The 261,924-nt window shown below is 47.5% G+C and overlaps 1 protein-coding gene across 1 annotated transcript; it reads left to right on the plus strand.

Annotated features, from left to right (window-relative positions):
- Positions 1–24,294: 24,294 nt before the first annotated feature.
- LOC115460700 lies at positions 24,295–201,758 on the plus strand. Its single transcript, XM_030190469.1, has 5 exons — positions 24,295–24,349; positions 104,074–104,160; positions 144,878–144,912; positions 178,846–178,906; positions 200,868–201,758. Exon 5 carries the CDS (start codon positions 200,888–200,890, stop codon positions 201,650–201,652), a length of 765 nt encoding a protein of 254 aa, XP_030046329.1. The 5' UTR covers positions 24,295–24,349; positions 104,074–104,160; positions 144,878–144,912; positions 178,846–178,906; positions 200,868–200,887; the 3' UTR covers positions 201,653–201,758.
- Positions 201,759–261,924: the final 60,166 nt, after the last annotated feature.

Consider the following 261,924-nt stretch of genomic DNA (forward strand, 5'->3'; position numbering starts at 1 on the left):
GGTACTTAAAGACCAACATTTTAAAGGTGTTCTTAAATCTAATGAATGTACCCTTATTAATACCATGCTATCTTTAGCCTTAACAGTCATTTTCTTGCATTGGAAATCCTTATGTAACTTTACTTACCAAGAATGGTTGAATTTGTTGTTTCAAACTTACAAGTATGAAATCTATTTTGCTAAAAAGTCATTCCGTTTTGCTTTGCATGTGCAAAATGGTCTCCACTTGTATCTTATTTTTTTTTTTATATATCAATCGTTTTTATTGATGGTAACTGCCAAACACACATCCAATATATGACAAAACAGCCAAAACTTGCTCCAATAAACAATTATCCATGTCAACAGCGTCCACACCATCATAACAACATTTTCCCCCCAATTTCCTCCCACCCACTCCCATACCCCTGCTCAATTTTTAACATGAAAACTTCTCCTGGCTGTGGCTTCTCAATTTTGCACACTCTATCTCATAGATACACATCAGTTCCAGCAGCAGACGAACCAAGCTCCAAGAACCCACTGGGCGTCTGTACTCGAATGACCCCCAGTGAGCGCTCAGAATCTCAAGCAAACGCGCGCCTCTGATCTTTAATCCAGGTGCTCTCGGCAGTTCGGGCCTCTGACAATATCGTGCCCATCCAGATATCAGGGACCCCCCCCCCCCCCCCCCCGCAGAAGGAATGGGAGGAGGGGGAATCACCCAACTCTCAACCGGGGTAGTCTCCCTATGGAAGACCCCCTCCTGGCTGCGCCAATATCGCCCTCTGGTAACGAGCAGAATTATGTTGCAGAAAGTAAAGGACACATGACCTCACTACCATTGAAAAAAAACCTGAGAAGCCAACAGCCGCTATCGAGGTTAGATCCCCCACCTAACCCCCTCCCTGCTGAACCCTCCCTCCACGAATCCCCTCCCGGGTTTCCATGGTGTACCGATCAACAATTCAGAACCCTGCTGCGTGCAACTGGGGTCAAAGAATCCCAAAAGGGCGCCCACCTCCTACAGAAAGCATCTCCCTTGGACGAAGCTAAGTCACCTACCCCCCTTCGCTCCAATGCGCACAAAGAAATCATCCTGGACCTCCATTGCTGGTAAGTCGGGGGCTCTGCTACTATCCATTGATGGAGTATCACTTTCTTACCCATGAGAACCACCCGCTTCAAAAAAGGCTTGAGTCCCTCTACCCCTGATGTTGATAGCTGAAAGAGATCAAATAGCTGAGAGGGTTGGGGTGTCCAAGTCACTCCCCAAAGAGCTGACACATGCCTGGATATCCACTTCCAGAACTCCAGGACTCTCGAGCACTGCCATAACATGTGTCCAAGGCCCGCTGGGGAGTGGGCACACTTCACACAGGCATCATCTGCTCGCATAGCTGCCCTCATCACCCTATGCGTGGAAAAGTACATTTGCATTACAAACTTGTAAAGGATTTCTCTCAGCGTCACATTCTCCGTAACCCTGGGGATGTTCAACACATAGGTCTTTAGTTGGTCCTCCTGAAGCCTCAGAGATAACTCATTGTTCCATTGGGTTGCCAATTTTTCATAATCTACCTCACCCAGCTGCTCCCTCAGGCGCAAATGATAGTACTTTAGGGGGACTGCCAACTGCGCATCCAATGCAAATAATTCTAGCAATTTCTCCCACACCCCAGAAGTCAGGGAAGCGGCGGGGATCGACCGAGCATAATGTTGTAACTGATACCAAGCAAAGAAGTCTGCCACTCCCCTCCCAAATTCTAACCGCCAGTCTCCCAGCGTCTTCCTCTCTCCTGCTTCCCTATATAACTGATGTAAATATTGGGCTCCTCTGCCTCCCCAGGCCACAAATTGAGCTGAAGTCAAGCCCGGGAGGAAATCAGGGTTGCCCTGCAGTGGCAATAGAGGTAAAAACCTTGATGAGAACCCGAAGAAACGACACACCCACGTCAGTCGCAGTGGTAAAAACAATACCGCGTAAGGCCCCGGTACCCGGTGGTCACACGGCCGTGCATGTAACCATGCACTAAAATGCGTCGGCTTCAGCAACAACTGTTCCTCCCCTGAAAGACAAAAGTGGCTCGTGCCTCCAAACCAGTCCGAAATGTGTCTCATATTCCCCGCCACAGACAACAACTTAATATTCAATAATCCCCAATCCCCCTGGCCCCTTGGTCGATAAAGCTGTGACACCACCATCCGCAACCGCTTCCCCTGCCAAATGCATCGTGCCACCAATCGAGACACCAATCTCTCGTCTTGCTGGCGCAGCAGTATTGGCACCATTTGTAAGATATAAGTCCCTTGGGCACTAACACCATATTGAACAGTGCCACTCTGCCCAGGGCTGACAACGGCAGGGACTGCCACACCCGTAAAGCAGCTCTCATACTGTCTCGCAAGGGCTCGACGTTCAGCTCATAGAGCTGAGCTAAGTACCTCGGAATCCACACCCCCAAGTATTTAAGTGGCCCCTATGTCCAGGATAAGGGAAACTCCCCCTCCCAGCGGCCTCATATGTGGTCCTGAAACGGGAACGCTACAGATTTTTGTAGGTTAAGGGTAAAGCCTGAGAAATAGCTAAATTCTTTGATTTCGCCAAGAAGGGCAGGGATTGACTGCTGCGGCCTCGTCAAAGTCACTAAGATGTCATCTGCAAAAGCTAGTGTTTTCATTGAGGACGACGAAAAGTCCACCCCAAAAACATCTGTGTCACCCTAGATAGAGCGGAGTAGCAGCTCCAGGTATAAGAGAAACAATAGAGGGAACAGGGGGCAACCCTGCCGGGTGCCACAAGACACCTCGAAGGGGGCTGTACACATTCCATTCACCACTAAAGACGCACTAGGCTTTTCATAAAGCACCTCTACAGCCGTTCTAAACCATCCTGTAATCCCAATAAAATTTAACACCGCAAACAGATAGCCCCAGCGTACTTTGTCAAACGCTTTCTCCGCATCCAGGCTGACTAAAAGTAGGGGCTCATTAATAACCTGACTCCGGGCGATAGCAAGACATACCTTCCTCACATTCAAGCAGGAGTGTCGCCCCCACCGTACAAAACCCACCTGCCCTTCCCCAATCAGCACTGGTATATGAGGTGCTAGCCTATCTGCCAAGGCCCTAGCTAAGATCTTCAAATGAGATCAGCCTGTAAGAGCCTGGCAGGTCCGCCGGCTTACCCGGCTTGGGTATCAAGGTGATCAGGGCGTCGTTCGAGTACCTGGGGAAGGAGCCCTGCCGCAGCGATACTTCAAAATAATCAAGCAACGGGGCCGCAATCTGCGGGAACATGCATTGGTAGAACTCGGACGTGTATCCATCCGGCCCCGGCGCCGTGCCCCTCTTTAACGTCTTAACCACACGCTGGACCTCCTTCCCCCTCAAAGGTGCATTCAACTGAGCAACCACGGACGCGGAAAGGCGGGGAATCCCCGAGCTCTCTAAATATTCTCTCATCGAGGGTCCCTCCTGAGGGTCCGGTGACGCATACAGTGCCAAGTAGTAGTCATGGAATAACTGCCCTATCTTCGATGTCTGGGTTTCCCGTCGTCCATCTGGCGCTAATAGGGACGAGATAAAACGATTACCCCCCCAGGTTTTGACAAGCTGCGCTAAGAGCCTACCCGATTTGTTCCCAAACCGATGGAACCTAAAGGATCGGTAGAAAAGATGCTTTTTGGTACGTTCATGGATTAAGGCATTTAAGGCCGCCAGGGCCGATAACATCTGTTCCCGAGTCTGTACCGAGGGGGCCACCAGGTGTGCTCGCTTGGCCTCCTGATATACCCGCTCCAGCCGGACAAGTCCCTGCGAGAGCCTCTTGGATCGCGCACACATGTAGGAAATAATGTCCCCACACAACACGGCCTTAGCCATTTCCCAATACAACTGTGCGTCCAAGGTATGGCATGTATTTGCATCAGCAAATAGAGACCACCGTTTCTGCAAGTATTCCTTGAAAGTTTCATCTTCCATCAAATATGATGGGAATCTCCACAGTCGCTGTCGCAGCCTCACCTCCCCTAAATCCATATCCACCCAAATTAATGCGTGCTCCGAGACCTCCATCGTGCCAATCTTTGACCATACTACCTGCGGAAAAAGGGGAGCCGACACCAGAATATAGTCCAATCTGGACCACGTGCCGTGTGCACGTGACAAATGTGTATAGTCCCACGTCGTAGGATTACACAACCTCCATGGGTCCACCAAGTTTAAAGCCTGGCACAAATAGGGTAAACCCTTCCCCCCTCCTATTATGGTCCCCGTATTCTGGGCTGAACGATCCTGCTGCGCATCGAACACCTCATTGAAATCTCCCACCACAATCCAAGGCGCCGATGCGTACTGTATCCCTAAGCACTCCAAGTGCTGGAAAAACGAATGGTCATATACATTGGGTCTGTAAACGTTTAAAAGATAAAAGTCCTGCCCCATAACATTCACACGCAGTAAAATGTAACGTCCATTGCCATCACGCGTCACCACCTGAACGTGACTTTGCAAGCTCTTGTGTACCAACACCGCCACTCCCCCCTTTTTGCCCTTGGCTGACGCAAAGAAGCAGTCCCCCACCCAGTGCTGTTTTAACTTTAAATGCTCTACATCAGATAATTTGGTTTCTTATAAACAGGTCAGGGAGACATTGTGACGCTGGAGGGTGACTAAGATCTTTGTACGTTTAATAGGAGAGGTAATACCGCCCACATTCCAGGAAATAATTCTAGGCACCGGTAACTTAGCCAGGGTCTCTGGTCTTCACTCTAATATAGCTCCACACACTCAATGAGTCTAGGACTCCCAGGTGCCCAGTCTTCACCCCAGAGCCCACTACCCCCAAACATTCCCAGAGGATCTCTCCCACTCCAGCCATACACATTACAGCACTCCAATCCCCATCAGACACCATGGAATACCCGAGATACAAGCCTCCTTCCCCCCCCCCCCTCCTCATTCTCTGCCCCTCCCTCCCCCATTCTTCTCCATGTCACCACAGAGAAGCCTGTCTGTGATCACACAATGACACCAAGAGAAGTCCCATCCTCACTCATAACAAATTCTGGCCCACTAGCCACACCTTAAATACACTAACCCCTTTATTCTCTCGCCCCCACACTCTCATCTCACCTACGTCTCTTCACTCCCAGCACTCCCCCCTCCGGCCATATACACACACTACTCAGACTAATCCCTCTACCACCTTCAGCCCACCCACCATCCACACTGGTTATTTCCCATAGCCCCTCAACTGTTCTCTCTTCCACACCTTGCTCATTCCCCACTCACACCCCTCCCCGACAAACTTCACGACACACTTGGCCTTTCACACTCCCGATCATTCACCCTCCTCCATTCTTCCCATCCCCCAGACAAATCATGTATATAAATGCTGTGATACATCGGGATCCAGCTCTAACAAGCATAGTCTCAATACTGTCCAAGTACATTTCCAGCCCCATTACCACCAATTCTCCAGGGGCAAGGCGCGCAGCCTCCGGTCTCCACTCACTGCCAAATCTGCGCTCCACTCAGTCCTCTGCTGCCTGCTGCTCGGGGACTCCGTTAAGCCAGGCCATCTCGCTCCCTGGTGACTCATGTGAACACCATTGCCCGTTGTACCAAATCTTTAACACCGCTGGGTAGCGAACTTGGAATTTATATTTCCTCTCAACCAAGCGAGTGCAAACCTCCGAGTACTGGCGGCGCTTCGCTGCAAGCGCCGCAGAATAATCTTGATATACCCGCACCTGGGCTCCCTCATAGCCGACATCCTCTTTGTACTGCCAATAGTATTGGAGAAATGCGTCTTTCTGGGCCGAGTTGAGAACCTTAGCAATTACTGTTCTTGGGCATCCTGCACCAGCGCGAGCGGTTCCCAGGCGATGCACACGCTCGAGCCGCACTGAGTCCGTCTCATCCTCCTGCACCGCCATCGGACTTATCCACCGCTCCAATACTTTACGCAGGGCTTTTTCTGGCACGGCTTCTGGGATGCCCAGGAAGCGAAGACTGTCCCGACGGGACCTATTTTCCAGGTCCTCTAACTTGACTTGTTGCTCCGCCACCAACTCCTGGAGTCTCGTCAGTTCCGCACTGCTCCCTTGGGCGCCATCCTCCAGGTCGGACACACGGCACTCCAATTCGCCCGTACGCCGGGCTAATTCGGTGGTAATTTGGGAGATCCCTGTTAACTACTCAGACGTTGCAGGCGAGGCTCAAGGGCAAGTACCACCGCGTTGGTGAACTCTGTAATTGCAGCCTCAGTGCAGGTAAGCTGCGGGGCCTGCCCTTGGTCCGCCATCTTGTCCTCAGCGGCCTTAGTTCGCTCCGACCCTTTTTTTGTCGTTTTTGCAGCCATTCTGCTTTTAGGGGTGAGATATTTGTCCATACGCTCCACCAGGGTTCTCTCCTAGCAAAATGCAGGCTAGCTTGGGTCTTTCAATTAGCGATTTCAAAGGATTGAGGATGGGACCCTCGAGCAGGAGACAAAGCACGTCTGCCTCCTCTCACTGCATCACGTGATCTCACTTGTATCTTATTTTAAAGATGCTTAGTGTCGTATGCTATGTTTGCTTATTTGCTGTATTTCATGATATCTATGGCTTATGCATGAATTTGTCACATATCCTCCTTTTTATTTTCCCCTCCCTCTTCTTCATTATTGTCTTTTAGACAAATATGTACAGTGCTCCTCGTTTCAAGATTGTTATTCATTGTCTTTCCTGTATATTGAAAATCAATAAAAACACTAAACTAAAAAAAAAAAAAAAGAAGAAGAGAACTTAATCTTTTACAGCTGATATAATTTACATTTACTGAGTTATTTTATACTCGGGATATTTGAATGCTAGAATCTGCACATCATGGTTACAAATTGTAGGGAAGAAAAATTAGTGATTCCCACCCGTTCTACTCCCAATGACTGAATTGTATTTCGAGGGGAAAAAATGGCAATATCGCCTGTTATAAACACTTGCTTCATATTAAATGGAGGGTTACATTTTTTTTTTTTGTTTGCTTGCTTAGAATCTTAACACTGGTACAAGATGTTGATGTCCTACTTTTTAGGAAAATATATTTGCAGGGACACAGACAGACAAGGATAGTAGGTAGAGATGTGCAAAAAAACCACAGTTCTAGGGTAGGAAAAGCCACAAATATAGCCAGCACAAGTCTTATCTGAGTTTCTCCCAGCTAGAGACCAGCAACACAGCTCTCCACAGAAAACACACTTGTTCTTTTAAAATGGCTGCAGAAAAAAAACCAGGTGAGCTGAGATGGATGGGGTGGGGAATGAAGGAGCTCAGAAACTTGGCAAAAGAAAGATTTCTAATACTTGCTGGCAGTTGAATCTCATTGAATTATTTGATTGGGTGACAGGAGAATTGAACCGTGGACGTGCTATAGACGTAATCTACTTAGATTTCAGCAAGGCTTTTGACACGGTTCCCCACAGGAGGCTCTTAAATAAACTGGATGGGCTGAAGATAGGACCTGAAGTGCTGAACTGGATTAGGAACTGGTTGACGGACAGGCGCCAGAGGGTGGTGGTGAATGGAGTTCGCTCGGAGGAGGGAAAGGTGAGTAGTGGAGTGCCTCAGGGATCTGTGCTGGGGCCGATTCTGTTCAATATATTTGCGAGTAACATTGCCGAAGGGTTAGAAGGTAAAGTTTGCCTATTTGCGGATGATACTAAGATTTGTAACAGAGTGGACACCCGGGAGGGAGTGGAAAACATGAAAAAGGATCTGAAAAAGCTAGAAGAATGGTCTAAGGTTTGGCAATTAAAATTCAATGCGAAGAAATGCAAAGTGATGCACTTAGGGAGTAGAAATCCAAGAGAGGCGTATGTGTTAGGCGGTGAGAGTCTGCTAGGTACGAATGGGGAGAGGGATCTTGGGGTGATAGTATCTGAGGCTCTGAAGGCGATGAAACAGTGTGACAAGGCGGTGGCCGTAGCTAGAAGGTTACTAGGCTGTATAGAGAGAGGTGTGACCAGCAGAAGAAAGGTAAAATTATGTCTTACCTGATAATTTTCTTTCCATTAGTTCCTCAGATCAATCCAGAGACTTGTGGGTTATGCCCCTCCTCTAGCAGGTTAGATAGAGAGAACTCAGAAGTTTGCTACAATAGAGCATGTGCAGCCAGCCTCACTTCAGTATAACGATACCAAAGCAGTAAGAACCATAGAACACTCTCCTGTCTCTGCAAAAGCAGCATAAACTTGGAAGAAACTCTCCGAGCTGCTATAACTTAGAAATGTAAATATAAACACACCCTAACAGCCTTACCCATCCATAGACAAAGGAACGTGAAAAGAACAGACTGACGTATACTGAATCCGATCAGAGATTACGAAAGCGAATTCCAGGGAGGGGCTCTGGATTGATCTGAGGAACTAATGGAAAGAAAATTATCAGGTAAGACATAATTTTACCTTCCAAGCGTCCCCAGATCAATCCAGAGACTTGTGGGATGTACCAAAGCAATCCTCATCAAGGGTGGGACCGGCCTACTCCGGCCGCCAACACAGAAGTCCCAACAAGCGCTTCTCGACACGCAGCAACATCAAGACGGCAATGCATAACAAAGGAATGCCAAGACGACCAAGACGCCGCTTAACAAATGTCCTCCAACGACACTCCGCAAAAGAAGAGGCCTGAACCCTCTTGGAGAGTGCCCGAATGCGAATAGGGAAAAAAATCCCCCAACAACAGGTAAGCCGACGCAATAGCCTCCCTAAGCCACTGATCGACCGTGGCCTTAGAGGTCACGTTCGCTTTCTTATGACCTGCGAACAGCACAAAAAGATGATCTGCTTTCGAAACGAATTAGTCGCCTCCATATAACACATCAGAGGTCCCCTAACGTCTAAACCCCGTAGAGCTCGAAAATTGTGAGGGAAATCCTCTTGCTTGAAGGATGGATGGCAACACCACTCCCTGGTTAACGTGAAAACACGTGACTACCTTAGAAACCAAGGACGGCACCCTTCGAATTGTCACTCCCACCTCCGAAAAAATGGAGAAAGGGGCTCTGCACGAAAGGGCCTGAAGCTCAGACACCTGCCTGGCTGAAGCCATTGCCACCAGAAACACAGTCTTCAACTTGAAAACATTCAAGATCTTTACTCAGGGGCTCGAAAGGAGACCGCCGAAACGCCCTAAGGACCAGGTTCAAATTCTAATCCGGCACCACCAGAACCCAAGGAGGTCTGAGATGCCCTACACCGCTAAGAAAACGAACGAACTCCGGAACCCTCCAGGAAGCCAATGCCGCTAACTGACCCTTTAAAGTACTTAGCGACAGTTCCTTAACTATCACTTCCTGCAAAAAAGCCAGAACGGACCCAAGAGGGTCTGATTGAGGGGAAATGCCTGCCAAGGAACCCCAAGCCACAAACGACCTCCACATTCCATCATACGCAATAGAAGTGGAACATTTGCGCGCCTGTAACATGGTCCCAAAAACCGCCTCCGGCTATCCTGGACACCTCAGACGCAACCGTACAAAGGCGAGGCCATAAGCCCAAATGGAGCGTGATCTTTCATGACTACCAGCCCCTGAAGGATAAGACCCGGCCAGTGAAACAGGTGGAATGGCTCGTCGATCAGGAGGCGAATCAAGCCCGCATACAAAGGACATCTAGGCCAGTCCGGCGCAATAAGTATTACCGGACCTGGAAGATGAGAGATTTCCCCACTACTTGACCGACAATCGGCTACGGAGGAAAGACATATAGAAGCTCCAACGGCCACGGCTGAAGAATAGCGTCCATTCCTTTGGACTCAAACTCTCTGCCTCTTAACTGTTGTTGCTCACAGCTTTATTAGTAGTAACAGTGGGATTTGAACCGTCTACCTCTGCATTATAATACCAGTGATGTTACCACTTGGTCACAGCTGCACTTTGCTGAAGAACCGGGTCACCTTGGGATTGTAGAATCAAGCCATAAATCCATCACCGGGGTCCGCCAGCGATCCGAAATCTGGCTGACAGCCGGCGGAGAGAGCTCCCACTACCCGGCATCCAAGCGACTGCGACTGAAAAAGTTGGCCTGTACACTTAGCACTCCCGCTATGTGAGCCGCCGACAACCGAACTCGATGCTTCTCTGCCCCAAGAGACAGCACGGACACCTCTTCTGCCAGCAGAGCACTTCGAGTTCTGCCCTGCCGAATGGCATACGCTACCGCCGTCGCATTGTCGCAGAGAACGTGGGCTGGTTGAACTCTCAACAACATCTCGAAAGCTAGGAGCGCCAACTGAAACGCCCGAAGTTCCATGAAATTGAACTGCAACCAACTCCCCTGAGCTGAGTGGCCGAGAACCACACGCCACTCCGACGCAGCGAGAGGCATGCCTCGAGTCAGTATCTGACCTGAGCCAACACCGCAGAGCAAAAGAAGCTTGCGGTGTCCATGGAAACCGAATCGAAGAACCTTGGAAAGGAAAGACCAACGGCTGAGTAGATACCATTGCAAAGGCCGCATGTGGCTCCGGGCCCAAGGAATGACCCCTGAACATAGTCCAACGCTGTTGGAGCCTTCAGACGAATGAGGGAAGAAACCTGGCACAGCTTCGCCCGTTGCTGTTCCGGAACAAAAACTCCGCCCTGACGGGTATCAGTCGTACTACCAGGTACACCAGAGACAGATGGTGTAGCAGCATATGTCTGTAGCACCATTGCATGCTACAAAAAGCAAGCTACAGTGGGTCATGAAGCCGCACCCCTAGAGCTCAGTGCTTACTCTCAGCTGATTGCAACCACTATTAAGCTATCTCTACACTGAAGTAGCTCCTGGGCCACTCCTCATGAAATTTAGGTACCCCATAAGAAACAATTAGAGGTACTGGGAACGCTGCAGTACCAGGCAGCTGAGGCTAATATGTAAAAGTGTGGCCAGTATCAGTGTGCTAAGAAAGAGAGAGAAGAGCAAAATTTAAAACTGAAGAGTTCTGAAAACTGTTCCAGTCATGTAAGAACTTCTTGGCCAAGCAAGCCATTAGAGATAATGAAATAAAACATGCCCCACTGGAAATCTAGCTGAGCCCACAGTATCTAATAGGATGGAAAAACCAGCCTTGAACCTATAACCTTCAGGCTGAAAGGCCAGCAGCCCTCCTCAATAAAACTAGATTGATGTAACCAATACCCACAGAGCAAATGCCACCAGGGGAGCCCAGAGGGTGCAGGGTTACCAAGGAAACCAAGAGAAACCTGAGAGGCCTGCACTAGCCTCAAAATGTAACATTTCACACAGAAACATCTAGTCAACAGCCTTAAGCCTGACTACTAAAACACTACTGCCATGTCTGAGAAAGAAGAAGAGTGGAAGAGTGAAAACCTAGGGTAGGATCCCTAATCCTGATCCCTTCCTCCCTTCCATTAAAGATGTACACACCCCCTGAACCTCCTCAAGGAGGGTCCAGAAATAGTCTTACTGTAACTCACCTCGAGAAGCACAGGCATCTCTACCAGGAGACTTTCAGATAGGCAGTACTTTCCAAGCAGCAACATAAGGCTCTCACTGTCACAGCACAGCTACAGGGGACTAAAGGGTCACCTACCTTGCCCCTGGAAAGCTGAGGAAGACTCAAAGCTGTGGAAAACCAATATGCAGAAACTGCAGTGCTCCACACTAGGTTCCCAATCACATTCCTGAAAGATCTACATATAAAACTGCCTGAATTGCAAGCACATCAGAACCCAGGGGAGCACTGGGGCCTCAGCAGTGCCATGTGGAGTGGCAATAAAGATGGAGCTATACTAGATTGTAAGCTCTTGAGCAGGGACTGTCTCTTTAAGACACACTGAGCCTGCAAATAGGTGGGAAAATGTGGGATACAAATGCAACAAATAAAATAAATAAATGTCAGGTGTTAAATACATAAAATAAATAAATGTCAGGTGTTCAGCGCTGCAAGTGTTTGGTAGCGCATACAAATGCTAATAATCAAGCGCCCACATACACCCAAGTACAGAATAGCCTCATGAACCTAACAGGCTTCCGCCGGCTCCTAGTGCCCCACCAAATGGAAGAGCTAACCGCAGAGGATATAAAATTAGAACTTACAATGCCTGTATAAAGAACGGAATCAGTTCTTCCCTTTAAAGAGCCTGGTCGCGGTGAGGTCAACTCCCTCACCCGCAGGCAACTCCCTCTGTTCAAGGTGCCCTGAAAAGGATTCCCCTGACCCTGGGACACCCTCCGAATCCATATGTCGTCCCAGGGTTATTATGGAGGGCTAAGTGACTTGCTCACGGACAGAAGGAGCAGCAGAGGGAAATGAACCCAGACAGCCAGGTTCAAAGCCTGCTGCACTAACCATTATGCTACTCCTCCACTCTACCGGCCCCTTAAACCCAACCGGGCCGTCTTAGGCGGCTTCTGTACGAACTCAGAGCCCGAGGCAGCAGAGCCTCGAAAATGGCCGCCTTCTGCCCCTCTCCCTCAGAGCGCAATAAAAACGCTTTGAGCAAAAGAGTATCAATAGAAATCAAACAAAATAAAACATGGAAAAGAAAATAAGATGATACCTTTTTTATTGGACATAACTTAATACATTTCTTGATTAGCTTTCGAAGGTTGCCCTTCTTCGTCAGATCGGAAATAAGCCCCGTACGGAACGAACATAGCCCCAAAAGCCTTACCTTCTCCGCAGTCCCAGCCCTGCTCACGTTCAAATTAAGCTGAACAGAGAATTGTTCCAAGCGCCAAGCAAGCCAAAATGAGGCTGGACTGGAGAATTGTTCCGTCTGGTTCTTTTTTTTTTTAAGAGACAGGAGAGGAATAGAGCCAAAATTCTCAACAGAATTTAAGTAGGCTGACAGGGGGAGAAGGGTAGGGACCTGGCACCACCAGGTGTATCCCAGAATGTGCTCCAGCACCTCAACCCCAGAGAAACCTCAACACACCCGAGGGAACGGGATAGGAGCCTCAGGCCACAGAGCTGCACTTTATGCTCCCTTCTACCTGCTAGATAGAGAGAATACTGAAGTGAGGCTGGCTTCAGTCGTTGGTGAGGCCCCACCTGGAGTATTGTGTTCAGTTTTGGAGGCCGTATCTTGTTAAGGATGTAAAAAGAATTGAAGCGGCGCAAAGAAATGGGATTTGCGTTACAAGACGTATGAGGAGAGACTTGCGGACCTGAACATTTATACCCTGGAGGAAAGAAGAAACGGGGGTGATATGATACAGACGTTCAAATATTTGAAAGGTATTAATCCGCAAGCAAACCTTTTCCGGAGATGGGAAGGTGCTAGAACGAGAGGACATGAAATGAGATTGAAGGGGGGCAGACTCAAGAAGAATGTCAGGAAGTATTTTTTCACAGAGAGGGTGGTGGATGCTTGGAATGCCCTCCCGCGGGAGGTGGTGGAGATGAAAACGGTAACGGAATTCAAACATGCGTGGGATAAACATAAAGGAATCCTGTGCAGAAGGAAGGGATCCTCAGGAGCTTAGCCTAGAATGGGTGGAAGAGTTGGTGGTTGGGAGGCGGGGCTAGTGCTGGGCAGACTTATACGGTCTGTGCCGGGGCTGGTGGTTGGGCGGCGGGGATACTGCTGGGCAGACTTATACGGTCTGTGCCAGAGCCGGTGGTGGGAGGCAGGGATAGTGCTGGGCAGACTTATACGGTCTGTGCCAGAGCTGGTGGTGGGAGGCGGGACTGGTAGTTGGGAGGCGAGGATAGTGCTAGGCAGACTTATAGGGTCTGTGCCAGAGCTGGTGGTAGGGAGGTGGGGTTGGTAGGCGGGGATAGGGCTGGCCAGACTTATACGGTCTGTGCACTGAAGAGGACAGAACAAATAAAAAAGTAGCACATATGAATTTATCTTGGGCAGATTGGATGGACCGTGCAGGTCTTTTTCTGCCGTCATCTACTATGTTTACTATGTTTACTTGGTCTTGGGATTTCTCCTTTTCTTCAAATGCTGCTAATCATCTCAAAAATCTGTATCTCGGACATAGCAAAATTCAGGAAAAAGGATGGACTGCATTTGTCAGAACTGAATAGTTAAAATACTGCAAGTGGGAAGCCCTAGTGGGCCTAGAAGCCTCTTTCTCACAGAAGTTTACATCTCTAAACCAACAATTTCACTCTACATCTGAAAAAATACCAATTCTAGATAAAAAGATTACAACTATGGGTAAAGACATTGAAAATAATTCCAAGATTATACAAAATTGTCAGCAGATTCAAGTTAATATGACTAAAGAAAATCTTTACCTGCAAAATAAGATTGAAATTCTGGAAAAATATCAGCATTCAAATACCCACAGACATATAAATTTTCCAAAGCTACTTTCAATCTCACCTCATCACTTTCAAAAAATATTTAACGGAGGTTTTGAAAATTCCTGAACAGTCACATCCTCCTATATCAAAAATCTATTATATATCGCCTTTCCTCAAGAAAACTTTAGACCATGGAGATAGAGTGGATGTGCCTATAAAGTGGGATTGACAACAGCTACACTTAAAGTAACTTTTATTTTACAACCTGATAGGGACTGGATACTTAAGCAATACTTGTTCTGTCCCCTGACAGCCTGGCACTAGTTATAATGTGACCCTGAAATGTGTTAATGACTTCACTGCTAGGATAAGTGTGTGAGCAATGCATTGTGTGTAATGTAGTTCACAGACAACGCAACCCCACTTGTCTGTATAAGATCCGTTACTACTGGTTGTGATGCTGCTTAGATCACTCCTCTGTCTCAGCCAAGCTTGGCTTCTTTGTTTACGTGCCAGCACTTCCTGGCCATTCTTACTATCTCTGTCCCAAGAGGTCAGCCAGGTATGACCTTTTCTTCCAATCAGGGGCTGCCTCCTAGAGCCGCCCTTGCCACTAGAGGGCACGCTTTGTCCCTATTGGCCTTTCTACTCTTTCTTCTCTGAGTCTGTATGAGCTTCTAGCTCCGCCCCCCCCCCCCCCCCCCCTGTCCATGAGGACAGGATCCATTTTGCTCCAGGACAAAGCAATGATCCTGTTGTAGCTCTGAAAAAGCACTAGTCTTTTCACCCCGAAAATACCTTCCTAGAAGAGGGTACTGCACTCCCAAACACCTAACTCCGAGCTGCCTCTATCTGTGGAACTACTTTTCTTATGTCTGCAATGAGCTGATCCCACTTAAGCTTCTACCTTCTCTCCACTGATACAGCTCATGAAACTACAGGGTTCCTTTGTGCTTATGAACATCTAACTGTGAGTAATCATCTATGTTATTCAATAAAGGAACTTCAGAAAAGAACAAGAGATTTAGGTGTGTTGATGTGCTAGGGGTTTATACTTCAAGATAACTCTTAAGAAACAGCTATACAAGTCTCGAGAGACTTGACAATACTTTCTTCACAGAGATCAAAATTTCCTTGAATGTAAAATAAGAATGTATACAGATGTCTCTAAGACTACACAGAAGAAAAGACAAGAGTTCCTCAAATTGCGCCTGAAAGCTCTCCAATTGGGCGCTTTATTTTGGTTACATTTTCCTTGCAAATGTGTCTTAAAGTTAAATTCTGTTAAATATATATTCTTTGATTCTAAACAGCTCAATTCTTTCACCAAGGAACGTAACAACTTCAATACCGTAAATTTTAAATATCACTCAAACTCTCTCCTAGCCGCCTTTTTCTATAATTTAGATATTAACCTATCTTTTCCTCTGTATTGTGTAATGCCTTCTTATTTTGGACTAAAGATGAGCAAAGGATTAAGATTTAAATAAGTTTGTAATGACTAATTTCCTTAAAAAATTTATGTAGACTTATAGTCATCTTTTCTGTTTCAAGATTTATACTTGAAGTAATCTGTAAATTCAATAAAGAAATTTAAGATAAAATACTGCAGAAAGTCACTAAAAAAGTCAAGCATGCCCCCCCCCCCGTTTTTAAGCCCCTTGAACCCCTCCCAAATTAGCATATACCAGCCATCAACAACTTGGGGGGGGGGGGGGAAGAAACCAGGGCTACGTGCATATGAGAAAGTCAATTGTGTATTTACTTACCAAATACAACTACAATTATACATCCCTATCATCAAGCCGATCAATCCATAGACTGGTGGGTTGTGTCCATCTACCAGCAGGTGGAGATAGAGAGCAATCTTTTGCCTCCTTATATGTGGTCATGTGCTGCCGGAAATTCCCCAGTATGTTCTCTATCTCAGCAGGTGTGTGGTCGCACAGCAGCAGCTCTGGCTAGGTCTCCAAGCCTAATTGTTTAGGTTTTGTTGAGTACCTGGGGTTGAGGGCTCTTCATGACCAAGTGCAAACCTGGTGGTGCCAGGTCCCTCCTTTTCTCCCCCTTCCCGCTGGCTCCGTTAAAAAAAAAAAAAAAGATTTTTAAAAACGTTCAAAAAGGACGTCCATTCGCAGCTGCTCACTGGAACAAGTCGTCGCTGCTCGGAGCAAGAAGCAGGTAATTTTTATCTTTTACTAGCGGGCAGGGGGTTCCCCGAATGGTCTCCATGTGGCTATGGCCTCGGATGGCAAGGGCACGAAAAGACGCTCCCCGGAACACGTTCGCGCGCCTAGCGGGGAAGAGGGGGGCTCCAAGGTAGAGCCGCCTTTTTTGGGCGCCCTTTCGGAGCCGGGAGAGTTCCCAGGTTTTTCCTCCGGCGCGACGGCCTTTCCCGCCTTAGGCGCCCATCCCCTGCTGGCCGCCCTCCCGGTCGTGACCGGCCACGCTGCTCGGACGGCGTCTCCTTGGTCCGCCCTCAAGGGGGGAGACGTTAACAGCGGCTCCTTCTTGGAGTTTCGCGCCGGACGCCATTTTGGACGCGCAACACACCGCTCCCCTGATCCTGGGAGCGCAGATGGAGGGCGCCTCTAGGGCTGCGGCACAGGCTGCAGAAATGCACAGACTGGGGGGGGTTTCTCCCCTGAGTTCATTTTGCTGCTGCATCAGGCCTTTCTTATGCAGAACTCTGCCCCTGCTCACCTCTCTGATAGGGGTGATGAGGCCTCTATGCTTAAGCGCCCTCGGGTGGATCTTCCACCCCCGGAGGACTCGGTCTCCTCTGATGTGGATGACAGCAGCGTGTCTGAGTTCTCCCAGAGATCCTTAGCGGACTCTATGGAAGAAGCTGATCCTCGCTCGGATGGAGCGGACGACCCCTCTGCAGCGCAGCTTTTTCGCTCAGAGGATTTCCCATCCTGCTTGTGCAGGCCATGAGCATTTTGAAGATTGCCTCTCCGGAGGAAGGCCCTCTCTCAGCCTCTACTGGCTCCGCCATTATGCTGGGAACGAAGCGTCCGCCTAGAACCTTCCACGTTCATGAAGCCATGCAGACCTTAATTTTAGCGCAATGGGATGCCCTGAAGCGAGCCTGAAAGTAGCCAGGGCTATGACTCGTCTGTACCCCTTGCCTGAGGGGGAACGGGAAGCCTTTGTCTGGCCAACGGTAGATTCCTTAATCACTGCCGTGACTAAGAAAACGGCGCTGCCGGTGGAAGGTGGCACTGCCCTAAAGGACGCTCAGGACAGGAGAATGGAGGCAGCCTTAAAGTCGTCCTTTGAGGCGGCCGCTCTGAGTATGCAAGCCTCGGTTTGCGGCTCCTACGTGGCTAGGGCGTGCCTGACTGTTTTGCAGCGGGCTTCCCCCTTGGACCCTCTGACCCTGGAGTCGGGTTTGGCCTACTTGGCAGACTTGCTGTATGATGTTTTGAGAGCCTCGGCCAAAGGTATGGCTCTGCGCGGCGGTGGCTCTGGCTTAAGCACTGGTCTGCTGACCATGCCTCTAAATCTCGCCTAGCCAAGTTGCCGTTTAAAGGCAAGCTGCTCTTTGGGGACGAGCTGGATAAGATCGTGACGGAGCTCGGCACATCCAAGGGCAAGAGGTTGCTGGAGGTCAGGACTCAGGCCGGCAGTGCCCGTCCTGTTTCCTCTAAGGGCCGATTCCAGGAAGCCCGTCGGTATCGCCCGGGCAAGTCGGCCTCCTCTGCCTCCGCTTCCTTCAAACGGAACTTCTCCCCCAAGCAGCATTCCTTTCGCAGGGACAGCCGTCCCGGAGATTCGTCCTCCGGCCCGCCCCCAGGGTCGCGTACCCAATGACGGGGATCTGGTCCATGGCCCAGTGCAGATAGGAGGAAGGTTGTCCTCATTTCTGGGCGAGTGGACCAGGGTAACTTCAGACGCTTGGGTTCTGGAAGTCATCAGAGACGGCTACAAGCTAGAGTTCTGCCGGCCCTTGAGAGACGGGTTTGTAAACTCTCCTTGCAAGTCCCAGGTCAAAGCAGCAGACTTTGAACAACATGATCCGCCTGGGCGCGGTGGTCCCAGTGCCAGTAGATCAGCTTGGCAAGGGGCGCTACTCCATTTACTTTGTGGTGCCAAAGAAAAAAGGTTCTGCTCGGCCTATTCTCGACCTCAAGGGAGTCAATCGGGCCTTGAAAGTTCGGCACTTCTGGATGGAGACCCTCCGCTCCGTAATAGCTGCGGTGAGAAAGGGAGAATTCCTGGCCTCCCTGGACATCAAGGAAGCTTACTTACATATTCCCATCTGGCCGCCTCATCAGCGCTTTCTGCGCTTTGCAGTACTGGGCCGACACTTCCAGTTCAGAGCCCTCCCGTTCGGGTTGGCTACGGCTCCGCGGACCTTCTCCAAAGTAATGATGGTCATCGCGGCCTACCTCCGCAAGGAGGGAGTGCAAGTCCATCCCTATCTGGACGACTGGCTAATCCGAGCCCCTTCCTATGCGGAGTGCGGGGAGCTACAGACAGGGTCATTGCTCTTCTGAGCTCCCTGGGATGGGTCATCAACTGGGAGAAAAGACAGCTGCGTCCGACTCAGTCCCTGGAGTATCTGGGAGTTCGATTCGACACCCAAGTGGGCAGAGTGTTCCTGCCAGACAACCGGAGCGTCAAGCTTCGGACCCAGGTGGACCAGTTCCTAGCCTCCTCTACTCTTCGAGCTTGGGACTATGTGCAGCTGTTGGGCTCCATGACGGCCACAATGGAGGTAGTGCCCTGGGCCAGCGCTCATATGAGACCACTACAGCACTCTCTTCTGCGGCGGTGGACTCCAGTCTCGGAGGATTACGCCGTACGCCTTCCTTTGGATCCAGCGGTGCGAAAGGCGCTGAGCTGTTGGCTGAGGCCAGGCAAGCTGTCCGCAGGAATGCCTCTTACGACCCCGGAGTGGGTTGTCGTCACGATGGACGCCTGCTTGACGGGCTGGGGAGCCCACTGCCTGGGACGGACAGCGCAGGGGCTCTGGTCTCCAGCAGAGACGAAATGGTCCATCAACCTCCTGGAACTCCGAGCCATTCGGTTGGCGCTTCTAGAGTTTCTCCCGGTACTGGTGCTGAGGCCTGTGCGGGTCCTGTCGGACAATGCCACGGCTGTGGCCTATGTCAATCGCCAGGGAGGTACCAGGAGCGCCCCTCTAGCTAAGGAGGCCATGAAGCTATGCCTGTGGGCGGAAGCGAATCTGGAACAGCTGTCGGCGGCCCACATTGCGGGAGTCATGAATGTCAAGGCGGACTTTCTCAGTCGCCATACCTTGGATGCCGGAGAGTGGCAACTGTCTGCTCGGGCGTTCTTGGACATCTTGAAACGCTGGGGCTGGCCGAGCCTGGATCTGATGGCATCCTCGGCCAATTACCAAGTGCCGCGTTTTTTCAGCAGGGGACGGGACCCTCGATCTCTGCGAGTCGATGCTCTTCTCCAGCAGTGGCCGCCACAGGAGCTTCTCTACGTGTTTCCGCCCTGGCCCATGATGGGCAGGGTGCTAGGCCGGGTGGCAAAGCATCCGGGCCGGGTGATCCTGGTGGGTCTGGATTGGCCCAGACGTCCCTGGTATGCGGACTTAGTCAGACTCTTGGTGGATGTGGGGCCTCTTACATCAGGGTCCCGTGGTGATGGAGGATCCCTCTCCCTTTGGTCTTACGGCCTAGAAGGGCTTCTCAGACAAGGTCATCACCACTATGCTGAGAGCGAGGAAGCACTCTATTTCTACCACTTACGCCAGGGTTTGGCGTATCTTTGCGTCGTGGTGTGAGGCAGGCTCTGTATCGCCCTTCACTGCTCCAATATCTTCAGTGTTGGCGTTCCTGCAAGAAGGTCTGGAGAAAGGCCTGTCGCTCAGTTCCCTTAAAGTCCAGGTGGCGGCTCTGGCTTGCTTCAGGAGTTTTCTGAAGGGGGCTTCCCTGGCTTCACAGCCAGATGTGGCACGCTTTCTCAAAGGAGTTAATCACCTGCGCCCCCCTCTGCACTCGATAGTGCCTACGTGGAATCTCAATTTGGTGCTACGGACCTTGCAGAAGCCGCCCTTCGAGCCCTTGCCAAGGGCATCGCTGAAGGATCTGACGTTGAAAGCGGTCTTCCTGGTGGCTATCACATCATCCAGAAGAGTTTCCGAGCTCCAGGCGCTTTCGTGTAGAGAGCCGTTCCTGTGATTCACTGAGGCAGGAGTATCGATTCGCCCAGTGCCTTCCTTCCTGCCCAAGATTGTTTCTCGATTCCATGTGAATCAGCAGCTGTACCTACCCTCCTTTCGTAGGGAGGATTACCCAGAGGAGTACCCTGCGCTCAAATACCTGGACGTTAGACGGGTCATCATCAGATACTTGGAAGTGATCAATGATTTCCGAAAGTCGGATCACCTGTTCATGTTCGCAGGCCCTCGTAAGGGTCTGCAGGCATCAAAGCCTACGGTGGCACGTTGGGTCAAGGAGATGATCGCGGCAGCTTATGTGGCGGCAGGGAAGATTCCGCCTATTCAGCTGAAGGCACACTCTACTAGAGCATATGCAGCCTCGATGGCGGTGTCCAGATCTGTCTCCTTGGAAGAGATTTGCAGAGCGGCTACTTGGTCGTCGGCTCATACCTTCTCACGACATTACCGCTTGGATGTGGCTGCTCGGGCCGAGGCCCAGTTTGGGGCTTCAGTTTTGCGTTCAGGGATTTCCATGTCCCACCCTGGGTGAGTACTGCTTCGGTACATCCCACCAGTCTATGGATTGGTCGGCTTGATAATAGGGAAGGTAAAATTATGTATCATACCTGATAATTTTCCTTCCCTTAATCATAGCCGATCAATCCATAGCCCCTCCCAGATATCTGTATTGTTTGTGTTCTGGTTATATTTCAGGTTCAAGTTCAGTCTTCATTTCCTGTTCACGAGGACTTCTTCCAATTGAAGTCTCTTCGAGTTGAGACGATTTTGTGTTATAGTGAGCTGCTGCTTCCTCTCCCCCCGTTTTGGCGGTGGCTGGATTGATAACTAAATTATGCCGGCGCTCCCTCCCGCTTCGTGCGACTGTAGGGCAGCTTTGTATCCCTCCCGCTTCGGCGGTGTTAGGGTAAGCCAGCTCCTCCCGCGGTTGCGGTAGCAGGATAAGCCAGTTCCCCCTGCGTCGGCGGGTGTGGTTTCCTGCCCACCGCCCGGCAGTGGTGCGCTGGAATATTTCCCCTCCCCCGCTTCGGCAGTGGTGAGCTGGGCAGAGTGTCCCTTTGTGGGTGTAATTCTCTAAGTGCTGAGTCCTGCGGATGGATCTTTGATATCGACATACTGGGGAATTTCCGGCAGCACATGACCACATATAAGGAGGCAAAAGATTGCTCTCTATCTCCACCTGCTAATATCCTTAATTACTAATGACCTATTCTTCTATTATCAAAGTTCTCAAAAAACATTTTATTAAATACAGTATCCCATTAAATTTAACACACATCTAAACATACTTATATTATCATCTGTGATACTCTATATGCTATTTTTCACAAACATAAAACGTCATCAGAGTCACATGACTTATCTGTCTTCATCACTGACGACGAAATGTTAACACACAGGGCTCACAAGTTAATTGCATTCTTCCGTTCTATAAGCAAACACGAGATATACAAGATATTATTCTTAAACACTGGTCGGTATTATCTCTCCATCATAGTTTATTGATTAAACCAAGATTCGCTTGCAATCGTGAGAGGAATTTAGGTGAAATTCTGTCAAAAAAGAAATTTGATCAATTTGTTAAATATCAGGAAGGAGGGGGACATACTTGTTGTAATGCTTGTGTGTACTGCAGATATGCTTTATGCACTAATCGTATTTGGGTATCATCTTTAAATAGATATTTTATATTGCGATCTAATACAGACTGCAATACACAAAATGTAGTGTATGCAATATGTTGTCCCTGTCAACTTTGGTATATAGGTGAAACCACAAGGAAAATTAAATTACGTATTGCTCAACATTTGAGCAATATTCGATTGCAGAAAGTGGAGACACCACTGGTCAGCCATTGGTTACAATATAATCATTCAGTTGATGATTTGAGGTTTGTGATCATTAATAATATGCAGGGGGGTTATGGTAATGTGGAATGTGAATTGATTCGTAGAGAGCAGCGATTTATTTTCAATTGGAGGACTGTGCACCCATATGGCCTGAATAAAGAGGTTGATTGGGCTCTGTTGATGTCTGTATAAGAGTGGTGGTTGAAGTAAAGTTAGATCGTTCAATCTATCACGATGACGTGAATTCTCAGAAAGGATTTCCGGTTTTGAACTCAGTGTTCTAAATGTCGCTGGTAAGATTTTGTAGTAAAAACCTTTTTGTAATAGAATGTATGAATTTTGTTATGTTGAGTGTTGTTTTATGTTTGTATAATAGGATCTCCTGATGAAGTTTTGAAACACGGCCTGTGTTGAGATCTATGGATGCTTTTGTTTAAGTTTAAATTTGTACATCATTGTGAAGAAAATCCGATTGAAGAATTCGGTTAGAGTGGAGTTACTCATTTGTTGAGACCTACTCTGTGGACTATACTACATTATAGACTTCACTTTGCCTGTGATTGTAGTTACCAACGGACTATTTAAAGATTTTTTCATGAACTATATGGAACATTTCGTCGTCAGTGATGAAGACAGATAAGTCATGTGACTCTGATGACGTTTTATGTTTGTGAAAAATAGCATATAGAGTATCACAGATGATAATATAAGTATGTTTAGATGTGTGTTAAATTTAATGGGATACTGTATTTAATAAAATGTTTTTTGAGAACTTTGATAATAGAAGAATAGGTCATTAGTAATTAAGGATATTAGCTAGATTTGACCGATAATTAAGATATTTTACCAAGGTTAGTAGTGTATCTCCACCTGCTGGTAGATGGACACAACCCACCAGTCTATGGATTGATCGGCTATGATTAAGGGAAAGAAAATTATCAGGTATGATACATAACTTTACCTTTCTCATGAGAGTCAGTACAGTTACATAAAAAGATGTTCACTGTATAGTCAGATTCCAATCAGTTAAATATATATTTTTTAGCCATCCCCGCTTACAGAATTCTTTGTAACTAAATGTTCTTTAGGGTTGAGAGAGTGTTAAAGTTTATTGACATTTATTAGAGCTCTTAAAATATGACACTTCAATGTTAGCCAGGTTTTTTAATTACTTTGGAAAATGTTCCTTTTTTTCTTCTTTTTACTCCACAATTGGAAATCTTGGATCCAAAATGAGGACTTGAGGGTATATACATAGTCATATTTTTTTCCTTTTCTCCTTTTGTTTTGTTCTTTATATTAATTATGCTAGTAATATGTAGTTTTCTGTGTAAGCTTTGGCTTGAGAATGATTGTTTATGAATTATATTTGAAATAATAATTAAAAAAAAAGATTAACCTTTTAAGCAGAAGTTCCTACCAAGACGGTGACTCACTATAGGTTTGTGGCATAATCCGCGGTCCCGTGTAATGCGGCCTCAACATATGCCTTTTCCCTTTCCTCTTCTCCCTCAGCTGGCCTGGAGATCACATATGACTCGGCCGCCATCACTGAATTCTAAGCTGCCTCCCAACGTCCTCTTGCCGCGCTGTCTGCGAGAGCTTCCGGTCGTCACGTTCCATTTCTCCCCGCCCGCTCCAGAAAAGGCGGGAGAGAGAGAGAGAAAAAGTGTGAACTGAAGGACGCACGTGACGCGACGCGACCCACCTGCCGCGCGCGGACTGTCTGTGAGGGCTTCCAGTCGGGGTGGGGGCCGGCACGTGAGCCCAGGAGTTCTTTGCACGCGCTGTGGCCTGTGACGCATCCTCCTGTCGCGTCAGCCCAGGAGTAGTTCTGCCTGCCGCGTGCATGGCACGCGCTGTGGCCTGTGACGCTTCCCGTCGCAACGTTTGGACGGGGCGAAGAAGAACCAAAGCGGGAGAGAGAGAGAGAGTGGAGTGCGCGCGCTGCGGCCTGCGACGGCATAGGCGGTTGTAGCCAACGGTCGGTTGCGGTTGATTTGAAACCCTGGGCGAGGGCGCGGCGGGAGGAAGGATGCGCCTAGCGGCCCTTCTCTGCCTGGGCTCTGTTCTTACTTTGCCGCGCTGTACGCGGGCCAGGGCTACTAGTAAGTGTCTTGCTTGGCAGGGCGGTGGGATGGTTGGAGCCAGGGAAGGGAGAGGCCTAGTCTCCTCGCCGTATTCCAAGTTCTGCCGTGAGGCCCTGAAACGGCACAACGAAGATCAGCCTGTGGCAACTTCTGTTGTACAATATCTAAGCATTAAAACAAAAATCTTTAGCCCTTCATGTTTATGCTAAATAGTGTCAAATTCTAAATACAAAAACTTCCACCCAATACAAAATTACAATAGTATATGGGGAAAGAGCTCCCAGAGCCAATATCGAACTGTTGGAGCTAAAACAGACCAACTGGTCTTCTCTTCATCATAGGCAAAAACCCCTTTTAGGTAGCCCTAGAAAAATTTCTTCTGGGACCGCAGTGAATTTTCTAAATTTTTTTAGTTTTTTAGAAGATAAGATAAGAGGCGGCCTTCCTCAGCTCCATGGAATGGGAGCTTGAGAGCTGAGGAAGGCCGCCCCTGAAGTAATTACCCGAGACCTTGAACAAGCAGCGAAACGCTGGCCAACGTCGGCTCAGGGTAACCCAACAGGGAACAGCGCAGCATGAAGCAGTAGCAATACTGAATATCAAGCAATAAAAAGCTAAGTGCATTGCAATATAACACGCTTTTTCTTTAAAAAAAATTCTTATCTTCTAAAAAACTAAAAAATTTAGAAAATTCACTGCGGTCCCAAAAGAAATTTTTCTAGGGCTACCTAAAAGGGGTTTTTGCCTATGATGAAGAGAAGACCAGTTGGTCTGTTTTAGCTCCGACAGTTCGATATTGGATCTGGGAGCTCTTTGAGGCTTTTCCCCATATACTATTGTAATTTTGTATTGGGTGGAAGTTTTTGTATTTAGAATTTGTTCTTATCTCCACACCACCAAATATATTTGTTTAGTTTATGCTACATAGTGTTACATGGAAGATATAACGAATAGTTAAAATACTTAAAAAAAAAAAAAACCCTTTTCCCTAATGATTGGTTACTACTTCCTGAGCCCCTACGTCTTGCCCCATCCTTGGCCACCTTTAAATCTAGACTGAAAGGCCACCTCTTTAACATTGCTTTTGACTAGTAACCACTCGCCTCCACCTACCCTCCTCTCTTCCTTCCCGTTCACATTAATTGATTTGATTACTTTTTTTTTTTGTCTATTGGATTGTAAGCTCTTTGAGCAGGGACTGTCTTTCTTCTATGTTTGTGCAGCGCTGCGTACACCTTGTAGCGCTATAGAAATGCTAAATAGTAGTAGTACTAGTACTACAATCGTAGAGTCCCCACGCAACCTAGGTCAGCTCTTCTGGTTTTGCCCTACAATGCACTTCCATTCCAGTTCTGATGGGTCTGGACCAGGGGCGTAGCCAGACACCCAATTTTAGGTGGGCAGAAGAACCCTGCCCCGTCCCACAGGTGATTTGGTCTCATCTTCGATCACCTGCATGCCGTATGGTCTCTCAAACATCCCCCCTCTCCCGCATACCTTTTAAATAGCAGATTTTCACTGGCAGCAAACAGCAACTAATACACACCGCTCATGTTGGCCCCACAGCCTTCCCACTGATGCAACTTCCTGTTTCCGCATACGCAGGAATACGTCAGAGGGAAGGCTGTGGGGTTGGTGCGAGCAGTATATATCTGTCACTGCTTGCTGCAGGTGAAGATCTGCTATTTCTAAGATATGCAGGAGGAACAGTTTTTGGGAGTTTTCAACTGGTGGGGTTTGGAATCCTACTGGGTGGGCCTGGGCCCAAAGTGGGTAGGCCAGGGCCCACCCTTGGCTACGCCACTGGTTTGGACTAAACGTCCTTAGATGCAGTGGGGTAAAACCAGAATTAGATCAACCTGTAAGTACACATCCATTAAGATAACTCCCTCCTCCTCTTCCTTCACTTTATAGATAGGGTTCAGTAAATAGGCATTCCATATCATCAAGCTGATCAATCCATAGACTGGTGGGTTGTGTCCATCTACCAGCAGGTGGAGATAGAGAGCAAACTTTTGCCTCCCTATATGTGGTCATGTGCTGCCGGAAACTCCTCAGTATGTTCTCTATCTCAGCAGGTGGTGGTCACACACAGCAGCAGCTCTGGCTAGGCCTCCAAGCCTAATTTTTAGGTTTTGTTGAGTGCCTGGGGTTGATGGCTCTTTTGAGCAAGTGCAAACCTGGTGGTGCCAGGTCCCTCCTTTTCTCCCCCCTCCCGCTGGCTCCGTTAAAAAAAAAAAAAATTTTGAACGTCCTTAAAGGCGTTTATTTCGACGTTTATTTAAGCGTCTATTGCAGCTACTCACTGGGACACCAGGTCGTTACAACTCGGAGCGGACAGCAGGTAATTTTTACCTTTTTATAGCGGGCAGGGGGTTCCCCGATTCTTCTCCTCGTGGCATATGGCGTCGGAGGGCGAGGGCGCAAAGGGTCGCTCCCCGGGTCGCTTGAGCGCTTCTAGAGGGGATGCGGGGGTCTTCAAGCCTGATTCGCCCTTGTTGGGTGACAGTTTCGTGACCGATGAATGTCCCGGTCCTTCCTCCGGCGTGGCGGTTTTTCCCGCCATAAACGCCCATCCCCCGCTCCTCGCCTCCGCCATCTTGGCCGGCCACGCGGCTCGGACGGCTTCTTGGGCCGCCCTTGAGGTTGGAGACATTAATGCCATGAACGCCCTTAATTTGGGCGACGGCACAGAAGCGGCTAAAGTTAACAGCCGTTCTTCCCGCGCGGCTCCTTCGCGGAGTTTCGCGCCGGATGCCATTTTGGATGCGCAGCATGTCTCTCCCCCGCTATTGCGAGCGCCGGTTGAGGGTGCGTCTAGGGCTGTTGCCCAGACTGCGGAAGTGCACAGTCTGGGGGGTTTCTCCCCTGAGTTTGTTTTGCTGCTGCATCAGGCCTTCCTCATGCATAACGCTGCCCCTGCTCCCTCGTCTGGTAAAGAGGTTGAGGTTCCCAGAGGTAAACGCCCTCGGGTTGATTCCCAGGCCTTGGAGGAATTTGTCTTCTCCGATGTAGATGAGGGCAGCGTGTCTGAGGTCTCCCAACGGTCCTTTGCGGATTCCTTGGAGGAGACGGATCCCCGCTCGGATGGAGCGGATGACCCCTCTGCAGCGCGGCTTTTTAGCCCAGAGGATTTGCCCAACCTGTTGTTACAGGCCATGGACACTTTGAAGATTTCCTCTCCGGAGGACGTCTCTCCCTCAGCCCCTGTTGGCTCTGCCATTATGCTGGGGACGAAGCGCCCGCCTAGAACCTTCCACGTGCATGATGCCATGCACACCTTAATTTCGGCTCAATGGGATGTCCCAGAAGCGAGCCTTAAAGTGGCTAGGGCTATGTCCCGCCTCTATCCTTTGCCTGAAAGTGAACGTGAGGCCTATCTGTGGCCTACCGTGGATTCTTTAATCACTGCGGTGACTAAGAAAACGGCGTTGCCGGTGGAAGGTGGCACGGCCCTAAAGGACGCCCAAGACAGAAGATTGGAGGCGGCCTTAAGGTCGTCCTTTGAGGCGTCTGCTTTAAGTTTGCAGGCCTCAGTTTGCGGCTCCTATGTGGCCAGGGCGTGCCTGACTATGGTGCAGCGGGCTTCCCCCTCGGATCATTCCTTGAGGGCTGATTGGCCGGCCCTGGAATCGGGCTTAGCCTATTTGGCAGACTTGCTGTATGATGTCTTGAGGGCCTCAGCTAAAGGCATGGCTCAGACAATCTCTGCGCGGCGGTGGCTTTGGCTGAAACATTGGTCTGCTGACCACGCCTCTAAATCCCGCCTGGCTAGATTGCCTTTTAAAGGCAAGCTGCTCTTTGGGGTCGAGCTGGACAAAATCGTGACCGATCTCGGCACGTCTAAGGGCAAGAAATTACCAGAGGTCAGGGCTCGGGCTAGTACTCGTCCCGGTACCTCCAGAGGACGGTTGCAGGAAGTCCGTCGGTACCGCCCGGGCAAGTCGGGCTCTGCCCCCTCTTCCTTCAAGAGGAATTTCTCCCCCAAGCAGCATTCCTTTCGCAGAGACCGCCGTCCCGGAGGTGCTCCCTCCGGTCCTCCCCCAGGGTCTCGTACCCAATGACGGGGTCTTGGTCCACGCCCCAGTGCAGATTGGAGGACGGCTGTCCTCGTTTCTGGGCGAGTGGACCACAATAACTTCAGACGCGTGGGTGCTGGAAGTCATCAGAGACGGCTACAAACTAGAGTTCTGCCGACCCTTAAAAGACGGGTTTGTACTCTCTCCCTGCAAGTCTCCGGTCAAAGCTGTGGCAGTGCAGTAGACCTTGGACAATCTGATCCGCCTGGGCGCGGTCGTTCCTGTGCCAGAAAGTCAGCTTGGCAAGGGACGTTACTCCATTTACTTTGTGGTACCAAAGAAAGGAGGTTCTGTCCGGCCTATCCTCGACCTCAAAGGGGTCAATCGGGCCTTGAAAGTGCGGCACTTTCGCATGGAGACTCTCCGCTCTGTTATAGCGGCAGTGAAGGCAGGAGAGTTCCTGGCATCCTTGGACTTCAAGGAAGCGTACCTGCATATTCCCATCTGGCCTCCTCATCAACGCTTTCTGCGTTTTGCAGTCCTGGGACGACACTTCCAGTTCAGAGCCCTCCCTTTCGGGTTGGCTACTGCTCCGCGGACCTTTTCCAAAGTAATGGTGGTCATCGCGGCCTTCCTACGAAAGGAAGGGGTACAAGTCCATCCTTATCTGGACGACTGGTTGATCCGAGCCCCCTCTTATGCAGAGTGCGGCAAAGCTGTGGACCGGGTAGTTGCTCTTTTGAGCTCCCTGGGATGGATCATCAACTGGGAGAAGAGCCAGCTGCGCCCGACTCAGTCCCTGGAGTACCTGGGAGTTCGATTCGACACCCAAGTGGGCAGAGTGTTCCTGCCAGACAATCGGATTGTCAAACTTCAGGCTCAGGTGGACCAGTTCCTAGTAGCCTCTCCCCTTCGGGCTTGGGACTATGTGCAGCTGTTGGGCTCTATGACGGCCACGATGGAAGTTGTGCCCTGGGCCAGGGCTCATATGAGACCACTTCAACACTCTTTGCTGCAGCGCTGGACTCCGATGTCGGAGGATTATGCTGTGCGCCTTCCCTTGGACCCAGCAGTGCGCAAGGCGCTGAGCTGGTGGATGCAGACAGACAAGTTGTCTGCGGGAATGCCTCTGGTGACCCCAGAGTGGATTGTCGTCACGACGGACGCCTCGTTGTCGGGCTGGGGAGCCCACTGCTTGGGAAGGACAGCGCAGGGGCTCTGGTCTCCTGCAGAGGCAAAGTGGTCCATCAACCTCCTGGAACTCAGAGCCATTCGGTTGGCGCTTTTGGAGTTCATCCCGGTACTGGTGTTGAAGCCTGTACGGGTCCTGTCGGACAATGCCACGGCTGTGGCCTATGTCAACCGCCAGGGAGGTACCAAGAGCGCCCCTCTAGCCAAGGAGGCTATGAATCTTTGCCAGTGGGCGGAAGTGAACCTGGAGCAGCTTTCAGCGGCCCACATTGCCGGAGTCATGAATGTCAAGGCGGACTTTCTCAGTCGCCATACCTTGGAGCCCGGAGAGTGGCAGCTATCTGCTCAGGCGTTCTTGGACATCACGAAGCGCTGGGGCCAGCCGAGCCTAGATCTGATGGCGTCATCGGCCAATTGCCAAGTGCCGCGCTTTTCAGCAGAGGACGGGACCCTCGATCCCTGGGAGTAGATGCTCTTCTCCAACAGTGGCCGACACAAGAGCTTCTCTATGTGTTCCCGCCCTGGCCCATGTTGGGCAGGGTGCTAGACCGGGTGGCAAAGCATCCCGGCAGGGTAATCCTGGTGGGTCCGGATTGGCCCAGGCGTCCCTGGTATGCGGACTTGATCAGGCTCTCAGTCGACGATCCTCTGCGGCTGTCAGTGGAGCAGGGCCTGTTACATCAGGGTCCCGTGGTGATGGAGGATCCCTCCCCCTTTGGTCTTACGGCCTGGCTATTGAGCGGCAGCGTCTGAGGAAGAAGGGCTTCTCAGACAAGGTCATCGCCACTATGCTGAGAGCGAGGAAGCGCTCTACTTCTACTGCTTACGCCAGGGTTTGGCGTATCTTTGCAGCGTGGTGTGAAGCAGGCTCACTTTCTCCCTTCACTGCTCCAATTTCTTCAGTGTTGGCGTTCCTGCAAGAAGGTCTGGAGAAAGGCCTGTCGCTCAGTTCCCTTAAAGTCCAGGTAGCGGCTCTGGCTTGCTTCAGGGGCCGCCTGAAGGGTGCTTCCCTGGCTTCGCAGCCAGATGTGGTGCGCTTTCTCAAGGGAGTTAATCACCTGCGCCCTCCTCTGCACTCAGTGGTGCCTGCGTGGAATCTCAACCTGGTACTAAGAGCATTGCAGAAGCCGCCTTTTGAACCCTTGTCGAGGGCATCTCTGAAAGACCTGACGTTGAAAGCAGTCTTTTTGGTGGCTATCACTTCAGCCAGAAGAGTTTCCGAGCTCCAGGCGCTCTCATGTCGAGAGCCTTTTCTGCAGTTCACTGAGGCAGGAGTGACTATTCGCACAGTGCCCTCCTTCCTGCCCAAGATTGTTTCTCGCTTCCATGTGAATCAGCAGCTCTGTCTCCCTTCCTTTCGTAGGGAGGACTACCCAGAGGAGTACTCTGCTCTTAAATATCTGGATGTGAGACGAGTCATCATCAGATACTTGGAAGTGACCAATGATTTCCGGAAATCGGATCATCTGTTTGTCCTGTTTGCAGGTCCTCGTAAGGGTCTGCAGGCTGCTAAGCCTACAGTGGCAAGATGGGTCAAGGAAGCCATTGCAGCGGCTTATGTGGCCGCGGGGAAGGTGCCGCCTATCCAGCTGAAGGCTCACTCCACGAGAGCTCAGGCGGCCTCGATGGCAGAGGCCGGATCCGTCTCCTTGGAAGAGATATGCAAGGCGGCAACTTGGGCTTCGGCTCATACATTCTCCAAGCATTACCGTTTGACTGTGGCTGCATGGGCGGAGGCCCGGTTTGGAGCTTCAGTGTTGAGGTCAGGGATTTCAATGTCCCGCCCTGGGTGAGTACTGCTTCGGTACATCCCACAAGTCTATGGATTGATCAGCTTGATGATATGGAAGGTAAAATTATGTATAATCATACCTGATAATTTTCTTTCCATTAATCATAGCTGATCAATCCATAGCCCCTCCCAGATATCTGTACTGTTTTTATTCTGGTTGCATTTCAGGTTCAAGTTTAGTCTTCAGTTACTTCAGAAAGACTTCGTGTTCAAGTTTTTTCACTTGGATTCTTCAAGAGTTAAGACGAGTTTGTGTTACAGTGAGCTGCTGCATTCCTCTCCCCTCCGTTTTACGGGGCTGGATTGAGACTTAAAATTCTGCCGGCACTCCCTCCCGCTTCGTGCGGCTGTAGGGCAGCTTTGTACCCCTCCCGCTTCGGCGGTGTTAGGGTCAGTCAGCTCCTCCCGCGGTTGCGGTTGCAGGATAAGCCAGATCCCCCCGCATCGGCGGGTGTGGTGTCCCTCCCCCGCTCCGCGGGGATGAGCTGGACGGATTCCCCTCCCCCACTTGTGTGGGGATGAGCTGGGTTAATTCCCCTCCCCCCGTTTCGGCGGTGGTGAGCTGGGCAGAGTGTCCCTTCGGGGTGTAATTCTCTAAGTGCTGAGTCCTGCGGATGGAGCTTTGATATCGACATACTGAGGAGTTTCCGGCAGCACATGACCACATATAGGGAGGCAAAAGTTTGCTCTCTATCTCCACCTGCTGGTAGATGGACACAACCCACCAGTCTATGGATTGATCAGCTATGATTAATGGAAAGAAAATTATCAGGTATGATTATACATAATTTTACCTTTCTCTTTGTAATTCTTTTTTTTAAATTAGAGGCGCCCTCCGTTGCATAGGGTGATTGGGTGCAAAGATACCCGGTTCCTAGAGGGAGATTTTCAGCCAGTCCAGAATTTCTGACAATCCCTATCCCTACACATCAGATTGTGCAGTACAAGGTCTACAAATATATATCACGCTGGTTTGGATGAAACGAAACTTCAAAACTAGGACGGACCAAAAAGTGTCTGTCCTGGAAATGGGTAACTTGGCACCCCTCAGAAAGTCTCTCTTTCCTACCAAGAGTTGTAAAGTTCCATGATTGACTGCTACTACTACTACTACTAATCATTTCTATAGCGCTGCTAGATGTAAGCAGTGCTGTACACATTATATACAGGTACTTTCTCTGTCTCTAGAGGGCTCACAGTCTAAGTTGTTTTTTGTACCTGGGGCAATGGAGGATTCAGATTGTAAGCTCTTTTGAGCAGGGACTGTCTTTCTTCATGTTAAATTGTGAAGCGCTGCGTATGACTGGTAGCGCTATACAAATGATTTATAGTAGTAGTAGTAGTAAGTGCCCAAGGTTTCAAGGAGCTGTACTGGCAATCAAACCCAGGTAATCGGGATCAAAGCCCACTGCACTAACCATTAGGCTACTCCTCCACTCCTTAAGTCATTAAGCAAAGGAAACATTTGCCCCCCAAAACCCCAAACATTTAAGATAGTATATAATGTTGTGTAGGTACTATAATAATTACATCTTCATATTTTATTTCTCATGCAGTACATATAAATGAGGTACTGATCAATAACAAGGCAATAATGAAAGCCATTTCCTGATCTCGGCATTGTGCTTGGATTTCCTGATGCTCAAGGCAAACTGACCTTGAATTTTCATTTAGGCTACTTTTAGCCAGTCTAAATGAAACATTGTTCATGCAATGCACAGAGGCTTTTGGCCACTGCTTTACCTTGCATGGAAGCAGTGATCGAAAGTCCAGTGGTAATGAGCTCGCAAGTATTAAAATGACCTCATTAGCTTGCAGTGCATAGGGAAACAGCTCACTCAAAACCCCTGCCTTAACAACCAGAAACTAGTTGTTAATATTGTCAAATTTCCCTGTCAGTGCCTACCCCCAGACCCTTCCCCTGCAACCAAAGAAATCCCTGGTGGTCCAGTGGACTCCCAGGATGCAATGGGCAGGGGCTGGATGTCGCCATTTCCACAAGGGTAGGCCCAGAGGAAGGAGGGAGTAGGCATTCCTCCTGTTGCCAACAAGAGGTATGTGGAAGGGTCTGGGGGGGCTCACTAGAGCACCATGGCCACAGTTTTTTTTTTTGTCGTGGGGGGGGGGGGGGGTTCACTGGACTTCAAGGATTTTTTTGGTTACAGAACCAACTGGGTTTTGTTTGTTTGGTATTCAGCCGTTGTTCTGGCGCCGTTTCCTACAACACCAGAGTTCTGTACATTAGGCCCTAGGTCATTCTGATCAGTTCTCCTTGTTTATTAAGGAGGAATTGGTTGTGTGACAATGAGCTCTCTATTCTTAAGTCTGTCAGTAGCTCAGATTCATTGCCATTTGAAAGCTGTGCTCTTTAAAATGAATATCTTATCATTTTGCTATACCAGTCTAAAGCAATGGATTGAGTCCTTGTACCAGCAGATGGGATGCAGAGAAATTTGAATATTTAATGATGTACTAATATAAAGAGTGGTGCAGTTTGGAACACCTCAGTATTTCTGTCTTCAGTAGGCGGTACAGGCTGGACTAGTTACTCTTTGGGAACTTTTGCACAACTACGTAGCATAGAATTTGCATAAAATTCCGCACACCCACAGAATGCACAGAATTACGCATTTGCCATGCATAATTCTGTCACGTGCTGGCATTTCTCCCCTTTCCCCGCAGTGATTGCATGGCAGGAAGAGGAGGAGGAAGTGACTTGCACATTGAGTCACTTCCTTGTCCTCTACTGGCTTAGACCAAACTGTTCATATGAACTGCAGGGCTGTAGGGAGACCCGTGCAGTTCGCAGAAGCAGTTGGGTCTAAGCTGGCAGAGGAGTTGAAGGAGGAAGTGAACTGCACATTGAGTCATTTCTTTCTCATCTACTGGCTTAGACCAGACTCCTCATGTGAACCGCAGGGCTGTAGGGAGACCAGTTGGGTCTAAGCTGGCAGACACCCATTGTGCAACATTTCATTTCCTCCTCCTCCTCCTGCCATGCAATTCCTGCACTAGCGAGGGAGAGAACAACTGATGTCAGCTGAATGTGCCTTGGGGAGGGTGGGGGTAGTGCAAGGTGATTGTGTCATCATTACCATTGGGAGAGTGGGGGTAGAGCAAGATGAGTTGCCATGGTGGCTAGGAGGGGGAGGCAGAGCAAGGTGAGTGTGCCATGGAGATTTGGGGGGGTGGGGAAGCAGAGAAATCTGAGTGTGCCATGGGGATTTTGGGAGGGGACAGAGAAAGTCGAGAATGTACCATGGGGATGGGAGAGGCAGCAGAGAAAGCTTTGTTGTGGTTGTGGTGTGAGAACAAACAATGTGCCACTGGTATAGGGGGAGATCAAACTTGAGGGTGTGCCTTGGAGAGGGTGAGGAAGCTGGGGGTGTTTGCGTGGGGAGAAGAGGTAAGTGTGTGTGTGTGGGGAGGAAGAATGAGAGGGGGGGGGTATTGTATGTGGGAAAAAGAGTTTGGGGCAGACAGAATTAGGTGTGTTTCAGGGAGTTAGTGAGAGATGGAACTGAGAAGACAGGAGGGAATTTCAGGCCTTATGACCGACGAAATTCTGTATAAAAACACTACAAATAAGCAATACAAAACTTGTATATTTTGTGCAGAATTTTCAAAACATTTGCACAGAATTTCTTCAGTAGTAGACTAGTGTAGTAAGATATTAGGATAGGCCTGACTCCCTAGCAGGGCTGTGGAGTCGGTACAAAAATCCTTCGACTCTGACTCCGACTCCTCAGTTTATGGTACCTCCGACTGACTCCGACTCCTCAGTTTTTAATATGTATTTTTTTTGCATGTTGACTGAAAGAGTGCAGCATGCAAGGCTGCATGTTAATGTTTGGGTTTAAAATCTATGTCATTGTGACTTTTTATTTTATTTATTAAAGAAACTATAAATATTCATTAATCCTAAAGTTTAAACAAAAAAACACACATAAAAAAACAAGGTTATGTTTATTGTTTTTTATGAAGTATAAAGTCATCATAGCATTAGCAAGTATAAAAATCTGGAACAACCACATCCTTTGGAAATTCTAGAACAACATCCTTTGGATATTAGAACATAGTAACATAGTAGATGACGGCAGAAAAAGACCTGCACGGTCCATCCAGTCTGCCCAACAAAATCAAAGTTAACCTACATAAACCAAAAATATTTGGAAAACCTAAAACAAGTTATATATTATTTAAACTTGGCATATATAGCTGTAGAATAGCTGTTAAACATAATCCAAAATTAACTAATATATTGTTCTTAGAAACAGAATTGCTTCTGCCAGATCCTCCTTCATAGAAGCCCTTAAATCTGATTTGATTATTTTCAGTGCTGAAAACAGTCTTTCAACACTGACGGGTGGCATTGCTGTTACGGTTCTAGCTGCATCACTGACAATCTCTGGATAAACAATGATGGCTTCTTCTATAGTCAGTTTTGATGAGCGGTCAAACTTTTCCACTTCTTTTAATCCTTTAAAAAACTCTTGCGTGAATTTCTTTATATGGACATTTACAGGTTGCTTTTCCATGCTTAACCGACATCGCTTTGCTTTTGAAGCTTCCATTTTGTCCAAATAGGCTTGAAAATTCTCTTCTTCATTTGAAGAGGATGAACCTGAGTTACCATTACCACCAGTATTTATAGCTTTAGCTTCATCCAGTGGTTTATGAGTTTCAGGTAGCAACCCTTTCATGTGAACTGCTATGTCATAGAGTGCCTGTTTTCCTGTAGCAATTTGGTCACTGCTCAACAAAATTCGGCTCATTGGATCAACATAAATAGCAGCTAAGAGAATTTGATTATCCAGCAAGAGCTCCTCTCTTTTCCTCATTGAAGATACAATGCCATCAGCAATTAACCCCCCACTTTTGTTAAGGTTATATATCAAGCCCTTCCATTCCAAGAAGAATTTACCTGGTGTTAAATCTTCATATTGCAGCTTCTTGGTAACAGCAAAAGGGTAAGAAAGTAGCCTTTCTAATTCTGTAACTTGAGCCCACTGGTTTTCTTTTAATGAAACATTTACATTGTCCAGTTCTTCAAGAAAGTCTTTTAGTTCAAGCAAATGCTTTATCATCAAGTAAGTGCTTCCCCAGCGCGTTGCTTAATCCAAAATGGTTCCTTTTCCAGCACGTCTCTTCAGAATAGCATCTGTTTTAGGGATCCTGGCTGCAACAGCTACTTGCCTCAACTTGCTAATTAGTGTAGCCGCATGACGATCCTTCAATCCATCTCTTATTGCTAGTTGCAGAGTATGAACAGCACAATGCATATGTTGAATGGTAATAAGCTTAGATGCTTCTTCAGCAATATCATCCAAACTTTCACAGCTTTCTTGAATTTGTTAATATGTGTCCCAATTTGAAACCCACCCACTGGAATAGTGGTGGGCCGAGTTCTATAGCCTAAGCTGCTGAAAAGCACTGACTAGGCCTGAAAATTTGATGATGGCCTTGTAGCTGAGTGCCTGCAGGACCGCTTGGTAAGCCTTATTAGGATCTAGTGTGACATTCAAATATAGTGTAAGGGCCAAGATGGAGGAACTAATGGCAAAAATTGTAAGAAGTTTGGTTCAGAAAATGGAGTCTGGTGTTGTTAAGATGGCATCCAGGATCATGAGATATGAATACTATTCTCTCTATGTTAGGAAAGATGTTTACAACTCAGGAAATGAGTTATGAAGAAATAGGTGAAAGGAGGGAGAAGATGGGCACCTGATCTGCGGTTAAGCAAACTGTGAAAGTATGATTCACAGATGAAAAAAATTTTGAGTCCCTATTGAATTGTTTGGACAGCAGATACTATTTAAGATTTGCAAATCTGGGTGGGATTTGGAACTTTCCCCAACTCTACCCAGAGGGCAGAACTACGGTCGATTGTTGTGACACTTTGACTGATGAGAGTACCAGACTGATTGAAATTGTAATTGGGTAAGATTGAAATAAATGTTATCACCTATCTCCCTTGTTTGTGTCTATTTCTTGGCTACGTACTTTCTTTCTCCTAATACACCTACACAGATAAATTATCCTCTATAATACCTATGTAAGCAAGAAAACTCCCACTCATTAACTCAGTATGTGGGAGAATAGATGCACTAAGATGCCCTTAGGAATTAGGAGCCAGAAAACAGAGGTCATATTTAAGAGACTTATTCTGTGCCTTCTGAAACCCTCTCTCCAACTCCATGGGCAAGGGTCTTGCGGAGGTCTAGAGAGGGGTAATTAAAAACAAATTGCAGAACTGTCATCTGATATTTGTATGCTGCTTTCTTCATCAACTTCCTTCATTTTTTCAATTGTGCTTAACATATTTGAAGCATTATCAGTTAAAATACATAGAATGTGTTCCTTTTTAATTTCAAAATCTTCTAAAACACCTTCCACTAACTTCTGCAGATACTCACTGGTATGATGTGCCTGAGTGTCCTTTACTCCTAATGTCCGGGTTATTGTTTTTTTGTTTTCATCAGCAAATCTAACATTAATTGCAAAATAATTGACTCTGTGACGTGTACATGCATCTATTTTAATAAAGACAAAACATCCCTTCAGACTTTTTCTTAGTTCTTCCTTCTTACATTTGACCTCTTCAAGTATAAGTTTCCTTATACTTTCTCCTTCCAGAGAAACTCCAAGCTTTTTAGCCATTTCTCCATTTAAGCCTAAAAAGGCTGGTTGTGAAAAAAAAGATAGTGGTATACTATTCTTTACTACCATTTCAATGATGTGGTTTTTGAATTTTTCTGGTGTCATTGTTATAGTAACTTTGTCAGCTGTGAAAAATCTTGATAGTTATGTCTGGCCTCCAGTAGATTTCTGATCTTTTATTGACCCTGAAGTAGATCATTGCTATATTTCTCATTCACAGCTTCTAACACTTTAGGATGGAAACTCTGCAAGTGTCTTTTTAAATTTGATGCTCTTGTAGGTGCATTTTTTTCATAACCACTGAAACTGCTAATTTTTGCATCACATGCTTTTTCACCATCATCATCTTCTATAATACATTGACATACATAATGTTTCCCATCTGTTGATATTGTAAAGTGTTCATAAACAGCAGACTTTGTCATGTTTCCTGACATTCTTTTTGCCATTGTGAACAGGGTTGCCAGGTGGAAAAATTTTTTCCCACCCAAACCAGCCTAAATCCAGCCCAAAACCCGCCCAAACTCAAACCCCGCCCCTGACACCCCCACCCCTGCGTCATCACCCCCGCCCCTGCCGTCATCAACCCCGCCGTCATCGGCCCCGCCTCCCCCGTCATGGGCCCCGCCCAGAACGTCACTAACCCCACCCAAAACGTCACTAACCCCGCCCCCGCGGCCGAAAAAACCACCTGAAAACCGCCCAAAAGAAAAAAAAGAAGCCCAAAAAAACGCAACCCGCCGCGGGCAAAAATTTCCTGCGGCGGGTCGCGGAAAACCGCCCAATTGGGCGGTAAAACCGCCCACCTGGCAACACTGTTTGTGAATGGTGTGCCGCTTCCACTAAAATATAAAGCTCTTCTTGCAGAGAGAGAGGAAGTTGGGTGGAGTCTCTCTGCTGCCTTATCTGTGTGTGCTGAATGATCTTCTCTTGGAGCTTAAGTTCACTGTGGGGTCAGAGAGGAGGTGCTCTACAGCAGGTCAGTAAATGCAAAGGGAGACTGAGCAGAGGGAAGCTCTCCAGCAAAATAGTTCAGCTGGACTACACACTAGTGAAACAACTAGGTACTAAGCTTTATTAACAGCAGAGAAGTACTTTATTCAAACGTATGAGGAGTCGGAGTCGGTACATTTTTTGCCGACTCCAACTCCGACTCAATGTACCCAAAATTGCTTCCGACTCCACAGCCCTGCTCCCTAGGCTGTAGTCTATGGGCTGAAGTCTGAGGTTGAGTTTGTAGCCTGTGCTTCTAGAGAACAGTCCACTGGCCTTCCCCAGTTGAGCACGTAGTGTTTTTTTCTTCTGTGGCCCTCAGGTTGGTCTGTGGGCTTCCTTGCCAGTGGGGTGAGTATTTATCTTCATGTCTCCCCTCCACTCCTGGGTGCTGTCTACCAGTGTCCCTTAAAAAAAAACCTAGACTGTGCACAACTGATTCAGTGAAATAGGGCAGTTCAGGCAAGCCCATGTGCAGTGAGAATTCTGGTGCTTTAGCTCGGACAAGTACTTCTGAGGTTGCAATGCTGATTGGATGACAATGTGGTAGTTGTGGGAACCAGCATGTGAGTACCACAGCCAGCTCCCACTGTGGTGGGAGTAGTGCTATTCCAATGCCGTCTGGCTCCATGAGCTGGAGGAACAAATCACAACACCCCTACAAAGGAGATCACAGTGTGCTAAGGAGCCGATTTCAGTGGCAATGGTGGCCATCTTGTCACCAGACCATGTGGCTCCCATGCTGTTTCCCTTGGGGCAGGTGTTACCCTCTTAAAGAGTACAAAGACTGTGGGACACTCAATGAAATTACATTGAAATACTTTTAAAACAAGTAGGAGGAAATATCTTTTCACTGAATGAATAGTTAAGCTTTGGAATTCATTGCCAGAGGATGTGATAATAGTGGTTAGTGTATCTGGGTTTAAAAAAGGCTTGGACAAGTGCCTGGAGGAAAAGTCCATAGTCTGCTACTGAGACAGACATGGGGAAGTAACTGCTTGCTCTGGGATTGGTAGCATGGAATGTTGCTACTATTTGGGCCTCTGCCAGGTACTTGTGAACTGGATTAGTTACTTTTGGAAGCAGGATGCTGGGCTAGATAGACCATTGGTCTGACCCAGTATGGCTATTCTTATGTACTTTAGTCTAAAATATTCCTAGTATCTTAAGTTTTAATTAATAAAATCTACAGAACTAATATGCAGATTGTAGTCCAGCAACTAAGGGTGCTCTCCAGTCTTTTGCATTGAGTGTCAACATGTGGTACGAGTGGGTACGAGAATGGTAAGGGAATTGTGGTACAAGACGTATGAGGAGAGACTTGATGACCTGAACATGTATACTCTGGAAGAAAGGAGAAACGGGTGATATGATACAGACGTTCAAATATTTGAAAAGTATTAATCCGCAAACAAACCTTTTCCGGAGATGCGAAGAACGAGAGGACATGAAATGAGATTGAAGGGGGGCAGACTCAAGAAAAATGTCAGGAAGTATTTTTTCACGGAGAGAGTTGTGGATGCTTGGAATGCCCTCCCGCGGGAGGTGGTGGAAATGAAAATGGTAACAGAATTCAAGCACGTTTGGGATAAACATAAAGAATCCTGTTCAGAAGGAATAGATCCTAAGGAGCTTAGCTGAGATTGGGTGGCACAGCCGGTGGCGGGAGGCGGGGATAGTGCTGGGCAGACTTACACGGTCTGTGCCCTGAAAAGGACAAGTACAAATCAAGGTAAGGTATACACAAAAAGTAGCACATATGTGTTTATCTTGTTGGGCAGACTGAATGGACCATGCAGGTCTTTTTCTGCCGTCATCTACTATGTTACTATGTGCTCTCCGAGCTGGTGTGTGCTCAGTGCAAACAGTTCTTAGCTCTCATAGAATGAGTCCGGTCTCTTAAGGGTAGAGTAGCAGACTTTGGAGATGCAGAGGTAAACAGAGAGGTACATAGAGGAGACCTACAGGGACATTTGTAGAGAAGTCCCACCTCCAGCCTGGCAGCCCCTGTGCTGCCTTGGAGGAGGGAGATCTCCTAAAAGGAGAGCATCACCCTGGTGAAGTAGGAAGTAATCCTGTAGCCAGGACCTGCCCACCAGGGGATGCAATATCCTCTTGCACTGAGGATAGTCTCCAGGGACTAATGCCCAGGAGGGGTTAGGTCAGCCGCTGTAGTTGGTGATTCAGTCATTAGGCATGTAGGTAACTGGTGGACATGAGGATTGCCTGGTCACTTGCCTGCCTGGTGCGAAGGTGGTGGATCTCACATCACCTAGATAGGATTTTAGATAGTGCTTGAGAGGGGCCAGCTTTCTTGGTACATGTGGGTACCAATGACTTCCATATCATCATGCTGATCAATCCATAGACTGGTGGGTTGTGTCCATCTACCAGCAGGTGGAGATAGAGAGCAATCGTTTTGCCTCCCTATATGTGGTCATTTGCTGCTGGAAACTCCTCAGTATGTTCTCTATCTCAGCAGGTGGTGGTCACACACAGCAGCAGCTCTGGCTAGGTCTCCAAGCCTAATTCTTAGGTTTTGTTGAGTACCTTGGGTTGAGGGCTCTTCTTGAGCAAGTGCAAACCTGGTGGTGCCAGGTCCCTCCTTTTCTCCCCCCTCCCGCTGGCTCCGTTAAAAAAAAAAATGTGAACGTCCTTTAAGGGCGTTTATTTCAACGTTTATATCAGCGTTTATTGCAGCTGCTCACTGGGACACCAGTTCATTACAGCTCGGAGCGAGAAGCAGGTAATTTTACCTTTTATAGCGGGCAGGGGGTTCCCTGATCGGTCTCCACGTGGCTTATGGCGTTGTAGGGCGAGGGCGCGAAAATTCGCTCCCCGGACCGCCTGTGTGCGTCTAGCGGGGATGCGGAGGTTTCAAAACCTGACTCGCCTTTTTTGGGCGTCAGTTTGGAGTCCGGTCAGTGTCTCAGTTCTTCCTCCGGTGCAGCGGTTTTTCCCGCCATAAGCGCCCATCCCCCGCTGCTCCCCCCCCCCCCCATTTTGACCGGCCACTCTGCGCGGACGGCTTCTTCTTGGGCCGCCCTCGAGCTGGGAGACGTTAATGCTATAGTCGCCCTTGATTCGGGCAACGGCAAGAAAGCGGCGAAGGTTAAGTGCTGTTCTTTCCGCGCGGCTCCTCGGAGTTTCGCGCCGGACGCCATTTTGGATGTGCAGCTTGTTTCTCCCCCGCTTTTGCGAGCGCCGGTTGAGGGTGCGTCTAGAGCCGTGGCCCAGGCGGCAGAAGTGCACAGTCTAGGGGGTTTCTCCCCTGAGTTCATTTTGCTGCTGCATCAGGCTTTTCTTATGCTAAATGCTGCCCCGGCTCCCCCCTCTGATCAAGGGGTTGAGGCCTCCGGAAGCAAACGTCCTCGGATGGACTTCCAGGCCCTAGAGGACTCTGTCTCCTCTGATGTAGATGAGGGCAGCGTATCTGAGTTCTCCCAACGGTCCTTTGGGGATTCCTTGGGGGAGACGGATTCCCGCTCGGATGGAGCGGATGACCCCTCTGCAGCACGGATCTTTCGCTCAGAGGATTTGCCCAACCTGTTAGTGCAGGCCATGAGCATTTTGTAGATTTCCTCTCCGGAGGACGTCTCTCCCTCAGCCTCTGTTGGCTCTGCTGGGGACGAAGCGCCCGCCTAGAACCTTCCACGTGCATTAAGCCATGCACACCTTGATTTCGGCTCAATGGTATTTCCCAGAAGCAAGCCTTAAAGTGGCTAGGGCTATGTCCCGCCTCTATCCTCTGCCTGAAGGTGAACGGGAGGCCTTTCTTGGGCCTACCGTGGATTCTTTAATCACTGCGGTGACTAAGAAAATGGCGTTGCCGGTGGAAGGTGGCACGGCCCTAAAGGACGCTGTAAGCATTTATAGGATGAATAACTCTTCTGGGCAAAGCTACCCAATGAGTAATTCCCAGGTTCCGTTTACAGGAGTCTGGCTAAACCAACTTCCTAGCTCTGTCCAGGGGTTATATATTATAAAGGAACCTGGCTGTTCTGGGCCTACACCAGAACGTTTCTTCTGTTAGAGAGAACTGGAATAAAAGTAAAGTCACTGCTGTGAAATATATTAATTTATTATATAGGTAAGAAAATAGTATAATACACCCTACACTATAGCTCAGCTGTACAATTGTAGCTCCCGTATGCTGATAAGCAACTGTAGAATGTATTGTCTAACTAAAACACTGATATCACTGGTTACTAGATTATTACACAATCCCGATTAGTAATACTCTAGGTCATGAAGTAATACAGTTAGCAGCACATCTTCCTGATCACAAAGTTCTGACTAACCCGCCTTTGCTTAGGTAAGAACCCACTAGCTAATCCCCGACTATAGGAAATAAATCTCTGCAATCCTCACCGAGCCGACTCTAGGTGGCCTCTCAGATGAAGTGGACACAGGTTTTCCCCTTTAGACTCCAGCTGTTTTCCACAGCAAGTCCCCGTCTCAAGAAACAACACAGGTTCTGCAGCATGCAGGATTACAGTCTCTCTGGCCGGTAGAGCTGAACCAACAGGTACTTTCTTCAGATGGTCAGTTCACAAGATTGTGGACCGCTTCAGGTCTCGCTGGTCTTCTTTTCAGCTACCCTTCTTCCAGTAGAACCAGACAAATTCTCCCTTTCTTCTTTTCTTTCTTCTTCTGTCTGTCTCTGCACTTCTCTCCCTCTGGTCTCCCGCTCTCTGGCCCCTAATTCCCAGGTGACCAGACAGCAACCAATCAGGATCTTGTCCAGCTCCTTCCCTGAGCAAGAAAACCTTTTTTTTGATCTTCCAGTTGTTACATTGTAGTATGCATTCCTGTCTCTCATCAGACTCGCTGGCACCATGGCCTTACCCCCTGTAGCTCATCAGGGAGGTGCAAGGGTCAGGTAGCCCACTGCATATCCTTGAGTTTTTTTTTCAGACCTGCCAGTTATTTACCACAAGCAGAGCTCTGGTACAAACAGAAAGTTGAATCTGCTTCGTCACTGAAGTGCAGGGTCTTAGTTCACAGACTCCATCTTGACATAGTTGTATACACAGGCAGAGATCAGCAGAGTGAGGCTCACAGGGAAATAGCCCTACAACACCCAAGACAGGAGATTGGAGGCTGCTTTAAAGTCGTCCTTTGAGGCGGCTGCTTTAAGTTTGCAGGCCTCAATTTGCGGCTCCTATGTGGCCATGGCGTGCCTGACGCTTGTGTAGCGGGCATCCCCCTCGAGGGATCCTTCCTTGAGGGCTGATCGGCCAGCCCTGGAATCGGGCTTGGCCTACTTGGCAGGCTTGCTGTATGATGTCTTGAGAGCCTCGGCTAAAGGTATGGCTCAGACAGTCTCTGCACGGCGGTGGCTTTGGCTGAAGCATTGGTCTGCTGACCACGCCTCTAAGTCTCGCCTGGCTAAGTTGCCTTTTAAAGGCAAGCTGCTCTTTGGGGTCGAGCTGGACAAGATTGTGACCGATCTCGGCACGTCTATGGGTAAGAGGTTACCGGAGGTCAGGGCCCGGGCCAGTGGTTCCCGCCCCGGTTCCTCCAAAGGCCGGTTTCAGGAAGCCCGTCGGTATCGCCCGGGCAAGTCGGGCTCCTCTGCCCCCTTTTCCTTCATAAGGAACTTCTCCCCCAAGCAGCATTCCTTTCGCAGAGACCGCTGTCCCGGAGGTGCCTCCTCCGGTCCTCCCCCAGGGTCTCGTACCCAATGACGGGGCGCTGGTCCATGTCCCAGAGCAGATTGGAGGACGCCTATCCTCGTTTCTGGGCGAGTGGACCAGGGTAACTTCAGACGCTTGGGTGCTGGAAGTCATCAGAGACGGCTACAAGCTAGAGTTCTGCCGACCCTTAAGTGACGGGTTTGTGCACTCTCCCTGCAAGTCTCCGGTCAAAGCTGTGGCAGTGCAGCAGACTTTGGACAATTTGATCCGCCTGGGTGCGGTCGTTCCGGTGCCAGAAGATCAGCTTGGCAAGGGACGTTACTCCATTTACTTTGTGGTACCAAAGAAAGGAGGTTCTGTCCGGCCTATCCTCGACCTCAAAGGGGTCAATCGGGCCTTGAAAGTTCGGCACTTCCGGATGGAGACTCTCCGCTCTGTTATAGCGGCAGTGCAGGGAGGGGAGTTCCTGGCATCCTTGGACATCAAGGAAGCGTACTTGCATATTCCCATCTGGCCTTATCAACGCTTTCTGCGTTTTGCAGTTCTGAGCCGACACTTCCAGTTCAGAGCCCTCCCGTTCGGGTTGGCTACTGCTCCGCGGACCTTCTCCAAAGTAATGGTGGTCATCACGGCCTTCCTACGCAAGAAAGGAGTACAAGTCCATCCTTATCTGGACGACTGGTTGATCCGAGCCCCCTCTTATGCAGAGTGCGGCAGAGCTTCAGATCGGGTGATTGCTCTTTTGAGCTCCCTGGGGTGGATCATCAACTGGGAGAAAAGCCAGCTGCGCCCAACTCAGTCCCTGGAGTATCTGGGAGTTCGATTCGACTCCCAAGTGGGCAGAGTGTTCCTGCCAGACAATCGGATTGTCAAGCTTCAGGCTCAGGTGGACAAGTTCCTAGCAGCCTCTCCTCTTCGGGCTTGGGACTATGTGCAGCTGTTGGGCTCTATGACAGCCACAATAGAAGTAGTGCCCTGGGCCAGGGCCCATATGAGACCTATACAGCTCTCTCTGCTGCAGCGATGGACTCCAGCTTCGGAGGATTAAGCTGTGCGCCTTCCCTTGGATCCAGCGGTGTGCAAGGTGCTGAGCTGGTGGCTGAGGCCAGACAAGCTGTCCGCAGGAATGCCTCTTATGACCCCGGAGTGGGTTGTCATCACGGCGGACGCCTCTTTGTCGGGCTGGGGAGCCCACTGCTTGGGAAGGACAGCGCAGGGGCTCTGGTCCCTTGCAGAGGCAAAGTGGTCTATTCACCTCCTGGAACTCAGAGCCATTCGGTTGGCGCCTTTGGAGTTTCTCCCGGTCCTGGCGCTGAAGCCAGTACAGGTCCTGTCGGACAATGCCACGGCTGTGGCCTATGTCAATCGCCAGGGAGGTACCAGGAGCGTCCCTCTAGCCAAAGAGGCCATGAAGCTATGCCTGTGGGCGGAAGCAAACCTGGAACAGCTGTCGGCGGCCCACATTGCGGGAGTCATGAATACTGCTCAGACGTTCTTGGACATCACGAAGCGCTGGGGCCAGCCGAGCCTAGATCTGATGGTGTCATCAGCCAATTGCCAAGTGCCGCGCTTTTTCAGCAGAGGATGGGACCCTCGATCTCTGGGAGTAGATGCTCTTCTCCAACAGTGGCCGACACAGGAGCTTCTCTATGTGTTCCCGCCTTGGCCCATGTTGGGCAGGGTACTAGGTCGGGTGGCAAAGCATCCTGGCCGGATAATCCTGGCGTGTCCGGATTGACCCAGACGTCCCTGGTAATCGGACTTGATCAGGCTCTCAGTGGACGGCCCTCTGCGGCTGCCAGCAGAGCGGGGCCTGTTGCATCAGGTTCCCTTGGTGATGGAGGATCCCTCTCCCTTTGGTCTTACGGCCTGGCTATTGAGCGGCAGCGTCTGAGGAAGAAGGGCTTCTCAGACAAGGTCATCGCCACTGTGCTGAGAACGAGGAAGCGCTCTACTTCTACTGCTTACGCCAGGGTTTGGCGTACCTTTGCATCGTGGTGTGAGGCAGGCTCGCTTTCTCCCTTCACTGCTCCAATTTCTTCAGTGTTGGTGTTCCTGCAAGAAGGTCTGGAAAGAGGACTGTCGCTCAGTTCCCTTAGGGTCCAGGTAGCGGATCTTGCTTGCTTCAGGGGTGCTTCCCTGGCCTCGCAGCCAGATGTGGTGCGTTTTCTCAAGGGAGTTAGTCACCTGCGCCCTCCTCTGCACTCAGTGGTACCTGCGTGGAATCTCAATCTGGTGCTAAGAGCCTTGCAGAAGCCGCCTTGTGAACCCTTGTCGAGGTATCTCTGAAAGACCTGACGTTGAAAGCAGTCTTTTTGGTGGCTATCACTTCAGCCAGAAGAGTTTCCGAGCTCCAGGCGCTATCATGTCGAGAGCCCTTTCTGCAGTTCATGGAGGCAGGAGTGTCTATTCGCACAGTGCCTTCCTTCCTGCCCAAGATTGTTTCTCGCTTCCATGTGAATCAGCAGCTCTGTCTACCCTCCTTTCGTAGGGAGGACTACCCAGAGGAGTACTCTGCTCTCAAATATCTAGATGTGAGACGAGTCATCATCAGATACTTGGAAGTGACCAATGATTTCCGGAAGTTGGATCATCTGTTTGTGCTGTTCGCAGGTCCTCGTAAGGGTCTGCAGGCTGCCAAGCCTACAGTGGCATGATGGGTCAAGGAAACCATTGCAGCGGCTTATGTGGCCGCGGGGAAGGTGCCGCCTATCCAGCTGAAGGCTCACTCCACTAGAGCACAGGCAGCCTCGATGGCAGAGGCCGGGTCCGTCTCCTTGGAAGAGATTTGTAGGTCGGCAACTTGGGCATCGGCTCATTCCTTCTCCAGACATTAGCGCTTGACTGTGGCTGCTCGGGCGGAGACCCAGTTGGGAGCTTCAGTGTTGCGGTCAGGGATTTCTATGTCCCGCCCTGGGTGAGTACTGCTTCGGTACATCCCACCAGTCTATAGATTGATCAGCATGATGATATGGAAGGTAAAATTATGTATCATACCTGATAATTTTCTTTCCATTAATCATAGCTGATCAATCCATAGCCCCTCCCAGATACCTGTACTGTTTATATTCTGGTTGCATTTCAGGTTCAGGTTTAGTCTTCAGTTCCTGTTCAGGAGGACTTCGTGTTCAAGTTTTTTTCAATTGGATTCTTCAGGAGTTGAGACGATTTTGTGTTACAGTGAGCTGCTGCATTCCTCTCCCCTCAGTTTTACGGGGCTGGATTGAGACCTAAATTCTGCCGGCGCTCCCTCCTGCTTCGTGCGGCTGTAGGGCAGCTTTGTACCCCTCCCGCTTCGGTGGTGTTAGGGTCAGTCAGTTCCTGTTGCGGTTGCAGGATAAGCCAGATCCCCCCGCATCGGGGGTGTGGTGTCCCTCCCCCGCTCCGCGGGGATGAGCTGGATGGATTCCCCTCCCCCACTTGTGTGGGAATGAGCTGGGTTGATTCCCCTCCCCCGTTTCGGCGGTGGTGAGCTGGGCAGAGTGTCCCTTTGTGGGTGTAATTCTCTAAGTGCTGAGTCCTGCGGATGGAGCTTTGATATCGACATACTGAGGAGTTTCCGGCAGCACATGACCACATATAGGGAGGCAAAAGGATTGCTCTCTATCTCCACCTGCTGGTAGATGGACACAACCCACCAGTCTATGGATTGATCAGCTATGATTAATGAAAAGAAAATTATCAGGTATGATACATAATTTTACCATATTAGAGGGAGGTTTTGGAAGCCAAATTTAAGGCTCTTAAGTAGAATGCTGAAATCCACATTCTTGAGGGTAGCATTTTCAGAAATGCTCTGTGTTCCATGCGCAGGACACAAGAGGCAGGCAGAGTTCAGAAGTTTCAATTTATGGTTGAGACGATGGTGCAGGATGGAGGGATTTGGATTTGTTAGGAACTGGGCAACGTTCTGGGAAAGGGGGAGGATATTCCAAAAGGATGTACTCCACCTTAACCGGGATGGAACCAGGCCGCTAGCACTAACATTTAAAAAAGAGAGAGAGCAGTTTTTAAACTAGAATGAGGGAAAACCGACAGTCACTCAGGAACATATGGTTCCAGGGGTATCCTTGAAAAGATACTATTAAAACAGGATATTTAGGGAATCCCGGTAGAGTGGTTTCAAAAATGGTGAAACAAATCCAGGAATGTTTAAGGGGAGAGCAGAGCAAAGGAAGCAAATTATTCCCTTCAGCTTCTAAACTGCTTGTAGATGCAGGGAAAAGACTCAGTTTGAAGTGTCTATATGCAAAAGTTAGAAACTTAGGGGGTCTTTTACTAAAGCTTAGTAAAGCTTATCTGCAGCAGGGCACATAGGAATAAAATTGGCCCTGCTGCAGATAACTCAAGCTAAGCTTTAGTAAAAGACTCAATTAAAAATAAGGAGATAGATAAAAATGAAATAGATATATTTATATCTATTTATAGAGAGAGAGAGCACAAAATGAAGTGGTACATATAAAAGGAATTTCTGAGACCTGGTAGAAGGAAGACAATCAATGAGGCACTGTGTTAGGGTACAAATTATATCACTATAGAGTGGATCAAATTGGGTGGGGGGGGTGTTGGACTAAGGACATAAGCATTGCCATATTGGGACAGACCAATGGTCCATCTAGCCCAGCATCCTGTTTCCAACAGTGGCCAATCCAGGTCACAAGTACCTGGCAACATCCCAAAACAGTAAAACAGATTCCATATCATCATGCTGATCAATCCATAGACTGGTGGGTTGTGTCCATCTACCAGCAGGTGGAGATAGAGAGCAAACTTTTGCCTCCCTATATGTGGTCATGTGCTGCCGGAAACTCCTCAGTATGTTCTCTATCTCAGCAGGTGGTGGTCACACACAGCAGCAGCTCTGGCTAGGCCTCCAAGCCTAATTTTTAGGTTTTGTTGAGTGCCTGGGGTTGAGGGCTCTTCTTGAGCAAGTGCAAACCTGGTGGCGCCAGGTCCCTCCTTTTCTCCCCCCTCCCGCTGGCTCCGTTTAAAAAAAAAAAAAAAATTTTGAACGTCCTTAAAGGCGTTTATTTCGAAGTTTATTTAAACGTTTATTGCAGCTACTCACTGGGACACCAGGTCGTTACAGCTCGGAGCGGACAGCAGGTAATTTTTACCTTTTATAGCGGGCAGGGGGTTCCCCGATTGGTCTCCACGTGGCCCATGGCGTCGGAGGGCGAGGGCGCAAGGAGTCGCTCCCCGGATCGCGTGTGCGCTTCCAGAGGGGATGCGGGGGTCTTAAAGTCTGATTCGCCCTTGTTGGGTGACAGTTTCGTGACCGATGAGTGTCCCGGTCCTTCCTCCGGTGTGGCGGTTTTTCCCGCCATAAACGCCCATCCCCCGCGGCTCGCCTCCGCCCTATTGGTCGGCCACGCTGCTCGGACGGCTTCTTCTTGGGCCGCCCTTGAGGTGGGAGACATTGATGCCATGAACGCCCTTAATTTGGGCGACGGCACAGAAGCGGCTAAAGTTAAGCGCCGTTCTTCCCGCGCGGCTCCTTCGCGGAGTGTCGCGCTGGACGCCATCTTGGATGCACAGCATGTCTCTCCCCCGCTCTTGCGAGCGCCGGTTGAGGGTGCGTCTAGGGCTGTAGCCCAGGCTGCGGAAGTGCACAGTCTGGGGGGTTTCTCCCCCGAGTTTGTTTTGCTGCTGCATCAGGCCTTCCTTATGCAAAACGCTGCCCCTGCTCCCTTGTCTGGTAAAGAGGTTGAGGCCCCCGGAGGTAAACGCCCTCGGGTTGATTCCCTGGCCTTGGAGGACTTTGTCTCCTCCGATGTAGATGAGGGCAGCGTATCTGAGTTCTCCCAACGGTCCTTTGCGGATTCCTTGGAGGAGACGGATCCCCGCTCGGTTGGAGCGGATGACCCCTCTGCAGCGCGGCTCTTTAGCTCAGAGGATTTGCCCAACCTGTTAGTGCAGGCCATGGGCATTTTGAAGATTTCCTCTCCGGAGGACGTCTCTCCCTCAGCCCCTGTTGGCTCTGCCATTATGCTGGGGACGAAGCGCCCGCCTAGAACCTTCCACGTGCATGATGCCATGCACACCTTAATTTCGGCTCAATGGGATGTCCCGGAAGCGAGCCTTAAAGTGGCTAGGGCTATGTCCCGCCTCTATCCTTTGCCTGAAAGTGAACGTGAGGCCTATCTGTGGCCTACCGTGGATTCTTTAATCACTGCGGTGACTAAGAAAACGGCGTTGCCGGTGGAAGGTGGCACGGCCCTAAAGGACGCCCAAGACAGAAGATTGGAGGCGGCCTTAAGGTCGTCCTTTGAGGCGGCTGCTTTAAGTTTGCAGGCCTCAGTTTGCGGCTCCTATGTGGCAGGGCGTGCCTGACTTTGGTGCAGCGGGCTTCCCCCTCGGATCATTCCTTGAGAGCTGATTGGCCGGCCCTGGAATCGGGCTTGGCCTATTTGGCAGACTTGCTGTATGATGTCTTGAGGGCCTCAGCTAAAGGCATGGCTCAGACAATCTCTGCGCGGCGGTGGCTTTGGCTGAAGCATTGGTCTGCTGACCACGCCTTTAAATCCCGCCTAGCGAAATTGCCTTTTAAAGGCAAGCTGCTCTTTGGGGTCGAGCTGGACAAAATCGTGACCGATCTCGGCACGTCTAAGGGCAAGAAGTTACCAGAGGTCAGGGCTCGGGCTAGTACTCGTCCCGGTACCTCCAGAGGACGGTTTCAGGAAGCCCGTCGGTACCGCCCGGGCAGGTCGGGCTCTTCTGCCTCCTCTTCCTTCAAGAGGAACTTCTCCCCCAAGCAGCATTCCTTTCGCAGAGACCGCCGTCCCGGAGGTGCTCCCTCCGGTCCTCCCCCAGGGTCTCGTACCCAATGACGGGGCCTTGGTCCACACCCCAGTGCAGATTGGAGGACGGCTGTCCTCGTTTCTGGGCGAGTGGACCACAATAACTTCAGACGCTTGGGTGCTGGAAGTCATCAAAGACGGCTACAAGCTAGAGTTCTGCCGACCCTTAAGAGACGGGTTTGTACTCTCTCCCTGCAAGTCTCCGGTCAAAGCTGTGGCAGTGCAGCAGACCTTGGACAATCTGATCCGCCTGGGTGCGGTCGTTCCGGTGCCAGAAAATCAGCTTGGCAAGGGACGTTACTCCATTTACTTTGTGGTACCAAAGAAAGGAGGTTCTGTACGGCCTATCCTCGACCTCAAAGGGGTCAATCGGGCCTTGAAAGTTCGGCACTTTCGCATGGAGACTCTCCGCTCTGTTATAGCGGCAGTGAAGGCAGGGGAGTACCTGGCATCCTTGGACATCAAGGAAGCGTACTTGCATATTCCCATCTGGCCTCCCCATCAACGCTTTCTGCGTTTTGCAGTCCTGGGCCGACACTTCCAGTTCAGAGCCCTCCCGTTCGGGTTGGCTACTGCTCCGCGGACCTTCTCCAAAGTAATGGTGGTCATCGCGGCCTTCCTGAGGAAGGAGTACAAGTCCATCCTTATCTGGACGACTGGTTGATCCGAGCCCCCTCTTATGCAGAGTTCGGCAAAGCTGTGAACCGGGTGGTTGCTCTTTTGAGCTCCCTGGGGTGGATCATCAACTGGGAGAAAAGCCAGCTGCGCCCGACTCAGTCCCTGGAGTATCTGGGAGTTCGATTCGACACCCAAGTGCCAGACAATCGGATTGTCAAACTTCAGGCTCAGGTGGACCAGTTCCTAGTAGCCTCTCCTCTTCGGGCTTGGGACTATGTGCAGCTGTTGGGCTCTATGACGGCCACGATGGAAGTAGTGCCCTGGGCCAGGGCTCATATGAGACCACTACAACACTCTCTGCTGCAGCGCTGGACTCCGATGTCGGAGGATTATGCTGTGCGCCTTCCCTTGGACCCAGCAGTGCGCAAGGCGCTGAGCTGGTGGATGCAGACAGACAAGTTGTCTGCGGGAATGCCTCTGGTGACCCCGGAGTGGATTGTGGTCACGACGGACGCCTCTTTGTCGGGCTGGGGAGCCCACTGCTTGGGAAGGACAGCGCAGGGGCTCTGGTCTATCAACCTCCTGGAACTCAGAGCCATTCGCTTTTGGAGTTCATCCCGGTACTGGTGTTGAAGCCAGTACGGGTCCTGTCGGACAATGCCACGGCTGTGGCCTATGTCAACCGCCAGGGAGGTACCAAGAGCGCCCCTCTAGCCAAGGAGGCTATGAGTCTATGCCAGTGGGCGGAAGCGAACCTGGAACAGCTGTCAGCGGCCCACATTGCCGGAGTCATGAATGTCAAGGCGGACTTTCTCAGTCGCCATACCTTGGAGCCCGGAGAGTGGCAGCTATCTGCTCAGGCGTTCTTGGACATCACGAAGCGCTGGGGCCAGCCGAGCCTAGATCTGATGGCGTCATCGGCCAATTGCCAAGTGCCGCGCTTTTTCAGCAGAGGACGGGACCCTCGATCCCTGGGAGTAGATGCTCTTCTCCAACAGTGGCCGACACAAGAGCTTCTCTATGTGTTCCCGCCCTGGCCCATGCTGGGCAGGGTGTTAGACCGGGTGGCAAAGCATCCGGGCCGGATAATCCTGGTGGGTCCGGATTGGCCCAGACGTCCCTGGTATGCGGACTTGATCAGGCTCTCAGTCGACGATCCTCTGCGGCTGCCAGTGGAGCAGGGCCTGTTGCATCAGGGTCCCGTGGTGATGGAGGATCCCTCCCCCTTTGGTCTTACGGCCTGGCTATTGAGCGGCAGCGTCTGAGGAAGAAGGGTTTCTCAGACAAGGTCATCGCCACTATGCTGAGAGCGAGGAAGCGCTCTACTTCTACTGCTTACGCCAGGGTTTGGCGTACCTTTGCAGCGTGGTGTGAAGCAGGCTCATTTTCTCCATTCACTGCTCCAATTTCTTCAGTGTTGGCATTCCTGCAAGAAGGTCTGGAGAAAGGCCTGTCGCTCAGTTCCCTTAAAGTCCAGGTAGCGGCCCTGGCTTGCTTCAGGGGCCGCCTGAAGGGTGCTTCCCTGGCTTCGCAGCCAGATGTGGTGCGTTTTCTCAAGGGAGTTAATCACCTGCGCCCTCCTCTGCACTCGGTGGTGCCTGCGTGGAATCTCAATCTGGTGCTAAGAGCATTACAGAAGCCGCCTTTTGAACCCTTGTCGAGGGCATCTCTGAAAGACCTGACGTTGAAAGCAGTCTTTTTGGTGGCTATCACTTCAGCCAGAAGAGTTTCCGAGCTCCAGGCGCTCTCATGTCGAGAGCCTTTTCTGCAGTTCACTGAGGCAGGGGTGACTATTCGCACAGTGCCTTCCTTCCTGCCCAAGATTGTTTCTCGCTTCCATGTGAATCAGCAGCTCTGTCTCCCTTCCTTTCGTAGGGAGGACTACCCAGAGGAATACTCTGCTCTTAAATATCTGGATGTGAGACGAGTCATCATCAGATACTTGGAAGTGACCAATGATTTCCGGAAATCGGATCATCTGTTTGTCCTGTTTGCAGGTCCTCGTAAGGGTCTGCAGGCTGCTAAGCCTACTGTGTCAAGATGGGTCAAGGAAGCCATTGCAGCGGCTTATGTGGCCGCGGGGAAGGTACCGCCTATCCAGCTGAAGGCTCACTCCACTAGAGCTCAGGCGGCCTCGATGGCAGAGGCCGGGTCCGTCTCCTTGGAAGAGATATGCAAGGCGGCAACTTGGGCATCGGCCCATACATTCTCCAAGCATTACCGCTTGACTGTGGCGGCACGGGCGGAGGCCCGGTTTGGAGCTTCAGTGTTGAGGTCAGGGATTTCAATGTCCCGCCCTGGGTGAGTACTGCTTCGGTACATCCCACCAGTCTATGGATTGATCAGCATGATGATATGGAAGGTAAAATTATGTATCATACCTGATAATTTTCTTTCCATTAATCATAGCTGATCAATCCATAGCCCCTCCCAGATATCTGTACTGTTTATATTCTGGTTGAATTTTAGGTTCAAGTTTAGTCTTCAGTTACTTCAGGAGGACTTCGTGTTCAAGTTTTTTCACTTGGATTCTTCAAGAGTTGAGACGAGTTTGTGTTACAGTGAGCTGCTGCATTCCTCTCCCCTCCGTTTTACGGGGTTGGATTGAGACCTAAATTCTGCCGGCACTCCCTCCTGCTTCGTGCGGCTGTAGGGCAGCTTTGTACCCCTCCCGCTTCGGCGGTGTTAGGGTCAGTCAGCTCCTCCCGCGGTTGCGGTTGCAGGATAAGCCAGATCCCCCCGCATCGGCGGGTGTGGTGTCCCTCCCCCGCTCCGCGGGGATGAGCTGGACGGATTCCCCTCTCCCACTTGTGTGGGGATGAGCTGGGTTACTTCCCCTCCCCCATTTCGGCGGTGGTGAGCTAGGCAGAGTGTCCCTTTGTGGGTGTAATTCTCTAAGTGCTGAGTCCTGCGGATGGAGCTTTGATATCGACATACTGAGGAGTTTCCGGCAGCACATGACCACATATAGGGAGGCAAAAGTTTGCTCTCTATCTCCACCTGCTGGTAGATGGACACAACCCACCAGTCTATGGATTGATCAGCTATGATTAATGGAAAGAAAATTATCAGGTATGATACATAATTTTACCTTTATGCTGTTTATCCGAGCAATAAGCAGTGGATTTTCCCAAGTCCATCTTAATAATTTATTTATGATGTTTTTATCCCACATTAGCCCAAGAGTGACTCGTGTTCAGTGTGGCTTACATTACAAACGAATGATGCATATTAAAAATGATATAAACAGATTATAAAGTACAATAAATAATGCTTTAACATTGGCTTTGTAAAACAAATATATGTGGTGAATTAACCTGCATGCAACTGTTCTTAAGGGTAGATGGATAGAGAAGAAGATTAAATCATAATTAAGTTTGTAAACAGAAATGAAGATTAATAAATATGGGTACAATTAGGGCTAGGTAGAATTAGGGAGAAAAGAAGTGAAATTAATTGTATGAATGGATAACGTTCAAATAGAGTTTTCAGCGCTGCGTAACCCTAGTAGCACTCTAGAAATGTTAAGTAGTAGTAGTAGGTTTCTGAAGGACAGGTATCTGTGCATTTAATTGTTTTTGGTAGAGAATTCCAAATTTTAGTACCTTGACGTGAGAAACTGGCATTTGAATTGTTCTTACTTAAAGGTTTGTGGCCATATTTATAAAGTACACTAGTGAAAAAGTTCCGTTTCTGACAGAAATGAAATGGGTGCTAGCAAGGTTTTCCTCGGAGTGTGTATGTTTGAGAGAGTGTGTGTGAGATTGACTGTGTGAGAGAGAGTGAATGAGTGAGTGTGTGTGTGTGTGACAGAGAGTGAGACTGGGTGCGAGTGTGTCCGTGAGAGGGAGAGTGTGTGTGTGAGAATCAGAGTGTGTGCCAGGGGCCCCTCCCTCCTCCCTCCCAGTTCCAGGGTCCCCCCTCCATCCGTCCCTCCAAGTTCCAGGGTAATCCCCCCTCCCTCCCTCCCAATTCCAGGGTCATCCCACCTCCCTCCCAGTTCCAGTGTCCCTTCCAGTTTCAGGATCTCCCCCCCACCCTCCATAGTTTGAGGGTCCCCACCCTCCCAGTTCCAGGGTCACCTTCCCTCCCTCCCCTCCCAGTTCCATAGTCCCCCTCCCAGTTCCAGGGTCCCCCTACCAGTTCAAGGGTCCCTCCCCCTCCCTCCCAGTTCAACGGTCCTGTCCCCTCCCTCCCTCCGAGGTGCTTGGGGGGGGGGGGGGTTGCTATTTGCTATCAACCTAAGGAGAGACTGCTTCTGGCGTCCAGCTAAGTCCTGTTGTGACCCACAAGCAGCTGGAGCTCCCTCATGTTCTGACACACATTGACAGGCAACAGCGGGGCTGACGCAGCTACGGGCACTTACCTGGATAAAGTTTGTATTATTGACAAATGATCTGACAATACAGAGATTAAAATTGCTATTTCTACCAGGTAGAATATTTTTTAAAGCTGTTTTAGTGATATTTAATTTAGATTTCATGATATTCATATGTACAGATGGGTATAGGGTTACCATACGTCCAGATTTCCCCGGACATGTCCTCTTTTTGAGGGCATGTCCGGGGCGTCCGGCGGATTTTGTCCGCGCCTACGTTTGTCCGGATTTCTGGACAAACGTGGGTGCGGGCAGGCACGTGCGTGCGGTGGGCGTTTGGGCGGGCGATCGGCACCGTGGGTCTGGTCTCCTGTCCCCTCCCCTTCCTTACCATGTTCCCTGGTGGTCTAGTGACGTCTTCGGGGCAGTTTCAGTGTATTCTCTGAGGACAAAGCAGGCTGCTTGTTCTCACTGATGGGTGACGTCCACGGCAGCCCCTCCAATCGGAAACTTCACTTGCAAAGGCCTTTGCTAGCTCTCGCGCGCCCATGCACATGCGTGGACGTCTTCCCGCCCGAACCGGCTCGTGTTCGTTAGTCTTCTTTTGACCGCGCTCGGGACGGTCTTGTTTTGCCACCGTTTCGTGCCCCTCAAGTTGACCCTCGCGCGTCTTCGCGATTTCGCTAAAAAAAAAAAAAAAAGAGAGACCTTCGGTCTTTGTCCCTTCCCGTGTGTCCAGCTTTTCCCCCAGCGTAAGTTTCCTTTCGCTTTCGGGATAGGCCTTTTTGGCCTCGGTACGGGTTTTCTCTCCCTTATTTTCGGTGCCTTTCGTCATCGCGAATTTTGATTTCGCCGGCGTGATTTTTCCGCCCATGTCATCGAAGTCTCCCAGCGGCTTCAAAAAGTGCACCCAGTGCGCCCGGGTAATCTCGCTCACTGATAGGCACGCTTCGTGTCTTCAGTGTCTGGGGGCTGGGCACCGCCCGCAGGCCTGCAGTCTTTGTGCTCTTTTACCAAAGAGGACTCAGGTAGCGAGATTGGCCCAGTGGAACGTGTTGTTCTCGGGCTCTTCGTCGACAACAGCACAGGACGCATCGAGTGCATCGACGTCAACAGCATCGAAGTCTTCGACCTCGGCATCGACTGCATCAAGGCTTCGACCCTCTGCATCGTCGGTACCGAGACATCGGAAGGCTGCGTCGACGTCGGTGGTACCGGGACCTCCGCTGTTGCTGATGTCGGACGGTGGTGCTTCGACTGGAGTGCAGGTGAGGGCTGTCCATTCCCCTGCTGGAGGCGGTGAGCCTTTGGGTGGGTCTCCTCCTGCCCTGAGGGCTCCTGCGGTACAGCCCCCCTGAGACAGACCTTCTTCGGCCTCGGCCCCGAGGAAGAGACGGTTGGATTCTACGTCCTCCTCGTCGGTACCGGGAAGCTCCGGTGACATGCTTCGTTTGAAGAAATCAAAGGAGCATCGACACCGGTCTCCTTCCCACCTCGGTACCGAGAGCTCTGGGTCGCCGAGGGAGTCGGCACCCAGTAGGCATCAGCACCGGGAGGGTCGCTCACCCTCTGTTCAGGAGGTGTCGATGCGCTCCACCTTGGACAGCCAGGAACTGCCTCCACGCCCGGAACAGACTCTGACCTCGACGCCTGCATCGGCTTCCCAGTCTTTCTCCACAGCCGCTCTGCACGAGAGTCTCCGGGCCATTCTTCCAGAGATTCTGGGAGAGCTGTTGCGCCCTTCTCCGGTACCGGGGGTGCTTGCGCCACCAGTACCGTCGAGCGAGGCGACGGCTGGCCCTTTGCCCGGGGTGAGGTCACCGACATCGGTACCACTTGCGGTACCGGCTGCGGCCGCCTCCCAGGAAGACTCCCCGACGACGTCGGTGGAGGGAGCTTCGCCAGTGCTGGCGAGGGAGTCTACCTCTCGGCGCTCCCACCGTGGCCGTGTTTCCACGGAGTCGAGTCGGGCATGGCTTCAGATGCAGGTTCATGAACTTGTGTCTGATACCGATGGTGAGGCCTCGTGGGAGGAGGACATCAAATATTTCTCTGACGAGGAGTCTGATGGCCCTCCTTCTGATCCCACTCCCCTCCCCTGAAAGGCAGCTTTCTCCTCCCGAGAGTCTGTCTTTTGCGGCCTTTGTCCGGGAGATGTCTACGGCCATCCCCTTCCCGGTGGTCGTGGAGGATGAGCCCAGGGCTGAGATGTTTGAGCTCTTGGACTATCCTTCTCCACCTAAGGAAGCGTCCACAGTACCCATGCATCATGTCCTAAAAAAGACATTGCTGGCGAACTGGACCAAGCCTCTAACTAATCCCCACATTCCCAAGAAGATCGAATCCCAGTACCGGATCCATGGGGACCCAGAGCTGATGCGCACTCAGTTGCCTCACAACTCTGGTGTGGTGGATCTGGCCCTAAAGAAGGCTAAGAGTTCTAGGGAGCATGCTTCGGCGCCCCCGGGCAAGGACTCTAGAACCTTAGACTCCTTTGGGAGGAAGGCCTACCATTCTTCTATGCTCGTGGCCAAGATTCAGTCCTACCAGCTCTACACGAGCATCCACATGCGGAACAATGTGCGGCAGTTGGCGGGCTTGGTGGACAAGCTCCCTTCTGAGCAAGCCAAGCCGTTTCAGGAGGTGGTCAGGCAGCTGAAGGCGTGCAGAAACTTTCTGGCCAGAGGGGTATATGATACCTTTCATTTTGCGTCCAGGGCCACTGCTCAAGGTGTGGTGATGCGCAGACTCTCATGGCTGCGTGCCTCCGACCTGGAGAGTAGAATCCAGCAGCGGATTGCAGACTCCCCTTGCCGGGCGGACAACATTTTTGGAGAAAAAGTCAAACAGGTGGTAGAACAGCTCCACCAGCGGGATAACACTTTCGACAAATTCTCCCGTCGGCAGCCTTCAGCATCTACCTCTTCAGGTAGACGTTTTTTGGGGGGAAGGAGGACTGTTCCCTACTCTTCTGGTAAGCGTAGGTACAATCCTCCCTCTCGACAGCCTGTAGCCCAGGCTAAGCCCCAGCGCGCTTGCTCTCGTCAGCAGCGTGCGCCTCAGCAAGGCCCCACAGCTCCCCAGCAAAAGCAGGGGGCGAGCTTTTGACTGGCTCCAGAAGACCATAGCCGATGTCAAGGTGTCCGTGCCGGGCGATCTGCCGGTCGGGGGGAGGTTGAAAGTTTTTCACTAAAGGTGGCCTCTCATAACCTCCGACCAGTGGGTTCTTCAAATAGTCCGACAAGGATACACCCTCAATTTGGCCTCAAAACCTCCAAATTGCCCACCGGGAGCTCAGTCCTTCAGCTTCCAGCACAAGCAGGTACTTGCAGAGGAACTCTCCGCCCTTCTCAGCGCCAATGCGGTCGAGCCCGTGCCACCGGGGCAAGAAGGGCTGGGATTCTATTCCAGGTACTACCTTGTGGAAAAGAAAACAGGGGGTATGCGTCCCATCCTAGACCTAAGGGCCCTGAACAAATATCTGGTCAAGGAAAAGTTCAGGATGCTTTCCCTGGGCACCCTTCTTCCCATGATTCAGCAAAACGATTGGCTATGCTCTCTGGACTTAAAGGATGCTTATACACACATCCCGATACTGCCAGCTCACAGACAGTATCTTCGTTCTCCGAGGACAAGCAGGCTGCTTGTTCTCACGACTGGGTGACGTCCGCGGCAGCCCCCACCAACCGGAAAGAAGCTTCGCGGGACGGTCGGCACGCAGGGCACGCCCACCGCGCATGCGCGGCCGTCTTCCCGCCCGTGCGCGACCGCTCCCGCCAGTTCCTTTTTTTCCGCGCCTGGAGAGAGTCGTGCTTTGCCGCTCTCTCTACTTCAGCCGCCGGATTCTTGCGATCGCGTATACGCGGATCGCGCTTCGTTTCATTAATTTCCTTTTAGTATTTCTCTGTTAAAAAAAAAAAAAAAAAAAAAAAAGAAAAAAGACTGCGCGTGTGGAGCACGCGCTCCCCTTTTCCCTCGCTTCCAGCGGGGACGCCTCGTTGCGGCCTAGTGGCCGCTCGGTCGGCTAGTTTTTTTGTGGTGTGATTTTAGCCACCATTGCCGACTTTGACTTCGCCGACGCGATTTTTCCGTCGATGTCCTCGAAGGTCCCGAGTGGATTTAAAAAGTGTGGTCGCTGCGGCCGGCCGATCTCGCAGACCGACACCCACGCTTGGTGCCTCCAGTGCCTCGGGCCGGAGCACAATCTCAAGTCGTGTGCGCTGTGTCTCGGTCTCCGGAAACGGACTCAGGTTGCGAGGCAAGTTCTGCGGGACCGTCTTTTTGGAACTTGCGCCGGCCCCTCGACGTCGACCTCGACGGCATCGGTATCGAAGGCCGGATCTTCGGTACCGGTATCGATGCCCGAGACATCGGCACCGATGGCAGCGACCCCAGGAGAACAGGTCCCGTCGGCCCGCCGGTCCGCCGGTGAGAGTGGGGTTGAGAGGCCGCGTGGGCTGTCGGCCCCGGTCACTCCCTCAGCTCGTGAGCCACGGGACCGAACCCTGTCGGACCCGGTACCTCGAGACCGAGGGGGATCGACCTCCTCCTCCTCCATGCCCTCCGGCGCCGGTGACGTGCACCGGAAAAAGGACAAGAAGCGCCGTCACCGGGAGCCCTCGGTGCACCCTGAAGGGGAGTCGACGCCGAAGCGTCATCGTAGAGAGGAGAGATCTCCGTCGGTGGTGGAGGTACCGACGCGTCGGGGTTCCGGCACCTCGGTGCCGTCTCCTGGCCCCCAGCAGCTTCTGGCACCGACACCCTTACCGGCCCCACCGCCTTTCCCGGCAGCGGGCCTGGACGAGTGCCTCAGAGCCATCCTTCCGGGGATCCTGGAAGGGCTGATGCGCCAGGCTGTGCCGGCGTCGGGGGTGCTTGCGCCCCCGGCGCCGATGACTGTGGCGCCGGCGAGCTCTAGCCCGGCGCCGGGGCTGTCGACACCGCCGCCGCTTGCGGTGCCGGTCTCGACCGCCACGCAGGTGGAGTCCCCGTCGACGTCGATGGAGGGAGCTCCGTCCCCGCCGGCGCGGGAGTCCACCGCTCGACGACACCGAGGCCTCGGTGCCTCGACGTCGAGCCGGGCCCGGTACCGGACTCAGCTACATGAGCTAATGTCCGATACCGAGGATGAGGACTCGTGGGGGGAAGAGGAAGACCCGAGATATTTCTCCTCAGAGGAGTCTACGGGCCTTCCCTCGGACCCCACGCCATCACCGGAGAGGAAGCTCTCACCTCCTGAGAGTCTCTCCTTTGCCTCCTTTGTGCGGGATATGTCCATAAGCATTCCCTTTCCCGTGGTCTCTGTGGAAGAGCCGAGGGCCGAGATGCTCGAGGTCCTCGACTATCCATCACCACCTAGAGAGTCCTCCACGGTACCGCTGCACAATGTCCTGAAGGAGACGCTGCTTCGGAACTGGGTGCGACCACTAACTAACCCCACCATTCCCAAGAAAGCAGAGTCCCAGTACAGGATCCACTCTGACCCAGAGCTCATGCGGCCCCAGTTGCCCCATGACTCAGCGGTCGTGGATTCTGCTCTCAAGAGGGCACGGAGTTCGAGGGATACCGCCTCGGCGCCCCCGGGGCGGGAGTCTCGCACTCTGGACTCATTTGGGAGGAAGGCCTACCAATCCTCCATGCTCGTGACCCGCATCCAATCTTACCTGCTCTATATGAGCATCCACATGCGGACCAATGTGCAACAGCTGGCGGACCTGGTCGATAAGCTCCCGCCGGAGCAGTCCAGGCCTTATCAGGAGGTGGTCAGGCAGCTGAAGGCGTGCAGAAAGTTCCTGTCCAGGGGGATTTTTGACACCTGTGACGTGGCATCTCGTGCTGCGGCCCAAGGTATAGTGATGCGCAGGCTCTCATGGCTGCGTGCCTCTGACCTGGACAACCGCACCCAGCAGAGACTGGCTGACGTCCCTTGCCGGGGGGATAATATTTTTGGCGAGAAGGTCGAGCAGATGGTTGACCAACTGCATCAGCGGGAAACCGCTCTCGACAAGCTCTCCCACCGGGCGCCTTCAGCACCCGCCCCCGCGGGCGGGCGTTTTTCCCGGGCCCGGCAGGCTGCACCCTATTCTTTTGCGAAGCGTAGGTACAACCAGCCGGCCCGAAGGCCTCGTCAGGCACAGGGACAGCCCCAGCGCGCTCGTTCCCGTCAACAGCGTGCGCCTAAGCAGCCCCCTGCGCCTCCACAGCAAAAGCCGGGGACGGGCTTTTGACTGGATCCATGGGAACATAGCCGCCCTACAAGTGTCCGTACCGGACGACCTGCCGGTCGGAGGGAGGTTAAAATCTTTTCACCAAAGGTGGCCTCTCATAACCTCCGACCAGTGGGTTCTCCAAATAGTGCGGTGCGGATACGCCCTGAATTTGGCCTCCCTGCCTCCAAATTGTCCTCCGGGAGCTCAGTCTTTCAGCTCCCATCACAAGCAGGTACTTGCAGAGGAACTCTCCGCCCTTCTCAGCGCCAATGCGGTCGAGCCCGTACCACCCGGGCAGGAAGGGCAGGGATTCTATTCCAGGTACTTCCTTGTGGAAAAGAAAACAGGGGGGATGCGTCCCATCCTAGACCTGAGAGGCCTGAACAAATTCCTGGTCAAAGAAAAGTTCAGGATGCTTTCCTTGGGCACCCTTCTGCCAATGATTCAGAAAAACGATTGGCTATGTTCCCTGGATTTAAAGGACGCATACACTCACATCCCGATACTGCCAGCTCACAGACAGTATCTCAGATTCCGCCTGGGCGCACGGCACTTTCAGTATTGTGTGCTGCCCTTTGGGCTCGCCTCTGCCCCACGAGTGTTTACAAAGTGCCTCGTGGTGGTAGCGGCCTACCTACGCAAGCTGGGAGTGCACGTGTTCCCTTATCTCGACGATTGGCTGGTCAAGAACACCTCGGAGGCAGGAGCCCTCCGGTCCATGCAGTGCACTATTCAACTTCTGGAGCTGCTGGGGTTTGTGATAAATTACCCAAAGTCCCATCTCCAGCCAACTCAGTCTCTGGAATTCATAGGAGCGCTGCTGAATTCCCAGATGGCTCAGGCCTACCTTCCCGAAGCGAGGGCCACCAATCTCTTGGTCCTGGCTTCGCGGACCAGAGCGTCTCAGCAGATCACAGCTCGGCAGATGTTGAGACTTCTGGGTCATATGGCCTCCACAGTTCATGTGACTCCCATGGCTCGTCTTCATATGAGATCTGCTCAATGGACCCTAGCTTCCCAGTGGTTTCAAGCCACCGGGAATCTAGAGGATGTCATCCGCCTCTCCACCAGTTGCCGCACTTCACTGCTCTGGTGGACCATACGGACCAATTTGACCCTGGGACGTCCATTCCAAATTCCGCAGCCCACGAAAGTGCTGACGACGGATGCATCTCGCCTGGGGTGGGGAGCCCATGTCGATGGGCTTCACACCCAGGGTCTGTGGTCCCTCCAGGAAAAGGATCTGCAGATCAACCTCCTGGAGCTCCGAGCGATCTGGAACGCACTGAAGGCTTTCAGAGATCGGCTGTCCTGCCAAATTATCCAAATTCGGACAGACAATCAGGTTGCAATGTATTACGTCAACAAGCAGGGGGGCACCGGATCTCGCCCCCTGTGTCAGGAAGCCGTCGGTATGTGGCGTTGGGCGTGTCGGTTCGGCATGCTTCTCCAAGCCACGTACCTGGCAGGCGTAAACAACAGTCTGGCCGACAGACTGAGCAGAGTCATGCAACCGCACGAGTGGTCGCTCCATTCCAGAGTGGTACGCAAGATCTTCCGAGAGTGGGGCACCCCCTCGGTGGATCTTTTCGCCTCTCAGACCAACCACAAGCTGCCTCTGTTCTGTTCCAGACTTCAGACACACGGCAGGCTAGCGTCAGATGCCTTTCTCCTTCATTGGGGGACCGGCCTCCTGTATGCTTATCCTCCCATACCTTTGGTGGGGAAGACCTTACTGAAGCTCAAGCAAGACCGCGGCACCATGATTCTGATAGCGCCCTTTTGGCCCCGTCAGATCTGGTTCCCTCTTCTTCTGGAGTTGTCCTCAGAAGAACCGTGGAGATTGGAGTGTTTTCCGACTCTCATTTCGCAGAACGACGGAGCGTTGCTGCACCCCAACCTTCAATCCCTGGCTCTCACGGCCTGGATGTTGAGGGCGTAGACTTCGCTGCGTTGGGTCTGTCTGAGGGTGTCTCCCGGGTCTTGCTTGCCTCTAGGAAGGATTCCACTAAAAAGAGTTACTTTTTCAAGTGGAGGAGGTTTGTCGTGTGGTGTGAGAGCAAGGCCCTAGAACCTCGTTCTTGCCCTGCACAGAACCTGCTTGAATACCTTCTGCACTTATCAGAGTCTGGCCTCAAGACCAACTCAGTAAGGAATCACCTTAGTGCGATTAGTGCTTACCATTATCGTGTGGAAGGTAAAGCCATCTCTGGAGAGCCTTTAGTCGTTCGATTCATGAGAGGCTTGCTTTTGTCAAAGCCCCCTATCAAGCCTCCTACTGTGTCATGGGATCTCAACGTCGTCCTCACCCAGCTGATGAAACTTCCTTTTGAGCCACTGAATTCCTGCCATCTGAAGTACTTGACCTGGAAGGTCATTTTCTTGGTGGCAGTTACTTCAGCTCGTAGGGTCAGTGAGCTTCAAGCCCTAGTAGCTCATGCTCCATATACTAAATTTCATCACAACAGAGTAGTGCTCCGCACTCACCCAAAGTTCCTGCCGAAGGTGGTGTCGGAGTTCCATCTTAACCAGTCAATTGTCTTGCCAACATTCTTCCCCAGGCCGCATACCCGCCCTGCTGAACGTCAGTTGCACACATTGGACTGCAAGAGAGCATTGGCCTTCTACTTGGAGCGGACACAGCCCAACAGACAGTCCGCCCAATTGTTTATTTCTTTCGACCCTAACAGGCTAGGGGTCGCTGTCGGGAAACGCACCATCTCCAATTGGCTAGCAGATTGCATTTCCTTCACTTACGCCCAGGCTGGGCTGACTCTTGAGGGTCATGTCACGGCTCATAGTGTCAGAGCCATGGCAGCGTCAGTGGCCCACTTGAAGTCAGCCACTATTGAAGAGATTTGCAAGGCTGCGACGTGGTCATCTGTCCACACATTCACATCACATTACTGCCTCCAGCAGGATACCCGACGCGACAGTCGGTTCGGGCAGTCGGTGCTGCAGAATCTGTTTGGGGTGTAAATCCAACTCCACCCTCCAGGACCCGAATTTATTCTGGTCAGGCTGCACTCTCAGTTAGTTGTTCTTCGTAGGTCAATTCCTGTTGTTTCCTCGCCGTTGCGAGGTTCCATTGACCTGGGTTCTTGTTTTGAGTGAGCCTGAGAGCTAGGGATACCCCAGTCGTGAGAACAAGCAGCCTGCTTGTCCTCGGAGAAAGGGTATGATACATACCTGTAGCAGTTGTTCTCCGAGGACAGCAGGCTGATTGTTCTCACCTACCCTCCCTCCTCCCCTTTGGAGTTGTGTGTTTCATCTTTTGCTAGTCATTCAACTGGCGGGAGCGGTCGCGCACGGGCGGGAAGACGGCCGCGCATGCGCGGTGGGCGTGCCCTGCGTGCCGACCGTCCCGCGAAGCTTCTTTCCGGTTGGTGGGGGCTGCCGCGGACGTCACCCAGTCGTGAGAACAATCAGCCTGCTGTCCTCGGAGAACAACTGCTACAGGTATGTATCATACCCTATTTCTTCTGGGATCACGTCATTTCCAGTACTGTGTGCTACCCTTTGGGCTCGCCTCTGCGCCCAGAGTGTTCACGAAGTGCCTAGCTGTGGTAGCAGCAGTGCTTTGCAGGCTGGGAGTGCACTTGTTCCCTTATCTCGACGATTGGCTGGTGAAGAACACTTCCGAGGCAGGAGCTCTACAGTCCATGCAGATGACTATTCGACTCCTGGAGCTACTAGGGTTTGTGATAAATTACCCAAAGTCCCACCTTCTCCCAGTACAGAGACTCGTATTCATAGTAGCTCTGCTGGATTCTCGGACGGCTTGTGCCTATCTCCCGGAAACGAGGGCCAGCAATCTGCTGTCCCTCGTCTCCCAGGTACGAGCGTCCCAGCAGATCACAGCTCGGCAGATGTTGAGATTGCTTGGCCACATGGCCTCCACAGTCCATGTGACTCTCATGGCTCGTCGTCACATGCGATCTGCTCAATGGACCCTAGCTTCCCAGTGGTTTCAGGCTGCTGGGGATCTAGAGGACGTGATCCACCTGTCCACGAGTTTTCTCAAATTCCTGTACTGGTGGATGATTTGGGCCAATTTGACTCTGGGACGCCCCTTCCAAATTTCTCAGCCACAAAAGGTGGTGACTACGGATGCGTCTCTCCTGGGGTGGGGAGCTCATGTTGATGGACTTCACACCCAAGGAAGCTGGTCCCTCCAGGAACGCGATCTGCAGATCAATCTCCTGGAGTTACGAGCGGTCTGGAACGCTCTGAAGGCTTTCAGAGATCGGCTGTCCCACCAAATTATCCAAATTCAGACAGACAGCCAGGTTGCCATGTATTACATCAACAAGCAGGGGGGCACCGGATCTCGCCCCCTGTGTCAGGAAGCCGTCAACCTCACGAGTGGTCGCTCAATTCCGGAGTAGTGCGCCAGATCTTCCAAGTGTGGGGCACCTCCTTGGTAGATCTCTTCGCATCTCGAGCCAACCACAAGGTCCCTCAGTTCTGTTCCAGACTTCAGGCCCACGGTGGACTGGCATCGGATGCCTTCCTCCTGGATTGGGGGGAAGGTCTGCTGTATGCTTATCCTCCCATACCTCTGGTGGGGAAGACTTTGTTGAAACTCAAACAAGACCGAGGCAGCATGATTCTGATTGCTCCGTTTTGGCCGCGTCAGATCTGGTTCCCTCTTCTTCTGGAGTTGTCCTCCGAAGAACCATGGAGATTGGAGTGTTTTCCTACCCTCATCACACAGGACGAAGGGGCGCTTCTGCATCCCCAACCTCCAGTCCCTGGCTCTCACGGCCTGGATGTTGAGAGCGTAGACTTTGCCTCTTTGGGTCTGTCAGAGGGTGTCTCCCGTGTCTTGCTTGCTTCCAGAAAAGATTCCACTAAGAGGAGTTACTACTTTTTGTGGAGGAGGTTTGCCATCTGGTGTGACAGCAAGGCCTTAGATCCTCGCTCTTGTGCTACACAGACCCTGCTTGAATACCTTCTGCATTTGTCTGAGTCTGGTCTCAAGATCAACTCTGTAAGGGTTCACCTTAGCGCAATCAGTGCATACCATTACCATGTGGAAGGTAAGCTGATCTCAGGACAGCCTTTAGTTGTTCGCTTCATGAGAGGTTTGCTTTTGTCAAAGCCCCCCGTCAAGCCTCCTACAGTGTCATGGGATCTCAATGTCGTTCTCACCCAGCTGATGAAACCTCCTTTTGAGCCACTGAACTCCTGCCATCTGAAGTACTTGACGTGAAAGGTCATTTTCTTGGTGGCAGTTACTTCAGCTCGTAGAGTCAGTGAGCTTCAGGCCCTGGTAGCCCAGGCCCCTTACACCAAATTTCATCATAATAGAGTAGTCCTCCGCACTCACCCTAAGTTCTTGCCGAAGGTAGTGTCGGAGTTCCATCTGAACCAGTCAATTGTCTTGCCAACATTTTTTCCCCGTCCTCATTCCTGCCCTGCTGAACGTCAGCTGCACACATTGGACTGCAAAAGAGCATTGGCCTTCTATCTGGAGCGGACACAGCCCAACAGACAGTCCGCCCAATTGTTTGTTTCTTTTGATCCCAACAGGAGGGGAGTGGCTGTGGGGAAACGTACCATATCCAATTGGCTAGCAGATTGCATTTCCTTCACTTACGCTCAGGGTGGGCTGGCTCTTGAGGATCATGTCACGGCTCACAATGTCAGAGCCATGGCTGCGTCAGTGGCCCACTTGAAGTCAGCCACTATTGAAGAGATCTGCAAAGCTGCGACGTGGTCATCTGTCCACACATTCACATCTCATTACTGCCTGCAGCAGGATACCCGACGCGACAGTCGGTTCGGGCAGTCAGTGCTTCAGAATCTGTTCGGGGTTTAGAATCCAACTCTACCCCCCTAGGGCCATGTTTTATTCTGTTCCAGGCTACACTCTCTGTTAGTTGGATAAGTTTTTAGGTCAATCTCAGTTATGTCCTCGCCGTTGCGAGGCCCAATTGACCATGTTTGTTGTTTTGAGTGAGCCTGGGGGCTAGGGATACCCCATCAGTGAGAACAAGCAGCCTGCTTGTCCTCGGAGAAAGCGAATGCTACATACCTGTAGAAGGTATTCTCTGAGGACAGCAGGCTGATTGTTCTCACAAACCCGCCCGCCTCCCCTTTGGAGTTGTGTCTTCCCTTGTCTTTGTCATGCTACATACGGGACTGACGAACACGAGCCGGTTCGGGCGGGAAGACGGCCGCGCATGCGCGGTGCGCATGGGCGTGCGAGAGCTAGCAAAGGCCTTTGCTAGTGAAGTTTCCGATTGGAGGGGCTGCCGTGAACGTCACCCATCAGTGAGAACAATCAGCCTGCTGTCCTCGGAGAATACCTTCTACAGGTATGTAGCATTCGCTTTATCGACGACGACACCCAGATCCCTTTCTTGGTCCGTAACTCCTAACGTGGAACCTTGCATGACGTAGCTATAATTCAGGTTCTTTTTTCCCACATGCATCACCTCGCAGTTGCTCACATTAAATGTCATCTGCCATTTAGCTGCCCAGTCTCCCAGTCTCGTACGGTCCTTCTGTAATTTTTCACAATCCTGTCGCGAGTTAACGACTTTGAATAACTTTGTGTCATCAGCAAATTTAATTACCTCGCTAGTTACTCCCATCTCTAAATCATTTATAAATATATTAAAAAGCAGCGGTCCTAGCACAGACCCCTGAGGAACCCCACTAACTACCCTTCTCCATTGTTAATACTGCCCATTTAACCCCACTCTGTGTTTTGTATCCTTCAACCAGATTTTATTCCACAATAGGACATTTCCTCCTATCCCATGACCCTTCAATTTCCTCTGTAGCCTTTCAATGAGGTACCTTGTCAAATGCCTTTTGAAAATCCAGATACACAATATCAACCGGCTCCCCTTTGTCCACATGTTTGTTTACTCCTTCAAAGAATTGAAGTAAATTGGTCAGGCAAGATTTCCCCACACAAAAGCCGTGCTGACTTGGTCTCAGTAATCCATGTCCTTGGATGTGCTCTGTAATTTTGTTTTTGATAATAGCCTCTACCATTTTCCCCGAAATCAGACTCACCGGTCTATAATTTCCCGGATCTCCCCTGGAACCTTTTTAAAAAATGGGTGTTACATTGGCCACCCTCCAATCTTCCGGTACCACACTCTATTTTAAGGATAAATTGCATATCTCTAACAGTAGCTCCGCAAGCTCATTTTTCAGTTCTATCAGTACTCTAGGATGAATACCATCTGGTCCAAGAGATTTGCTCCTCTTCAGTTTGTTGAACTACCCCATTACGTCCTCCAGGTTTACCGTGAAGTCAGTAAGTTTCTCTGATTCGTCAGCTTGAAATACCATTTCCAACACCGGTATCCCACCCAAATCTTCCTCGGTGAAGACTGAAGCAAAGAATTCATTCAATCTCTCCGCTACGTCTTTGTCTTCCTTGATCACCCCTTTTACCCTTCGGTCATCCAGCGGCCCAACCGATTCTTTTGCTGGCTTCCTGCTTTTAATATACCGGGAAAAAACATTTTGCTATGTTTTTTTTTGCCTCTAATGCTATCTTTTTTTCGTAATCCCTCTTGGCCTTCTTTATCTGCGCCTTGCATTTGCTTGGACACTCCTTATGCTGCTTCTTGTTTTTTTCAGACGGTTCCTTCTTCCATTTTCTGAAGGCGTTTCTTTTAACCCTAATAGTTTCCTTCACCTCACTTTTCAACCATGTCTTTTGAACTTACATAGTAACATAGTAGATGACGGCAGAAAAAGACCTGCACAATCCATCCAGTCTGCCTAAGAAGATAAATTCATATGTGCTACTTTTTTTATTTGTTCTGTCCTCTTCAGTGCACAAACCGTATAAGTCTGGCCAACCCTATCCCCGCCTCCCAACCACCAGCTCTGGCACAGACCGTATAAGTCTGCCCAGCACTATCCCTGCCACCCACCACCGGCTCTGGCACAGACCGTATAATTCTGCCCAGCACTATCCCCGCCTCCCAACCACCAGCTCTGGCACAGACCGTATAAGTCTGCCCAGCACTATCCCTGCCACCCACCACCGGCTCTGGCACAGACCGTATAAGTCTGCCCAGCACTATCCCTGTCTTTCTTTTCTAATTCGCAGAATATGTTTGGCCTTGGCCTCCAGGATGGTATTTTTGAACAGCGTCCATGCCTGTTGTATAGTTTTTACCCTCTCAGTTGCCCCCCTAAGTTTTTTTTTTTTAACTGTTCTTCTCATTTTATCATAGTCTCCTTTTTTAAAGTTAACGCTAACGTATTTGACTTCCTGTGTATAGTTACTTCAAGGTTGATGTCAAAACTGATCATATTATGATCACTGTTATCAAGCGGCCCCAGTACCATAATGTCCCTCACCAGATCATGCGCTCCACTAAGGACCAATTCTAGAATTTTTCCTTCTCTCGTCGGCTCCTGCACCAGCTGCTCCATAAAGCTGTCCTTAATTTCATCAAGGATTTGTACCTCTCTAGCGTATCCCGATGTTACATTTACCCAGTCTATATTTGGATAATTGAAGTCACCCATTATTATCACATTGCCCATTTTGTTTGCGTCTCTGATTTCTTTTATCATTTCTCGCTCATCCTGGCGAGGTGGACGGTAGTACACTCCTATCACCGTCCTTTTCCCTTTTATACATGGAATTTCAACCCACAGTGATTGAAAGGTGTGATTTGTGTCCTGCTGAATTTGTAATCTATCTGAGTCAAGGCTCTCGTTAATATACAGTGCTACCCCTCCACCAGTTGGGTCCACCCTGTCACTACGATATACTTTGTACCCCGGTATGACAGTGTCCCACTTGTTATCCTCCTTCCACCAGGTCTCAGTAATGCCTATTATATCCAATTTTTCATTTAGTGCAATATATTCCAACTCTCCCATGTTATTTCTTAGACTCCTAGCATTTGCATATAGACATTTCAGAGTATATTTGTTGTTCCTATTTGCATGATGCTTAGTACTGAAACAGCGCTCACTAAAATCTGTAATGATCTATTCCTTGCCAAATCCAAAGGCCATTACTCCATCCTTATCCTGCTCGACCTAGCCGCTGCTTTTGACACTGTCAATCATAGTCGTCTTCTTGCCACACTGTCCTTGTTTGGATTTCACGGCTCTGTTCTTTCCTGGTTCTCCTCTTATCTCTCCCACCGTACCTTCAGAGTATATTCTGGTGGATCATCCTCCACCCCTGTCCCACTCTCAGTTGGAGTTCCTCAGGGATCTGTCCTTGGCCCCCTTCTTTTTTTCCATTTACACTTCTTCCCTGGGCTCTCTGATCTCATATCACGGTTTCCAGTACCATCTTTATGCCGACGACACTCAGCTCTACCTCTCCACACCTGACATTACTGCTGAAACCCAGGCCAAAGTTTCAGCCTTCTTGACCGACATAGCTGCCTGGATGTCACACCGCCACCTGAAACTGAACATGGCCAAAACTGATCTTATTGTCTTTACCCCCAAGCCCACCTTGCCCCTCCCCCCATTCTCTATTTCAGTAGATGGCACCCTCATCCTCCCTGTCTCATCTGCTCGCAACCTAGGAGTCATCTTTGATTCCTCCCTCTCCTTTTCCGCTAACATCCAGCAGACGGCCAAATCCTGTTGCTTTTTTGTCTACAACATTAGCAAAATTCGCCCCTTCCTCTCTGAATATGCTACCAGAACCCTTATCCAAACCCTTGTCACCTCTCGCTTGGATTATTGCAATTTGCTTCTCACTGGTCTTCCGCTCAGCCATCTCTCTCCTCTCCAGTCTGTCCAAAATTCTGCGGCACGACTTATTTTCCGCCAAAATCGTTTTACCCACACTAGCCCACTCCTCAAGTCACTTCACTGGCTCCCTGTCCGCTTCCACGTACAGTTCAAACTTCTCTTACTGACCTTTGCATCCATTCTACAGCCTGCCATTACCTCTCCTCTCTCATCTCTCCCTACATTCCTCCCCGTAATCTCCGCTCGCTTGGCAAATCTCTCTTGTCCTCCCCCTTCTCCTCCACTGCTAATTCCAGGCTTCGTTCCTTTTCCCTTGCGGCACCTTATGCCTGGAATGGACTTCCTGAGCCTGTACGCCTAGCTCCATCTCTACCTGTTTTCAAATCTATGCTGAAAACCCACCTTTTCACCACTGCTTTTGGCTCCTAACCACTACTCAATTCCCCTATCCTCGTTCCTTCTCACCCAGTACTTTCCTCGCCCTTAATTGTCTTGTCTGTCTGTATTTTTAGATTGTAAGCTCTATCGAGCAGGCACTGTTTCTCTGTGTCAGGTGTTCAGCGCTGCGTGCGTCTGGTAGCGCTATACAAATGTTAATAATAATAATAATACTTGACACTATTGATTTGCCATCTTTTGTCTGATCTTTAATTGTATTTAAGGGCACCTAGCCTACCACGGTCTGTTGTGCAACCTCACTATCCAGAAACCCTGTCTTCCCTGTTTGTGAGGTATCCTTGTAAGATACATTATCCCGAACCATGCGCTTTTGAGCGACTGTCGGCCTTCCCCCCCATTTCTAGTTTAAAAGCTGCTCTATCTCCTTTTTAAATGCCGATGCCAGCAGCCTGGTCCCACCCTGGTTAAGGTGGTGCCCATCCTTTCGGAATAGGCTCCCCCTTCCCCAGAATGTTGCCCAGTTCCTAACAAATCTAAAACCCTCCTCCCTGCACCATCGTCTAATCCACGCATTGAGACGCTGGAGCTCTGCCTGTCTCTTGGGCCCTGCGCGTTGAACAGGTAGCATTTCAGAAAACGCTACCCTAGGGGATCTGGATTTGAGCTTTCTACCTAAGAGGCTATATTTGGCTTCCAGAACCTCTCTCCCACATTTTCCTATGTCATTGGTACCCATATGTACCAAGACAGCCGATTTCTCCCCAGCACTATCTAAAATCCTATCTAGGTGACGTGTGAGGTCCGCCACCTTCGCACCAGGCAGGCAAGTCACCAGGCGATCCTCATGTCCGCCAGCCACCCAGCTATCTATATGCCTAATGATCGAATCACCAACTACAACGGCTGTCCTAATCTTTCCCTCCCGGGCAGCACTTGGAGACATATCCTCGGTGCGAGAGGATAGTACATCCCCTGGTGGGTAGGTCCAGGCTACAGGAGTACTTCCTACTTCACCAGGGTGATGCTCTCTCTGTCTCCCTCAGCTCCACCAAGTCTGCTACTCTAGCCTCAAGAGAACGGACACGTTCTCTGAGAGCTAGGAGCTCTTTGCATCGGGCACACACATATGTCATCTCACCAACTGGGAGATAATCATACATGTGACACTCAATGGATAGCACCCCTCTCGCTGCTGGACTGCTGACTCCATCTTAGTGTTTTTGAGTTTTTCAATAATTTAAAACTTGCTACAGTATTAAGGATATTAGCCTAATATAAAAGTGTCTTTTAGTTTATATAGTATATTGTATGATTTATTTAGTTTTTCCTTCTTAGATGGTAATGAAATGTATTTAAAACTCTGTAAGAGCACACCTTGCTTGTTACTCTAATTACAATAACTGACTATAAATGAAGAGTTGTCCCAGGGGTGGGCGGGAAGACTAAACTAGATCCTGCAGTGCCTGTTAGATTCTGTCTGTTAATGCTGTGGTACAAGGCTTTTAAAACTAAGTGGAAAAGACTATGGAGATTAGTTGTTATGTGCTTTTTATATTTTTATTTTGCCTAACACTAACCTACAATTCCTCCTTTAAACCCCAATCTTTAAGTTCCCAAAGCACAAAGTAGCGTTCTTTTACCAGAGAAATGTCCTCTCAGAACTTCTCTGAACTTCTTTCAGCCTGGACCACTGTTCTTCCACTTCTCGTACGTCCTCCCAGCCCATCAGCTCCTTCCTCAGATATTCCCCCATTTTACTAAAATAAGCATGCTTGAAAACCAGGTGGGGGGAGACGGGGAAAATGCTGGGCAGACTTATACGGTCTGTGCCAGAGCTGGTGGTGGGAGGCGGGGCTGGTGGTTGGAAGGCGGGGATAGTGCTGGGCAGACTTATACGGTCTGTGCCAGAACCGTTGGTGGGAGGCGGGGCTGGTGGTTGGGAGGCAGGGATAGTGCTGGGCAGACTTAAACGGTCTGTGTCCTGAAAAGGACAGGTACAAATCAAGGTAAGGTATACAAAAAGTAGCACATATGAGTTTATCTTGTTGAGCAGACTGGATGGACCGTGCAGGTCTTTTTCTGCCGTCATCTACTATGTTACTAAGTTACAGAGGATCAGCCACCCCCAGGATATAGGGTGACAGAGAAAACAGAGGCTATGTTTCTTCCAAGGAGAAAGTCTTTATTCCTTAGCAAGGGGTTATCAAATAGCAATTTGTTATGAAAGGGAGAGAGAGACCATTGCTGTAAAGAGTTACACACTGTTGATCACCTCCCAGCCTCTGTCTAAATACAATATAACAGTCACTTATATGCCCTTTTGTACAATGCATTTGTTCATCAATTCCCTCCTAAATCATACAGCCTTGCAACTTCAGCTAATTTTTGTCTTACTTTGTTTACATAAAGTGGAAAACACTATCTGAATGTTATGGAATACAGAACACAATATCTAAATGTTTATGGAACACAGCATCTTATAACAAGCCCAAGGTTTCTTTTACAGGAGATTATAGTCGCCACTTTGCTACAGTAATCTCTCCAAGACCCAGGTTTTTATCATTATTTTTGTCTAGTAACTTTGACACATCTTCACTTTCAAACTATGTACATTCTCAGTGTCCTTGTGATGTCTTAAGTCAGTGGCACCAACTCTGTCAGGGAGGGTGAAAAATGCTCCTTACTTGATCAGCATGACCTCGAATTCACAGCTTTCAGCAGAAAGTAAAAATGCTGCTTTCGGGCATTTTAGAGCCTTTAGCTTATGCAGTTCATGGGTCATAACTGTCAGTGGTCAGAAAAGTGCAAATCAATTCAGAAATTACTTTTTGAAAACTGCTTCCTTCTTAACCCCAATGTGTGTTTCATTTTTTTTTTCCATATTATACTGTGAAATTTTGTGGTGGAATTGTATACCTTTCTAAATGGTTACTATCCACAGATTCTATAAAGTTGTGTAGGAGCAACACAGGTACTACACGGAAGTACTACAATATGAACCTGACTTTCTACAGACTTTGGCAATGTCAGTTCCTATACCGTGGCTTGTTCCTGTAATAGCTTTCAAGAACATTGCTGACACTAAAGGTTAACAGAGGCAAAGCAATTGTTCACAACTACCTTTTGTTTGCTGTTCTGGGGACCTTCATGGACATGAAGAAAACATCTATGACAGCAAGAGCCAGGTCCTTGGGCTCTGAAGACACCACACTGGAAAACACCAGATCTAGTCAGCATGGCACCAAAACTAGAAAAAAGGGTATAAGACCCCCTTCCATGAAGCTGTTATCAGCGGCCTGTTACCTTGTGCAGTTCACGCGAGAGCTGCTACCAGCTAGCTTCGAACTGGCCACATGATGAATCCTAGTTATCACCTGCCTGCATGCTCTTACCCAGCTGGAAAGAGCTTACCTGCTGACCATCCTGCTGCTGTCTTGCCTGATCTTGAGATGAACCCATTTGCCTGCCTCTATCTTCAACCTCACTTTCTATGGATTCAGTGCTCGTAAGTGTTACCGTCTGTCAGGTTAAACTGTTTTCTCCATAGTTATTGAGGTTAGGTATCCTATAATTTTAGGACTAGGGATAGTTTGCATTCTCCTTATTCCACCTTGACCAGTACTTCAAACAAAACACATATTAGAATCCCTATGGATTGAAATTCCATGCGTAAAGGGGGAAACGATTTTGATAGGCGTGTACTATCGTCCACCTGGCCAGGATGAACAGACGGATGTAGAAATGTTATCAGAAATTAGGGAGGCTAACAAACTGGGCATTACAATAATGGTGATTTCAATTACCCCAATATTGACTGGGTGAATGTAACATCAGGGCATGCTAGGGAGGTAAACTTCCTTGACAAAATTGAGAACTGCTTTATGGAGCAGCTGGTACAGGAGCTAATGAGAAGAAAAAATTCTGCACATGATCAGGTGTATGAGATAATGGTACTGGGACCACTTGATAACGGTGATCATAATATGATCAGATTTGATATAGGCTGTTGAGTAACACAGGAAATCCAATAAGTTAGCATTTAACTTTCTAAAAGGAGACTATGATAAAATGAGAAAAATGGTGAAAATAAATTAGAGGAGCAGCTGCGAAGGTCAAACATTTACATCAGGCGTGGATGCTATTCAAAAATACCATCCTGGAAGCCCAGGCCAAATATATTCCGTGTATTAAAAAAGGAGGAAGGAAGGCCAAACAACAGCCGGCATGCTTAAATAGTGAGGTGAAGGAAGCTATTAGAGCTAAAAAGAAATTCTTCAGAAAATGGAAGAATGAACCAACTGAAAATAGTAAGAAACAGCATAAGGAATGGCAAGTCAAATGCAAAGTGCTGATAAGGAAGGCAAAGAGGGACTTTGAAAAAAAAGATTGCGTTGGAGGCAAAAACATAGTAAAACATATTTAAGGTATATTATAAGCAAGAAGACGGCAAAAGAATTGGTTGAACTGCTAGATGACTGAGCGGTGAAAGGGGCACTCAGGGAAGACAAAGCCGTAGTGGAGAAATTAAATTAATTCTTTGCTTCGGCTCCACTGAGGAACATTTGGGAGAGAGACCGGTGCCAAAAATGTTATTCAAAGCTGACGAGTCAAAGAAACTTAATGAAATCTCTATAAACCTGGAGGATGGCGCAATTTGACAAATTGAAGAGTAGCAAATCTCCTGGACTGGATGGTATTCATCCTCGTGTACTGATAGAATCGAAAAATGAACTTGCGGAACTGACCATGCAGTCATCTACTATGTTACTATTGTTATTAATATGTAATTTAAATTTAAAATCAAGCATGGTTCCAGAAGATTTGAGGGTGGCCAATGTAGCACTGATTTTTTAAAAAAGGTTCCAAAGGAGATCTGGGAAATGATAGACTGGTGAGCCAGACATCAGTGCCGGGCAAAATGGTAGAGACTATTCTTCGAGGACAAGCAGGCTGAATATTGTCACTGATGGGTCGTCGTCCACGACGGCCCAGGAGACCGGAACAACTTTGGAAAAACTAGATGGCTCTACAATGCTCCATTGTGCAGGCTGAGCGCACCGCGACGCGTGTGTGTCCTCTTTAGTTTTTTCAATCTGCGATCGGAGAATCACGTCTTTTGTTAGGCGGTGTCTTTCTTTTGCTCAGGAGACCTGGGTATGTGTTTACCGCTTCCCCCTTTGCTTTTTTCAGTGACTTTTATTTTCTCTTCAATATTAAAAAAGCCCCTTTTTTTCTTTACTTTTTAGGTTTTCTTCCCCTTTTTAAGTTTTCTTATTTTTTTCGTCGCGGCCGCCCTTAGGCTGCTCGGTCGGGTTATTTTTTCCCTTTTTTGTGCCTTTTTGTTGGCACGATCGAGTCATTTAATTTCGCAGCCGCTGTTTTCCCGTCCATGTCATCAAGGACTCCCAGCGGCTTCAAGCATTGTACTCGTTGCAACCGAACCATCTCGGGTACCGACCCCCACGCGTGGTGTCTCCAGTGCCTTGGGCCCGACCATCTGCCAGCTGCCTGTAAGCTGTGTCTTCTGATGAAAAAACGGACCCAAGTGGCTCGGGAGGTTCAACATGAGAAACTTTTTTCTAATCGGTCCAGTCCTTCGACGTTGGCATCGACATAGGTACCAAGTCGGCGGCATCGACCTCAAGGGAAGCAGCAACATCGAGAGCCCACGTAATGGCTGCCGAACGACCGCATCGCGCTGGGAGCAGTGAGCCATCGAGTGGGTCTCCATCTGTCTTGAGGCCTACTACTATGCAGGCCCACCGCAACTGAGCTTTGTCGGTCCCGGCCCCGAGGAGGCGTAAGGATTCCACATCCTCTTCGGTACCGAGGAGTCTCGATGACGGGCGTCGACCGAAGGCTAAGAAGCACCATCATCGTCTCCTTCCATGCACGGTACCAAGAGCTCCGGGGAACCGAGAGAGTCGGCACCCGAGAAGCATCGGCGCCGGGAGGATCGCTCAGCCTCCATAGAGGAGGTGCCGATGCGTCAGTCATCTGGCAGCCCGGTACCAGCTCTCGAGCCCTCTCAGATTTTGCAACCGAGTCCTGCAACAGCCCCCCAGCCTTTTCCGATGGAAGCTCTCGACGAGCGCATCAGGGCCCTTCTTCCGGAGTTTCTGGAACGGTTGCTTCGCCAGTCTGCCTCGGTGTCGGGGGTTCTTGCGCCTTCTATACCGACTGCGGAGGCGGCATCTGGGCCATCGCCTTTGGTGAGGCCCCCGTCCTCGGTGCCGCTTGCGGTACCGGCGTCGGCTGCCACCCGGGTCAATTCCCCCTCGACGTTGGTGGAGGAAGCTTCACCGGAGTCCAGGTAGGGGTCAACTTCTCGACACCCCCACGTGGTCGTCAATCCTCAACGTTGAGACAGGCTCGGGTTTGAGCTGCTCTTAGGAAGCTTTTTGTCCGATACCGATGAGGAGCGCTAGTGGGAAGAGGAGGAAGACCCCAGATACTTTTCGAAGGAAGAGTCGTGTGGGGTTCCCTCTAATCCTACTCCACCAATTGAGAGTAGAATGTCTCCACCTGAGAGTCTCTTTCTCATCTTTTGTTCGGGAAATGTCTAAGGACATTCCATTTCCTATGGCGGTTGTGGATGAGCCCAGGGCCAAGATAATCGAGGTCTTGGATTATCCTTCTCCGTCTGCTGAGGTTTTTTTTTTTTGTTACATTTGTACCCCGCGCTTTCCCACTCATGGCAGGCTCAATGCGGCTTACATGGGGCAACGGAGGGTTAAGTGACTTCCCAGAGTCACAAGGAGCTGCCTGTGCCTGAAGTTCCAACGGCCCCCTTCCATCATACACTGAGGGAAGTGCTTATGCGAAATTGGTCGTGCCCTCTTTCTGATCCTGTGGTCCCCGAAAAATCAGAGTCCCAGTACAGAGTCCATGGAGAGCCTGTAATGGTGAAGGCCCAACTTCCTCACGATTCCATGGTGGTGGACTCTGCTCTCAGAAGAGCCAAGAGTACTAGAGACTATGCCTCGGCGCCCCCAGGCAGAGAGTCTAGGACCTTGGATTCTTTTGGGAGGAGAACGTATCCGCCCGCTATGCTCGCAGCCAAGATCCAAACTTACCAGCTCTACACGAGCATCCACTTGCGGAACTCGGTGAGGCAACTGTCTAGTTTGGTTGAAGCACTTCCTCCGGAGCTCGCCGAACCTTTTCACCAGGTGGTCAGGCAGCAGAAGGCGTGTCGCAAATTCCTGGACAGGGGGACTTACACTTTTAATGTAGCATCCCAAGTAGCTGCTCAGGGTATAGTGATGCGCAGACTCTCATGGCTGCGTGTCTCTGACCTGGATCATAAGACCCAGCAGCAAATGGCGGATGCTCCTTGCCGGGGGGTTAATCTTTTTGGAGAGAAAGTAGAGGACATGGTCGATCAAATCAAAAAGCACCATGATGCTATGGATTCTCTCTCCCGCCGGGCATCTTCTGCTACCACCTCCTCATCCATGAGGTCTTTTGGAGGGAGGAGGAGTGCTCCCTAGCCCTATATTAGGCATAGGTACACTCCTGCTTCTCGACAGCCAGGTGAGGCTCAGTCCCAGCATGCGTGTTCTAGTCAATGCCTGGCACCTAAAGCCCCTAGGGCTCCCCAGCAAAAGCAAGGGACGGGTTTTTGACTGGCTCCAGTGCAGCATAGCCTCCGAAAAAGTGTCCGTGCCGGACACCTTGCCCGTCGGGGGGGAGGTTGATATTTTTTCACCAAAGGTAGCCTCTCATAATATCTGACAGGTGGGTTCTTCAAATAGTCCGGTTAGGATACACTCTCAATCTGGTAGTCAAGCCTCCAAATTACCCACCGGGAGCTAAGTCCTTCAGCTCCCAGCACACGCAGGTACTTGCAGAGGAACTCTCCGCCCTTCTGAAGGCCAATGCGGTCGAACCCGTTTTTTTCACCAAAGGTAGCCTCTCATAACATCTGACAGGTGGGTTCTTCAAATAGTCCGGTTAGGATACACTCTCAATCTGGTAGTCAAGCCTCCAAATTACCCACCGGGAGCTAAGTCCTTCAGCTCCCAGCACACGCAGGTACTTGCAGAGGAACTCTCCGCCCTTCTGAAGGCCAATGCGGTCGAACCCGTTCCACTAGGGGAAGAAGGGCTGGGATTCTATTCCAGGTACTTCCTTGTGCAAAAGAAAACAGGGGGGATGCGTCCCATCCTAGACCTAAGCCCCTGAACAAATTCCTAGTCTGAGAAAAGTTCAGGATGGTTTCCCTGGGCACCCTTCTTCCCATGATTCAGGAAAATGGTTGGCTATGCTCTCTGGATTTAAAGGATGCCTATACTCACAGCTCAATACTTCCAGCTCACAGGAAGTATCTTCAATTTCGGTTGGGAACTCTGCACTTTCAGTACTGTGTACTACCCTTTGGCCTTGCATCTGCGCCCAGGGTCTTCACAAAGTGTCTGGCAGTTGTCGCAACATCGCTACGAAGACTGGAAGTGCATGTGTTCCCTTATCTCGATGATTGGCTGGTGAAGGGCACCTCGGAGGCAGTCCATGCGGATGGCTATTCGACCTCTGGAGCTACTGTGGTTTGTAATCAATTATCCCAAGTCCCACCTTGTCCCGGTGCAGAAATTGGAGTTCATTGGAGCTCTGTTGGACACACAGATGTCTCGAGCTTATCTTCCCCAGGCAAGGGCAGACAATCTCCTGGCCCTCGTGTCCATGGATCGAGCGTCTCAACAGATCACAGCTCAGCAGATGTTGAGACTCTTAGGTCACATGGCCTCCACAGTTCATGTAACTCCCATGGCACGTGTACATATGAGATCAGCTTAATGGACGCTAGCTTCTCAGTGTTGTCAGGCCACAGGGGATCAAGAGGATGTAAACCATCTCTCCACCAAGTTTTGCAGATCCCTTCAGTGGTGGACCATTCGATCCAATTTGACCTTGGGACGTCCATTCCAAATTCCTCAGCCACAAAAAGTGCTGACGACGGATGCATCCCTCCTGGGGTGGGGAGCTCAAGTAGGTGGACTTCACACTCAAGGAGCTTGGTCCTTTCAGGAGAAAGATCTTCAGATCAACCTCCTGGAATTACGAGCGATCTGGAACACTCTCAAGGGTTTCAGAGATCGGCTGTCCAACCAAATCATTCTAATTCAGACAGACAATAAGGTTGCTGTGTATTACACATGCGTATCCTCCCATACCTATAGTAGGGAAGAGTTTGCTGAAACTCAAGCAAGACCGTGGAACCATGATTCTGATTGCGCCTTTTTGGCCCCATCAGCTATGGTTCCCTCTTCTTCTAGAATTGTTCTCCGAAGAACTGTGGAGATTGGAGTGTTTTCCGACCCTCATCACCCAGAACGAGGGGTAGCTTCTGCATCCCAACCTCCAGTCTCTGGCTCTCACGGCCTGGATGTTGAGAGCTTAGAAGTTGCGTCCTTGGGTCTTTCAGAGGGTGTCTCCCGAGTCTTGCTTGCTTCCAGGAAAGATTCCACAAAAAAGTGTTACTCTTTCAAATGGAGAAGGTTTGCCATCTGGCGTGACAGCAGGGCCCTAGATCCCTTTTCTTGTCCTACACGGACCCTGCTTGAATACCTTCTGCACTTGTCAAAGTCTGGTCTCAAGACCAACTCCGTAAGGGTTCACCTTAGTGCTATTAGTGCTTATCATCAACGTGTAGAGGGTAAGCCTATCTCTGGACAGCCTTTAGTTGTTCGCTTCATGAGAGGTTTGCTTTTGTCAAAGCCCCCAGTCAAACCTCCACCAGTATCTTGGGATCTCAACGTCGTTCTCACCCAGCTGATGAAAGCTCCTTTTGAGCAACTGAATTCCTGCCATCTGAAGTACTTGACCTGGAAGGTCATTTTCTTGGTGGCTGTTACTTCAGCTCGTAGAGTCAGTGAGCTCCATGCCCTGGTAGTGCATGCACCTTATATCAAGTTTCATCATAACAGAGTAGTCCTCCGCACTCACCCTAAGTTCTTGCCAAAGGTGGTGTCGGAGTTCCATCTGACAAGTACCTCATGAAAGACTCCAGAGGAAATTTGGAGAGTCATGGGATAGGAGGTAGTGTTCTATTGTGGATTAAAAACTGGTTAAAAGATAGAAAACAGAGAGTAGGCTTAAATGGTCAGTATTCTCAATGGAGAAGGGTAGTTAATGGGGTTCCCCAGGGCTTTGTGCTGGGACCGCTGCTTTTTAACATATTTATAATTGACCTAGAGATGGGACTAACTAGTGAGGTAATTAAATTTGCTGATGACACAAAGTTATTCAAAGTCGTTAAATCACGGGAGGATTGTGAAAAATTACAAGCGGACCTTGCTAGACTGGGAGACTGGGCGTCTAAATGGCAGACGATGTTTAATGTGAGCAAGTGCAAAGTGATGCATGTGGGAAAGAGGAACCCGATTTATAGCTACATGCAAGGTTCCATGTTAGGAGTCACAGACCAAGAAATGGATCTAGGTGTCGTTGTCGATGATACGTTGAAACGTTCTGCTCAGTGTGCTGCTGCGGCTAAGAAAGCAAATGCAAATGCACTCGATCTGCAGCCCCTCCTTATCTCTCTAATCTCATCTCCCCTTAAGTCCCCACCCGTAACCTCCGCTCTCTTGACAAATCCCTCCTTTCAGTACCCTTCTCCACCACCGCCAACTCTAGGCTTCGCCCTTTCTGCCTCGCTTCACCCCATGCTTGGAACAAACTCCCTGAGCCCATACGCCGGGCCCCCTCCCTACCCATCTTCAAATCATTGCTCAAAGCCCACCTCTTCAATGTCGCCTTCGGCACCTAATCACTACACCTTTTCTCAGGAAATCTAAACTACCCCAACTTGACATTTCGTCCTTTAGATTGTAAGCTCTTCTGAGCAGGGACTGTCTTATTTGTTAATTTGTACAGCGCTGCGTAACCCTAGTAGCGCTCTAGAAATGTTAAGTAGTAGTAGTAGTAATGTTAGGTATTATTAGGAAAGGAATGGAAAATAAAAATGAGGATGTTATAATGCCTTTGTATCGCTCCATGGTGCGACCGCACCTTGAATATTGTGTTTAATTCTGGTCGCCGCATCTCAAAAAAGATATAGTGGAATTAGAAAAGGTGCAAAGAATGGCGACGAAAATGATAAAGGGGATGGGACGACTTCCCTGTGGGGAAAGGCTAAAGCGGCTAGGGCCCTTCAGCTTGGAGAAAAGGCGACTGAGGGGAGATATGATAGAGGTCTATAAAATAATGAGTGGAGTTGAACGGGTAGATGTGAAGCTTTCCAAAAATACTAGGACTAGGGGACATGCGATGAAGCTACAATGTAGTAAATTTAAAACGAATCGGAGAAAATGTTTCTTAACGTGTAATTAAACTCTGGAATTCGTTGCCAGAGAATGTGGTAAAGGCGGTTAGCGGAGTTTTAAAAAGGTTTGGACAGCTTCCTAAAGGAAAAGTCCATAGACCATTATTAAATGGACTTGGGGAAAATTCACATTTTCTGGGATAAGCAGTATAAAATGTTTTGTACAATTTTGGGATCTTGCCAAGTGTTTGTGACCTGGATTGGCCACTGTTGGAAACAGGATGCTGGGCTTGATGGACCTTTGGTCTTTCCCAGTATGGCAATACTTATGTACTTGTGTACTTAGTGAGGTAATTAAATTTGCTGACAACACAAAGTTATTCAAAATTGTGTAATCCCAAGAGGGTTGTGAAAGATTGCAAGTTGACCTTGGGAGACTGGGCATCTAAATGGCAGATGAAATTTAATGTGAGCAAGTGCAAAGTGATGCATGCGGGAAAGAGGAACCCGAACTATTGCTACGTTCCACATTAGGAGTCACCGAACAGAAAAAGGATCTAGGAGTCATCATTGGCAATACTTTGAAACCCTCTGCTCAGTGTGTGGCAGCGGCTAATAAAGCAAATGGAGTATTAGATATTATTAGGATATGAATTTGGAACAAAATCGAGGATGTTATAATGCCTTTGTATCGCTCCATGGTGTGACTGCACCTCGAATATTGTGTTCAGTTCTGTTCACTGCAACTAAAAAAGATGTACTGTAATTAGAAAAGGTACAGAGAAGGGTGACGAAAATGATAAAGGGGATGTCTATGAGGAAAGTCTAAAGCGGCTAGGGCTCTTCAGCTTGGAGAAAAGACGGCTTAGTAGAGATATGGTAGATTTTCTGTAAAATGAGTGGAACGGTTAGATGTAAATTGCTTGTTTACTCTTTCCAAATATACTAGGGTTAGGGGCAACGCGATGAAGCTACAAAGTAGTAAATTTAAAACAAAGCAGAGAAAATATTTCTTCATTCAACGTGTAATTAAACTCTGGAATTTGTTGCCAGAGAATGTAGTAAAAGCATTTATGTTAGCAGGGTTTTAAAAAGTTTTGGATGGCTTCCTAAAGGAAAAGTCCATAGACTGTTATTAAAATGGGCTTGGAGAAAATTCACTGCTTATTTCTAGAATACTGTCAAAAACCTGCAGCTCGGCTCTACTAACTCTATGGTTTTTAAATGATATATCCAGTATGTCTCTCTCTGCAGTAATTTTCTATGTTTCTTTTGAATTTAAAAAATGTCAAACTTAAAAATCTCAGGGGGGGGCACGTTTTCTTAGGGCTATGGTGATTTTTTCAGCTGAAGGTAGTTAGCGGGAGGTTTTGAACAGCTGTTTCCGGTCAGCTGCCTTTAAATAGACGCCATCGCCATTTTGCTGATACGATGCATGGCAAGAGACAGCGCTAGTCAGTTGTTACGGTAATCCTTGGGTACATTTTTACAGAGTTATAATTGTTGTCGGAGTGGGCAATGCTTTACTGAGTTTTTATTATTGCAGGTTCGGTGCCGTCAATTCCTCTTGACAAAGCTTCCTAGCGAAACAGGCACCTGTCAGGGATGTAAGGGCTTACCGACCGACATAAGATAAGTACAGCGCTGCCATAGACATCAATTAGATGTAGATCATTGCTTTTGTGGGCACGTTATTAATACGGGAGGGAGGAAGAAGTAAAGTCAATGATTATCATTAAGCAGCAAGTGATTCACCGTAAGGATGTGTGAAATTAGCTGCATAAATATGAGACTTCTCCTCCAGTTAAACACAAAATTCCCACATTGTAGAGGGTGCCTACAATAGCGGTGTTATCTCTGTGTTGTAGCTCTACCTTTGTATATTGTTATTTCTAGAATAAGCAGCATAAAATGTATTGTATTGTTTTGGGATCATGCCAGGTACTTGTGACCTGGATTGGCCACTTTTGGAAACAGGATACTGTTCTTGATGGACCTTCAGTCTGTCCCAGTATGGCAATACTTATGTTCTTTTGTTTCTTTGTTAGCTTCTTTAGCTATTTTGCACTAAAACAATGGAATTCTATTCCTACCAAACTTGGAGAGATTTTAGATTACTATTTGTTTAGGAAGTGTTTGAAAACTTTCTTATTTAAGAAATGTTTAGAAGTATGAAGCTATTGTAGTGTACTGATCATCTGCTGTAATCCGCTTGGATTTTCTGAGAGAAATCAGTGGATAGAAAAGCTGGAACAGAATAGAATGACCAAGAATTGATAATGAGTGTGACTGTTGGGCCGACTGGTTTGACCGTTCAGGTCTTTGTCCAAGGATGAGCAGGCTTATTTATTCTCACAAGTGGGTGATGCCATCCCATGTCACCTAGTCCGGAACTTATAACAAGTATAAGTAGAGCTTTGTCCTGCATTCCGCGAGAATGCGGTATCCTATTTCTACAGGAGAGAGGAGAGGGGCATGGGTTTTTTACCGTCTCCTCACATCACTTGGTCCTAAAGAGTTTTTTGTGCCTTTCGGTGATTTTTTTTCGTCCGTTGTGTTCCCAGTTGTGGAACACCCTTTTTTTGTCTTTACCTTTATAATTTTTTTTTTTTTAGTTAATTTCACCCATTTTTGTGTTTCCTTTCTTTTTCGTCATCATTCAGCCGCTTTTAGGCCTCAACTTCAGCCAGGAATTTTTCCTTCATTTTTTTGCCTTGCCTTTCCCCTTTTTCAGGCACCATCACTTCGTTTATTTTAGCTGAACCTTTTCCTTCCATGTCCACAAAGGTTCCCAGTGGCTGTAAGCGCTGTACCTGGTGCACTCGGATGATCTCTGGAAAGGACATCCATTCTTGGTGTCTTCACTGTCTTGGGTCCGACCATAGCCCTACTAACTATGTTGTCTATCTTCGCATGAAGAAGAGGACCCAGGTTTCCAGAGAAGCTCAACAAGAGAGGATTTTTGGAGCCATGTCCGGTTCATCGACGTCGAGCATTGCACCAGGAGGGTTGGTAAGCAGATCTGCTGCTAGACCCTTAAGACACAGAGCAGTGAAGCATTGAGTGGGTCTCCACCTGCCTCAAGGCCTCCTGCTGTGCAGGACCCCCGGGACCGTCCATCGTTGTTCCTGACCCCAAGGCGATGTGTGGATTCCACATCATCCTTGTCGATGACTTGGAGCTTCAGTGACAGCTTTGGGTGAAGGTCAAGAAGAATCAACACCTACAGAAGGTGACCTCTCGACAAAAAAAACGAAAGCCAAGCAAGTATTTGCAGGCTGAAAATCCTTGGGTTAGAAGAAGTCCCTAAAGTATTGACCTTACTAGTGAAGCTGTTGCAGGGGGAATCCTTTGGGTGTGAGAAGTCCCTAAAATATGGAGCTCATTATGAGGGTGAAGAGAATAGAAGTATAACTGCTGCTTTGTGATTTAACTATGATGATGAATTGAATGCACTGCTGCTATTTGGAATTGAACTAATGTTTATGGTGCACTGGATAAAGAGCCTAGACTGAAGCCGACTGTAGCCTATATTGAATCCTGACATATGCTAAGAGCCTTCTGCTTAAAGGGGACTACTGGCCACACACTTTCAGGTGGCTTATAGGTGCTTAGGATTGAAGGTGAATGCTGCTGTTGGAACTGTGTACTGGAAACCTGCATGGTATAAAGTCCTTGAGTTTGAAGTTACTGGTGGATATCTGTTTCTTCATTGTACTGGGAGCCTGTGATTAGAGGAGATTGTTCTATCCCTGGCTGCACAAGAGAGGCGCCTGGTTACAACATATATATAAAAAAAAATTTTTGGAATACCTCACAGAAATGGTCTGAAATCCGTATCTGTATTAAGTTCCTATGGTGTAACTGTACCAAGGGGGTGTATATTATCCTTTGTTCTTCTCTAAGAGTTTCACATCTATATTCCCTCCACACCATGACATATGTATCTTCTTAAATAGAAAAAAACTTGAGATCTTCTGTAGTATGATTTTTATCTACCCAATGCATAACTAACGGGGCACTTTGTATATGTCTCGTAATACAAATTCTGTGTTTGATTATCCTGGTCTTGATAGCTCTCTTGGTCTTCCCTACATACAATAACTTACATGTACATATTATGATATAAATTACACCATCGAAGAACAAAGTAGAGGAGATGCACACTACTGAGCAAGTAACACCTACCAAAGTAGAAGCCAAAGCATGGAGTCTAGGGAGAGCTCAGCTGATAAAGTGCTGGCATTTGACATCAGCAGGGAGAAGGGGCACAGCCATAGGACAAGAGCAGGGGAAGGAGGAACTGGAAAACCAATAGGAGAGAAGGGAAGCCAGGCAGAGGAAGAGCAGACCCAGGTGGGTGGAAGCAAAGCAATCAAGGAGCCTGGAAGCCAGGCAGAGAGAGCAGAGCCAGGTGCATGGAAGCAAAGCAATCAAGGAGCCTGCAGCCAGAGAAGAACTACACACACATGGCTCAGGGCTGTGCCAGTCAAGTGTGCGTGTCGACGGGACCCTGTGCAGCCCGAGGATTCCGCTTGCGTTGAGGTAGGGGACATGACACACGAGCCCTAGAAGGCTGTCAAATTTTTCTTTCGCTGGCTGATGTGCCGATTCTCGGGCGACAGGAATAATCAATCCCCTTTTGAGAATGTGAAGCCTGCTTTCCTCAGAGAATACCTGCTTACAGGTAAGTATCTTCGCTCTCATATATAAGTATATATAAATATTTTTTTTAATTACATTTGTACCCCGCGCTTTCCCACTCATGGCAGGCTCAATGCGGTACTTATTTGTACCTGGGGCAATGGAGGGTTAAGTGACTTGCCCAGAGTCACAAGGAGCTGCCTGTGCCTGAAGTGGGAATCAAACTCAGTTCCCCAGGACCAAAGTCCACCACCCTAACCACTAGGCCGCCACTCCACTCCAAATGAAAACTCATTTGTTTGTATTGTAAGGACTGTTAGGTACATTAAGGAATATTGTTAGACTGAGATATTTTCTTTAACTGTAAACCGTCTTGAAGACAGGGTTAAAGGTGGTATATAAGTATCGAAATAGAGTAGAATCAATGCAGTGTCAAAATGAACATAATAATAGCCATATTGAGTAAGACCAATGGTCCATCTAGCCCAATACCCTACTTCCAACAGTACAACAATACAAATATGAGGGCTTCTGCTTTCCAGATATATTTTTAAGACTCTGAATAGTGATGCTATGGGGACAGTTCTATAGCAGGGCACCTCCAGGTACTTGTGACCTGGATTGGCCACTGTTGGAAGTAGGGTATTGGGCTAGATGGACCATTGGTCTTACTCAATATGGCTATTATGTTCATTTTGACACTGCATTGATTCTACTCTATTTCGGTACTTATATACCACCTTTAACCCTGTCTTCAAGACGGTTTACAGTTAAAGAAAATATCTCAGTCAGAGATGATTAACAATATTCCTTAAAGTACCTAACAGTCCTTACAATACAAACAAATGAGTTTTCAAGGCTTTCTGAAACAAAAGATAATTAGATATTTTCCTTATGGGAAATGGTATGTTATTCCAAATTTTTAGACATCGAAAAGAGACAATTTGTTCCCAAATCCACTTGATTCCCTTTCATTGATGGAATATCCAATGTTAAATCATTATTACTTCTTAAATATTCTCTTAATCCCGGAGATGGTAACAATTTTATCATATCTGAATTCTTTCCGTAAATAAATTTATAAACTTGACAAGCTATTTTAAATTGAATTCGCTCCTCTAATTTTAACCAGTGTAGTTGTTTTAAAAGAGGGCTTATTTCACTGTATTTTCCCAACCCCAAAATCAACCGAGCTGCAGTGATTTGTAAAAGTTGTAATTGACGCATTTGCTGCTTATTCACATTTGAATATAATGAGTTACAGTAGTCAAGTAAAGGCATCAAATTTGCTTGTGTAGTCCGGAATCCAACTGGTTTAGTGATGATTTTATAACTCAAAGCTTATATAAGTGGAAGAAAAACTTTTTTGCTAAAGCACTTATCTGATGTTTATATATAAGATCTAAATCTAATATAATGCTTAGTACTTTAGACAGTGAATCAATTTGTAAAGATATTCCAGAGGAAAGGGGTATCTTTTTCGAAACAGCTTTTGAATAATTCCCAAACCATACTAGTTTAGTTTTCTGAGTATTAAGTTTGAGGTGATTTGCAAATGCCCATTCCTCTGTCAAAGCTATATATTGTTTTAGCAAAAGAAGAGTGCATTCTACAGTTTTCTGAACTGGACATAAAAGAAAGATGTCATCCACATAGGATAAAGAAAAAATGTTTAGATATTGTAGGTACCCTCCAAAATGATGATATGGATATAGATATATAATGTGTATGTGTGTATGTATATATATTTATTTATCTATAGGTGACGAACCTTAGGGCTCACCACAGCCATCCCTGGGGAGCACCTATTCTTTAACAGCATCTGAGCACCCCAATTTCATTGTAGAAGACTAGCATAAACCTGCAGTAGCATGTCTTAATTTAGGTGTAACCATTTATGCCAGACATAAATGGGCATACCTAAGTGCTGTGCTATGCACGTAATTTATAGTATTCTATAAGTTGTGTGCTTAAGTTGAAGACCTGCCTATGGCTCTCCCATTCTCTGCCAACATGTATGTCCCTTGAAGCTCTCCGACGACAAGCAGGAAATCATATTTTCAAATGTGGTCCATAATTGAAAAGAGCTGCGCCTTACCCTTCTTGGCACTTCTAAGTGTATTCCATTGGCTTCAGCATCGGAGGCATTGGTCCTTGTAACATTGAGTGCTGCACCAGATACTGGGGTTGCATCAGCATCGAGGAGGTCTCCACTTGCTTTGGCATCTAGCATTAGTAGTTCCCACTGAGATCCAACCATTTTCAGACCTAGCCCGAGGACTCATAAGACTTCAACATCATCCTCGTTGGCGCCAAGGGACTACAGTTTTGTGTGGAAGGTGGAGGCCAAGAAGCACCAGCATCAGCCCTCGAGGCACAGCACTAGGAGCTCTGGGGCATTGACTTTGTACCTAAGAAGCATTGGTGTGAGAGGGCCATTCCCTTCCTTGGATTTGGCACTGATACGCCAGCCTCCTGTGTGTTGGGACCAGTCCTCTGATTTGACCCTGCTACCTTCTGTGGACCTGACCACACCGGTACCGGCCCAGCCTTCCCCTATACCTGCCCACAACAAGTGGCTCTGGGTCTTGTTACTGAAACAGCTGGAACTTATCCTGGCTCTGCCCAATTCCAAAGATTAGATGGCATCGGTATCGATTGTGGTGCCACTCCAGCCTATCCTGGAGATCCTTGTCCTGCATGTTGGCCGAGCCTCGATACTGATGACCAGGAAAGTATCAGCATTGACTCCAGCTTTGACAAGTGCTTTTTTTCTAGCCCCTCAGGAAGCAGACCCAGACTCTGTGTACTGCTATGGATTTACAGCCTGTTTCACTGACACAGACTACTCAATAATTACCGTGGATTCTTTTGGATTTGTATTAGGTAAATGAGACCTTTATTAGAGGTGCTAAAATCTACAATGATTAAGATATATACAATGATTAAATCATCTAACCAAAAGAAAGCTATAAGACAGATATATACATATTATACATACAACATCACTGGTCAGAAATTTCAGGCCCTTATCATCAGCCGGGAGGCCCGTTGCAGCGAATGCCCGAAGTCTCCTTATGTCCAGGAACAATGAGCCTCAAAGCTCTGCTGTAACAAGCCCCCCTTTTATTAAGCTAAAGCTTATTCGTACTGTGGGAATGTGGTCACATGTTTCCAAGTCCAGGTGGCCAGTCTGAACTTCAAAAACAAGCGCCATCCTTCTCTTCACATACCAAATTAATTACAGCTGTGTCTTATCTTCTGCATTCCAACTTATTTTCACACAAAGTTAATCATTTTTAAACAGAATTACTTCTAATCAACAATACAGACCCCAAGTGCACTTGTTAGTCAAGGCAGATAGAGTTGAAAAGCAATCTCTAAAATCCTTTTTATTATACTCGGTTATTCTTCTTCAGAAGATAGTTAACTCTTGCAGAGGATAAACCGCACAACCTGTTTGAAATTACTGTATTTTCCACTTTGTATGAGAGCTCTTGAGAGGCATGGTCAAAACACTGAGATCCTGTTTGAAACCAGTCCTGAGCAGGCAGTATTTATTTATTTAAAATATTTCTATTCCGCTTAGTCCACAGTTACTTGCAGATTACTCACAGTTCCTAGCAAATTACAATGTTAACATACATAATCAAAATTACCTGTCTTGAAGTTTACCTCATTGTTTTGTTTTATGCTGGCATTTGATCATTTACTGTTGTTATATACTGAACATAATGTAATATTTATATCAAGCCATACCTGTTGTATATCAGCTTGGGGAATCTCTTCATAAAGGTGGTTAATAAACTTAGCAACTATGAATAAAGCTGCATACTTTATTGAGTTTCAGAGTAGAGTTTACAAAAAAAGAAATTGAAACCCATATTTGAATCACTGAGAGGTGTGGTAGCAGGGTGTGTGATAAGGAAATATTCTGCATACTTTCCCCATCACTCTAGGTGGTAATTCTGTAATGAGCCGTCTAGTTTTAGGCAACAGGAGCATCAAGGTAAATGTGTGCATAAAACATCTCACATTACTATGTTACTATGTATGTTACTGATTAACAAAAAAGTACATGCCATGTTTTGATGGAATGTATGTTGCTGTTGGGCATACGCCTAGGTGGAGTTTGGAAGGAGTGAGCAAATACATGTGTAAATTATACCATGCTATAATTTATTTGCATTCTGGCTGGTATCTATGACACTTTACACCAACTATAGTGTAGGTGTAAGTGGTCACACTTGTGTTTACAGCCAGTTATATTTTTATTCTACAAATAAAAGTAGACACCTGCTTTTCTTTATAGAAAAGACTGGAAATAAGAACCTGCTTACCTTCTTATTCAAGGTGCCCAATTAGGTAAGTATGTCTATTTGTGAACAAGAGAGTTGAAAAGAAGTACCCTCAGAGTACATTCTCATGGATCTTCCTCCACCCCCATCCCACTCTCTGTTGGAGTTCCTCAGGGATCAGGAGTAGCCTAGTGGTTAGTGCAGTGGACTTTGGTCCTGGGGAACTGGGATCGATTCCCGCTGCAGCTCCTTGTGACTCTGGGTAAAGTCACTTAACCCTCCGTCACCCCAGATAAACCACTTTGGATGTGGTTGCAAAAATCTACACCTCTTCCTTGGGCTCGCTGATCTCATCTCATGGTTTCCAATACCATCTTTATGCTGACGACACCCAGCTTTACCTCTCCACACCAGAAATCACTGCGAAAACCCAGGCCAAAGTATGGCCAAGACCGAGCTCATTGTCTTTCCACCCAAACCCACTTCTCCTCTCCCTCCACTCTCTATTTCAGTTGATAACACCCTCATCCTCCCCGTCTCATCTGCCCGCTACCTCGGAGTCATCTTTGACTCCTCCTTCTCTGCCCATATCCAGCAGACAGCCAAGACCTGTCGATTCTTCCTCTATAACATCAGCAAAATTCGCCTCTTCCTCTCCGAACACACCACCCGAACTCTCATCCACTCTCTCATCACCTCTCGCCTTGACTACTGCAACCTACTCCTCACTGGCCTCCCACTTAACCATCTATCCCCCCTTCAATCCGTTCAGAACTCTGCTGCCCATCTTATCTTCCGCCTAGACCGATATGCTCATATCACCCCTCTCCTCAAGTCACTTCACTGGCTTCCGATCAGGTACCGCTTACGGTTCAAGCTTCTCCTACTAACCTACAAATGCACTCAATCTGCAGCCCCTCATTACCTCTCTACCCTCATCTCCCCTTACGCTCCTACCCGTAACCTCCGCTCACAGGTCAAATCCCTCCTCTCAGTACCCTTCTCCACCACCGCCAACTCCAGGCTCCGCCCTTTCTGCCTCGCCTCACCCTATGCTTGGAATAAACTCCCTGAGCCCATACGCCAAACCCCCTCCCTGCCCATCTTCAAATCCTTACTCAAAGCACACCTCTTCAATGTCACTTTCGGCACCTAACCATTGTACCTCTATCCAGGAAATCTAGACTGCCCCCAATTTGATTGACTGCACTTTTTTGTCCTTTAGATAGTAAGCTCCTTTGAGCAGGGACTGTCCTCCTTTGTTAGATTGTACAGCACTGCGTAACCCTGGTAGCGCTTTAGAAATGTTAAATACTAATAGTAGTAGTAAAGGCAAAGTTCTGAAACCTATGTTTCCTCAGCAATCCTCCAGACCGTTCAAGACGCTTGGGTTATGCACTCCTACCAGCAGAGGGAGACTGAGAACACTAAAACTTCTTATACAAGTAGCCTGTGCAGACCTTCTACTAACCAGTATTTTCTCAGTCTCAGCAGAGGGTAGATGTGTGCAGCCTGTGCAGTGTCCTCAGTCTGGTAGGCCCATTTGGGGTTTCTAGGTTGGGTTGTAAATGTTAGAGAACCCACACTTGGATCTCTATTACAGGGTGTAAGTCCAAAGGAGCTTCTTATTCCCTGTGGGGTGTCACACCCGGGTAGCCGGGTTTTCCCCCTGTGCTCTCCCTCTGGAGGACTGCTTGACCTCAGCTACAGACCTCGTTATGTTCAGCCATCAGCAATGAGGTTTTAAAAAAATAAAATAAACGTTTTTAAAAGGCGGCTATTTTGGCCATTCTTGTGGCAGTCCAGAGATAAAACGTCTTCAAGGGTGTTCTTGCCTTAGGCGGTTTTGCCTATTAGTCTGTCAGAGCACAAAGCAACTGTTTGCTTTTATTGTGTTCGTGGCCATTATGTCTAAGCCGGCGATGTGTCGGTTTTGCGCGAAGCGCGGCGTTGAAGTGAAAGATAGCCAATGTAAATTTTGTGGGAAGCCTACGTTGTCAGCGCTCTTGCCCCTCGTGCTTTCCCCTGAGTCGGCGGAGGTGTTGGACGGGGATTTGACCGCACCTTCCGGGCCGGCAACGGCGGGGCCGGTTTTTGCGGGAAACGCGGCCATTTTGGCTGCGCGTCCAGGGTCGGCCTCGACGGAGCCATTTTTGGCAGGAAGCGCGGCCCTTTTTGGCCGCGCATTCCGTACCAGCGCCGGGGGACCCATGTGTGGCGGGAAGCGCGCCTAGTTTAGCCACGGATCACGCGATGGACCTGCCGCCTCGGGAGCGAGGGGGATCCGTTGCTGAGACTGCGGGAAGTGTTGGGGCTTCAGCAGCGTCGGGGGGGGGGGGTCTGGCTTCCCCCCTGAGTTTGTTTTGTCTCTGGCTTCCCCCCTGAGTTTGTTTGGTCTCTGTATAATGCGTGGAGAGCTGGCCCCTCTCAGGCTGTTTGTTCCCCGGAGGCTGCTAGCTCAGTGGGAGTTAATTGCCCACGGGTGAATATTTCGGAGCCTATGGAGATACTTTCTCTGTCTGGGTCGGACGTTTGGAGTGACCCAGGAGAGGAGGATTTCTTAGATGTGTCTGAGAATCAGGATGGGCTAAGGCCTGGGGAAGATTCTTCAGTGGTTCGCATTTTTCATAAGGAGGAGTTGTTAGAGCTCATTGATCAGGTGATCTCTACTTTGAAGTTTGCTCCGGCGGCCACTCCCTCTGCGGAGGGACCCCAGGTAGATCCCTTGGTTAAGGGGATTCGGAGAGCCTCCCGTTCCTTTCCCATGAATTCAGACATTAGGGACATGGTTTTTCAGGAATGGTCTGTGCCGGGGGCTGCTTGTAAGGTGTCTAGGGCTATGGCGCAGCTGTATCCCTTGCCTCTGGAAGATTTGGCCCTGCTGAAACCACCTACTGTGGATGGCTACAGTAGGTGGCTACAGCCATTCCGGTGGATGGCGATACAGCCTTACGGGATCTTCAGGATAGGAAGCTAGAGTCCTTTCTGAAGCGCAGCTTTGATTGTCGGCTTTGGCCTTGCAAGCCTCTATGTGTGGGGGCTTGGTAGCCAGAGCTTGTTTCCTTTGGGCGGAGAAGCTCTTGGATGAGCCTGCGTTACATAGGACTGGTTTGGTTCAGGACCTGGCCAAATTGGAGATGGGGTCTTCGGTTTTGGCAGACAACCTTTATGATTTGCTAAGGGCTTCGGCTAAGAATATGGCTCTGGCGGTGACGGCTCGCAGGGCTCTTTGGCTTAGGGGCTGGGTGGCAGATGCGGCTTCTAAAGCAAAGTTGTGTTCTCTACCTTTCAAAGGTTCTATGTTGTTTGGAGAGGACTTGGATAAACTGATGAGTGGTCTTGGGGATACCAAGGTCTCACGGTTGCCGGAGTTACGGCCTAAGGCGGCTAGTCGAGGTGGTTTGGCTAGAGGACGGTTTAAGGACGCGAGGCGGTACAGGCCGGGCAGATTTGTGTCTCCTTCTAAAAGCCAGTTTTTCCAGCGGATGCAGTCCTTTCGAGGGGGTCGTCGAGGAGGTTGAGACTCCTCCGGAGGTGCCAGAAATGGTAATAAGTCCTCCTTGTGAAGGTCGGGGCGCGACTTCGTCTATTTTACTTCAGATAAATTACTTCAGATCAGTGGGTGCTGGAGGTCATTCGCGACGGTTATGCACTCGAGTTCGAGCACCCGCTGCCGGATCTGTTTCTTCCCTCTCCTTGTCACTCTCGAGTCAAGTTAAAGGCTATTCAAGAGACTCTGGGTCGCTTAATCCAGTTGGGAGCTGTGGTACCCATTCCTCAGCATGAGCAGGGAATGGGTTGTTATTCCATTTACTTTGTGGTGCCGAAGGAGGACCAGTTTCGACCCATTTTAGATCTCAAGAGGGTCAATGGGCGCTCAAGGTACCATCCTTCCGCATGGAGATTCTGCGCTTGGTCATAGTGGCTGTTCGTCAGGGAGAATTTCTCACGTCACTGGATCTCACGGAAGCGTATCTGCACGTGCCGATTCGAGAGGCCCATCAGCGTTTCCTTTGTTTTGCTGTTTTAGGGAGGCATTTTCAGTTCTGTGCTCTGCCTTTTGGTCTGGCAACGGCTCCACGCACCTTCTCCAAGATAATGGTGGTGGTGGTAGCGGCTTTGCGGAGGCAGGGAATTCTGGTGCAATCCGTATCTGGACGACCGGTTGATCCGGGCGAAGTCTCGGGCTCACAGTGTGGCGGCGACGGCTCAGGTGGTCGCGTTTCTGGAATCGCTCGGATGGGTAGTGAATGTAGTCAAAGTCAGTTGATCCCATCGCAGAGTCTGGAGTACTTGGGAGTGCGGTTCGACACGGCAGTGGGTCGTGTTTTTCTGCCGGGTTCTCAGATCGCCTCTCTTCAGCAGCAGGTCCGGCTGTTAATGTCCGTTCAGTGTCCGACGGTTCGAATGTACCTTCGGGTTCTGGGCCTCATGGCAGCGACAATAGAGGTAGTACCATGGGCCAGGGCGCATATGCGTCAGCTTCAGGCGGCTCTGTTGTCCCGGTGGTCTCCTCAGGTACACAGTTTGGAGTTGCGATTGCCATTGAGGGGGGCTCCTCGGCGCAGTCTCCAGTGGTGGCTGTGCTCAGCCCATCTGAAAAAGGGCATGCCGTTGGAACCTCCTCAGTGGGTGATTCTTGTAACAGATGCCAGTCTGCTGGGCTGGGGAGCTCAGTGTCTCGGTCAGTCCGCACAGGGGCGGTGGTCGATGGAGGAAGCTCAGTGGTCTATCAACCGGTTGGAGACGAGGGCAATTCGGCTAGCTCTGTTGGCGATTCACTCAAGTGTGGTCGGAAAGGCGGTAAGAGTCATGTCCGACAACGCGACAGCGGTAGCATATGTCAACCGGCAGGGCGGTACAAAGAGTCCGCGGTTGGCAATCGAGATGGCTCTGCTCATGAGTTGGGCGGAAAGGCATCTAGTGCAGATTTCGGCGGCGCACATGGCCGGGGTGGACAATGTGAACACGGATTTTCTAAGCAGACACATGTTGGACCCCGGAGAATGGTCTCTACACTGGTCGGTGTTCGACCAGATAGTTCTAAAGTGGGGAATGCCAGTCGTGGATCTCATGGCGTCGGCACAGAATGCTCAGGTTCCTCGGTATTTCAGTTGGCGTCGGGATCCGCGATCGGAAGGGATCGATGCGTTGGTCGGGTATTGCTGTACGTGCCCCCGTGGCCCTTGATAGGTCGAGTCCTTCAGAGGGTAGAATGTCATGCGGGTCCGGTGTTGTTGGTGGCTCCAAATTGGCCGCGTCGGCCGTGGTTCGGGGGTCTGATGCGCTTGTTAGAAGGCGAGCCTCTGCGGCTGGGGGGCTCGGTGTTGTGTCAGGGTCCGATTGTCATGCCGGATCTGGATCGGTTCTCTTACGGTGTGGCCCTTGAGAGGGAACGGTTGAGAAGGAAAAGGTTTTCCCCTCAGGTGATTCAGACGATGCTGCAGTCTCGCAAACATTCAACGTCTTTGGCCTACGTGCGTGTGTGGCGCATATTTGAAGATTGGTGTGGGGACCGGGCGTGTGTCCCTTCTACAGCTTCTGTGTCGCGCATTTTAGATTTCTTGCAGGATGGTTTTGAGAAGGGACTTTCATTGTCATCTTTGAAGGTGCAGCTGGCTGCTTTGGTGTGTTTTCGGGGTAAGGTACAGGGCAGGTCGGTTGCGTCTTCCCCGGATGTGGTACGTTTTTTGAGGGGGGTGAAGTTGCTTCGTCCTCCTCAGCGGCCGGTAGTTCCTCAGTGGGATCTTAATATCGTTCTTCACTCTTTGGTGGGTTCTCCTTTTGAGCCCTTGGAGTCTTGTTCGATAAAAGACCTTACTATGAAGGTGGTCTTTTTGGTAGCTATATCGTCGGCTCGCCGGATTTCGGAACTTCAGGCTCTTTCATGTAGGCCTCCGTTTCTGTGGTTTTCTAAGGAAAAGGTTTTGCTGCGTCCAGTGCCTTCGTTTTTGCCTAAGGTGGTATCCTCCTTTCATGTCAATCAGGTGATTTCGTTGCCGGTCTTGGGGGACCGGTCGGGGGATGCTTCTCAGCGTCGTTTGGCGAAATTGGACGTGCACAGAGTGTTGAGGTTTACTTGCGCAGGTCGGAGGAATTCAGGTCTTCGGACAGGTTATTTGTTCTTCATGGGGGCCCAAGAAGGGAGCGGCTGCTTCTAAGGCATCTATAGCTCGGTGGTTGAAGGATGCCATCTCTTCGGCTTACATATTGCATGGCCGTATGGTGCTGGTGGGGCTCAAGGCACATTCCACTAGGGGGATGGCGGCTTCTTGGGCAGAGAGTAGTTTTGTTCCACCGGTGGACATTTGTCGAGCGGTGGTGTGGTCCTCCCTGCATTCTTTTGTCAAACATTACAGAGTGGATGTACAGGCAAGGGAGGATGCCAGTTTTGGAGCTGCAGTCCGGTCCTCTGGGCTTCGCAGGTCCCACCCTTAGATGTGTTTACTGCTTTGGTACGTCCCAAGCGTCTTGAACGGTCTGGAGGATTGCTGAGGAAGGTGAAATTAGGCCTTACCTGCTAATTTTCTTTCCTCTAGATCAGTGATGGCGAACCTATGGCACGCGTGCCAGAGAGGGCACGCGCGCCGCCGGTCGCCTCACCCGAAACTTAGCCCTCCCACCCACCCGGCGTCAAGCGTTCCTCCCTCCCTCTCACCCGGCACCAGGCCTCCATCCCTCCCTCCGAACCTGAAGAAATTTAAAAGTCTTCCCTGGTTCGAGTAGGCAGCGTCAGTAGCAGCGAAAAGCGTGCTGCTGGTTCGTCGCGTCTTCAGCCTTCCGTCTCTCAAGCTCTCTGGTCCCGCCCTAACAGGAAATGAGGGCGGGACCAGAGAGCTTGAGAGACGGAAGGCTGAAGACGCGCCAAACCAGCAGCATGCTTTTCACTGCTGATGCTGACGCCGCCTACTCGAACCAGGGAAGACTTTTAAATTTCTTGGGGTTCGGAGGAAGGGAGGGATGGCGGGCTGGTGCCGGTGGGAGGGAGGGAGGAATGCTTGACGGTGGGTGGGAGGGTGCCTTGGTGCACGCTGAGTGGGAGGGAGGGAGCGAGGCCTGGTGCTTGGGTGGGAGGGTGGGTGGCCTGCCTGCCTGCTTGCTGCTGCTGCTGCTGCTTGGGTGGGTGGGAGGGAGCCTTGGTGCATGCCGGGTGGGAGGGAGGGAGCGAGGCCTGGTGCTTGGGTGGGAGGGTGGGTGGCCTGCCTGCTTGCTGCTGCTGCTTGGGTGGGTGGGAGGGAGGGAGGCTTGGGTGGCCTGGTGCTTGGGTGGGAGTGCTGGGTGAGTGCATGGCCTGGTGCTTGGGTGGGAGGGAGGCAGGCCTGGGTGCTTGGGTGGGAGGCCTGGTGCTTGGGTGGGAGTGCTGGGTGGGTGCATGGCCTGGTACTGGGTGGGAGGGAGGGAGGCTTGATGCTGGGTGGCCTGGTGCTGGGTGGGAGGGAGGCCTGCCACTGGGAGAGCAGGGGGGTGGCTGGAGGGGAGGGTGGCTGGACATGGGCGGCTGGAGGGGAGAGGAGGTGGCTGGACATTTGTGGCTGGAGGGGAGAGGAGGGTTGCTGGACATGGATGGAGGGCAAGAAATGAAGAAGAAAGGAGGAAAGTAAAGAAATAAATGGAAAGGAAGCCCTGGAAACAGCGTTAAGAGAACAGATAGCAGCAGAATCAGCGACTAGGACCAATATGGATAGAAAAACAAAATCACCAGACAACAAAGGTAGAAAAAAATCATTTTATTTTCATTTTAGTGTTTGGAATATGTCCAATTTGAGAATTTACATCTGCTGTCTTATTTTGCACTGGGTATACTGGAGCTGTAATAACTTACAGAAATGATTTATAATGAAAGAAAATCATGTTATTTTTTTCTCCTATACTAGTATAATATTTTCAATGATGTTTGTTTATATACGCCAAGGCTGGTGTAAGGGGGTGTGGCTATCATGGGGTGGAGTCATATGTGGTGACCCCGCCCATAATGAGTACCGGCACTTCGCGATGAGTAATTAGATTTTGGGTTGCTGTTTGGGCACTCGGTCTCTGAAAGGTTCGCCATCACTGCTCTAGATCCTCCAGACCGTTCAAGAGCCCTCCCAGTGTATCGGACAGTTCAGTATGGGGAGCCGGTTGATATTGTATATCTGGATTTTCAGAAGGCGTTTGACAAAGTGCCGCACGAAAGACTCCTGAAGAAATTGCAGAGTCATGGAATCGGAGGTAGGGTATTATTATGGATTAAGAACTGGTTGAAAGATAGGAAGCAGAGAGTAGGATTGCGTGGCCAGTATTCTCAGTGGAGGAGGGTAGTTAGTGGGGTCCCGCAGGGGTCTGTGCTGGGTCCGTTGCTTTTTAATGTATTTATAAATGACCTAGAGATGGGAATAACTAGTGAGGTAATTAAATTTGCCGATGACACAAAATTATTCAGGGTCGTCAAGTCGCAGGAGGAATGTGAACGATTACAGGAGGACCTTGCGAGACTGGGAGAATGGGCGTGCAAGTGGCAGATGAAGTTCAATGTTGACAAGTGCAAAGTGATGCATGTGGGTAAGAGGAACCCGAATTATAGCTACGTCTTGCAAGGTTCCGCGTTAGGAGTTACGGATCAAGAAAGGGATCTGGGTGTCGTCGTCGATGATACGCTGAAACCTTCTGCTCAGTGTGCTGCTGCGGCTAGGAAAGCGAATAGAATGTTGGGTGTTATTAGGAAGGGTATGGAGTCCAGGTGTGCGGATGTTATAATGCCGTTGTATCGCTCCATGGTGCGACCTCACCTGGAGTATTGTGTTCAGTACTGGTCTCCGTATCTCAAAAAAGATATAGTAGAATTGGAAAAGGTACAGCGAAGGGCGACGAAAATGATAGTGGGGATGGGACGACTTTCCTATGAAGAGAGGCTGAGAAGGCTAGGGCTTTTCAGCTTGGAGAAGAGACGGCTGAGGGGAGATATGATAGAAGTGTATAAAATAATGAGTGGAATGGATCGGGTGGATGTGAAGCGACTGTTCACGCTGTCCAAAAATACTAGGACTAGAGGGCATGAGTTGAAGCTACAGTGTGGTAAATTTAAAACGAATCGGAGAAAATTTTTCTTCACCCAACGTGTAATTAGACTCTGGAATTCGTTGCCGGAGAACATGGTACGGGCGGTTAGCTTGACGGAGTTTAAAAAGGGGTTAGATAGATTCCTAAAGGACAAGTCCATAGACCGCTATTAAATGGACTTGGAAAAATTCCGCATTTTTAGGTATAACTTGTCTGGAATGTTTTTACGTTTGGGGAGCGTGCCAGGTGCCCTTGACCTGGATTGGCCACTGTCGGTGACAGGATGCTGGGCTAGATGGACCTTTGGTCTTTCCCAGTGTGGCACTACTTATGTACTTATGTACTTCAGTTGCTGATATTTCTAGTAGCTCCTGTGATTTGGGTCCTGGAGTTTTACTAAGGGCAGTTTGTGGTACCATTTGGGCCCATCTGCAGTTGAATTTCCCCGTCTTAAGGGGAGGAGATCTGAGTGTGGATTCAGTGGTTTTGTTTAGGTGGAGGTGTTTTGTTCCTCTGCTTTGTTACTGTTTTACTGGTTAGTAGAAGGTCTGCACAGGCTACTTGTATAAGAATTTTTAGTTTTCTCAGTCTCCCTCTGCTGGTAGGAGTGCATAACCCAAGCATCTTGAACGGTCTGGAGGATCTAGAGGATAGAAAATTAGCAGGTAAGGCCTAATTTCACCTTGTGTATCAAAGTCTTCATTGCAGAAGCTGGGAATTTCTCTGATTTAAATGCATTGGGCTGTTTTAAAGGAGGTGGGGGTCGCTTATTCCTCTGAATCCTCAGGTTCTATCTAGTCCATTTTCAAACTTGATGTATCTCTTCTACAGTTCTTTTTCTGTATCAAATTTGGTCCTGTCCTAAGTTTCATACAGTTATTCCCCCCCCCCACCCCCAATAGATAGACTTTCTTGATGCATTATGTATGATTTATTTCCATCAGTTGTTGGGTTGGAAAGAATGAAAAGTTTCACTGAACAGCTTCTTCCTCAGACTGCCTTCTGGTCTACTGTGACACCATGCAGAATTTGTACTCATTTGGGGTCTCTGAAGTGAGCAAACTTTCCTCTTTCTCCCTTTGCTTGCTTTGGGTAAGTCTGTGTAAAAAATGGAAGCACTGTTCCCACAGGTAAGTTTCAGCAGTTCAGCATGCCAGCCAGTGCACTTAGCCTGGCTTGTGAATGGGCAGGCTGGTGCCAGGTAACAGGTTTCCCAGCTCAAGCCCTGGCCTCTATAGTGGAAGGGAGCACTTTGGTGTGCATGGAGCAGTACCTTGTAAGTGCTCCTGAGCTGGTGCGATTGGCTGTCATTTTACTTCTACCTTGGGCTGAACAATTAAAGTATGCCACTCTCTATCTCTCCCTCAGAGAAGTTCTGTGCAGGCTACATATTTACCCTCGGGCATGTCAGAGCTCCTCTCTCTCCTCCCCCCTCAGCTAGCAAAGCAATGATGTGAACAGCCTTCAGAACTGACTTTCTTCCCCTTTATATAAGTGAAGTTTACCATAGTGCCTCATAAGGCCAGATTAGGTTAGTGATTAGGTTAGTGATAAATGAAGATTGCTGTAGCCTAAGAATTTAAAAAAATATCCCTGGTTGGGCCTGCTTGAGCAGAGTCTTTGGGTTTCTTCCTAACTTCAATCCCTATGAGGAAGGAACCTCAAATTGGCCTTGGCAGTATTTGGGGTCTAGGGCAATTCACTTATTTTGAGACAATCCTAGAGAGCTGACTGGGCAAAATGGAGAGGAAAGAGTTCAGTATACAGGGGAAAATTGTCATCTCAGAAGGAATAATAATGGGGAGGAGCAGTGACCTTTTTTTTTTCCCAGGGCATGATAACCTAACAGCTCTTGGATGAGCCGTGAAAGATAGGTCCATATTCCTGGGTGTTTGTAAGTCTCCCCACCCCATTTTCTTCCCACTCCCTCTTACCATTGGAGATGAGATCTTGGTGTGAAATACTAGCCTTAAGGTGGTATAGACTATGAAGAATCCACATTTCTTTCCCACAGAAAAGGAGGATATGGTATTGTGTCACCGAGGGGAGTTTTTGACAGTGGAGGGAAGCACAGCATTCAGGAATCATCCTGGTACAAATATTGCATCTCTGTGTAAGAATATTTTCTTTTTTCTGTTGTCTCTCTCTCCAGGCAGCTATATTCAATGGCTTCATGACACTAGTCCTCCTGCATTGCATCCAACATCCCCAGATGAAGCCATAGTGACCTTTCCCACAGGTAAGAGTAAGCAGAGGAGGGAGGTCTAAAACTTCTCTACACAAGGTCCTACAGCTCCTGGATAGCTGATCAGTCTTGTATGGGAGAGGTAAGTGATGGTAGGAGCTACTTTGGTTGAATCCCCTTTCTCCGAGGACAAGCAGGCTAATATTCTCACAGTTGGGTAACACAATGCTGAGTTGCCTGGTCCAGAACTTGTATCAAACTTTTCACAGAGCTCTTTTGGAGTGCGAGACACGCGCCAGTGTGCAAACGCGGGACCAAAAGTGAGTAGAGGACATGATTTTTTAATCCCTCTCCTCACAGCTGCTGGTTTGGTTCTTCGTACCTTTTTAGTTTTCTTTTCTTCACTTATGTGCTTTGTTTATTTTTTCTTTAATTTTTCTCTTTTACTGCAGCTCCGTAGGCCGTATTTAGGCCTGAGCTCTGGTGGCGTTTTTCCTGTCATTTTTCTTTGGTGCTTTGTTCTCTTTCGGCACATCGAGTCTCACCTTTTTCCGTTAAGGGCCACTTTTGGCATGACTACATACCCCTTCTAATTGTTTTTCTCTTCAAATTCAAGCCAGAACCATTTAGTCAAAGTGGCTCGCAGGGGACTGTTTGGTGCCGTCCGAGGCCTCGATGTCAACATTGACATTGATGTCTATGGTGTCGACGTCAGCGGTTGCATCGGCGCTTGCCTTTTCGGTGGCCACTATGTGAGTCCCTGGGTCCGACAGTTTTGTGCACCGGCTTGGGACTTGAGGCTTCACTTTGTCCTTGTTGATACCCAGGACTCTATGCGGATACTGTGCCGAGGAAAGTCGGTATGGAGCATCGCGTCAGTACTGTGGACCTAGGTACAGAGGATCGTCTGTGTTGAGGATCGACATTGGTACTGAAGATTTGGCCATGTGAACTTCGAGGATCAGCGTCGGTCTCCTTCGGTGCCTCCGAGGCATTGCAGTATTGGTGGTGTGTCTCAATACCAGGAGACCTTCCAATTACTACCCCTGCAGGAGTCTTGGAGTACCAGGACCCTGCTCCTTGAAGCCTGGCTGCCTTCGGAGTGCATCAACATCAACGGTGCTTGTGCCAGCCATGATTCTTCTTTAAGCCTGCATGGTCACTGCTTCAGCATTTCGTTTCTACTCTATGGATCCAAACTCTTTCGCTTTTTTTCAAGAGGCATCGATGTCAAAGATGCTTGCCTCTTGACATCCAAGCCTTGATCCTGGGGCATTGACATCAATGGTGCTTGTGCCTGCTACTCCCTTTGTATCGGCTCTGCTCTCTTCTAGAGCTTTGGCATCGATGGTGCTTGCGCCCAAAACACCTCTTGACATACAAGACTCGATCCCAGGACATCATTGTTGAAGGTGCTTGCGCCTGGCACGCTGTTTGCATCTGCTGTCATCTGGAGCATTGGCATCAACGGTGCTTGCGCGTGACACGCCTCCTTAGAGCCTCGATCCACGTCAACGGTGCATGCATCTGCCACACCTTTTGTATCGACCTTGTTCATGGTCCTCAGCCTGTGGTGTAGCCTCTGCTGCCGGTGTTGAATGCAACACTGGGGTTGACTGCTGCCCGCATCATTCGACACCGCTGCAAGCAGTTTTAATACAACTCGTCTGGAGCCCTATCTTCGATGCCCCCTTTCAGGGTCCTGCTTGAGCTAGGATGATTCGGTCTCGGCCCACCCATGACGGGTGCCTAGCTGACACTGGTGAAGAGCATATGGGAGTCAGATGCACATTCTCGGCACTTCTCAGAGAGGGCGTCCTTTAGAATACCATCTGCACCCACCATCCCTCCACGGGCACGGACGTTGTCTCCATAGGTGAGCTTGTCTTTTCTTTGGGGACATGCCGAACATCTTTTCACTATCTTTAGAGGTGGAGGGCTGTTTTTTCCTTTTTGAATTCCTGGGCTCCGAGTCTCCTCCTAGGAGATCTGTACTAGCCCTGGTCCGTCAGCTCCTCCATGAGGTTCTCCTGAGGGGTACGGAGGTCCTTCTGTGGCCCGCTCCTTCACATAGATATAGCCTTCCTGCACCAGTTTCAGAACTCTCCTGGGTTTCCTGGGCTCTTATTTTCTCCTTCCTCCAGGGGAGTTGGATTAATGCTCACTGGAGTATGGATTTCTACGAGCTATCTTTCGGCACCCACTAGCTGGGATGCTGGTACCATGGATCCACTCAAAAGCTGAAATACAGTGTTTCATTGCCCTTTTCAGGACTTCAGTCCTGCTATTTCTCTACGAGTGTATACTATGGAGCTTCGTTCCACGCTCATTTTAGTAGCTTTTCTCCCATTGGAACTAGTTGAGTCACTTTGTCAGTTTACTGAGCAACAGATGGTGTATCACCAGTACTGGGTCAGGTGCCGTGTCTTGGCTGCAGCTTCCAGCAGTTCTACTTCCGCTATGGCCACGTGATTCTTGGTGACTGCATCTCTCTGCTTTTGTATGTTAGGTGGAGGCTGGTGACTACCATGTGCCAGAGATATGACCATTTAAAACACATTTGGAAAGTCTCGCTGCCCTCATCATGGACTGCACAGCTGCTGTTGCATTCTCTCTTCTCGGGCGCCTTCTCCAACTTCCTGCTTGTTTAGGAAGCTCTTTCCTCAGTCGAAATGGGGATCTCTTTATTGTCTCCTCTTCTTGCTAGTCTTAATGGACTTCAACCTAGCGTATTACTTCCATCTTCTGCTTGAGCTTTATTCTGGATGGCTCTCCAGATGCAGCACCATACCCCTTTGGATGACTCCAGAGAGAAATTTCTGTAGTACCAGTCTGTCATGTATACACAGCAGGAACCTAGGTTTGTGAGCCCTTGGGCCACTGCCGAGGAGTGGCAGCGGCAGGAGAATCACCCCAACACAAGACAAGGCAGACCGGAACTGGAACACAGTGGACCGGAGCAAGGCTTCATCTGCACCTGGCCGCTTTTCACCAGAAGTTGAGCTTCTGTCTTCAGGTGGCTGGCAGGACTTACCGGACAGGAGAGGGAGGCAGGACTGCAGGACAAATAACAGGTAACACTAGAAACACGCTGGGTTCCAGGAAAACAGCAGGCAAACGAACAATCCAGAAACAAGCCGGGTCTGGGCAGGCGGCAGGCAGAAGAATAGTCCAATAAACAATCTGGGTCTGGGCAGGCGGCAGGCAGAAGAATAGTCCAATAAACAAGCAGAGTAAAAGTCACCAAAACGAAAAGCACAAAGGCACTGCAACAGCTCATATCAAAGGAACGCCTCTGAAGAACACTGTTGCAAGGCAACTAGGAACCTTACCAGGTGGTTAATAAAGGCAGGTCACAAGGGAGTTCACCAGGTATGGGTGCTGCTTGGTTCCAAAAAACTCCCAAAACAATCTGGAGAGCTGGAAGATCTGGACCGGACCAGCATATCCTCTGGAACATGGGAAACGGTAAACCATCACTTCGCAGCATTCCCCAGGTCTAAACCCCGGGGACCGAGGTGACTGCGAGCCAGGGACCTGGGCACAACCGTGACACAGTCGGTGCCCCTACGCACTCCTGGTTGCACAGAAGCCACAGTTATTCGGGCCTCAGGCAGACGGCCTGTCCACCGGGACCAGCTCAATTCAGTTCTCAGTATGAGCCGTTCCTTCTGAATTATCTCTCCACCCTTCTGAAGGCCTTTCAGCTCGAGTCTGTATCACCAGGGGACGACAGCTGCAATTCTATTCCTTGTTCTCCATTGTGCCAGTGTATGCAAAGGGGATACTTTCCATCCTGCTTCTTTGACTTTTTTGCTACTTTCTCAGCAAAGAACAGTTTAGGATGGTTTCTTTACCTAAGCATCCTACTCCCCATTGTTGTGGACAGTCATTGGCTCTGCTCTCTGCACTGGCTGGATATTTATCCACGAACAGTCTCTTTCATTTTGACTGGGGATATTCTACCTCCTCTACCACGTGCTGCCTTTTGGCTTCATGTCCAACCCCAGGAACTTCACCATGTGTCTTGGTGTTCTTCGCAGCTGCCTTTCTTTGCCCATTTGTGTTCGTGCAGAGCACGTCAATGACCGGTCCTCAGGAGTCCATACAGAGTACTTTTTGGGTGCTAGACTTATGGGGATTCGTGTTTCACTACCCCCAGCTCAGCTCCGTCTGTTTCCCGTCTCCCACTTCAACATCATTGGGCTCCTGTTAGATACTCACCTAACTGGGATGTTTCTTCCCCTATGGAATACAGATACTCTGGTCGCTCTTACCAACAGGGCACTGGGCCCGTTGGCAGCTCCTGCCTTCACAACTGTTTAGGTTGTTGATTACATGGCCTCCACTGCCCATTCAAAACTCATTCCTCTTTTTTTCACATGGGATTTCCTGATGGACTCTTATCTTCTCCATGGTGTTGGACCATGGGGACCCTGAAAGAAGTCCTTCACATGTCCCCATGGTTCGTTTGCTTTCTGTTTGGGAAAGTGTCTTCCACATAAGTCCCTAAGACTGGTCTTCTGGGCCCTCGACTTTGGGTCTTCCTATGGTAACTTGCTTACCTAGAATGCGAAGCTCCCTTTTCAGGCTTCTCTACGCTAACTGTTCCTTCAGCCCGGAGACAGTTTTTTATTTTATTTTATTTTACATTTGTACCCCGCGCTTTCCCACTCATGGCAGGCTCAATGCAGCGGGCAAGTCACTTAACCCTCCATTGCCTCTGGTACAAAATAAGTACCTGAATATATGTAAACCGCTTTGAATGTAGTTGCAAAAATCTTAGAAAGGCGGGATATCAAGTCCCATTTCCTTTTCCCTTTCCCCTTCTGTCAGGGGACTGTACAAATGAGGCAGAGGGTGGTCAGCTGCTCCCTCAGGCCAGTTTTTGGATGGGTAACTCTAACAGTCTAGCCATTTGACTTTACTAGGTTGTATAGCTGCAAGATAGGTCTCTTCCAAGAGATTTTCTTTCCAGGTTCTCCCTTTTCTGGACATCTTTGCGATATCTCTCATAGTTACTCAAGTACATAACCCTTTCCTTCCATTTATTTCCAGGTCCAGAACAGTCTACTGTCACTTACATTTCCCCTTCCTTGGGAGAACAATCTTTTCTATTAGTCTCCTCTCATCTCCCTGTTGGGGCAGGCTCTGTGGTCGAGCAGGTAGTACTGAAGAGCCAACACTCTTACGCATCCTTTTTGGCCTCTGCAGATTTAAATTCCTCTTGTTATAAAATTTTCTTTCCAGGTGCTGTGGGCCATGATCCTCATCCCATGTAATGGGGGGAGCAGGTCTCTTCTGCATCCCATCCTCCGATCTCTGGCCCACAAGGCCTGGATGATCGAGGTTTCGCATTATCTTCCTGGTGTTTTTTCTGAAAGTTCCCCTTGAGACTCTTTCCAATGGGATAGGTTTGCCGTCTGGTAGGCTTACCTTCTACATCTTTCTGAGTGTAGTCTACCATTGATTCGGTGGAGACTTTCCTCCGTGCTCTCATCTTTTTATAAAGGCTTCTGAGACCTCAGCATCAGTATTTCCACTTCTTAAGAGCTTTCTTAAGCTGCTTCTTTTCCTGTCAAGGAAAATTCTCAGCTTCAGCCTATTTATTTCTGATGGCTGTTTCATAGGCTCATCAGGATTATGACCTTTGGCCCTGTCAGCAGTTTCATCTTTCATCGCAATAGAGTGGTTCTCTGCATATACCCTAGGTTCCTACCTTTGGGTTGCATCGGGGTTTGATCTACATTAGTTGCTTCTCTTTCCTCCATCCTTCATGCAGTCTCATGCACGGCAAGCATGTTTTCCACTCATTGCACTCCAAACGGACACTGGCCTATCCTTGATGCGGCCAGTGTCACAGGTTTTCTCCTTAACCTTTAGTTACCTTCCTTCCTATAGGAACTGGCTTGCCATTGGAGATTGCTAAATGTCTGTTTAGCTACCTCCTTTTCTTTTCCTTCCGCCCAGTCTGGGCTACCCAGGATAATCCTCTTCAGACTTGCTGTGTCAATGCCATGACTATATTGTTCGCTTCTATTTGGAAGTTTGGTTTGGCTGCTGTTTTCTGATTTCCACACACTTGCGTCTCGTTCCTGCGCTGGGTAGCATGCCCGCGGCAGCATTCCGATCACAGATTTAATGGAATAGTAATGCGCTTTTACTTTGGATTCTAGAATTTGACTCCACCTGCCTAGACCCTTTTTATCCTTTCCCAAGCTTCACTTCCGACGATTTGCTTACGGTTTTACTATGTTCTGACCTCGCCTTTGCGAGGTGCAAGTTGTCATTGGTGGTTGTTCCTAGTGAGCCTGGTAGCTAGGGATTCCCCAATTGTAAGACTATTAGCCTGCTTGTCCTCGAAGAAAGCGAAGATACTTATGTAGCAGGTATTCTCCAAGGGCAGCAGGCTATGTATTCTCATACCCTCCCCTTGGCATCGTCTTCTGTGCTGTAGTATTGTACTGTTGGTCCCGCATTCGTTCGGTGGGCAGTAAGGCACACATGCATGCGCACTGGAGCGTGTCTCACGCTCCAAAAGAGCTCTGTGAAAAGCTTGATACAAGCTCTGGACTGGGCAACGCAGCATTGCATTATCCAATTGTGAGAATATTTAGCCTTCTGTCCTCAGAAAATACCTACTACAGGTAAGTATCTTTGCTATATTGCCTTGTCCAACCCCCCCCCCCCCCCCCCCACACACACACACACAGTACAGCTTCTCTCCAGGGCCATTTCAGAGGCTACAAGTAATACTACTGAGGCAGGTCTCTTCCGGGAAGGTAATTTATGATGTTTGATTTGGCTGAGTTGGACCTTTCCTTGTTTCAGGATGCTGCTGCTTCAAGGCAACATTTAATCCTCACTGGGGAGGAGGCCACTGGTTTATGGTTTCTTCCTTGAAAATATATCATGGGTAGTGTGATTTCTGATCACTCAGAAAAGTCTGTGAGTTCATCTTTTCAGGCACTCCCAAAGCAAAAAGGCAGACCTTTTCAAGTGACTCTCCACACGGATACACAATACCATTCTCTCTTATTCCCTACAAGAGTTATGACCATATGTTTCTTAGAAATATCGCTGCACTGTTCCCCCCCCCCCCCTTTTTCAAACGAACCATTAACAATACTACAAAAATCAAATCTTGTTCTTTGTGGCGACTGAAATCCTAATGACTAACCAAGGGAGCTTCAACTTTGAGTGTGCAGATTGCTGAAATGCTCAGCTTTCTGTGTTGGAGGATTAATCCTCTGTGTAGTGTGCCCGATGTACCACTTGCCACATGGACAGTATATACCATGCACAACTTGGAAGTACTGCAATCTGTGTGCACTCTCAACTGAAACATTTGCCCTGTTAATGGATTTTTTACCTCTTGTGTGACCCAAGCATGTTTACAATATACACATTTCCCACATATAGCTCTGAATTTTCTAATTTAAGAACATTCCTATTCAACAACATCTCACCTAAATTCCTACCTCTTGTATATGCAAAATGCGGAAAAGAAATGAGTCCATGCAGAGAAAGAAAGAGCCAGTTCTTATGAATGATCTTCCTATTCTGTGTTGATTAAATTAATAAGGTAATTTAATGCCAAGAAGTGCAGAGTGATGCACTTGGGGCGCAGAAACCCAAAAGTGAGTTACCAGATAGGAAGAGAGAGATTAGTAAGCTTGACTCGGGAGAGGTCTTGGGGTGATGGTGTCCGAGGATCTGAAATTGAAGAAACAAGGCAGCAACTGTGGCCAGAAGGATGCTAGGCTGCATCGAGAGGAGTATAACCAGCAGAAGAAAAGAAGGTGTTGATGCTCCTGTGCAAGTCAATGGTGAGTCCCCACTTGGAGTATTGTGTTTTTTGTAGGCCGTATCTTGTCAAGGATGTAAAAAGACGAGGCAATGCAAAGGAGAGCTACAGAAATGGTGTGAGATTTGCATGCAAGCTGTACGAGGAGAGACTTGCCGACCTGAACATATGTATACCTTGGAGAAAAGGAGAAACAGAGGTGACATGATTCAGATGTTCAAATATTTGAAAGGTATTAATCTGCAAACAAACAAACAAACATCTTCCAGCGACGAGAAGGCGGTAGAACTAGAGGACATGAATTGATATTGAAGGTAGGCAGACTCAGGAATGTCAGGAAGTATTTTTTCATGGAGAGTGTGGTAGATGCTTGGAATGCCCTCCCGCAGGAGGTGGTGGAGATGAAAACAGTAATAGAATTAAATAATGCGTGGGATAAGCACAAAGAAATCCTGTTTAGAAGGAATGGATCAATGGAATCTTAATGAAGATTGGCAACACCGGTAACTGGGAAGCAAAGCTAGTGCTGGACAGACTTCTACGGTCTGTGGCCTGATCGTGACTGAATAGATATGGATGGGCTGGAGTGTAACTGTTAACGTGCTTCAACGTTAACTTCAGAAATTTTAGTACAAGAAAAGTGCTGGGCAGACTTCTACGGTCTGTGCCCTGAAAATAAGGTCAAATCAAGACTGATATATGTGTGAAGTATCACATACCTTGTGAAATGAGTTTATCATGTTGGGCAGACTGGATGGACCACATAGGTTCTTTATCTGCTGTCATAGACTGTTACTATATAGGGACACTGGTCCATGATGATGAATCAGGACCAGGAACTCAAGCAGCAAGTGGACTCCCCAGTCGGGAAGTCCCAGATTAATGAGCCTTCATTGGGTGGCAGGGCTCGGAGTTCCAAGACATAGAAACATGACGGCAGATAAAGGCCATATGACCCATCCAGTCTGCCCATCCTCTGAAACCCCCAATTCTACCTGTTCGTAAGAGATCCCACGTGCTTATCCCATGCCTTTTTAAATTCTGGAACAGTCCTCGACTCCACCACCTCCACCGGGAGGCCATTCCACGCCTCCACCACCCTTTCTGTGAAATACTTCCTTAGGTTACTCCTAAGCCTATTCCCTCTTAACTTTGTCATATGCCCCCTCATTCCACAGCTCTCCTTCATTTGGAAAAGGCTCTCTTCCTGTACATAAATGCCCTTGAGATATTTAAATGTTTCTATCATGTCTCCTCTCTCCCTCCTCTCTTCCAGCGTATATATGTTGAGGTTCATAAGCCTGTCCCTATAATTTTTGCATTCAAGACCGCTTACTAATTTCGTAGCCGCCCTTTGGACCGACTCCATCCTGTTTATATCTTTCCGTAGGTGTGGTCTCCAGAACTGCATTCAGTACTCCAAATGGGGCCTCACCAGAGACTTACACAGTGGCAATATTACCTCCTTTTTCGTGCTGGTCATGCCTCTCTTTATGCACCCAAGCTTCCTTCTGGCTTTGGCCGTCGCTTTTTCTACCTGTTTGAAAGCTTTAAGGTCATCAGACACAATCACCCCCAAGTCCCGCTCTTCCTTCGCACAATGAAGCACTTCACCCCCTATACTGTACCGTTCCCTCGGATTTTTGCGACCCAAGTGCATGACCCTGCATTTTTTGGGATTAAACCTTAGTTTCCAAATATTGGTCCATTCCTCTAGCTTCGCTAGGTCCTTCCTCATGTCATTCACACCCTGTTGCAGAGTTTAGTATCATCAGCAAAGAGGCAAACCTTACCAGACAGCCCGTCCGCAATATCGCTAACAAAGAAGTTAAAAAGAGCTGGCCCTAGGACCGATCCCTGCGGTACTCCACTGATGACATCCTTTTCTCCAGAGCAAGCTCCATTTACCACTACCCTCTCTCCTACAATTCAACCAATTTTTAACCCATTCAGTTACTGTATGTCCCATAATGAGGGCACTCAATTTATTTATCAGTCGCCTGTGCGGAACCGTTTCAAAGGCTTTGCTGAAATCCAACTATAACACATCAAGCGCCCCTCCCACATCCATCTGTTTGGTCACCCAGTTGAAGAAGACAGTCAGATTCGTCTGTTATGACCTGCCACTAGTGAAGCCATGCTGCGTAGGGTCCCGCGTTCCATGTAGTTCAAGAAATGTCACAATCCTCCTCTTTAGAAGCGTTTCCATTAGCTTACTCACCACCGAGGTCAGACTGACAGGTCTGTAATTCCCAACCTCCTTCTTACTTCCACTCTTGTGCAAATGAACCACATCCGCCCTTCTCCAGTCCACCGGTACCACTCCAGTTTCTAAGGAAGCATTGAAGAGGTCCGTCAGCGGAGCCGACAGAACTTCTCCGAGTTCCTTAAGCACCCTGGGGTGTATCCCATCAGGCCCCATCGCTCTGTCTACTTTTAGTTTGGCAAGCTCCTCACGAACACAGTCCTCCGTAAACTGGTTTTGGTCTACCATACATCCATCCCCTTTAGCCTTTGTTTTCTGCAGCCCTACCCCCGGTCTTTCATTCGTGAACACAGAGCTAAAATAATCGTTAAGCAGTTCAGCTTTATCCTTATCATCTTCCACATATTTCTCTCCCTCAGCTTTGAGCCTCACAATGCTATTATGGCACTTCCTCTTGTCATTTATATATCTGAAAAATGTCTTGTCCCCCAATTTTACCGTATTAGCTATCTTTTCCTCCATTTGCCGCTTTGCTTTCCTGATAGCTTTTCCAGCTTCTCTTCACTTATTTAGGTATTCTTTCTTGTCTTCATCTTTCTGAGTTGTCTTATAACATGCAAAGGCTTTCCTCCTTTCCCTTACTTACAGCTATCTGATAACCCCTTGAAGGTGTTATCAGTTAGGCATAGTTTATGTGCCAGCTAACTGATAACACCTTCAAGTATGGGGTCTTTATACCTTTCTTAGTGCCAGGTGGTCTGGGACATGATGCCCTGAAGTCCCTGTAGTGACGTCAATGCTGATAACAATATAACAACAAAAAGTTGTTATTGTCCAAGTTGTTTTGCTTTTATCAGACTGGATGGCACCTCAAGGCCTTTACACTACTACTACTACTACTTACGCAGCGCTGTACAAGTTTAGTATCAGGCCTCTGCATTAAGTCTGAAAATGGTTGTCTGTAAAAGTCAGGTTCATGATGCAGGCTAGTACTGATTTGTAGTGACTTATGGAGGGTTTTAACCTTCCAGTGCTTGCTTCCAGGAATGATACTAAGGAATAATACTAAAAAGTATTATAATTTCAAGTGGAAAGAGTTCTGCCATTTGGTGTGAGGGCAAGGCTGTAGATCCTTTTTCCTGTCCTACACAAAAACTGCTTGAATACCTTCTACACCTTTCTGAGTCTAGTCTTAAGACCAACTCTGTAAAGGTTCACCTCAGTGGAACTGGCTCTTACCATCATTGTGTAAAAGATAAGCCCATCTCTGCAAAGCCTTTAGCTGTTTGATTCATGAGGGGCTTACTTTTATTCAGACCTTCCATCAAATCACCTACAGTGACATTTGATGCAACGTCGTCCTCACCCAGCTGATGTAAGCTCCTTATGAGCTGCTTGTACCTGACCTGTCATCTGAAGTATCTGACCTGGAAAGTTCTGTTTTGGTTCAGCCTGAAGATTCAGTGAACTTCAGACCCTAGTGGCTGATCCACCTTATATAAACAGCTGCCTGACTAGGTGGCTGGGTTCACATGAGGCTCTGCAAATACACTTTTTGCTTATTTACAACCCAAATTTTTAGTGACTTCTGCGCAGTCTGTATTGAGGCACCAGTCCTCAATTTTACTTTGAACTGCTTTCTTTTATTTTGGCTGGAGAAAATAACTTTTATCTTCCCTTCATATTGCAAATAACTCTCCTCATGCCCTGAGACTGGTACTGGATCTATATTTACATCTAACCCTCCTCCTGGACAACAAAGAAAAAGCCTACAGCAACGTGCTTCAATTGGACCATCCAAGAATATCAGAACCAGAAACTATAAAGTTCATACCTACAATCCGTGAGTTAAAGTTCTATTTTAACCACTTAACTATTTCTAAAACTCTGAGTCTGTTAGATTTCTTAAAACTTGTCAGGTTCTCAGGTTCAGAGCCCGCGGGGCTGGGCTCTGGAGCAAACGTGAGCCCTTGGGCTGCTGACGAGGAGCGACAGCAGCAGGCAAAACCCACCAACCAACACTGGGCAAGCACACCGACACCAGCAGGGACTGCAGGCACCGCCCAGCGAACCGGAACACACGGACTGGAATTCCCCGGACTGGAGGACACAGGACTGGAACCCCCCAGACTGGAACACTGGACTGGAGGACACAGGACTGGAACACCGGACTGGTCCACACCGGACTGGTCCACACAGCTTCACCTGCACTTAGCTACTAAGCCCCCCAGGAGTTGAGCTCCTGGGTTCGAGTAGCCGGCAGGACTTACTGGATACCGGATGACACAGGGACCAGGACTGGAAACAGAAGTGCTCCTAAACCTTAACTGATCTACGTGCTCCCAAGCCCTAAACCAGCAGGAGTGTTCCTAACAGTAAACTGACAAAAGGACTTCCTAAGCCCTATACTAAACAGGAGCTCCTAAGCCCTGCTCAAGAAAGGGACTTGCTAAGCCCTAAACTAACAGAGCAGGGAACTAAACATAAAGCTAACACAGGTGCTACTAAGCACCAAGCTACAAGCAGAGCTCTACACTAACAAGCTAAACACAAAACTAACAAGCTACCTAAGCACTGCTCTAGCAAGCTAGAAACAAAACTAACAAGGTGCTTCCTAAGCACTACTCTGGCAAGCAACCAGAAGAGCTCCTAGCACTAAAAGGGAAGACAGGGGAGCCACAAGGAAAAAGCAGGGAAGCTAACACATAAGCCAAAAGTGATTCTAAATCACCAAACACCAACAGCAAAGACTGCAATGTTCCCAATAGCACAAACCCAGAAGTACTTCTAACAACAAACTCTGCAGTGTTCCTAACACCACCAAACCCTGAAGTACTTCTATCAACAACAGAGCTTCCAAAGCCCTACACACAGCAATGCCTCCAAAACCAAGAGGGAAAAGCAGGGGAACCCTAAGGGAAAAGCAGGAAAGCTAAACACACAGTCACCAGTGCACACTGCACTAACACTAACCTGGCCCTTAGCAAAAGCAAGCAGGGAAACTAGACACAAAGTCAGAAGTGCACACTGCACCACCCTACCTAAAGCAAACACCACCGTTGCAAAGGCTCTGAAGGAAACACCACTTCCTTATCAAGGCCCTCCCTGATGATGTCACACTCCCTAGACCTAGGCAAAAGCACACTGACCCAGAGAGGCCCAACCCACACCAATGCAACACCGTGAAGCACTTGAAGCCAGTACACCCAAAGAGAGGTAGAGCTAACTCAGTCCACCCACACAGCTGTAGTAAAGTAAAACAATTAACCCCATGCTGCTGGAATCTGCCAGCACAGGGAGACAGAGCCAGCTCAGAAAGGACCAACAAAAGAAACAGAAGCCAGCTAAGCTGACCACCAGGAAAAAGGTAAGTTTTAGAGGGGTTATGACCACAATCATAACAAAACTAAAGTCAACCATCAGCCCCTGCATTAAGTTTCCAAAGAAATTCACATAGAAGTGCTAAGTACAGCCATTTGTTTCTCTATTGTTTCTCTGTTGCTGGAATCTTTTGATCTTTGACTCTCTTTGCTTGTGAAATAAGCTGGATTTACAACTGAAAAACCTCCAGAGATCTGCATCAATTGGAACAAAGGACACCAGGATCAGGAACTAACTAAAACCACCACTACAACTTTTAACTTAATGTTCATATCTATAACTTATACTACCTCTAAAGCTCTGTTATCTTGCTGAAGCTTCCTCAGCATTAAAACTTCCAAATAATTTCACAGGAGTGAAACACATCCATCTGCTGCATGTCTTTGATGAACAGAAGTGCCTGTTAAATATTAGATACTGGACTTTAAAAACCAAATTGCCAAGCATTTCCCCTGGCTACATTCTAAGGTATGGTTACGGTCCATGACGCCTCTTTGTCTTGCAAATTCCTGAACTTCTCAGATAATCTCCTCTTCCCCTCTCCAAGCCTGCACTTTCCATCTAAGCAATTGCATAAAGTTAAGCAAAACAGCTGCCTTAACTTGTGCTGAGTTAATCGGGCACCAGTCTGAATTGTCCCCCATGGGGGACCACACAAGGCAGCAGATGGCACTTGGGGAGCCCGTGTGGGTCCGGCGAACAGCACCGCTGTCGCCCTCAGAGCAAGGAGAGGCATTCGAACCTCTCCCCACGGGGGACCGCACGAGGCTCATGGGACAGCGACCGCGCACCCGACTCTGCCTCCTTGCCCATCCAGAGCAGGTAGAGACGATTGAGCCTCTCCCACGAGGGACCACAGGGCTGTGTGGAAGGGGTCATGTGCCCGGCTCTGCCTCACCCGCCCACCGGTTCCTCAGATGGCAGCAGGAAAGGGGAGTACTGTCTGGTGGAGCTGCCCCAGGAGCATGGGAGTTATGGAGGCATGAGGACGCTCTCGGAGGGATTTGCCGAGGCCGCCGAGGGCTCAGTCGACAGCACCGACACCAGAGCACAGCAGCAGCGACAAGAGGAGAAGGGGCAACGCGGCGGAGGCCCCGGAGACAGGTTCCGAGGGGCTCAGAGCAAAGCAGTAGCGGCAGCCTGAGGCTGCTGCCCCCCTCTGGTGTCTACCTCCAACAGGTAGACACCAGACCGCGATGGACTGCAAAAAGTACAAATGAGATTGAAGTGGATAGAGCACCGTTCACGGAAGAGAGTGTGTATGAACAACTTGAAAAGCTAAAGGTGGACAAAGCCATGGGACCGGATGGGATCCACCCCAGGATATTGAGGGAGCTCAGAGAGGTTCTGGCGGGTCTTCTTAAAGATTTGTTTAATATATCCTTGCAGACGGGAGAGGTTCCCAGGGATTGGAGAACAGCGGAGGTGGTCCCTCTTCACAAAAGTGGTGATAGGGAAGAAGCTGGAAACTACAGGCCGGTAAGCCTCACTTCGGTTATTGGAAAAGTAATGGAAGCGATGCTGAAGGAAAGGATAGTGAATTTCCTGGAAGCCAATAAGTTGCAAGATCCGAGACAGCATGGTTTTACCAAAGGGAAATCGTGCCAAACGAATCTCATTGAATTCTTTGATTGGGTGACAGGAGAATTGAATCAGGGACGAACTATAGACGTAATCTACTTAGATTTCAGCAAAGCTTTTGACACGGTTCCCCACAGGAGGCTCTTAAATAAACTGGATGGGCTGAAGATAGGACCCAAAGTGGTGAACTGGATTAGGAACTGGTTGATGGACAGAAGCCAGAGGGTGGTGGTGAATGGAATTCGCTCGCAGGAGGGAAAGGTGAGTAGTGGTGTGCCTCAAGGATCGGTGCTGGGACCGATTCTGTTCAGTATATTTGTGAGTGACATTGCCGAAGGGTTAGAAGGTAAAGTTTGCCTATTTGCGGATGATACTAAGATCTGTAACAGAGTGGACACCCGGGAGGGAGTAGAAAACATGATAAAGGATCTGAGGAAGCTAGAAGAATGGTCTAAGGTTTGGCAATTAAAATTCAATGCGAAGAAATGCAAAGTGATGCACTTAGGGAATAGAAATTCTCGGGGCTGGTGGTTGGGAGGCGGGGATAGTGCTGGGCAGACTTACATGGTCTGTGCCCTGAAAAGGACAGGTACAAATCATGGTAAGGTATACACAAAAAGTAGCACATATGAGTTTATCTTGTTGGGCAGACTTGATGGACCATGCAGGTCTTTTTCTGCCGTCATCTACTATGTTACTATGTAACATAGACACAGCTCCCAGGGTTACGGAGTCTCTGTGCCCTCTCGCAACGCGTCCGATCACCAGACCGTGAGTAAAGTGCCTATTATATTTCAAGAAGATATTGAGACTTTACAACTGACAAGGCTTGAAAGGCCTGACAGTAAAAACCAAAGTAAAAACTGAATAATTGCTAGTGAACTGAAGACACCTTCAGCAGGACAGGTGTGCCTGAGAAGGAGCCTTTTGCACTGCATTTGATCAACCGGAGAAGGCAGGCTTGTGAGGAGAGCAGATTGGGGCAACACGGTCTTAATAGTAACCACAGGAAATATATACCATAATGAATACCCTCAAACTACTCCTAATAATCTACTCCTTAACACTGATCCACTTAACACTAATCACCCCACTTGCAGAAAATAACATCATACCCATACTACACAGTCATCATAGATTGATCAAATACACCACACCTCACCAAACTGATGATAACCTAAACAAAGGAAGAACACTTACATGTGAACAACCACAACAGAAGGGAAAGAAGGACCCAAACAAATCACCTCAACAAAGAAACGACAATTAACAAAAGTCCGCTTAACACCAAACACAGAAGACCCATTCCAAACAATCCAAGTGGGCTACGTCAACGCCAGATCCGCTGTAAATAAAACAGCAATACTAACAGACTGGATCATGTCAGAAAACCTCGACCTATTCTTCCTCACTGAAACTTGGATCCATGACCAAAAGGACCCCATAATCCTAGACCTGTGCCCTCCAGGATACAAAATCACACACTGGACCAGAAAAGAAAGAGGCGGAGACATAGCACTAATCTATTGATCCCACTTTACCACCGAAACCACTGCCGAGTTCATAACACCTCAACTTGAAATTTCCTCAATCAGAATCACAACAAAACCCTATGCGATCATTTGAATCATATGTGTGTGCCCGATGCAAAGAGCTCCTAGTTCTCAGAGAACGTGTCCGTTCTCATGAGGGTAGAGTAGCAGACTTGGTGGAGCTGAGGGAGACAGAGAGGTACATAGAGGAGACCTACAGGGATGTTGTAGAGAAGTCCCACCTCCAGTCTGGTAGCCTTTGTGCTACCTTGGAGGAGGGAGGTCTCCTAGAAGGAGAGCATCACCCTGGTGAAGTAGGAAGTACTCCTGTAGCCAGGACCTGCCCACCAGGGGATGTACTATCCTCTCGCACCGAGGATATGTCTCCAAGTGCTGCCCGGGAGGGAAAGGTTAGGACAGCTGTTGTAGTTGTTGATTCGATCATTAGGCATTTCCCTATCATCATGCTGATCAATCCATAGACTGGTGGGTTGTGTCCATCTACCAGCAGGTGGAGATAGAGAGCAATCCTTTTGCCTCCCTATATGTGGTCATGTGCTGCCGGAAACTCCTCAGTATGTTCTCTGAAAGACCTGACGTTGAAAGCAGTCTTTTTGGTGGCTATCACTTCAGCCAGAAGAGTTTCCGAGCTCTAGGCACTATCATGTCGAGAGCCCTTTCTGTAGTTCACTGAGGCAGGAGTGTCTATTCGCACAGTGCCTTCCTTCCTGCCCAAGATTGTTTCTCGCTTCCATGTGAATCAGCAGCTCTGTCTCCCATCCTTTCGTAGGGAGGACTACCCAGAGGAGTACTCTGCTCTCAAATATCTAGATGTGAGACAAGTCATCATCAGATACTTGGAAGTGACCAATGATTTCCGGAAGTCGGATCATCTGTTTGTCCTGTTTGCAGGTCCTTGTAAGGGTCTGCAGGCTGCTAAGCCTACAGTGGCAAGATGGGTCAAGGAAGCCATTGCAGCGGCTTATGTGGCCACGGGGAAGGTACCGCCTGTCCGGCTGAAGGCTCACTCCACTAGAGCTCAGGTGGCCTCGATGGCGGAGGCCAGGTCCGTCTCCTTGGAAGAGATTTGCAAGGCGGCAACTTGGGCATCGGCTCATACCTTCTCCAGGCATTACCGCTTGACTGTGGCTGCTCGGGCGGAGGCCCGGTTTGGAGCTTCAGTGTTGCGGTCAGGGATTTTTATGTCCCGCCCAGGGTGAGTACTGCTTCGGTATATCCCACCAGTCTATGGATTGCTCAGCATGATGATATGGAAGGTAAAATTATGTATCATACCTGATAATTTTCTTTCCATTAATCATAGCTGATCAATCCATAGCCCCGCCCAGATATCTGTAATGTTTATATTCTGGTTGCATTTCAGGTTCAAGTTTAGTCTTCAGTTCCTGTTCAGGAGGACTTCGTGTTCAAGTTTTTTCAATTGGATTCTTCAGGAGTTGAGACGATTTTGTGTTACAGTGAGCTGCTACATTCCTCTCCCCTCCGTTTTACGGGGCTGGATTGAGACCTAAATTCTGCCGGCGCTCCCTCCCGCTTCGTGCGGCTGTAGGGCAGCTTTGTACCCCTCCCGCTTCGGCGGTGGTAGGGTCAGTCAGCTCCTCCCGCGGTTGCGGTTGCAGGATAAGCCAGATCCCCCCGCATCGGCGGGTGTGGTGTCCCTCCTCCGCTCCGCGGGGATGAGCTGGACGGATTCCCCTCCCCCACTTGTGTGGGGATGAGCTGGGTTAATTCCCCTCCCCCGTTTCGTCGGTGGTGAGCTGGGCAGAGTGTCCCTTTGTGGGTGTAATTCTCTAAGTGCTGAGTCCTGCGGATGGAGCTTTGATATCGACATACTGAGGAGTTTCCGGCAGCACATGACCACATATAGGGAGGCAAAAGGATTGCTCTCTATCTCCACCTGCTGGTAGATGGACACAACCCACCAGTCTATGGATTGATCAGCTATGATTAATGGAAAGAAAATTATCAGGTATGATACATAATTTTACCATAGATAGCTGGGGGGCTGGTGGACTTGAGGATCGTCTGGTGGCTTGCCTGCCTGGTGCGAAGGTGGCGGATCTCATGCGTCACCTAGATAGGATTTTAGATAGTGCTGGGGAGGAGTCAGCTGTCTTGGTACATGTGGGTACCAGTGGCATAGGAAAATGTGGGAGAGAGGTTCTGGAAGCCAAATTTAGGCTCTTAGGTAAAGAAAATAAGATGATACCTTTTTTATTGGACATAACTTAATACAGTTCTTGATTAGCTTTCGAAGGTTGCCCTTCTTCGTCAGATCGGAAATAAGCAAATGTGTTAGCAGATAGTATATATAAGAGAAACATCAAAGCATTACTTTGACAGTCTGACAGAGTGGGAAGGTGGGGGTATGCATGGGGACATCAAAGCATTTCATTGATATTCTAACAGGATGGGTGTTGGTAGTTGAGAGGAGGGTAATAAACAGAGAAATACAGCTTTATGGTTTATAATGGGTTAGAAAACCCAGATCCTTATTAAGTCCTGTTTGTTGGGTGTCAAAATATTCAATCATTCTTATTTCAAAGGTCTTACGTTCCTGTATTGTTTTAAAATTACCTTTCAGTATTGTTACTGTGAAATCACTGGTGCAGTGATCTGGTCTTGTAAAGTGTTGGCCCACAGGGGTGGGGGCTTGACTGGCACCGGCTATTTTCATGTGATGTCTGTGCAGATTGAATCTTGTCTTAAGCATCTGGCCTGTTTCTCCAATATAGCATCCTTCGTTACATTTTTTACACTGAATGATATGTACCACATTGGAAGATGAGCATGTAAAATAGTCCTTTATGTTGACTATTTTTCCCTTGTGAATGACTGTGGGGTCTTGTGAAATATTTTGGCATAGTTTGCAGCTGGCTGTGTTACAGGGAAATGTGCCCTTTTCTTTTTCCGTCTGTGTTGGGAGTTTACTTCTGATCAGCTTGCGTTTTAAGTTTGGTGGCTGTTGGAAGGCCAGCACTGGTGGGGATGGGAATATCTTTTTCAGTAATTCATCTTCCTGGAGTAGCGGCTGTAGGTCTCTTATGATTTTCCTCAGTTTCTCCAGCTCTGGGTTGTATGTCACTACAAGGGGAATTCTGTCTGTGGCTTTTTTTTCTTTGTACTGTAGCAGATTTTCCCTGGGTGTTTTGAGGGAGGAGGCAATATTCTTGGAGATTATTTTGGGGTTGTAGCCTTTCTGTTTGAAGGATGCAGTCAGGGTTTCAAGGTGTCTGTCTCTACGCTCTGGGTCCGAGCAGATACGGTGGTATCTTGTGGCTTGGCTGTAAATAATGGATCTTTTTGTATGTGAAAGGTGGAAGCTGGAGTTGTGGAGGTAGCTGCATCTGTCTGTGGGTTTCATGTATATAGATGTTTGTATACAGCCATCACTGATTGAGACTGTGGTGTCCAAAAAATTGACTTTTTCTGGGGAGTAGTCAATTTTGAATCTGATTGTAGGATGGTATGTATTGAAGGAATAGTAAAATTGTTTCAGAGTTTCTTCCCCCTCCGTCCAAATCATAAAAATGTCATCGATGTACCGGTAGTATTTTAGAGGTTTGGTCTGGTATGTATTCAGAAATGTCTCTTCCAGCTCAGCCATAAGGTTGGCATATTGGGGTGCTGTCCTGGTGCCCATTCCAGTGCCCATTATTTGTAGATAGATATTATTAAAGTAAAGTAGTTGTGAGTTAAAATGAATTTGATTAATTTTGTAATAGTTTCTGGTGAGTATTGATGGTCCAGTGTGTAGCTGGTGCCAGTCAAGCCCCCACCCCTGTGGGCCAACACCTTACAAGACCAGATCACTGCACCAGTGATTTCACAGTAAGAATACTGAAAGGTAATTTGTAATAACTGTACTCCCGGTAGCAAACCTTCAGGGGGTGGTAGGCTCCCTTCGGCAGTCCACAAACAAAGTCCCTCCAGACAACACAGCTTTTAGTTCACTCTCATGGATCTTCCTCCACCCCCATCCCCTTATCTGTTGGTGTTCCCCAGGGATCAGTCCTTGGACCCCTTCTCTTCTCAATCTACACCTCTTCCCTGGGCTCCCTGATCTCATCTCATGGTTTCCAGTATCATCTCTATGCTGATGACACCCAACTGTATCTCTCCACACCAGACATCACCGCGGAGACCCAGGCAAAGGTATCGGCCTGCTTATCCGACATTGCTGCCTGGATGTCCAACCGCCACCTGAAACTGAACATGTCCAAGACCGAGCTTATCGTCTTTCCACCAAAACCCACTTCTCCTCTTCCTCCACTTTCTATCTCAGTTGATAACACCCTCATCCTCCCCGTCTCATCTGCCCGCAACCTCGGAGTCATCTTTGACTCCTCTCTTTCCTTCTCTGCGCATATCCAGCAGATAGCCAAGACCTGTCGCTTCTTCCTCTTTAACATCAGCAAAATTCGCCCTTTCCTCTCTGAACACACCACCCGAACTCTCGTCCACGCTCTCATTACCTCTCGCCTGGACTACTGCAACTTACTCCTCACCGGCCTCCCACTTAGCCATCTATCCCCCCTTCAGTCTGTTCAGAACTCTGCTGCACGTCTCATATTCCGCCAGAACCGATATACTCATATCACCCCTCTCCTCAGGTCACTTCACTGGCTTCCGATCAGATACCGCATTCAATTCAAGCTTCTCCTTCTTACCTACAAATGCACTCAGTCTGCTGCCCCTCACTACCTCTCTACCCTCATCTCCCCTTACGTTCCCGCCCGTAACCTCCGTTCACAGGATAAATCCCTCCTCTCAGTACCCTTCTCCACCACCGCCAACTCCAGGCTCCGCTCATTCTGCCTCGCCTCACCCTATGCTTGGAACGACCTTCCTGAGCCCTTACGCCAAGCCCCCTCCCTGCCCATCTTCAAGTCTTTGCTTAAAGCCCACCTCTTCAATGCTGCGTTCGGCACCTAACCCTTACCGTTCAGTGAATCCAGACTGCCCCAATTTGACTGCCCCGATCGGACCGACCGTTCACTTGTCTATTAGATTGTAAGCTCTTTGAGCAGGGACTGTCTCTCTTTGTTAAATTGTACAGCGCTGCGTAACCCTAGTAGCGCTCTAGAAATGTTAAGTAGTAGTAGTAGTAGTAGTAGTTCCCAGCAGTTTATTTCCCCTCCTCCACAAATCTCAGTTCAAGGGGGTTAAAGTCCCATTCAGTTTCAAAACAAAGCAACAAGAAAAAAAACTTCCCTTTAAATCCAAGTTCTCCCCAGTTCAACAGCCTGGGTTTCAGTTTTAAAAGTCTTTCCGCTTGGGTGGTTGCAGAATGGCAGTACACCGCCCACAACACAGCTAATTGACTCCTGTGACCACCCACTGCCTTCAGTCCCTGCAACTCTGCCCCAAAGTACAATTACAGTTCTTGTCAACCGGTTCCTCCAAACCTGGTGTGCTGGGCCCTCCAGACTCTCCTTCCTCCAAGCACTCAATTAACTCTGCTTCTCTGCTAGACTGTTGGTTGGAGACCTCCTCCCCCTCCCAGGTGGAAGGAATCTTGTACTGATTTCTAACCCAAGGGAATTGAGCTTTGTCATCACGGCTCCCCCTTCTGGCCCTCGTCTGCCATAGCAGCTGCTCTTTCCAGTCCTTTTCCCCCTCCCTTCCATGTGGGGTCCCTACCGGGTTTTGGGACCTACCCCCCCCCCAATCCCTTCTCTGAGGGCCTTGTGGGGAATGTAGTCTGGCCCCATACCTCCTCCTGACCTGCTTAGACCCTCCAACCCCCTTACAAATTTTAAAACAATACAGGAACGTAAGACCTTTGAAATAAGAATGATTGAATATTTTGACACCCAACAAACAGGACTTAATAAGGATCTGGGTTTTCTAACCCATTATAAACCATAAAGCTGTATTTCTCTGTTTATTACCCTCCTCTCACCTACCAACACCCATCCTGTTAGAATATCAGTGAAATGCTTTGATGTCCCCATGCATACCCCCACCCTCCCACTCTGTCAGACTGTCAAAGTAATGCTTTGATGTTTCTCTTATATATACTATCTGCTAACACATTTGCTTATTTCCGATCTGATGAAGAAGGGCAACCTTCGAAAGCTAATCAAGAAATGTATTATGTCCAATAAAAAAGGTATCATATTTTCTTTTCCATGTTTTATTTTGTTTGATTTCTGTTGATAACCTTTAAGTGTGGACTAACACGGCTACCACACCTCTCGGCTCTTAGGTAGAAAGCTCAAATCCAGATTGTCTATGGTAGCTACCCGTTCCACGCGCAGGACCCAAGAGACAGGCAGAGCTCCGGAGTCTGAATGCATGGATGAGATGATGGTGCAGGGAGGAGGGTTTTAGATTTGTTAGTAACTGGGCAACATTCTGGGGAAGGAGGAGCCTACGCGGCCATTTTCTCTGCCTGTCGCGCGAGACCCCGTTCAGTTCTTTTCTTTCCATGGTTAGGGAGTGATTACTTGCGATCTCTCTCCATTTTGACCCGAAAAGAGCCTTCGTTTTTCGGAGATTTTTTTGCCTTTTTGCTTATTTCTTTTGTTTAAGCCTGTTCCCTTTATAACCAAAATAAAAACTGACCCTTTATTCCCTAGTTTTTTGCCCTTTTAAGTTTCTTTTCGCTTCCGTCGCGCCTTCTCATTTTTGTGCCTTAACTTTTGGCACAATCGAGAATTTTGACTTCGCCGCCGCTATTTTTCCGTCCATGACATAGAGGACTCCCAGCGGCTTCAAGAAGTGTGCTCGGTGCAACCGGGCGATCTCAAGTACCGACCCCCACACATGGTGTCTTCAGTGCCTTGGGCCCGACCATCGCCCAGATGCGTGTAAGTTGTGTCTTAACCTTAAAAGCGGACACAGGCATAGAGAAAAGCTTTTCGGGATCGTCTGTTTGGAGCTTCGCCCGGTTCGTTGACGTCGACATCAGTACCGAGGTTGGCAGCATCGATATCAGCACCGGAGATGGCATCGACTTCGGGAGAGCAGGTAATGGCTGTCCGGAGACCACCACACGCTGGGAACAGTGAGTTGTCGAGTGGGTCTCCACATAGTAGCATAGTAACATAGTAGATGACGGCAGAAAAAGACCTGCACGGTCCATCCAGTCTGCCCAACAAGATAACTCATATTTGCTGCTTTTTGTGTATACCCTACTTTGATTTGTACCTATGCTCTTCAGGGCACAGACCGTATAAGTCTGCCCCGCACTATCCCTGCCTCCCAACCACCAGCCCCACCTCCCAACCACCGGCTCTGGCACAGGCACAGACCGTATAAGTCTGCCCAGCACTATCCTCACCTCCCCAGCCCTGCCTCCCAACCCCGGCTCTGGCACAGACCGTACAAGTCTGTCCAGCACTATCCCCGCCTCCCAACCACCAGTCCCGCTTCTCACCACCGGCTCTGGCACAGACCGTATAAGTCTGCCCAGCCCTATCCCCGCCTCCCAACCTCCAGCCCCGCCTCCCAATCTTGACTAAGCTCCTGAGGATCCATTCCTTCGGCACAGGATTCCTTTATGCTTATCCCACGCATGTTTGAATTCCGTTACCGTTTTCATTTCCACCACCTCCCGCGGGAGGGCATTCCAAGCATCCACTACTCTCTCCGTGAAAAAATACTTCCTGACATTTTTCTTGAGTCTGCCCCCCTTCAATCTCACTTCATGTCCTCTCGTTCTACCACCTTCCCATCTCCGGAAAAGATTTGTTTGCGGATTAATACCTTTCAAATATTTGAATATCTGTATCATATCACCCCTGTTTCTCCTTTCCTCCAGAGTATACATGTTTAGTTCAGCAAGTCTCTCCTCATACGTCTTGTAACGCAAATCCCATACCATTCTCGTAGCTTTTCTTTTGCACCGCTTCAATTCTTTTTACATCCTTAACAAGATAAGGCCTCCAAAACTGAACACAATACTCCAGGTGGGGCCTCACCAACGACTTATACAGGGGCATCAACACCACCTTTCTTCTGCTGGTCACACCTCTCTTTATACAGCCTAACAACCTTCTAGCTACTGCCACCGCCTTGTCACACTGTTTCGTCGCCTTCAAATCCTCAGATACTATCACCCCAAGATCCCTCTCTCCGCCCATACCTATCAGACTCTCCCCACCTAACACATACGTCTCCCATGGATTTCTACTTCCTAAGTGCATCACTTTGCATTTCTTCGCATTGAATTTTAATTGCCAAACCTTAGACCATTCTTCTAGCTTCCGTATGTCCTGCCTTGAAGACTGCCTCTAAGACTCCTGCTGTGCAGGCCCACCGGGACCGTTCACTTTCGGACCCGACCCCGAGGAGGCGTGTGGATTCCACATCCTCCTCATCGGTACTGAGGAGTATTGATGACGTGCATCGAGCAAAGGCTAAGAAGCATCGTCATCAGTCTCCTTCCAGAGACGGTACCGGGAGCTCCGGGGCGTCAAAGGATTCGGCACCCATGAAGCCTCCAACGCCGGGAGGAGAGCTCACCCTCCATTCAAGAGGTATCAGTGCGTCGGTCTTCGGGCAGCCCGGTACCGCCTCCTCAACCTCCACGGATTCTGACACCGACTCCTGCACCCACCCCGCAGCCTTTCTCGACAGTGACTCTGGACGAGCGCATCCGAGCCATTCTTCCAGGTCTCCTGGAAGGGTTGCTGCGTCAGTCTGGTCCGGTACCAGGGGTGCTTGTGCCCTCTGTACCATCGATGGAAGCGGCAGCTGGCTCTCTGCCTGTGGTGAGGTGTCCGATGCTGGTGCCACCTGCGGCATCAGTCTCGTCTGCCACCCAGGTTGATTCCCCGTCGACATCGCTGGAGGGAGCTTCATCGCCGCCGGCACGGGAGTCGACTTCTCAACATCACCATCGAGGACATGGCTCCTCGGCGTCGAGATGGGCCCAGTTTCGGACTGCAGTCAAGGAACTCTTATCTGACACCGATCAGGATGCCTCGTGGGATGAAGAGGAGGATCCCAGATATTTCTATTCTGAGGAGTCTTGTGGCCTTCACCAGAAAGGAAGCTTTCTCCCCCGGAGAGTCTTTTTCTCTTCATTTGTCCAGGAAATGTCTGTGGCTGTTCCCTTCCCAGTGGTATCTGAAGATGAGCCCAGGACTGAGATGCTCGAGGTCCTTGACTATCCTTCGCCACCTAAGGAAGCATCCACAGTTCCTTTGCATAATGTGCTCAAGGAGACTCTTATGCGGAACTGGATGAAACCATTAAGTAATCCCACCATTCCCAAGAAATCTGAGTCCCAATATCGGATTCACAGAGAATCTGAGTTGATGAAGTCGCAGTTACCTCACAACTCTATGGTTGTGGATTCCACTTTCAAGAGAGCCAGGAGTTCTAGAGATTTCGCCTCGGCGCCCCCAACTGTAAAAGAGCCTTGGCTTTGTATCTGAAGCAAGCTTGTCCACCCAGCTTTTTGTTTCATTTGACCCCAACAGGATGGGAGGTGCCATTGGTAAATGTGTTTTATCTAGTTGGCTAGTAGATTGCATCTCCTTTACTTATGTTCTGTCTACACAACACTCTGTAGACGACACTCTGTAAGCCACATTGAGCCTGCAAAAAGGTGGGAAAATGTGGGGTACAAATGCAATAAATAAATAAATAAATCTGGAGGATCACGTCATGGCTCATAGAGTTAGATCCATGGCTGCATTCGTAGCCCACTTGAGATCAGCCTAAGTACATATACAAAGGACTTCTATTCCTCTACTTGCCCAAAGGCTTAGTGTGGATTACAAAAATCAAGAGACTAATAATCTCTGAACAATACAATAAGTGAAATTTAAAAACTAATGACATAATATACAAATCAAACTTTCAAAAGTTCCTTGAATAAGTAAGTTTTAGAATTCATGCCTTATCACCACAGGAAGAAAATCCAATGTTTAGCTGCCAAGTAGGAAAATATGCATCTAAATGTTTGTAGCAAATCCTTTTTACAGAGGTAAAAAGCAAAAAAAAAAAAAATCATTCTGAATCGTGGACATTTAAATAAAAGCAACTGTGGTAAATAGGAGCAGTGCCATGTAAAATTCTAAAAATAACAGTCAAAAGTTTAGATGCAGCGTGCACAAATAGGAAGCCGTCACGCTTCACACGACACACTGGGTCTGTGAGCCCTTGGGCCACTGCTGAGGAGCGGCAGCGGCAGGCAAATCACCCAAACAGGAGGCAAGGCAGACCACAGACAGACAGGCGCAGGCCGGACTGCAGCAGCTAGACTGGAACAGAAGCACTAAGCAGCAGCAGGAGAATAGTCCATGAATCAAGCAGAGTCTTACCGGCAGGCAGCAAGCAGCAAGCAGCAAAGAAACCAGGAACCAAACAGAGTCTATAGGCTGGCGTCAATCAGTAGAAAACCAGTAATCAAGCAGGGACTTGGGGGCAGGCAGCAAACTGTAGAATAAACCAGGAAACACGCAGGGTCTTGGCAGGCAGCAAACTGTAGAATAAACCAGGAAACACGCAGGCAGCAAACTGTAGAATAATCCAGGAACACAAGCAGGGTCAAAAACAGGCAAAGCAAGCATTCAGGGCAGGAGCCACAACAGACCCACAAGGACAACCAAAGACCTTTGTTGCCAAGGCAAACCCTGAAAGTTCCCAGGTGCTTAATAAAGGCAACATACAAGGGAGTTCACCATGTAAGGGTGCTGCTAAGTTCCAAAAATCCCAAAACAGTCTGGAAGGCTGGAAGATCCGGACTAGCATGACTTCTGGAACTGGGAAACAGCAAACAGACAGTCCATCGCAGCCACCAGGTCTGACCACCAGGTGGCAAGATGAGTGAGAGCATGAAACGGGCACAACCGTGACAGAAGCCAGTAAAGTTCTATCAGAGAAGGAGTAATATTTCCATAACATCAAATACCAATGATTAGCAGCAACTTTTTGCAGTACTTGAAAATGATAATGCATAGGCTCATTGCAGCCAGTATACAGTAGGTTGCAATAATCAAAGATAGAATAATAAATTGAATTAAAAGAATAAAATACTCCTGAGAAAAGTAGTATGTAACACATTTCAATATTTTCAACTTAAGACCGAACAATTTATTCAGTTGATCCTTCATGGTAAGTCGAGCATTTTATATCACTTCTAAAATTCTTAAAGATGGTTCCAGTTGAAAAAACAAACCGTTTAATAAAGACAGCAATAAAGGAGCAGGTCGGGGAGGGGGGGGGGGGGGGAGCAAACCAAATAAACGTTATTTTATCTGAATTCAATTTCAAATGAATAAAGTTGCCCAGTCTTCAACCAGAAAACAACAAGTTTATATTTGGGAACTAATAACCTGAAAGAGGAATCGAAAGGGCTTAGCAAAGTGATATCAGCATTGGTGTAATAAATTCAATGTAGAATCCCAAAAGTTGCAATAACTAGATTTATTTATTTTATTTGTTACATTTATGTCCCACATTTTCCCACCTATTTGTAGGCTTAATGTGGCTTACATAGTACCAGAGAGGCATTACAGACTCCGGTGATTAAATAAAAGGAGAGATAGAGGGGGAACCCTGAAGGCCCCACATGTCATTGTCCAACTCTTAGAAACTACATTGTCATATTAAACCGAGGAAGACCTATCACAGAGAACTTTGAGACTAAGTAAGAACTCTACCCAAAGTACCAATAGAATCTAATAAATATAACATCAGATCATGATCAATCAAACGCCGCTGAGAGTTCAAATTGTAAAAGCCATGCTTGATGACTACAAGCCAGTTGCATTTGGATCTCAGTTTTAGGTTTATTATGATATACTGCCCATAGGAGTGACCTGAGCGGTGTACAAAATAATAAATTAGAAAAGGAACGCCTAAAATCAGATAAGAAAGAATAGAACAAAGTAAAAACAAGGACAGCATACACCAATCATAACCTAGCACACCTTATTATATCATCACCAGTGCGTTTTTTTTCTAGCAAAAAAGATGCCGGTACTGAAATGCTAAGCCACCTTTCAGAGGTGGGGTGATCACTGAGGGACTCAGCCCACAATAGCCAGGCCCCTTGCAACCAGTCACAGAATCTATGGCAAGACTGTATAGCGCCTGAACTCTTTCATTAAAACTTGCCCTGTGGAATGCTCACTCGGTCTGCAACAAACTTCCCTTCACCCATGATCTCTTCATCTCTCGTTCCCTTCAGCTACTCGCCCTAACCGAAACCTGGCTCACTCCTGACGACTCTGCATCAGTCACTGCCCTTTGCCAAGGAGGTTATCTCTTCTCCAACACTCCCCGCCCTGATGGCCGTGGTGGAAGCGTCGGGGTTCTACTCTCGCCCTCTTGTAGCTTTCAACCCCTCCTCCTACCGCAGTCTTACTGCTTCTCCTTCTTCGAAGTGCACTCCATCAGTCTTTTCTACCCACTGCCACTCGGAGTTGCAGTCATTTACCCCCCCCCCCCCCCCCCGACAAGTCCCTCCCCTCCTTCCTCACTGACTTCGATGCCTGGCTCTCAGTTTTTCTTGAACCCTCATCTTCGTCCCTCATTCTTGGTGACTTTAATATACACGCTGATGACCCATCCGACTCTTACGCTTCCCAATTCCTCACTCTGATATCCTCCTTCAACCTCCAGCTGAGCTCCACCACCCCTACTCACCGCTCTGGCCATTGTCTCGACCTCGTCCTCTCCTCTTCCTGCTCACCCTCCGATTTCTGCACCTCTGCTCTTCCTCTCTCAGATCATCACCTGACCACCTTCACACTTCATCACCCTCCCCCGCAGTCCCGTCCACTACTAACCACCACTTCCAGAAAAAACCAGGCTGTCGACCCTCCCACCCTTTCCTCTCCAATCTCCTCCCGTCCATCATGTCCTTCGAATCTGTTGACAAGGCTGTCTCTACTTACAATGCCTCTCTCTCCTCTGCCCTGGATACCCTTGCACCATCCATCTCACGTCCCACACGACATGCTAATCCTCAGCCCTGGCTGACCCCTTGCATCCGATACCTTCGCTCCTGCGCACGATCGGCTGAACGCCTCTGGAGGAAATCTCGCACCCAAAGTGACTTTTGTCATTACAAATTCATGCTATCCTCCTTCCAGTCCTCCCTATTCCTTGCCAAACGGGAATACTACACCCACCTGACTAATTCTCTCAGCTGGTCTCCGTATCTCAAAAAAGATATAGTAGAATTGGAAAAGGTACAGCGAAGGGCGACGAAAATGATAGTGGGGATGGGACGACTTTCCTATGAAGAGAGGCTGAGAAGGCTAGGGCTTTTCAGCTTGGAGAAGAGACGGCTGAGGGGAGATATGATAGAAGTGTATAAAATAATGAGTGGAATGGATCGGGTGGATGTGAAGCGACTGTTCACGCTATCCAAAAATACTAGGACTAGAGGGCATGAGTTGAAGCTACAGTGTGGTAAATTTAAAACGAATCGGAGAAAATTTTTCTTCACCCAACGTGTAATTAGACTCTGGAATTCGTTGCCGGAGAACGTGGTACGGGCGGTTAGCTTGACGGAGTTTAAAAAGGGGTTAGATAGATTCCTAAAGGACAAGTCCATAGACCGCTATTAAATGGACTTGGAAAAATTCCGCATTTTTAGGTATAACTTGTCTGGAATGTTTTTACGTTTGGGGAGCGTGCCAGGTGCCCTTGACCTGGATTGGCCACTGTCGGTGACAGGATGCTGGGCTAGATGGACCTTTGGTCTTTCCCAGTATGGCACTACTTATGTACTTATGTACTTATGTACTCCAACCCTCGTCGCTTCTTCGCCACCCTTAATGCCCTCCTCAAAGTGCCCTCCGCTCCCACCCCCCCACCCCCACTCTCTCCTCAATGTCTAGCCGATTACTTCCGCGACAAGGTGCAAAAGATCAACCTTGAATTCACTACCAAGCCACCTCCTCCTCTTCACCCTTTAACCCACTCCCTCAACTATCCAACCCCAGCCACCTTCTCCTCTTTTACTGATATCACCGAAAAGGAAACAGCCCAACTTCTCTCCTCGAAATGCACCACCTGTTCCTCTGATCCCATCCCCACCAATTTACTTAACACCATCTCTCCCACTGTCACCCCCCCCCCATCTGTCATATCCTCAACCTCTCTCTCTCCACTGCAACTGTCCCCGACTCATTCAAGCATGCTATTGTCACACTGCTCCTCAAGAAACCTTCACTTGACCCTTCATGTCCTTCCAACTATCGCCCCATCTCCCTCCTACCCTTTTTCTCCAAGATACTTGAACGCGCCGTTCACAGCCGCTGCCTCGATTTTCTCTCCTTTCATGCCATCCTTGACCCGCTTCAGTCCGGTTTTCACCCTTTACACTCGACGGAAACGGCTCTTACTAAAGTCTGTAATGACCTGTTCCTTGCAAAATCCAAAGGTCACTACTCCATCCTCATCCTCCTTGACCTATCCTACGCCTTTGATACTGTTAATCATAATCTACTTCTTGACACACTATCTTCACGGGTTCCAGGGCTCTGTCCTCTCCTGGTTCTCCTCTTATCTCTCCAACCGCACCTTCAGAGTGTACACTGTCATGGCTCTTCCTCCACTCCCATCCCGCTCTCTGTTGGGGTTCCTCAAGGATCTGTCCTTGGGCCTCTTCTTTTTTCAATCTACACCTCTTCCCTGGGCTCACTGATCTCCTCTCATGGTTTCCAATATCATCTTTATGCCGATGACACTCAGCTTTATCTCTCCACACCAGACATCACTGCAGAAACCCAGGCCAAAGTATCGGCCTGCTTATCTGACATCGCTGCCTGCATGTCCAACCGCCACCTGAAACTGAACATGGCCAAGACTGAGCTCATTGTCTTCCCACCTAAACCCACTTCTCCTCTCCCTCCACTCTCTATCTCAGTCGACGGCACCCTCATCCTTCCCGTCTCATCTGCCCGCAACCTTGGAGTCATCTTCGACTCTTCCCTCTCCTTCTCTGCCCATATCCAGCAGACAGCCAAGACCTGTCGCTTCTTTCTCTACAACATCAACAAAATTTGCCCCTTCCTTTCTGAACACACCACCCGTACTCTTATCCATGCTCTCATTTCCTCTCGCCTTGACTACTGCAATCTGCTCCTCACTGGCCTCCCACTTAACCATCTATCCCCCCTTCAATCCGTTCAGAGCTCGGCTGCACGTCTTATCTTTCGCCAAAACCGATATGTGCACATCACCCCCCTCCTCAAGTCTCTTCACTAGCTTCTGATCAGACACCGCATACAATTCAAGCTCCTCCTACTAACCTACAAATGCTCTCAATCTGCAGCCCCTCACTACCTCTCCACCCTCATCTCCCTGTACGTCCCTACCCGTAACCTCCGATCACAAGGCAAATCCCTCCTCTCGGTACCCTTCTCCACCACCGCCAATTCCAGGCTCCGCCCTTTCTGCCTCGCCTCACCCTATGCCTGGAATAGACTCCCTGTGCCCATACGCCAAGCACCCTCACTGTCCATCTTCAAATCTCTACGCAAAACCCACCTCTTCAATGTCGCTTTCGGAACCTAACATTGTACCTAGTAACCTAGACTGTTCCAACTATTGATTGTCTACTCCAATTATTGCTTGTCTGCTATTAGATTGTAAGCTCTTTGAGCAGGGACTGTCTCTCTTTGTTAAATTGTACAGCGCTGCGTAACCCTAGTAGCGCTCTAGAAATGTTAAGTAGTAGTAGTAGTAGTCTTGTCCTCTAGATTGTAAGCTCCTTTGAGCAGGGACCGTCATTCTTTGTTTATTGTACAGCGCTGCGTAACCCTAGTAGCGCTCTATAAATGTTAAATAGTAGTAGTAGGGGTCCATGGATCAATTTTAGCAGACAATGGAAAAGGTGCCGGTACTCAGTACCCCCTCAAAAAAAAACCCTGATCACACATCTCATATCCAATAATTCACATCCGGTATAGCAACCCGGCCCCCACCGGGAGACTAGCAAACAGCATAGAAGAAATGCAATCATAGCCAACAGAGCTATGCCCCAAAAGCATCTTGAAATAAATAAGATTTAAGTAATTAAATTATACTAGAGAACCCTCCAATTACAAATATGAAGGCATAGCATCCCAAAAGACCAGACTTATCCTAGCACATTTCAAGATTGAAAGTTTGAAAAGATGGAATTACCGATTTTGAGAAGCATGCAGGTATATAAGAGGTTAGCAGGTCCGCTGGATATGATGGAATACCTGTAAAATAGATCTTATATAGCAAGCAAAGAGTTTTATAATGAATCTGATAGAAAGTGGGAAGCCAGTGTTCATTTCTCAAAAGAGGGGTAATATGGTCGTGTTTCCAGAATGGGTCAACAATTGAATTGTCATGTTTTGAACCATTTGTGACCGTTTAATCTTGGTTTGATGGATACCATTCTAGTGTGCATTGCAGTAATCAAGCTGCGTAATAACGTGTATAGGTACCCAGAGAACAGAAAGAGAAAAAAAAGATTACGAACTGAATAGATCATGCATAACTTATAAAAACTACACTGAACAACCTGGGAAATCAGAGAATGAAAAGCCAGGTTTTGGTCAAATGTCACTCCCAAAATCTTAACCGTCGAACTAAAGATGATTTTTTGGCCTGCCGTAAACAAAGGATCTACTAATTATGAAGTACCAGTCCTAGCGAAGAAGACTGCACAAGTTCTCCCCGAATTCAGGATTAATTGATGTGCATTTAGCCAACTTGCTAGTTTATCTAATTTTGCAGAGAGATTCTGAATGTCTGAGGAGCTAGTATTATGAGTAGCATACAAGAGCTGAATATCGTACAAGACAAAGCCCAACAACTGGCCCAAAGAAAGTAGAGGGGCTATAAAGATGTTAAACAGCACAGGAGCCAATAATTAGCCCTGAGGGATTCTACAATGTAAAGAATACAGATATGGTTGGAAACCCTTCTACTGCACTGTATCTGATACCTCTGATGAACCGGAGAAGTGTGTTAAACAATGAAATATTTTGTATAGCCCCGTAGAATGTGTTGCAGTCAATATCCTTGGAGTCACTATCGACCACCACATAACACTTGAAACCCACGCAAACAACACAACTAAGAAGATGTTCTACTGCATGTGGAAACTGAAAAGGATAAGACCACTCTTCCCAAGATTCGTCTTTCGTAACCTAGTGCAATCCCTCGTCTTCAACCATCTGGATTACTGCAACTCATTATACGCAGGCTGCAAAGAGCAAACACTGAGGAAACTTCAAACAGCCCAGAACACAGCAGCCAGACTCATCTTCGGAAAACCAAAATATGAAAGGGCAACACCACTACGAGAGAAACTACACTGGCTTCCACTGAAGGAACGCATCACCTTTAAGGTATGCACACTAGTCCACAAGATCATTCACGGCGAAGCCCCAGCCTACATGTCCGAGTTGATTGACCTACCACCCAGAAATGCTAGGAGATCTTCCCGAACATACCTCAACCTCCATTTCCCTACTTTCAAGGGCGTGAAATACAAGACGCTACACGCGTCAACCTTTTCTCACACGAGCACGCAGCTTTGGAACTCACTGCCATGCAACTTAAGAGCGATCCACGAAAAAGCATCCTTCCGCAGATTACTGAAGACCCATCTGTTTGAGACAATTTACGGAAAAAACCAAAACTCAGAGTCCACACTCACATCAATGCATCACACATCCACTTATGATCTCTCAGCCCCCCTAATTCCACATTACTCATACATATACTTACAGGAATATGTACACCATGTGCCTATGAGGCTTATTTTCAAAGCACTTAGCCTCCCAAAGTTCCATAGAAACCTATGGAACTTAGCCTCCCAAAGTGCTTTGAAAATATGCCTCAATGTGTCTTAACACTGCCCTTAAGCTTCCCATTGTCTCCTCCCAAAGTCTCCCTGTTGATGTCCCATTGTGATATTCCTAATGATAATTCGATTATCTCGCATAACTTGTACAATGTAACCCATAACCAATGTGTAACAACTGTATTCTCATTATTCATATCTTATTGTAAGTCACACTGAGCCCGCAAAGAGGTGGGAAAATGTGGGATACAAATGCAAACAATAAATAAATAAATATCCGCTGAGAATAGTAATTTTTTTTTCGCCAGCTGAAGCAAATGTTTATAAAAAGAGGCCAAGGATTTGTATTCCTGTAAAGCAACTGCAGAGCATCATTTACGCTAACAGCATTCCTTATGCCTCAGTTGACGTTTCAGAAGCAAAAGGGAGGAATCAAACCAGGGATCTTGATTATATTTCCCAGAAAACATCTTAACCCGAATTGGCACTAAGGTATTATATGCTGCTGATAGGGCAGTGTTCCAAAGCTGACATCTGTAAGTGAAATATGTTGGAAAGAAGTTTCATCCAAGGAAAATACCCTTAAAAAGCTATCCTGTGTCAACTGGGATAAGTCCCTATAATACACCAGGCTACACAAGCTATCAGAGAGCAGTAGCTGAAACATCACAAAATAGTGGTCAGTCCGAGGAAGCAGGCGAGAAGGGAAAAAGGACGGTATCCTAGAGTAAAGAATCAATAGCACATCTAGAGTATGCCCCTTAATATGTGTAGGGCCAGAGATCACCTGGCAAAGACCAAGTCTCCAGGGAAAAGCCAATGTATCAGCAGTGTAATGAGCGAAGCTGTCATCCCAGTGGATATTAAAAGTCCCCAGGATGAAAAAATCCACAGAGAGCAAACAATGAGCCTGCAAAGAGGTGGGAAAATGTGGGATACAAATGCAATAAATAAATAAATAAATAAATAAATAACCTGAGATTGAAAACACTGAAATGAAATGGAAGAAACTGGAGGAGGAAGATAGATCAATAGGACATCTAGTGGATGTCCAAAAGACACCCACTAGATGTCCTATTGATCCTTATTTTCTTTTCCATGTTTTATTTTATTTCTATTGATTATCTTTAAAAGTGGAGTAACACGGCTACCACACCTCTCTACAAAAGACACCCAAAAAGCTAAGGATTCCATAGAAGGAGTTTGAATCATGGAAGGAGTTTGAATCATGGAAAGCAAAGAAATGTGAAGAGCTGCACAGTAGATTACCACTATACCACCTCCCCTAGCCTGGGGCGCGTAATGGAGATAGCAATAGTCCCTAGGTGAGGCCTGAGTCAAGTCAGGTCGTAATCCCCTAACCATATTTCAGTAAGACATAACATCCAAATGAGATGAACTAATAAGATCCATAAGAAGATAATGTTTACCCTTAAAAGAAGACCAATATGAAGAGAGACTGTCTACTACTACTGCTACTTAACATTTCTAAAGCGCTACTAGGGTTATGCAGCGCTGTACAATTTAACATAGAAGGACAGTCCCTGCTCGAAGAGCTTACAATCTAAAGGACATGTGAACAGTCAGTCTGATTGGGGCAGTCTGGATTTCCTGAAAGGTAAGAGTTAGGTGCCGAACGCAGAATTGAAGAGGTGGGCTTTAAGCACAGACTTGAAGATGGGCAGGGAGGGGGCTTGGCGTAAGGGCTCGTGAAGGTTGTTCCAAGCATATAGGATGAGGCAAGGCAGAATGAGCAGAGCCTGGAGTTGGCGGTGGTGGAGAAGGGTAATGAGAGGAGGGATTTGTCCTGTGAACAGAGGTTTCGGGCGGGAACGTAAGGGGAGATGAGGGTAGAGAGGTAGTGAGGGGCAGCAGACTGAGTGCATTTGTAGGTAAGAAGGAGAAGCTTGAACTGAATGCGGTATCTGATTGGAAGCCAGAGAAGTGACCTGAGGAGAGGGGTGATATGAGTATATCGGTTCTGGTGGAATATGAGACGTGCAGCAGAGTTCTGAATAGATTGAAGGGGGGATAGGTGGCTAAGTGGGAGGCTGGTGAGGAGTAAGTTGCAGTAGTCAAGGCGAGAGGTAATGAGAGCGTGGACGAGAGTTTGGGTGGTGTGTTCAGAGAGGAACGGGCGAATTTTGCTGATGTTAAAGAGGAAGAAGCGACAGGTCTTGGCTATCTGCTGGATATGCGCAGAGAAGGAGAGGGAGGAGTCAAAGATGACTCGGAAGTTGCGGGCAGATGAGACAGGGAGGATGAGGGTGTTATCAACTGAGATAGAAAGTGGAGGAAGAGGAGAAGTGGGTTTTGGTGGAAAGACAATGAGCTCGGTCTTGGACATGTTCAGTTTCAGGTGGCGGTTGGACATCCAGGCAGCAATGTCGGATAAGCAGGCTGATACCTTTGCCTGGGTCTCCGCGGTGATGTCTGGTGTGGATAGATACAGCTGGGTGTCATCAGCATAGAGATGATACTGGAAACCATGAGATGAGATCAGGGAGCCCAGGGAAGAGGTGTAGATTGAGAAGAGAAGGGGTCCAAGGATAGATCCCTGGGGAACACCAACAGATAGCGGGATGGGGGTGGAGGAGGATCCTTGAGAGTGAACTCTGAAGGTGAGGTGGGAGAGATAGGAGGAGAGGACAGAGCCCTGGAACCCAAATGAGGACAGTGTGGCAAGAAGTAAATCATGATTGACAGTGTCAAAAGCGGTGGATAGATCGAGGAGGATGAGGATGGAGTAGTGGCCTCTGGATTTGGCAAGGAACAGGTCATTACAGAGTTTAGAGAGTGCTGTTTCTGTCGAGTGTAGAGGGCGAAAACCGGATTGAAGTGGATCGAGGATGGCATGAGAGAAGAGAAAATCAAGGCAGTGGCTGTGAACGGCGCACTCAAGTATTTTGGAGAGGAAGGGTAGGAGGGAGATGGGGCAGTAGTTGGAGGGACAGGTAGGGTCAAGTGATGGTTTTTTGAGGAGAGGTGTGACTACGGCATGCTTGAAGGTGTCAGGGACAGTTGCAGTGGAGAGAGAGAGGTTGAGGATATGACAGATGGCAGGGGTGACAGTATGAGAGATGATGTTAAGTAGGTTGGTGGGGATGGGATCAGAAGAGCAGGTGGTGCATTTCGAGGAGGAAGGAAGGCGAGCGGTTTCCTCCTCGGTGATGTCGGGAAAGGAGGAGAAGGAGGCCTGGGTTGATTGGTTGAGGGAGAGGGTTGAAGGGTGAAGAAGAGGAGGCCTGGGTTGATTGGTTGAGGGAGAGGGTTGAAGGGTGAAGAGGAGGAGATGGCTTGGTAGTGAACTCAAGGTTGATCTTTTGCACCTTGTCGTGGAAGTAATCGGCCAGTGATTGAGGAGAGAGCGAGGGGGGTGGGAGCGGAGGGCACTTTAAGGAGGGAGTTAAGGGTGGTGAAGAGATGGCGGGGGTTGGAGCTGAGAGAATTGGTCAATTGGGTGTAATAATACTGTTTGGCAAGGAATAGGGAGGAGTGGAAGGAGGATAGCATGAATTTGTAGTGAAGGAAATCTGAATGGGTGCGGGATTTCCTCCAGAGGCATTCAGCAGATCAGGCGCAGGAGCGAAGGTCGGCCATGGCTGGGGAATAGTACGCTTAGTGGGACGGGAGGTGGATGGTGCTAGGGTGTCCAGAGCAGAGGAGAGAGTGGCATTGTAAGCGGAGACAGCCTTGTCGACAGACTCGGAGGACATGTTGGAGGGGAGGAGATTAGAAATACTAGATAGGGTGGGAGGGTCAATAGCCTGGAGATTCCTGGAGGTAGTGGTTAAAGTTGGACGGGGCTGAGGGGGGGGTGAAGAAGTGTGAAGGTGATCAGGTGATGTTCGGAGAGAGGAAGAGCTGAAGCGTGGAAATTGGAGGGAGAGCCGGAAGAGGAGAGGACGAGGTCAAGACAATGGCCGTCTCGGTGAGTAGGGGTGGTGGAGCATAGCTGGAGGTTGAAGGAGGATGTTAGAGTGAGGAACTGAGAAGCGTGAGGGTCGGATTGGTCATCAACGTTTATGTTAAAGTCTCCGTGGTTGAGTTGATGGTGCAAATATGAGGGATTTAGATATGTTAGGAACTGGACAACATTCTGGGGAAGGGGAAGTCTGCTACAAAAGGATGGGCTTCACCTTAACCGGGATGGAACCAGGCTGCTGATTCCAACATTTAAAAATGAGATAGTTTAAAAGCTGCTCTAAAATGGTGGTGGTACTGGGGGAGAAGCCAACAGTTGCTCAGGATTGCATGTTTCAATGTGGAGTATCCTCAAAGGATACTATTGAAACAGGATCTTGGGGGAATTCCAATAGAGAAGTTTCAATAATGGTGAAAGAAAGCCAGGAGTGTTTAGTGGGAGAACAGACTAAAGGGTGCAGATTATCCTCGTCAACTTCAAAGCAGCTTGTAGATGCTAGGAAGAAACACAATTTGAAGTGTTTTATTTATTTATTTTTTATTTATATATTGCATTTGTATCCCACATTCCCCCACCTATTTGCAGGCTCAATGTGGCTTACATAGATTTGTTGACATAATCATAACAAGATATCAGATACAATTCATAATGTGTAGCGATCAGGTGGGGAGGAGGGAAGAAGGAGGGAGTGATTAGGATAGTTGTATCAGGGGTGTAGCCAGACAACAGATTTTGGGTGGGCCTAGGCAAGAATTGGGTGGGCACCAAGTGTTTCCCCCCCCCCCCCCCCCCCCCCCCAAAAAAAAAAAAAAAATCTCAGCTGGTGGGAAAACGCTTCTTTCCACCTTGGCAGCAGGAATGCACTGAAAACTGAGTATGCGCAGGTGCCGGTGTTGTTGACAGTAGCATTTTCATTACCATCAGGGGGAAATCTTCAGCTGGCAGAGCCTGGGATTCCCACCAGTTACCACTAAACATGTGCTACTGTTGGGTGGGCCTGAGCCATAAATGGGTAGGCCCTGGCCCACCCAAGCCCACCTGTGGCTACGCCACTGAGTTGTATAAGGTGAGCTTTCATAATGAGTGGGTTGGTGAGGTGACTTAGTGAGATTATAGGTGTTCATTGTAGGCCTTGTTGAAGAAGAATGTTTTCAGAGATTTTTGAAAGATAGTTGTTTCGTTGATTGCTTTCAAGTGCTGGAAGCCTAAAAAATAAGATGAGAGATTTGGAGTGTATAGTACTAAATGAAGAGGTAGATATAATAGGTACCTTGTAGACTTAGTGGAAGGAGGATAATCATTGGAACACTGTGTTATCATGGTACAAATTATATCGCAATGATAGTGGATCAAATGGGAGGGTGGGGTTTGTGCTATATGTTAGAGGGAATTTTAGTGAAACAAATATTGTACATGAAACAACAGCGTGGAATCCTTGTGTGTAGAAATTCCATGTGTGAAGGGAAAAAGTATGATGGTAGGGTTCTACTACCATCCACCAGGTCAGAATGAACAATCAGATGAGCAAATGTTTACAGAAATTAAGAAAGCTGGATAATTGGGCAACATTATAATAATGGGTGACTTCTATTACCACTAATAAAAGGAATCTGTAGAATTCAACTTCATAAATCACAATAAACTTCTACAGTACTATTCTGTATCTCAAGGAATGTCGTGTAATTTAATAACAAATAAAAGTGGAGAAAAAAGACTTCAGAATGAAAGAGACACACGTAGTTGTAAGGCAAAACCTTCATAGATGTGGGAGGCTCTTCATAATCATTAGTTATAAAAAATATTCTACTTATTACTGTTTCCAAATTCATCAAAATGACAAAAAAGCTTTTCAAAATATAGAATGAGCTTAGAAAAGCATGCAAAAAAATGTTGCCCACAAACGTATACATTGTAGTTATCTTGGAAAACACAGTCTGTCATCTGTCTTGAAGCTGCGTACGCCTTGTAGCGCTATAGAAATGCTAAATAGTAGTAGTAGTAGTAGAAGTAATGCATTCCAATTAACTTCATCAATCCCGACGGGTTCCCTGTTTCACCACTTCAGGCTGCTTCAGGGGAAAATTCCTTATAATCTATTCCATTCAAGATAGCAATAAACTTGCAGCTTCCAAAAAGAAACTTTCTGCTTGTCGCATTATCGAAATGGTGTTGTATGTATCATCATAGTTTGAGCAAAACTGTCTTAAAATAATGTGTTAGTCTTGAAATTGTGGTATCTTCAATTTGATATTATAACGCAAGCATTACTATATGGCTTATTCAGAAAATAGAGAAACAAAACATGACATTTTTACAAAATTTTTCAAAACTTTGTTTTTCAATTTCCTGAAGCATTACCATGTTAAAATAACTCAAAAGAAAAGAATTAAAACAAGAACAAGAAGTACCTCTTTAAAACTAACTCACTAATAAATGGGAATGTATCATTTATTATAACTAAAATTTTACTCCATTTTGTATATGCTAACAATACGCTCACCAATTTAAATGCATATGTATACTTTTTTCCTAATTAAATGTTTATTTTTTTTAGCATTACAGCCTTCTACAGTAAATGACCTTATACAGGTAAGCATACATTTCAAATGATTTAAGAATTCCTATGAATTCATTTACATAAATATGTATTTTAAATTATTATTTTACTTTCATCTTTTTTTATCCTGCAAGTCCTTTTGCTGTCACACAGTTCTTTCACAAGTTCCTCAGTAGTCCCTTAAACAATTTTTCCACTAAGGTTTCAAGTTTTAATATTTTTGTTGCGTTAGGTCTATGTAGGCCACCTATAGGCCTTAAGATCCTAGCTGGGGAATTTTTGTTACCAAGTCATTTGATTTCATTGTGGCTATTTTTCTGAATGAGATGTCTCAAAAGAATTCCCCCAGTGCCTTTAAAGAGGCAATCCCAGTGCATGGCAGATTTTTTGAGAGTGGGGCACCTCCTAGATAGATCTTTTTGACATGACTTACAACAGGAAAATCTCTGTTCTGCTCCAGATGTCTCTTCCTGGTGCTTGTGACCAGACCATGATCCCTTTCATTGTATTTTCTGTTCAGATATCAAGCAAGGAACTTGTAGCAGAGAAAAACAAAGAGAAAAGTTTTTCGGTGATAGGACTGGTCCATTGACATTGGCATTGAAAGCATCAGTCTCTAGATGCTGGGGATGTAGCAGTACTGAGACTGCCTCGATCACCCTTGACTTCAAGAATTGGTAGAGCCAATCAGAAGTATTCATTATCCTATTCCTGTATGAATAAGAGGAAGGATTCAACCTCATCTTCATCGGTGCAGAGGGAGTGTAGCATCACTCCCCATTGAAGCACAGCATCAAGAGTACCAAGACACCAAGGTTGCCAGTTTCTTTGAAGCTCCCTTGATACAAGGACTATTCATTTTCTGTGCCATCCAGAAGCAAGCAAAAACCAACACCGACTAGAAATCCCAGTTCCGATATACCCCAATACCCCAAATGACTCAAGAGGCTGTGGCCACTCCTGCTGAGATGCCCATGCCTTTGTCAATGGCAGCCTTTAAGGAACAGTTTATGTAGAGGATCAAGGTGCACTTTGCTTGATATGTTGCAGCTTCCACATCATCAATATCAAGGGTAGAAACAGTCCAAATGATACTCAAGACCCCTACTTTTCCTGAAAGAGACACCCCAGCAGGAAGGCTCAAAAGGAGCTTAGCGTTGAGATCGGTTGCACCGATGTCCATTTTCCAGGGGGGGGGATGGAGGGAAGCTTCACCAATGCAGTGGGAATGCTTGATGTCTCAGAAGGTCTGTTTGTGCAGTCAGTGATAAGAGACAGGCAGCTAGAAACTCATACTTCACCAACTGATTTCTTTTATGAGTCTTGAGTTAGAAAGGGATCTGGAGTCGGGAGCATGGGAGGTCTGTTTAGTGAAGAACAAAGGCACAGAATAGAGAAGGGAACTTGAATCTGCAGATAGTGAAGAATGTATGGAGCAGGAACAGCTGTAGAGTGAGCATTTGGGCCAGTGGGTGATATGCCCTGCTAAAAGACAGCTGAGAGTACAGAGTGAAGCACAGACTAACAGGAGAGATGTAGCCCAAAGTCAAGATTCCTCTATACACAGCAATGAGGATATGTTCCCACATACATACATCCGCTTAAAACTGGTGCTGTGGGGCCAACAGAGCCTTTTGCCATAACACAGGCATATGTGTGCACCCACTTACTTTGTTTTAAAATTTGGAAAGAGATCCTGATGTAGCCTGTGACAGCTTATCAGTATATCATAGTAACATAAGTACATAAGTAATGCCATACTGGGAAAAGACCAAGGATCCATCGAGCCCAGCATCTTGTCCACAACAGCGGCCAATCCAGGCCAAGGGCACCTGGCAAGCTTCCCAAACGTACAAACATTCTATACATGTTATTCCTGGGATTTTGGATTTTTCACAAGTCCATTTTGTAGCGGTTTATGGACTTGTCCTTTAGGAAACTGTCTAACCCCTTTTTAAATTCTGCCAAGCTAACCGCCTTTACCACGTTCTCCGGCAACAAATTCCAGAGTTTAATTACACATTGGGTGAAGAAAACTTTTCTCCTATTTGTTTTAAATTTACTACACTGTAGTTTCATCGCATGCCCCCTAGTCCTAGTATTTTTGGAAAGCGTGAACAGATGCTTCACATCCACCTGTTCCACTCCACTCATTATTTTATATACCTCTATCATGTCTCCCCTCAGCCGTCTCTTCTCTAAGCTGAATAGCCCTATCCTCCTTAGTCTTTCTTCATAGGGAAGTCGTCCCATCCCCGCTATCATTTTAGTCGCCCTTCGCTGCACCTTTTCCAATTCTACTATATCTTTCTTGAGATGCGGCGACCAGAATTGAACACAGTACTCAAGGTGCGGTCGCACCATGGAGCGATACAACGGCATTATAACATCCTCACACCTGTTTTCCATACCTTTCCTAATAATACTCAACATTCTATTCGCTTTCCTAGCCGCAGCAGCACACTGAGCAGAAGGTTTCAGCGTGTTATCGACGACGACACCCAGATCCCTTTCTTGGTCCGTAACTCCTAACGTGGAACCTTGCATGACGTAGCTATAATTCGGGTTCTTTTTTCCCACATGCATCACCTTGCACTTGCTCACATTAAACGTCATCTGCCATTTAGCCGCCCAGTCTCCCAGTCTCGTAAGGTCCTCTTGTAATTTTTCACAATCCTGTCGCGAGTTAACGACTTTGAATAACTTTGTGTCATCAGCAAATTTAATTACCTCGATAGTTACTCCTATCTCTAAATCATTTTATAAATATATTAAAAATAGTAAATGACGGCAGATAAAGACCTGTACGGTCTATCCAGTCTGCCCAACAAGATGGACTAAAGGCTTTATGCAGAAATTAACAATGATAATTCCCTGCCGTATGACCTGATATGGAAGGTGCTGAAGAATAGATGACTCTGAGGGCAATTCTAAAACTGGACATCTCCATTTAAGTACCCCAAGAGCATATTGTGTAATGGAAACTAGGTGCTTAGGTTCCATTATAGAATACTAGTGTATTCCAGTATTGGTAGTCTAAAATCTAGGTACTCATGCATACAGCAACCATAGAGTGCAAGTACCCAAATGCTACTGTGTTCTCCGAGGACAAGCAGGCTGCTTGTTCTCACTGATGGGGTGACGTCCTCGGCAGCCCCCTCCATCGGAAAGTTTACTAGCAAAGGCCTTTGCTAGTCCTCGCGCGCCCATGCGCACCGCGCATGCGCGGCCGTCTTCCCGCCCGAAACCGGCTCGAGCCGGCCAGTCTTCTTTCGTCCGCGCTCGGAACGGTCGTGTTACGCCGTTCGTGCCCCAGAGAGTCGACCTCGCGCGTCCTTTTCGACGTGTTTTTTCCTTGTTTTTCGTTGAAAAAGTTCGGGAAGCGCTCCGGAAGTGTTCCGGAAGACCCTTTCGGGTTTTCTGCCCTTCCCGTAATTTTCACAGCTTTTGCCCCGTAAGTTTTCTTTCGTTGTCGGGGTAGGCCTAGTTTGGCCTCGGTCGAGATTTTTCTCCCTTTAAATTTTGGTGCTTCAATTTTCGCCATTTCGGCCTTTGATTTCGCCGGCGTGATTTTTCCGCCCATGACATCGAAGCCTTCCAGCGGCTTCAAGAAGTGCACCCAGTGCGCCCGGGTAATCTCGCTCACTGATAGGCACTCTGCGTGTCTTCAGTGTCTAGGGGCCCAGCACCGCCCTCAGAACTGCAGTCTGTGTTCCCTGTTACAAAGGCGGACTCAGGTAGCGAGATTAGCCCAGTGGAACGTTTTGTTCTCGGGCTCTTCGTCGGCATCGGCACCGGAGGCATCGAGTGCATCGACGTCGTCAGCGTCCGGATCATCTTCCTTGGCTGCCGCTCCATCGACTGCATCGAGGCATAGGACCTCTGCATCGGCGCCGAGGCATCGGGCGACTGCATCGACGTCGGTGGTACCGAGACTTCGTCTGCTGATGTCATCGGACGGAGGTGCATCGTCAGGAGTGCAGGTGAGGGCTGTCCATTCCCCTGCTGGTGGCGGTGAGCCTTCGGGTGGGTCTCCTCCTACCCTGAGGGCTCCTGCGGTACAGCCCCCCCGGGATCGACCCTCTTTGGTCTCGGCCCCGAGGAAGCGACGGATGGATTCTACGTCCTCCTCATCGGTGCCGGGGAGCTCCGGTGACATGCTTCGGAAGAAGTCGAAGAAGCATCGACACCGGTCTCCTCCCCGTGTCGGCACCGAGAGCTCTGGGTCGCCGAGGGAGTCGGCACCCAGCAGGCATCGGCACCGAGAGGACCGCTCACCCTCTGTTCAGGAGGTGTCGATGCGCTCCACTCTGGACAGCCCGGAACAGCCTCCTCGCCCGGAACAGGTTCTGACGTCGACGCCTGCATCGACCTCTCAGCCTTTTTCTGCAGCCACTCTGAACGAGAGCCTCCGGGCCGTTCTCCCAGAGATTCTGGGAGAGCTGTTGCGCCCTACCCCTCCGGTACCGGCGGTGCTTGCGCCTCCGGTACCGTCGAGCGTGGCGCCGGCTGGTCCATCGCCCAGGTTGAGGTCCCCGACGTCGGTACCGCGTGCGGTGCCGACCGCGGCCACCTCCCAGGAAGGCTCCCCGACTACGTCGGCGGAGGGAGCTTCGCTGATGCGGGCGAGGGAGTCTACCTCTCGACGCCCCCATCGTGGACGTGGCTCCACGGAGTCGAGCCGGGCGAGGTTGCAGACACAGGTCCGTGAACTTGTGTCTGACACCGAGGGTGAGGCCTTGTGGGAGGACGAAGAAGACCCCAGATATTTCTCTGACGAGGAGTCTGGGGGTCTTCCTTCTGATCCCACTCCCTCTCCTGAAAGGCAGCTTTCTCCTCCTGAGAGTCTGTCTTTCGCTTCCTTTGTCCGGGAGATGTCTACGGCCATCCCCTTCCCGGTGGTTGTGGAGGACGAGCCCAGGGCTGAAATGTTTGAGCTCCTGGACTATCCTTCTCCACCTAAGGAAGCGTCCACTGTTCCCTTGCACCATGTCCTGAAAAAGACATTGCTTGCGAACTGGACCAAGCCATTAAGTAATCCCCACATTCCCAAGAAGATCGAGTCCCAGTACCGGATCCATGGGGACCCAGAGCTGATGCGCACTCAGTTGCCTCATGACTCTGGAGTTGTGGATTTGGCCCTAAAGAAGGCTAAGAGTTCTAGGGAGCATGCTTCGGCGCCCCCGGGCAAAGACCCTAGAACCTTAGACTCCTTTGGGAGGAAGGCCTACCATTCTTCTATGCTCGTGGCCAAGATCCAGTCCTACCAGCTCTACACGAGCATACACATGCGGAACAATGTGCGGCAGTTGGCGGGGTTGGTTGATGCTCTTCCCCCTGAGCAAGCCAAGCCTTTTCAGGAGGTGGTCAGGCAGCTGAAGGCGTGCAGAAAATTCCTGGCCAGAGGAGTTTATGACACTTTTGATGTTGCGTCCAGGGCCGCTGCTCAAGGTGTGGTGATGCGCAGGCTCTCATGGCTGCGTGCCGCCGACCTGGAGAATAGAATCCAGCAGCGGATTGCGGACTCGCCTTGCCGTGCGGACAACATTTTTGGGGAAAAAGTCGAGCAGGTGGTAGAGTCTCTCCACCAGCGGGACACCGCATTCGACAAGTTCTCCCGCCGGCAGCCTTCAGCATCTACATCTCCATTTAAGTACCCCAAGAGCATATTGTGTAATGGAAACTAGGTGCTTAGGTTCCATTATAGAATACTAGTGTATTCCAGTATTGGTAGTCTAAAATCTAGGTACTCATGCATACAGCAACCATAGAGTGCAAGTACCCAAATGCTACTGTGACGTTAAGGGGTAGATTCTATATATGGCACCTAAAAAATCGGTGCTGAAATCAGTGCTGACTAAGCGTATTCTATAATCGGCACCTATATTTAGGCGCCGATTATAGAATACAATTAGTTGATATTTCAGCACATTAATCTATGCGCATCCATTGACACCAATAAAAGTGTGGCATAAATCCCATCACATAGATTTAGGTGCACTGGGCTATATTCTATAAGTAGGTGCATAAAGTTTGGAATGCCCATTTCCTCACCCATAACCATGCCTCTTTTTGTCTGTGTGCATTAGAAGTTTGGTGCACATCGTTACAGAATATGCTTAGCAAGTTGTGCGCCTATATTCTAATCGGTGCAATTAGTGCTCATTATTACTTAAGTGGTATTGTCAGTGCTCATTAGCTTATTAAGCCAATTGAGTTGCGCTCATTGTTATAGAAATAGGCATGGATCTCAAGGCATGCTATATAGAATCTGGAGGTAAATGTATAAGTAGGAGCCCTGCCCATGTCCCACCCGTGCTGTGTCCCTGTATTTTTCCGAGGACAAGCAGGCTGCTTGTTCTCACATCTGGGTGACGTCCATGGCAGCCCCCTCCAACTGGAAGAGTTTCACTAGCAAACTCAAAAAGTCTTGCAGGAGGTCCCGCGCGTGGGGCACACCCACCGTGCATGCGCAGCCATCTTCCCGCCCGTGTGCGACTGCTCCCGCTCAGTTTTTCGTTTTCCATGGTGGAGAGAGATTGCGTTGCGTCCCTCTCCTCTCAGCCCTCGGAAACCATCTAGCGATTCGTTTGCTTTTTCTCTTTTTTTCTCTTGTTTAGTGGCGCCATCCGCGCTTCCTTTTTTCTGTTCTTTTCATTTTTTTTAAAAAAGTTTAAAAACTTGGGTTTTCCCGTAGTGTGCTAGTTTTTGCCTTAAGTTTTCTTTTGCCGCCGTCGCATCCGCATTTTTTCCCTTTTGTGGCCATTTTTGCCGCCACCATCGACGATTTTGACCTTGCCGCCGCTATTTTTCCGTCGATGACATTGAGGATTCCCAGCGGCTTCAAGAAGTGTGGTCGGTGCGGCCGGGCAATTTTGCTTTTCGACACCCACGCTTGGTGCCTTCAGTGCCTCGGGCCTGAGCATAACCCCAAAGCGTGCAAATTGTGTCTTAGCTTTAAAAAGCAGACACAGATGGCGAGACAAGCTCAGCGGGGATCGTCTTTTTGGAGCTTGGCCCGGCTCTTCGGCGTCGACAGCTTCGCCACCGGATATGGCATCGACCTCAGGAGAGCAGGCACCACAGGCCCAACGACCACCTCTCGCTGGGAGCAGTGAGCAGTCGAGTGGGCCTCCACCTGCCTCGACAGTTCCTGCTGTGCAGGCCCATTGGGACCGACCTTTTTTGGACCCGACCCCGAGGAGGCATGTGGATTCCACGTCCTCCTCGTCGGTACCACAGAGCGCAGGTGACGTGCATTGAAAGAAACAAGTTAAGAAGCATCATCATCGGTCGCCCCCTTCTCACGGTACCAGGAGCTCCGAGGCGTTGAGGGATTTGGCACCCAAGAAGTGTCGACGCCGGGAGGACCGCTCCCCCTCCATCCAAGAGGTGTCGGTCGTTGGGCAGTCCGGTACCGCCTCCTGGCCCTATGCAGATTCTATCTCCGACAACTGCACCAGCCCCTCAGCCTTTCCCGACAGAGACTCTGGACGAGCACCTCCGGGCCATTCTTCCAGGTATCCTGGAAGGGCTGCTGCGCCAGTCTCTCCCGATGCCGGGGGTGCTTGCGCCCTCGGCACCGTTGATGGAAGTGCCGGCTGGCTCTGGCCCTGTGATGCGGTCGCCGACACCGGTACCGCTTGTGGCATCGGTCTTGGCCGCCACTCAGGTGGACTCTCCGTCGATGGAGGGAGCTTCATCCCCGCCAGTGCGGGAGTCCACCTCTCAATATCATCATCGAGGACCTGGTTCCTCTGAGTAGAGACGGGCCCGGTTTCGGACTGAAGTCAGGGAGCTCATGTCCAACACCGATGAGGACGCCTCGTGGGGGGAGGAGGAGAACTCCAGGTATTTCTCTTCCGAGGAGTCCTGTGGTCTTCCCTCTGACCCCACTCCTTCACCGGAAAGAAAGCTTTCGCCACCTGAGAGCCTTTCCTTTGCCTCTTTTGTTAGGGACATGTCTGTGAGCATTACCTTCCCCGTGGTTACTGTGGATGAGCCGAGGACTGAGATGCTCGAGGTCCTCAACTATCCATCACCTCCTAGAGAGTCTTCCACGGTCCCGTTGCACAATGTCCTAAAGGAGACACTGCTTCGGAACTGGCTGAAGCCCTTATCTAACCCCACCATCCCAAAGAAATCCAAGTCCTAGTATAGGATCCACAGCGACCCGGAGTTGATGAGGACTCAGTTGCCACACGACTCCGTGGTGGTGGATTCTGCTCTCAAGAGAGCCAAGAGTTAGAGGGATACCGCCTTTGCACCCCCGGGGTGCAAGTCTCGCACTCTGGACTCTTTTGGGAGGAAGGCCTATCATTCCTTCATGCTCGTGGCCAAGATCCAGTCTTACCAGCTCTACACGAGCATTCACATGTGAGGCCTGGTTGACAAGCTTCCGCCGGAGCAGTCCAGGTCTTTTCAGGAGGTGGTCAGGCAGCTGAAGGCGTGTCGCAAATTCCTGTCCAGGGGTATTTATGACATCCAGATCCGCTGCCCAAGGTATAGTACTACTACTACTATTTAACATTTCTAGAGCGCTACCAGGGTTACGCAGCGCTGTACAAATAACAAAGAAGGACAGTCCCTGCTCAAAGGAGCTTACAATCTAAAGGACAAAGAGTACAGTCAATCAAAAAGTTGGGGCAGTCTAGATTTCTTGTGTAGAGGTACAATGGTTAGGTGCCAAAAGCGACATTGAAGAGGTGGGCTTTGAGCAATGATTTGAAGATGGATAGGGAGGGGGCTTGGCGTATGGGCTCAGGGAGTTCATTCCAGGCATAGGATAAGGCGAGGCAGAAAGGGCGGAGCCTGGAGTTGGCAGTGGTGGAGAAGGTTAGTGATGCACAGACTGTCATAGCTGTGCACCTCTGACCTGGACAACCGAACCCAGTAGCGGCTGGCGGATGTCCCTTGCCGGGGGGATAATATTTTTGGCAAGAAAGTCGAGCAGTTGGTCGAACAGCTTCACCAGCGGGAAACTGCCCTGGACAACCTCTCCCACTGGGCGCCTTCAGCATCTACCTCATCAGGTAGGCGGGTTTTCAGGGGAAAAAAGACTGCTTCTTACGCCGGTAAGTGGCCGGTAAGCCTCACTTCAGTTATTGGAAAAGTAATGGAAACGATGCTGAAGGAAAGGATAGTGAATTTCCTGGAAGCCAATAAGTTGCAAGATCCCAGACAACATGGTTTTACCAAAGGGAAATCGTGCCAAACGAATCTCATAGAGGTTTTTGATTGGGTGACAGGAGAATTGAATCAGGGACGAGCTATGGACGTAATCTACTTAGATTTCAGCAAAGCTTTTGACACGGTTCCCCACAGGAGGCTTTTAAATAAACTGGATGGGCTGAAGATAGGACCTACAGTGGTGAACTGGATTAGGAACTGGTTGAAGGACAGACGCCAGAGGGTGGTGGTGAATGGAGTTAGCTTGGAGGAGGAAAAGGTGAGTAGTGGAGTGCCTCAAGGATTGGTGCTGGGGCCGATTCTGTTCAATATATTTGTGAGTGACCTTGCCGAAGGGTTAGAAGGTAAAGTTTGCCTATTTGCGGATGATACTAAGATCTGTAACAGAGTGGACACTCCGGAGGGAGTGGAAAACATGAAAAAGGATGTGAAGAAGCTAGAACAATGGTCTAAGGTTTGGCAATTAAAATTCAATGCGAAGAAATGCAAAGTGATGCACTTAGGGAATAGAAATCCACGGGAGACGTATGTGTTAGGTGGCGAGAGTCTGATAGTTACGGACGGGGAGAGGGATCTTGGAGTGATAGTATCTGAGGATTTGAAGGCGACGAAACAGTGTGACAAAGCGGTGGCTGTATCTAGAAGGTTGTTGGGCTGTATAGAGAGAGGTGTGACCAGCAGAAGAAAGGGAGTGTTGATGCCCCTGTATAAGTCATTGGTGAGGCCCCATCTGGAGTATTGTGTTCAGTTTTGGAGGCCGTATCTTGTTAAGGATGTAAAAAGAATCGAAGCGGTGCAAAGAAAAGCTACGAGAATGGTATGGGATTTGCGTTACAAGATGTATGAGGAGAGACTTGCTGACCTGAACACTTATACCCTGGAGGAAAGGAGAAACAGGGATGATATGATACAGACATTCAAATATTTGAAAGGTATTAATCCGCAAACGAACCTTTTCCAGAGATACGAAGGCGGTAGAACGAGAGGACATGAAATGAGATTGAAGGGGGGCAGACTCAAGAAAAATGTCAGGAAGTATTTCTTCACGGAGAGAGTGGTGGATGCTTGGTATGCCCTCCCGCGGGAGGTGGTGGAGATGAAAACAGTACCGGAATTCAAACATGCGTGGGATAAACATAAAGGAATCCTGTTCAGAAGGAATGGATCCTCGGGAGCTTAACCGAGATTGGATAGCAGAGCCGGTAGTGGGAGGCGGGGCTGGAGGTTGGGAGGCAGGGATAGTGCTGGGCAGACTTATACGGTCTGTGCCAGAGCCAGTGGTGGGAGGCGGGACTGGAAGTTGGGAGGCAGGGATAGTGCTGGGCAGACTTATAAGGTCTGTGCCAGAGCCGGTGGTGGGAGGCGGGGATAGTGCTGGGCAGACTTATACGGTGTGTGCCAGAGCCGGTGGTGGGAGACGGGGATAGTGCTGGGCAGACTTATATACGGTCTGTGCCAGAGCCGGTGGTGGGAGGCAGGGATAGTGCTGGGCAGACTTATACGGTCTGTGCCAGAGCCGGTGGTTGGGCGGCGGGGATAGTGCTGGGCAGACTTATACGGTCTGTGCCAGAGCCGGTGGTTGGGCGGCGGGGATAGTGCTGGGCAGACTTATACGGTCTGTGCCCTGAAGAGCATAGGTACAAATCAAAGTAGGGTATACACAAAAAGTAGCACACATGAGTTGTCTTGTTGGGCAGACTGGATGGACCGTGCATGTCTTTTTCTGCCGTCATCTACTATGTTACTATGTTATACTAAACGTAGGTACAATCCTCCTTCCCATCAGCCTTCCCAGGCTCAGCCCCAGCGCTCGTTCGCGTCAACAGCGTGGCCTCTTGTAACCTCCGATCAGTGGGTTCTCCAAATAGTGCGGTGCGGGTACACCCTCAATTTGATCTCCGTTCCGCCAAATTGTCCACCGGGAGCTCAGTCTTTCAGCTCCCACCACAGGCAGGTACTTGCAGAGGAACTCTCCGCCTTTCTCAACGCCAATGCAGTCGAGCCCGTACCACCCGGGCAAGAAGGGCTGGGATTCTATTCCAGGTACTTCCTTGTGGAAAAGAAAACAGGGGGGATGCGTCCCATCCTAGACCTGAGGGGCCTGAACAAATATCTGGTCCGAGAAAAGTTCAGGATGCTTTCCCTGGGCACCCTCCTTTCCCTGATTCAGAAAAACGACTGGCTATGCTCCCTGGATTTAAAGGATGCTTATACTCACATCCCGATACTGCCGGCTCACAGACAGTATCTGCGATTCCGTCTGAGAACATAGCATTTCCAGTATTGTGTGCTGCCCTTTGGGCACACCTCTGCGCCACGGGTGTTCACAAAATACCTGGTGGTGGTTTGCGGCATCGCTGCGCAAGCTGGGGTTTCATGTGTTCCCTTATCTCAACGATTGGTTGGTGAAGGGCACCTCGGAGGCAGGAGCTCTTCAGTCCATGCAGGTGACTATTCAACTTCTGGAGCTACTGGGGTTTGTGATAAATTACCCAAAGTCCCATCTCCACCCAGTCCAGTCACTCAAATTCATTGGAGCTCTGCTGAATTCACAGACTGCTCATGCCTATCTCCCCGAGGCGAGAGCGCAGAATCTTCCGTCCCTCACCTCCCGTGCAAGAGCGTCCCAGCAGATCACAGCTCGGTAGATGTTGAGACTCCTGGGCCATATGGCCTCTACAGTCCATGTGACTCCCATGGCTCGTCTTCACATTAGATCAGCTCAATGGACCCTAGCTTCCCAGTGGTATCAGGCTGCGGGGAATCTAGAGGATGCAATCTGACTGCCCACCGGTTTCCGCAATTCACTCCACTGGTGGACAATTCGGTCCAATTTGACGTTGGGACGTCCTTTCCAAATTCCTCAGCTGCAAAAGGTGCTGACGACGGATGCATCTCTCCTGGGGTGGGGAGCCCATGTCGATGGGCTTCACACTCAAGGACTGTGGTCCCTCCAGGAATCAGGTCTGCAGATCAACCTCCTAGAGTTGAGAGCGGTCTGGAACGTGCTGAAGGCTTTCAGAGATCGGCTGTCCTTTCAAGTTATCCAAATTCGGACAGACAATCAGGTTGCGATGTACTACATCAACAAGCAGGGGGGCACCGGATCTCGCCCCTTGTGTCAGGAAGCTGTCGGGATGTGGCACGCCGGCACAGCATGCTTCTCCAGGCCACATACCTGGCAGGCGTAAACAACAGTCTGGCCAACAGGTTGAGCAGACTTATGCAACCGCACGAATGGTCGCTCAATTCGAGTGTGGTACGCAAGATTTTCCGGGAATGGGGCACCCCCTCAGTGGATCTTTTCGCCACGCAGACCAACCACAAGCTGCCTCAATTCTGTTCCAGGCTACAGGCCCACGACAGGCTAGCGTCGGACGCCTTCCTCCTGCATTCGGAGACCGGCCTTCTGTACGCGTATCCTCCCATACCTTTGATGGGGAAGACTTTACTGAAACTCAAGCAAGACCACGGCACCATGATTCTGATTGCGCCCTTTTGGCCCCATCAGATCTGGTTCCCTCTTCTTCTGGAGTTGTCTTCCGAAGAACCGTGGAGATTGGAGTGTTTTCCAACCCTCATCTCTCAGAACAAGGGGGCGCTTCTGCATCCCAACCCCCAGTCTCTGGCCCTCACGGCTTGAATATTGAGGGCGTAGATTTCACCGCCTTGGGTCTTTTGGAGGGTGTCTCCCGAGTCTTGCTTGCTTCCAGGAAAGATTCCACTAAGAAGAGTTACTTTTTCAAGTGGAGGAGGTTTGCCGTCTGGTGTGGCAGCAAGGCCTTAGATCCTCGCTCTTGTCCTACACAGATCCTGCTTGAATACCTTCTACACTTATCAGAGTCTGGTCTCAAAACCAACTCAGTAAGGAACCATCTTAGTGCGATTAGTGCTTACCATTCCTGTGTAGAGGGTAAACCTATCTCTGGACAGCCTTTAGTCGTTCGATTCATGAGAGGTTTGCCTTTGTCAAAGCCCCCTGTCAAGCCTCCTACAGTGTCATGGGATCTCAACGTCGTCCTCACCCAGCTGATGAAACCTCCTTTTGAGCCACTGGATTCTTGCCATCTGAAGTACTTGACCTGGAAGGTCATTTTCTTGGTGGCAGTTGCTTTCGCTCATAGGGTCAGTGAGCTTCAAGCCTTGGGAGCCCATGCTCCCTATACCAAATTCCATCATAACAGAGTAGTCCTCCGCACTCACCCTAAGTTCCTGCCGAAGGTGGTGTCGGAGTTCCATCTGAACCAGTCAATTGTCTTGCCAACATTCTTCCCCCGTCCGCATACCCGCCCTGCTGAACGTCAGTTGCACACATTGGACTGCAAGAGAGCATTGGCCTTCTACCTGGAGTGGACAAGCCCCCACAGACAGGCCGCCCAAATGTTTATTTCTTTTGACCCCAATAGGAAGGGGGTTGCTGTCGGGAAACGCACCATCTCCAATTGGCTAGCAGATTGCATTTCCTTCACTTATGCCCAGGCTGGGCTGATTCTTGAGGGTCATGTCACGGGTCATAGTGTTAGAGCCATGGCGGCGTCAGTGGCCCACTTGAAGTCAGCCACTAAGAGATTTGCAAGGCTGCGACGTGGTCATCAGTCCACACATTCACATCTCATTACTGCCTCCAGCAGGATACCCGACGCGATAGTCGGTTTGGGCAGTCGGTGCTGCAGAATCTGTTCGGGGTTTAGAATCCAACTCCACCCCCCTAGGCCCAGTTTTATTCTGTTCAGGCTGCGCTCTCAGTTAGTTGTTCTTCGTAGGTCAATTTTTGTTATGTCCTCGCCGTTGCGTGGCCCAATTGACCCTCTTTGTTGTTTTGAGTAAGCCTGGGAGCTAGGGATACCCCAGATGTGAGAACAAGCAGCCTGCTTGTCCTCTGAGAATACGAAAGATACATACCTGTAGCAGGTATTCTCCAAGGACAGCAGGCTGATTGTTCTCACCAACCCTCCCTCCTCCCCTTTGGAGTTGTTATTTTCTTGTTTCTTTGCTCTTTCATTTAACTGAGCGGGAGCAGTCGCGCATGGGCGGGAAGACGGCCGCGCATGAGCGGTAGGCGTGCCCCCCCGCAAGACTTTTTGAGTTTGCTACTGAAACTCTTCCGGTTGGAGGGGGCTGCCGTGGATGTCACCCAGATGTGAGAACAATCAGCCTGCTGCCCTTGGAGAATACCTGCTACAGGTATGTATCTTTCGCTATACTCCCTTACAAATATTTATTTTATTTAAAAACTTTTATTTCACTCGATCCAGCCTGTATTTAAACGGGGGGGGGGGAGGGGGGGATAGTTAGAACTGAAAATGACTGTGAAGTAAAAGCTAAACAAACTACTTACGTACTTATTCCTCTGGGTGCGTTTCTATAATTGAGAAAACAAACTTGCTGTGACAACCTAGCCTATATATACAGAATGTCCTGCATACATAATGTAAGAAGCCTAAAAACAAATTTAAAACTTAATAAATAGAACTAAAACTAACTGGTATTCACCAGTAAAAACCGACCCAACTTAAGTGCTTGAACCCTGCGACACAATGTAACTAAAGCTCGTAATGAACACTATATAAAACTCTTCCTCTCTATGAGTCCCAATATGTCTGTCACATATGAACCTTACTCGACTATAACATCACTTTGTATTTGTTTCTCTACCGGAGCTGGCGAACGCGTACTATGTAAGCCACATTGAACCTGCAAATAGGTGGAAAAATGTGGGATACAAATGCAACAAATAAATAAATATGTAACTTATGCAAATGCAAAAAAATAAAATAATAAAAATAAATTCAAAATTTAAATAATGAAATAATGCACTTTACCTGTAGAAATTTTATTATGATGTTATTAAAGGATATGTATGATTCCCTTGCTGTTTTTAACTGGATTCTTTTATCTTTTTTGCATTTCCCTTGATTTTCACTGAGAAATGTTTGATACACATGTTCCTTTAAGCCAAGGGCTGGCTTACCTAGCTTTTTACAAGGAGATTTTCATTACCTCATTTTATCTTCTTATGATCATAAAGATGTCATATTTTATGTTTTTGGTAAGACTTTAGATGTCCAGAGGTGTGTGAAGATATTCATCAAAGGTTTATTTGATACTGAGATTTCTTCCGTGGTTGGAACGCATTGATGTTATTGGCACTTTTTATTTTTTTTTTACTGTGTATAACACCCTTTTAAAACATTTTTTGAACAGTATTATATGTTTTTCTACTAGTAAGTACAAGTTGGTTTTAGTTCTGTTTATTGAAAATAAGTTTTAAGTTTGTTTTTAGGCTCCTTACATTAATTTTGTATGCATGACATTCTTCTTCAACAAGGCCTACAATGAGAACCTATAACCTCACTAAGTCACCTCACCAATCCACTCAATTATGAATGCCTACCTTCTATAACTACCCTAACCACTCTCTCCCTTCTTTCTTCCCTTCCTAATCGCTACACATTACTAATTGTATCTGATATCCTGCAATGACAATGTTAACAAATCTATGTAAGCCACATTGAGCCTGCAAATAGGTGGGGGGGATGTGGGATACAAATGCAATAAATAAATAAATGCTGTTTGTATAGGCTAGGTAGTCACAGCAAGTTTTTCTCAATTATACAAAAGAGCATTAAGCAGTTGGCTTTTGCTTCAAAGTTTTAAAAGTGTTTCACAGTTGTTTTCAGTTTTAACTATGGGGGTCTTTTACAAAGGGGCGGTAGCGTTTTTAGTTATCCATTTTTTTTTTCGTGTGGTCATACAGGTAAGGAGTTATATCCAAATGAGATGTTTTTAATTTTTTATGTAAGTCTCTCAGTTTTGTATTTGATTTTACATATTTTATATAATAAATCACACCTCCAACGTTCTGAAGCTCTGCATGGCTGAGGCATTTCTGCTCTCTGTATCCATCTCCTGAATTGACATCACGTACTTCCGGGTTCGTCACAAGCAGAAGTGACCAACCACACGAGGTTTCTCAGCTTCAGAATGTTGGAGGTGCATTCTATTAAATAGGATTGGTCAGTTCCTTGAAGCACAGCCAGAGCTCAGCGTCCTGCACAGGTAACGCTCAGATACCAGAGAGAGAGGGGAGTGGACCTGACACCAGAGAGAGGGAGGGAGGGAGGGGGGTGGCCTCACAACAGAGAGGGGGGGAGGTATCTCTGTCACACACACACACTCTCTCTCTCTCTCTCTCTGTCTCTCTCTCTCTTTCTCACTCTCACACACTGTCTCTCACACTGTATCACATTCACTCTCTATGTTCACACAGTCACTCACACACTCTCTTGGTCTCATACACTCAGTCTCACAGAGATTCTGTGTCTCACACACACTCTCTCTCTTACATACACTGTATCTGTGTGAAACACACACTCTCTCTCACACTGTCTCTCACATACGCACTTGCACACACTCTCATTCTCACACACACACACTCTCTCTCTCTCTCTCACAGACACACTCGCACCCAGACTCACTCTCTCTCTCACACACAGTCACTCTCACATACACTCTCTCAAACATACACACTCCAAGGAAAACCTTGCTAACGCCCATTTCATTTGTGTCAGAAACGGGCCTTTTTTACTAGTATTTATATGTTTTTTCTGATTTTTTTTTTGTAGTAACTTAGCCCCTGACGCAGCCTTTTCAAGGCAAAACATGGCCATGTTGGGCACAGATGTGTAAATCTGTGGAAGCCTTTGGATTTTAAATAAAGACTATTTATCTTGCTTTTATCCTCCATGTTGGATTTGGTGAAACGTTTGCCTTGTTTTCTCACCCCTTAACAACTATTTGGACTACAGAAAACAAAAAAAAACATGGAAATGGTAGTGTGGTAGACCCTGAACGATTTTCAGAGGACTGCTCATGAGGAGCTAGCTAAACTATGGGGCTCGACGACATACATGCAAGGGTGCTGGAGGAACTTAGGGAAGTTCTGGCAGCTCCACTGTATGACCTTTTCAATGCTTCTGTAGTTCAAATATCTTAGGTTTTCAACAATTAAACAACATATAAAGAAAACCAAAACAACAATGGCATTGTATACAGTATCATCCAGCAGATATATAGGTATCCAGTTTGGCCCAATAATTTTTGATCATACAAAATTTGCCCATAATGAACCTTTTTTCAATACTTCTGTAGAGTCTGGAGTGGTCCTAGAGGACTGGAGAAAGGCGGATGTGGTCCCTCTCCACAAAAGCAGAAGAAAGGGGAAAGATGGGAACTACAAGAAGGTTAGTCTAATGTCACGGCCCTGGCCCTCAAGCCTCGGGCGGCGCACTAACCTCATGGGACCTCAAGGCAGGGGTCCGCAGCATCCCTCGGCAATCCCAACTCAATGGTAGGCTACTCTTGGTGGCATTCCGGGGCACTCCGAGGCGCCTCACAAATTGCATAGGCTGCAGTGGTAGAGCCTCTTAGGCACGCACATCTGGTGCACACATTTGTGGACTTAAAGCGGGAAGGGGTTTTGGGCACCCGGTTAACACCAAACCTCTTGCATCCCCATCCAGGAGGTCTCACTTCTTGATCTCGTGGAACTCATGCAGGTGGACCGCTCTCCTATATCTGCACATGAGAAGCAGAGGCTTAGGACTCTGAATTTATGTCTCTATTATGGTGAGAGTAGACACTATGCACTTAAGTGCCCTTTACATAAGTACATCAGTGTTGCCATACTGGAACAGACTATAGGTTCATCAAGCCCAGCATCCTGTTTCCAACAGTGGCCAATCCAGGTCACAAGTATCTGGCAAGATCCCAAAACAGTACAGTACATTTTATGCTACTTATCCTAGAAATAAGCAATAATGGTCTACGGACTTTTCCTTTAGGAAGCTATCCAAACCTTTTTTAAACCCACTAAGCTAATCGCTTTTACTACATTCTCTGACGATGAATTCCAGAATTTAATTAGACATTGAGTGAAGAAAAATTTTCTCCGATTTCTTTTAAATTTACTACTTTGTAGCTTCATTGCGTGCCTCCTAGTGTTTTTGGAAAGAGTAAATTAGGGAGTCACACCTACCCGTTCCACTACACTCGTTATTACCTCTATTATATCTCCCCTCAGCCATCTTTTCTCCAAGCTGAAAAGCCCTAGCTGCTTTAACCTTTCCTCATAGGAACGTCATTCCTTCCCCTTTATCATTTCTGCTACTGTTCTCTGTACCTTTTCTATCTTGTTTAAGATGTGGTGACCAGAATTGCACACAATATTCGAGGTGCGGTCGTACCATGGAGTGATATAAAGGCATTATAACATCCTCATCTTTGTTTTCCATTCCTTTCCTAATATCTAACATTCTATTTGCTTTCTTAGTGGCCGCCACACATTGAGCAGAGGGTTTCAACGTATCATCAATAAGACGCCTAGATCTCTTTCCTGGTCGGTGACTCCTAATGTGGAACCTTGCATTGCGTTGCTATAATTTGAGTTCCTCTTTCCCACATGCATTGTTTTACATTTGCTCACATTAAACGTCATCTGCCATTTAGATTCCCAGTCTTGCAAGGTCCTCTTGTAATTGAGAATACTGACCATTTAACCCTACTCTCTGTTTTCTATCTTTTAACTAGTTTTTAATCCACAATAGGGCACTACCTCCTATCCCCTGACTCTCCAATTTCCTCTGGAGTCTTTCATGAGGTACTTTGTCAAACGCCTTTTGAAAATCCAGATACACAATATTGACTGGTTCATCTTTATCCACATGTTTGTTCACCCCTTCAAAGAAATGTAATAGATTGGTGAGGCAAAGATTTCCCTTCACTAAATCCATGTTGGCTTTGTCTCATTAATCCATGCTCTTGAATATGCTCTATAATTTTGTTCTTATAGTAGCCTCTACCATTTAGCCCGACACTGATGTCAGGTTCACTGGTCTATAATTTCCCGGATCTCCTCTGGAACCTTTTTTTAAAAAATTGGCGTTACATTGGCCACCCTCCAGTCTTTCGGTAACACACTTGTTTTTAATATACCTAAAAAAAATTTTGCTGTGTGTGTTTGCCTCCAACGCAATCTTTTTATCAATGTCCGTCTTTGCCATCCTTATCAAAATTTTGCATTTGACTTGACATTCCTTATGCTGTTTCTTATTTTCAGTTGGATTCCTCTTCCATTTTCTGAAGGATTTTATTTTAGCTCTAATAGCTTCCTTCACCTCATTTTTTAACCATGCCTTCCTTCCTCCTTTTTTAATAAATGGATTATATTTGGCCTGGGCTGCCAGGATAGTATTTTTGAACAGCATCCACACCTGATGTAAATTTTTGACCTTTGCAGCTTCTCCTTTGTTTTTCTTTTCACCGTTCTTCTCATTTTATCATAGTCTCCTTTATGAAAGTTAAATGCTAATGTATCGGATTTTCTGTGTGTACTTACTCCAAAGCCGATATCAAATCTGAATATAATATTATGGTCACTGTTATCAAGTGGCCTCAGCACCATTACCTCCTGCACCAGATCATGCGCTCCACTAAGGACAGGTCTAGAATATTTCCTTCTCTTGTTGGCTCCTTTACCAGCTGCTCTATAAAGCAGTCTTTAATTTCATCAAGGAATTTTACCTCACTAGCATGCCCTGATTTTACATTTACCCAGTCAATATCATGGTAATTGAAATTACCCATTATTATTGTGTTGCCACATGAGACTATTTCAGCACTCCCTTCTATTGCGCTGGTCTTCAGTGTTGCAGGAGTATCAGCATTGCATCAGGCGAGGGCTAGTATGTAATGGTAGCTCCAGTCCAGCCAACTTCTTGGCTGGACTGGAGCCACCCTGAAGGAATACCCTGAAGGAAAAGGCTCAATCACTGAATTTCAAATAGATACATACATTGAATTCCAGCCACACAGTAAATCTTAACAGGTTCTCAGTTCTTACCATAAAACTACAAATTTACTACCTACTACTACTACTACAGACTGTAACACCTACTGTAGGTAGGCATTACAGTCTGTAGTTTTTCAAAAAAGGCTAGTTTTGAAATGGTCACATTTTTTAATGATGAGAAGATCCAAAAAGCCAATTTCTGAAAAACTATATTGCATCTTGAATTTCAGATTCTCGTCTTGTCTATTTAGCCGTTTATCGAATTCTTCTAGGATCGTCAAATCACCCTTCCATAAAATAAAAATATCATCAATGTAGCGCTTATAGAATCTTATGTTTTCTTGAAAGGGGTGTGTGGTAAGCACTTTTCTTTCAAATTCAGCAGTGTGTAAGTTTGCCAAATCTGGAGCCATTGATGTCCCCATCGCGGTGCCCTTGATTTGTTGATAAAATATATTTTGAAAACAGATCAAGTTTCTCCACCTTGGTGGCTGACCCCGGTCTTATTTTATAATGGGAAATACCCATATGCTTTCAATATTTTTCCCATTGTTTTTTGCATCTCCTCTGAGGCACATATAAATTCTAGCAAACTGCTTGCTTCAGCAGAAATTGAAGAGAGCGATTGAGAGGCCAGTTGTGCTTAGCACTCTGATAAACATAAACATAAAGGAATCCTGTTCAGAAGGAATAGATTCTCAGGAGCTTAGCCAAGATTGGATGGCAGAGCCAGTGGTGGGAGGCGGGGCTGGTGGTTGGGAGGCGGGGATAGTGCTGGGCAGACTTACAGTGGGGGAAATAAGTATTTGATCCCTTGCTGATTTTGTAAGTTTGCCCACTGACAAAGACATGAGCAGCCCATAATTGAAGGGTAGGTTATTGGTAACAGTGAGAGATAGCACATCACAAATTAAATCCGGAAAATCACATTGTGGAAAGTATATGAATTTATTTGCATTCTGCAGAGGGAAATAAGTATTTGATCCCCCACCAACCAGTAAGAGATCTGGCCCCTACAGACCAGGTAGATGCTCCAAATCAACTCGTTACCTGCATGACAGACAGCTGTCGGCAATGGTCACCTGTATGAAAGACACCTGTCCACAGACTCAGTGAATCAGTCAGACTCTAACCTCTACAAAATGGCCAAGAGCAAGGAGCTGTCTAAGGATGTCAGGGACAAGATCATACACCTGCACAAGGCTGGAATGGGCTACAAAACCATCAGTAAGACGCTGGGCGAGAAGGAGACAACTGTTGGTGCCATAGTAAGAAAATGGAAAAAGTACAAAATGACTGTCAATTGACAAAGATCTGGGGCTCCACGCAAAATCTCACCTCGTGGGGTATCCTTGATCATGAGGAAGGTTAGAAATCAGCCTACAACTACAAGGGGGGAACTTGTCAATGATCTCAAGGCAGCTGGGACCACTGTCACCACGAAAATCATTGGTAACACATTACGACATAACGGATTGCAATCCTGCAGTGCCCGCAAGGTCCCCCTGCTCCGGAAGGCACATGTGACGGCCCGTCTGAAGTTTGCCAGTGAACACCTGGATGATGCCGAGAGTGATTGGGAGAAGGTGCTGTGGTCAGATGAGACAAAAATTGAGCTCTTTGGCATGAACTCAACTCGCCGTGTTTGGAGGAAGAGAAATGCTGCCTATGACCCAAAGAACACCGTCCCCACTGTCAAGCATGGAGGTGGAAATGTTATGTTTTGGGGGTGTTTCTCTGCTAAGGGCACAGGACTACTTCACCGCATCAATGGGAGAATGGATGGGGCCATGTACCGTACAATTCTGAGTGACAACCTCCTTCCCTCCGCCAGGGCCTTAAAAATGGGTCGTGGCTGGGTCTTCCAGCACGACAATGACCCAAAACATACAGCCAAGGCAACAAAGGAGTGGCTCAGGAAGAAGCACATTAGGGTCATGGAGTGGCCTAGCCAGTCACCAGACCTTAATCCCATTGAAAACTTATGGAGGGAGCTGAAGATGCGAGTTGCCAAGCGACAGCCCAGAACTCTTAATGATTTAGAGATGATCTGCAAAGAGGAGTGGACCAAAATTCCTCCTGACATGTGTGCAAACCTCATCATCAACTACAGAAGACGTCTGACCGCTGTGCTTGCCAACAAGGGTTTTGCCACCAAGTATTAGGTCTTGTTTGCCAGAGGGATTAAATACTTATTTCCCTCTGCAGAATGCAAATAAATTCATATACTTTCCACAATGTGATTTTCCGGATTTAATTTGTGATGTGCTATCTCTCACTGTTACCAATAACCTACCCTTCAATTATGGGCTGCTCATGTCTTTGTCAGTGGGCAAACTTACAAAATCAGCAAGGGATCAAATACTTATTTCCCCCACTGTATACGGTCTGTGCCAGAGCTGGTGGTGAGAGGCGGAGCTGGTGGTTCCGAGGCGGGGATAGTGCTGGGCAGACTTATATGGTCTGTGCCCTGAAGAGGACAGGTGCAAATCAAGGTAGGGTATACACAAAAAGTAGCACATATGAGTTTATCTTGTTGGGCAGACTGGATGGACCGTGCAGGTCTTTTTCTGCCGTCATCTACTATGTTACTATGTTACTACTACCTACCCCCTATATCCCATAGAACAGGAGTAGGAGTAATAAAAGGTAGTTGTGTGACAGGCTACATATTTTATTATCACAAGTACAACAGCCCCTAGTGTCTTACTGTGGATTAAAAACTGGTTGAAAGATAGGAAATAGAGAGTAGGACTAAAAGGTCAATATTCGCAATGGAGAAGGGTAGTTAGCGGGGTCCCTCAGGGATCGGTGCTGGGACCTCTGTTTTTTAGCATATTCATAAATGACCTAGAGATGGGGGTAACTAGTGAGGTAATCAAATCTGCCGATGACACAAAGTTATTCAAAGTAGTCAAATCGTGGGAAGATTGTGAAAAACTACAAGAGGACCTTAGGAGACTGGGCGTCTAAATGGCAGATGACGTTTAATGTGAACAAGTGCAAAGTGATGCATGTGGGAAAGAGGAACTCAAACTATAACTACATCATGCAAGGTTCAGCGTTGGGAGTCACGGACCGAGAAAGGGATCTAGGTGTCATCGTCGATGATAAGTTGAAAACTTCTGCTCAATGTGCTGCTGCGGCTAGGAAAGCAAATAGAATGTTGGGTGTCATTAGGAAAGGGATGGAAAACAAAAATAAGGATATTATTCTGCCGTTGTATCGCTCTATGGTGCGACCGCACCTCAAGTAACATTATCAATCTTAAAATTTGAGATAGTTATTGGGTGATGATGAGGGCTAGTTACTGTCATAAATATCGTTTTGTCAGTATTTGGCCACTGTTGGATACTGAGCTAGATAGACCATAGGTCTGACCCAGTATGGCTATTCTTATGTAGAATTTGGGATTCTTTTGAAGATACCACAGAGGATGTGGTATTTGGTATTTTGCGATCTATGACACCTTCAAAAGCCTTAAAGGATCCTTGTTCTATGGCAGTTTTGTATAGCATAGGCCTTCAAGCCCAGTTTTGTTTAGGCTAGTTAATTTATCCCTATGGGATATTAAATTATTGGATTTATTGAAACATGCCTCTGTTAGACCTTTGTTGAAAAGGGAAACATTGGATGCAAATTTGGTGACTAACTGTAGACCTATTTCTGTGGTACTGTGCTTGGTGACATTTTTTGAAAATGCATAATTGTTGCAATTGTTGGATAATTGTGATGTTTAGTAGTGGTTGGATTTTAACCAATATGTTTTTCATAGGGCACATGATACTGAGACTTTTAATATCCATGTTGGATGTGATCAGAAGGGGTTTGGATGGTAATTTGAGTTATTGTTTAGTCAGTGTGGTTTTTCTTGCAAAAAAGGTGCCAGTACTCAAATGCTAGAGCACCCTTCAGAGGTGGGGAGATCTGTGAGGGACCCACCCCACAATGGCCAGGCCCCCTACAACCAATCACAGAATCTATGACAAGGCAGAATTGATGTGTAGAGCCTGACCTCTTTCATTAAAATTTGGGTTCCATAGGTCAATTTTAGGAAACAATGGAAAAGGTGCCGGTACTCAGTACCCCCAAGTACCCCCTCAAAAAAAGCCCTGTGTTTAGTCACCTTGGATATTTCCTCTGCCTTTGACTCTGAATCATGCTGTTTTGCTTCAGTGGATTTATGATTGGGTTTGTATTCTTCGTTTAAATCATATTTGACAACTCGGGTATCGCAGGTTAGATTGGCTGAGTCCCCTTCTAGGAGGAGGGGTGTCCCCAGGGTTCTGCCCATTGCTCTTTAATTTGTATTTTGTACCCCTATGGGAATTAATTTGTGAACTTGAGAACTTTTGTGTGTATGCTGTTGATATTCATTTTTCTTCCATGTAGATACTGAGTTTCTTGATGGGGCATATGATAGCTGGGATTAGTCATTTTGACCATGTCAGTCCAGTGTTGAAATCCCTGCATTAGCGAGTTAATTTTAAACTGTTGATTGTGGCTTTTAAGTCTTTGTTCGAGTGCCCCAATATTTTAGACATGTGCTTAAGTTTTATCTGCCTCCCCGTGCCTTGCGCTCGGAACAGAAACATCTGCTTTGCTTACCAGGTAATTCAGAGAAATGCTGCATTTTCAGTTAGAGGTCCACAGTTGTGGAATAATTTGCCTGACCGTTTGAAGAAAATTATCTTTACTTAAGAAGCAGCTGAAACATATTTGTTTATTCAGGCTTTATGAGATATTTTCTTGTATAACGCATTTCAATGACTATTTGAGTTCTGTATTGTTTTTATTCTGAGTGTTTTATTGTAACCCACCTACAAATAGGCAGACTAGAAGTGTTTTAAATAAATATAAGCTTATAATTTGGGATTTTCCCTGGTACACAAGGACTCTTTTACTAAAGCTTAGTGTGCACTAATGGACATAGGTATAACATAGGACATGCAGCATTTAGCGCATGCTAATGTCTGTTAGTGTATGCTTAGCTATAATAAAATGTCCCCTGAATGTATCTCAGGGCATGGGATTGGTTTAATCTAGGAGGCCAGAAAGTAAAGTCTACTCGCTCCGCACTTAAATAAAGTAGACCACTACAGAGGGCTGCTCTGAGCCACTGTCTTTAGTGAACTTATTGTCAAAGGTAAAGGGAGAGTATACAAACTGGAACAAATTACTTTAGCAGCAGGCAAACTATTTACAAAGTCGGAGCAGGTGGGGGGAAGAGGGGTTGGTGGTTGGGAGGCTAGGATAGGGGAGGGCAGATTTATACGGTCTGTACCAGAGCCGGTGATGGGAGGCGGGACTGGTGGTTGGGAGGCGGGAAATACTGCTGGGCAGACTTATATGGTCTGTGCCCTGAAAAGGACAGGTACAAATTCAAGGTAAGGTATACACATATGAGTTTGTCTTGGGCAGACTGGATGGACCGTGCAGGTCTTTTTCTGCCGTCATCTACTATGTTACTATGTCTCTGTCTCCCTGTGCAAATAATATATTCAAGTGTGGAGGAGATATAAAGATAACATCATCGGCTTAATTTTCTGACAAAAAGTGATACAATCAATTAATTTAAGGAGATGTTGCCTCAAGAAGCCCCCGGTTCAATTATATTACGAGCTCATGAGGGCTGGACCGCTTCATCATTGGCAACACCCCCACATTCATAGAGCAGCCTATCCCAAACGTATGTTCTAATACTCTTTTTTTTCTTTTTGTATAAATTTTTCTTTTTTCTAACATATGATGGGCAATCGTAAAGTTAAATGTAACAGCTACTTAGCTTTTGCAAGGTCCAATCCTTCTTTAGTTAGTTACATGCTGAACGCGACCAAGACCAACAATGGCCAGCGTTTCGTCGCCTGCTTCAGGGTCAAATGGTTTGCGTCTAACTAAAAAAGAAAAATGTATATATTATGATATTGAAACCTTCATACAACTCTACATTACTTGTTTCTCTTGAGATATACTTTACAAAAACACCTCAGCTGAAGGATCAAACATTTCCAACGGACCAGCTTAGAATAAAGATGGCTTCTCAAATTTAAAGGTTCTCTTACGTCAGACGCCAATGATTGGCTCGACCAATCAGCTTGTGTCCTCACCTTTCATTCTTTCAACACGGAGCACACAATTTTTCTAAACTTCAAAAAGACTTCAAAAAAACTTATGATCAGTAATCTGAACACTCTAAATAGAGAAGTGTGTTTCAAACAATGTTATCAGTTGGAAAAAATGTTCCAAATTAGAAAAAATGTCCCCATTCGATTTTTGCATTCAAACCCATTGGGGTTAATGAGTTCAGACGGTATATCCACTTTTGTTCACACTGGAACAGGATCCTCCTTCTGTCAACTCCAATACGGGTTCGGGATACCTCTATTTGTTGTAAGACAAAACATCTTAATTCAGCAAAGGAGTGTTGTACTGTATTGCAATGTTGTACCAAAGGTGTAGACATTCTTTGTGTATTTAACACACTGCGGTGCTCGATCAATCGGACATATAGCGTCCGTGAGGTTTGTCCCACATACAGTAAACCGCACGGGCAAACTAGGCAATAGATGACATGATCTGATTTACAGTTAGTGTTGACTCTTAAATCGAATTCTCGAAAGGATTTTGGATGGATAAAAATCTTTTTCTCTATCATCATCTCACACATACAGCAGGAACCACATTTTTTATGCCCTGCAAAAATAGGAGACACATCTCTATTTAAAGGTAATACCGACGGGCATAATAGTTCCTTCAAGTTCTTAGATCTGCTGTATGCAAAACGAATTCCTTTATTTGTAAACACTGAAAGAGTCTGTAATATGCCCCAGTGGTCGCTAAGAATTTTACTGACCCTGTGTGCATCTTTATTAAAACGTAAAACACAAGTGATAAAATCTTCTTCATCACTGGGTCTCACATTGTTGTTATTCGGGCATAATAATGTCTCTCGATGGTTAAATTTTGCTCATCGGTATGCTTGTCTCACGATCTTCTTCAGGTAACCCCTTTGGTGCAAACGCTTGCTGAGTGTTCTTGCTTGTTCTCGAAAATCTGCTGTTTCTGAACATAAACGGCGGTATCTCAACATCTGAGAAAAAGGGAGACTATTCTTGAGACACCTTGGGTGACAACTTGTATATTGTAGCAAGCTGTTGACATCAGTCTTCTTCCAGTATACTGTGGTGTTAAAAGATGATTTAGCTTTGCTAATCTGCACATCCAGATAGCTGATGTTTTGTATTTCATGATGTCCTGTGAATTTAATCGTAGGATGGCATTGATTTAAAAACTTGATGAACAGTTCTAAAGTATGTATATCAGCCTCCCACACAAAAAATATATCATCAATAAATCTACACCACATCTTAATGTGGGACCAAAAAGGGCAGGTGTATACAAACTTTTCCTCAAAAAATGACATAAATAAATTAGCTACTGAGGGTGCTAGGGTAGCACCCATCGCTACTCCTGAAATCTGTTGGAAGATCTTTTGATCAAATTGAAAATAATTTTTCTTCATAGCCAGTGTAGCTAGTTTCAATATGAAGGAAGTGAGCACCATTCCATGTTTTTCCAGCCTCGTCTTGAGGGATGGATGTGTAAAGTGCAACTACATCAAGGGTTACTAGCAAAGTGTCATCTAAATCAGTGTTCCACGTGCTTAACTTTTGCATGAAGTGCGTCGAGTCTTTTATATATGATTTAACTGCAGGAACCAGTGGACGCAAAAAGGTATCTATGTATATGGAAAGAGGTTCTAATAACGAGCCCTTCCCAGAGACAATCGGGCGTCCAGGTGGATTGCATAAGGTCTTATGTACCTTAGGTAACGTGTAAAAAACAGGTATGTTAGGAGCATTCGAATTAAGGAACTGAAATTCTTTTTGGGTGATCAAGTTATCTGCATATGCAGCGCCTGTCAGTTGGAAGATAAGTCTTTAACATCTCCGTAGGATCTATATCCAAAAGTATATAGTCACTCGTATTATTCAATTGCCTATATACTTCAGATTCATAGGCAGAGCGATCTTGTAACACCACCGCATCTCCCTTATCTGCCCGTCGTATTACCAACTGGGTATTGTTCTTTAGTTGGTTTAGAACTTTCCATTCGTCATTAGACAGATTGAAATTACGGCGGCTGGTCGTTTCCTCAACACTCTCAAGATCTTGTAAAACAACTCGACGAAAGATGGAAAGAGCAGGATCCGGTGGAGCTGGAGGACACCAAGTCGATTTTAATTTGACTCTCGATGTATCCACCGCATCGCTTCTAGATTCGGTAAGCTGTGAAAAGTAGACTCTCAAATGTAATTTACGTAAAAATTTTTCTAGATCCACTCTACATTGAAAGGAATCATGGCACTGGGTGGGAACAAAGGAGAGGCCTTTAGACAGTAAAGACAATTCAGTAGTTGAAAGGGAGTATTTGGACAGATTAATTACTATACACCCTTCTTCTTCCAGACCATAATCATTGATCAGCTCCCTTGTTGGTATTGGTCTCCTCTCCACATTCCTCTCCAGCCTCGCATTCCGCGTCCTCTTCCTCTTCTCCCTCTGGAGTCTCCTAAAAAAGGCTGTCCATCGGAGCCAGAGGAGCTTATATCCGAAAATTCGCTCTCTTCACCGCCAAAAGGAGGGGAAACCTCCTGTTTATCCTTTTGTTGTAACCACGGATATACGCGATTCTTACCATAATCTTCTTCATCTCTACGTAATTTTTTAATCTTAGATTCTTGAAGAGACCTCCGAAATGAGTCGATCTTGGCATTTAGTTCCTCGTGTTGTTTAGAGAAAACGTCCGCTGTACATTGAGTTTTTAATGTCTCAAGGGTCTTTCCAATCTCCTCTTTAATTGAAACCGCTGTTGATGTAGTTTTATTAATAATCAACACCATAAGGTCTAAGGAACATTTATTCAATATTCCTGCCCACTGGGTAAGGAATTCAGAATCATTATTGAACATTTTGGGGGGTTTTATTATGCGTAATCTTCGTGGTATAATCTCTTTTTTGCAATATTCTATCAGTGTTGCCCCATGTAATTCTGCTCTCGTCAGTCTTTTATATAGATCTCCAGCCGCTGTCCATGACACTGACATAGACAGCGCAGGATCAAGTTCCAAAAGAGAGACACCTCTAAGAGTGTCTGTTATGTGCTCAGAAGAAAAAGTGTGTCTGGTTCTCCAAGATTGATCAGCCATTTTAAGGTCCTTCTCCAAATATAATCGGCAAATTATAATAAATAAATATGAAGGTAATCTCCTTCTAATTCTATTAACAAATAATATATTCAAGTGTGGAGGAGATATAAAGATAACATCATCGGCTTAATTTTCTGACAAAAAGTGATACAATCAATTAATTTAAGGAGATGTTGCCTCAAGAAGCCCCCGGTTCAATTATATTATGAGCTCATGAGGGCTGGACCGCTTCATCATTGGCAACACCCCCACGTTCATAGAGCAGCCTATCCCAAACGTATGTTCTAATACTCTTTTTTTCTTTTTGTATAAATTTTTTCTTTTTTCTAACATATGATGGGCAGTCGTAAAGTTAAACGTAACAGCTACTTAGCTTTTGCAAGGTCCAATCCTTCTTTAGTTAGTTACATGCTGAACGCGACCAAGACCAACAATGGCCAGCGTTTCGTCGCCTGCTTCAGGGTCAAATGGTCTGCGTCTAACTAAAAAAGAAAAATGTATATATTATGATATTGAAACCTTCATACAACTCTACATTACTTGTTTCTCTTGAGATATACTTTACAAAAACACCTCAGCTGAAGGATCAAACATTTCCAACGGACCAGCTGTCTCCCTGTGTACATCTTAGTAGCGCCATAGAAATGATAAGTAGTAGTAATTATTTGTGATAGTCAATACATAGCATTGCCATATGTCCGGATTCCCCTGGCGATCTCCTCTTTTTCAGGGGACTGTCGGGAGTCCAGGTGGTTTTTACCTGCTTGCCCGTTTTTCCAGGTTTCTGGACTGGCAGGCCTTCTCTCTCCCCTGCCTGAATCTACCATAATGCTCCCTGGTGGTCTAGTGGCCTGCTGCCACTGCTTCTTTAAAATTGATGGCAAGACTTCAAGCATCGACTTCTGCGGAAGTCTTTCAAGGCCACCACTTGAAATCTCGGCAGCCATTTTAAAGTAGTGGTGGCAGCGGGCAGGAAAGAGTGAGGTTCTTTGCCCCGAAGATGTCCCTAGACCGCCAGGGCTTTAAGGGAGGGGATTCATATGCTACACATGGATGAGAAGGAGAGGGGATGCTGTGCATGGATGGGAGGGGGAGGGGTGATATGCTACACATGGATGAGAGGGGGATAAGGGGACAAACTGCTCATGGATGGGAGGGGGAGAAGGGTGTAAGCAGCAAGCTGTACATGCATGGAAGGGGAGAGAATAGGGCAAGCTGCACGTGGATGGAAGGGAGAAGAGAGGGGGACATATTGTAGATGGAGGGAAGGGAGAGGGAAAAGGGGGAAATGCAATTTAAAAAGGTGCAGAGAAGGGCGACGAAAATGATAAAAGTGATGGGACGACTTCCCTATGAGGAAAGGCTAAAGCGGCTAGGGCTCTTCAGCTTGGAGAAAAGGTGGCTGAGGGGAGATATGATAGAGGTCTATAAAATAATGAGTGGAGTTGAACGGGTAGATGTGAAGCGTCTGTTCATGCTTTCCAAAAATACTAGGACTAGGGGGCATGCGATGAAGCTACAATGTAGTAAATTTAAAACGAATCGGAGAAAAGTTTTCTTCATTCAACGTGTAATTAAACTCTGGTATTCATTGCCAGAGAATGTGGTAAATGTGGTTAGCTTAGCGGAGTTTAAAAAAGGTTTGGACAGCTTCCTAAAGGAAAAGCCCATAGACCGTTATTAAATGGACTTGGGGAAAATCCACTATTTTTGGGATAGGCGGTATAAAATGTTTTGTACTTTTTGGGATCTTGCCAGGTACTTGTGATCTGGATTGGCCACTGTTGGAAACAGGATGCTGGGCTTGATGGACCTTTGGTCTTTCCCAGTATGGCAATACTTATGTACTTATATGTACTTATGCAGTACATGGAGGAGAAGGGGGGTTATGCTGGTCATCGATGGGATGAAAAAGAAGGGACATGCTGCTCATGGATGTTTGCTTTTTTGGAAATGTATATAAAATTTTGCATTTAGCAGAGTACACAAGAAAATGTATTTCTGATACTTTTACCAGTATTTTCACCGCTTATGGTATCTGGCTTTCTTGGGGAGTCAAGGTGATTGTGCGGCAGGGGCGGGGCAGCATTTTATTTTTCTATCTCCGCAAATGTGGTAACCCTATCTCTATACAGACCCTCTATCCTCCTCCTTGATGCTGTTTCTCTCTGTATCCAGTAAGTAGTATAAGAGTTAACAGTCTCAGCAGCTTGTCTCTTGGAGGCTCAGGTTTCCTGAGGTTCTTGTCAGCATATCAGATGTTGTTTTGGGACAGTTGGTACCATAGGGCAGATGACTGCCAGTAGATCTCGACAACTATTGATGGTGTCAATCCAGGACCTGTAGAGCTGAGTAAGGTGGTCTTAGGGTGACTAGATAGAATTATTTATGTTTCAACGTTTTTATTGATGACATTCACAGGATACACATTTCACATTCTAAATGTACAGAAACTCAAACATGCACAAGTATTCAGCTAGTGCAAATGCTACATTCCGCCATCAAACTTTTTTTTTACATTTTATTCCCACCTCACCCCTCCATTTTATGTTTCAACAATTTTATTGATAATGCAACAAAGTAAACAATCACCACTGTCAATATACTGTCAATATAGAAAAGAAACAAAACCTTGGTAACAGAACCATCAAACTGCAGATAAAATAATATACATCTTCACATTTTTTTGAACAGTACCCCCTCCCTCCCCTACCTAACCCTAGAACCCCCTCCCCCATTAATGGTGCAGTCCTTTTTTTATTGAGGACAGTCCTTCGTAACATTCACAATTATATTACTGCCATTACCAGCATAGCAAATTAAACTTTATACAATCCCACATTGAAGCCCAACCTCAGCTTGAGGATGAACTGGGCTCATAACCTCCACTCCTCTCTTGCCTAACCGAATTAGAACTGTGACACTGCACCGTGGTCTCCCGGGGCTTGTCTCTGATAGCGCCGCCCCTCCCCCTCCCCCCCCCCGAGACCAGTCATCCACTTCAGGATCCTGGGTAGAATCCCTATAACTTAATCATCTATTATTAACATTACTTCTCCATAGTTATATGAACCTTGTATTAGAAACTCCTGACTGGACAGAGTCCGCAGCCCAGCCAAAACAAAACTTGCCATACCACACCTGTTCTCCAGAACCATGTTCTATAAGGCCATCCTTCTGTTAGAAACATCAGAAACTTGGTATCCATCTCTCCCATGCCTCAATAACTTCCCACCTTTCACCCTCCCCCCCCCCCCTATTTCCCGACCAGGACAGGTATCTGTCAAGAATTTCCTTCTTTATGGGTTAATTAACATACTGCGCCCTTTTGGGCTAAGAATTTGCAAATAAGTTGACCATGTCCGGACAAAAAGCTTCCTACGCCTTGGGGACTGTCTCGCCTCTCTGACCTCCCAAGACGCCAGAAGGTGTATTTGGTTTCTCCAGTGCCAAAATGCGGGAGCTTCTGGAACAGTCCAATATTGTAAAACACATTTACGAGCTACCAGGCTCATTTTTCTACATAGCAGGCTCACGTGGCGCCCCAGGGAAGCAAAGGCTCTAGGTCTATCCAACAGAAACTGCTCTTCCGTTCCCTGGACCTTATGTCCCAGTCTAATCAAGAAGCTCCTTACCCGCTGCCAAAAAGTTCGTACTGCCGGGCATTTCCAAAACGCATGATGATAAGTGCTGGGCCACTCCACACTTCAGGCATGTCGAATCCCCAGCGCCCTCTACATGGGCCAACTGGGCTCTCACCATATAACCCCGCAATAGCACTCGATAGCCACATTCTCTCAATCGTTCGTCCATCACCAATGTCCTAATACCACGCAATGCTGACCCCACATCCCACGACGCCAGTGAAAACCCCAGATCCATTTCCCATTTGCTTATCAGGTGGGCATAATTCTTCCCGGGCCTCCAACGGACCAAGGACTTGTATATCCCTGAGACTGAGGGGTACTCCTCCATAGGCTCCTGAAAAAAGTCTCGCAACCGTATCCACATACGTCCCCCCAGCGCCACCTGATCTAAGGAGCGGAGATAGTGTTTTATCTGTACATAGGCGAATTAGATAGAATTATTTAATAAACTCACTTTCTCCTTCCTCCTGAGCTCTGGAGAGGATCCAGCAAGTACACTACTCTTGCTGTCCATGTACTGTGGATTTTTTAGTGAAACTGGCACAACCACAGTACACACTCCTAGACTAATTAACAGACTGTCCTGATCTAAGTGACCAGGTGTCTCTAAATTAACACTTTATGAACTTATACCACTAGGGCTTAAGGCTTAAGGGCTCTCCCTTATGAGCTGGATCCAGGCTAGGAGGTAGAAACCAACAGACAAACATTCAAACTGTACTTTGGCTTTTTTATAACCCTGAGCCAAAATATCCCTCCAAAAATTATTCTCTATCCTCACAAATGGTAGGGGGTAATGGGATAGCCCTGTTCTTTTGTACTTTCCTTCTGTGCTGCCAGAATCACAAATACTCAGTTTGCCCAGCAATTCCTTATATCACTGGTATCACTCCTTACACTACTTTTTTAATTGTTCCAGAAGGTTTAATTGCTTCTTGAATTTCTTGCAGTCCTGAAAACTGAGGGGATTTATATGCTGTAACATTTTAGGATTTAAGATGCAGGCTGAGTACAAAGATATTTATGCATAAACTTGAACAATTATAGTGTAGCTTTTTTTTTTTTTAACAGATTTTCACATTGCCTGTAAAATCAACTAACTACGTTGAAACAACAGAAGTTACCACCTTTGGTAAGAACTTTCAATTATCTGCACAGGGGCTGTATCCATTTATTGCAGTTGTGTAGAAAAAAAAGAAAGATAGAACAGACATTTGATCGTATCTATTAAATCAACTGTGTAAATTGTTTTCTTTATTTTTCAATTTTAATAGCAGCTTGTAGGTAAATGATTTGATTACAGCTAGCTACACACCCCCACATAGATGAGTTGGAAAGAATTCATGAGCCATACCCTGCATACTTCCCCCACATGCTAAATTTAATAGTTGCTTTTATGTGAATGATTTGACACCTATTTTAATGTTTCCAAATAAGGGGATGACCTCTTATCTAGAATGTTTCTATTTAAATCTTTATAATTTTCTTCATAAAGGGCTGCTCTTCATCCTTCTAGACCAGTCCAAACAACTGGGGTATGCCCATCAACCACCAGATGGAATCAGAGAACACTGACTTTCAGTGATGTCATCTCCAGTATAAGGAGTGGTGCAGCCCTGGAACTTGCAATGTGTGGCTTGACCCCCTGGGGGACCATAGTGTGAGGTTCTTAGATATTAGTCTGTGGCCTTCGCCCTAATCAAGTCAGGAGGAAGCCCTAGGCAGGACTCCAACCTATGTGTCCAAGACCTGTGGGCTGTGTTATTTGGGGGCAGTGAAGGATTCATAGGGCCCCTGCCCAGAGCAGTGAGTAAGGTCCTGTAGAAGTCCTCGTCTCCCCTATCCCCTTCCACCATTTTCTTCCCTTCCAAACCCATTGGTCAAGCGTGGGGCTGTTTTCTTTCTTTAGGCTTCCTTCCTCTGCTTGTATAAAGTTTATTGTCAGAATAATAATAATGAAGAGGCTCAGGCTTTTTTGCAGCAATCGGAGAAGGCTGTCTGGGTCATCCCCATATGGTGCAAGTTGTGTGGTAATCGGTAAGTGAGTTCTAGTTTCAAGGGATAGGGAGGTGAGGTGCACAGGATCACAGATATGATAGGTGTTGAAGAGTTGGCAGAAACCACCGTGGTGCACTGTGATTGCCTGCTTTCTGCCTTGCTTGTGTCAGGGCCGCAGTAGGGCCATTCTCTGTGAGCATTTGACTGCTTTGGTTGGCAGGGAGAGTTTGGACTGCAGTTTAGTGATGACCATGTGTTCTGTGCTGCACATCCTATTAAAAGACACGTCACTGACCTTGGGACACCTCTAGCTTTGTTAGGCCCCTGCTTCCTGATCTTCCTCCTTCGGCAGCAGATTAGGAGGGGTACACAGCCAGCTTGCACAGGGCCCTATCGCCTTCTGGCTGCCAGGCAGTCTCGCCTGCCACAGGACTCATCTCTCAGGGTATGGACCTTCACATGAGTCCACCACCATTGAGGTCCGGGGTTCTGAACAATCAAGGATGTACAGGTTCTTTTGCGCCACATTTGGAGAGACAGCTGATGCCATATCTCCACAGAGAGGCTAATTCATAAGGAGCTTTTTGTCCCAAATTTATGGAGTTAAATTCCTGCTAAAGTTTTGTATCAAAATCATTTATTTGGCGTACTCTGTTTACCATAAACTACCATTCAAGATCATACTCTGTTACTTTCACATTGCAGCAAAAAAAAAAATGCAAAGAGTACCCCCCCCCCCCAACCTACCTAACAATCCCTGGTAGTGTGGGATCTTGCCAAGTATTTGTGACCTGGATTGGCCAATGTTGGAAACAGGATGCTGGGCTTGATGGACCCTTGGTCTTCCCAGTATGGCAGTACTTAGTGTAGTCAGGGCAGGAGTTATTGTCGCATTCTCGAGGACCTTGGCATTCTGTCAGGCTTCTTCCCCGGGAGCACTGGGTGCGTGAGTCCTTGGGCCACTACCGTGGAGCGGCAGTGGCAGGCAAGGTCACCTTCAAGGTAGAGACAGGACTGGACTGGAACCCCAGACTGGAGTTCTGCACAGGAATACACAGGACTGGAATGCACCGGACGGGTGCGCACTGGAGTGGAGTCCGCTGGACTGGAACACTGGAGTGGGCCCGCTGGACTGGAACACACTGGAATGGAGCCCACTGGACTGGAACCCACGGGACCGGAACCTGCTGGACAGGAACACACTGGACCTAGGCTTCACATGCGCTTAGCCACCGTTCCCCGAGGGTAGAGCCCTCAGGTTTGAGTGACCGGCAGGGCTTACAGGAGAACTGGAACTAGCAGGCAGGAACAACAGGAGTCAGGATACAGAAGTGCCCCCAGGCACCTAGGTGAAAGCAAGGCAGACAGGCAGGGAATGTCCGGTTCCAGCAGTAGGCAGGTTCAAAGCAAGTCTCAGGGCAGGCGGCTAGCAAAGCAGTAGTCAGGGTCACAGCAAAGTCTCTGGGCAGGCGGCTAGCAAAGCAGTAGTCAGGTTCAAAGCAAAGTCTCTGGGCAGGCAGCTAGCAAAGCAGTAATCAGATTCAAAGCAAGTCTTTGGGCGGGCGGCTAGCAAGCAGTAGTCAGGTTCAAAGCAATGGTCAGGTCAAGGAGACTATGGCTGGAGCTCCAGTATCAAGGAGTACTGGCAACAGACAGAACAAGGGCTGAAGCTCCAGAAGCAAAAGAAAACACACACGGGAAAACCAGAAAGCTAAACACAAAAAGACTAGAAAACTGTACACAAGCTAACAGGAAAGCTATGCCCAAGCTAACCAGTCAAACACTAGAAACACACACTAAGCAAACACAGGAGAACTAGGAAAGCTGTACACAGGCTAACAAGCAAAGCTGTGCCCAAGCTAACTAATCATACACTAGGAACTCACACTGAACTGGACAATGCAGCAGTGCACAGAGCACTCTAACATACCAGGGACCTTAGACGCTGCAAAGGCTGTAGTCTCTAAGTGCTTAATAAAGCCCTTCAACACCAGAGGTGCAGCTGCAGCAATCTCTAAGTAACTACGGAGGCTGTTCAGGCACAAACCACAGAGCAGACAGAAAGCACAGTGAAACACAGAGAGGCTTCCCACACCCAGGTGTAGTGTAGTGAAGCAATTAGAGTCATGCTGGAAGCAGCCAGCACACACAGAGAGAGAAAGAGCTAACCCAGGCAACACCCACAGGTGCAGTATAGTGAAGCAATTAGTGTCATGCTGCTGGATGCAGCCAGCACAGAGAGCCAGAGCTAGCTCAGAAAGGACAGACAGAAGAAACAGGAGCCAGCTAGGAAGCTGACCCCCAGGAACAAGGTAAGTCTGAGGGTGGTCACGGCCACAGACGTGACAGTTATCCCCAGTCGCTCCTGTCCTTGTCAGCTCTACTCTCAAAATGACTGCCGTGCCCTCATGCGGCAGTCTCACAAGATTGCCACTAGAGGCCATGGGACTATTTTGAGAGAAGAGCCAACATGGGCAGCAGCGACTGGAGATCACACCTGCCCTTACCACACCCCTAGACCTCAAGGGATTGTAATATAGGCCCAAAGGGGGGGCCATAGGTAGGTGGGGGGGGGGGGGGGGTAAGAGGCAACTTAAGTTCAGAGGGGAGGGAGGGAGAAAAATAGGTCAAAGCACAAATTTTCGGCTTTCACTAGGCAGAAAAAGGATTTTGGGCCCCATTTGGCACTGAAACTGACATTCGGTCAGCCTCTAATCCAGCTCTTTCGTAATGAATAGCCTAATAATTAGGGCAGTAGGTAGGGAACTGAGGAAGCCTGATTTTCAGTCCCACTTCAGTTCCATGGGCATTTGGGTAAGTCACGTAACCCAAGTAGTCTCTGGGGTTCAGCTGCAAGGCCGTGGCTTTGAGTACCAAGAAACATATGGTACCAATTGTGGAGATCTGGCTGTATTAGCTTGATCTAATGGAGTGCAAAGCTGGATATGGATGGAGTACCGGTACCTTTTTTCCTACAAAAAAAGTACTGCATAAAGATAAGTGAGAAGACTTTTTCAGGTATGTTGGGGAAAGGAGGAAGGCTAGAAATAGAATTGTAAGACTCAAAGATGTTGAAAACCACTGTGTGAAGAGTGATGAAGAAAATCATGCTAAACAAATACTTCTGTGTTGACAGACAATATCCTAGAGAAGGACCATGATTGGCTGACAAAGATATACATGAGAATGGAGTAAATATTGCACTATTTATAAACAGCTGAGAAACTGAAACTGGATAAAGCCGTGGAACCTCAAGTCACTTCATTGGCTGCATATCCGTTTCCGCATACAGTTCAAACTCCTCTTATTGACTTACAAGTGTATTCACTCTGCAGCTCCTCAGTACCTCTCCACTCTTATCTCTCCCTACACTCCTTCCTGAGAACTCCATTCATTGGGTAAATCTCTCTTATCTATACCCTTCTACTCCACTGCAGACTCTGGGCTAGATGCATCAACCAAACGTTAAAAAATCTAAATCGTAAAAGTGCTTAACGAATTTGAAACAATGAACAATACACAAAAAAAACAGCTCAGAAATGTTCGGTGCGGTATTGAAAAGTACAATGTATCATCCCCGTCGTTAATTTGCCCCTTAAGCATGCGCAGATCTGAGCATGCCACAAACGTACTAAACCTACATAGGTTGCTTACGTCAAACTGGGGCGTGCAAGGGGGGGATCGGATCTAGCTCTCCTGCTAGATCAGAGAGCAATAAAGGCTTGCAGGTCCCGGACCTAGCAGGAGAGTGCAGTTGAAGATGACTCTAAAAAGAACGACCCTCGTAAACCCCCTTTTGTAACAAAAGACCTCTTTCACTGTGATGGAACAAGAAGGGAGGGGGAAGGGGCAGCCTGTTTACAGTACTGGGAAATTGGCTTCAGGGGATAGCAGAGAGTGTTAATTTTCAAAGCTGTGGGAGAAGGAGAGAGAGACAGGATTTTTAAGCTGCAGGGAGAAGTGAGGAGCAGTGTCTGTATCATCTGGGGGGGTGCGGGGAAAGCCGTCCATACAGGTCGCCTCTGACAAGCGCCTTTGCCCCCTCCCGATCTTTTTTTGAGGTATGTTTAGTTTTGTAGTGATGCAGGGGGGAGCGGAGAGCCACGTGTTTGTGTTTGTATCTCACTTTTCTTTTTAAACATGCCGGCTTGGATTTTTATGGTGCAGGGGGCAGCGGGGAGATGACAGCTCAGGCCTTAACGACAGGTCTGAGCTCAAATAAAATTTCTGACGGTAAATGATTCGTTGCAATCCTCGGTATGGTTAGTGCATTCCGAATTGTCCACATTTCAATGGTAGTTTCTCGTTTGCATTCCGTTTTCGTTAGCTGCTTGCTTCGTAGGAAAAAGGCCTTTAATGCATGCAATGGTTAGGAATTTCCTTCGTTAAAGGGTTGTTAGAGGGTCGTTAAGGTTTAGTGCATCTAGCCCTCTGTTCCTTTTATCTTGCTGCACCATATGCCTGGAATAGACTTCCTGAGCTAGTATGTCAAGCTCCATCTCTGGTTATTTTCAAATCTAGGCTAAGAGCCCACCTGTATGCTGCTTTTAACTCCTAACCCCTATTCACTTGTATGTTACCCATGTATGTTTTATATCCTTCCCACCTTAGTAATTCCCTTATCCCTTATTTGGCCTGTTTGTCTGTCTTGATTAGATTGTAAGCTGTTTCGAGCAGGGACTGTCTGTTCAATATATTTGTGAATGACATTGCCGAAGGGTTAGAAGGTAAAGTTTGCCTTTTTGTGGATGATACTAAGATTTGTAACAGAGTGGACACCCGGGAGGGAGTGGAAAACATGAAAAAGGATCTGCGGAAGCTAGAAGAATGGTCTAAGGTTTGGCAATTAAAATTCAATGCGAAGAAATGCAAAGTGATGCACTTAGGGAGTAGAAATCCACGGGAGATGTATGTGTTAGGCGGTGAGAGTCTGATATGTACGGACAGGGAGAGGGATCTTGGGGTGATAGTATCTGAGGATCTGAAGGCAACGAAACAGTGTGGCAAGGCGGTGGCCGTAGCTAGAAGGTTGCTAGGCTGTATAGAGAGAGCAGAAGAAAAGAGGTTTTAATGCCCCTGTATAAGTCGTTGGTGAGGCCCCACCTGGAGTATTGTGTTCAGTTTTGGAGGCCTTATCTTGCTAAGGATGTAAAAAGAATTGAAGCTGTGCAAAGAAAAGCTACGAGAATGGTATGGGATTTGTGTTACTACTACTATTACTATTTAGCATTTTTATAGCGCTACAAAGCGTACGCAGCGCTGCACAAACATAAGACGTATGAGGAGAGACTTGCTGACCTGAACATGTATACCCTGGAGGAAAAGAGAAACAGGGGTGATATGATACAGACGTTCAAATATTTGAAAGGTATTAATCCGCAAACGAACCTTTTCCGGAGATGGGAAGGCGGTAGAACGAGAGGACATGAAACGAGATTGATGGGGGGCAGACTCAAGAAAAATGTCAGGAACTATTTTTTCATGGAGAGAGTGGTGGATACTTGGAATGCCCTCCTGCGGGAGGTGGTGATGAAAACGGTAACAGAATTTAAACATGCGTGGGATAAACATAAAGGAATCCTGTTCAGAAGGAATGGATCCTCAGAAGCTTAGCCGAGATTGGGTGGCAGAGCCGGTGGGGGGAGGCGGGGCTGGTGGTTGGGCGGTGGGGCTAGTGCTGGGCAAGACTTCTACGGTCTGTGCCCTGAAAATGGCAGATACAAATCTGCCGGTGGGGGGAGGCAGGGCTGGTGGTTGGGAGGCGGGGCTAGTGCTGGGCAAGATTTCTAAGGTCTGTGCCCTGAAAATGGCAGATACAAATCAAGGTAAGGTATACACAAAAAGTAGCACATATGAGTTTATCTTGTTAGGCAGACTGGATGGACCGTGTAGGTCTTTTTCTGCCGTCATCTACTATGTTACTGTGTTTCATGTTAAACTGTACAGCACTGTGTACGTCTAGTAGTGCTATAGAAATGATAAGTAGCAGAGAATACATCCCAGAATATTGAGGGACCTCAGAGAGGTTCTGGTGGGTCCTCTTAAATGTTTAATAAATCTTTGGAGATGGGAGAGATTCCACAGGATTGGAAAAGTGTGGATGTTGTCCCTCTTCACAAAAAGGATGACGGAGAAGTAGGGAAACTATAGGCCGGTAATCTTCATTTTGGTGGTTGGAAAAGTAGTGAACCTTCTACAATCCAACAGGTTGCACGATCCGAGGCAACATAGTTTTACAAAAGAAAAATCATGCCAAATGAATTTGATTTCTTTGGCTAGGTTACCAGAGAACTGGATCTAGAACATGCGCTAGATGTAGCCTATTTCAACAAAGCCTTTGATACAGTTCCTCATAGAAGGCTCATGAATAAACTGAGCAAGCTGTAATTAGGACTCAAAGTGATGAATTGGATTAGCAACTGGTGGACTGGCAGATGACGGAGGGTGATGATAAACGGAATTCACTCAGAGGAAAGAAAGGTGAGTAGTGGAGTGCCTCAGGGATTGGTGCTGGAGCAGTTCTATTCAATATAAGTACATTTATTTATTTATTTGTTACATTTGTATCCCACATTTTCCCACCTATTTGCAGGCTCAATGTAGCTTACATAGTACCGTAAAGGCGTTCACCAATTCCAGTATGAACAAATACAGTAATGTTGTGGTAGAATAAGTTTGTGTGTACAGACACATTAGAGAATCGTAGAGAGGAAGAGTTATTATATGTCCATTACGAGCTTTGGTTTTGTTGTGTTGCAGGGTACAGGCATTTAAGTTGGGTCGGTAGGGTATGCCTTTTTGAACAGGTTAGTTTTTAATGATTTCCGGAAGTTTAGATCATAAGTTGTTTTCACAGCTTTTGGTAATGCGTTCCATAGTAGTGTGCTTATGTAGGAAAAGCTGGATGAATAGGTTACATAGTAACATAGTAGATGACGGCAGAAAAAGACCTGCACGGTCCATCCAGTCTGCCCATCAAGATAACTCATATTTGCTGCTTTTTGTGTATACCCTACTTTGATTTGTACCTGTGCTCTTCAGGGCACAGACCGTATAAGTCTGCCCAGCACTATCCCTGCCTCCCAACCACCAGTCCCGCTTCCCACCACCGGCTCTGGCACAGACCGTACAAGTCTGTCCAGCATTATCCCTGCCTCCCAACCACCAGTCCCGCTTCCCACCACAGGCTCTGGCACAGACCGTATAAGTCTGCCCAGCACTATCCCTGCCTCTCAACCACTAGCCCCGCCTCCCGATCTTGACTAAGCTCCTGAGGATCCATTCCTTCGGCACAGGATTCCTTTATGCTTATCCCACGCATGTTTGAATTCCGTTACCGTTTTCATTTCCACCACCTCCCGTGGGAGGGCATTCCAAGCATCCACTACTCTCTCCGTGAAAAAATACTTCCTGACATTTTTCTTGAGTCTGCCCCCCTTCAATCTCATTTCATGTCCTCTCGTTCTACCATCTTCCCATCTCCGGAAAAGGTTCGTTTGTGGATTAATACCTTTCAAATATTTGAACGTCTGTATCATATCACCCCTGTTTCTCCTTTCCTCCAGAGTGTACATGTTTAGTTCAGCAAGTCTCTCCTCATACGTCTTGTAACGCAAATCCCATACCATTCTCGTAGCTTTTCTTTGCACCGCTTCAATTCTTTTTACATCCTTAACAAGATACGGCCTCCAAAACTGAACACAATACTCCAGATGGGGCCTCACCAACGACTTATACAGGGGCATCAACACCCCCTTTCTTCTGCTGGTCACACCTCTCTCTATACAGCCTAACAACCTTCTAGCTACGGCCACTGCCTTGTCACACTGTTTCGTCGCCTTCAAATCCTCAGATACTATCACCCCAAGATCCCTCTCTCCACCCGTACCTATCAGACTCTCCCCGCCTAACACATACGTCTCCCGAGGATTTCTATTCCCTAAGTGCATCACTTTGCATTTCTTCGCATTGAATTTTAATTGCCAAACCTTAGACCATTCTTCTAGCTTCTTAAGATCCTTTTTCATGTTTTCCACTCCCTCCCGGGTGTCCACTCTGTTACAGATCTTAGTATCCATCCGCAAATAGTCAAACTTTACCTTCTAACCCTTCGGCAATGTCACTCACAAATATATTGAACAGAATCGGCCCCAGCACCGATCCCTGAGGCACTCCACTACTCACCTTTCCCTCCTCCGAGCGAATTCCATTCACCACCACCCTCTGGTGTCTGTCCGTCAACCAGTTCCTAATCCAGTTCACCATTTCAGGTCCTATCTTCAGCCCCTCTAGTTTATTTAAGAGCCTCCTGTGGGGAACCGTGTAAAAAGCTTTGCTGAAATCTATGTAGATTACATCCATAGCTCGTCCCTGATTCAATTCTTCTGTCAGCCAATCAAAGACCTCAATGAGATTCGTTTGGCACGATTTCCCTTTCGTAAAACCATGTTGTCTCGGTTCTTGCAACTTATTGGCTTCCAGGAAATTCGCTATCCTTTCCTTCAGCATCGCTTCCATTACTTTTCCAATAACCGAAGTGAGGCTTACCGGCCTGTAGTTTCCAGCTTCTTCCCTATCACCACTCTTGTGAAGAGGGACCACCTCTGCCGTTCTCCAATCCCTCGGAACCTTTCCCGTCTGCAAGGATATATTAAACAAATCTTTAAGAGGACCCGCCAAAACCTCTCTGAGCTCCCTCAATATCCTGGGGTGGATCCCGTCCGGTCCCATGGCTTTGTCCACCTTTAGCTTTTCAAGTTGTTGATACACACTTTCTTCCGTGAACGGTGCTCTATCCACTTCATTCTCAATTGTACTATTTCCAGTCCATCGCGGTCCTTCTCCAGGATTTTCCTCTGATTTGTATTTGAGTCCTTTGCAACTTCGGTAGTGGAGATTTAGGTATGTTCGTGTTGATCCTGTTGTGTTTCTGGTTGGTAGGTCTATGAGGTCTGTCATATATCCTGGGGCTTCGCCGTAGATAATTTTATGAACCAGGGTGCAGATTTTGAAAGCAATACGTTCTTTGATTGGGAGCCAGTGCAGTTTTTCTCTGAGGGGTTTGGCGCTTTCGAATCGTGTTTTTCCAAATATAAGCCTGGCTGCCGTGTTTTGAGCGGTCTGAAGTTTCTTTATAATTTGTTCTTTGCATCCCGCATAAATTCCGTTGTAGTAGTCTACATGGCTTAGTACCATTGATTGTATCAAGTTATGAAATGTTTCCTTCGGGAAGAATGGTTTCACGCGTTTGAGTTTCCACATTGAGTGGAACATTTTCTTTGTTGTAGATTTCACTTGGTTCTCTAGTGTGAGGTTACGGTCAATTGTAACACTGAGAATTTTTAGGCTGTCTGAGATAGGGAGGGTATAATCTGGGGTGTTTGTGGGTTTGTTCGTATTGTATTGGGATGAGAGGATGAGACAGTGTGTTTTTTCTTTGTTGAGTTTTAGTTGAAATGCGTTTGCCCATGAGTCCATGATATTCAAGCTGAGCTTGATTTCGTTGGTGATTTCTGTCAGGTCACGTTTGTAAGGAATGTATATTGTGACATCGTCTGCATAGATGAAACGGTTAAGGCCTCGGTTGGATAAGGATTTGGCTAGTGGGGTCATCATTAGGTTGAAAAGGATCGGTGATAGTGGTGATCCTTAAGGTACTCCGCATTCTGCTTTCCACGGTGGTGATATGTTTGAGCTTGATTTCACTTGATATGTTCTAGTGGTTAGGAAACCCTTGATCCAACTAAGTATGTGTCCGCCAATCCTGAAGTAATTTAGGAGTCTTAGTAGTATTTTATGGTTTACCATGTCGAACACACTAGACATGTCGAATTGGAGAAGTATGCTTTTGCTTGTTGCTATTTCCTGCTTGAATTTGGCTAGGAGAGGGTAATTAGTACTGTTTCAGTGCTATGGAGGGGGCGAAATCCTGATTGTGAGTCATGTAATGTTGTGAATTTGTTTATATAATCAGTAAGTTGTTTGGTTACCATGCTTTCCATCAGTTTGACCACCAGTGGGATTGTTGCTACTGGGCAGTAGTTAGTGATTTTGTTTGATTTTTTTTCTTGGGATCTTTTGGTATTGGGGTGAGTAGGATGTTGCCATTTTCCTTAGAGAAGAGACCTTGTTGAAGCATGTAGTTTAAGTGGGATTTAAGGTCTGCTATGAAGCGGTGGGGGGTGGATTTTATTAGGTAGCTGAGGCAGGTATCCAATTTACAGTGAGAGTTGGAGAACATATTAATTGCCTGGGTGACTGTTTCCGCGGTGAGGAGAGCGAAGTTTGAGCAGGTTTGGTCTGCTGGGTATTCACCAGGGGTTGGGTCCAAGCCAGTGATGAAATTTTCGATATCGGTGTTGTCCTGAGGTAGCGTGTTACGTAGGTTTGCAATTTTTTCATTGAAGTATTTAGCAAGGTTGTCTGCAGATGGGATGTCTGTATTGGTTGTGGTGACCAAGGTGACGTCTAGTAGTTTGTTCACGAGTTGGTATAATTTCTTCGTGTCTTTGTAATCTGGCCCTATTTGAGTTTTATAGTATGACCTTTTGGTCTGTCTTATTGCGTATTTGTATTTTCTTTGTATTTGTTTCCATGCGTTGAGTGTGTGTTCATCTTTTATTTTTTTCCAAGCTCGTTCGAGTTTCCTGGATTGTGTTTTTATTTTTTTTCAGTTCTTCGTTGAACCACGGTATCGAGTTGTGTCTATGTGAGGTTCTTGTTCATAAGGGTGCTTAGCTGAAATTGGGTGGCGGGGGGAAGAGGGGTTGGTGGTTGAGAGGCTAGGATAGGGGAGGGCAGACTTATACGGAGTCTGTGCCAGAGCCGGTGATGGGAGGCGGGACTGGTGGTTGGGAGGCGGGGAATACTGCTGGACAGACTTATACAGTCTGTGCCCTGAAAAAGACAGGTACAAATCAAGGTAAGGTATACACATATGAGTTTATCGTGGGCAGACTAGATGGACCGTGCAGGTCTTTTTCTGCCGTCATCTACTATGTTACTATGTATTTTGTCCAGTATGCATCTTTTATCCAATTCTGAGAGGTAGTATATAGAGTCCATTTATGCTGTCCATTTGTTTTTGTATATCTGTTGCCAGAATGTTTCCTAGTCTATTTGGCCTCTTGTGCAGTAGGTTGTGTGTTCTTGTATACGGTGTGAACCCCTTTTCCGCCATTTTAGGGATAGGTTTAGTTTGTAGTGGTGTCCATGGTGTTTCTGTCCATTTAATTTCTGTTATTATTAGGTTCTGGTCTGTGGACAGATTGTGTGAGATGAGGTCGAGTGTGTGCCCTTTGACATGGGTTGCTTGCATGTGTGGCCATTTAAGATCCCATGAGTGGAGAAATTCCTTGCATTCTCGTGCGTTGGTAGAGTTTGGGTCTTCTAGGTGGAGGTTAATGTCTCCTAATACTAGTATATTGGTGTTGGTTACACAAGTGTTTGAAATACAAAGGTATTAGAGTATTCTCAGTTTTGTTCTCTATTCCTTTCCTGATAATTCCTAACATTTTATTTGCTTTCTTAGCCAGTCAACCTATTGTCAAAGATGACACCTACATCCATTTCCTGTGTGGTGTCTCCTAACGTGGAGACTCATCACATAACTGTAGTTTGGATTCCTCCTCCCTTACATGCATCACTCTGCTTTTGTTCACATTTGTTCCAACTCATGAATCAACTACTAGATACTACACCAGTCACAACCAACAGCAAAGATACACCAGGTGCAGACAATCTCGCGAAATACTTCAATGAGAAAATCATAAAACTGCGACTTAAAATACCTGTCAGCAACATTGACTACACCGATCTCCTTGAATGTCTAGATCCAGACCCTGGTGTATACCCAGCAGACAGAACCTGGACCAACTTCGAGATACTATCGGAGGATCTCATCTCCCACACGCTCAAAAGATTCGCCAAATCTCATTGCAAATTAGACATTTGCCCAAACAACCTTATGACATATGCCCCTCAACAATTCATAACAGACCTAACGAACCATTTGAACTATATGTTACAAAATGGACTCTTCCCAAAGGAGAAAGGAAATATTCTACTCACCCCCATACCCAAAGACGCAAAGAAAAGTACGAGTGAACTAACCAACTACAGACCAGTAGCATCCATTCCCTTAATAACTAAACTAATGGAAGGAATGGTGACCACACAACTCACAAACTATTTAAACAAATTCTCAATACTACACGACTCCCAGTCAGGATTTCGGTCTAACCACAGCACTGAAACAGTACTAGTTACTCTCATGACTAAATTCAAACAATTGATTGCAACTGGCAAGAACGTACTACTCCTACAATTTGACATGTCCAGCGCCTTCGACATGGTTGATCACGGAATACTATTACATATCCTAGAGTACTTCGGAATTGGAGGCAACATTCTCAATTGGTTCAAAGGGTTCCTAACCACACGATCATACCAAGTGACATCTAACTCGACTACATCAGCCACATGGATACCTGAATGTGGAGTTCCACAGGGATCCCCCCCTCTCGCCGACCTTATTCAACTTAATGATGATACCCTTGGCCAAACTACTATCAAACCAAAACCTCAACCCATACATATACGCAGACGACGTAACGATCTATATCCCATTTAAACAAGATTTAAAGGAAATCTCCAATGATATCAACCAGAGCCTACATATCATGCATTCATGGGCGGATGCATTTCAGCTGAAACTCAATGCAGAAAAAACCCAATGCCTAATACTCACCTCTCAATATAACACGAACAAATTCACCACCATTAACACACCAAAACTGAATCTTCCAATTTCGGACACCCTAAAAATTCTTGGAGTTACGATTGATCGTCACCTAACACTTGAAAATCACGCGAAAAATACAACCAAGAAGATGTTCCATGCAATGTGGAAATTAAAAAGAGTAAGACCTTTCTTCCCAAGGACCGTCTTCCGTAACCTAGTACAATCAATGGTACTCAGCCATCTAGACTATTGCAATGCACTCTGTGCTGGCTGCAAAGAGCAAATAATCAAGAAACTTCAGACAGCCCAGAACACTGCAGCCAGACTCATATTCTGCAAAACAAAATATGAAAGTGCTAAACCCCTACGTGAAAAGCTACACTGGCTCCCACTCAAAGAACGCATCACGTTCAAAATATGTACCCTAGTTCACAAAATCATTCATGGAGATGCTCCAGCCTACATGTCAGACCTGATAGACTTACCACCCAGGAACGCTAAAAAAACATCCCACACATTCCTTAATCTTCACTTCGCCAACTGCAAAGGTCTAAAGTATAAACTAACGCATGCATCAACCTTTTCCTACTTGAGCACACAATTCTGGAACGCGCTGCCGCGTAACTTAAAAATGATCTATGAACTAACTAACTTCCACAAACTATTGAAGACCCATCTCTTCAACAAGGCATACCACAAAGATCAACAAATGTGAACTCCTACACATTTATCCAGACCTGCCTTACGATATTTGCTGTTATACTATCATCATGCTTTATCATTATCATGTTTGCCCAAGATCTTTTTGCAATACTAAATGTCGATTTTCTTATATACTTCCACTACTCATGATATATTGTAAGCCACATTGAGCCTGCAAAGAGGTGGGAAAATGTGGGATACAAATGCAATAAATAAATAAATGTAGTCTGCCATTTGGGTGCCCAGTTTCATGAAGTCCTCTTGCAATTTTTCACAATTCTTTTGTGATTTAACTACTTTGAATAATTCAGTGTTGTCAGCAAATTTGATCATCTCACTTGTTGTTCCTTTTTCCAGATTATTTATAAATATTTTTTAAAAAGCAGCAGTCTCAGCACAGATCCCACTATGTTCCCTTCTCTGTTGAGAATATTGATCATTTAACCCTACTCTCTGTTTTCTGTCTTCTAACAGTTCTTAGTACACAATAGGACCCTGCCTCCTATCCTATGACTTTTTAATTTCCTCAGGAGTGGTTCATGAGATACTTTGGCAATTGCCTTCTGAATACCCAAATACACAATATCAGCTGGCTCACCTTTATCCACATGTTTTGTTCACCCCTTGAAAGAAAGGTAGCAGATTAGTGAAGCAATTCCCATGGTTAAATCCATGTTGGCTTTGTCTTGATCAAAAATATATTTGTGAGCAACACTGCTGAAGGGTTAGAAGGAAGTTTACCTTTTTGCAGATGACATGAAGATTTGCAACAGAGTGCATACCTCAGAGGGAGTGTTATCTACAAAAAATTAGAAGAATGATCTAATGTTTGGCAGTTAAAAGTTATTGCAAAGTGCTGAGTGATGCTCATGAGGTGTAGAAATCCAAAGGAACTGTATGTGATTGGGGGCAAGAGGCTGAAATGCAAGGACAGCAGAAAGTAGGGTTAAATGGTCAGTATTCTCAATGGAGAAGAGTTGATAGTGGGGTTCTGCAGGGGTCTGTGCTGGGACTGCTGCTTTTTAACATATTTATAAATGATCTAGATATGGGAATAACTAGTGAGGTAATTAAATTTGCTGACGACAGAAAGTTATTCAAAATTATTGCAAGAGGACTGTGAAAAATTGCAAGAGTCACCAGGAAAAGGCTCTAGGTGTACAGAGATTAGCTAAAATGTTTAAAGGGGGGTCGGCTCTCTGTTGGCGTCAATGTGAAATGTTAGGAGATATGGCTCATATATGGTGGGCCTGTCCTCATGCTCAACAGTATTGGACAGGAGTGGTGAGGTTGATTATAAGCATAACGAAATCAGACTTTCCTATGACAATGGACTTTTGCCTTTTGCATATGCGACCCCAGGGGTCCAAAAAATATATGTATCAGCTGGCTACCCAGATATTGGTGGCTGGCAAGTTAGTGCTAGCAGCAGCATGGAAACAACAAACTCTGCCGGGACTCAGGACTGTTATAAGGAAACTGGACTACATTCACCTAATGTCTAAGCTAACGGCGATGCGACAAGGTCGCCTGGTAGTGTATCATCGAACATGGGACTCATATATTGAGTGGTCGGCGCAGCCGGACCCTGCCTTGATAATTAACTAAGTGGGAGAAAGGGGGTAGAGGGAGGGGGAGGGGGTAAGGGGCATATAAGGGGATTACAGAGTAATAGAAACAAAACAAAAATTAATGTTGATGTTGCAGAGGGAAGTGGCGATACTGTTTGTTCACAATTATTTCTGTGCGATTTGTGTATGTTCAATAAATATAAATAAACATTAAAAAGAAAAGGCTCTAGGTGTGATCATTGACGATACGTTGAAACCCTCTGCTCAGTGTGCAGCGGTGGCAAAGAAAGAAAATAGAATGTTAGGTATTATTAGGAAAGGAATGGAAAATAAAAATGAGGATGCTATAATGCCTGTGTATTGTTCCATGGTTCGACTGAACCTTGAGTACTGTATGCAATTCCGGTCACCACATCTCAAAAAAGATATAATGGAATTAGAAAAGGTACAGAGAAGGGTGACGAAAATGATAAAGGGGATGGGACGACTTCCCTATGAGGAAAGGCTAAAGTGGCTCTGGCTTTTCAGCTTGGAGAAATATGATAGAGGTCTATAAAATAATGAGTGGGATGGAACGTATAGAAGTGAATCACTTGTTTACTCTTTCCAAAATTACTAGGACTAGGGGGCACGCAATGAAGTTACAAAGTAGTAAATTTAAAACAAATCAGAGAAAATATTTCTTCACTCAACATGTAATTAAACTCTGGATTTCATTGCCAGATAATATGGTAAAAGCAGTTAGCTTAGCAGGGTTTAAAAAGGTTTGGATATCTTCCTTAAAGAAAAGTCCATAAGCCATTATTAAAGTGGACTTGGGAAAATCCACTGCCTATTTCTGGGATAAGCAGCATAAAATGTACTGTTTTGGGATCTTGCCAGGTACTTGTGACCTGGGTTGGCCATTGTTGGAAACAGGATACTGGACTTGATGGACCTTCAGTATGGCAATGTCCGTATCATATCTCCCCTGTCCTTCCATTCCACTAGAGCAAAAGTTCTCAGCCTAGCCTTCTGGACACACCAAGCGTGTTTGGTTTTCAAGATATCCACAAAGAACATGCATGTGATAAATTTGCATGTGCTGCTTCTATTGTATCCAAATATATCTCATGAATATTTACTGTGTGTAACCTGAAAACCTAACTGGCTTGATGTGTCCCAAGGACTGGGTTGAGAACCCTTGTCCTAGAGGAATGCAAGACCAGGGGTGATATGATATAGACGTTTAAATACTTGAAAGGTATTAATACACAAATAGATCAAGGAAGCAGTAGAACTAGAGGACATCAATTGAGGTTGCAGGGAGATAGACTTAGGGGTAACACTAGAAAATGCTTTTTCACAGGGAGGTTGGTGGTTGCTAGAATACTCGTCTGATGGGGGCAGTAGTGTAGCCACAGGGGGGCCTAGGCTCCCCCCCCCCCCCCCACACACACACACACTCTTTATGTATGTGGGATTTTTATGGGGGTTTTTTTGTATATCCACCTTGGATAAAGGTGCTGTATAAATAATTCTAATTCTTATTTAACTAGTCGTTGAGCCCATGTAAACAGGCTAGTTGGTTCTGAGGCCCCCCCCCCCCCCCCCGAGGTCGCCGCTGCTCCGCCCCCCCCCCCTCGGCCCGAGCACTGTCTGTTATTGAACTTACATCGCACCACGCAGACGTAGCAGGCACATCAGCAAAGCTGCCATCGGGACGGGCTTCCTTCTCTGCCTGTGTCCCGCCCTCGTGTGACGTAACGCGGCGAGGGCGGGACACAGGCAGAGAAGGAAGCCCGTCCCAACGGCAGCTTTGCTGATGTGCCTGCTGCGTCTGCATGGTGCGATGTAAGTTCAATAAGAAAGACAGTGCTCGGGCCAGGTGGAGGGGCGGCGGTGGCGGCAACTCCGGGTGGGGGGAGCGGTAGCAGTGACCTCGGGGGGGAGGGCGGAGCGGTTGCGAGTACGTCTGCGGCATCCGCAGTAGAGACTTCCCGCTCTGTCCCGCCCCCCTCATCACGTATTGATGCAGGGGCGAGGCAGAGAGGGAAGTCTCTACTGCGCATTTGCGAGTGAGTACGACACTCGCCTTTTATGTGTTTGATTGATACACTACAAATCAGAACATTCATCTAAGTGGTTTACAGAATAAAATGGAGGAAAAGGATGGGTAAAAACAGAGGCAGTGATTCTAAGTGAACCTATCTAGTTTATGAGGCCTTTTTACAGATTGGCAGTACTACCGCCAGCCCAACACAGCCACCAGCGGTAGTCCCGCCCTGAACACGTGCCATTTCTGGGGGAAGAAGGAAACCATCGGAAATGGCTTGCAGGGTGGTAACCCAGTGATAATGAGCTTCACCGGGTGCTGCCCAGTTAGCACTTGAGCCCTTATCACCACCTCAATGGGTGGCAGTAACTGCTTCCCGCCACATGGCCATGCAGTGAGAGTTATCTCACCGTGTAGCCATTTTTTTTTTTGGGCGGGGGGTTACTGGCTGCAGGAAAAAGGGCCTTGGCATAAGTACATAAGTACATAAGTAGTGCCATACTGGGAAAGACCAAAGGTCCATCTAGCCCAGCATCCTGTCACCGACAGTGGCCAATCCAGGTCAAGGGCACCTGGCACGCTCCCCAAACGTAAAAACATTCCAGACAAGTTATACCTAAAAATGCGGAATTTTTCCAAGTCCATTTAATAGCGGTCTATGGACTTGTCCTTTAGGAATCTATCTAACCCCTTTTTAAACTCCGTCAAGCTAACCGCCCGTACCAGGTTCTCCGGCAACGAATTCCAGAGTCTAATTACACGTTGGGTGAAGAAAAATTTTCTCCGATTCGTTTTAAATTTACCACACTGTAGCTTCAACTCATGCCCTCTAGTCCTAGTATTTTTGGATAGCGTGAACAGTCGCTTCACATCCACCCGATCCATTCCACTCATTATTTTATACACTTCTATCATATCTCCCCTCAGCCGTCTCTTCTCCAAGCTGAAAAGCCCTAGCCTTCTCAGCCTCTCTTCATAGGAAAGTCGTCCCATCCCCACTATCATTTTCGTCGCCCTTCGCTGTACCTTTTCCAAGTCTACTATATCTTTTTTGAGATACAGAGACCAGTACTGAACACAATACTCCAGGTGCGGTCGCACCATGGAGCGATACAACGGCATTATAACATCCGCACACCTGGACTCCATACCCTTCCTAATAACACCCAACATTCTATTCGCTTTCCTAGCCGCAGCAGCACACTGAGCAGAAGGTTTCAGCGTATCATCGACGACGACACCCAGATCCCTTTCTTGATCCGTAACTCCTAACGCGGAACCTTGCAAGACGTAGCTATAATTCGGGTTCCTCTTACCCACATGCATCACTTTGCACTTGTCAACATTGAACTTCATCTGCCACTTGCACGCCCATTCTCCCAGTCTCGCAAGGTCCTCCTGTAATCGTTCACATTCCTCCTGCGACTTGACGACCCTGAATAATTTTGTGTCATCGGCGAATTTAATTACCTCACTAGTTATTCTCATCTCTAGGTCATTTATAAATACATTAAAAAGCAACGGACCCAGCACAGACCCCTGCGGGACCCCACTAACAACCCTCCTCCACTGAGAATACTGGCCACGCAATCCTACTCTCTGCTTCCTATCTTTCAACCAGTTCTTAATCCATAATAATACCCTACCTCCGATTCCATGACTCTGCAATTTCTTCAGGAGTCTTTCGTGCGGCACTTTGTCAAACGCCTTCTGAAAATCCAGATATACAATATCAACCGGCTCCCCATTGTCCACATGTTTGCTTACCCCCTCAAAAAAATGCATTAGATTGGTGAGGCAAGACTTCCCTTCACTAAATCCGTGCTGACTTTGTCTCATCAGTCCATGTTTTTGTATATGCTCTGCAATTTTATTCTTAATAATAGCCTCCACCATCTTGCCCGGCACCGACGTCAGACTCACCGGTCTATAATTTCCCGGATCTCCTCTGGAACCCTTCTTAAAAATCGGAGTAACATTGGCTACCCTCCAGTCTTCCGGTACTACACTCGATTTTAGGGACAGATTGCATATTTCTAACAGTAGCTCCGCAAGTTCATTTTTTAGTTCTATTAATACTCTGGGATGAATACCATCAGGTCCCGGTGATTTACTACTCTTCAGCTTGCTGAACTGACCCATTACATCCTCCAAGGTTACAGAGAATTTGTTTAGTTTCTCCGACTCCCCCGCTTCAAATATTCTTTCCGGCACCGGTGTCCCCCCCCCAAATCCTCCTCGGTGAAGACCGAAGCAAAGAATTCATTTAATTTCTCCGCTACGGCTTTGTCCTCCTTGATCGCCCCTTTAACACCATTTTCGTCCAGCGGCCCAACCGACTCTTTGGCCGGTTTCCTGCTTTTAATGTATCTAAAAAAATTTTTACTATGTATTTTTGCTTCCAACGCTAATTTCTTCTCAAAGTCCTTTTTTGCCCTCCTTATCTCCGCTTTGCATTTGGCTTGGCATTCCTTATGATCTATCCTGTTACTTTCAGTTGGTTCTCTTCTCCACTTTCTGAAGGATTGTTTTTTGGCTCTAATGATTTCCTTTATCTTACTGTTTAGCCACGCCGGCTGACGTTTAGTCTTTTTTCCCTTTTTTCTAATACGTGGAATATATTTGTCCTGAACCTCCAGGATGGTGTTTTTAAACAGCATCCACGCCTGATGCAAGTTTTTTACTCTGCGAGCTGCTCCTTTCAGTCTTTTTTTCACCATTTTTCTCATTTTGTCGTAATCACCTTTTCTATAGTTAAACGCTAGCGTACTTGATTTCCTAGTTTCACTTCCTTCAATGCCAATATCAAAACCGATCATATTATGATCACTGTTATCAAGCGGCCCTCGTATCGTTACCCCCTGCTCTAGATCATGAGCACCACTAAGGACTAAGTCTAGTATTTTTCCTTCTCTTGTCGGCTCCTGAACTAGCTGTTCCATGAAGCTGTCCTTGATTTCATCAAGAAATCTTATGTCCCTTGCGTGTACAGATGTTACATTAACCCAGTCTATATGCGGGTAATTGAAATCCCCCATTATTATTGTGTTGCCCAGTTTGTTTGCGTCCCTGATTTCCTTTAACATTTCCGCATCCGTCTGTTCGTCCTGGCCAGGCGGACGGTAGTACACTCCTATCACTATCCTTTTCCCCTTTGCACATGTGGGAAAAACAGCCACCACTGCCAGTGCAAGGCCTTTTTTTCCCCGCAGCTTAGTAAACAGACCCTATATGAGCTGAAGCCAGTAGGCATAGCTTGCCAGTAGTAGGCGGAGCTTGCCGTGGTTTTAGTGCACTCATGTAAAATGAGTTTTTCTTGTTGGGCAGACTAGGGGGCTCATTTTCAAAGCACTTAGACTTACAAAGTTCCATAGGTTACTATGGAACTTTGTAAGTCTAAGTGCTTTGAAAATACACCTCTAGATGGACCATTCAGGTCTTTATCTGCCACTATGTTACAACATGAGCCATAGTAGGAGGACAACAAAAGGAAGGTTACAATATTACTGTGCCAGGAGTATAAGGAAGAGTTAACCATAAGTACAACCAGGTCCATCAAGGTCAGAATCCTGTTTCCAGCAGTGGCCAATCCAGCCTACATGTACCTGGCAAGATCCCAAAACAGTACAATACATTTTATGCTGCTTATCCTAAAAATAAACTGTGGATTTTCCCCAAGGCCATCTTAATAATGGCTTATGGACTTTTCTTTATGGAAGCTATCCAAACCTCTTTTAAACTAACTGCTTTTACCACAGAAAGTCAAGGAGCAAGACCAGCTATTCTAACTCATTTCAGCTGCCAGCAACGTTGGGATAGGCTAAAGAGAGGGGATGAGAGCATCAAGAAGGCCTGGGAGAAAAGGTAGTCTTTAAGGGAGGACTTAAATTTGTTGAATGAGGATTCAGTTCCTATATATAGCGGAAAGATGGGTCGGGGCTAGTGCTGTAAAGGATAAGTGTTTAGTTAGTGGAATCTCTTAGAAACAAAGATACTGTTTTTCATGTCAAATGTGTATGATAATTTTGTATTCTTTGTCTTTCAGAACCTCGTTCATTCGTTAACATGAAACTAAAAGTTGAAGAGCAAAAAACACTGAAACAACTTCGGCATATTCTTCAGACCTTGCTTGAAAGCATTACAGAAACCAATGGATCAAAAACATATGATATAAATGAAAACCAACACGTGTATATCATTGACATAAATACTACTGAAGAAACACAACCTGATTTCACACAGACTACAACACAAACTGTAATGTCTGTAACGGCAGAGATGTCACAAGAATTTCAGTCAGACACTACCACTCAAATTCCATCTCTCAGTATTTCAGTACAGTCAAATTTAAAGCCTACGCAAGAACTGTATGAATCCAATTACACTACAGAAGTGAGTGACGAAGATATTGCAAACAGCATTAATAGTCTTAATCAAAATATAGAAAGCATACCAATTTATAATGAGGAGAAAGATGAGGAGGAGTATATTAATGATACTGAAAACGATGAAAAAGAGGAGGAACCTGTAGATGATACAGAAGAAGAAAATGTTGAAGTTCCAGAGGAAGAACCTGCAGCTATGAGACGTTTCTTAGAGATAGTACAGCTTTTAGAAGGCGTTGTGCCAAATTTGGATTCTTATCTAGACAATCCTTTGCAGAATAGCACTGATAAGGAGGCTGCTGAAAAGGCCCTTGCCGTCCTTGCTGTCTTAAAAAATTGTCTCTGCACCAACCAGGAGAATACTGACATCCAAGAAGGTATTGATGAACTGATACAGGATGAGGTAAAGATTTTAAGGCTGCTTATGAAAAAACACATAAGATGATGAAGAATGTTGGCAAATAATAAGCCTAATATTATTGCACTGAAATCTCAAGTCTGTGTTATATTTTTAGCACACTGGAAAGGTATTGGTCTCAATCGTACCTGAATTGTAATATGAAACCTTTGTTTCTTAGTAATAAAATCAAATTCAGTTTTCATGTTTTAATGGACTCTCATTACTTTCATTAGTCTTTTAAAAGGGGTAGTCTTAATTTTTTTTTTTTACTACTTCTGCAGTTTTCCATTAGATTCATATTCATCAGTCACCACTATCATCATTCCAGTTCTTCAATGAAGTGTCATTAGTAGCCAGAGCTATATCTGTAGAAGTACCAGAAAAACATGAGTTGTACAGAATAAAAGGGTCCTTTTACTAAGCTGCATTAGGCACTAACACGACTAATAATGAAGTATCATAGGATGTGCTCAGGTGTTCTGCAGTAATTTCAAAATGTGTGCAGACTATTGGCTAAAAATTGTTCCATTTTTCTTTGAGGGGCATGTCAAGGGTATCTACATTACCACTCGCTATCTGGTTGGCGCAGGGATACTGTTTGAGCCCTTACCACCTACAAATTTGGTGGCAATAAGAGCTCGTAATTTTTAAAAATGGCCATGCAGTAATGGCCATGTTAGCACATGGCCATTAATACAAAAAAATGGAAAATAGGCCATTTTACAGCCGTGGTAAAAATGGCCTTAGCATATGGGAAAGACCTACTTAAAGACACACTAAGGCCACTTTTTGCCACAGCTTAGTACAAAGGCCTCCAAGTGAATAAAAGAAAAAGAATGTTCTTTTCGTAAGGGTTCACAATCTAAACAAAGACAATAGTGGTGGAGCAGACACCTGGGAATTAGATTTTCCTTAGCGACCCTCCAGACCGGTCAAGACACGTGGGTTATGCACTCCTACCAGCAGAGGGAGACTGAGAAAACACTGAGCTTTTGGATACTGTATATATAACCTGTGCAGTACACCCACTAGCCAGTATTTTCTCAGTCTCAGCAGAGGTAGAAGGACAGCCTGTGCAGTCTTCACTGGTCTGGTGAGGTAGTTTTGCTCATAGGGTATGATAATTGGGTTGTTTGTTCCAAATTGGTTCATTCTGTGTCTCCCTGTACGTGGATAATAAAAAAAAAAGTGTGCTTCGGGACCCTGGGTCCAGTGGGTCCCAGTGTTTCCCCTGGGATGTTACACCTGTGTTGCGGGTCCCTCCCCCTGTGCTGTGATCCATTTCTGAATAAGTGGCAGCTCTGTGCCTCGGCTGCTTTCTCTGTACTGTAGCCTTGAGTGCCTCACAATTTTCAGCTGCCAGCAGTGTTCTGTGCCTTTAAGAGCCTTTTATTATTTATTTGGTGCGGAATGGACGGGGAGTTCGGTTCCTTGCACTAGACGGGAGAGCAGTGTGAATTTGCTGTAACAGAGAATTTAGCGTGGAGGCGGACTGTGTTATTTTATTATGACCGGCAAACTTCGATATCGCGCCTGTTTGCGGCGGGGGTTAGAGACGGCGGGCGGTCAGTGTCACCTTTGTGGTGAGCCTAAACAGTCGATTTCAGCTCCCCCCCCCCCCCCCCCGTGTTGGCCGCGGAAGTTCCGATGGGATCGGCAGTCTCAGTGTCAGCGGGATCGCAGGCAGGCGCGATGTTGCCGGTTACAGTTTCGGCGGGAACAGCCACCATTTTGAGTCAAGCGTGATCCGCAGATGCGCCGAGTGTGGGGCCAGCTTCCTCCGTTTTAGGGCAGAAAGTACCCTCTGAGGGCTCAGGAAGTGTCGGTTTTCCTCCGGATTTTGTGTGGACACTGTTCCAAGCCTGGAAGTCGGGGCCTCCCCAAGTGGAGGAGGGTCATGGCTCTATGCTGGCTAAACGACCAAGGTTAGAATGGTCAGAAGATGGGGACTGTTTGTCTCAGCTGGGTTCGGAAGACCCACTAGGTATTGAGGAGGAGGTAGAGGGGTTTGAAGGCTCTCGGGACCTTATTGATGCCTTACCTGGTGAGGACCCCTCCGTTGTCAGAATCTTCCATAGGGATGAGCTTACGGAGCTCATAGACCAGGTCACGGTGACACTTAAGTTTGAGCCTGAGGTACCCGTGGGTGAATCTGGACAGGACCATTTGGTAAAGGGTATTCACAGTAAGGCGCGGTCCTTTCCTATGAACAAGGACCTCCGGGAGATGATTTCCCAGGAGTGGAAGTCACCGGATGCTCCATGCAAGGTCTCTAAGGCAATGGCGCGGCTCTATCCTCTTCCTCAGTAGGACAAAGATTCCTTTAAGGCCCCTACGGTAGATGCAGTGGTTACAGCAGTGACTAGGGCGACGGCTATCCCGGTAGACACTGTAGCTTCAACTCATGCCCTCTAGTCCTAGTATTTTTGGATAGCGTGAACAGTCGCTTCACATCCACCCGATCCATTCCACTCATTATTTTATACACTTCTATCATATCTCCCCTCAGCCGTCTCTTCTCCAAGCTGAAAAGCCCTAGCCTTCTCAGCCTCTCTTCATAGGAAAGTCGTCCCATCCCCACTATCATTTTCGTCGCCCTTCGCTGTACCTTTTCCAATTCTACTATATCTTTTTTGAGATACGGAGACCAGTACTGAACACAATACTCCAGGTGCGGTCGCACCATGGAGCGATACAACGGCATTATAACATCCGCACACCTGGACTCCATACCCTTCCTAATAACACCCAACATTCTATTCGCTTTCCTAGCCGCAGCAGCACACTGAGCAGAAGGTTTCAGCGTATCATCGACGACGACACCCAGATCCCTTTCTTGATCCGTAACTCCTAACGCGGAACCTTGCAAGACGTAGCTATAATTCGGGTTCCTCTTACCCACATGCATCACTTTGCACTTGTCAACATTGAACTTCATCTGCCACTTGCACGCCCATTCTCCCAGTCTCGCAAGGTCCTCCTGTAATCGTTCACATTCCTCCTGCGACTTGACGACCCTGAATAATTTTGTGTCATCGGCGAATTTAATTACCTCACTAGTTATTCCCATCTCTAGGTCATTTATAAATACATTAAAAAGCAACGGACCCAGCACAGACCCCTGCGGGACCCCACTAACTACCCTCCTCCACTGAGAATACTGGCCACGCAATCCTACTCTCTGCTTCCTATCTTTCAACCAGTTCTTAATCCATAATAATACCCTACCTCCGATTCCATGACTCTGCAATTTCTTCAGGAGTCTTTCGTGCGGCACTTTGTCAAATGCCTTCTGAAAATCCAGATATACAATATCAACCGGCTCCCCATTGTCCACATGTTTGCTTACCCCCTCAAAAAAATGCATTAGATTGGTGAGGCAATCAGTGTTCTCTATCTCCACCTGCTGGTAGGCGGATACAACCCACCAGTTCCTGGATTCATCTGCTGCGAATAAAGCGAAAAAAATGATCAGGTAAGTCCTAATTTTTCCATAGCAATACTGAAGGATTCCAGCTTCGGCTACAGACAAGGATCTGTCCTTAAAGACGGTGTTTTTGGTGGCCATTACATCAGCGCGAACGGCTTCCCGCCCACAGTGCGAGCATGCCCTTTCTGTTTCTTTTTGTCGGCGATCATTGAGTGAAACATATTTTTCACTGCATTCAGTTTTTCAGCTCAGGAGACTTTATTTAGTGTTTATTGCGTTCCCTTTTTTCCTTTTCTTAGTAGCTTTTTACAAATTTTAAAAAAAAAGTTTTTTTTTCCCATATTTCTTAGTTTTTGTCACTTCTTTAAGTTTCCTTCCTTTTTTCGTCGCAGCCACCTTTTAGGCTGCTCGGCCGGGTCTTTTCCTTTTTTCTGCCTTTTTATTTGGCACGATCGAGTCCTTTAATTTCACAGACACCATTTTTCCATCCATGTCATCGAGGACTCCCAGCGGCTTCAAGCGTTGTACTCATTGGAACCGGACCATCTCGGGTACCGACCCCCACGCGTGGGGTCTCCAGTGCCTTGGGCCCAAACATTTACCAGCTGCTTGTAAGCTGTGCTCTTTAATGAAAAAACAGGCCCAAGTGTCTCGGGAGGCTCAACGTGAAAGCCTTTTTGCTGGTCCTTCGACGTAGGCATCGACATTGACTTCGAGAGCACAGGTAATGACTGCCGAACGACCACATTGCACTGGGAGCAGCGAGGTATTGAGTGGGTCTCCACCTGTCCCGAGGCCTACTGCTTTGCAGGCCCCCCGGGACCGACCTTTGTCGGACCGGACCCCGAGGAGGTGTGAGGATTCCACGTCCTCCTCTTCAGTACCGAGAAGTCTCGATGACGGACGTCGAGCAAAGGCTAAGAAGCACCGTCATCATTCTTCCATGCACGGTACCGAGAGCGGGGAGCCGAGGGATTCGGCACCCGAGAAGCGTCGGCGCCGAGAGAACCGCTCACCCTCTATACAGGAGGTGCCGATGCGTCGGTCTTCTGGCAGCTTGGTACCGGCTCTTGAGCCCCCTTAGGTTTTGCCACCGGCCCTGCAGCCTTTCCCGATGGAGGCTCTCGACGAGCACATCAGGGTCCTTCTTCCAGAGCTTCTGGAGGGATTGCTACGCCAGTCTGCATCGGTGCTTGCGCCTTCTGCATCAACTGTGGAAGCAGCATCTGGGCCTTCGCCTGTGGTGAGGTCCTCGTCCTTGGTGCCGCTTGCAGCATCGCCGTCGGCCACCACCCGGGTCGATTCGACATCAGCAGAGGAAGCTTCCCTGCAGTCCAGACAGGAGTCGACGTCTCGACATCCCCCCTCGAGGCCGTTGTTCCTCGATGTCGAGACAGGCTCAGGTTCGGGCTGCTCTTAGAGAGCTTTTGTCCGATACCGATGATGAACGCTCGTGGGAGGAAGAGGAAGATCCCAGGTACATTTCTGAAGAAGAGTCCTATGGGGTCCCCTCTGATCTTACACTGCCTATTGAAAGAAGGATGTCTCCCACTGTACGGGAAATGTCTACGGATATTCCCTTCCCTATGGAGGTTGTGGATGAGCCCAGGGCCGAGATGCTCGAGGGTTTGGACTATCCTTCTCTGCCTACAGAGGTTGTAACGGCCCCCTTGCATAACACACTCAGAGAAGTTCTTATGCGAAACTGGTCGTTCCCTCTATCTAATCCAGTGGTTAAAAAAAAGCTGAGTCACAGTACAGAGTCCATGGAGAACCAGTAATGGTGAAGGCCCAACTACCTCACGATTCCATGGTGGTGGACTCTGCTCAGAAGAGCCAAGAGTACTAGAGACTATGCCTCGGTGCCCCCAGGCAGAGAGTCTAGGACCTTGGATTCTTTTGGGAGAAAGACATGCATAAGTATTGCCATACTAGGAAAGACCAAAGGCCCATCGAGCCCAGCATCCTATTTCCAACAGTGGCCAATCCAGGTCACAAATACCCGGCAAGATCCCAAAAATGTACAAAACATTTTATAATGCTTATCCCAGAAATAGTGGATTTTCCCCAAGTTCATTTAATAATGGTCTATGGACTTTTCCTTTAGGAAGCCGTCCAAATCTTTTTTAAACTCCGCTAAGCTAACCACCTTTACCACATTCTCTGGCAACGAATTCCAGAGTTTAATTACACGTTGAGTGAAGAAAAATTTTCTCCGATTCGTTTTAAATTTACTACATTGTAGCTTCATCGCATGCCCCCTAGTCCTAGTATTTTTGGAAAGCGTGAACAAACGCTTCACATCTACCCGTTCAACTCCACTCATTATTTTATAGACCTCTATCATATCTCCCCTCAGCCGCCTTTTCTCCAAGCTGAAGAGCCCTAGCCGCTTTAGCCTTTCCTCATAGGGAAGTTGTCCCATCCCCTTTTTCATTTTCGTCGCCCTTCTCTGCACCTTTTCTAATTCCACTATATCTTTTTTGAGATGCAGCGACCAGAATTGAACACAATATTCGAGGTGTGGTCGCACCACAGTGCGATACAAAGGCATTATAACATCCTCATTTTTGTTTTCCATTCCTTTCCTAATAATACCTAACAGGCTGCTTGTTCTCACAAGTGGGTGACATCCACAGCAGCCCCTCCGATCGGAGATCTTCACTAGCAACAACGTTTGCTAGCCCTAGCGTGCGCATGCGTGACCGTCTTCCCGCCCGAACGCGAGTGTGTTCGCCAGTCTTCTTTTTTCCGCGGCGCAGGACGGCTGTTTATGGAAGTTTTGCGCCTCAGGGAGACCCCTCGCGCCTTTTTTGCCGCATTCTTCCATTTGGAAGTGTCCGGAAAGTCTTTCGTCACGTGTCTTCATTCTGTTTTTAAAAAAAAAAAAGAGTGTGTTCCACTAATTTCCAGAGTTTTTTCCCGTAAGTTTCCTTTTGTCGTCGGAAGCGGCCTTTTTGGCTGCCCATACGGGTTTTTCCCTTATTTTTGGTGTTTATTTTCTGTCACCATCGCGTATTTTGATTTTGCCAGCGTGATTTTTCCGCCCATGTCCTCGAAGCCTGCCAGCGGCTTCAAAAAGTGCACCCAGTGCAGCCGGATGATCTCGCTCACTGATAGGCACGTTTCGTGCCTTCAGTGTCTGGGGGCCGGTCACCGTCCCCAGGCCTGTACCATCTGTCTTTCACTCAAGAAGAGGACTCAGGCGGCGAGGTACACTCAGTGGAGCCTCTTGTTCGGAGCATCGTCCTGTGCTTCGACGCCTGCGGTACCGAGGTCATCAGCGGTATCTATGTCGTCGGAGGGTGCATCGTCATCAGGAGCGCAGGTGAGGACTGTCCATTCCCCTGCTGGTAGCGGTGAGCCCTCGAGTAGGTCTCAGCCTGTCTCAAGGTCTCCTGCGGTACAGGCCCCCCGGGATTGACCTGTTTAGGACCCGGCCCCGAGGAGGCGTTTGGATTCAACGTCCTCCTCTTCCCGGTACCGGTGACCCGCTTCGTGCGAAGGCAAAGAAGCATCGGCACCAGTCACCTTCCCATCAGTGTACCGAGAGCTCTGGGTCGCCGAGGGATTCGGCACCAGCTAAGCGTCGAGGGAGAATCGCTTGCCCTTCATACAAGAGGTGTCGATGCGCTCTACGATGGACAGTCCAGTACCGCCTCCATGGCCCCAACAGATTCTGAGCTCGTCGCCGGTACCGGATCCCTTGCCTTCCTTGACAGGCATTCTGAACGAGAGCCTCAGAGCCATCCTTCCAGGGATCCCGGAAGAGCTGTTGCGTCCTTCCACTCCAGCACCAGGGGTGCTTGCGCCACCGATGTCGTTGAGAGAAACGACAGCTGGCTCCTCGCCCGTCGTGAGATCTCCAGTCCCGGTACCGCTTGCAGTACCTGCATCGGCGGCCTTCCAGGCGGACTCCCCGACGACATCGATGGAGGGAGCTTCATCGCTGCCAGTGCGGGAGTCTTCCTCTCGACGTACCCACCGTGGCCATGTTTCCAGGGAGTCGAGGCGGGCCCGGCTTCGGACTGAAGTCAACGAACTGGTCTCTGATACCGAGGGTGAGGCCTCGTGGGAAGCAGAGGAGGACCCGAGATATTTCTCTGACGAGGAGTCTTGTGGTCTTCCCTCTGATCCTACTCCCTCTCCTGAAAGACTGCTTTCTCCTCCTGAGAGTCTGTCTTTCACGGCCTTTGTCTGGGAAATGTCTACGGCCATTCCCTTCCCTGTGGTCACGGAGGATGAGCCAAGAGCCGAAATGTTTGAGCTTTTGGACTATCCCTCGCCACCTAAGGAGTCGTCCACTGTACCCATGAATCATGTCCTCAAGAAGACATTGCTGGCGAACTGGACAAAGCCGCTAACTAATCCCCACATTCCCAAGAAAATTGAATCCCAGTATCGGATCGATGGGGATCCAGAGTTAATGAGGACCCAGTTGCCCCATGACTCTGGTGTGGTGGATCTGGCCCTTAAGAAGGTCAAGAGTTCTAGAGAGTGCGCTTCGGCGCCCCCGGGCTGTGACTCTAGAACCTTGGACTCTTTGGGGCGGAAGGCCTACCATTCTGCAATGCTCATTTCCAAAATCCAGTCCTACCAGCTCTACACGAGCATTCATATGCGGAACAATGTGAGGCAGCTGGCAGACTTGGTGGACAAGCTCCCTTCTGAGTATGCCAAGCCTTTTCAGCAGGTGGTCAAGCAGCTGAAGGCGTGTCATAAATTCCTGGCCAGGGGTGTTTACGATACTTTTGATGTCGCGTCCAGGGCCGCTGCTCAAGGTGTGGTGATGCGCAGACTCTCATGGCTGCATGTCTCCGACCTGGAAAACAGGATCCAGGAGCGGATTGCGGACTCTCCTTGCCGGGGGGATAATATTTTTGGTGAAAAGGTCAAAAAGGAGGTAGAGCAACTCCACAAGCGGGACACCGCCTTCAACAAATTCTCCCACCGGCCGCCTTCAGCATCTACCTCTTCAGGTAGACATTTTTATGGGGGAAGGAGGACTGTTCCCTATTCTACTAAGCGTAGGTACAATCCTCCCTCTCGCCAGCCTGCTGCCCAGGCTAAACCCCAGCGCACTCGTTCCTGTCAACAGCGTGTGCCTCAACAGGCCCCAGCAGCTCCCCAGCAAAAGCAAGGGACGAGCTTTTGACTGGCTCCAGCAGAGCATAGCCAAAATCAAAGTGTCCGTGCCGGACGATCTGCCGGTCGGGGGGAGGGTAACATTTTTTCACCAAAGGTGGCCTCTCATAACCTCCGACCAGTGGGTTCTCCAAATAGTCCAGCTGGGATACGCCCTCAATTTGATTTCAAACCCTCCAAATTGCCCACCGGGAGCTCAGTCCTTCAGCTTCCAGCACAAGCAGGTACTTACCGAGGAACTCTCCGCCCTTCTCAGTGCCAGTGCGGTCGAGCCCGTGCCACCGGGGCAGGAAGGGCTGGGATTCTATTCCAGGTACTTCCTTGTGGAAAAGAAAACAGGGGGGGGTGCGTCCCATCCTAGACCTAAGGGCCCTGAACAAATATCTGGTCCGAGAAAAGTTCAAGATGCTTTCCCTGGGCACCCTTCTTCCCATGATTCAGAAAAACGATTAGCTATGCTCTCTGGATTTAATGGATGCTTACACTCACATCCCGATACTGCCAGCTCACAGGCAGTATCTTCTATTCCATCTGGGAACACGACATTTTCAGTATTGTGTGCTACCCTTTGGTCTCACCTCTGCGCCCAGGGTGTTTACAAAATGCCTGGCTGTCATGGCGGCGTCTCTACACAGACTGGGACTGCACGTGTTCCCTTATCTCGACAATTGGCTGGTGAAGAACATCTCCGAGGCAGGAGCTCTACAGTCCTTGCAGATGACTATTCGACTCCTGGAGCTACTAGGGTTTGTGATAAATTATCCAAAGTCCCACCTTCTTCCAGTCCAGAAACTAGAATTTATAGGAGCTCTGCTGGACTCTCAGACGGCTTGCGCCTACCTTCCAGAAGCGAGGGCCAACAATCTTCTGTCTGTGCCAGAGCCGGTGGTGGGAGGCAGGGATAGTGCTGGGCAGACTTATACGGTCTGTGCCAGAGCTGGTGGTTGGGAGGCGGGGTTGGTGGTTGGGAGGCGGGGATAGGGCTGGCCAGACTTATACGGTCTGTGCACTGAAGAGGACAGTACAAATAAAAAAGTAGCACATATGAATTTATCTTCTTGGGCAGACTGGATGGACCGTGCAGGTCTTTTTCTGCCGTCATCTACTATGTTACTATGTCTCTCGTTTCCTGGGTGCGGGCATCTCAGCAGATCACAGCTCGGCAGAGGTTGAGATTGCTCGGCCACATGGCCTTCACAGTGCATGTGACTCCCATGGCCCGCCTTCACATGAGATCAGCTCAATGGATCCTAGCTTCTCAGTGGTACCAAGCTGCTGGGGACCTAGAGGATGTAGTCCTGCTGTCCACGAGTTTTCGCCAATCCCTGCATTGGTGGACAATTCAGTCCAATTTGACTCTGGGACGTCCTTTCCAAATTCCTCAGCCACAAAAGGTGCTAACGACGGATGTGTTTCTCCTGGGGTAGGGAGCTCATGTCGATGGGCTTCACACCCAAGGGAGTTGGTCCCTTCAGGAAAAAGGTTTGCACATCAACCTCCTGGAGTTGCGAGCGGTCTGGAACGCTCTAAAGGCTTTCAGGGATTGGCTGTCCCAACAAATTATCCAAATTCAGACAGAAAATCAGGTTGCCATGTATTACATCAACAAGCAGGGGGGCACCTGATCTCGCCCCCTGTGTCAGGAGGCCGTCAGAATGTGGCTTTGGGCTCGCCGGAACGGCATGTTTCTTCAAGCCATGTATCTGGCAGGTGTAAACAACAGTCTGGCCGACAGATTGAGCAGGATAATGCAACCTCACGAGTGGTCGCTCAATTCCAGAGTGGTACACGAGATCTTCCAAGTGTGGGGCACCCCCTTGGTGGATCTCTTTGCCACTCAAGTCAATCTCAAGGTCCCTCAGTTCTGTTCCAGACTTCAGGCCCATGGCAAACTAGCGTTGGATGCCTTTCTCCTAGATTGGGGGGAAGGCCTCCTGTATGCTTATCCTCCCATACCTTTGGTGGGGAAGACTTTGCTGAAACTCAAGCAAGATCGAGGCACCATGATCCTGATCGCTCCCTTTTGGCCGCCTCAGATATGGTTCCCTCTTCTTCTGGAATTGTCCTCCGAAGAACCATGGAGATTGGAGTGTTTTCCGACCCTCATTACTCAGAACGAGGGGGCGCTTCTGCATCCCAACCTCCAGTCCCTGGCTCTCACGGCTTGGATGTTGAGGGCGTAGATTTTGCCTCTTTGGGTCTCTCCAAGGGTGTCTCCCGAGTCTTGCTTGCTTCCAGAAAAGATTCCACTAAGAAGAGTTACTTCTTTCTCTGGCGGAGGTTTGCCGTCTGGTGTGACAGCAAGGCCCTAGATCCTCGCTCCTGTCCTACACAGACCCTGCTTGAATACCTTCTGTACTTGTCCGAGTCTGGTCTTAAGACAAACTCTGTAAGGGTTCATCTTGGTGCGATTAGTGCATACCATTACCGTGTGGAAGGTAAGCCGATCTCGGGACAGCCTTTAGTGGTTCGCTTCATGAGAGGTTTGCTTTTGTCAAAGCCCCCCATCAAACCTCCTACAGTGTCATGGGATCTCCTACAGTGTCATGGGATCTCAATGTTGTTCTCACCCAGCTGATGAAACCTCCTTTCGAGCAACTGAATTCCTGCCATCTGAAGTACTTGACTTGGAAGGTCATTTTCTTGGTGGCAGTCACTTCAGCTCACAGAGTTAGTGAGCTTCAAGTCTTGATAGCTCATGCGCCTTATACTAAGTTTAATCATAACAGAGTAGTCCTCCGCACTCACCCTAAGTTCTTGCCGAAGGTGGTGTCGGAGTTCCATCAGAACCAGTCAATTGTCTTGCCAACATTCTTTCTCCGTCCTCATACCCACCCTGCTGAACGTCAGCTGCACACATTGGACTGCAAGCGAACATTGGCCTTCTATCTGGAGCGGACACAGCCCCACAGACAGTCCGCCCAAAGGTTTGTTTCTTTTGATCCCAACAGAAGGGGAGTGGCTGTCAGGAAACGCACCATATCTAATTGGCTAGTAGATTGCATTTCCTTCACTTACGCCCAGGCTGGGCTGACTCTTGAGGGTCATGTCACAGCTCATAGTGTAAGAGCCATGGCAGCGTCAGTGGCTCACTTTAAGTCAGCCACTATTGAAGAGATTTGCAAGGCTGCGACGTGGTCATCCATCCACACATTCACATCACATTACTGCCTTCAGCAGGATACCCAACGCAACAGTCGGTTCGGGCAGTCGGTGCTGCAGAATCTGTTAGGGGTTTAGAATCCAACTCCACCCCCCTAGGTCCATTTTTATTCTGTTCCAGGCTGCACTCTCGGTTAGTTGAATAAGTTTAGGTCAATTTCAGTTATGTCCTCGCCGTTGCGAGGCCCAATTGATCTTGTTTGTTGTTTTGAGTGAGCCTGGGGGCTAGGGCTACCCCACTTGTGAGAACAAGCAGCCTGCTTGTCCTCGGAGAAAGCGAAAGCTACATACTTGTAGAAGGTATTCTCCGAGGACAGCAGGCTAATTGTTCTCACCATCCCGCCCACCTCCCTTTAGGAGTTGTGTCTACCCTTTGTTTGTGCTATTTACTGGACTGGCGAACACGCTCGCGTTAGGGTGGGAAGACGGTCGCGTATGCTCACGTGAGGGCTAGCAAATGTTGTTGGTAGTGAAGACCTCCGATCGGAGGGGCTGCCGTGGACGTCACCCACTTGTGAGAACAATCAGCCTGCTGTCCTCGGAGAATACCTTCTACAGGTATGTAGCTTTCGCTTTCTTAGCCGTAGCAGCACACTGAGCAGAAGGTTTCAACGTATCATCGACAACAACACCTAGATCCCTTTCTTGGTCCGTGACTCCTAACGTGGAACCTTGCATGAAGTAGCTATAATTCGGGTTCCTCTTTCCCACATGCATCACTTTGCACTTGCTCACATTAAACGTCATCTGCCATTTAGATGCCCCGTCTCCCAGTCTCGTAAGGTCCTCTTGTAATTTTTCACAATCCTCCCGCAATTTAACGACTTTGAATAACTTTGTGTCATCAGCAAATTTAATTACCTCACTAGTTACTCCCATCTCTGTCATTTATAAATATGTTAAAAAGCAGCGGTCCCAGCGCAGACCCCTGGGGAACCCCACTAACTACCCTTCTCCATTGAGAATACTGTCCATTTAACCCTATGCTCTGTTTTCTATCTTTTAACCAGTTTTTAATCCACAATAGAACACTACCTCCTATCTCATGACTCTCCAATTTCCTCTGGAGTCTTTCATGAGGTACTTGTCAAACGCCTTCTGAAAATCCAGATACACAATATCAACCGGCTCCCCTTTATCCACATGTTTGTTCACCCCTTCAAAGAAATGTAGTAGATTGGTGAGGTAAGATTTCCCTACACTAAATCCATGTTGACTTTGTCTCATTAATCCATGCTTTTGAATATGCTCTGTAATTTTGTTCTTAATAATAGTCTCTACCATTTTGCCCGGCACAGACGTCAGACTCACCGGTCTATAATTTCCCGGATCTCAAGTTTCATCATAATAGAGTAGTCCTCCGCACACACCCTATGTTCTTGCCGAAGGTGTGTCAGAGTTCCATCTGAACCAGTCAATTGTCTTGCCAACATTTTTTCCCCGTCCACACACCCACCCTGGTGAGGACAAGTTGCACACCTTGGACTTTAAGAGAGCATTGGCCTTTTACGTGGAGCGGACAAAGCCCTATAGTCAGTCTGCCCAGTTGTTTGTTTCTTTTGACCCTAACAGGAGGGGAGACGCCATCGGAAAACGCACAATCTCTAATTGGCTAGCAGATTGTATTACCTTTGTTTATGCCCAAGCTGGGCTGACTCTTGAGGGCCATGTCACGGCTCATAATGTTAGAGCCATGGCTGCGTCGGTGGCTCACTTAAAGTCAGCATCCATTGAAGAGATTTGCAAGGCTGCAATATGGTCATCAGTCCACACATTCACATCTCACTACTGCCTTCAGCAAGATACCCGACGCGACAGTCGGTTTGGGCAGTCGGTGCTGCAGAATCTGTTCGGGGTTTAGAATCCAAATCGATTCCCGGCACAGGCAGCTCCTTGTGACTCTGGGCAAGTCACTTAACCCTCCATTGCCCCATGTAAGCCGCATTGAGCCTACCATGAGTGGGAAAGCGCGGGGTACAAATGTAACAACAAAAAAAACTCCACCTTAGGCCCTTTTATGTTCTGTTCCAGGCTGCACTCTCATTTAGTTGTGTTTCTTTTTAGGTCAATTTATGTTATGTCCTCGCCGTTGTGAGGCCCAATTGACCAATGTTCATTGTTTTGAGTGAGCCTGGTGGCTAGGGATACCCTAATCGTGAGAACAAGCAGACTGCTTGTCCTTGGAGAAAGTGTAGATACATACCTGTAGCAGGTATTCTTTTTTTGTTTGTTTGTTTGTTACATTTGTACCCCGCGCTTTCCCACTCATGGCAGGCTCAATGCGGCTTACATGGGGCAATGGAGGGTTAAGTGACTTGCCCAGAGTCACAAGGAGCTGCCTGTGCCTGAAGTGGGAATCGAACTCAGTTCCCCAGGACCAAAGTCCACCACCCTAACCACTAGGCCACTCCGAGGACAAACCTTCCCTCCTCCCCTTTGGAGTTGTTCTGTTCTCTGTTTTGCTTTTTATTAAACTGAGAGGGCATGCTTGCGCCGCAGGCAGGAAGCCGTTCGCGCATGCGCGATTCACTCTGCCCGCACGCCGGTGCGTTCGAGAAGTTTTTGTTTTTGCTAGGGATTTACCGATCTCCTGGGTCGTCGCAGACAACGACCCTATCGTGAGAACAATCAGCCTGCTGTCCTCGGAGAATACCTGCTACAGGTATGTACCTACACTTCACTGGCACCTTGAGCCAGTGCCTCACCTGGTCCATAAGTTGAGATGGCCCTTTTTGTCAGAGCCTGTATGTTCCCTCCTTTCTGATGTCGACAGCTATTAACCAGCCCACCGCGTTTTGGGAAGGTTTTGCCTCCCCAAGCCTCTTATACTGGGTGCCTGTTTTGAAGGAGTGGGGGGGGGGGGGGGAGGATGCTGGAGGAAGGGAGATTTGAAAGACGGGTTAAGTACAAACATCATGGAAAGAATAGAAATGAGAGAAAAGCAAGGAGGGAAATGTGCAGAATAGAGAAATTAAGGATAGGGAAGAGGGATGTATGTGAAAGAAACAGGTGAGACTTGAAGGGTGTGTGATGGAGGAAAGGGGTTTGGTTTCTAGTGCATGAGAGTTGAGAAAGCATGTTTATGTGTGAAGATATTACTCATATTCTTGTGTTATTATTGATTGTATCTCTACTCAGCCTTGGCAATAGCCAGGGTGGAATATTGTAAGCCACATTGAGCTTGCAAATAGGTGGGAAAATGTGGGATACAAATGCAATAAATAAATAAGATAGATGTACGGGAGAAGGGATATAGGGGCCCTTTTACTAAGGCGTGTAGGTGCCTACGCACGTCACGTCAATTTGGAACTCCCACCTGGACGGTAATTCAATTTTTTTATGCACATCAAATACGCGTGGTAGAAAATATTTTTTATTTTCTACCGCGTGGTGCTAACCGGGCGGTAATCGGCAGTGTACTTCCGCTGACGATTACCACCCAGTTAACGTGAGAGACCTTAGTTAATATAAGTATTGATTTTTTAAGATTAGAGGGATTTAATAAATTAATAACTTTACCCCCCACCCCCATATCAGGGAAGCAGTTAGCTCTACAAACAGAGAAAAGATCATCATTAAGCCTCTTTCAAGCCATGAGATGATCGTGCTTGATTTCTGTCTATAATCCTAAAACAAAATAAAATAGAATAGGATTAGTGATGGACATGAATTTGAGATTGGAGACATTTAGAGGGGCATAATCGAACGAAAACGTCTATCTCCATGGGCGTTTATCTCCGAGAACGGGTCCGTGAAGGGGCGGACCAAACCGTATTTTCGGAAAAAATAGACGTCCATGTTTTATTCGACAATTTGTGAGCTGGGCGTTTTTGTTTTTCAGCGATAATGGAAAATGAAAGCGCCCAGCTCAAAAACGAATAAATCCAAGGCATTTGTTCGTGGGAGGAGCCAGGATTCGTAGTGCACTGGTCCCCCTCACATGCCAGGACACCAACCGGGCACCCTAGGGGGCACTTTTACAAAAACAAAAAAAAAAGGTAAAAGAGCTCCCAGGTGCATAGCACCCTTCCCTTGTGTGTTGAGCCCCCCAAATCCCCCTCAAAACCCACTGCCCACAATCTACACCATTACTATGGCCTTAAGGGGTGAAGGGGGGCACCTACATGTGGGTGCAGTGGGTTTGGGGGGGGGTTGGACGACTAAGCATTAAGCAGCACAATTGTAACAGGTAGGGGGGGGATGGGCCTGGGTCCACCTGCCTGAAGTCCACTGCACCCCCTAACAACTGCTCCAGGGACCTGCATAGTGCTGCCAGGGAGGTGGGTATGACATTTGAGGGTGAAAATAAAAAGTTGTGAAACATCATTTTTTGTGGTGGGAGGGGGTTAGTGACCACTGGGGGAGTCAGGGGAGGTCATCCCCGATTCCCTCTGGTGGTAATCTGGTCATTTAGGGCACTTTTTGGGGCCTTATTCGTGAAAAAACAGGGTCCAGGAAAAGTGCTCTAAATTCTAGCTACAAACGCATATTTTTTTCCCATTATCGACGAAAGGCGCCCATCTCTGATCGGCCGATAACCACGCCCCAGTTCCACCTTCACCACGCCTTCGACACGCCCCCGTCAACTTTGTACGCTTCCGCGATGGAGTGCAGTTGAAAACGTCCAAAATCGGCTTTCGATTATACCGATTTATTCGTTTTTGTGAGATAAACGTCTATCTCCCGATTTGGGTCGAAATCTAGGCGTTTTTCTCTTTCGATTATAAGCTGGTTAGTGTCACACACTCTGCTTTAACTTGTTTTAACAGAGCGCAGCAGAAGAAAATATTTGAATCTTCCTTCTTATCCTAAAGGTTAATGAATTCTTTTGGTAGTCTCATCCAAATTCTCCTTAGGAACTTAGAAGCGATGTATTCCTGAAAAACAAGGAATATGCTGGAATACCTGGGTTTTTTTTGTTACATTTGTACCCTGCACTTTCCCACTCATGGCAGGCTCAATGCGGCAGGCAATGGAGGGTTAAGTGACTTGCCCAGAATCACAAGGAGCTGCCTGTGCCGGGAATCAAACTCATTTCCTCAGGACCAAAGTCCACCACCCTAACCACTAGGCCACTCCTCCATGTTTAAACTGATAACATGGGAAAAAATGTGTTACAGCTAAGAGGAATAAAGCAATTTAGACCTAATTCAAAGATGTAGGTCCCCCTCATACATGCACAACAGAGGGAATTATTAATGATTAGAGCTCACAGACTGATAATCAGGTGCTGATGTGATGTTACCCATCCACAATAAAATAATTTCATCCCAATAGTTTCATATAACATATGATGGGTTGGCAGGTACATGCCTCTCAATTAACTGACCTGTGATTGTACTGGTAATGGGCAAGTTCCTAAAAGATAAAACAGGTACTTCTTAGAAATATTCACCATGATATCCGTCTGTGTCCTCGTAGGCCTGAGGGGGTGGCAGGCCTGAGGAGGTGAACAGCCCCCCCCCCCCCCCAAACAACACAGGATAGGAATGAGTGGGCAATGTAATGCCGATTTTTTTAAAAGGTTCCAGAGGTGATCCAGGAAATTACAGACCGGTGAGTCTGATGTCAGTACTGGGCAAAATGGTAGAGACTATTATAAAGAACAAAATTACAGAGCATATTCAAAAGCATGGATTAATGAGACAAAGCCAACATGGATTTAGTGAAGGGAAATCTTGCCTCACCAATCTACTACATTTTTTTTGAAGGGGTGAACAAACGTGGATAAAGGTGAGCTGGTCGATATTATGTATCTGGATTTTCAAAAGGCATTTGACAAAGTACCTCATGAAAGACTCCAGAGGAAATTGGAGAGTCATGGGATAGGAGGTAGTGTTCTATTGTGGATTAAAAACTGGTTAAAGGATAGAAAACAAGATAGGGTTAAATGGTCAGTATTCTCAATGGAGAATGGTAGATAGTGTCATAGAAGGCTATCTTCCTTTAGCATAGGGGCTTTAACCGTCGCTTTCCCTTGAATAACGTGCATATATCCTCTCCTAAATGCAGCTAGAAGAAATAGAAATAGCAGTGATAGTATTGTTGCAACTTGTAAGACTAATTTTGTTCTGCTGCTTAAATAAGGAAAGACTTTGGGGGAGACCTGAGGGGGACGAAGGAGATGATTTGGAAGTGGTTACCTTTAACCAGTCCAAAGTCTAATTTGTCCAACATGAGCGATCTCAGCCTTTCCTTATGGATAATCATAATACTGGTGTTAATAAGTCATGTTAATGCTTATAGGATTGTATACTCCACTCCCCCGAAGTCAGTTCATCCTATTCAGAATCTGCCTGTCAAGCTTACAATAAGGATAACTGAAACCATTAAACCCCAGGTAGTGAGGTTTGACATGTGCAACTTAATTAACTGTGGGAATTTAAAGGCACAGAGAAAATATAGTAAAGAAGACAAGTATATGTGTCTAAATGTACCCTGTATGACTTGGTATTCTCCGAGGACAAGCAGGCTGCTTGTTCTCACTGATGGGTGACGTCCACGGCAGCCCCTCCAATCGGAAACTTCACTAGCAAAGGCCTTTGCTAGTCCTCGCGCGCCCATGTGCGGCCGTCTTCCCGCCCGAACCGGCTCGTGTTTGTCAGTCTTCTTTTGTCCGCGCTTGGGACGGTCGTGTTTTGCCGCCGTTTCGCGCCCCTCAAGTTGACCCTTGCACGTCTTCGCGATTTCGCAAAAAAAAAAAAAGAAAGACCTCGGTCTTTGTCTCTTCCCGTGTGTCTAGTTTGTTTCCCCGACGTAAGTTTCCTTTCGCTTTTGGGGTAGGCCTTTTTTGTGGCCTCGGTACGGGTTTTTCTCTCTCCCTTATTTTTGGTGCCCTTCGTCACCATCGCGAATTTTGATTTCGCCGGCGTGAATTTTCCGCCCTTGTCATCGAAGTCTCCCAGCGGCTTCAAGAAGTGCACCCAGTGCGCCCGGGTAATCTCGCTCACTGATAGGCACGCGTCGTGTCTTCAGTGTCTGGGGGCTGGGCACCGCCCGCAGGCCTGCAGTCTTTGTGCTCTTTTACAGAAGAGGACTCAGGTAGCGAGATTGGCCCAGTGGAACGTGTTGTTCTTGGGCTCTTTGTCTACAACAGCACCGGAGGCATCGAGTGCATCGACGTCGACAGCATCAAGACCTTCGACCTCGGCATCGACGGAATCGAGGTATCGACCCTCTGCATCGTCGGTACTGAGACATCGGAAGGCTGCGTCGGCGTTGGTGGTACCGGGACCTCCGCTGTTGCTGATGTCGTCGGACAGTGGTGCTTCGACTGGAGTGCAGGTGAGGGCTGTCCATTCCCCTGCTGGTGTCGGTGAGCCTTCGGGTGGGTCTCCTCCTACCCTGAGAGCTCTTGCGGTACAGCCCCCCCCCCCCCCCGAGACCGACCTTCTTCGGCCTTGGCCCCGAGGAAGAGACGGCTGGATTCTACGTCCTCCTCGTCGGTACCGGGAAGCTCCGGTGACATGCTTCGTTTGAAAAAATCAAAGAAGCATCGACACCGGTCACCTTCCCGCATCGGTACTGAGAGCTCTGGGTCGCCGAGGGTGTCGGCACCCAGTAGGCATCGGCACCGGGAGGACCGCTCACCCTCTGTTCAGGAGGTGTCGATGCGCTCCACCTTGGACAGCCCGGAACAGCCTCCACGCCCGGAACAGACTCTGACCTCGACGCCTACATCGGCTTCCATGTCTTTCTCCACAGCCGCTCTGCACGAGAGTCTCCGGGCCGTTCTCCCGGAGATCCTGGGAGAGCTGTTGCGCCCTTCCCCTCCGGTACCGGGGATGCTTGCGCCACCGGTACCATCAAGTGAGGAGCCGGCTGGCCCCTTGCCCGGGGTGAGGTCTCCGACATGTACCGACTGCGGCCGCCTCCCAGGAAGGCACCCCGACGACGTCGGCGGAGGGAGCTTCGCCGGTGCTGGCGAGGGAGTCTACCTCTCGACGCTCCCACTGTGGCCATGTTTCCACGGAGTCGAGTCGGGCACAGCTTCAGACACAGGTTCATGAACTTGTGTCTGATACCGATGGTGAGGCCTCGTGGGAGGAGGACATCAGATATTTCTCTGACGAGGAATCTGATGGCCTTTCTTCTGATCCCACTCCCTCCCCTGAAAGGCAGCTTTCTCCTCCCAAGAGTCTGTCTTTTGCAGCCTTTGTCCGGGAGATGTCTACGGCCATCCCCTTCCCGGTGGTCGTGGAGGATGAGCCCAGGGCTGAGATGTTTGAGCTCTTGGACTATCCTTCTCCACCTAAGGAAGCGTCCACAGTACCCATGCATCATGTCCTAAAAAAGACATTGCTGGCGAACTGGACCAAGCCTTTAACTAATCCCCACATTCCCAAGAAGATCGAGTCCCAGTACCGGATCCATGGGGACCCAGAGCTGATGCGCACTCAGTTGCCTCACGACTCTGGTGTGGTGGATCTGGCCCTAAAGAAGGCTAAGAGTTCTAGGGAGCATGCTTCGACGCCCCCGGGCAAGGACTCTAGAACCTTAGACTCCTTTGGGAGGAAGGCCTACCATTCTTCTATGCTCGTGGCCAAGATTCAGTCCTACCAGCTCTACACGAGCATCCATATGTGGAACAATGTGCGACAGCTGGTGGGCTTGGTGGACAAGCTCCCTCCTGAGCAAGCCAAGCCATTTCAGGAGGTGGTCAGGCAGCTGAAGGCGTGCAGAAAATTCCTGGCCAGAGGGGTATATGATACCTTTGATGTTGCGTCCAGGGCCACTGCTCAAGGTGTGGTGATGCGCAGACTCTCATGGCTGCGTGCCTCCGACCTAGAGAATAGGATCCAGCAGCGGATTGCGGACTCCCCTTGCCGAGCGGACAACATTTTTGGAGAGAAAGTCGAACAGGTGGTAGAGCAGCTCCACCAGCGGGATACCGCTTTCGACAAGTTCTCCCGCCGGCAGGTAGACTTTTTTATATGGGGAAGGAAGACTGTTCCCTACTCTTCTGGTAAGCATAGGTACAATCCTCCTTCTCGACAGCCTGCGGCCCAAGCTAAGCCCCAGCGCGCGCGCTCTCGTCAGCAGCGTGCGCCTCAGCAAGGCCCCACGGCTCCCCAGCAAAAGCAGGGGGCGAGCTTTTGACTGGCTCCAGCAGAGCATAGCCGACATCAACGTGTCAGTGCCGGGCGATCTGCCGGTCGGGGGGAGGTTGAAAGCTTTTCACCAAAGGTGGCCTCTTGTAACCTCCGACCGTTGGGTTCTTCAAATAGTCCGGCAAGGATACACCCTCAATTTGGCCTCAAAACCTCCAAATTGCCCACCGGGAGCTCAATCCTACAGCTTCCAGCACAAGCAGGTACTTGCAGAGGAACTCTCCGCCCTTCCCAGCGCCAATGCGGGTGAGCCCGTGCCATCCAGGCAAGAAGGGCTGGGATTCTATTCCAGGTACTTCCTTGTGGAAAAGAAAACAGGGGGGATGCGTCCCATCCTAGACCTAAGGGCCGTGAACAAATATCTGGTCAAGGAAAAGTTCAGGATGCTTTCCCTGGGCACCCTTCTTCCCATGATTCAGGAAAACGATTGGCTATGCTCTCTGGTCTTGAAGGACGCCTACACGCACATCCCGATACTGCCAGCTCACAGGCAGTATCTGCGATTTCAGCTGGGCACACGTCACTTCCAGTACTGTGTGCTACCCTTTGGGCTCGCCTCTGCGCCCAGAGTGTTCACGAAGTGCCTGGCTGTAGTAGCAGCGGCGCTTCGCTGGCTGGGAGTGCACATGTTCCCCTATCTCGACGATTGGCTGGTGAAGAACACATCCGAGACAGGAGCTTTACAGTCCATGCAGATGACTATTCGCCTCCTGGAGCTACTGGGGTTTGTGATAAATTATCCAAAGTCCCACCTTCTCCCAATGCAAAGACTCGAATTCATTGGAGCTCTGCTGGATTCTCGGACGGCTCATGCCTATCTCCCAGAGACGAGAGCCAACAACTTGTTGTCCCTCGTCTCTCGGGTGCAAGCGTCCCAGCAGATCACAGCTCGGCAGATGTTGAGATTGCTGGGCCGCATGGCCTCCATAGTTCATGTGACTCCCATGGCCCGCCTTCACATGCGATCTGCTCAATGGACCCTAGCTTCCCAGTGGTTTCAAGCTGCTGGGGATCTAGAAGACGTGATCCACCTGTCCACGAGTTTTCTCAAATCCCTGTATTGGTGGACGATTTGGTCCAATTTGACTCTGGGACGCCCTTTCCAAATTCCTCAGCCACAAAAAGTGCTGACTACGGATGCGTCTCTCCTGGGGTGGGGAGCTCATGTCGATGGGCTTCACACCCAGGGAAGCTGGTCCCTCCAGGAACGTGATCTGCAGATCAATCTCCTGGAGTTACGAGCGGTCTGGAACGCTCTGAAGGCTTTCAGAGATCGGCTGTCCCATCAAATTATCCAAATTCAGACAGACAACCAGGTTGCCATGTATTACATCAACAAGCAGGGAGGCACCGGATCTCGCCCCCTGTGTCAGGAAGCCGTCAGCATGTGGCGCTGGGCTCGCCGTTACGGCATGTGGATCCAAGCCACATATCTGGCAGGCGTAAACAACAGTCTGGCCGACAGGTTGAGCAGGATTATGCAACCTCACGACTGGTCGCTCAACTCTGGAGTAGTGCGCCAGATCTTCCAGGTGTGGGGCACCCCCTTGGTAGATCTCTTTGCATCTCGAGCCAACCACAAGGTCCCTCAGTTCTGTTCCAGACTTCAGGCCCACGGCAGACTGGCATTGGATGCCTTCCTACTGGATTGGGGGGGGAGGCCTGCTGTATGCTTATCCTCCCATACCTCTGGTGGGGAAGACTTTGTTGAAATTCAAGCAAGACCAAGGCAGCATGATTCTGATTGCTCCGTTTTGGCCGCGTCAGATCTGGTTCCCTCTTCTTCTGGAGTTGTCCTCCGAAGAACCATGGAGATTGGAGTGTTTTCCGACCCTCATCACACAGGACGAAGGGGCGCTTCTGCATCCCAACCTCCGGTCTCTGGCTCTCACGGCCTGGATGTTGAGAGCGTAGACTTTGCCTCTTTGGGTCTGTCAGAGGGTGTCTCCCGTATCTTGCTTGCTTCCAGGAAAGATTCCACTAAGAGGAGTTACTTCTTTTTATGGAGGAGGTTTGCCGTCTGGTGTGACAGCAAGGCCTTAGATCCTCGCTGTTGTCCTACCCAGACCCTGCTTGACTACCTTCTGCACTTGTCTGAGTCTGGTCTCAAGACCAACTCTGTAAGGGTTCACCTTAGCGCAATCAGTGCATACCATTACCGTGTGGAAGGTAAGCTGATCTCAGGACAGCCTTTAGTTGTTCGCTTCATGAGAGGTTTGCTTTTGTCAAAGCCCCCTGTCAAACCTCCTACAGTGTCATGGGATCTCAATGTCTTTCTCACCCAGCTGATGAAACCTCCTTTTGAGCCACTGAACTCCTGCCATCTGAAGTACTTGACCTGGAAGGTCATTTTCTTGGTGGCAGTTACTTCAGCTCATAGAGTCAGTGAGCTTCAGGCCATGGTAGCCCAGGCCCCTTACACCAAATTTCATCATAACAGAGTAGTCCTCCGCACTCACCCTAAGTTTTTGCCGAAGGTAATGTCGGAGTTCCATCTGAACCAGTCAATTGTCTTGCCAACATTTTTTCCCCGTCCTCATTCCTGCCCTGCCGAACGTCAGCTGCACACATTGGACTGCAAAAGAGCATTGGCCTTCTATCTGGAGCGGCCACAGCCCAACAGACAGTCCGCCCAATTGTTTGTTTCTTTTGATCCCAACAGGAGGGGAGTGGCTGTGGGGAAACGCACCATATCCAATTGGCTAGCAGATTGCATTTCCTTCACTTTCGCCCAGGCTGGGCTGGCTCTTGAGGGTCATGTCATGGCTCACAATGTCAGAGCCATGGCTGCGTCAGTGGCCCACTTGAAGTCAGCCACTATTGAAGAGATCTGCAAAGCTGCGACGTGGTCATCTGTCCACACATTCACATCTCATTACTGCCTGCAGCAGGACACCCGACGCGACAGTCGGTTCGGGCAGTCAGTGCTTCAGTATCTGTTCAGGGTTTAGAATCCAACTCCACCCCCATAGGCCCATGTTTTATTCTGTTCCAGGCTACACTCTCAGTTAGTTGGATAAGTTGTTAGGTCAATCTCAGTTATGTCCTCGCCGTTGCGAGGCCCAATTGACCATGTTTGTTGTTTTGAGTGAGCCTGGGAGCTAGGGATACCCCATCAGTGAGAACAAGCAGCCTGCTTGTCCTCGGAGAAAGCGAATGCTACATACCTGTAGAAGGTATTCTCCGAGGACAGCCTCCCCTTTGGAGTTGTGTCTTCCCTTGTCTTTGTCTTGCTACATACGGGACTGACGAACACGAGCCAGTTCGGGCGGGAAGACGGCCGCGTATGCGCGGTGCGCAAGGACTAGCAAAGGCCTTTGCAAGTGAAGTTTCCGATTGGAGGGGCTGCCGTGGACGTCACCTATCAGTGAGAACAATCAGCCTGCTGTCCTCGGAGAATACCTTCTACAGGTATGTAGCATTCGCTTTATGTATTGTGGACTACATAGGCACAGGGATAGACTGCTACATCTAGTGGGGTAAATGCAACAATAACTAAGCCCCAGATCTCCATCCTTAAAGGACCCTCACAGTCTGACTATAGGGATAAATAGTGTAATCCTGTTTTCCTGACAATCATTGGTACAGAGTGGACAGAAGAGGTTAATGGTAAGGACTATACAAAGGATATAGATAACACTCTGGGATGTGAATAGATGTATCAGGAAGGGACCCAGTAGCATGCTGTTTAAAGATTATTGTGGACAAGAAGGTTCAGGATATCCCAATTGCAACAAACATACCTATAATAAAGCCATTTCAACCACCTCTAAATGATCCCAAGGTGGTGCAAGTAATAGAGGTAAAGGATTTGAGACAAACATTTGAGATAGAAACAGGATATGGTGAGATAAATGCCTGGGCTGAATGGGTCAAATTTACAGTGGCCAGTCTGAATAAAAGTGATTGCTATGTATGTGCCTCAGGCAGACAGATGTCTCGAATTACCCCTTTTTCCTTTGGGATGGAATTCAAGTCCCAATGCCATGAGATGTATGCTGGCTCTGTTTCAGGAGGAAGGAGCATGGGGAAATGACTCCTGTAAATCTCTATATTTGGTTTATGGGACCCAGCTTCTTACTCATATATTTTTTTAAATAACAAATTCAACGTCACTCATTCCCTCTTCTTCGTGTAAGCACAACTAAATTCATTTTTTTAGGGGACTTCAGTAGCGTCTACTGCCAAAACCATGTTAATATGGCAGTATCAATAAGACAAACTTCGTCATCGGTACACCCGATTAATATACTACACATAAACTTTTCTTTTCTTTCTTATATCTAATAATGAAACTTATCTCAACAATCAGATCCAGGGGCTCTGCTGCCCGACATGCATGTTTCGCTCAAATAAGAGCTGTCTCAAGGACCTCCCCTGCAAACAAAAGCAAGAAAGCAGGCATAAAATTCTCTCCTTGCTCCCAAAAATCACCCTTAACATCTTCAGCAGCAAAGAGCATTTAAAAAAACATGATTTTACCCCATTCTCTTACCTAAGATCTAATCTAGCACCAGCTCTGACAAGTAAGTTCTCATTCAAAGATGGCGCCAGCGTTTTTTCACCCTCCTTAAATATCCTCATCATCGATGACGATTTGGTACCACCCCCTGGCTCCTATTGGACGAAGGAAAAACCTTCAAATCACTGATGCCAGCAGGTTTAAATGCCGAGCTGGAGTGGACATCGCTGATTTGAAGGTTTTTCTTTCGTCCAATAGGAGCCAGGGGGTGGTACCAAATCGTTAAAGTTCAAGAGTGACAGAGTAAATTAGGTAGTCAAGGAGGAAGTTAAGTTTTGTCCAGTTTTGGTATAAGTTTCGTTGTGTTGCAGTGTTCAGGTGTTTAAGTTGGATCGTTATGGTATGCCTTTTTGAACAAGTTGGTTTTTTAATGATTTCCGGAAGTTTGTTAGATCATGCATTTTTTTCAAGACATTTGGTAGTGCATTCCATAGTTGCGTGCTTATGTAGGAGAAGCTGGATGCATAGGTTGATTTATATTTTAGTCCTTTGCAGCTTGGGTATTGGAGATTTAGGTATGTGCGTGTTGACATTTTTGTGTTTCTGGTTGGTAAGTCTATGAGGTCTGCCATGTATACCGGGGCCTCAACATGAATAATTTTATGAACCAGGGTGCAGATTTTGAACGCAATTCTTCCTTTGATTGGGAGCCAATGCAGTTTTTCTCGTAGGGGTTTGGCGCTTTTGAATCTCGTTTTTCCAAATATGAGTCTGGCTGCTGTGTTTTGGGCAGTTTGGAGTTTCTTGATGATTTGTTCTTTTCATCCAGCATAGATTGCATTGCAGTAGTCTAGGTGACTTAGTACCATTGATTGTACCAGGCTGCGGAATATTTCTCTTGGGAAAAAAGGTTTTACTTGTTTGAGTTTCCACATTGAGTGGAACATTTTCTTTGTTGTATTTTTCACTTGGCTTTCTAGCGTGAGGTTTCTGTCAATTGTAACTCTGAGAATTTTCAGGCTGTCTGAAACAGGAAGGGTGTAGTCTGGGGTGTTTATATTGGTGGGTTTATTCGAGTTGTATTGGGATGAGAGGATTAGACAGTGTGTTTTTTCTGCTTTGAGTTTTATTTGAAATGCATCCACCCATGAGTTCATGATTTGCAGGCTGAGTTTGATTTCGTTTGTGATTTCTGTTAGATCGTGTTTGAACAGGATGTATATCGTGACATCATCTGCATAGATGTAAGGTTTAAGGCCTTGGTAAGATAGGGATTTGGCTAGTGGGGTCATCATTAGGTTGAAAAGGGTCGGTGATAACAGTGATCCTTGGGGTACTTCACATTCTGGTTTCCATGGTGATGATATATTCAAATTTGATATCACCTGGTATGTTCTTGTGGTTTGATCCAACTGAGTACACTTCCACCAATCCCGAAGTATTCTAGGATGTTTAGTAGTATTTTATGGTTTACCATGTCGAACGCACTAGACATGTTGAATTGCAGGAGAAGTATGCTTTTGCCAGTTGCAATTTCTTGTTTGAATTTGGTTAGGAGAGTAATTAGTACTGTTTCGGTACTGTGGTTGGAGCAAAATCCTGATTGTGTTTTCTGTAGTATTGAGAATTTGTTTAAGTAGTCGGTAAGTTGCTTGGTTACCATGCTTTCCATCAATTTGACTACCAGAAGGATAGATGCTCCTGGGCGGTAGTTGGTGATTTCATTTGCTTTTTTCTTTGTATCTTTAGGTATTGGGGTGAGTAGTATGTTGCCTTTGTCCTTAGGAAAGAGTCCATGTTGCAGCCTGTAGTTTAGGTGTAATGTGAGGTCTGCTATGAACCTTTGAGGGGCAGATTTTATTAAGTAGTTGGGGCATGGCAAACCTGTTAATTGCTTGGGTGACAATTTCATCGGTAAGGAGAGAGAAGTTTGTCCAGGTTCGGTCTGCTGGGTATTCCCCGAGGATTGGGGCCAGGCATTTAATGAATATTTCGATGTCGGTGGTGTTCTGTGGTAACGTGTTGTGTAGGTTTATAATTTTCTCGTTGAAGTATTCAGCAAGTTTGTCTGCAGACGGGGTGTCTGTGTTGGTTGTGGTAACCGGTGTGGTATCTAGTAATTTGTTCACGAGTTGATATAGTTTGTGCATGTCTTTGTAGTCTGGCCCTATTTTGGTTTTGTAGTAAGACATTTTGGTTTGTCTTAATGCATATTTGTATTTTCTTTGCATTTGTTTCCACGCATTGAGTGTGGGTACATCTTTTATTTTCTTCCATGCTCGTTCAAGCCTCCTAGCTTGTGTTTTTAGTTTTTTCAGTTCTTCGTTATACTTGTATGACAGGTCTGGGCTGTCAAAAGCCCAAACCTGTCAAACACAGGGGCTGGAGGTCCATGGGACCACCAGACCCCGACTACCCCTGCCCAAGCCAAACATAATGGGGGCTGGAGGTGCAACGGACCTCCGGTCCCCCCCCCCCCCCAACACAGGTTCGGGGGGGCTGGAGATCTGGTGGGTCTCCAGCCCCCCTAACCCCCCCCCCCCCCAGCATCCCTCCAATGTCCCTGGTGGCCCAGTGGGCCACGGGTAAGTAAGGAACCCCATCCTGACCCCCAGCAACAGGGGGCTGGAGGTCTAGCGGACTTCCGGGCCCCCCTGACCCCCCAATACAGGTTCAGGGGGCTGGAGATCCTGAGGGTCTCCAGCACCTGTACCCCCCCCCCCCCCAGCATCCCACCAATGTCCCTGGTGGCCCAGAGGGCCACGAGTAAATCCCCCCCATCCACCTAGAGGTCTAGCGGCACTTCCCCACCCCCCTACCTGCAGTTGGAGGAGGGAGGTGGCCTCCTTCCTCTTCCTTTGGCGCTGCCTGGAAAATGGCAGTGCCCAGCCCTGCCCAGTGTAACCTGGGATGCGCTGGGCGGGGCTTCACACCATAACTCCCTTATGGCTGAGGTGGGATATGATAGAGGTCTACAAAATACATAGTGGTGTTGAATGGGTAAAAGTAAATAGATTTTTTACTCTTTCAAATGGAACAGGAGGAAATATTTTTTTCACTCAGCAACTAGCAGTGGCATTCCTTGGTCGGCTGCCACCCGGGGCAGAACGGCGCAGCACCCCCACCCGGCGCGTCACCTCCAAGCCCCTCCTGCTGCGTGCACCCAGGGCGGACCGCACCCACTGCCCCGCCCTCAGTATGCCACTGGTGACTAGTTAAGCTCTAGAACTCATTGCCAGAGGATGTAGTATCAGCGTTTAGTGTATCTGAGTTTAAAAGAGGTTTGGACAAGTTTCTGGAGGAAATGTCCATAGTCTGCTATTGAGATAGAGATGGGGAAGCTATTGCTTGTCCCTGGGATCAGTAGCATGAATCTTGCTACTATTTGGGATTCTGTCAGGTACTTGTGACCTGAATTGGCCACTTTTGGAAGCAGGATACTAGGCTAGATGGACCATTGGTCTGACCCCTTATGGCTATTCTTGTATTCTTATGTTTGCCCCTCCCACCTGCTCAGTATTATCCCTTCTCTGTACCCTTTCCTTCCCCCACCTCTTTTTCTTTTTCCAATTCTCTCTGCTTTTTTCCTGTCCTGTATATATTGTAATTCCTTTCTGTTGCTTGCTCCCCAATATTATATTATGAATCACTATTATAGTAATTTCCCTTGGTGGTATATCAAATTATCAAATTAAAGAGAAACTTTAAACTTCTTATGGATATCAGCACAGATACCCTGAATAAATTCCTTCTTCCTTGGACTACACAGAGGTGGAAGTTACTTGTCGCTTGGTCCTTGAATCCTTACCGCTTTAACAAGTGCCCTATTAGTGCCAACTCATGGGAGTATGACAGGCTGATTTCTCCATCAGGCTGAACAGAAGGGATCTCCCTCTTGGCATGGGCCAAAGGCAGGAGATGGAACTCCAGGCAAATTTGGTGGGCAAAGAGGGAACTCATATTATATAGGAAGGAGGTAACTGCTGCCACCAGACCCTTCCCCAAATTATCATAAACCCTCCTACCCTTCCTTCAGTTTCCAAATAGTTTTACCCTCTCTTGAAACTTCTAGTGTGAACATGTGACATCCTGACAGGTTCTGGAACAGGAAAAAAACCAACAAATTCACAGAAAGGCCACAACTGAAGCTGGCTCTGAGTGGCTAGAAGGCTAGAAATGAGACATTCGGTGTTCTGCTACACTTTAAAGGTATTCATGAGTTGCTAAGCATTTTGGACACATACAATTTATCCTGTCACTACCAGATGTTCCAGTCTAGTTCTTTTGAAACCCTATTATATTCCAGATCTATGGAAACATTTTGTGATAGGTTCAGCTTTAGCCAGTTCTTGCCACTCAGTGTGCATGATTTCAAAATATAGTGTCAACAGTGTAAAATTGCAAATAGAGTACTTGTTTTGCTACACTGGATTAAAGAGAAGTACTAATGCTGAAGAATGAAATAAGATGCTTCCTTCATATTGTGAGTCTTCTTTTTAAATAAGTATGAAAATGTCTGAATGCATGTAGTAGTAGATTAAATATGGCAATATGGGATATTTATAAAGAATGAAATGAATGTTTTTGCCTTTTACCATTTTGAATATGTGCTTATTAGGTTTTGCATGCTTGCATACTTAAAGTGAAAATACAAATCCAGATAACGTGTGCCTCCCAGCTCTTCTCCCATCTCATACTACACTTTTCATCTGTCTAATTTTAGAGCATCATATCATTCACCTCCAGAGATGGCATTCTGATATCAGGATTGCTACCTTTATAAATATTTACAGCTACAGACTTTTATAGCTGGATGGATCCTATTTAAACATCTCTTTCTGTAGTCCGTGGATTTGGATTTTAGGGTTTTTGTCTTTGCAGTAAGTGGAAAAATGAATATTTTATTACCTTTTATAGAAGACTATTGTCATTGCCAGAAATACAGTAGTACTATAAATTCTAAGGCTATATACAGTTTGAAGTAGATATTCAAAAGAGATCAAGGAAGGGAATAAAGCTAGACAGTACTGATTTCTGGTGCTAGACATCTAAGGGGTCATTTTACAAATGTGCAGTAGAGCTTACCATGTGGGTAGCGCGTGGCAAACTGTGGTGCCCTGTGGTAATTCTGTGTTTGCCATATGGCATTTCCCATGCCAGAAAATATTTTTCTATTTTCTAGCGTAGGGGGGTGGGGAGTATGTGTACCCAACGGTAATTGGCCATTCTCCGAGGACAAGCAGGCTTCTATGTTCTCACAAGTGGGTGACGCTGATCCGCGTGGCCCGGTCCGGCATTTGTCATAGTAAAAGAGAGAGCCACACATGCGCAAATGCCTTTCTGCCTGTCGCGCGAACGAGGTCTCCTCAGTTCTCTTTTTTTCCGTGTGAGGAGAAGGTGCTATTTGTTAGTCCAATAAAGCAAAGATACTTACCTGTAGCAGGTATTCTCCGAGGACAGCAAGCTGATTGTTCTCACAAACCCGCCCACCTCCCCTTTGGAGTTGTTATTGTTGGTTTCTAGTTATGCTTTTTGATTAAACTGAAGAAGCACGCTCGCGCCATGGGCAAAGTTTTTTTATATTTTGCTTGCAAAATGCCGACCGATTCCTGGGCCGACGAGGACATCGACCCACATGTGAGGACAATCATCCTGCTGTCCTTGGAGCATACCTGCTACAGGTAAGTATCTTCGCTTTATTGGACTAAATACATTTTTGAATTAGCTTTCAGATGCCAAAACCTCTTTCCTCAGGTCAGGACAGTATACTGCTGTTAAGGTATTCTGTTCTGACATGAGAAAGGAGGGTTGGGTCTCCAAACATTAGTCAAAAATGTATTAAAATTAGTCCAATAAAAATATCATACTTTATCGTAAACTAAAAATAAAATTATTTTTTCCTACCTTTGTTGTCGGTCCGTTTAGTTTTTCTAATTGTGTTGGTCCCAGTCTCTTGTTTCTTCTTCCTTCAATCTCTTCTTAACTCTTGCCAGTGTCTGCCCCTCTCTCTCCCCCCTTTCCATCCAGCCTCTGCCCCTCCCCCTTTTCATCCAGTGTCTGCTCCCTCTCTTCCCCCCCCCCCCTTTCCATCCAGCATCTGCTCCCTCCCTCTCTCCACCTTTCCATCCAGCATCTGAGCCTGCAAAGAGGTGGGAAAATGTGGGATACAAATGCAATAAATAAATCCTCTTTCATCCAGTGTCTCTCCTCTTTTTCTCCCTCCTCCATCCAGCATCTGGCCCCTCTCTCTCCTCACTTCCATCCACTCAGGCCTCTCTCTCTCCCCAGTTCCGTCCAACATCTGCATCCTCTCTCACCCTTCCATCCAGCATCTATCCCTTCTCTCCTCCCTCATCCAGTGTCTGCTTCTCTCCCCATTTCCATCTGGCATATGTCTCTTCTTCCCCCCCCCCCATCCCTGTCCCTCCTGTCCCTCTTTCCATCTGACATCTGTCCCCTCTCTCCTCATCCGGCATCTGTCCTGTCTCCCTCCTCCATTCAGCATCTGTCCCATCTCTCCTTCCTTCCCTCCTGCATCTTTTACCTCCCCCCTCTCCATTCTTCATCCAGCGTCTGTCCCTCTCCCCCCTCCATCCAGTGTCTCAATTTGTCTTTTTTTCAGCCCCTCAACACCCAACCCTCTCTCTCCCTCCAACACTGGTGCACCAGGTTCTCCCCATTCCCACCCAGCATCCCCCTGCCATGGCCACCACTACTGCTGCTGCTGTTTCAGCAGTGGCGGCAAAAACAGAAAACAAAGATCGCAGGACGGCACTGTTCACGCTCGTGGCTGACCGACTTTGCCCTGGAACAGGAAATGATGTCGGAGGAAGACGGGACTGGTAGTCGTGAGCAGAAAGAGTGCGGCCCCACGATCTTTATTTCTGTTCTTGCCGCCTTTGCTAAAACAGCAGCAACAGCAGTGGTGGCTGTGGCAGGAAGGTATTGGGTGGGAGGGAGAGAGCAGCAGGCATCCGGGCAGAGCCTGTGGCCCCCCCAGAGCCTCTGGGCCCTTGGGCACTGCCTGGTTGCCTGAATGGTCAGTCCACCCCTGCTACGTTTTTAAAAACTTCATCTTTATTTGGATGTGTCACAAATACAAATAAAAAACACTGTCCAGAACAATGAACAAACCAATGAGAAAGCGCTAATCTTCGTGCCTCTCATACAAAAGCAACATTATTATGAAACATATGGCATAACCCGATAAATAAAACAACTCATGAAACATTCATGACATGTTTCATATATACCCACTCCGATACACCCCTACCCCCCATCCCATCTCCCCCATGACCAAAACAAAGAAGTCAAATGTGACATAGTAGGGAGCTAATACATCAGGTCTAATATAATAATTGTGTGAAATAATGTACTGAGCCTAAGAATATCGCAATACTGAGCTGCCACTTAATACAATATACCAAAAATCAATGTACAGCCTAAACATTCAGAAGTAGACTGCGCTCCTTATGAGTAAGCGTAGACCAATAAGGTTCCCAAACAGCCTGGAAGAGTTTCCACTGAGATTCAGTTCTGTTACCCACTAACTTGCACTCGAAAAGAGCCAACTCAAACATAAAGGTATGCCATATTGATAACTGAGGAACTCTGCGCAACCACCACTGGGTAAGAATAACCTTCTTGGCTAAGAGTAATGCCTTTGCAAATGTGCCTCATCCTGAAACAAAAGGTCCACAGGATGCAGCAAAATCTACCTCCCCAGGCAACGGGACAAAAAGCTCCTCACCCCTTCCCATAGAACCTGAGTCTTTGCACATATCCAGAACATATGGCCTAGAGTAGCCCTGTCCTGTCCACATTTGAGACATCTTCCTGACTCAGCAAACCATGCTTTAAAGGCCCTCCAAGGTGAAATATAAGTACGGAGCAAAAATTTATACTCCTGTTATCTATGAAGCATATTAATAGATGTTTTGGCAATATTGTTAAGAAAGATCTGAAACACAGCCACCGAAACACTACAGTCCAGTTCCTCCGACCGGGCTTCTGCAACATTCTGCAAAGAAATCAGGCATGACAGCGAAGAGAGAGTGTACATAATGGCATAAACGAGGATGCGCAGAGTCCTCTAACCTCAGACACAAAGCTACCTGCTGAGCAAAGGAGGCCTGGAGACAAGCCACAGGTAAGGAGGAGAAATGTGTATATATCAGAGTCCACCAACTCATATCTCTCCTGCAAAGCAGAGAAGGAAAGCATTTATTTTTTTATTGCACTTGTATCCCACATTTTCCCACCTGTTTGCAGGCTCAATGTGGCTTACAAAGTCCTGTCATGGCATGACCATTTCAGGGTACAGAGATACAATTGGTGTTACAAAGATATCGGTAATAACAAGGCTAACAGTCGGTCTAGCTCTCCGCATCAAGTAAATCACCAATCCAGCGTATATCTCTCCCTCTCCCGTTCTTAAAAACTCCTCCACTCTCCATACCCGGAGGAAAATCAGGGTTTCCTATCAAAGTCAGTCAGGAAGGGGGAGAGATGTCTGTAACCCTTTAAAGAGGTACAGAAGGCCTTCCAAACATCTCTCATATATCTCCAAATCACATGGCTCCCAAATGTTTTCCCCAACCTTACTCCCCGGGCATGTAGCACATATGAAGTCGACATGGGATGCAGGAGCGCAGCCTCCACCTCCCCAGGCGTAAAACCAGACGTGCCTAACAGCCAATCCTTTACATGCCTCAGTCCAAAGCCCAAGTTGTACTGTCGCAAATCCAAGAGTCCAAGACCACCCTTCGATCTAGGGATCATAAGTGTAGATAGAAGAATCCTAGCCCTCCTGCCCTTCCACAGAAATAGCCTTAATGCCTTATATAGCTTCCGCAAGTCTGCCTCTCTTAACCACAAGGGTAGAGTCTGTAGTTGGTACAACCATCTTGACACTATGAGCATGTTATACAAAAATATTCTGCCTTAAAGGGCCAAGGGCAACCCCGACTACAACCGCAAACAATCCACAGATTTCTGCAAAAGTGGAGATACGTTCAACTCATAAAACCTTCTCATATCAGTTGTTATATGTGTACCCAGATATTTAACGGAGCCAATTGCCTCCTTCAGAGGGAAATCGGCCCCCAGGGTGTCAACCAGCAAATTAAGCGGTAAGGCCTCCGACTTCGATACATTTAGTTTAATACCAGAAAGCTGGCCAAAATCCGCAAACATCTGAAGTACAAGCGGTAACGTCCGCCTCGGCTCAGTCACAATTAACATAATATCATCTGTAAAAGCCATACACTTTATTTGAGCACACGCCCTTGATTCCTCAATCCCTGTTATATGCAAATTACCTCTAAGTTGCACTAGCAAAGGTTCTAAAAAAAAAAAGGATATATAGTAAAGCCAGAAGCGGGCAACCCTGTCTGGTGCCTCTCCTCAAAGAAAATACTTCGGATGCTATTCCATTCACTAACACGGCCACTGTGGGATTTGTGTACAGAGTTTGTATTGCCTGAAAGAAAAATCCATCTATACTCTCCTTAATTTACTAAACCTCTCCCCCCAAAAGATTCATTTTAGAGGTCTAAGGAAGAGTTTAAAATATTATATTCGTGGAATACTTTTTTTTTCTTTAATAATGATTTCTCTGTATTACCTTACAAACGTATATTTGTTTGTAAAATCGAAAAGCAATAAATAAATAAATAAATCCATCTATACCATAAGAGCCCAACAGAGAAAACAGGAATGACCACTCCCTCCTGTCGAAAGCTTTTTCAGAGTCAAAACTAATAGCCAAAGCAGGGATGGACAACTGAGCACAACGTTCCAAGCCCAGGATCAAGCGCCTTACATTTACTCCAGCATGTCGCCCCTTCACAAAACCAACTTGATCATGTTCCACAAGCTTAGGTATCAGTACACCAATCTATCAGCTAGAATTTTCGCTAACAGTTTAAGGTCTACATTTATGAGAGTGATAGGCCTATAAGACTCTGGCTGTAGAGGATCCTTCCCTGGCTTGGGCAGAACTGTGACCAACGCTTGATTAGACCACTGGGGAAAGAACCCTCACTGTATAGCTGTATCAAAGTAAGCTCCCAAGAGGCCCACCACACCACTATTCTCCACTGAACCCATCTGGCCTTGGTGATTTATGAAGTTTTAAACTCTTAATATCTTGTTGGAGTTCAGGACCAGACAGAAGCTCATTCAATCTTTTTCTTTCCTCCTCTGATAATTGAGGGACTCCGCAAGTACGCAAGAAAGATTTTAGTTGCTCCTGCTGTCCACTATCCTCTGTCTATATAAGGAGCTATAAAATTGAACAAAGAGTAACTCCAATTGTTTTTGCTCAGTTACAACCTGATCCCTTGAGTCTCGGAGCGCGGCTATTGCAGTTGGCCCTAGAGTCTACCAGGCTTGTTACCAAATCTAAAGAGGTGATATTTGTAGTAACAAATATTTTGGGGGGCCCGCTCCTGAAAGAGACCATTCAAGGCAGCCTGTGTCTGCTCAAGAGAATGCCTACAGGCAACAGTAGGGTATGTCTGCAACTTTCTCTTTAGCAGTCAGACTCGTCTCTCTTACTCTCTAGATCTACCATACAACTTCCTTGCTGTTTTTTACGCTTGATGACAAAGGCTATGATATCCCCCCTGATCACTGCCTTCCCTGTATCCCAAATCAAAATCAGATTTGAACATGTTCTTTAGTATTACTGAGGAATTCATCCCACTTTGGGGTAAGGTAGCGTTTAAAGACTTGGTCAGTGTAAAGATGGGCTGGAAATTGCCATCTGCCTCTTTTCCCCTCCCAAGAACCTCCCAATTCTACAATTATAGGAATAGGTGAGTGGTCTGAGATCACTAAGAGGCATATGGAACTTTGGAAGGCTAAGTGCTTTGAAAATATGCCTCTAAGGGTCCAATTTCTGCAACTGCTATATTGTGGAACATGTCTTTGGTGATGAAAATGTAATCTGTTCGTGACTGTGTTGCATGGGCTTTAGAGACATGCGTGAAATCCCTCTCTTGTGGATGCAAGGTTCTCCATGGATCTACCAAGTCTAGACTGTTAAGAAAGACACCCAAAAAGAGGGAAAAAAGACAAAGTTAATAGCACAATAGTGCTCGAGAAAAGAGTGGACCGAGGAGCTCAAAAAGAACACAGCCTCCTAGCTCAGTTGCATCACGTGACCCCACCCCCACCCCTGCTACTTAAAGTCTGTATGGATGTAAATGCAAGCAACACACTATTAGCTGTTCAGTTCATACAAAGTAAATTATGTTCAGTGGAAAATAAATCTGTTGGCTCAGGCTGCCTACTATAAGTACATAAGCATCACCACGCCGGGACAGACCAAGGGTCCATTGAGCCCAACACCCTGTCTCCGACAGCGGCCAAAAGAACAAACAATTTGTCCCGCCCATCCCAGAAATAGAGGATTATTCCCACGTCCATTCAATAACATTCTATGGCCTTTTCCTCCAGGAAGCCGTCCAACCCTTTTTTAAAGTCCGCTAAGTCAACCGTCTTAACCACTTTTTCCAGCAATGAATTCCAGAGTCTAACTACGCATTGAGTGAAGAAAGATTTCCTCTGATTCATTTTAAATTTACTACACTGCAGCTTCATCGCATGCCCCCTTGTCCTAGTATTTTTGGAAAGCGTAAACAGACACTCCACATCGACCCATTCCATTCCACTCATTATCTTATAGACCTCTATCATATCTCCCCTCAGCCGCCTTTTCTCCAAGCTGAAGAGCCCCAGCCTCTTCAGCCTATCCTGATAGGGAAGTCGTCCCATCCCCTGTATCATCTTTGTCGCCCTTCTCTGCACCTTTTCTAATTCCACTATATCTTTTTTGAGGTGCGGCGACCAGAATTGAACACAATACTCAAGGTGTGGTTGCACCATGGAGCGATACAATGGCAGAATAATATCCTCATTTTTGTTTTCCATCCCTTTCCTAATAATACCCAACATTGTATTTGCTTTCTTAGCTGCAGCAGCACATTGAGCAGAAGGTTTCAACGTATCATCAACGATGACACCTAGATCCCTTTCTTGGTCCGTGACTCCTATGTGAATATTCCTTCACTGTTTAATTATTGCTACCAAGGATTTGGGGCATTTGGTTAAAACTGTGATGGTTTTAATCTGTTTATCCAGACCTTACTTGCACATGGTATTGCTTTTTAATCCCAAAGGCAAAACCTAAGGGTGGTTGAACAATTAGGTATAAACCCTGGGATTCTATGAAGCATATTCTATAACAATGCATGTGACTTAATTGGTTAACTAGATAATCAGCACTGTCAATTAGATGTTTACAAGCAATTAGCACTAATTGGCATTAATTAAGATTTACACGCATAACTCGCTAAGCATATTCTGTAATATAGTGCGCTTAAATTCTAAGTCGCATAGTTGAACTATGCTTGTTGTGATAGAATACAGTACACCCACTCTCCCCTGGATTCTATATAGCGCGCCCAAATCTGTGCGGATTCTATAACAATGAGCACAACTCAATTAGCTTAATAAGCTAATAAGCGCTAACAGCACTTAAGCAATAATAAGCATTGATTGGCACTGATTAGAATTTAGGTGCACAGCTCGCTAAACACATTCTGTAACAATGTTCACCAAACATCTAACTCGTGCAGGCAAAAAGGGAGTGTGGTTATGAGCAGGGAAATGGGCATTTTGTGGGAGTTCTGAAATATAGGTTCCTGGTTATAGAATATGGCCCAGTGCGCCTAAATCTATGCACCGGGATTAATGCTACATTTTCATTGGTGTAAATGTATGCGTGTGAATTTAGGTGCTGAAATATCAAACGTATTCCATAATTGGCACCTAAATGTAGGAGCTGATTATAGAACATGCTTAGTCGGCACTGATTTAAGCACCCAGGTTTCATACAACTATCACAGGGTCTCCAACAAGACAAACAGCCATCATGTGGTACAGTCTGGGTGTGTTATCAATGCATCATTATTGACGCCTAAAATAATCTCGCCAATTCTTATCTAGGACAAACAAACTTCTATTTAAGCTGGAAAAGCAAATACTATAAATAAAGACAGCATGATTTAAGCTACAGTAAAAACTAGAATCAAATACACCAAACACCCAAGAAAGCAAATGCCACTGTTCTTCCTACTATCCATTACAAGTGACAAATCAGGCAAATGTCTGGGGTCTCGTGTCACAGGTGGAGATTTTGTATAGTGATACCTGTATTTGCATTTTAATTATTTACATAATCCCCCCAAACAACATTAAAATTTATAACAAAATTGTCACCATAGTTTTACGAAAGTGAAACTATCACATTTTTATCATTTTTTTGCATTTCCTTTTCCCACTGACTTTAATATTTCCTTCTTTTTATCATTCTATTCTGTCGAACTTTCCTCTAAACATTTCATCCTGCTGCCGCTTACTAACCCTATTCTGACATCCCATTTCTCATCTATCAGTTATTTTGTTTAGTTTTTCTTTATCCTACTTCCTGGTAATTTAATATACTTCTCTTCCCCCTCCTCCTCTCACACTTACCTCATTCCCCTAATTACCCTACATATGTCTGAAAAAGATTTTTCTTTCTCTTCCACTCCTTCCTCCCTTCACTCCCTCTTTTTTCCTTCATCCCTAGCTTTCAAGTACCCACCAACATATCTCCTAATTTATGGGCCAAGGTGTGGCTACCATCTGTGTCCTGGGTACGCAGCACAGCCCACCTGTATTCTGCTCCTGGTACACTCCCACTATCCCCAGAACCTGCCCCTGTCTCATCCAGCTGCCACCACTATGCTGTCATGGAGAGGTAGGCATGTGTACCATTCTGACTAGTCCAGATGTCACTAGTGGCCAGCTATGCCTGCAGCTGGACATGTAATTGATTATAAAGGCTGGGGATTACCTACCTACTAAAGGTTATATTGGTAACAATGGCCTGAGCTGCATCAACCTCTTAAACCCCACATTCCCAGCTACCTGCAGGGCAATCGTTTCTTCAGAGCAGTTAGACTGAACTGAGCATGCACAGGAGAGCCAGCGTTACTGGTCAAAGTGCACCTGCCGAAGTAAGTGCTGCTCGGAATCCTGCAGGAGACGTCTTCGGCCGGTGGGGCTCGACAACCCCACTAGCAAAGGCGATAATTTACTGCAGTGGGGGAGGGATTGAAGGTGGAGAGAATACTGGGCCCCCTCAGACTACCAGCTGACTATGCCCTTGCTCCAGAGCACCATGTCACCACCTTTGATGCTGTCTGCAACTTGCCCAGGGACAGTGCTGCTGAACACCTGATCTATTCCAGTGACCTGCTTGGATGCATGATGGATCTGCTCGCCTGTTGCCTCTCTGGGGAAGAGGCTGGTTTCCTCTTTTTTTTTTCTAGCTTTCCTACCACTGCTGTTAATGGTTGAGGATGGAGTCCACAGCCTAAGATCATAACCCTCTTTTGAACTTAGCTAAAAAAAAAAATTGGGGTCTGGTGAGCTGAGGTGGCTATTAGCTATTTCACCCCAATGCCACTGTGAGGATTCCTGTATAGAAAGAGGATGGAATCAAAGCAAAACTTAAATAACATTCACCCTTTTAACAAGTCATTGTAACCTGAGGGAGCAGCAGCTACTAAACTAAAGGACGGAGGGGTGTAACCTGCACAGAGTGGCAGATACAGATTATATGGACCATAATATGTTACTATTACCTTTCCTATACTAAAGGCCTTTGGAGAGTACCTGCATTCTGCGTTAGGCAGATCCTGAAGCACCTTAAAATACCTCCACATTTCTGATCTTGGAAGAGACTTCCTCTCTGCTTCTGTGGGAGAGGGATTCCTGCTCCTGGAACTGGGTCAGAGGACAGAGCATCAGTCACACTTTCCACTGCCTTCTGTGCACTTAGGGTGCTCTTGGCCTACCTCATCATCACTTAGCATGCTGATAAGAGGATCTTCAGTTCCAAGGTCCCCCCTCCCTCTGAGTTCCAGAGGCCCACCCCCATCCCTCCTTCCAAGTTCCAGGGGCCCGTCCCTTGCTCCCTCTGAGTTCAGGGGGCCCCGTCCTCCCTCCCTCACTCCGAGTTCCAGGGGCCCATCCCCCTCCCTCCCTCCATCTGAGTTTCAGGGGCCTGTGCCCCCTCCCTCCCTCTGAGTTCCAGGGTCCAGACCTGCCCTCCCTCCCTCTGAGTTCCAGGGGTCCAGGCCCCCCTCCTTCCCTGTTCCAGGCCTCCTCTCCCTCCCCTTCGAGTTCTCTGTCTAAGTTCCAGGCCGGCCCATCCCTCCAAGTTCCAGGGTCCCTCCGAGTTCCAGGGCCCCCCTCCCTATGAATTTTAAAAGTCATCTTACCTCATCGGGGTTACGGCGGCAGCAGCAAAAAGCGTGCAGGCTCGGCACTTCAGCCTTCCCTTCTCTCAGCTCTGGTCCCACCCTTGCGGAAACAGGAAATGAGGGCGGGACCAGAGCTGAGAGAGAGAGAAGGGAAGGGCTGAAGTGTTACGCCTAACAGGAAGAGAGACATTGAAAGAAAGCCTGCTGCTGTGCGAGGAGTCAAATCCAGCCCTCCACCCCAAAGAAAATCTCTGATTCCCCACCCTTCCTGAAATGACCCACCCCCCACTCCGATCTTCTGGAATGGAGGCAGGAGCAAGTGCATATTGCTTCTCCTCAGAAACATGATGGCTGATAAAGGGCCAAATGACCCCTCCAGTCTGCCCATCCTCCATAACCACTAACTTCCTTTTCCTAAGGGATCCCATATGCTTGTCCCATACGTTCTTAAATTCTGACACAGTCCTCATCTTTACGATCTCCACCAGGAGGCCATTCCACACTTCCACCACCCTTTTTGTGAACTAATATTTTCTTAGATTCCTCCTAAGCCTATTTCCTCTTAACTTCATCATATGCCCTCTTGTTCCAGAGCTCTCCTTCAGTTCCTGTACTTAAATGCCTTTGAGATATTTAAACATCTCTATCATGTCTCCTCTCTCCCTCCTCTCTTCCAGCGTGTACATGTTGAGCTTCATAAGCCTTTCCCTATATTTTTTTGTGTTCAAGACCCCTTACTAATTTTGTAGCCACCCTCTGGACCATCTCCATCCTATTTATATCATTCTGTAGGTTCCATAGGCGCCTGGAATGAGGCTTAGGGAGGCTAAGCCTCCTCAGCCACAAGCCCCCAAAGTACAAGTACTTCATTACATTTCTCATCCCCCACTCCCGATGCAGCGTCTATCCCTCTCCCCCCCACCGAATACAGCATCTATCCCTCTCCCTCGTCCACCTCTTCCCCCCCCCCCGGAATGCAGCGTCTATCCCTCTCACTCCCTCCCTGCGTCCCTCTAATTTGATTCAGATCACCGCCAGTAGCGGCACACCAGTATCATACTAACTAAAACAGCTTGCTTTGGGGCTTCAGCCTGACTGCATTCCTTGTGATGCATCCCGACGCAACTTCCTGCTTCTGCAAGGGCGGGACTCATCATAAGGAAGGTGTCAGGCCGATGCTCCGAAGTGAACTGTTTTGGTTAGTATGCTGCTGCGCTACCAGCGGTGACCTAATCAAATTAGAGGGACTGCAGGGAGGGAGCGAGAGGGATAGACACTGCATTCCGGGGGGGGGGGGGGGAGGTGGACGAGGGAGAGGGATAGATGCATTTGTGGGGGGGGGGGAGAGGGATAGACGCTGCATTCGGTAGGGAACGAGGGAGAAGGATAGATTCTGCAATGGGGAAGAAACGAGGGAGAGTGATACATGCTGCATTCGGGGTTGGGAGGTGGACCAGGGAGAGGGATAGACGCTGCATTCGGGAGGGAACGAGGGAGAAGGATAGATTCTGCAATGGGGGAGAAACGAGGGAGAGTGATACATGCTGCATTCGGGGTGGGGAGGTGGACGAGGGAGAGGGATAGGTGCTGCATTCGGGAGGGAACAAGGGAGAAGGATAGATGCTGCAATGGGGGTGGGGAGGTGGACGAGGGAGAGGGATAGACGCTGCATTCGGGAGGGAACAACAAGGGAGAAGGATAGATGCTGCATTCAGGGTGGGGAGGTGGACGAGGGAGAGGGATAGACGCTGCATTCGGGAGGGAAAGAGGGAGAAGGATAGATGCTGCAATGGGGGGGAGGTGGACAAGGGAAAGGGATAGATGCTGCATTCAGGAGGGAACAAGGGAGAAGGATAGATGCTGCAATGGGGGTGAGGAGGTGGACGAGGGAGAGGGATAGACGCTGCATTCGGGAGGGAAAGAGGGAGAAGGATAGATGCTGCAATGGGGGGGGAGGTGGACAAGGGAAAGGGATAGATGCTGCATTCGGGAGGGAAAGAGGGAGAAGGATAGATGCTGCAATGGGGGTGGGGAGGTGGACGAGGGAGAGGGATAGATGCTGCAATGGGGGAGAAACGAGGGAGAGGGATAGATGCTGCATTCGGGGGGGGGGAGGTGGACAAGGGAAAAAGGGATAGACGCTGCATTCAGGAGGGAACGAGGGAGAAGGATAGATGCTGCAATGGGAGGAGAAACGAGGGAGAGGGATACATGCTGCATTCGGGGGGAAGGTGAATGAAGGAGAGGGATAGATGCTGCAATGGGGGGGGAGAAATGAGGGAGAGGGATAGATGCTGCAATGGGGGAGGGGGAGAAATGAGGGAGAGAGATAGATGCTGCAATGGGGGGGGGAGAAACAAGGGAGAGGGATAGACGCATTTGGGGGGAAGGTGAATGAGGGAGAGGGATAGATGCTGCAACGGACAGGAGAGAAACAAAGGAGAAGCATGGATGCTGCAACGGAGGGGGGAGGAGAAACAAGGGAGAGGGATAGGTGCTGCAATGAGGAGGGGGGAAATGAAAGAGACACTGGACTAGAAGTAATGGAGGAAGAAAGAGGTACTGGACCCAGGTAGAGTGAGATGCAGTAGGTACTGATCTGCTGGACCTGGGGGTGGGAGCAGACAGGAAAAGGTGCTGGATACTGGAGGAAGAGAGAAATACCGGGCCAGGTAGAGGCAAGAGAGACTGCTGGACTGGAGGAGGGGGAGACACTGGAATGGGGAGGGGGCAAGGCAAGAGGAGAGACACTGGTTCTGCAGGAAGGGGGAGAGAGAGAGATAGTGAGACTGACTAGACTGAAGGAGAGGAAGAAACAGGATGAGAGATGGAGAGAAAGGGAAGTGAGAGAGAGAGAGAGACTGAGAGGGACTGGACTGGAGGAAAGGAAGAGGGGGAGGTGGGGAGAGAGAGAAGCTAAGTCTGAGATTGCCTGGAGGAGAGGAAGAGAGGGGGAGAAAGACTGGAAGGGAGGTGAAGAGAGAGACTGAGATGAACTGGAGGAGAGGGGGAGGGGGGAAAGACACTGGACTGGGGGGACCAGGAAGGAAGAGAGGAGAGATACTGGCCCCATGGGTGGGAGGAAGGAGACAAGGAGGAGAGATACTGGCCCCATGGGTGGAAGAAAGGGGACAGGCAGACAGAGATGCTGGGCATGGAGGGAGCATAGGGACAGGGACACAGAGGGGCAATGCTTGACAGATATACAATAGTGACAAATAGGGGCAATGTTAGACAGTGGGTCACAGTGGGGTAATGCTGATCATGGGAAGGGAAATGCAGAACAGCTCTACCTAGGGCCATAGAGAAGAAATGATGAATATAGAGGAGGGTAGGGACGCTAAGAGGGCAGAAGCTGAACATGGAGAGAGGGACAGGGACACAGAGGGAAGATGGATGGAGGATATGGAGAGAGAAGAAATGTCTAATGGACAGGAGCCCTGAAAAGACAGGGAAAAAAAACAGAAAAGCTGAAATGAGACCGAGACCAAAGCAAATAGAAAAATAAAATACTCGGACAACAAAGGTAGAAAAAAGAATTTTATTCTGAATGTATTAATTAGAAAATGTCATCTTTTAGAAATGCATATTTCTTGTATTTTGCACTTCAGTTTCTATGCTGTGTGCAGACTCTGACTTCCTGAGGTTTCCATTTCAGTTTTTTGCCTTCATATCTCTATTACTGATGTATGGTCCCTTGTTTCACATTTGTTAAGGGTCTCTGTGTGTTTTGTGTGTGTAACCAAGGTATGGTATTCTGCTAGCATGTAGCATGTGTAGAGATCTTGTTGCAGTCCTAGATGGTGTATTGGTGTTTTAGGGGGCATGGTGTAATATTTACAGTGCTGCCTTTTCTTGCATAAGGTTTTTGCTTTTTGAGTCCTGGAAGTTAATGCTGTTGTGCAAAAACACACTAAGAACCTTATCTTGCTATACTTTTGTGTATATAGTGTTTTACAGTGGAGGAATTGTGTTGGCCTTACTGAGGTGGCATCAAAAATGATTTGTCATAAGATCTGAGCGTTGGCATCTCTACACTCTGGTCCAGTATATTCCTTCCCTTTTCCCTTCACTATCCCACGTCCAGCAGTTTCCTCCCCCCCCCCCCCCCCCCCAGTGCCCCCCAACTGCACTGTGCAGCCATGGAGCTTTCAGACATATTTGAGCATCTTGAGGTTCATGAAGAACCTGTTGACCCCAATCTCATAAGGCAGCAAAATCAGAAGCTCTGTGAAGGTGGAAGGAGAAGATATGTGCGTGAGAGAGAGGGAGATTGGCTGTGGAAAAGTGGGATGTGAGAGAGAGAAAGAGGGGGCAGATGGACTGCAGGCCTCTATAGAGATGTAGCTATCAGCTACTGACACTGTTTTTAAAAAATCCACTTTAATTCATTTGCCTAAAAGACCTATATATATAGCTACTGAAGCTTGCACTGTTTAATTTTCTTTGCCACTTTATTCTCTGGCATTTGATATCTATCTTATTATCTAAATTTAACAGAAGGTATTATCTGCCACTATTTTACTGACCTTTCTGTATGCCATGAGGCAATTAAGGACTCAAGCCTGGCCCCGCCCACTTTAGCCTCCCCAAACAGCTGAGCCACCGTTCGCCTATGGTAGGTTCAGTCTCCAGAATTGCACACAGTACTCTAAAAGGGTCCTCACTATCACCTCTTTGTTCCTGCTGGTCATCCCTCTCCTTATGCACCCAAGCATCCTTCTGGCTGTGACCTTTGCTATATCTACCTCTTTGGAAACTTCATCAGACACAGTCACCCCCAAGTCCTGCTCTTCCTTTGTAAACAGAAGCACTCCACCCCCTATATTGTACTGTTCCCTCGGATTCTTGTGACCCAAGTCCATGACCCTGCATTTTTAAGCATTAAATCTTAGTTGCCAAATATCGGTCCATTCCTCCAGCTTCGCTAGGTCCTTCCTCATGTCATTCACACCCTCCAGAGTGTCCACCCTGTTTCAGAGCTTGGTATCATCTGCAGAGAGACAAACCTTACCAGACAGCCCTTCTGCAATATCACTCACAAAGATGTTAAAAAGAGCCGGTCCCAGGACCAATCCCTGAGGTACTCTACTGATAACATCAGAAGCTCCATTTACCACTACCCTCTGTCTCCTTCCATTCAACCAATTTTTAACCCAGTCAGTTACTCTAGGTTCCATACCGAGGGTATTCAGAATATTAGAACATGGTGAAGGCGGTTAGCTTGGCAGAGTTTAAAAAGGGGTTAGACGGTTTCCTAAAGGACAAGTCCATAAACCACTACTAAATGGACTTGGGAAAAATCCACAATTCCAGGAATAACATATATAGAATGTTTGTACGTTTGGGAAGCTTGCCAGGTGCCCTTGGCCTGGATTGGCTGCTGTCATGGACAGGATGCTGGGCTCGATGGACCCTTAGTCTTTTCCCAGTGTGGCATTACTTATGTACTTATAAGTCACCTATGCAGAACCATGTTGAAGGCTTTGCTGAAATCTAAGTACATCACATCTAGCTCCCCTCCCTCATCCAACTGTTTGGTCACCCAGTCAAAGAAATCAATCTTCAAGTTATCTAGGAGGTCTGAGGGGACCAGGGGGCTTTACAGGGGGTGGAAGGTCCACTAGAGATTTACTTTTGGGATGTCACAGGTAAGTCAGGGGGGTCTGGGGTAGTAGATCAGTGCATGAGGGGGATCAGGGGATCGGTTCTGGGGGGACTTTTAGCTATCTTGCACATTGGCAGAAGAATGAGCTAACAGTAAAGCATCATTTGTTATGTTTGGCTTATGAACCGTCCTGACTGGATTGACAGCAGCTGTTTTTGCTCTGATTTATTTTCAGCTCTGGTTTTTGTGAGGACTGTTTTGGTGTGTCTACTGTTTGTGTTTATGATTTAGACTTTCCGTTAACTATTTGCTCACTTCCCTCTGCATCAGCCCCTGAGTATTTCTGCCTATCTGGCTGTACTGTCCCTGGGTTCCTTTTCTGTGGAGCCAGAGGATGAGGTATTTTTTCAACTCTCCTTCTCTGCTCATATCCAGCAGATCGCCAAGACCTGTCGTTTCTTTCTTTACAACATCCGTAAAATCCGCCCCTTTCTTTCCGAGCACTCTACCAAAACCCTCATCCACACCCTTGTCACCTCTCGTTTAGACTACTGCAATCTGCTTCTTGCTGACCTCTCCCCTCTCCAGTCGGTTCAAAACTCTGCTGCCCGTCTCATCTTCCGCCAGGGTCGCTTTACTCATACTACCCCTCTCCTCAAGACCCTTCACTGGCTCCCTATCCGTTTTCGCATCCTGTTCAAACTTCTTCTACTAACCTATAAATGTACTCACTCTGCTGCTCCCCAGTATCTCTCCACACTCGTCCTTCCCTACACCCCTTCCCGTGCACTCCGCTCCATGGATAAATCCTTCTTATCTGTTCCCTTCTCCACTACTGCCAACTCCAGACTTTGCGCCTTCTGTCTCGCTGCACCCTACTCCTGGAATAAACTTCCTGAGCCCCTACGTCTTGCCCCATCCTTGGCCACCTTTAAATCTAGACTGAAAGCCCACCTCTTTAACATTGCTTTTGACTCGTAACCACTCGCCTCCACCTACCCTCCTCTCTTCCTTCCCGTTCACATTAATTGATTTGATTTGCTTACTTTATTTATTTTTTGTCTATTAGATTGTAAGCTCTTTGAGCAGGGACTGTCTTTCTTCTATGTTTGTGCAGCACTGCGTATGCTTTGTAGCGCTATAGAAATGCTAAATAGTAGTAGTAGTAGTAGTAGTAACTCATTTCTCTCCGCTTCTCAAACAGATACATTGGTGGATGTTTATATCACAGAGCCCCCTCTCTCTGTCTCTGTCTTTAACAGCTTCAGTAACTGGAGAACAAGGCCAGTGATGGACAGACCTCTAAGTTCTGTGTCCTAAAAATGGCAAGGAGAAATCAAGATCAAGTATACCTATGTACAGGGCCGTGCCAAGGGTCTGTGGCGCCCCCCTGCAGACTATCAGTTGGCGCCCCCCCCCCCCCCCCCCGTGTGGCACAAGATGCAAAGGAAATAGGAGCTGAAAGATGGAGTGCATCTTTGTGGGATTGCTGAACAAATAGAGGGTTTACAACCACTTAGCTTTTCGTGCTTTCATGTTCACGAAATTGGTAATTAAATCTTTGATATCTAATTGGGCACATATATCATTCTCAATAGCAATCATGGCAAGGCTTACAAGCCTTTCTTGCAAAATACTTGATCGCAAACAATTTTTTATGATTTTAACCATGAAAATGATCGCTAGCACTGACTCTAAAGTTTAGCAATTTCATTAAAGCAAAATGTATTTTCACATATCACAAACTCTTTACTCTTCCTATCCAAGGAGAATGTTTTATATAAAAACAAACAAAAAAAGCAATCAGATTTTCACTTTCCAGCTCTTCAAACACTAAACAGTCAGCTAAACTTCTTTGAAACTACTGTTGGAACCATCAGCCAATGAAATGGCTTTTAGCTCTAGCTATCCCAGGTTACCTGATAATTATGCACACATCATTGCAGTCATCATGCCCTCCTCTTGGTGTACATGCTCAGAAAACCTTTGAACCACTTACAGATTCTAACAATTACACTATTTATTTTTTATTTCTCCCCAGTCTCACTTGCACACCTCCCTCCAAACCTGTTCTTTTTAATTTGAATGTTGTTCAAGCTCACCCTGACTAAGGAGTTCTTCCCACACCAAAGACATATATAGCACTCGTTGTATTCTTTCAAACAACTTGAGCAGAGCCTGCCTGCCTCAGTGAGCACTGCTATGTGAAGAGGGGAGGGCAGGGGAGAGAGGAGAATCACAACTTCAGTAAAAGATTTTGCAACTGAGCGGACCTCAGGCGCCCTCCAGAGGTCGGCGCCCCCCTGCAGTGCTTACCTCACTTACTGTGTTGGCACAGCCCTGCATATGTAGTATCACATCATTCCTTATACTCATGGGTGTAGTTTCGGGGTAGGGGGGCATGGGGAGGCATTGCCCCCCTCAATGGCTTGCTTCTTCATTTTATTTATCCAGCATCTCCCTCTTCATTTTCTTTATCCAGCATCTCTCCCTTTCCTTCCAACCCTTCCCTGCAAGTTCCGGTGTCAATCCTCCTCCTCTCCGCTCTGCTCCCGCTGCAGCCTTTCCATCTTCCAGGCTGCCGGCAGCATTGTAAGCAGCACGCTACCTTTGCCCGACCCTGAAGCCTCTCTCTGTTGCGACTTCCTTTTTCCACGTAGGCGGGTCGCTCTTTGCAGAGAGAAGGCTTCCGGGTTCAGCAAAGGCAGAATGCTTACATTGCTAACGCTGCCAGCAGCCCGGAAAATGGAAAGACTGCAGCTGGGGAGGGGGGCAAGGAGGGGAAAGAGAGAGAGCATGACACCGGAGTTTGCAGGGGGGAGGGAGAGTGCGTGACACTGGACCCAGTGGTGGTGGTGGCGGCGGTGGGGGTGGGGGGAGGTAGAGCGAGCGAGACCGGTCCTTGTATGGAGGGAGGCCAAGCGAGCAACACCAGACCGGACGTAAGGAAGAAGGGTGACACTGTACCTTGTAGGAGTGGAGGAAAAAGGGAGGGTAACTCCGGACCTTGTGGGAAAGCAGAGAGAGAGGGAGGGAGAGGGACACTGACCCTGTGGGGGGGTGGAGGGACAGTGACACCGACCCTGTGGGGGGGAGGGAGGGAGGAAGAGTGGAAGAGCAACACCGGACTTGTGAGGGGAGGGGGGAGAGGGAGGGAAAGCGACACTGAACCTTGGGGGGAAGGGAGGGAAAGTGACACCAGACCTTGGGGGGGGGGGGGGGAAGGGAAGGAAAGCAACACCGGACCTTGAGGGAAAGGGAGGGTGGGAAAACAACACCGAACCTTGTGGAGGGGGAGAGGGAGGGAAAACGACATTGGACTTTGTATTGAGGAGGGAGAGGGAGGGATGGAGAGCAATGTCGTACCTTGTAGGGAGGGAGGGGGAGCAACACTGGACCTTGCAAGGGGGGAGAGGAAGGAAGGGGAGGAAAGGAAGGAAGGAGGGAGAACGACACCGGATCTTGCTGTGAGGAGCAATGCTGGATCTTCCTGGGGGGTGGTAGAAGAAAGAGAGAGATATGCTGCACCTGTGGAAAGGGAGGGAAAAGGTTAACAAGGGTGATGAGATCCAGTGGAGGGTAGATGAGGGCTAAGAGGATGGGAATGGGGGCTAAGGAATTGGGTGAAAGATGGAGAAAGATAAGGGGTTTAGGAGACTGGATAAGTGAGAGACAGAGGGAGCAATGGGAGTGCTGGAGAGGGAATGAGAGGGCGATGGTAAAAGCTAGTAGGTAGATGAGAAGTGAAACAGAGACTAAGGTGATAAACGCAGAGAAGATATAAGGGGAGGGGAACATGAAATGAAAGGTCACTGCCAAGACAGATGTAGAGAAGGAAAAGAAGAAGCCTAGAGGAGAAAGAAGAAATGGAAAAGCCAACGTGGAAAACAATTTAGAGAAGACTGACATGTGGAAAGTGGAAAAGAGACTGGGACCAGCCCAATTAGAAAAATAAAGTGCTTGAACAACAAAGGTAGAAAAGAAATATTGTTATTTAATACTTTTTAAGGACTGAGATGTGCCTGCTTTGTGAAATGTGCGTCTTTTCTATTTTTGTATTTTGCAGAGTGCAGGAGAAAATACATTTCTGTTTCTCTTTTACCAGTGTTTGCACTGCTTACAGAGTCTGTCTTTAGTTTTTCTGTGGTTCCCTGTTTTGTATAGTGATAAAAACCACTGAGGCGGAGGAACAGATGACCACTATGAATAGACTAGAAGGGAAAAGAGGGAGAGAGAAGGGTCTTCCAACACAGGACACTAACACGCAGGTAATTGTTCAAGAGGCTTTATTGGCAATTACATGCAAGATCCTTCCACTACTCTCTCTCTTTTGTATCATGTGAGGGTCATCCATGTTCTGCATTTGCAACAGGTGAAGGATTCTGCTAGCATGTAGTGTCTGTGTAGGAATGTGTAACAGTCCAGAGTGTTCCAGTTTCCCAGTAGCAGGTATATTGGTGTTTGGGGGGGGGGGGGGGGAGAGATTTTTTTTATCTTTGCGGCATGCTATGGAGAGTTGCTGATAAGGAAGGAGAAAGAGCTGGGATTTGGAGAAAGCAAACAGAGATGGTGCTGTGTCAGGTCTAGGGAAAGTGCTCTCTCCCCTTGCTAATTTGTGTGAATGTGAGGGGCACAATGAGAGAAATTTCCCTTGGAAATTTTTCAATTTGCAGTTAAAAAAAAAACGTCATTGCTTTGATATACTGACTTCATATTCAGTGTTTTAGTCTGGGGGGTGTGTGTGTTTTGTGAAGAAGCATAATGAATATGTATGAGATGTATGTATGCAAATGAATATGCTAATAAGCCAAGCCACACCCCCCTCCCCCCATCAAATGAAACGACCAAACTACGTCCATGTTTATACTATAAGTTTATCTTGTTGGGCAGACTGCATGGGCCGTACAGGTCTTTATCTGCCGTCATCTACTATGTTACTTGAGGGCTCATTTTTAAAGCACTGAGACTTACGAAGTTCCATAGGTTACTATGAAACTTTGTAAGTTTAAAGGGTCCATTTACAAAGGGCCTGCCGTACACCGATTCAAAATTACCACTGGGTTACTGCCATGAACGGTATAAAAGGGAATTAGGCAAATTCTGCCCTCCTATTCAGGACTATTACACCCAATTGACCAACTCCCTCAGTTCTAACCCCCGTCGTCTCTTCGCCCCTCCTCAAAGTGCCCTCTGCTCCCACCTACCCTCACTCTCTCCTCAAGCACTGGTGGACTACTTTCGCGACAAGGTGCAGAAAATCAACCTCGAATTCACCTCCAAACCATCTTCTCCTCCTCCTCACCCTATAACACACTCCCTCAACCAACCAACCCAGGCCTCCTTCTCCTCTTTTTCTGATATCACCGAAGAGGAAACCGCCTATCTTCTCTCCTCTTCGAAATGCACCACCTGTTCCTCAGACTCCATCCCCACCAACTTACTTAACACCATCACTCCTACTGTCGCCCCCCCCCCCCCCATCTCTCATATCCTCAACCTCTCTCTCTCCACTGCAACTGTCCCTGACACCTTCAAGCATGCTGTAGTCACACCACTCCTCAAAAAACCATCACTTGACCCTACCTGTCCCTCCAACTACCGCCCCATTTCCCTCCTACCCTTCCTCTCCAAGATACTTGAACGCGCCGTTCACAGCCGCTGCCTCGATTTTCTATCCTCTCACGCCATCCTCGATCCACTTCAATCCGGCTTTCGCCCCCTACACTCAATGGAAACAGCACTATCTAAAGTCTGCAACCACCTGTTCCTTGCCAAATCCAAAGGTCACTACTCCATCCTTATCCTCCTCGACCTATCCGCCACTTTTGACAATGTCAATCATAACTTACTTCTCGCCACACTGTCCTCACTTGGGTTCCAGGGCTCTGTCCTCTCCTGGTTCTCCTCTTATCTCTCCTACCATACCTTCAAAGTACATTGCGCTATAGAAATGCTAAATAGTAGTAATAGTACTAGTAGTACATTCTCAGGGTTCTTCCTCCACCCTCATCCCGCTGTCTATTGGAGTTCCTCAGGGATCTGTCCTTGGACCCCTTCTTTTCTCAATCTACACCTCCTCCCTGGGTTCCCTAATCTCCTCCCATGGGTTCCAATATCATCTTTATGCCGATGACACCCAGCTTTATCTCTCCACACCAGACATCACTGCAGAAACCCAGGCTAAAGTATCGGCCTGCTTAGCCGACATTGCGACCTGGATGTCCAACCGCCACTTGAAACTGAACATGGCCAAGACCGAGCTTATTGTCTTCCCTCCCAAACCCACTTCTCCTCTCCCTCCACTCTCTATCTCTGTTGATAACACCCTCATTGTCCCCGTCTCATCTGCCCGCAACCTCAGTGTCATCTTTGACTCCTCCCTCTCCTTCTCTGCGCATATCCAGCAGATAGCCAAGACCTGTCGCTTCCTCCTCTAACATTAGCAAAATTCACCCTTTCCTCTCCGAGCACACCACCCGAACTCTCATCTACTCTCTCATTACCTCTTGCCTTGACTACTGCAACCTACTCCTCACTGGCCTCCCACTTAGCCATCTATCCCCCCTTCAGTCCATTCAAAACTCTGCTGCACGTCTTATCTTCCGCCTGAACCGGTACACTCATATCACCCTTCTCCTCAAGTCACTTCACTGGCTTCCGATCAGGTACCGCATACAGTTTAAGCTTCTCCTTTTAACCTACAAATGCACTCAATCTACAGCCCCTCCCTACCTCTCTACCCTCATCTCCCCTTACATTCCTACCCGTAACCTCCGTTCTCAAGACAAATCCCTCCTGTCAGTACCCTTCTCCACCACCGCCAACTCCAGGCTCTGCCCTTTCTGCCTCGCCTCACCCCATGCCTGGAATAATCTCCCTGATCCCATACGCCAGGCCCCCTTCCCTGCCCATCTTCAAAGCCTTGCTCAAAACCCACCTCTTCAATGTCGCCTTCAGCACCTAACCATCATACCTCTATTCAGGAAACCTGGACTGCCCCTACTTGACATTTCGCCCTTTAGATTGTAAGCTCCTTGGAGCAGGGACTGTCCTTTATGTCAATTTATGTTAATCTGTACAGCGCTGTGTAACCCTAGTAGCGCTCTAGAAATGTTAAGTAGTAGTAGTACTATTCAAACTGAAAGTGGCCTCATCCGGAAACAATGCACATCCCTATAGATCACTATTTGTTTATATGGATTTGTAAGTTATGTTTTTGAAAAGAAGAATTCACCCAGTTTGAGCTGCAACAGCTTAAGTAAATAGGTGTGGCTGCATTACGAAGGTCCAACATCTTGAAATGCATAAATAAACAGTTAACTGTAACAACATAACTTAAATAAGACAAAGGCCTAACATCCTAAATAATAAAATAAAGGTGTAATAACATATCCTAATCTGTCACTGAAATTGTGAACCTTAGCCATAATGTATGGAGCAGAAACTAACCGCTGATGATATCAACTCAATCTAGTTTCTGCTTCTGACAGCCTGATAAAAGCTCGTTGCCTGTTAAAGAAACGTCTGCATACACAGCCCATGTGTTTTTTGATGGCTCCATGAGCAGATTATGTTTTCTACTGATTCCTGCAGGGTGCTGCTTCCCAGGTCATGCCATTTACTCAGATAAACAAAGCAGGAAGAAAAGGGAAAAGAGAACTTGAAACACCTATGATTCACCAACTGCCAGTCAAAATACAACTCACTGGCAGAACGTAGGCTCCCTTGGGTAGAAATTCTGCATGCTTGCAAAAACGGATTAAAGCATGAACAGCTGAGGCTAGTGAGGACCAAACCCCGATGCAGGTTTCCAAATCACGCACCATGTCGCTGGGGGTCCTTCAGCGATTTAATATCGACAGATTAAGCTAAGTAGCTTTTTATGAAAATGTTAAAATTTTGGGTTTTTTTTTACTCATTGCATTTGTACCCCACATTTTCCCACCTGTAGGTAGTTTCAGTGTGGCTTACAGTGAATTAATAGAAAACGGGTTACATATTAGAGGTAGTGTGGTGTGACCAGAAAACTTCTGTCACAGTTGGCTTTGTAAGATTAGTTCAGTGCTTGGATAAGGAGTGTTGGTCTGTTTGCTGTTAGGCTAAGTGTTGTCCTCTATTAGGGGTGTTTTGAACAGGTGTTTTCTGAATGGTAGGTAGTTGTTTATGAGATCGGATTTTAGGTTTTTCGATAAGAAGTTCCAGATTTTGGTGCAGACATAAGAGAAACTTGTTCCGTGTGTGGTTTTGTATTTCAGGCCTTGACATTTGGGGTCGTGAAGTAGGGTCTTGCACTCTTGGTTGTGTTGTGTAATGGTTGGATAATTAGGTCAGACATCTAGGCTGGGGTGAGACCAAAGATTATTTTGTAGGCCAAGGTATACAGATCTTGAATGATATGCGCGATTTAATGGGTGGCCAGTACAGGTTTTGGAGCAGAGGGCTAGCATTTTCGAACCAGTTTTTGCCATAGATATGTCTTGCTGGCATATTTTGTACATTGTAACTTTTTTAAGGTCTTTACCTTGCATCCTGTGTAGATTCCGTTACAGTAGTCTGCATGTGCAAGGCGAGGGAGCGAAAGAAGTCTCGTGGAAGATAGTTTTTTATGCATTTGAGTTTCCACATTGTCTGAAACATATTCTTTGTAGTATTTGTGACCTGTTTGTCGAAGAATAGTTCACGATCTATGATGATTCCTAGGATCTTCAGGTTGTCTTCTGTGGGAATAGTTGTTCTCATACCATTGATGGATGTAAAGTCAGTGGTGTGCTGAAGCCGGCTCACACCGGCTCGCAAGAGCTGGTTGTTAAATTTTTTAACATCTTGCAAGCCAGTTGTTCTGCAGGGCGAGCTGGCTCCGGTAAACGAGGTAAGCATGGCAGGAGGGCGCCACAAGCCATGCTTACCCCGTTTACCTCACCTCCCACCACTGCCCTCATTTGCCTACGCCACCCAGCGATTCTCCTCGCTCCCCTGCCCCCCCTCCAGCCACCCATACCCAGCAATTCTCTCCCCTGCCCCCCTCCAGCCACCCATACCCAGCGATTCTCCTAGCTCCCCTGCCCCCCCTCCAGCCACCCATACCCAGCGATTCTCCTAGCTCCCTGCCTCCCCTCCAGCCACCCATACCCAGCGATTCTTTTCTCTCCCCTGCCCCCCCTCCAGCCTTCCCCTGAAAGCGGTTGGACAGTAACAATTTTGCCCTCATTTTCAGCGAGGCATCTTTAAGAAAGATTAAGTGCATTGTGATTTGAATAACTTTGCCAACTCCAGGCTCCGCTCATTCTGCCTCGCCTCACCCTATGCTTGGAATAACCTTCGTGAGCCCTTACGCCAAGCCCCCTCCCTACCCATATTCAAGTCTTTGCTGAAAGCCCACCTCTTCAGTGCTGCTTTCGGCACCTAACTCTTACCTTTCAGGAAATCCAGACTGCCCCAATTTGACGGCCCCTATCGGACTGACTGTTCACTTGTCCTTTAGATTGTAAACTCTTTGAGCAGGGATTGTCTTTCTATGTTAAATTGTACAGCGCTGTGTAACCCTAGCAGCGCTTTAGAAATGTTAAGTAGTAGTAGTAGTAGTTTGCCATTCTTGTCTTATGTGAGGACACCAGATGCAGGTTGAAACACTACAAAGTATCATGGAAGATACCATGTTAATAGCACTTGTGTGGTTTTTTTGCAAACTATAAAGCACAAAAAAACCTTTAAAGAGTAACCCGATGAAAGAAGTGCTATACCACCAGTTAGCAGTACTAGTGTCTGCTTAAAAGAGTGGGTAATATCTGAGGGTACTCTACAAAAATATAATATATTCATGAATGGCTATAATATTTGTGACACTGAAGTATTTCTTGGTATAGGTAGCAGTAGTCCTGGTTTCTATAGTAATAAAGGGATGGTGATAGGAGTGTACTACCATCCGCCTGGCCAAGACGAGCAGACGGATGCAACAATGTCAAGGGAAATTAGGGAAGCGAATAAAAAGGGCAATGTAATATTAATGGGTGACTTCAATTATCCGGATATAGACTGGGTTAATGAAACATTGGTACATGCAAGGGAGGTGGAATTTCTTGATGAAATCAAGGACGGCTTCATGGAACAGCTGGTTCAGGAGCCGACATTAACACACCAAAACTGAACCTCCCAATTTCGGACACCCTAAAAATTCTGGGAGTTACTATTGATCGACACCTAACACTCGAGAGTCATGCGAAAAACACAACCAAAAAGATGTTCTACTCAATGTGGAAATTAAAAAGAGTAAGACCTTACTTCCCAAGGACCGTTTTTCGCAACCTGGTACAATCAATGGTTCTCAGTCATCTAGACTTCTGCAACGCACTCTACGCTGGCTGCAAAGAGTATATAATCAAGAAACTTCAGACAGCCCAGAACACTGCAGCTAGACTCATATTCGGTAAAACAAAATATGAAAGTGCCAAACCCCTATGAGAAAAGTTACATTGGCTCCCACTCAAAGAATGCATCACATTCAAAATATGCACTCTAGTTCACAAAATCATCCACGGTGACGCTCCAGCCTACATGATAGATCTGATAAACCTACCACCCAGGAATGCTAAAAAAACATCCCGCACATTCCTTAATCTTCACTTCCCTAATTGCAAAGGTCTAAAATACAAACTAATACATGCGTCAACCTTTTCCTACTTGAGCACACAATTCTGGAACGCATTACCACGCAACTTAAAAACGGTCTATGAACTGACTAACTTCCGTAAACTACTGAAGACCCACCTCTTTGACAGAACTTACCACAATGATTAACACATGTGAACTCTTCCACATGGAACCAGAACTGCCCTACTCTATTACTTGCTAAGATATTATCATGTTTTTTTATTATCACCTTACCCTTAGATCCTTTTGCTATACTAAATGTATTTTTTCAGACAAATTTCCACAACTCATGATGTATTGTAAGCCACATTGAGCCTGCAAAAAGGTGGGAAAATGTGGGATACAAATGCAATAAATAAATAAGACAAGAGAAGGGAAAATACTAGACTTAATCATTAGTGGAGCTCATGATCTGGTTCGGGGGGTAACGGTGCGAGGGCCGCTTGATAACAGTGATCATAATATGATCGGTTTTGATATTGGCTACGAAGTAAGTGAACTCAGGAAATCAAATACACTAGCGTTTAACGTTAAAAAAGGAGACTACGATAAAATGAGGAGAACGGTGAAAAAAAGACTGAGGGGAGCGGCTGAAAGGGTAAAAAAACTTGAATCAGGCGTGGATGCTGTTCAAAAACACCATCCTAGAAGTACAGGACAAATATATTCCGCGTATTAGAAAAAGAGGAAAAAAGACCAAACGTCAGCCGGCGTGGCTAAACGGTAAGGTAAAGGAAGCTATTAGAGCCAAAAAACAATCCTTCAGAAAATGGAGAAGGGAACCGATGGAAGACAATAAGATAAAACATAAGGAATGTCAAGCCAAATGCAAAGAGGAGATAAGGAGGGTAAGGAGGACTTTGAAAAAAAGTTAGCGATAGAAGCGAAAACACATAGCAAAATTTTTTTTAGGTATATTAAAAGCAGAAAGCCGGCTAAAGAATCGGTAGGGCTGCTGGAAGACGGTGGTGTTAAAGGGGCGACCAGGGAAGACAAAGCTGTAGCGGAGAAATTAAATGAATTCTTTGCTTCAGTCTTCACCGAGGAGGATTTGGGAGGGATACCGGTGCCGGAAAAGGTATTTGAAGCGGACGAGTCAGAAAGGCTAAATGATTTCTCTGTAAACTTGGAGGATGTAATGGGGCAGTTCTGCAAACTAAAAAGCAGTAAATCACCGGGACCGGAGTATTAATAGAGCTGAAAAATGAACTTGTGGAGCTACTGTTAGTAATATGCAATTTATCCCTAAAATCAGGTGTGGTACCGGAAGATTGGAGGGTGGCCAATGTAACACCAATTTTTAAAAAGGGTTCCAGAGGAGATCCGGGAAATTATAGACCGGTGAGTCTGATGTCGGTGCCGGGAAAAATGGTGGAGGCTATTATTAAGAATAAAATTACAGAGCACATACAAAAGCATGGGCTACTGAGACAAAGTCAGCACGGATTTAGTGAAGGGAAGTCTTGCCTCACAAATCTACTGCATTTTTTCGAGGGGGTGAACAAACATGTGGACAAAGGGGAGCCGGGTAGATATTGTATATCTAGATTTTTCAGAAGGCATTTGACAAAGTGCCTCATGAAAGACTCCAAAGGAAACTGGAGAGTCATGGGATCGGAGGCAGTGTATTATTATGGATTAAGAGCTGGTTAAAAGATAGGAAGCAGAGAGTAGGGTTGAATGGTCATTATTCTCGATGGAGAAGGGTAGTTAGTGGGGTCCCTCAGGGGTCTGTGCTGGGACCGCTGCTTTTTAACATATTTATAAATGACCTTGAGATGGGAGTAACTAGTGAGGTAATTAAATTCGCAGATGACACAAAGTTATCTAGAGTCGTCTCGTCGCAGGAGGAATGTGAAAGATTACAAGAGGACCTCGTGAGACTGGGGGATTGGGCGTCCAAATGGCAGATGAAGTTCAACGTTGACAAGTGCAAAGTGATGCACGTGGGAAGGAGGAACCCAAATTACCGCTATGTCATGCAAGGTTCCACTTTAGGAGTTACAGACCGAGAAAGGGATCTGGGAGTCATCGTTGATAGGACGTTGAAATCTTCCGCTCAATGTGCTGCGGCGGCTAAGAAGGCGAACAGAATGTTGAGTATTATTAGAAAAGGGATGGCAAACAAGCATGAGGATGTTATAATGCCATTATATCGCTCCATGGTGCGACCGCACCTGGAGTATTGTGTTCAGTTCTGGTCGCCTCATCTCAAAAAAGATATAAAGGAATTGGAGAAGGTGCAGAGAAGGGCGACGAAAATGATAAAAGGGATGGGATGACTACCTTATGAGGAGAGGTTAAGAAGGCTAGGACTCTTTAGCCTGGAGAAAAGGCGGTTGAGGGGTGATATGATAGAGGTGTACAAAATAATGAGTGGGGTAGAGCGGACAGATGTGAATCGTTTGTTTACACTTTCTAACAATAATAGAACCAGGGGACACAAGATGAAATTAGAATGTGGTAGGTTTAAAACAAATTGGAGAAAGTTTTTCTTTACTCAGCGAGTGGTTAGACTCTGGAACTCATTGCCGGAGAAGGTAGTGACAGCAGCTGGCCTTACTGAGTTTAAAGGGGGTCTGGACAGATTCCTGAAGGAAAAGTCCATTGATCGTTATTAAATTTTGGGGGTTTTGCCAGGTTCTTGGGGCCTGGATTGGCCGCTGTCGGAGACGGAGTGCTGGGCTTGATGGACCTTTGGTCTTTTCCCAGCGTGGCAGTGCTTATGTACTTATGTACATATCTTATGTTACCAGAGACAGGGATATTTAGATTTCAGACCATTTTGAAGGTGGCTCTGCATGAGGTGGGAGTGTGCTACTACCTCTTCCATCAGAGAGATATGAGGAGAGGGGGGAGGGCTCTGCTAGGCCACCAGGGAGGATGGGGGTTGGGGTGGCAGCCCACTTGGGCCCCCAGGTATTCTTTTTTGGGTGTTAGGGGCTTAGAGGACCTCCAGCCCCCCGTTCCCTCTTGTCAGTAGGGAGGGGGGTCAGGGGACTGGAGGTCTGCTGGAACTCCAGTCCCCATGTTGCTGTCTTGGGGGGCTTGGGGTCACGTCTGTTGGGGGGATTGGGGGGCCTGCTAGCATGCAGATGCTCCCAAATTCCTCCCCAATGCTCTGCAAACCCTAACATCAGCTCCGATCTGGCGTAGGGTTTACAGCGGTAGCAGCACGCTAATTTGGCATGTTGTCCACTGAGCATTTGGGAGGAATAATAATGTCCCTGTTTAGCATACATTTGCATGCTATTAGCGTTCAGAGCCGGCAACCGTGTTGATACATGCACTCGCTGGCTCTGATCCTGGGACGCAAGCAAACGGGGTGCTAGTCATGGTCTAATGGCCTCTAGTGCCTACGTTTGCTTTTGAACATCCAGGCATGAGTAAACGCCCTTGAATCTGACCAGGACCAGGTCATTGGAGACTTTGG

The sequence above is a fragment of the Microcaecilia unicolor genome, chromosome 1, assembly GCF_901765095.1.
Source record: "Microcaecilia unicolor chromosome 1, aMicUni1.1, whole genome shotgun sequence".
NCBI lineage: Eukaryota > Metazoa > Chordata > Amphibia > Gymnophiona > Siphonopidae > Microcaecilia > Microcaecilia unicolor.

What these genes read in the sequence shown, in the direction of transcription:
- LOC115460700 (XM_030190469.1), top strand. Translation starts at nt 200,888, where the DNA reads ATGAAACTAAAAGTTGAAGAGCAAAAAACACTGAAACAACTTCGGCAT.